Source organism: Struthio camelus, chromosome Z (assembly GCF_040807025.1).
Source record: "Struthio camelus isolate bStrCam1 chromosome Z, bStrCam1.hap1, whole genome shotgun sequence".
Classification (NCBI taxonomy): Eukaryota; Metazoa; Chordata; class Aves; order Struthioniformes; family Struthionidae; genus Struthio; species Struthio camelus.
Window position 1 is genome coordinate 52,384,583 of NC_090982.1, and position 247,118 is coordinate 52,631,700.

The window sequence follows — 247,118 nt, forward strand, 5'->3', positions numbered from 1 at the left end:
GTGTCACAGAGTCTTGAAAGGCTGTGATTTTGCGACAGCCTGTACCAGTTGAAGTTATGGCCTGAGCTATGCTAATTTAAGTTCAGAACAATTTAAGTAACTTCAATCAACATTGAGAGAAAGTTCCACCTCTCAAACTACTTCTGTTAGTATCCAAGTATTCAAGCTTTCTTCCAACAGATACAATAAATTTTGATACAGAGATTCTTTACTTACTTAAAAGAAAGATGAGTTTACACCAGTTGAAACAGAGAAAAAGCTACAGCATGGATTTGTGAAGTCCTTTTGGGATTCATCAGTACTGCTACTGAAATACAGAGTATGTGTGGTATTTGACAACTCATACAAGAAAAACAGAAGACCTTAATGCTATATTAGGAAAATCTGAATTTACAATTTCATTTATTGTAGAAAACACCTTTGCCTATTATTTTGATAATTCCACTTGACACATCTATAAAAACAATAGCAGAGAACCAGGAAGTAAGCAAACAGACTAAATATTTAAGTATATCTCTGTAAATACAAACTAATAAGCCTTGATCACCATTGCATGAAGCGTTGACTTCAAGCATAACTGATGTCATTCCTCTGTGAACCATCATACTTGCACAAATACAGATGGAAAAGGCCCTTAAATCTGAAGAGATTAACACTACATGGTGGTCCTCCTTGCTGAGATTCTTTGCAAGCCATAGACTTCAATCATAAGGTTTTGTCTGAAAAGTCCAGATACATAAAAACACATGCAACTGAGTGTCCCCTCCCACTCAACAAAAAGCTCTCATATACAACAAAAAGGAAGGTAGGTATGTGCATATAACACAAATATCCACAAGCAGATACATCAAATTAATTTCATTTGTCAAGCTTATACATCAACTTTCATCCTGATGAATTTAAAATGACTCTTACTTGGTACAAACATACAGTTAAAATGACTCTTACTTGGTACAAACATACAGTTAAATGAGCTTGCTTTAGTTCGCACTCTGAATACGAAGTAGAACATTGCTTAGCACTCCGTCATTTCAGACCATTCCTAAGGAGAAAAAGTATGCCGTATTCCTAACGTATGTCATCATTTGCAACACTAGTGTGAGAAGTACATAAATTTTAGAAGAAGTTTTGAATTGAACATGAGTACAAAGAAGAGGTAGAAGGTAGTCCAAGTGTTTTTATCACAATGTTAATCAGGTGAACTAAAAAAAAAAAAAAAACACTAGTTAAAACAAACAACTAGAAATCTTTGAAAAGTTATCATATAAACCATTCTGACTGGATAAGCCTGTACACACAATTCATGCATAGGCTTCCATGTCACCACCGCAGCCATCAGACCATCAGCAACAAGGCACAGTTTTGATATGCAGTTACTAACTGAGATCATGAAGATTATTTCTTTTCAACGGTATGCTTTCTTATGTTAAGAAGGGCCAATTGCAGCATGCTATTTGACACCGAAAACAGTAGTGTTTTAGTACAAATGTAAGCCACAAGGAAAAAAAGAAGTGTTAAAAATTCACAGACACTATTACATGCAACAAATACTTTGGTTGAGAAATTTTATTTTCTCGGCCACACTAGATACTGACATAATGTTAACGACATGGCTAGGTTAGACAGCTTAATTACTGAAGGAACTGGACAAGGATAATCTATGACATTCTGTGGCACCCATCTCCCCCCCTACAATTTAGCACTGAAGATCGCAGCTTAATTTCTTTTTACCAACAGGTTTGCTGGAATATGAATATTTATGCACGAAATATTAGGCGATCCCTTTGAATTTCCTCCCTGTCATAGGGGCAGTCACAGGGGAGTGATAAATAATGCATCGCAGCCACCCACTATCAGTGCAACTATAACTTAAGGCACTATATGCCCTTGTCTACTAGCACCATAAATAACTGATCACCGCACTCTAGGGAAGGTGGGTGGTTGTTTTCAGTTATAAGCAGGATATATGTTCAAAGAACAGATTACAGATAATTGTGTGTGCATTTATCTGTATTAATTATTCATTAATAATTATTCATTTTTATGTCCCCTGTCAGCTCAGCTGGCAAAGCAGTGCTGTATTGAAGGCAGCCTCACAGCGAGTTAGTTGTAAGCCAAATAAAAGCTTACATTACATATTTTAAGAAACAGCTACATTATACATTTGTTTTAGAACCTAAATATCTCCTAAATCAAAGTCTATTCCACCCTATCAGAGCTTCATCTTTACTTTATAAAATGCACAAAGCTGAAACAGGGATAAGCCAAAAATTTACATACATTTCTGAGACTTAAAAATAAAATGAAACATCAGTGTACATGAATGCACACAGTGATAACTAGCCAACTAAAAATTCACTAAGAATTACCAGAATTTTTACATTCAAACAGTTCCCGTCCAGCATAAAACAGCAGAACAGCCCATCAACAGCAAAATCATTTGAGCAAAATCTTGACGTTATTTTAAAGCAAAGCCACAGTTTTATTGTCCCAGAGCAACCAAGGCCAATGCTGTCTACGCCACTACGAGCAACAGAAGATACTACTCAGTCAAGATCACATCACATACGTGCATGGTCAAAATACGCCAGGAAGTCACTACAAAACACATTTTTCTACTATGGACCATTTGACAAGATGATAATAACAGTCCAAAACAACTTTACTGCAGGGAACTGAGTTTCTCTTCAGATCTCTTCAGAAAAGGAGCAAAAAGGCATGAAGTAGAAGGTATTCAAAATGTGTTTGCATTTTTTCCTCATGGAAAGGAGAGTCTTTCCTGAAGCCTCCATTACCAGAAATGAGCAAAGAAAACAGAAGAATTCCTTCCTATGAATCCCCGGACAATTGCAGTCTGGAGCCTCTCAAGCTCCAAGGCTGCCTCACATTAGCAGGGAGGAACATCAACTACGAAGTATTTCACTCCTCAAGACTCAGGATAATTCTGCAAAAAGGTACGGTGATTTGGCCAATCATGAACCAGCTCTCTGCTCTGCCACTGCTTGCTGAGAGACCATGACAAAATTTCACGGTAGAATACTCCCTGCGCAATGGTAGCGTGCATATAAAAAAAAAAAGGCAATTAGTTTACATCACTGAACTCCCCCAAATATGCTTTATGTAAGCTACCTTTATCAGGAAATCACAGCTTTTGCCAAATACACTTATGGGATAAATACAAAGTAGGCACTGACATTTACATTTAACACTCTATAAAAATCCCAGGGAATCCTGCACAGCAGCTTTTGTTAAAATGAAGAAATAACCAAATTAAAAGGTAAAACGTTGACAGCGCATGTGCTAACAAGACGCTCACCACCACCATATGCCACGCCTGCGCAGTGACGCTCAGTGGGGAGCTCCCTGGTTGTCCCCAACATCACAAAGATGGTCATGCAAGAAAATCAGGAAGTCCCGAAACCCTGGTGTCCTGTGATTTCATTAGTGAGGTAAGTGGTGGCAATCTATTACCTAATTGTATGTTTCAACCCTTTTTCCACAATTAGGCTGAATGAATTGCTTTTTTTTTTTTTTTTTTTTTGGAAATGAATTAAACTAAAATGCATTAGAGCTGTCACTCTATCAAACTATCCTTACAGAAGGAGTGTAAAAGATCCTTCAATACCTTTAATTCTGCAGTCCTTTACATTTGTGTACATGACACCTGAAACATCACATTAGATTGAGCAGATCCACTTTGCATGGCCATCCGTACACTCGCTTGCTAATTCTTTCTCAGTTCTCACTTTGCTGAAAATCAATTGCACTGTTGATGAAAATTCCCGTAGAACATACTCTAGTTTTGTTTAAGCCGTAATTTCTTCAAACGTTTCTAGAGAAACGCATCTTCATTTCACACGCAGCATAAACACAGAAAGCACATAAGGCCTTTTCCTTTTATGCCTAGACTTTCTTCATTTATAAAGCAAAATACCAGGTTTTGAAGAAAAGGAAAAAGAGACGGCACTTGTAATGTTTCCTTCATTATTACACAGTGATGTAAGTTATCTCAAGGAAAGTTTAATACATTTGCGATTACTTGCACTTTTTGTCTACTGTATTTAAACACGAGTTGATTTTACTTGCGTTAGTAACAAAAGATGCTCAAAAATAGCTCTACTTACAAAATTATAATTGCTTAGTGCCTTTTCTGATATTTTTATCTTAATAAGGAGTTTATACTTGCACAATAAATTCTGTTTATCTACCCTTCTTGCCAGACATTTTGAGTCCTTTCACATCTGGTGTTTCTCTTAGTTCTCCTCCTCCTCCTCCTTTTTCTTCTATTCCAGGAAGTTTTTTGTTTTTCTTGTTTGAAGTAAAAAAATCTTTACAGTACACCCTCCACCACCAAAAACAAAAAAAAAGAAAGAGATGAACAATTCCAGAACGAATTAAGAGGGCCCTGAATTATACATATTTTAAACTTTTGAGAACGTTCCGGGGAAGGAACAGACTACCAATTCTTTTGTAGCCATCAATATAAAAACAAGCTTTATTATTTACTGCTGTATTTCTCTTTCATTGCCTCTTCTCAAAACTTCTTTGCCCATCATCGCTGCAACTAATATTTATTCCTTGCTTCCCCAAAACATCTCCTAAGCACATATTATTATTATATTATTACTATACATTATTATTATATTACATTTCTAAATACAATCTTGGAGGCACAAGGCATTTCCAACCCTTAGCTTTCAGGTCTAGTCTGTATTTCCGCAGCGGTGGACCACTCCGAGCGCAACGATTCACAAACGCTGAGGCAGGATCTGCCCGTGCTGCTCGCTTCCCCTCACAGCCTTGCTCCTCTCTGAAGGCTGCAGCCAGGCAGAGGATTGGTGCAAGTGGCTCCCTGCTGCAACAGCCCCACTGCTCCCTGCATGAGCCTAGCTCCTTTCTGGCTACTGACAGTGTTTCTTTTAAGAAACACAGAGTATGCATCCATTAATGCACCGCTCCCTTGTCAGCCAAATTTACCTGAAATTCTCTACTTTTAACTCATTATCCCATCTTCTCCCAGCTCTTAGAAGCAACAACGGCCATAAATGATAGAAGCAGAGGAGAAAACACAGGTGGAAGCATAGCTAGCAATTACTGATACGAAGGGAGGCATGTATCATAGCTCAGGAAGCTTTGCTACCTCTCTTTGGAGAACAGCTCTACCTCAGCGAATCTCAACTAGTTTGCCAGAAAGGCAGCTATAATTAGTATTTCCAGGGGATGGTCAGTTTAACCAGGCTGCAGCCATCAATGCACCCATTAACGCCACTGCTCCAACCGGCAGGGCGGAAGCCCTGAGAAGGCAGACTTGCAGCCCTGTCGTGCCAACAGAGAGAACATGCGCCTTTCCACTCAGGGTGCATCCATGTCCGACACGACCTGGAGCTGCTGGGTAACGAGGATTTGAAGAAGGTTCTCAGATTAGAAATCCTCCTGCACAACCTTACCTCTTGACCAAAAACGCAACAGGGGAAAAAGGGAAGCTGAAGCAGCGTGTCATGAAGTGACTATCTTTACCGCAGATTCAAAAAGCTATTAACCAAATTCCTAAGTGGTGAATAAATTCAGTGAGATTACCTACATTATTTGAAACAAGGCCTATAAGAAGTGCCTCCATTCAGAAGAGTTAGCCAGCAAAGCAAGAGACAACTCTGATTCAAGGGTTCAGGTTCAAGCCCTGATTCAGGGCTGAGAGAAGGGAATAAAGCGCAGTCTGGAGAAGACTTGCATGGGTTGGGATCCAAGGCTCTGAGCTGCCTTAAAGGGTAGAGATGAGCCTGTGCGGAAGGAAAGGAAATGAGGAGTCACAGGGGCTCACTGGGGATATTCGAAACATATGGAACTAGTATACTGAGACTACTTGGCCTGCTTGGTAACGCAGTTATAGCTAGTTTTGTGCTTACCTGAAGTTTGCTGAGGAGTCAGCGTACGAGATCTCCTGCAAGGATTCTATGCGCACATAAGGGCTCTCACTGAAAACTTTTGCAGAAGAACCATTTACGTTGCTTCTCCTGAAAGAGCAAATATTTTACCAAAATAAATACCACTGGATAATACGTAACACTTCTGAAGATGTAGCATGACGAAACAGTGATTTTCCTACTAAATGTCAATAAAGCATGAAACAGTAAGATCTTAATCCTGTTTTAAGTGAAAATGTTAGTGCAATTTTAACTAAGAGGCTGCTTTAATAATAAAGATTAAAAAACAAAAATTGCTTAATTTTTTCTACAGTGGATGCATGCACTTAGATTTATTTCGACTGAAAAGAAAATGCTCAATGCATACATGTCCTACGAGTTGCTAGAATGCAAAAAATAAAAAAAAACAGAAAAACACAAAAACAAAAAAAAACCCCAAAGGACAACGGCATTCTTTCCCAAGCAGGATAGTGTTAAATGTGTTTCTTTTGCAGGGAGACCATTTGGCAGAGTATTTGATTATCCTATTTACTAATTAGTTTGCAGGAAGATTATGCTGTACGTAAAACAGACCGATCTAGCTGCTATTATAATTGCAGAGAGGAATTAAAGGTAAGAAAATTACACTTATTTTTCAGTGAAGTACACGCTAACTAAAATCCCCGGAACTCCAGAAAACACTATTGCAAACTACAGAACGTTATACAAGCTCTTACCTACTTACTCAGAAAATTATGTCACTATGTCATTAAAAAGGCTATTTATATTCATACGTCAGACCATGGCCTTGGCCTCTCTATAACCAGCAGCGCATGTTTAAGATGAAGAGCACCGTTTCAATTACAGTTGAAAACGGAAAAATAAGAAATAAAGTCAAATTAATTCACAATTAAGCTTCAGATTTCTTTTCCATCAATTTTGTATACCTTGTTTTCCAATAGTCTCCTACAGAGGAAAACGCACATGAGAATGAAGTCTTCAGGAAGCAAAGGAAGGGAAATGAGAAAATAATGAAATGATAAAAAAATTTGTCTCATAACTCTAAGATGCAGAATTGTCACCGTTTGACACAGTGACATTATTAAAGCTATTATCGTTAAACGTCCACAAGAGAAGAGCACAGCAGAAGACTGTTCTCGTCAACGCTGTTCTTCCTCAGTGACAGTCTGCAGCTTCTAAGGACGCAGCTGTTCAAATACTTTCCCAATTTAGTACGCATACTAGTTTTACAGATGTAACACGGTTCTCACAGTGACCTTTATGGAACAGCAACAACAAGCTCCTCCAGAGGCCTTTCCCAAATCGTTATAAAACAGATCAGCAAATCTTGGAGGGGGGAAGTTACTATGTTCTAAAACTCTGGACAGATTTGTTTCAATTATTTAATTTTACATTTGGAATTGAAAACGGCTGAACTGAAAGCAATGAACCAAGTTCATTTCAATAACAGTAGAGATTTAACTGAATCCGTTTAAAACTCCAAAGCACCGAAAGGTACGCCGAGCTACGCTGCCAAAGTATTGCTGAAGCTTTCGAGTGGCGAGCGTCCCGCTGGAAGAGCCCAAGCGCGCCAATGCTGCGCGTACCAAGGGCTCAGAGCCAAACAGCTACAATTTGCAAGGATTTCAGAAGCTGAAAGCCCAAAACTGCAGTCCTCAACCCCCTCGTTGTGCTGCTGTCTAAATTCGGGAAACACTTGCGGTTTTTAACGCTAGAGCTCTCCACACGTGTGATCCAGGGGCAGCACCGGGGCTGCCTCTGCCCAGCCGGCGCTCCTGGAGCAAGGTGCTGCTCCTGCCGCAGGCCGGGCCAGCTTCCTCTCCGGCAGGGGCTCCTCACAAAATAGCCTTTCAAACATCAAATGGGGTGTCCCCACACACACGTATACGCAGTCTGCTGCAAGAATCAACAACTCACTGAAGTCAGCAATTAACACAGATTTATTTTAATTAAAAAAAAAAAAAAAAAAAAAAGGGAACGCGCTTGGATCTAGGATTGTTACGCGGCAACGGGTTCTGACTACCGCTCGCACAGGCAGGAACGGCTTACCTTCGCATTACTGCCTGCGGATATCCTAACTCCCAGCCACTCACGCCTCCCCTGCTAGGGATTCCCCCGCTCCCGCCGGGCGCAGCCCGGGCCTCGCTGGCTCGGCACCGCTGGGGAAGCGGGGAGGTAGCTCCGGGCAGAAGACGGCCAAGTTTCCCAGCGTAGGTCAGGTGCTGACAGAGGAAACAGCGTCAGCAGATTTGCTTCTGCACGTTCCCAGCCCTCTTCCTTCCCCCAGCTGGAGGTTTTTACCTCCTCAGTTATGCAAATACTGAATCATTTGCTTACGCCGCCAGGTTTTAAGAGTGGAGGAACAATAATATTTGTTTTCTGGTTCTGTTCTCCTGAATCGGTTGCAATTGTGCTTACAAAGCAGAACTGGATCCAACACAAAGTACGACCCAATGCAAAGCTCATCTGTACAACTGGGATTACACAGTTCAACTTTTCTCCTAATACCTTTTTCTACTCTGCTTTTCTATTCTTCATTCTTATATTAAAAATTCACTAACCAAACCAAATATGAATCAATAACCAACCAAGAGGCGAAGATAAGGTATGATCATTCTCCCTTTTTATAAAAATAACTTCCAATTAGCTTTACCCCACTTAGTTTATGTACTGATCTCAAATCTCACCTTCCAAAGGCGTAATGGTTTGCCACACTGTGAAGTAAGGAAGATTTTAAAAGTCGCAAATATCACAAATCTATTTAAAAATTTACAGAGGAAAAGCCTACTAGTGGCTCCAACGCTAACTCAAAGTATGTTCCACCTGTACTACGAAGCTTATTAAAAATTAATCTTTCTTAGATCTGGTGATCCACATTAGAATTAATTACCCTCTGTGAAATGCATGCTAATGTTTGAAATGCAATCCAAATGTGGTTATTTCAAATCCAGAACACTCACACTGAGAATATATAAATTACAAAAAAAAAAATATTTCAAATGCAAATATTTGGGATAGGAATCAGAATTTTTCAATTGGTTTACTCAGCATGTAATTAAAACGTAAAGCAGGAGAAACAGTCTGCAGAACACGCATACTTCCATAACAAAAACACTGCTGTATTTTTTCTTTACGAGGCAGCAAAAGAAATAAACTAATACCTGCATGACAAATTTGTACAAGTCTGTAAAACAAACAAGCTGTCCAGCACGCTGGAGAATGCCGTGGCTATTGCCTTCCAGGAGAGCGGAAGCACCCTTTCCAGCTGCGCTATCCCTGCTTCCTCTACCCACGTGCCACACTGCTGACTGCAGGCTGAAGGTAAGCGCAGTGGTCCTAACCTGAAGCGTACTGTACATTGAGGAGCTGGTGATCCACACGTCCGTTGACCTGAGTAGGCGCAGCTGTGCTGTGCTGCACTGCACGTTTTACTTGGCCCTCAGGACTGTGCTGTGCTGCACGTATCCCTCGCGTAGGATGAACTTAGCTGGCCGACCATAAAGAGCGAGCCCACTCCTGCGTGGCTGTGGGCGTTCTCTGGCTCAAGCCAGGCATTAACATGCCGATCTGTCGGACTGGCTTCATCTTCACTGTAACGCTTTAGCAGCGATCTGAAATGCACATATTGTCTTTTTCAGAAAGTGCTGTTCTGAATATAGGTATTTTTATATCTTCCTCTTTCAGATAAGACATTTTATTTGGGCAATTTTAAATCCCCAGACTGAAGGAGGCTCCATTCCTAACTTTTTTCCCCCCCCTGTAAAATACACTTTCTGCTCTTGCCTGTACTTCATTGAGATCTTTGCTGACTTCTTTTAAATCTCTTCACTGAATTATTTCTGAGGAGTTTGTAGTTTAATTATCATCCAAATTTTATTTTATTGAGATGATTTCAGGATGTGGTCTTGCTCAAAAATTAATTTCTGCATCCTCTTTTGAAATCATGGCATTTCTTTCAGTACAGTGCAATCTGAATTGGGAGGCTTCAGCATAAGGTTCTGAACAAAATTTTGAAACAAGCCTTATGCATTCAAAGAGACTTCCGCTATTGCTTACAGTAACCATATTAAACTTTTCTTTCGTGCTGTGGAAGGGAAAAAGCTGGATCCAAACAACTTGTTTTGATAAGCTCCTTTAGCGTAACAAAACTTACCACATGTAATACTTCACTGTGCTTGGGAACTAGGACGACTTTTTTTTTTTTTTTCCCCTTCCCAAGGAGGTCAAGGTCAATTCATCCGTTATGGATGTGATTGCTAGCAGACAGTTTTGCCACTACGAATTCGTACATCTGCAGGGCTTTGAATTATTCTCAAGAAAACTGTCGTGTTCAGAGTAAAGAGGTATACTGACAAATACTTCCCTTTTTTTTTTTTCTCCAAAGTATGCTGCTACCATGCACAGACCTCAGACACAAGAGAGAAGAGAAAAAAAAGACAGAGCTTTCTAAAACTTACTGCTTTTCCCTTGGCTCCACAATGAGATTCACAAGCCCACCTGAATTTAAAGCAGGTTTAATAAATATGTGAGATAAAGGAAAAGTCCCATTTATAACAATAAGTCTGGCTTATGGCACAATCGATCTATGAAATTATAGCTCTGAACTATTCAACAACAAACGAAGCAGCAGCTACGTGATATTCTACATGGAGAACAGCTGTAATTCAGCATTACTATGTAAAGAGAAAACCATGTCCAAAATGTCTAACCGTTCCCCATAAATTGGGCACATTCAAGAGTTTAATAATCCTTGCATAAAGAAACTAGGAAGTGTCTCAAGACAAAGTATAACATGAAAGCATGAATCTATTTCCTGTAATCTGCAGGAACCCAAACGCATATTAGGTCCAAATGACCTAAAACTGTCAAGACTTCTTTGTTAAGAATAAGTACTACACTGGCTTTTCACAAAGAAAATGTACTTCTTATACACGTCACTGTCAGTCATTACTGCTGCCCACGGCAGAATTTCTTACAACGAGCAACCATGAAGTAAAGCGTAAGGGCAGAGACTTCACGCAGTTAGGCCTAACTGAGCACCTTTCCACAACCTTGAAATATGAAAATCATTCCCTAAAGAAGATGCGTTAGGCCATTGACCCCCTCTTTGTTAAGAAAAAGAACAAAAGAATCAAGCATAATGGAATAAATAACAAAATAAGGCTCAGAAGTGAAACTTTAAAAAAAAAAAAAACAACAGTTTCATTCTAATCTGTAAAGAGAACGACTGCAGGAGGTTTCACAACTAAACTGGTTCAGAACATTCTGAGCTTTTTCCTGGTGAAGTTGAGTAACATGCTGCTAAACAGCCATGAAAGTAAATCCTGTTTGTGGTCCGGAGTCAAATTATTTTACTCCCTCTAAATCTAAGGTATTTTTCAAAAACTAAACATTTTTTCCCTGCATAGCAAACATTCTTTTTACTGGAAGGGCTGATATATAATACGTTATATTTTTCAATGTAAAATTTAAGTATGCAAAAGATACAGCTCAGGCCTAGAAGCAATAGATGTATTAGCTGTAATGGATGTAACAACAAGCACATTAGCACCCTTTTTGTTGACAATTCCCGCGTTTCAATACTTAGAAAGGTGCTCTACACCAGAATATTGATGTAGCATAAGCTCAGGATATTTTATGTATACCATAGTTAAACACAAATATCTCCAAGTATATATAACTATATTCTAACAGTTTATATGAAAATATGGCTGTCCAGACAGACCAATTTGTCTAGTAAAATTAATCTACTTTACCACATAAGTGCAACAGTGTGCCAGCATCACTGGTAACAGTAGTATTTCAAGTTCTTTTAGAGAGAACAGTTTTGGCCCCTGAACACTCAGTGTGTTTCCAAAACACCTGGACTAGAAACGTCGTTCATACTTTAATTGCACTGTACTCCAATGCAGAGCCAGTATTTTATAACCTCAGCTCATGACATCCTGCCTTATCTACCACTTGAAAGAGTGATGAGTGCAAATCACAATGCCCTTTAGTGACACTAGTCATGAAATCTTTTGCTCCTAGAACCGAGACAGTAATACCATGACAGGAGTTAAAAATACAAATTACATGGTATTATACAGCCACTCCAAATCCATAATGAGTTTTTTTTTAAATAAGAAAAGAATATTTCTGAACAATCCCCCTACAGAAAATATAAGTGCCCATTTTTGTAATAAAATATATATGCATGTATGCATGTCTACCTATATCTATGCATACATATATACATGCAAAAATAATTTCTCTCATAAAATCAGTCTCCAAGGATCTTACTGATCAGTTCCTCATTCAGTCAGAGTAGCAACTGGGAACTAGAATTTTACTCCTTGCGGTAGATGAGACTATGAATTTAAAGTATTTTCACTTGTTAAGCCTTTACAAAGCTTAAATTTCATATTTGAGAACTAAAACTCAAAAGTGTGATGGATATGTTAATGGCCCATTTAAACGTCAGAATAAAAACCTATTTTCTACTCTTGGTTAAGAGTATTTACAACTCTGAAGACTTGAATAAAGCCAATTCAGACAAAAGTTCAACCCCTGCTTTGCATTTATGCTTACAGACACACTTCGCTGAAAAGAATCTTTTCATCAGTCATACATGTTTTATGGGTACATGACAAATAATCCAAGTTCAGGTTTTCTTTGGAGATATTCTTTCTTTTGCTTTGGGGGGGGGGGGGGCTTTTTTATTTTATTTTTTTAAGTTCAGATCAACCTTTCAGCCTCCTAAACAGAGAGGGAGTTGGTGTTACCTAAAAACAAGTCAGTAAACATAATAAAACCACTTTAGTAATTTACAATTGAATTATGTTGTGGTTTTATTACACACGCACATGCATCTACAAATGAACTCAAGCACGAAAATGGCACCTACATAATAAACTAGAGATGCAGAAAACAAATCTATAGTGTGCTTATGCAACCTGTTATGTCTACAACTGCACTGTTTCCTCTTAGCTCATTTCTGAAACCTCTTTTTTAAACTCCATGAAATCTTTGAGCATCTTCAAAAGCTTAAAGTTTTTAAAAAATAAAAACAATTCACCAAAAGAAATTAAGTTAATTTTCTGCAGCATCTTGCGGTCAAACTGTTCATGACTCAGGCCTGTGAACTGCATTCCAGACATTGGAATATAACTTAAAGTCTAGTTTTTTTCCTCACGGCTTCCCAGAGCTAGTTTTGTACTACAGAAAAAAGAAGCTTTGTTTTTCCAGTTAGAATATATTTGTTTCTAAACCACTCTTGTTCACCACCACGCAAAAAGGGACCTTGAGATGTCATTTAGTCCATTTCTTAGCCCTAAAGCAGGAGCAACCATACCTCTAGACATTTCTGACAACTGCATTTCTAGACTTCTAGAAATGACAGCTATAAAATCCTACTGAGCAGTCTTGCCCATTGCTTCATTATCCTTGCAATTAGAACATTCTTCCTAATATGTAATCTAAACCTTTTGGATGCAGTTTAGGCCCATTACATGTTTTACCAGATGCTGTCCATGTAGGGAACGGAAGTCTTTCTCTTTGCAGCACCTTTTTTATGTTTAAAAACGTATCATGTTTCTAATTACTCTGAGCTTCCCTGTGCTCTTTTTTTGACACTAAACAATTGCAGCTCATTCAGTTTTAACTAGCAGATCAAGTTTTCTAGATCTCTGATCACATTTACTTGAGGATATTTGGGGGTTGGGGAGAAATCAGCCTATAACCTTCTTGAAGCTCAGCCACAGTAATCCAGTTAAAGCTTAACAACGCTAAGTAGTTTGAAAACTTGTGGCTGTAGCCGTGTTCGTTCATCCTAAAACCATACTTGTTAAATATGCCTTCTCTCACTCGGTTTATTTCTCTAAATAGGTTGTTACTAGGTGGAGAGACGAGCAAATCCTGTTGTTCTTCATTACTCAAATCCCTAGCGCTGTCAATTGAATAATTTCCTTCACATTTTTTGGTGTTTTATTATTGCTACTCTCAACATCAGGACCCGATTTTAAATACTTGTTCATTTGTTGTATGTTTTCCTATTTTGTTACTTCATTGACTTCTGGATTAGACTGGTCAGTCCCTAAAAAAAAATACCTTTCTTGCTATACAAAAGTTGACCTATATTCAGTAGGGTCCAAACATTTTATTTCACAATACCTACTCAGAGATTCATTTCTGGGCCTTCTGCTCCCCCTTTTTCCACAGAACAGAACGATTACTCGGGCATTATTCTCATTCAGCACATTTCTGAGTTCACTGAAATTATCTGTAATCTCTGATGAATCTAAAGGAAAAAGTAGAACTGATTACAACATGCACACCCATAAACAAGTAGCAGCAGAAGCCTACCTACCCCATTCAGCCTTAGCGCTGGGAAGGCTACATCAGCAACCCCCTGCTCCTTTTCTAGGATGCCCCCCTCTTCTTTCCAATACACCTTTCTAACAAGGACCATCTGGTGTCCTTGGGCAACTGGACATCTCACCGTGGCTGTACCTTTCTTACTGGTTTCGCTAACACAACCTTGCCTCATACACAAGCAGAAAGGCCAACCCGTCTCAGGTGGTCTGTTCAAGCTTGCAGAAAGACAACTAACAAACTGAAACCAATCAAGTATTCAGCATGTAACAAGTACCCTGTCTACAAATGCAGAGAGTACAATCATGGTTTGTGAGATCAGGCTGGATCTCCTGTCTGATTATTTCCATATGCATTTCCAACTCTGTCCTCTCCACTGAGGCTCTACACAGAGGTGCCAGTTACTACAACTTCTAGTGGAAATGACCGTCTATGAGCAATTAGCCTAAAATCTCATCAGCATATTTCATCTCTACGGCTACAAAAAACACCCATCAGATGGTAACAACCAGCCATTTTATCATGGGGCTGTTTTTGAATCAGTCGCTACAGAGACAGAAAGCTTCAGAATTCCTGTATCCTGTTCTGAATCAAAAGTGTTCCAAGAGGGAGCATTCCTCTTTTCCACCTTCCTCCACTGAACATATTCAGGAATCCTCATTCATCAGCAGAATTACTTTTGTATAACTTGGCACATCTGGAAAAAATGATTGCACCACATTTCATGCCGATAAAGGTTTTAAATTACAATCCAACTTTGGTTAAGATTATCCAAAGCGCAGAAAAATATATTCAGCTCCTGCTTAGGAGCAAGCAAGATACACACACACACACAAGCAATAAACAAAACAGGATTTGACAAGCATAATTTAAAGAATACAGAGATTTTGACCCAAGAAAAGTGCAGCAAAAGCTTTTCTAAATTCACTTTTGTTAATCGCTGAAATTCCAAATACAGAGCCTTGCATTGTAACTCACCCACGGCACAGATGGCACAAGAAGTGTCAAAATAAGCAACTCACTATTGCATTCCTCCAGAGATTGATGACATCTAGTCACATGATTTATCCGCTGCTGGGAGGATGTGGTAAGCTCTCTCCCAGGACTCCTGTCCTGGGGCAAATATTCAGCTCAGTGTTTGCCTCATGGCAAGCAGGTGTTTGAGCAACTTGTTAAGTTTTCCTTCAAGAGCACTCTGTAAAAACAAAAAGGTTAGGCAAAGAAATAGTAAACACTGTGAAATAAAAGGAAGTTAATTGTGCTAGGTGAAAGGCCATAAGTTTTGTTTAAGCACCTGCAAGAACAGCCGCAAATATGCTGACATTTATAAAACAGTCTCCTGGGAATTTATTGAAGACGTCAAAACTTTAGGCAGGCTGCCTTTCTTTTTCTCCCCTCTCAACCATCTGTGGATAACACGTGTGGAAGGGGGATGATCTGACAAAGCGTGAAACAACAAATTGCTAGTCTTCTAGTCTCTTATAACAAATATGAAAACAAAGATCAAAGCCATCATCTAGACTGGGCTGATTGTTTGGCTTTCTAAAGAACAGCCCAAAGCAAGCATAAGAAAATATTCAGCGCTCTAAACAATCAGTATCAAGAAAGCATAAACAAGAGCGTGTTTATCTCATACCTACCACAGAATCATCTTGGGTCCTTTTCCTGTTTAAACCTTTAGCCAGCTGGATATTCAATTTATTGAAAGCGTGTTTCCATTTACTAAGAACATGAGATTATTCCTAAAGATTGGAAATTAATTTTGAAGCAAACATCATGGAGAGAACACATACTGAGATGTGCATGAAACGAGGCAAATAGGAGAGCAAACAGGCACTCATATAACACATTGCACGCTCAAGGTGGCGAGGAGGGACTGACTTTTGGGGTTTTTCTGACCAGAAACTATTTTTATTACAACATACGACATATGCACACTGACGTAAAGTCTTATGTATATTTAATCTTGAAATATGAGGCACCTGCATTTAAAGCTGCCACTTAAAAATTAGGCTTGCATAACATTTAAACCCTCTTACTTTTTTGTTATAAGTGCATAACAGGCATTTCCTGTAATTCCGTACAAATTACACCCCCTACGACCGCAGATATTTCGATCCTACTCCCCTAAGAGACAGAATCACAGAACAGTTGAGGTTAAAAAGGACCTCTGGAGAACATCTAGTCCAATCCCCCTGCTCAAACAGGATCATCTAGAGCACATGGCCCAGGTTGCTGCGCAGACAGCTTTTGAACATCTCCAGGGAAGAAGACTCCACAATCTCTTGGGGCAACCTGTCCCAGTGCTTGGTCACCCTCACAGTAAAGAAGCTTTTCCTCATGTTCAGACAGAACTTCCTGTGTTTCAGTTTGTGCCCGTTGCCTCTCGTCCTGTCACTGGGCACCACTGAGAAGAGACTGGTCCCATCCTCTTGACACCCTCCCTCCAGATATTTAAATACCTCAATAAGATCCCTCCTCAGTCTTCTCTTCTCCAGGCTGAACAGTCCCAGCTCTCTTAGCCTTTCCTCATAGGAAAGATGTTCCAGTCCCTTAAGCTTCTTTGTGGCCCTTTGCTGGACTTGTTCCAGTAGCTCTATGTCTCTTTTGTACTGGGGAGCTCAGAACTGGACACAGCACTCCAGACGTGTTTCACCAGTGCTGAGCAGAAGGAAGGATCACCTCCCTTGACCTGCTGGCAACACTCTTTCTCATGAAGACCAGTACACCATTGGCCTTCTTGGCCACAAAGGCATATTGCTGGCTCATGGTCAACTTGTGACCCGCCAGGACTCCTAGGCCCTTCTCTGCAAAGCTGCTGTCCAGCAAGTGAGCTCCCAGTCTGTGCTGCTGCATGGGGTTATTCTTCCCTCCGTGCAAGAACCTGCACTTGCAGAGTCTGTTGAACTTTAGGAGGAACATCTCTCCAGCCTGTGGAGGTCCCTCTGAATGGCAGCACAGCCCTCTGGTGTATCAGCCACTCCTCCCAGTTCTGTGTTACCTGCAAACTTGCTGAGGGTGCACTCTGTCCCATCATCCACGTCACCGATGAATACGTTGGACAGGACTGGACCCAACATTGACCCTGCTAGTTACTGGCCTCCAACAAGACTTTGTGCCACTGATCACAACCCTCTAAGCTCTGCCATTCAGCCAGTTTTCAATCCACCTCACAGCCTGCTCATCTAGTCTGTACTTCTTCAGCTTGCCTATGAGTATGTTATGAGAGACAGTGTCAAAAGCCTTAATGAAGGCAAGGTAGACAACATCCACTGCTCTGCCCTCACCTACCCAGCCAGTCATCCCATCACAGAAGGCTATCAGGTCGATTAAGCATGATTTCCTCTTTGGGAATCCATGCTGACTACTCCCGATCACCTTCTTATCCTTCATGTGGCAATGGTAGCCAGGATGAGCTGTTTCATCCCCTTTCCAGGGATCAAGGTGAGGCTGACTGGGTCCTCCTTGCCCTTTTGGAAGGCTGGAGTGACATTTGCTTTCTTCCATTCCCCAGGCACTGCCACCTGATTACCATGACCTTTCAAAAATGATTAAAAGTGGCCTTGCAGTGACATCCACCAGCTCCCTCACCACTCGTGGGTGTATCTAGTCAGAGCCCACGGACGTGTGGTACGTCCAGTTTGCTTAAGTGATCCCTAACCTGATCCTCCTCCACCGAGAGTCTTCCTTTCTCCAGATTTTCTCCCTGGTCTCCAGGTCGGGCAGCCCTGAGGGCTGGTCCTACTAGTTTAAAAAAAAAAAAAAAAAAAAAAAAAAAAAAGAGGACAGAAAGGAAAAGACAGAAAGCAGCAATCACAAACGAAAAGTAATTTCTTTACTGAATTCTTTTCATATGCAAAGTCTAGAGGAAAGAATTGCTTCAGTCTTTCAATAACCTGTGCACACACCCAAAGTTTTAATCTTTCTGGATCCTGCCTCTCTGCAAATCTTCCAGTGTTTTTGCTAAATACAGCCTGATTTTGTATATCAATTAATTAAAACAAAACCAAACCACAGATCTCTTGCAGCAGACACTGAGGTTTACCTGCTAATTAGTGCTTCACCAGCTCAGGAGCTTAGAACATAACAGAGAACTTAGAGCCTTTTCCGTCTTGGTCCCTTGTTAGCTGCGCTACATGTTCTTGGCATGAGGAAATGAAGTGACTATTTACACAGCTGGAGTAACCTGTCAACTGGTGCAAGCCAGCAGCACAGCAAGAAAGCCACTGTTCGGCAACAGCTGAAGTTCTAGCCCAATATTTATCACAGGTAAAATTTCTAATGCAAGTGTTCCGTCAGCTTTCTGATAACGCTCCAAAATGGTTTATACTCTTACTCCAAAAGATGTCTGACATTATTAGACAGCTGACTCTAGTTCTTCCCTTTTCCCCATACAGCTTTCAAAAAATTAGTACAAAAATTAGTTTATCACCTTAGGACAATGCTTTTTTGCAGCTCAAAACCCACTGCTTAAAATCAAAACAAAGTGAAAAAGGATAATTTTGCTCCTAAATCATTGAAATAATGAGCATTGTACCACACATCTGCTTAAAAATTGGTTTCATATCCTCAGGGAATAGGTTCCTCAGATTTGCTATTTCACACTGAACACATGTAACCAGTTAAAAAAGAAATCGGTAGTGACACAGTAGGTCTGTTGTATCTTCTTACTCCATAACGTTGGCTTATTTAAAGCTCCACACAAAAGCGATCAAGGAAGTCTGGGCAAAACAGGCCAGCAATAGGGGAAAAGTTCTCAAAAGTTCTGACATTTTTCAGAAAGAGGAAACTTATTGTCTCATTCTACAGAAAAATAATTATTACATGCCACTAGAGCACAAGAACATCATGCTATTATGAAAACTAACCAAGATGACAGCTTAAATTGCACATGTTAATGAATTTAAACTTCAACAACAGCAAATTTTCCTGGTAAATAAAATTTTGATGAATTTACCATAGCAATGTACATTTTGGAACAAGGGAGAGCAGCCATTACATTCTTGAAGTCTCACTTGGAAACTGTGCTTGGAAAATCTGTCACACAACTCGATAAGCTGATGTTTTGTTTCAGTATTTGCTGACTCATTTTTTAAACATTAGGCTTTTTGAAAGCAAATATTTTCCTTTCAAAATTCTTCTATTTTAGGTAATTATGGTTAACAAGTTCCTAGACTCCAAGTTCCTAAATTCCAAGTTCAAACTTGTCTTCAATCAAGGCCTGGGAACTGGGGAAGGGTGAGATTGTATTAGGAGCCTGAGTTTCCTTCTTGTTAGAGAGTCTATGTAAAAGAGAATGCAAGATTATAAGCCAAGCATGTGGCATATTGAAAGCACAAGGAGTAATAAACAATGGTTTTATGCTGCTACATGCTAAACAGTAAAAGCATCCTCTCCACAAAATAACCACTTCCTATGACCCAACGGGCAGGAAAAGATTAGGCAAATCAAGCTTACTTTTACGAATACCATAGCAGAATTTTCAAAAGGCTTCCCAATCAATATCAATTCCTATCAGTCCAATTATTTCTATTTTTTCCCTAACCCAGTTGAGGCCTTCTACTGTAGTCTGAAACAAAATAAAACAAAAGAGTAAAAACAAATGAACTATGCTCAAATGAACTATCTGCTATACTCAAAGACAAGGAACTCTTGTAGCTAGGGGCTTATTCTTAAACTTATTAAACCAACAAGAAACTATTTTGTTGCATGACCAAAGTTAGAGTTGGATGAAGTTGCATGAATTTGCATGACTGTCAAGGTATATGAATAAACAAGATCTTTTAATTCTTTCATGCATAATTATAGCAACATCACTGCTTGTGACTGTGATAACTGTAACCTTTTATCCAGTTTCTGATTTTTAGATTTGACTTACTTGGACATTCTGTATTTACCTTCAGTCTAAACACAATGCAATATATAAACAAATCACATTTTGCCAGTATGCAAACTGCACTATAATTTACGTAGTAATAATTACATGCTTAAAATAAAAAAGCATTGCTTAACACAATTCATTAACAAAAGACTGTTTACCTATCACCAGAGTCATGCTCTATATCAAGATATGAAGATCCAGGCCCTGTCTAATAACACCAAGAAGGCTAGACATGAATGATGACGTTGGTTCACAGTGCATTGTCTTCAATAGTGAAGGTGGCTTTAGACATCCCTTAGCCATCCCCACTTCTAAAACCAGTTCACTGCTTCCTCAGGCTGCTCCAATACCACCGGCATACAGCGCAGCCCCCAGTCAATCATGGAAGTGATCCACAGCACTAAAATAAGTTGAGAAGTACCTTTGCAGGGGCAGAGTTTTTTTTTTGTTGTTGTTTTTTTAAATCTAGGTCGTTCCAGCGGTACGTTTTATTGCAGAGCATCACAAATGCTGATTTGGCACATCTGACCAAACTGCGCCAGAGAGGCGCAAAGGGACCGCCAGGAGGGGCGGCTCTTGGACTGGCAGCCAAAGAAAAACACAGATTGTAAGACGTTATGTAAGAACAGGAAGGTTTTACAGACATGTTTAGCCTGAAAAATTTGTCTATTAATATTAGAAAATTAGAATACTCATATTAGAGCAGTAGAATATTAATGCTCTGATTAGTTAGTATTCTCTACAGAGATTACTGGTTATAAGCCTTTTAGAAAAAGTGAGTGTAAAAGAACATCTTTCTAGAGAAGAGAATTGAGGCAGGTATCTTGGTGAATACTTGACAACAGCTGGGGCTCCAGGCATCACCACTACCCAAAGAATGAGTAACAAAAAAAAGCAAAAGGAAGATAGTATTATTTGGAAAGCGTCTATTTTTTAAGATTAAAATTATTCAGTTAAGAAAATAATTATAAAAAGGAAGGGTATACAACTTCCGGATGAAAGGTATGTTGGAAATTGACTACAACTGTGAGAAACAAAAAAGTTATTAAAAAGTCTATTCATAAAAAAATCTCTGTATTTATTTTCATAGTATTAGAGAATTTTATCTGCATTCCACTTGCATAAAAGAACTACCAGGACCGAACTGGTATATCAGAAGAAGAGAGTATAAAATCAGCCTCAACATCAGGCAAACTATCAGCCACATTCACTCTTTTATACACATAGCTTTCTGAAAAGGAACGTATTGATGTCTGTAAAATAATGAGAAACAAGTTAATGTCTGAGATGCACTGACCAAAATAAAGGGCAAAGTTCGAGAATAGTTAAATCTCGGCAAATTACCCACCACAATTCTCCATATGATTTCAGGATATGACCTTTTTCAGTTTTCATTAAAATTTTAAAATACCTCAGAAATGCAAATACATGTTTGTCATTACCTTTAATGGGGTGCATTATAAGAGATGATCTGAGCAAAATGAATTTTGATATTGATGGTTTAATTGCAAGGCTTGTTGCCTGTATGTTAATATGCAGTGCAAAACCTTCTCAGCAGGTGCTCTATCCCACGACGTGATTTCATGAATAATTCACTGGAAAAAGCACTCTGACTGAGACACAATTTGCAATAATGTTTTTCAAGTGAGATCAGTGAAAATCAGAAGCTGTCATTGGCAATTTGTTTCAGTTGGCATTCAAAAGGTCACACCCTTGACACACAAAGGAAATTAGAAATGCCCTTTTCCTTTACATATCAGCATCACGTATTCTGCATTCTCTTTTTACACTGTCTATTCTGACACCTAGAGAGTATTTATTTCAGTAGTTAATGAAAGCAGAGACTTTAAGTTAGTTTTGGGATTCTTGTTTGTTTTTGTTTACTTAACATCCCAATAAATGCATTTCGTATGTCCGTCAATCACCTTGACTTTCTACAACAGGCAAGATAACAGAGTACCATAATTATACAGATATATGCATTTCCATATTATTCTTCAAATATCTGAACAGGTAAGCTGTATTATTTGAGGCCACAAAGCAACTAATTATATCAGAAAATATTCATGCTAGATTGTAAACCACACAAAATGGGAGATGTTTCTTTTCATCTCAGATGATTACAAATATTACACAGCACATTCATTGTAATGAATCATATACATTAATTATAATTATTTATTTTATGACTTAAATTGAGCCATGAGAACCCTGAAGACATTATGGGTCCTGGTGGAAAGAGTCATCACAAGACCCAAGTATATTCTTATTGTACCTAGAAGCTGCTACGGCATATATAATTCTAATTTAGAAAGTACCTGCTGGGATGTTTTTTCGGCATCGCCAAAGCTACTTTGAAGATGTATATTCAAACTTACAGCACCAACAGCTCTTGGAAAGATTCTTGTTCTAAATATTAAAGCCAAAATAATTCAGTGCTTATACTTTGTTAATAACTTGGATGCTACTAATTAGGTACCTATATGCTTTTATAATTTAAAGCTCTAACATTTTTTGATTCACAGGTCTAAGAACTTCCATTTTTTAATAAGTGACTAAGTTAAATAGCTGCTGATATTTGGAAATATCAAAAAGAAATAGCAGAAAGTATATATTCCAGTTATGTACGTAGAACCAAAAGGTTCATCAAAATCCAGTTCCATAGCCTCACACCGTATAAAATAATAAGCTCATTAAGCATTCATTACCCTAAGACTAGGTGCATTTTCAGCTGCTTCTGTTGAAAGGCTGTTCCTAAGCCTCTCCTCTGCTAACTTCTGAAACTTTTTTCTAGCTTGCACTTTTTTAATCTATGGCCTGCTTATACCTCATCTGTGTGTGCCAATGATGTCTTAAGGACACAGAGAAAAAGACGTAGACAATTCCCTTCATCAGCTTAGTAGGCCCCTCTAGACTAGCTGCAGTTTTATTTGTAAATGAGTTACCAGAACTGTACTGCAGCATTCTGGCAGGGTCTTGCATTAATAGGATGTGGTTTTCGTCTCTTCAATGGCACATTGTAGAAATTGCATTCCTTTTTCCCCCCGTCTCCATCTTCCTGGTGGCGCAGGTCATCCTGTGATCTGCTAATGGACATAGGTATTTCTCCTTCAGTGCTTCCAGTGGGAGAGTTCAGAGCGTACAGCAAAATTGACCTTGCACTTCTTTAACTATCCTATCGATTCCATTCCTCCACTCTTTACCTGAACATGTAATTGCAAGAAACACTTCTTGAGCCTTCTTCATTAGAGGCATTACACTTGCTTTTTTTCTGTTGACACTGCCCTACAACTTGATAAACTTGCAGAACAGAATTACTGAGCACCAGAACATATACTGCTTGTTTGAGGTAGCTTTTGCAAAGGGAAGTCTTACCTATTTGAGTCAGACCTTTTGCAAACAGGTCCACCTCTATGGGACTCCAGCCTCAAAAGATAATAAGCCCTGTGGAAAACTTTTTGGAAGTTGACTGGGGTGTCTGTGCGATTGCAAAAGCAGGAGCTCTAAGGTCAGAGGAGATGGATCCAGATCCCAGAAACTGAGATATCTCCTCAGGGAGCTAAGTTCTTAAGGTCCCTCAGATCTGAAGTCACATATGACATTTTCTGTGCATGAAGAGCCAGATTTTTTCAAGATCAGTAGGCACTTACCCATTGCGCGGAACATTGGGCAAGACAAACAGGATTGTAGGGGATCTTACCCAGCACGGCCAGTATCTCCGTTTTCAGTTAAGAGAAGTCTCCTGGTGAGGCCTGTCTAGCAAAGTGTCAATGCCTGTCAAACATGGCTCCCAATCCTGTGTCTTCTACCCACCTTAAGCACGTAGGAATAATTCTTCACAGACGTGACAGCAAAGTCTTAAAGATCAACGCTGGTGAAATCAATTTTCTTTTGCGTTTTCCTAGAAAACCCTCCCAAATTCTTCTGCCTCAAGCAAAAAGTCTCACTTGTGTGTTGGCTTGCCTTCATCTCATCTGAACTTCTTGAGTCTTACGCAGCTTAGGCCAAAGACAACATCTGCAATCCTCTTTGGAAAGTGCCATGCATGCATCCACAGTGCAGTGTAAAAATAACAGGACAAAACACGGCTTCTCTCCCTGCTGTTACTCCCTACACAGAGTAAGATAGACAAAGATGAAAAATCTGGACACTGGCTAACACAGTTCTTATTTTTGTGTTACAGTAACCGCTTAGGTGTTGTGGCCAAACTCTGCCATACGAGAAACAATAAGGGATCAAAGTTATAGTAGCAGCCGCAGGCACATTATATTAATCTTGGACCTCAGTTATGTTATTGATAGAGCAAAGATCTTCCCGCCTTTCCAAACTCTTTCCCAACAGTAATATCAAGCATGAACTATCAATAGAAGCCTTTATCAATTCAACATTTAGAAGACATTTTGAGAAAATGAGCGCAAAGATGCTCATCAGAATTGAAGCACAAACATACAAATACTGTTTTCTTGTTTTTGACTTTGAAATTTCTAGCTCTCAGTACAATTCTATTGATATTTTGCTGAGGCTTACTGGAGCAAATAATTCTGAAAAACTTTTACAAACATATTAAGGACAAGAAGGTGACTGGAAGTAGTCAGCATGGATTTATGAAGGGGAAATCATGCTTAACCAACCTGATAGCCTTCTACAAAGAGGTAACTGACTCAGTGGATGAGGGGAGAGCAGTGGATGTTGTTCATCTTCACTTCAGCAAGGCTTCAGTGCTGCCTCCCATAACATCCTCACAGAAAAACCAATCAAGTATGAGATAAGTAAATAAACGACGAGATGGACCGAGAACTGGCTGAACTGCCAGGCTCAAAGGGTTGTGATCAGCTGCACAAGGTCCAGCTGGAGGCCAGTCACACTGGTGGTATACCCCAGGAGTCAAAACCGGGGCCAGTACTGTTTAACATCTTCACTGACGACCTGGATAATGGGACAGAGTGCACCCTCAGCAAGTTTGCAGATAACACAAAACTGGGAGGAGTGTTTGATAGATTAGATGGTTATGCTGCCATTCAGAGGCACCTCCACAGGCTGGAGAAAAGGGCTGACAGGAACCTCACGAAGTTTAACAAAGACACGTACCAAATCTTGCACCTAGGAGGAAATATCCAGTGCACCAACACGGGCTAGGGGCCAATTGACTGGAAAGCAACTCTGTAGAAAAGGACTTGGGGACTGTGGTGGACAACAAGGTGGACATGAGCCAGTAATGCCTTGCCACAAAGGTGGCCAGCAGGATCCTGGCCTTCATGAGGAAGAGCGATGCCACCAGGTCGAGGGAGGTAATCTTTCCCTCTGCTCAGCACTGGTGAGACACATCTGGAGCACTGTGTCCAATTCAGGAGCCCTCAGTATAAGTGAGTCCAGCAAAGGGCCAGCAAAGGGCCACAAAGAAGGTTAAGGGACCAGAGCATCTCTCATACGAGGAGAGGCTGAGAGATCTGGGAGCCTGCAGAAGAGAAGGCTCAGGGGGGTCTTATCAATGTATAAAAATACTTGATGGGGGTGGGGGAGGGAAGTAAAGAAGATGGAGCCAGATTCTTCTCAGAGGGGCCCAGTGACAAGAGGCAACGGGCACAAACTGAAACACAGAAAACTCCATTTAAGCATAAGAAAACCTTTTTACTTGTGAGGGTGATCAAACACTGGATCAGCTTTGCCCAGATTATGGAATCGCCAACTTTGGAGATAATCAGAGTCTGACTGGGCAAAGTCCTGAGCAACCCATTCAAGGTGACCCTGCTCTGAGCCAAGAGTTGGGCTAGATGATCTCCTGGAGTCCCTTCCAGCCTTAACTGTTGGCAAGCAGAACTTTTCTGTTGTTATCATTTAAAGAAAAAAGAAGAGGTAGGAAAAAAAATCCTGGTCTTGTTTCAACTCTATTTACGCTCTACGGATAGTATGCATCTGAATTTCATTACACTGCACTGCAAACAAACATCCTAACGCTAAAGCATTTTATATTCCTAATGTAATGACGCAATTCTGTATAACAAGCATATGATACCAGCAAATAATTGATAAATATAAGAGAATTTAGTGACATTTCACTTAGCAAATAATTTCCATACTGTAGGTGGGACTGTCAGTACAATCTATTAAGTACTTTTCATCTTAAGATTATGGTCTCAGTTGCTTGTATATTTGCCAGACTCTAATCACTTGGGCTTAGGTTTTTCATGCTGGTTGCATGCCTCAGGCAAAATAAATATATAACGTACGTTTCAGCCAAAATTGTCCAGCGGTCTCCAAAATCAGGTCAGAGAAAAATATGTCCCCCAGAAGCAGAGACTTTGGCAAGAAATGGGACAAGAAATTTCTTAGGGATTTGCCTTTTTCTCATCTCAGTGAAAAACTACGTGGACTCAAGTAAGGGACAACTGCTTAGTTTCATGTTAAAATATCTATTATATTATCCTTGTTTCCCAGCTCCTGGTGCTGTTCATTTTATTTATTTATACTCTTTTTAACCATTCTCAGTTACTGAGACTGAGAGCTCAAGGCTAAAGGGTTAAACAGAACTGTTTGTATAACGGTAGTTCTTGGCTATATGGGGTTGAACGGAGACACACACAGTCTCCCCTCCTAATGCCCAGAAAGCATTGCATATCTCCACTACTAACAAATGCATGGAAATTCATTCAAGGGAAAACAGAAGCAGCAAATTAAAACAAAGACATCAATTGGTGAGTTCGGGGAATAAAAAAGGGGATGAAAAAAAGACACCAGAAAAGGTGCAGAAAAGAACAGAGATATCAGAAAGTGTGGAACAGTCCTGCCAGAGAAACTAGTATTTTTTTTAACTGGGAACAGGCTTGAGAGAAAGTATTTGAAAACAGCATTAAATACAGCAGAATCATCACGAATGATGTGGAAAAGTTGAGTAAAGCATAATGATGCCTTAATTTTTCTAAACACAGGCGTTAAATGAAATATCATGTAGAAAATTGGAAACAAAATATAAACAAACTGTGAAGGTCAGGGATGACTAGTCTTTTGAACAAGATTGTAGAGAGTGGATGAAATCGTTCAGTTCGAGAACTCCCTAATAGGTTTCTGGAACCCAAGGTGAATGTTTCACAGGAAGGATCACTTTGTCAGGTCTGTTTCTTATATTCTTTCCTTAAGCCTGCCCCAGGGTTCACTAGGGGCAGGAGGCTGAATCCCCCAACCTCACATGCTTCTTGCTAGAAGGGAGGAGTTCATACTCCAAGCAGTAAATAGGGCAAGGGCTGGAATCAACAGGACAACACAGCGAGGATGGAAAGCCTGAAAGGGAAACCATGCACACAGGAGAATGTGGGTAATCACTGGAGGAGATGGGGAATCAAAGATAGCAATGGCATGCAAATATGATTAGCTTATTATAGGGAAACTTGCAATAGCTGAAGAAAGTTGGACACAAATACAAAGAGGAGAACTGAGAAGAAAACTGGATCCTGGAAAGGGACAGGAGAGGGGGAGGGAGGAAGACGTCTGGTAAGAAATCAAGGGAAAACCATGGCTTTCTAAGCCAAAAGAAACAAGACTGAAACAAGCTAGGACTGGGAAACAATGACAACTAAATGGGCCAAAAACCAAAGGGTGAGTGCCTCATTTGAGCACATTTCTGTCTTGCTCTAGAAATGAATTCAAGATTCAAACCAAACTTACTCAGCCAAGTACCATCTATGTCTGGTATTTGCCAATAATAAAAAGTGACATTTTTTTCCCATCAACCCAACCGGCAGAAGCCTGTTGGATTGATAAGATACCTGCTTATGCTAAACCTCAGTAATTCTTTTAAATGTTTTAACAAGATGGATCTTGCTGCATCAGTACACCAGGTGCATATTAACTGACAAACAGTCAGGAAGGAGGGTTATCAGCAGTATCCTCCTGGTGAAGGACATGCTTCGTCTAAGAAGGATAGGTGTAATACTGGCTCAGTATTTGTTCCTAGACCACTCTAAGCCTATTCAACTGAGATCTCATAAGATGAGAATGAAAGAAGTTTTCAGTACAGATGAAAAGTGGTGGCGCAACAGTTTCTTCAAACACATAACTGTGTGTATTCCACTCTGGAGAGCAAATCATTTGTCAGAAATTCAGTTTGCACAGGTGGGTCAGCCGGGGCAGTCAGTTTACTGGAATACTACTCTTGTAACTGTGGTAGTGCCTTTTTGTTTTCTTTTTCCCCTGTGCTTGCTAAACATTTTGTACCAGCTGTGCATGCTGTCTCCCTGTTCAGCAGAATGGCTGAATGATCCTGGCTTATAAGGATGGTGTGCTTGTTTGTTCGGAACGCCCATTATAGTAGACAATTCATGGAAAGCATTAATCCAAAAGTCAAGTTTTTCATGGACATATTACAAACAAAAAAAATAAAAGTGGAAATCTACATAACAGTTGCTACGATAAGTCTAAACACACCTTTTCACTTCTAGCCTTTTTCTTTTTACTTGGAGGGGGGAGGAGGGAAGAATAAAAGCAAGAAGTGTCATAGAGCTGGAGGGAAGATAAATTAGCACAGCTGAAGATATGTTCCTACTAACAGGCTTTGAGACATATCTGTTTTCCGATTAGAGTTTGCTTCAGAAAAGCAAATCAGAAATAAGTTTAAAGCTTCAAAATATGTGTGTGTGTGTGTGTGTGTGTGTGTGTGTGGATAATTATAGGCGAAAATTAAAAGGAAAACACTGAATACATACACACACACACTGAACTTTTCATGAAAAGTGACTGGCACTGGACATTCTTGTAGCAAATGTGATTGCCAATGATTCTGCTACAGTTATTACAAGTAATTAAATATTATGCCAAGTTCTCAAGGCACATAGCCTCATTAAAGGTGATGGCAACACTGCAATTTTAACACTCGAATACTTGCACCTGACCCCTCAATTAACCTACTGCCCACAGCCTACATTAAAAAAAAATTGACACATGAACACCATATGCATCTGTACACTTCTTAATATACAGCAAATTAGATCTGAATGGGCAATTTTAAAGTTGGACACATGGCACATCTGTGTCTTTGGGTGAGAAATCAATTTCACTCATAGGCACAGCTGAGCGACAAAATTCACAATTAACAAACATGTATCTGCTTTATGTCCACACAGATGACGAAAACAAGCTCAATTGTTTGCAATTTTTATCTTTGTCTAGAAACCTTAAAAGAATGTTTTCAGATTAAAGAAAGCTTAATTCCTGTATTTTTCCAGATAAAACAGCAACCTGCCCTTTAACAGAGCTTATACTTAATTCGTGTTGTTTTTAAAATTCTGCTTTAGACAAGTGTGTTAGAACAACCAAAAAGACAAATACACGTCCAATAGTAAAGACTGGTCATCTTAGTCTGGGCAAAGCTTTTCTCGGAACTACTGAAAACTCTGATCTGCAGAAGCTCTGAACACAAAAAGATATTGCACCCTGCTTCGCATATTCTGGTAGACCACAGTAACTATGCCGCTACTGCAACAGCCAGAACTCCAAATGTAACTCCACACGTTAGGAAGAGCTTTCCTGAAATCAATTCTAATGGCTTTGAACACAACCGTAATCAGATTTTGTTAAAAACTTTTCATGTGTATTGTGTGCACTATGGCTATGGGGGCACGTGTAATTGAACATTACATAATAAAGCAAAAAGGATCTTTGTGCTAGGCACTCCATGCCCCACTTTAATAAAAGCAACTCCAAAGAGGAGCACGGTCTTTTTCATAGTCATTTTTAAACAAAGTCCACCCACAATGTTAACACCTTAGCAGTTCAAAATGAACAATACGGGCCTGTCCCCCACCCCCCCCCCCAACAAAAGGTAATAAAGCCACATAAAGAAATTTCTTTTCCTACTTTCTGCTTTCCTTGAAGGATATTTACTTATGTTTTGCCTACACCTGAACAGGCAACAAGTCACCCAACTTCAGGGAGCATTGGGCACGGGCCAAGAACAGGCAAAGTTATGTTTACCAAGCCTATGCCCAATTTTCCACCTGAAGTATCACATACAACCCATAATGAGCTATGTAAGAATGAGGTACATATTACAGGAAAGATGACTGAATAATACAGCCAAATACCATCTCCATTATGAAGTGGGCAATTGTACATATTAGCAAAGTAACAGAGCCAGCAAGAAGCAGTGAAACCACCTTAAGGAGGGAAGCGTACTTGTGCCTGTACTGTTCAACATCTGTAGAAACGTATGACCAATCCATCTCACACAGGCGCTTTTATCCATGTGGACAATTTCTGCATCACTGTCCAAACCAACAATTTAATGCAAACAATTCATCACAGCACTCATTAAGTTCTTATTTCACATTAACTGATTCATCAGTTATTCTCATTCATCTCCAGACTCACAAAGCTAATACTAACTCAATATAATTTTGAACGAAAGTTCTACCTATTCCACCAATTGATGGAACCAGTTACAACAGCAACACTTGACCACACACACTTTCCTTTACAGAACATCAGGAGATAAAGCATAAGGTTAGTGCAAGGAAGTGCATAAATTTAAAATTAGTTACTCAGCAGCTGAATAGACACATCCCACATGAGACAGATAAGTACATACAAAGAAGCAATATACTGTGTTGAATCAAAAGTTCCTGATGTATTACTAAATGACTGTAGGTAAATTAACATTCACCTAACATAAACCTGTACTTACGGGTATTCCCCTATCAGACAGACATCAGCAGAGCAATTGCAATTAAAAGAGGATGTGCACATCCACTATAAGGATGCATCATAGCAGGTGGAGACATAGCCAACCTGGAGACATTTTAATTATTTCTCAACAAAAGTTGACAATAAAAAAAACTTATTCATAAATGAGACTGTTCTCATGATAGACACATAGGGAAGTAAGGAAACAGGTAAATAATAACTGGTTTGTGTGCTCTTAAACAGGCTTACGAACACAGAGACTTAGGATCACAGATCAGGCGGTAACCTGGGAAATCAGCGCAGCTACGGTGAACGGCTACAAGGAGACAGTCTCACGTTCATTATTTCAGTCCTCAAAGCCATACAGTTCCTATATGAAGCCTTAGCCCTGTACATCTCCTAATTTTGTATCGTCAAGATTTATACATACGCTCGCTCCCATTTCGTGCCAGTCATGAACAAAAATACCATCAGCCCAAGACCAGCCTCTTAGTAACAGAGGGTACTAAAGATCAGCCCCATCTGCAATACTTCTGTATTATTTGTCCTTTGCCATCTCCCCATCTGCAATTTCTTTACTCATCTAGTAATTACCTTCTAAAGGATCTTTTCCAGTTAAAGGATTAACCTCCTCTGTGGCACTGTATGCCCTGCATTTCTCTAGAACAGGTGCATCACTGCTAAACACACCTTCTCTGTCTAGAAATACGGATTTTAAATAAAAAGGTTACTTACCTTAAAACAAACAATATTTAATGTCTATTATTTCAAATTCTACTTAAATAATTGGACATCGAGATTTCTTTTCAAAAATTTGTTCAGGAAAAAAGAAAAAAGCTTCCATACTACTGAATTCAGATTAATAACCCTCCAAATAATCAACCCTCCCACTCCTGTATCTATAATAAGGTAAGAGCATTTACTATCCTGTAGTCATAGGATACTACTTCTCACTTAAACGCAAGGATCCATTAGGATTTTAATAAATCTCTCAAGTGTCACTTCCCTCAGAACACTGGAACAATAGATTGCCAATTACAGCACATTAGTGTTTTGAGTTTTAGTGCGTTAGTTATTTCCATTTCTAAACTCCCATTATCCCCTTCCTGGAAGCTGAGGCAGAATATTTCATTCCCTAACCAATCTAGATTGTCTTCAACCTCCATTTTACCCTCAGTGCATGCAGCCCAATTTTTTCCTTACTCCTTTAAACTAAACAGCTGAAAAATACTTTGCTATTTGGTTTCATTCCTAACACACGACATTTGGCAATTATCACTTCACCTCGAAATCTGAATCCTTTGATTGTTGATTGATCTCTTCCTTCCCACACCCACATTCCTAGTATTCTTTTGGATGCCAGTTTGGATGTCTTCTGGAGTCATTTCAAATTACCTTGCTGCAAAAAAAATTCCTTCTGGAATTGTAAGCCTCCCTTCCATTTACTTATCTGAGCTCCTGGAGGAAGTGTAGCTGCCTTCCTAAATCCTTAATTTCTCAATGTTTGTCCTTTTGAAATAAGAATATTTAAGATGTATTACTGCTTATCCATCTACGTCAAATCAAATCAACGCAGGACTATAGGACCTGAAAGCATGCTGCTTTTCCATGATGTTCTCCCTACTCCCTAAAATCAAGTTAGTCATTCAAAAAAAATGATTTAATGAATATACTGATTAAATGTTAATATGTATCTAACTTCTAACATGATTACTAGCAATTTTTCCCCATATCTGGGAGGCTAAAATTTCCCATACTACTAGAGGGAAGAGTGCTATTGCTCTCTAACGTTGTGAGATCTAGCTAGCCTGGCCCAAGAGATTTAGTTGCCAAAAACGACCCCATCAAAACCTCCTGACTATCCCTTCCCAGACTCCCAGGGTGTCACATTATGACTATACATTTTAGCTTTATTCCCGTTTTCCTCAAAAATCATTCTCCGTCATCCTATCATTTCTGTTTGTTAACTTGTAACATTTGGGTTCAAGCAGTTCACCTTCCTCCGTCCTGTTATTAGAGCTCCTGTATTACCACACAAATACTTCAGTAGTGTCCTGCTGACCACGATTGATTAACCATACAATCCGTTCGTTAATGAAATTACTTATCTATCACTATTATAAATACTTGTAATTTCCTTTTCCCTTGCTGTTTCTCCTATTAGCCTTTTATTACTGTATCATTTGCCATTTGCTCGTTTCTCATATTGTTCTATTCTTAATGTACTCAACTTCAGTTAAAAGATGCCATGACATCTTCCAAAGCTTCATTTTGGACTTCTTGGTATACTGTCCCCACCCCAGGCAACAGGGAATCTAACTACTGAAAAGAATTGTTTTTTGACTAGTGAGAGGTATTTACAGAAAACATCCTAAAAATCATTCTCCTAACAGGCATTCCTGTGCCCGTTGCCTATCTTCTTATTTTGCCATGCTTCCCCCGCTCCCTTTTTAAGAGGATTGAAACAATTTCACCTATATATTCCCTGAACCCTTACTACCATAAGCATCTTTCCTAATTTTGTACAATTAGCCACTAAAGTAGAAATTTGTCATTTATCCCAAGCATCAGTGACAGTGAGAAAATATATGTATGGGTAGTGATACACTGCTTACAGCGTGGTACAGAAATAACTTGTTTTTCCATAACTACGTCACCACCTTAACACCTCCCCCTCACACACACACACACTTTTCCTCTTAACTGGAATTGTGCCAGGATAAAGATAACTTCTTTCTAAAGAAAAGAAGTTTTGACTTGGAGGTTTGAAAGACACTGGTGCATCATGTCTTCCTGTTAATAATATTTATGACAACATCAACAATAAGAACAGCAATAATTAATCCAAATATTTACTATGATTTTTGGTCCCTATACAAATGTCTCTGTTAATGCAAGGAAAGTCAACACACGATACAAGACAGATGTGACCTCCACACTTTTCAGGTTTTACCTTTTTCTAATTAAGAAATGTCTGTATGAACTTGGATGGTCCGAGTGTTACATTTAGTACAATTCCCCTTCCCAAAATTTCATTTTTTTCTAGTTTCAAGTTTCTTTCAGCAAAGCATTAAGGATAATACAATTCCATGGATTTTTAAATTAGTCAAGGTGCTCCTCATGTCATTCTGTATTGTTCTTACATACAAATTGAAAAACATGAATTTTGAGTCTCGTACTGAAGTACTTAATTACAGGATGAAATCATACTGAAATCTGTCTAAAGCACCAAGCATTGCCTGACAGCGACAGAGAATCATTTTACCTCTTTTAAGTAGGTTATCAGGGCTCAAATGATTTCTTTAAAGATATGTTTATGCAATATAAAAGGCATTGTTTTATTCAACTATATTACAGTTCATAGTAGGAAAAAAAAAATCATGATCTTCATCCACTACAGCACTATTCACCAGGAAACAGAATGTCACACTGCGGCCATTATATGAAATTTCATTATTTTATCAGGTAAAGCAGCCACCTAGTGGCTACTCTTTACAGTACTCAGACAAACACAGGACCAGAAACTTAAAGAGATGCTGAGAACTGGCAACTTTCACTGATGCCCCTTTGGGAAATGAAGAACTAAAGGCATCAGTGTTTCATCTTTGCCAGCAGACTTATCTTAAACATTTGGAAAAAAGACAAAAGGGTACGAATAGAAGTATGTGTTTTTTTCAGTTTGGTTGTTATTGGAATTTTTTAGGTTTTGGTCTAGGTTGTTGCTTTCTATTTCTTTTCTTTTTTCCCTTAAATTAAAAAAAAAAAGATATTAAAGAGAGATCAGCCATGAGCTTGAGTCTCTCTAACATGCTATTGTGAAACATGCATTAAGAGATTGTTCATATAAATATAAAAGCAGCTATAAACAAATAGTTTTTTAAAAATAATCTTTTATAAAGGACACAGTAAGGATAGGTATTTTTTTGGAAACGAGGATTACATACCGTATAACATACATATACATCCCTTCCTCTAGGCTCAAGATCTGTGCATCCCTCTGAGGAAGAAGTCCAGCAAAGCGGGCAGGAGACCTGCATGGATGAGCAAGGAACTCCTGGCAAAACTCCAGCAGAAGAAGGAAGTCTACAGAATGTGGAAAAGGGGACAGGCCACTTGGGAGGAATACAGGGACGTTGTCAGAGCGTGCAGGGATGCGACAAGGAAGGCTAAGGCCCAGTTGGAATTAAATCTGGCAAGGGATGTCAAGGACAACAAGAAGGCCTTCTTCAAATACATCAATAGCAAAAGGAAGACTAGGGAAAACGTGGGCCCGCTGCTGAATGGGGCGGGTGCCCTGATAACAAAGGATACAGAGAAGGCAGAGTTATTGAATGCCGCCTTTGCTTCCGTCTTCACTGTTAAGGCCAGCCCTGAGGAATTCCAGACCTTGGAGACAAGAGAGGAAGGCTGGAGAAAGGAAGACTCTCCCTTGGTGGAGGAGGATCAGGTTAGAGATCTTTTGTCCAAACTTGACATCCACAAATCCACGGGCCCCGATGGGATGCACCCACGAGTGCTGAGGGAGCTGGCGGATGTTATCGCTAGGCCACTCTCCACCATCTTGCAAAGGTCCTGGAGATCAGGAGAGGTGCCTGAGGACTGGAAGAAAGCCAGCGTCACCCCAGTCTTCAAAAAGGGCAAGAAGGAGGAGCCAGGAAGCTACAGGCCTGTCAGCCTCACCTCCATCCCTGGAAAGGTGATGGAACAGCTCCTCCTGGAGGTCCTCACTAAGCATCTGGAGGACAAGAACGTGATCAGGAGTAGTCAGCATGGATTCACCAAAGGGAAATCATGCTTGACCAACCTGATAGCCTTCTATGACGGAATGACTGGCCGGGTAGATGAGGGCAGAGCAGTGGATGTTGTCTACCTGGACTTCAGCAAGGCTTTGGACACTGTCTCCCATCACATCCTCCTAGGTAAACTCAGGAAGTGTGGGCTAGATGAGTGGACAGTGAGGTGGATTGAGAACTGGCTGGATGGCTGAGCTCAGAGGGTTGTGGTCAGTGGCGCAGAGTCTGTTGGAAGGCTTGTGGCTAGTGGTGTCCCCCAGGGGTCAGTCCTGGGTCCAGTCTTGTTCAATATATTCATCAATGACCTGGAGGAAGGGACAGAGTGCACCCTTAGCAAGTTTGCTGATGATACTAAACTGGGGGGAGAGGCTGACACACCAGAAGACTGTGCTGCCATTCTGAGGGACCTGGACAGGCTGGAGAGCTGGGCGGAGAGGAACCTCATGAAGTTCAACAAAGGCAAGTGCAGGGTCCTGCACCTAGGCAGGAATAATCCCCTGCACCAGTACAGGCTGGGGGTTGACCTGCTGGAAAGTAGCTCTGCCGAGAAGGACCTGGGAGTGCTGGTGGACAACAAGTTAAGCATGAGGCAGCAGTGTGCCCTTGTGGCCAAGAAGGCCAATGGTCTCCTGGGGTGCATTAGGCAGAGTGTTGCCAGCAGGTCGAGGGAGGTGATCCTGCCCCTCTCCTCAGCCCCGGAGAGGCCCCATCTGGAGTCCTGTGTCCAGCTCTGGGCTCCCCAGTACAAGAGAGACATGGCACTCCTGGAGAGAGTCCAGTGGAGGGCTACCAAGATGATTAGAGGGCTGGAGCACCTCTCCTAGGAAGAAAGACTGCAAGAGCTGGGCCTGTTCAGCCTGGAGAAGAGAAGATTGAGAGGCGATCTCATCAGCGTGTACAAGTATCTGAAGGGGGAGTGTCAAGAGGATGAGGCCAGCCTCTTCTCCGTGGTGCCCAGCAACAGGACAAGAGGCAACGGGCAGAAACTGAACCACAGGAAGTTCCGTCTGAACCTGAGGAAAAACTTCTTCACTGTGAGGGTGACAGAGCATTGGAACAGGTTGCCCAGAGAGGCGGTGGAGTCTCCTTCCCTGGAGATATTCAAAACCCGTCTGGATGTGATCCTGGGCAATACGCTCTAGGTGACCCTGCTTGAGCAGGGAGGTTGGACTAGATGATCTCCAGAGGTCCCTTCCAACCTAAACGATTCTGTGATAAGAAGGTCTGTACTTAACGATAGGAATGATAACAAGAGCATGAATATCAGCAAAAAGGACTGTATTACCTTTCAGCCATGTATTTTCAGAGTAAAGAAAAACGGTTAACTCTCTGCATAACAGAAGTTTAGTAGTCAACAATGCTCACTTCTGTGCATATTCATTGAATTTACCCAAACGCCAGATAACAGTGAATCTAAAATGACTCAACAATTTAGGGAAAAAAATAAGAATTTATCTTCAATATTTTAAGTTTGAAGTCATGACAGTATCTCTTTCAAAGCCTCTGATTTGAATGCATGCTGATGACAGGATACGCTAACATCTTAATCATCAGCTGCAGTTTTGGGAAATACAAAATCTTTTATATCCCATTTTAAAAACAATGAATTTAAGGGAGTTTGCTTTTATTCTCACTTATTTTGCTTTCAGCTACCTAGCATATCAAAACAAATGTGTTTTCCAGTGAAAAATCAGCTGTTTAGACAGCTTATATGCTCTTTACAACACGTGGGAACAAGAAATCATCAGAAAAAGGTAAGCAACACAGAGGCAATGCACATTTACCACGTGGTAGACGCAAGTACCTGAGTAGTTAAGTCAGATTTTCATCATCTCATTGCCCACATGCACACATTTTCCCCCTTGCAAATACAAAGGGGTTTATTCGTCTTTTAATGGGAGGCAAAAATACCCAGAACTATCTTGCGCTGCTACAAAGTAAAAAACAAAACAAAACAAAAAACCCCAAATAATTTACTTGTCAGCTTACTGCGTGAGCTGAATCTAAATCTAAACAGATGAGGAAGGGATGAGATCACCTTGGATTTGGGCAATATGCTACAATTATAAATCCCACTAAACACCTGATCTGGCCTCAGATTTATTTTTATTTTCAATTCACGAGTGAGAGAATCCAGCTTAACTCTCCAAACTCGTATCTAACTGGCAGTGTTGGCAAAAAGTAGTTTCCCATAAATCACTTCTAAGAAAACAGTTACTATAACTTCCTAAAAAAATACAAGAGGGCATTATACACGTGCATGCACTTAGAAATTATTCTAAGCTACAAATCTTTTGCCCCATTTGTTCAGTGTTTTGGGGACCTAGTCTCTTTTTTTTTTTTTTTTTTAAATTAAATCTAGAGAGAACTTGCCTGTTTTTGCAACGATGTCAATCTAGCTAGAAAAGTTACTCTACCCCCTGAAAAGTTTTGCCTTTGAGATATCCTTAAATATTCACAGCCTCAACAATATAATTGCTTTTTAGACACTTCGGTATTTAAAAAGAGAATATACATAACCAGAGAGAAATATAAAAAATAAAATTGTTAGGATAGCCAGAAGCATGAACTTCCTCATCCAGTTTCTTCCTCCTCTTCATCTTCCAAATACCCTACTGAAAAGGGCCTCTCTGCATTTTAAGTTCACACTTTAATAAGCTCTACTTGTATAAGGAAAGTTTCAACAATGAGGAAAACCTTCGCAAAATTCACAAAGTATATCAAATATAAATGGCAATCTCTGAAGTTGTCTATCAGCAGAGGAGAAATGACAGATCACAACAGATAGCGAGGAACTGATACGTCTCTGTTATAAATGGACTGTACCAGCTTCTGCTGTGTGCACGTCTTCATGTTGGAAGAGGCGTCCCTTTGTTACAGGAGTTCCCTCCAGCTTTTACTACATTTCGGGACCATAAGATCTGGAAACCACTACAGCACACTCCCATTTCAATTTAAAGAATGCCACCCTTTGATACTCCTGTGCATCAAATAGCTTTAGGAATTATTCTTTGAAATATAAGTTTTTGTAATTATTTTCTGTATTTTCACATTATTACCTGCTTCTCCAACTGCTTTGCGCTTTCAGAAGACTGATACATCTTTCATCAAAACTCTCACTATTTCTTCTTTGTTTATAATGACTTCTAGGAAACAAAATATAATGCTAAATATTAATTTTTAAAAATCATAAGCTGTCCATTAATATAATTATTTTACATCTTTGATCAAAGTTTAGAATTTGTTTGAACTGAGGCTGACAAGCACGTGCCATGCTAAAGAGAGGCACATACAGTCAGGAGAAGGCTGTAGCTTCATTGACACAAGGCTACACAGTCAAGTGTCACCACTTCCACACGAACACGTCCACTTTTTGCAGGTGCCAAGCTGAAGAAGGAACCTAGGTGAAGCTTTTAGCAGCACCCATTTATTCCCTGCTTTCTTTCCAGAAAGGTAAGGGAAAGCCAGCCACTATCTGCGTGTTCTCCTTTTCATCCCACTTCCTGCTTGTTTGGTTTCTTCCCCCACCTCATTTTTGCCCCAACATAAAACTGACCCTTGTATTTATGCCCCTCCACTTTTACTGGTTCCTGAAGTAAAATGAGACCATAAGAATGCTACAACTAACCTGTTCAGAAAGTTTCTGAGTTCTTAAAGTAGTATTGTCCTTTCTGTTGTCCAAATAGATCATAAGTAGTAGCTGGAACGCTCAGAATCTATTTGAGAATGATGATGCTATTAAATTAAAAAAAAGACACACACACACACACACACTTATTTTCATAGATTAGTGATTGTATATTAAATCTTAAAAAAATGTTATTTTCTCCTAAGTTACACAAGTTCATACTCAATCTAATGGCCCGTGTATTCAGAACTAACATGCAAACATTTGACTACATAGCCGAAGCTGGAAAGGGACACACCAGTGACACATTTGCCTCCTTAACTTCAGAGATGCAGTTTCTCTATACCCTTCACGCAGCAGCTGTTTGGCTGTAACATAGCAAGGTTAATCAGCACTATAACTCAATAATATCCTGTTATTTCAGGGAGCTCGGTAGCTAAAAGAGACTAGTATTTTATAAGTCATACAGACATTATGTCTGTATGTACACAACGTATAGTTTAATCGACTTCATTAATGAAGTATTTTGGATCAAATTAAGTGATCTAATTAAATCAACATATGAAGTATCTAAACAGAAAGCATAAGTGAGTGAAGTGTGTGTAGAGCTGGAAACCAGTGTGAATCCACTTCCCATGCCCCAGGTTCTAGACTCAAGGAACCACGAAGTGAATTGAGACAACTCTGCCGATCTCTAATAACGGTCCATGAAACTGTCCACGTGATCTTCTCACAGGATGTACCCAAACAGCAACACGTGATTTTTGAAAAAGCATTGCTAGGCATGCAGATTATTTTTTCAAAAAGCAACACAAGTTCCAGAAAGTTTGGAGCCTATAGTTTACCACAGAAAGTTACATTTAGGCTGACAAACTGATACACTGAGCACTTTCTCCATAGCACACTATGGACCACACACAAAGAATTAATGAAAACACTTTAATTTCTTCCTACTTCTGGGTGGACTAAGGCAGTTGCTAACATGTCTGTCTTTGTTCAGTCTCTTAACCTGTAACTATTTGCTTTTTAGTAATTTACATCTGATCTGATCTTCATGAATGTCTTTTTGAGTTCTACCTTCTACTGAATTCAGATATGCAGCCATATCGTTGGTAACGCGTGCATACCATCTTCATCCATTTTAACCATCTACTCAGTATGTATCAGTTTCTATATCATTTAACCTAGGACCAGGGTCCATAAATATTAGCTAACAGTAGACTTACTTTGAATCCATTGTTTTCATTTTTTGTCATCCCAAGATGTCAGTACTTAGCAGTAGTGTCTAATATAAGATGTCACACTGCAGAACAGCTGTGCAAGGAATGAAATGTAATTATTCACTGCTTTAACTGAACTGTAATAGAATTACCAAATACTTCAAGCCTGTGCTAGAAAAAAAGCCTGAAATCATCCTACAATTAAATTTCCAAAATAAACTACTATGTCAGCAATATTGGATTCACAGGAGCTTCAAAGCTAAATAATTTTCTGAAAAAGTGAGCTATTTAAAAAACTGTGTTCTCTTAAATATTTTCTAACCAGCTCTAAAATAAGCCCTCTGTACTGTGCCATTCCCTTAATCCCTGCACCAGCACTAGGTAGGATTTGTAATTCTTCACATCTACGCTCAATTCCATCTGCAATGCTACCGGCAGTTTTGAAGCTGTAACTGTGGCTTTTCCACTGCAACATCCTTGCAACAGTGAAAGGACAGGCTGCTGTCACTCTGTACTTGGTTGTGTAGATAATGTCCTTTCCAGAATTTTAAACCGCGTGTAATGTGAGTCAAATTATACTGTACACCAGAATCAATAATGAAACCAATTCAGAACTTAATTTAAAGAAAGCTCGAATTTAATTTGTCAAGTAACATGCAAACAGCATTGCTCGTTTCTTTGGGAACGCAGGAGTTTTTTCTGGATAGAAACTTTCTGTTCTTCCCACCAGCAGCTCTAAGGACTAACTCAGTAGCAGTAGATCATAAGCAATTCATCATCTACACCTTAACTCTTCCAATTCTTGCTTTAATTGCATATCTCCCTCCTGGAGATTCTGAAACAAAAGCAGATGCTTCTTTATAAAACCTTGCAACTGAAGAGCTGCACCAAATATAAGCAGTTGATCAGTATCAGTGAAATGCCATATAAATATCTAAGGCACGTCTCACAGACGTGTTCAACGTGCACCATATTTTAGAGTACGCTATTGTAATAGCGTATGCCATTCAAAATAAACACATAAGTGAATGAGAAATTTGGAAGAAGTGACACCTTTTAGTACAACATGTGATCCAGCTGGAAGACAGATGTCATCAGGCCCTAATCCAATGTTCCGGACTTTTCCATAGCAATAAGGTGAGGGTGAGAGAACACAACAAAAACGCATGTAAAATTATTTCATCCATATGTGGCTCATTTACATTTTCCTTTCGAATCACTTCTTGCAAACTGCAGATATCAGTCTAACCACAAATAACGAAAGTTTTCAAAGTTTGAGTTTCGAAGTATTCTTCACCAAAACATAAGCAATACTCATGCAAACCATCAAAGAAATATTGACTTGCAAACCTCATAAAAGTAGTCACCTAATTTGCATCTGATCTGCTTTTAGAACTGCATCTATGGACAAAAGGTCATGTATTGAATGAAGATACGTTATGTGTAAAGTGACACAGTACTGACACATAAAATCTTAATGATCATCAAATATCATTTGTTTTATTATTCACTTCTAAAGAACCTGTTTCAAGGTCACTAGGGTACTTGAAATATTTCAGATACGAAAGTTAAACTTAAACACAAAAATACAACAGGAAAAAAAAAAAAATACACAAACGTATTTTGAATTATGGCCTGAAGCTTATTACATTTTAAACTCCGAACAGATTCCAGGAGAACAAATGCAAAAATGGAAGCTGTCATCTGATGAAGACCATTTATTACTAGTTTGAAAGTATGCATAACAACATCAACTTCCATCACATTTTGCAAACACAGAAAACATTTTACATTTACTCTGCAAGACAGAGATCAACCATTTTGGAAAGAAAAGCTGCAAGTATTTAAACAAATATTCTTCCCATTATGTATAACACCAGTCACTAGGACTGCGTATGCATTATACGGCAGAAAAACCCTGTCAAGAATTTGTAGGCATTGTTATAAAAGTCCAAATTTCTTTTATTCCTGGATGTGAGATACAACAAATATAACAGCAACCAAGAGTAAAGAATACCACTCATGGAGCCCCACAAGTAGAAATACTTTGTCTAGTGCTATGGCAGAACAGAGACTCAAGACCTTTCAAACTCTAGTTTTAAAATAGAGACATTGCCTAAAATACAGGATATCTGCTGACACTCAGGCAAACCACTGGAATCTGGCAAACTAGCATGAACACATGCCTGTCCCACACAAGGCTGCGGGTGTCTGTGTCTGTCTTTTAGTTCTTCCTGCAATTACCCCTTGAGGTAGGGCAGAGACAGCAGCGTCCCATCACGTTCTGGAACTGGCTGTGGAAGAGCAAGCTGTCATCGACAGCCTCCAAAGCCACGTCAGGTAAAGAGCTACAGAGCCCATTGCACGAGTTACTGCTAGGTCATTCACATGTGACATGTTAAAACCTATCAAACTACGTACCTTGAACCCTTTCATTCTTCCTGTCTTCCTTCCTGTCTTCATTCTTCCTTTGCTACAGTCTCGAGCATTTTCCATTTTTCTGTCAATGAGAAGAAATAGGTAAAGAGGCCAAGTACATACACGTTTCACTTCAGGGGGATGCTAAGTAAACGTCCAGAAATGCTCTTCGTTCATTCAACATTAGCCATTTAGTAGCTGAAAGTTTATAAATCATTATTTCTAGATATAGGTTCTAGAAATAGGTAGTTTAAAAGGCTAAATAACAATTGGTTAAAATATTAAGGGCTTCAAACTATATTAGATAAAGAGGTAAAAACATACTAGTGGTTATTACAAGGAGGCAACTGACTGATCTGCTGCACAGCCTCTTTATTTACATGGTGCTAAGGCCAAATCTATAGTTTTCCCCTATCTTTTCAGAGAAAAACAAACAAACATCTCAACTTAGAAAACGGGAACAGATGGAAACATCCCAATTTACAACGTTTGCTTAGATTTTACAGATGTGGGGGGGGGTTTCTTTTGTTTTCAAACTTTTCATTTCCTGTTTAGATAGTAAAAATTGATTTCTAACTTTTATACTGGGTAAGCTGTTCAAGGATTGAAGATATTCCAGATATCAGGAAAGGAGGAGGGAGGGGGAAGAAGAAAAAAAAAAAAAAAAAAGGCCCGTACTCAGAGAAGCCTGATAGTCAAAAGCCTGAAGAGAAGAGATCAGGAACAGAGAGACTTTCCTTGAGGATCCCAGAACAGGAAAGCACAAGGGTAGGAGCACTGTGTCAGCATCCAGTAAAGAGCAAAGTGAACAAACAAGGGGCCAGTAAGCCAGCTCAACAGAATTTGCATGCATGCATGCAAATTTTTATTTATGTACACACACACACACATATATATATAGAAGTAGCTTTTAATTTTTATATTTGGATATATAGAATATCTTAAGAAAGAAACATAAAGTACCATCTGTGGTATAGTTTTTAAGAATTCATATGTTATTCAGACATATAGTTACAGTAGGAAAATTCAGGTGATACATGATGCCAGAACATACCCAGGTACACCACTCAGATATTGCAGCGTCACACAGCGTTGGCAGGAAATGGGGGGAAAAAAATAAAATAAAATAAAATAAAAATCAGAGCAGAAACGTTCAGTAGCACCAGCACAGCCTTCAAGAGCAGCAATCTACCACACTAACAGTAAAGCATTCTTACCTAGCAAAGGATTATTTAGGATTGTAAAAACAGAGCAAATACTTAATTCCCTGATTCACCTGCTCATCCACTGGACACTAAATCAGAAAATAAAATTTGGGGAAGGTGACAGCTGGCTCTTTCACCAATTATGCATCACTGCTGAAGAGGAACACTCTGTCAGGATATTTGGGGCAAAGAGGACAAGTAGTTTTGTGGAAAGCACTGAGGTTTCATAAAGCTACATGTTATGTCTTCCCTTTCTCTTCTCTCCACTACCATTCTGATCCGATCTATTTACTTTTGCTTGTGAGCGGAAAGGACTGCCCTGAGTCACAGAGATACCAATGTAGCGTCCATGTTTTTAGATAAGGGACTGAGATGATGCTGTTTAAGAGAATTCAGTAAGGAACACCTAGCAGAAGAGTAATGCTTAAAGAATAAACAGAATAACGGAAAGGGATATATTACCATTACCGTAACCTCACGTAGAACGATAGAATAAGAAACAATTCCAAAAAAAGTTAAAGGTCATTAGCATTATGATATTCAACTTTTTTGTTGCTGTTTTAGGACTCATTGAAAAGTAAATTTGGCTTTGGGTGGGAGTTTTGTTTTGCCCATTTTTGCTTCCAAGAGGATTAAAACTTATACAAAGGTATTAGTGACAGGTGCAAAGTCAAAGTGATTGAAAATAGTTTAATTCCCATAAGGCATATGATTTAAAGCCTGTAAAGCATTTGGATGAAAAATACTAGGAAAAAAATCTACTTAGCAAACAGAGACTTTCAGCAACAGAGCCGTTACAGTCCATGGGTAAACTGTTCTCCATATAGCAATTAATGCAGTAAAATGTAGTAAAAACGATCCCAAAAAAGCAAGTACAAAACCAATTCCAGTTAGAGCTGCAGGCAACAAGAAGTAGAATAAAATAAAAAATGACAAGAAAGTGTCACTTAGGCATCATAACAAGCAGCAGTGTGTTACACATTACATCAGGCAAGTTACAATTATGCAAACAGTGCACCCATTTGCTCCACAATAAATGTAATGCATCCCTTTTCTTTGAAGCTGCCATGAAATACTTAACAGCTCAATGCAGTAACAATACACTCAGACCATTACTATCCAATACTTGATGTTCAATAACTCAGTTTCCAAATCCTTGAGTGGTTGTCATTTTGCCAACACAAAGACTACAGTCAAGTTTTAGTTTATGCGCATAGGAGGAAAGAACATAGCCAGAACGCAGCAGCAAAGATGTCTGGTTTCAGCAAAAATTTGGTTAAACACAAATCTCAATATAACATATTTAAGAAAGTTAAGAAGCTTTAGATGCCAAAACAATACCAAGTAAAGTTCTGGTGCTACATGTGTGACAGCTGGGATGGTTAGGTATAAGATGAATTCTTAAAAATGAGAATTAGAATGAAACGGGCCTCCAGCTGTACTGAATCTATCACCAGCTAACAAAGATCTTGCCTCATTACACAGCTTTTAGCCATGCTTTACAGCAAAGAAAAGCTCCTGTAACTGTTCTCAGTCTCTCCCTACCGACAGAGGAGACACACAGAGGTCACGTATTATATATAGGTAATAAAACCCCATCTCTTTTCTGTGCTGTTCTGTATCCTTCCTTTCCCTTGGCACAAAACCACAGACTTATTGGAGAAGCAACCCTATCTATGCAAAAGCTATGTCGATGGTGCATCAGAGAGCTGAGGGTGCAAAATATCCATGCACAAATAAACAAATAAACAGCAGTTTCAGCCTGTTTTTACACTCTCATGTAGAGTATATGATATTTCTGTACAGATAATATACACTCATCAATAGCCTTAAGTTTTTTTTTTAAAAGAAACTGACACAGGACCTTTTCTAGATGCACTTCTTTTTCCTCTAGAAAGCACGTGTAAGAAGTGATCCACTAGACAAATACAACGATAGAATACACACACTCAAACCACACACTTAAAGTAGTGGCAAACAGTCGCATGAACCTTTTGGTTATAGCCTGAGAAATTCCTACTCTAAAAGGAGTAGGAAGTCCACTGATTTGTTCTTCGTCTTTTAGTGCAGGATTACCCCGGCATCGTGGACTTGTGGAGCGATGGCCGCCTGCACAAAGTTTCAGTTAGCACCTTTCAAACCAAACAGCCACAACTGTAAAAATAAGAATTTAAAACATACAAAAGAAGAGTCAGGCAGCTTATTAAATCTTCTCTGGCAGCTGCTATGCTGACAAAAACAAATTCTGATTGCTATTTAATCCAGTTAATGCAATAGGTGACTAACGGTTAAAATAGCTGATTGGAATGTATCTTGTACCACAAATCCATGCTAATGAACTGAGAACAATACTCAAGTATATTTAAAAGAACAGGTGGATTTCAAAAAGATCAAATCATTCATATGATATTTAAAAGTATGTGTTTATTTTTTTCCCTAACACATTTAAAGAGAGACTGAAGGCCAAAGACGCTTTTGGCAAAAGTCTTCTTTTGTAATGCAAATGAAGTACTAAGAATTGTATTTAATTTTTTAAAATAAAATTGTCTCCTAAACAAAAAAACAAAACAAAAAAACAAAACAAAACACACACACACACGCTGCTGTGTGTAAATTCAATTTCTAGCCATCAGCAAACACCAAACTATATTTAACTCACCTTCCATTCCCCTTACTTCAGTGGAAATTAAATGAAGTACAGGCATAAAACAGTTCAATCAGCATCGCTCAACATACCCTTTTCCGGACAGGAACATTTTAAATTATCCCAGGACCATAACTGAAAAGGGTGGGAAAAACTGCTACGAGTTACCTCCAAAAATATAGAACATTATTTCCACTTATGTCTCAGTTATGAGACATAACTGCTCATACAGCCCACTTATGCTATTACATTTCTTCCATAACGCTTTGTGGAATTACAAAAGTTAAACTGAAGTAAATAAATAAAATTCTGCATCTAATCTTCATTTTCATCCAAAGAGATATGTCAGTTTCTTGGGCTGGATTTTTCCCCCCCAAGAACGTTTACTTGTGCAAAATAACTACCTAAAGAAAGCTGAGTATTAAACGGCTATCTTGAAAGCCTTGAGAAGCATTATAAAGCTTTCACATTTTAATGTGTTTTGTGGAATCTTTGCCAGTAGAAGTTAACAGAGGGCAGTAAGTATTTTTTTGTAGTACACTTTGAAGTACCTAGCATTTAAGAGTGTTTACGATTGCAAAAAGGTGAAATTAGTAGCCTTGATTGTACATGTAAGTTGATGGACACGATAATTTTCAATGCACTGTAAACATGGCTAATAAGCATATACAGAAACGAAGTCTCTGTTACGCAGTTGGGAATTATACAGACTTGTTTATCACGGGTTGCAGCCCTTTGTATTTGCACTGCAGCAGCGCATACTGAGCAGGCTCTCGTGGAGCCATCAAACCTGTATGGCAGAGATGCAGGCACTCAAAACTGAGGACTCACCCACATCATTGGTGCAGTTTACTGGCAAGACATACACTTTTGGCCCAGATCTAAAATTTAAAAAAGTAGAGCTTTCATTAATAACAGCATTTTTTTTGCCTGAAATAAGTACTGTGTGCCAGCTAATTAGTACCGGGCTTCATTAGTAGCTTCATCATAGCTGCATGCTAAGAGGTTTAACTGCCTTTGGAATCCAAGACAGCATCTTTGTAGAGCACTGTTTGGCTATATCAGCTTGACTATCAACAGCCAGCAGGTCTCAAAAAAAACCCAGACATATGCAAAGACTCCTACTTTAGCGGTTCCTACCGGAAAAAAAAAAAAAAAAAAAAACAATGAATTCATAGTCAATAGACAAGTCATACTTTTGTCACTCTTTCAAGTCTCCAGCCGTGTTTCCTATTTTTGCTACAAGACAAGTCACTGGTCAGTTGTACTACTTGTCTAACTGCTTCAAAGTTGGTATAGATCATTTAAAATAACTTCAGTCAGACAACTTCACAGCCTTTTAAATCATTTCTACAGCCCCATTAAAAAGAAGTGACAATAGTGCACCTGCATCTCTGCGACACAGTGCCCCAGCAATGGGAAATGGAATGGGGACCTTGCTCAAAATTTTGGCTCTACTTTGGATTCATAGACACAAATTGCACCCGTCCAATAACTTTACTAGTTACTAAGAATTATTTTCCTTTTTTTCAGAAGCCCTCTCACCCTTTATCATATACATAACGAAAAAATTCATGACTGTACATATCTTCTATTCCCATTTCCTCAAATATTTGCTAAAGTGAAAATCTTTTACTTCACAAAGTGGCTCTGTTTTCCCCACAACCAACAGATGCTTTCCTTGCATATCCCCAAGAGTTGCAAGTGGTTTAAAATGCCTAAAATAAGATTTAGCTTATAACAGTTACAGAAGTAACCACAATGTTTCTTTCGTCACACTGCCTTCTCCTTCCCACCCCCAAATTAGACATGTGATACCCTCCTTTTATACCTAAAGTTTTTTCCTAACTTCCAAATCAATAACTTTGATGCAGACTTTTCCACATCTGGCTTTAAGAATTTAGCAGGAGCATTTGCAGTGTGCCATAACAATTATTTTCAAATGTTCTGACCAAACCTTGAGTCTCTTCAAGACTCCACGTTTTTCAAGAGTGTCTCAGCTGACTGGGAAAGTCGCCTGTTATTCACCTTTTCTGTGTCACCACTGAGAAGCTCTTTAACGTATTCCTTCAATTTTTCCATAATTGTAATCTGGAGGACTAAAAGACTTCCATATCTAGCGTTTATCAGGCTAGACTACAATTGCTACTCTTTCCTGCAAACATCACTAACCTTACAACATTGCTCTCACATTACTATTACGACCACAGTCTTGCTCCATCTTCTTTATTAAGACAGGTAAGCACTGCCTTTTGGCCTCACAAAGACAGATGCACAGATTTCCCTCAGAATTACAGGCTGGTAGCTTTGCTGCCAATATGACTTTTGAGTTAAAGAATACTGTTGCATGTAAAATAATTTGCTGGTACTTTAAGGCAACCCTAATGTTAACATTCTGATGCTATTAAAGAAATAAACATATCCATAAAAAAAACTACAACTATTAGGAAAAATTTAAATTAATATTGGGGGAAAAAAACCCCACAGAACTAAAACAGTAAAACCCTCTCCTTACCATAAAGGGAGAGTTCTCAGCTCCCTTCAAGTCAATGGAAGAAGAAGGTTCACATATCTGAGTGCATACGATATTTTTCGTACAAAAGTTTTACCAGCCAAACCTAAATACAATGGTCTGAAGCAGTGCCAGAGACAATGTCCAGAATTTACCACAGTGCATTTGAATTTAAAACAAATTTGCATTATGTTCTCTTTTAAATGTATCTTTGCAGCTGCTCACATGTTATCTTACATAGTTTTTCCTTTTTTTTTTTTCTAAGAACGGAAAAAAGTTTCACAGAAAACAGTGACAAAAAAAGCAATGTCCAGCTACCATAAAGATTTTAAGACTGCATCCAGCTTCGTAGATTTCAAATCATTTCAACAAATTGTAGAATTGTTGCCCTCCCAAAAATATTTAGTGTCAAATATGTCAATTATAAATGAATAGTTGTCAACATTAGTGCAATTTTACTCCCCCAAATGAGCATGACAGGATTCTGGGAAGAACGTTTTGATGTTCTCCAGCACATGAAAATGAACGCTTATCCGCTACAAACTTCCAGTCATCAGATAGCAGGAACAACCACTCTTGCTATCATGATTTAATAACTCTTTAAAAGAGATGCAGTTTGAAGCTATTATCCAACTCATTTTATTTGTTGTACAACGTGGAAGACGTGCGCAAGAAATGCAACTAGGGAAACAATATGAAGTCTTAAGAAAATTTTACAAACACTTATCCAACTTAATCATATTATGTTTTTGTTAAAGTGTTATATACTAATCACATTTTAAATAAGGAAATTAAAGAACCGTTCTAGAACTGAATACACACAATACAACAGTGAATTTACTACATTAACAGCAATCAATCACTTCACAATTCAGAGAACGTCTACTGAAAACCCACAACAAAATCTGGATCTACTCCCATTTTAAAATCCAAATTCTGGCATCATTTTACGTAACCCTCCCCCCCCACTTTTTTTTTTTTTTTTTTTTAAAGACTACAAGACTTCTTCCCCTTATGAAATTCGAACATTCCCCCAAAAGTATCATTTTATCTCTAGTATACATAACATTTAACAAGATGTTACACACTTCAAGAAACAGAAATTTAGCAGAACTAACAATATTAGAAATAATTAGTTTATTCACATATTAGGTTCACCCTACCTCCCTCTCCATAGCACCAAACAACGTCATTATTGTCCTTCAGAAGTTGATTGTTTACTACTGCATGCAAAATGAAGAAGCAACTTTACCCTTTTCTCTACAACAGCATGTCTTTTGCTCTCTTTATAATGTTTAGATTAATAAGAACCCACTCCCAGGCCTGAAGACATGATTACTGCAGTGGGGATAAGCTTTGTTTTTACCTAGATATTTAAGAACCATCCTCTCCACTGTGAAATTGAGAAATAAATACAACGGGAGAACATCCCATGTAAGAGGGCTAGCATACCTTATTTGGTTTTACATTTACATAACGTACAATTTTATATTCTAATATTTGCATCAAAAAATTCAACATTTCTAATGATAAGAAGAAACGTACAAGCAAAAGAGCCAAAGTCTATTTCATTTAGCTTCCGATTGCCCGGAGTAAGAAATATATTCTGACTTGCAACAGAGCAAGGAGGGTAAAGAGTAAAAAAAAGTGCACTTATTTTAATTCTTGTACTGTAAAAGAATAGTCAGAGCACATTTGGGTGATCCCTAAAGGGCCACTCCAGCATACACAGCCAAGTCTGTATTTCCATGAAAAACATACGCCAAAGCAAGCTCATTTTAAAAATCCTACCCAGCACACAGAAATATACCTGTCTCTAACAGGAAGGGGAAAAAAAAAAAAGAAAAAAATTAAGTGAAGTGAAATATTCACCCTGCCAATAACCATTATTTATTAATGGCAACACCTCATACATACCCTGAACCAGTCATATTGCTCACAGAGCTTTTATTTACTATGAAGTTAAATTCTTATAGATGTTTAAAAACACAACGGACCCCAAATTCTGTACATATGGAGAAAAGGTGCTAGCAGAGAATATTAATGACTCTAAATTACTCTCCAAGCATTTCCAAGCATTCAAATACATGATGGGTATTGAGCAGCGGACCGGACTCTGCTTAAAGCAAATACTTTTCTTCCTCCCTTTCTATTTTGAGCGAATTAATCGGTGCCTCTTCCACCAGCTTCATTTCTGCCTATTATCGTAATTTCTCCCTTTTGTAAAGGTTGAACTTGTTTCTTAGCGCGAGCTAAGGAGGCAGCTCTCTGCCGAGGTCAGCGCCGAGCGTATGTTTACGAGAGGGAACATGAACGCCATTGATCCCAGTAGGAAGGCTGGCAGGGACGACACGTCGGGTGCCAAAGCCAGGGCTCTAATGAGCAAGCAGTTCCGGTCGGGCAGTAAAGGCCTTAACCTCCCTCGGGGAATAATGAGCCAGGCAATGTTTGCAGCCCCCAAACGAGCTTTGAGGCAGGGGGAGAGTGCCGAGAACCGCGCTCAGCACGCTACGCTGTCAGACACAGGTGACCGAACAGTGAACTGTGCGCTTGGCACTGAGCGGCCCAACGCCGGGTACGACCCAGCGTCATCAGGCCTTTGTTTCCTCTTCTCTTCCCGAATTACCGGGTAGAATTCAATGGATCATATTGTTTGGTATCATCAGTCTAAATAAAGCAAGAGATTTGCAGAAATAGAGACATTGTTTGAAAACTGTACCCTCAAACCTCCATGATTATTTCTATTCAAAGGAAACACTTGTTGACATAACTGAATACCATAAAACTAATCTTAACAGAATAACGATAACAAAAATCATGAGCAAAGCCAGGCTTTGAATAGGATTGTTCAGTGTTGTGTTTTAGATATTTCAAAATTGGTATTAAAGTCACTTGCTTTTATGTATATTAATTTCTAGATAAAGAATAAACCTAAATACCAAGGTCTTTAACTCAAAGGTGGTAAGAGTTTATATAAATATATCTATATATATATATATAAATAAAATGTATGTCTGTGGTCTGTATCTAGGTATCTTTATAAGATACAAACATAGCTTTATTTCTTTTATCACTTTGTAACTTTAGAGTTGATGACAAACACAGAAATCTTGGAAAGCAGAGTTTAACTGGCCAAAGAGTGGCTCACTTAAAAACTTCTATGTAATCATTTGAAATAAAGTAGTTGAATGTCCTATAAGTTTACAGCATCAAAAAAACGGTAACAGAACCTGAATCGAGCAATGATACACTACTAACTGCAAACGTCATCAGATGCACAAAGCTACTGCAGGAAAACCCAAAGAGGACGTTGCATGCGCATTCTACACAGTGATGTCAAATAGGTATTAACAAATTGCTAACGTACACAAGTTCTTCCTCCCCTGCTAAAGGCTTTCAGAAGTTACAACACTGAAAATAAACTCGACTCTACAAGGTTACACCCTTCTGACACGACTTCTTGTGCATGACGTTATTGGCATGGTTACTAATAATGTTACTGTATTCAGTAACGTCCAATTCTCAAACACTTTTTCAAAAGCAATCCAATTTAAATTTTAGAAATGAAATATAGTATAGCATGAATAGCATATAGTATTAAAAAACTAACAAAAAAACACGAAGCAGGTAAAATTATATTATCCTAATACCAAAACAGCAATAGACTTTTCAATAGGAAAATACATTTGGTCCTTACAATGTTTCTTTCATTTTCAATGCCAAGCTAAGGTGAATTTTAACTATTTGCTTTTCCTAAAGTATCTCTCAGTCTTGAAGAGGTGTGAGAGAATTATTTGCTTGTGAAAAAACAAATGTCATTCCTGTGACAAACGTCAAACTGGCTTTTTTTTTTTTTTTTTTTTTTTTTTTACAGCCAATAGTTTTAAATCTTTTGTTTAAAGTAATTATTTTATTAGCTTAGAAGTATATTATATTTCTCTTATCAGCAATATTATTTAAAACGTCTTCTAAAACAATTTTAGAAAATAAAAAACAAAATAAACTGTATCAGGAGAAAGTGATACTTATTTTTACATTTAAAAAAACTCTACCCTAGTTGGAATAGTAGATGGAGTCTGTGAAAACAACATCACATAAGCCACAGCAGCATGACTGCATTTGAGGACAAAAATACGCTTATAATACACTCTCCTTTCCTTTCCTCCAAATACAGAGAATGAAACTAAGAATATAACTTAAAAATAGATAAACAAACCCTAGAAATTCCTTTTCCAGAAACCTTATTACACTGAGGAAATGTAATTTAGTAACTATTTAAAAAAAAACAAGGAAAGTAGTCAATCCAAATATGAGCATCCACACCAATTTCAATTCACCTACTTTACCAAACCAACGGCAAGAAATTCACTTGTACACATTCAGACATCACCTTTCCAAAAGAAAGGTGCAGAAAGCATAGCCCTAAGCCCAGCGAAGCTTGGCATTTCTACTAAAGGAGGACTTCTGGCAGGAGAAGGCACAAAGTCCGGCAAGGGCCAAGGAACTGGTGAGGTGTGACAGGGAACAGAGTTGCACAGCAGGTTTAGGGTAAGATTTCACTGTACTGGTCTCGCACTGGCAGAGGGGCAAGGCTGCCCTCCTCCACACCACGCTCTGTCATGCGCCCTCAGCTCTCCCTTGCGGCCACTCTCATTCCTTGGCTGAGCGGCTGCTGAACAGGCCAAAGACGACCCTTTCCCCTCCCACCCTGCAGACCCCGTTTTCCACTGGCTCAGCGACCTGCCTTGGCTTGCCACAGGGCTGGAGGCACCTGGTAGAAGCACACAGCTGAGGGGAAACTGTGCTATCAGCGGCAGCCAGCCATCTGATAGCATTGCTGCCTTCTGAAACTTCACTCCTATCAAAACAGTATTAAATAACAGGAGAAAATAAAAACCACAGCATTTCTAGAATAAACAGCCTGTATCAGAATTTAGACTCTCAAACTATGACTAGCAAGGACATAATAGCTCTCAAGTCCAAAAGGCTTCAAAGAACATCTACTCCATAATGCTCATACACATGCAACTCTCAAAATACCCTACAACTCTTCAGGGGAAGGAGAAAAAAAAAAAAAAAAAAGACTACTTTAAGCGTACTACACTTAAAGTTCACTATAAAAGAAGTAGCCTGCAAAGACAAGGATTAATTTCAACATGCAAGAACAGTCTTTTGGGCTCTGAACAGAGAGCCTCAGCATCAGGCTGCCAGTCCCACCCCAAAATCCCAGTGCAGTTAAATAACAGCAAAGCTGATGAGAATTTTGCCTAAACAAAAACTATAAGATATACTACAACTATGCCAGCTTATAGGCAACAGGCAACACTAGAAAAATAAAAAAGAAAATTTGGCTTACCTTTCAGGTTATCCTCTCTTTTCCACCCTACTCAGATACAACACTAGTCTGTACTCTCCCAGCATCACTTGAAAGAATCTGCACTTTGATGAGAGTAAGAATTTTAGCAGCAAGAAAGTTACAGTACACAGAAAAAGTTTCATCTATTAGCAAACAGAAGTAATTGTACTAGTGATGAATGTAAACACTGGACAGGCATGACTGCAATTTGTTGCCTCAAATCCCATTTCACTGCTGCTTCACTTTCTTCTCTCCTACTGCCACTCGTTCTCTTTTGTCAATAAATATTTTGGGAGCGCCAGGGGTCGGAAGGAAAGGGAGCGCCAGGGGTCGGAAGGAAAGGGAGCGCCAGGGGTCGGAAGGAAAGGGAGCGCCAGGGGTCGGAAGGAAAGGGAGCGCCAGGGGTCGGAAGGAAAGGGAGCGCCAGGGGTCGGAAGGAAAGGGAGCGCCAGGGGTCGGAAGGAAAGGGAGCGCCAGGGGTCGGAAGGAAAGGGAGCGCCAGGGGTCGGAAGGAAAGGGAGCGCCAGGGGTCGGAAGGAAAGGGAAGAAAATTAGAGTTCTACAATACAATGTGAAATAGCAGCAGCGATCTGCAACAGGAATGCTTTTGATAACTTGCAACTCTAGCAGCAGCGCCTTTAAAAAAAGAAATTGCTTTTAAGTAATTCTATCCCAACTGATACCTTAGTTCACATTACTATTAAAAGGAATTTTATATTATTAATTTTATTATTGCTCCTAGTGAAGAAAGTCTTAAGAATCATTCAAATTAAGGCTGGGTTTGTTCATATCAAGGAATACAGGTATATTACTTGTCACGTAGAGAACCACATTTGCTCGAGAAAATATCAGCAAAAAGTCTGAAGTAGTTACTGTGTCTGACCTATTTGACCCGCATAAAAATTTCCTCAACAGTCCCTAAATGAAACGCATTACACATGTCTTTAGAAATACTGTCAAATACTTTTGGCCAGGACACCAAATGCTATCCAACTACACTGTTCTAGGCCAAATTCAATCACAAGGCAAACCGAGAGGTAAGAGCACATTCCCCTGTCACCCCAAAACGGGCACCAGTGTCCTGCACACCACCCCTCTACATACGTTTAACTAATCCATGCTGTGGAAAGCTTGGACTGCCGACTTCAGAAGAAAAAGTCAAGAGAGAAGCACCATAGCTGCCCCAGGCCTCAAGCAAGCTCAAGCACAGAGACTTCTATGTGCTCTCAGTTCTTCAAGGCCAAGGCGCTAGGAGGAGGGAGCAGAGGAAGACCAGACTGATGTATTTGAGTTATAGTGCCTTCCTGAACTATTTACTTTCAGCTGTGAAAAGAAGGTATCTAAAAATTGTAATTGAGCCCTGGCTGCCCAGATAGACATATACTTAAAATAGTCTTTAGAGTTACTATGAATTCTGGCTTTCGAAGGTTTTTGGGTACTTGGCTTTTAAAAAGCTCTCTCCTAAGTCCATAAGCCATAAAAGCAATACTCATGAGAAACACAGCATTGAAAGCAATTCTTTATCCCCTTCGAAAGTCATATTTTCCTATTAATGCTCCTATCCTCCTTCAGAAGAAAGTGAAGCATTGCCCTCTAGAGGAAATATATTCTTCACTGGAACAGTGTTACAGCAAAGTTAGTTTTAGGAGTTATTCCCCAAATCTCCTTTTAGCTTCAGTGAATTACTATGAAAAATACAAGAGTCACCATTCAAGATCCTCCCCAAATTCCACCTTGCCCAAAACAAACTAGTAAAAACATACTAATGAGTTTTCTTGCTACCAAAAAACGCTATTGTTTAACTGTGACGTACTGTTTCATTCAGATTGGTTTTACAGAATATTTCAAAGAGCTTTCGCATACTTACAATATCAGTCACATACAACGAAATTTGGGGGTCCCTGTTCAGAAGGGCGGAGGGAACTGCACTTGAGAGCTCCACAGAACCAAACGTTTATTTCCGGTCTAGGAAGGCATTCAGGCAAAGGAGAATTACCCGATTACTGCAATGAAGCATTGCAGTAACGCTCTCAAAGAATTAATGCAGGTTCTGAATTATGATTAAAAATCACGTGTCCAAACAAAGGACTGTCAGAAATAGAAGGAAGCAACACACTACTTCCAAAAAAGCAACTAAAAAAACAAAAACAACTAAGGGTAGTCCTTTTTTGTTTTTTAAAGGGAAATCATCACTTACCCTAGATAGTTTCGATGATTACATCCAGTGGCTGCAACAGCCGCTGGAACTGATCTATTGCTTCTGTCTGCTTAGGTGCCTCCTTGTCTCCAACAGTGCTCTTAGGCACAGAGCATGGGACATACTTTTTTCTCCCCTTTTATCTTTTTTGGCCTAAGGACCTCAAGTCTCTGTGCTACTAAGACACAAGATTATAAATGTTCTTGTAACACACTGCAAGAGAGATTGTATAAGGAAAATAAAACATTCTTCAGGCCTCCATATCACATTTTCTGTAGTAAAAACTACCTCGATCTCTTATACAGATACAGAAAGAGCAAAAATATATGTGACAGGGAGAAGATGAGTGAGAAAACGGCCATGCCTGCAAGGCTGGTTAAGCTACTTTTATTTTCCTTCCTTTACATGGGAGAGTTTTTCAATATACGTATACTAATCTGTTCCAAAACCAGTTGTATTTCAGCTTCAGAACTATATAAAAGAGTAAAAGTCTGAAGAATCAAGAAACATTAAATTCTACAACTGTTCTGTTTCGTGGCAGGTATCACTACAGACCAGGCCCAGCATTGCCTTCCGTAAGTCTACTCCACTCGCCAATAAGTCCTCTGACATATACGTGTAACAGATATTATTCAGAGGAGGGAAAAAACAAAAAAAGAAAGAAAAACACAAAACACACCCACTATGAGCCTATGTTTAAAGATAGAAAAACTAAGAAACGTACAGATCAATTCAGAGTTGTAGCTACAATATCCAACCATCACTTTGGTTTAATCAAGTTTTTACGCCTATTACCAGGATCGATAGCATACCTGTTTGAAGAATCAATGCTGCTGAGAATTAACTATCCTATCGTTCCTTGGAAAGGTCTTCACCAAAGAGTGCATAGGTGTCCTGGGGCTGCAGCTGTATTTTCTACTCAAGCTTATCTGTTCAATAGGTAAATAGCAGTTCATTTGCAAGAACCAATTTGTTTGGATGCAATTTTTGTGTCTCTGTCAAGAAAGTGAGGAAAAAAGATTTTTTGGGGGTAGACTAACGTCCTATGTTCATCTAAGGAAGAAAAAATACAACATGTCTGAATTTAAAAAGAGCCAGCTACTATTTCATAATGCAAACCTGATTCACAGGAAACTGTTTTATAAAGATCCATATCACTTGCCGTTATGGCTGAACAACTACAAATTATATAATGGAAAATTTGATGGAAAAGCTCCTAAGAATTATCAAAGAACTGCTGCCATTTAAAGCTTATTAGGTAAGGCCCCTCTCCCTTAAAGTTTAAAACCAAGAAAAAAAAAATGCAAGAAAATTGGCAAGTGTTTAAGCAGAAGTTCAGGAATATCTTGAGCACTCAACTTCCACTATTTTATACTCTAAGGATTTGAAAGCTTTTTTTCCCCCTCCCCTCAAATTCCCCTCGCCAGCAGCGAGGCGAATACTTATTGGCTGAATTGTAAAGGTTGAAATGCTTTTATGGGCATTTCTCTAAATAAAAGCTCATTACCTTTGCAGGTATACACACACCTGCAGGTAGCTGTATGCTTCCTATTCAACTGTCAGCTACGCTAAGTAAACTTAACTAAATTGTGGCATTTATTTACCATGTAGCTTGTGTTTGATTAACGAGTCCCATGTGCGTGCAACCAAATCCAAATATTTTATTAGAGAATGCGAAAATGCTCACACGCTAGTTTGCTCAAATACAGAGCAACAAAAGAAAAAGGGCATTGAACTATTACAGATTAGTTTCATTTTTTATGCATACCACTTTCAATAACAAAACTAAAAATCATCTTTGGTGTAAAAAGCAAATTTAACACTATTAACGAACGTTATTTTTCCTCAAGCTCTTTACCAGGACAACTCAGCTTGAAAACAGGACAGTTCGCTGAACATTAATAGGGTGAGATAACTAAAGGTAGAAGCCTATTTTTAAGATTCTTTAACTCATGATAATATAAGAAAATCCTTCCGCATTTCCTCAAAGAGGAACGTTCCAGAACTTTTATAACCATGCTTTACTCCTTAAAATACTTGCTTAAGGTTCAAAACTACGTCATTCACAAAATTTTGCATAAAAATACTTTCCATTTACGCTCTTACATGTATCTTTTCCCATAAACGGTATAACCTACACATCATTATTTATAACATTTCATGAGTTTATTTACGTAAATAACTAAAATATGTATTTTAATTGCATACAAACACGAATAGCATCCCTGCACCATATTTCATTTTTGATGCAAAAACGAAGGTTCCTATTTTTGCCTAATGACACATGAAGGAAAAGAGTATGCAGAGCATGTGTACAGATGTAAGAACATGTGGGTATAATACAGATATACCTCACCTTGCCTTCCAGTATTCCCCATGAATACTGATGCTGCACCAAGGTATCCAGCTGGTGCCTTACTGGAACTACGAGAGAAAACCAATATTAACAGCATAAAAGAGATCTCCAGAACTCGCTAGTTAGCCTTAAATACACATGTAACAAGCCTGTCCTGTAAAACACAACCTTCAAATACTGATGAGCAACGAATAGCCTTATATAGGCCAAAAGAGTCCTCACTGGTTGCAACATAGATGAATCCAAAAAACATTATGCAACTGTCCCATTATAACCTTGAATGGCAACAGAGTCATAACAGAACTTGCCATTCGGAAAAAACATACTACCTTCTACTTATGAATACCATGTGCAATTAATAAGAATAAATAAACCACCAGCAATCACAGAAACATGTTGTCTTTCCCTGTTGAAATAGCTACGTAACCCCTTTCTCTGTTCAAATGTTTCTTTTCTGGCGACAACACAAAGCTGTCATTGATCTTAAACTCTCCAGATTTGATGAAATAACTGAAAACAGATGAGAAGCTGCTTGAAGCAAACACTTAAAGGCAAATGACTTCCTGAGTTTTCACCTCCATACTGCCCTAGTTTCTTGACTTGTATCTAATATTATACGCAATATGGTCAGACAGCAGTGTCAGCAGTCGTTAGGCCCTAATCAAAAGTGGTCAACCGGTAGCACAGACTAATATAGAATCTTAACTCTTTTTGCCTTAGGATACACTAAATGTGGCAGTTCTGACGTAGTAACAGAAATCACACTCTAAGGAGAGGAGTGCCTTGGACCAGTGTGCAAAGAAGGCTAAGATGCATAAAGAAGTTCAAATCTTTCATGAGCTCTGTGGTTAAACAACATCCTAGATCGCAACAGTGACTGTTAAACTAAACTTGTACACTGACAGTAAAAGTCATTCCATCCTTCCAAGCATAACTCCTACAGACAGTAGGTAAATCAAAAAACAATTTTAATGCATAGTGATCCTAACTTTGTCAAGTGCAGTTAGAAATGTAACAGCATTTCAATGAGGCACTGACATGGGAAAGACACCCTTCCAATAAACAGACCGCGTGCCAAATATGTTAAAAAAAAGGCAGACAAAGCAAACTGTTTCCAAATTGCTCTCACAGTAAGAAAGAATACTGTTAGTTAAGAATATTGTATGAGGAGGTGATTAATCACTCGACCATAGGCTGCCACTAGAAGATTAGTCGGCAGTAGCCACCAACTCAATTTAAGCAAGAAATATGGCATGACAGAGGAGCATTAGTGCTACTGATAAAAAAAATAAGGTCCACATGGTGTCATCACAAATTACATTCAGGGATCTCAAACAGTAAATATACTAGATGCATCTGAAATCAGCCTTGCCAAGGGCTCCAGCTGAACTAGCAGTCTGAACTAGTGTCTGTCTGAACTCCTCACAGAATTAGCCTGTCCTCAACGTCACCCAAGAACCACAAGATATACTCTCCAAACTCACGGAAGCAAGAACTAAAGCTCCAAGCAGCTACCATCTTCACAGTCAGAGCAGAACAGACCTGGAAAGGGAGAGAGCAGGATAGGAGGAAGATAATCTGGAAGGAGACGGGAAAAAAACAACTGGATATTGTGAATGGGAATTACATTCATAGCATCAATTCATTCAGTCAAGCAGCCTGTCTCTACAAGTCGGAAAACATAATAAGCTCTGTGATAGATAGCTACTTAGTAATAAGCAAAATACGGTTTTAAACTCATCCTTGAGCTTCAGCAAAGCAGAGTTCTCTGTAGCTCTGTTCAGTCAGCCGAGAAGTACCATCTCGCAGGAAATAGTCTATTACGGTCCCATCAGACGGAGCAACAGGCTTGGGCTGCAGTCACAGCAGAATCAATGCTTTTGAACACATCTAGAGCCACAAAAGTATAGCCAAAGCTAAAGACAACTTTGCAATAATGCAAAAAGCTCCAGCTCTAGCACCAATTTTACACCCAGCTGGGAAAAAGGCTCTTTTAACTTTACTGCCTTCCCCATTGCCCCACCACCCACAGAAGTGCAGCAGTTTGAAACAGCCTTGTGGGGAACAAGCCATATTATTTTCGGTCCCCAAAGTGATACTACTCTAATAGGAAGGGGAAGAGGAATAGCAAGAACTCTGAAACAAGGGTGGTTTGTTTCAGCGACTCCCTACTGCAAACCGAAAGTTCGCTCTCGTTCTGCGGCCTCCCTGGCTGCACAGAACAGCCTTGGGGACAGAGAACAAGCAGCAAAGAAACTCTGGAGCTGCTTCCACAAATCGGGAAGTCTGTGAAAAGAAAAAGACATGCCAAGGCTAAAGAGGCTGCAAAACTACCCAAAGAAAGGAAGTAATGCAAAAGTAAGACCAAACTCCTCACAACGTGGAATACACCACTTCAGCATAACAAATACATTTAAAGATAGATGGTTTCATCTTTACTTTTTCCCGTTTTGTGGGGATTTCTCCCTTGATTTTTGAATCTTTGGGGACAGCAAAATTGCAGTTGCGTCTCACGAACACGCTGTTCCTTACGTCGTTTCAAACCACAGGTATCTGCCTCGCTTAGGAGCAGAAAAAAAGGAGGGAAAGAAAAAGCCTCCGTCAGGCACCTGAGCCAAAACAACATCCAGAAGCGATACCAGCGTCACTTACAGGAGAACGGAAGAGCTAAGAGGCAGGTCCTATACGTTAAATTAGGAAACGTGCGTCTTTCACCATAGCGCTTCTAGAAAGCATGTCTGATTTGATATTGTAAAGAAACACATGATATAAATGCACTATAGTTGAATAAACCCTGAAATACATGTTAGCCTTTTTTCTGCACCAAGTTATGCGTACCTAATTTATGCTACTGTCTCAGACACCTGCTTGTTATAAATATACTTAACACTAAACTATTTTGAGTATTTTATTAAATCAGAAGGCCGTACTCAGTACACTTCCTTTCAGTGCTAGGATTAATACAAGAGTAGTTGGCCAGTCACAGAGCATAGCAGAGCCAGGAAAAACATTCCCATATTTACATACTGCAGCACCAGAAAGTGTCTCATTTACACTGTGCCCAGAACCACAAAATTTATCAAATACATTTCCAGACTCTCCCAGTCAAGTAAAGGCTGTATTTCCAAAGCTATTTTGTTCAGTTCTGGGCTTCGTTCAATCATCATGAGCACGCAGCTTTCACACCGAGAGCCAAACTCCTGCATTTTCCTGAGTTAGGAGGCACTAACTCCTGATCCACACAGATCTAAAAACCGCAAGTGATCCACTCCTCATTTAAAGAGCAGTCAATTTAAAAGGGGTAGTAAAATATAAAGCAGCAAGCCCGCCAGAGCAAAAAGCTTGCATCTGGTCCAAAAAATCAAACACCTTCCTACAAGGAACGCTTCCTCAACCCCCTAACAAGCAAGCTCTTCTTATACCCTTACTTTGGGTTTCTAATAGGATGAAAAATTGAAATACAGTAATAAAACAAGATGCTCAGGCATAGACTCACACACACATTTCATACACCTTCAAAAATTCACTTTTAAAAAGTACATATGGTTTTACACTTAGAATTTTGATTAAAAGTTACTATAAAATTTCCTTCTCCAATTTACCATTTGACTTAGCGAGGTGATTGTATCATCTTTTTCATCCGATTTCATCATAATTTTTAAGAACAACTGGCATACTTCAGATAGTACTAGATTTTCTGTAAACTTTATTTCTTCAGTCTCAGGAACTTAATCTGAGCTTTCATTTCGAATGGTGAAGCAAACTACTTTTGAGAGGTATAAGTTCCAGTATTATCCTTTCCTTGCGTATTCGTATTCCTATAGTGCCGCAGAAGCTCTCAGCTATATAATGTATGACCATCTTAACAACTGTCTGGATTTTTTCTAAAATCAATTCAACTTAAAAGAAAACTTAAAATAGGTCAGGTGCCCTATAGCATGGGAAATAGCTAGGAAGAGGCAATATCCATGACAGGGGATAATCGCGTCCTTACACAATTGAAGTTGAAGAAGGAAGAGAGTCCTGTAGAGTACCTGGTCGGTTTTGAAAAGTTTTAAGATAGAAGGTGGATTCTCTTACATACAGAGTTATATTTGCTTAATTAAATTGCTATTACCAAATCACCTGAGAGTTCATGCTTCTTAGAAGAAGTTGCATAAGGATTGACTTAAGAAGCCAGTTCTAATAAAGCTGTCCACAATAGATTTCACAGTAAAATAACCAAAAGCAAATGAGTACGACAATCATTTACAAAGAGTTTAACAAATTGCTGCTTCTCAGATCTTAATTACAGTGTGTACACTGATTGCAGTGTACACACTGACCGAGTGCACAATAAAATTTGTTTCAATGCAGAAGAGGGTCAGCTAAACCAAATAAGAAGAAAGCAGAGTGTAAGAATTCTCAGAGATGCTAAAATTTACTTCGATTCCTAATAAAAAAATAAAATTGCTTTAAAAGCCCAATAAAAACAAGTGGAACAGCAAACTGTTCAAGAACAAACTAGTCATGGTTATTTCATAAGATCAGGTTAAATACCGATTTGACAATAACAGCGTGTCTATGGACAATCTGTAAAGGAAAGGGAAGCAATACTAATTTTGCTAACCAAAACTAGTTATGCAGTCATCTCCAATTTCCAGTTTAATTGTCTCTTTCAATCTGGTTGAGGATCTGATATGAAGGATACTTCTACCTGTTCAACTGAGAGGGAAAGAACAACACATCTAGCTTTTAATACAGGATTCCAGAACATACTTTATATGCGTGTACACATTGGGTAACTACCCACTCACTAAATAAGTAAGTAGGGTTTCATACAGTGCGCATGTATTTATGCCATCAGCTGAAGACATTTAAGCTTGGCGGTGCCCAAATTAGAAACCCGAGCTCCCTGAGAAATAAAAAGAGCCTCCAGAGTATTGAAATCCTCCATGCCAGGAGTCTGCCCAAAGCTAGGTGCCATTTGTTTTGTTCTTCAGCTAAAGCAACTCGGCTATTTTCATGAATGTGGTTAGCAGAAAGTCTTGCTAGCGCTTAAAAAGGTAACACAAGAAGGTATACACAAAGGTATTCGAGAAGTTAATCCTAAAATGAAAAGTAAACTCAAGGCCCATACGGTACACTTCATACAAGTGAAAGGCAGATGAGTACTTAGCCAGTGTAAAAAGGAATTAGAACAAATAGTTACAAGTACAAGAAGCAGCCAAATTCCTTGATACAAATCAGAAACTCCTAAATTCCATTCCTTTCAGTTGTTGAAAACAATTACTAGGAAAATAAAACGTATCAGCTGTTAAATCAACCTTGTAATATTTGCATTTTGCTTTACATTTTAATTGATGGACTTGTAGCATTTTAAATTCCGTACACCATAGAAAGGAGTAGTGAAAATGACAAGAGAGTAGTAAGCATTTTTTTTTTTAAACCGTTAGCAAAAACAGTACCCTAAAACAAATAAATCAAAGGACGTAGAATCCAAGGGAGGTTGAAGCTGGCACCACAGTTCAACAAAATACAGTCAATACCATGCTGAAGGATTAGGATTCTGTAACTACGCTCAAGAATATTTTTCCTCAGAACTGGAGAGAAAGTAACGATGATGACAAAGCTTCGTAATCTGAATACAACCCAGTGTTATTGTTGGGCAATACCAAGGTTGTCCTTGCATGCAGCAGCAAAGACAAGAACAAAGGTTCTCTATTCACTTAATATTTGGAGACGTAAGAAATTAACAGTATGTAACATGCCACTCTAAACAGAGTATCTTGAATTTCAAGGACAAAATGACTGCAAATAAGAGTGTCTGCACTGGAAATAAAGGATAATTGTAGTGTTGCAATTTTTAAGAAAGTCAGGTTGCATACTGCAGCTTTAAAATATCCAAAATACGTTACTGTCTTTATTTAAACCCTAATCTGCAAGCAGGCCGGAATAAGAATATCTATGAAATTAAGCAAAATAGCACTTAAATGAATTTTCAGCATACTATTCACTTACCACAAAGAATTCCTAATTTAGAAAAGACAGAGACATAAAGAAAAGGCAGTCTAATGCGTACGTCAGTAGCTAGAACTGGAGTTTAAAGTGCAAGTTTCCTGTATAACTGAGATAGCTCCCTTATTCTCCCTGCCTAAGCCCCTATTTATAAACTCAGGTCTCTGATATTTTGAGGATAACTAGATGAAAGTTTGATATGTTTATATTGTTGTAAAGAAATAAGATAAAATTGTAATTTTTAAAGTAAAACTGTATTATACAGCCGACTTCAGCATTCTGATCAAGTTACATAATTATATACAACCACCTAATTACCTGCCTGTAAGTTGGCTTTTTTTTTTTTTTATTGCTGCCTATCTATCCAGTAGTCTTAGAAAACAATTAGTTTTTCAGAAAGAAATTTGATAGTCTCTTAAGAAATAAGCATTAAGATTTCAGCTGCAGATTTTTTTTTTTTTTAAATAAACTTATTAAGCCGCCATAGGACTCTTGCTATAGCTGGAAAAACTTTGTAAATCGATTTTTCTTCTGGTTGTCTTTCTGATGGTTTAGCATTATTATAGTCCTCTGAAGAAGCACTTTCTTCTTCAAAGTCTGGTAAGATTGCACTGAAGAAGCAGCAGCGAGAAGGGTACACCGGGCTCTCAAAGGAACTGATATAAAAAAAAAGTACTGGAAAGAGATAAATTTGTAATTTTGCAGTCTGGCACTTTTGATAACATTAAAGTGCTCTGATGTATTTGAAGTCTGCTTACTATTCCACATTAAGACAATAAAGCATGTTTTTTCCAACACTCATTCTTTTTACCGCATTCAGGCTGGGGTTTGCAGATGCAGTCCAAGGACTGAAGACAACATATTTATGCGTTATCTTCTACAGATATTAATGAAGAGGCACCAAAAAAATCAGGAAATATATTAGGAAACTCAATTACAATCTACAGCCATCAGAGAGAAGGTGAAAATCAACCTGAGATGATGTAGGACAAGTACGACAGCACAAATTGATTGTTATTCTCTGATGAAAAAAAGTATTCAAGTGGAGAGTATCTGTCCAGGCTCAGAGTCCAGGTAAGTGATAGGAGGTCAGCAGAAAATAGCTCGAATAATAGATGAAACCAATTTGTCAGCTAAACCCTTACTGCTTCAGAGATACACTGCTAGGTTCCTTCAGTGGTACGCACTGCCTTTCTGGCAGTCTGCTTCGGGGGGTAGGTAGATGGGCACTCATTTTGAGCGTAATAGATCTCTAAAAACCCAGTAGGTGGGCTGGCCGGGAACCTGCAAACCAGAGAACCACAGCTCCTAATTTGAGGTTTCACAATCAGCTTTGCAGAGCTCTCTCCCCGCTACAGCCTGCCAACTGCCTATGCCCAGGACAGAGCTCTGTTCCCTTTTCCTTGGCTTCATTCCAAACCATGGAAACTGAACAAAAACACGCTAGTTTGAAACTCTCCATGCAGTTTATTAGCCTCCCTCATCTTGATCAAGAAATGAAGCAGTATTGAGGCTTATTCCAAACTCTCCCCTTGAATGTACAGATCAGAGCTCTCAGCAAGGGAGTCTGGCACACTAACTCCCTCTGTGCACCCATCCACTGCAGGACAGCAACTCCATCCAAGACAGAGCTCACAGTTCTTCGTTCCTTTTTGGACGGCTAAGCAGTGATTGCAGTGACAGAGCTATTAAGAAAACTGACTCTTCTCCTAAAGAAATACATGCACCACCAGGTGATTACACCATTTTCTGTTTACAGAAACACTGGAAAAAGCCAACTACTTGGACTGGCAATGACATACGTACTATTTTACTGGATGGCATCAATTTATAGCAAGCTCTGACTGCCACAAATCTGAATTTAGCACCATTGAACATGCAGTAAGCGCCAGAAAGAGCCTGTATCTATAAAAACTAGACCGCCTTTTAACACTTCAAAACATACTATTATTTTTAAGACTTCTGTTGGAAGTCTCTCAACAAACACCAGAAACTTAACCAGCTCAGAAAACGAGCCAACCTTTCAGCCTCTAAGCTTATTCAGAGCAATGTCACCCTGATGAGGCAGAGCAGGGAAGCTTGCACTCATGTGGAAAGAAACCCTTGCTAATGCACTTCATGAGCACTAATCTTCACACACTACTTGCCATGAGCATTAAAATAATGGTGTGCTTTGTGAGCCCTACAGTTTTTAACAATAAAGAGTATGAATAGTTGGCTAAATAGGTATTTGGGAAAACATTTAACAGTGTTAAAACTTTTACATCATTTAATTAGAATTGAAAAGTTCCCATATTATCTACCCTGAAAACATACACTACCCTGCTTTAAAAGCCTTTCAGAACGGTATTTTCAGCCATAATAAGGGAATGCATCCCAGCTAGACCTCACACATACTGGATGAGCTACAACCCCGATGCAAAGCGAGCTGGGTGACCACCAACTAAGGTTCACGAAGTTACCAAACACTACCTTGACAAATGCCAACTGCTGATCTGAAATTCCAGGTATAAACATGCAGGTGACATACAGGCATCACTGTGGGCTCATTATACATACAGTAATTACTTTTTTCTTTTTAGTATTTCAGACACGTTAGCAGTTTACTAAACTAGGAACTGTAACACTACCAAAATCTATTCCCTGAAGAGTTATTACTAATTTTCATTTGAAAAGGGACACCTGCAGCAATAAAATCATAAGCATTCATATGCATCTTGAGAACAGCAGTTTCCTAACACTGCTATGAATGAGCCTAGTATATGAACTGCACTGTTCAAACCTTACTTTCAACAAGAGCTTTTGGGGATTTATAAATCTACCTTCAGAAAGGAATGTGTGGGATTTGTATACTTGGCATAGATTCGGCTATTCATTAAGAGAAGTTTTGCAAACACCGGGCCTGTGCTCTCCCCACACTTATCATCTGTATCTATTTATATATACACAGTCAGTCAAAGCTACAATATTCAAGAATATCACAAATGCAGTGTTGCTATGCACATTTTTCATGATAAAGCCAGCATCCCCTCAGAAGTAAAGCGATCAGTCAAAAATAACCATACTTTTACAGTTCTCATTAACTCTGTTACATCACTTCAGACTTGGAGAGCATTCTCTTTTTGTGGTTAAACTCACTTCAAGCTCACGTACAATACGTACAATTTTTAAGAAAGATTCCTTTTTTTTTTTTTTTTAAACAAACTGTTTGTACTGTAAGTTTAACATCTCAGTTTATGAGCTCAGCTTCCACGGTGCCTTCTTGTATGCCCAGAATGTTTTTGTGCTGTGGAGAAGTGTTGTTATATTAAGAGTATTTAATAAGATCTGCTGCAGTTAGAATCCTAAGCACAGTAGCAGCAGCTCATACCAGAAAGTGTTTTAACATGTAGGCTCTTAAATATTCTCCAGAGTGGAGAAAAATTTTAAAGTTAACATTCCTTGTCAAAAGCCAAGAACATGAAGTTCTGGGAAGTCTTATTATAGGAGTATTATTCAAACTGCAGGTCTTCTAATTAAATAACGGTACAATGAATTAATGACCTCTTTTTCACCTTGAGATAGCGCATTTGGAAACCTACCTTAGAGTCAGGTGTTCCCAACGTTTCTAGCAGTAAGACTTTACAGACGTAGCCCACCCTCCAAGGTTGTTAACAAACCTTGCTCAGGAACTGCTGGACAGCAAACCAAGAGATGCAGTTCCTCTTCATGTCATGTCATGTCAGAACACGAACAAAATGAAATTAAAAAAGTAAAATAAACTTATGGATTTAAGCTTTAAATTCAACTCTGCACACAGAATCAGTTAAGACATTAGACAAACACAGAATATTTCTGTCGCGCCATGTTGTGGAAACAAACAAAAAACTTGAGGTTTGCCTCCTTTCTACAGCGCACTCCACCCCCCAAGCAGCAGTCTGTGGTCTGCAGCCACCAAGCCATGCGGCATATGATGTTACCACCCAGTCCTGACTGCCTGAGCACTGTGAGGCACGCTAATCACCTTGCAGCTGACAGCTCTGCCCATCTGCATGCTGGCCAACACCTGCAAGCAAGGGTGGAATGATGATAGGGAGTAAGAAACAGCACAGACACAGTGCAGGGGTGGGGGGAAGACTTTGAGAAAAAGACGTAAATTAAATAGAACTGTAGAATTAATTAAATAGAACTATCCTGGACAGGTTTGTCCAATACACATACAGAACAAAAGCTAACAAACTATAATTATTTACCACTCTTAATCAGGTGCTGCTGCACAGTAACTGGTTCAGTGCTGATTAGACATTAGACACTGACCCTCTCCTTCAGAGGCACCTGAAATCTAGAGCTGATCAGTGTAACTGCTTGTTCCATAGTAAAATACTACGATTTGAAAAGAATAAATACCACTGGTGAAGCAGAGGGATATGGATACAGAACTCAGGCTTGCAGAGGTTAGAGAGATGAGGATACTATGGCAGAAAGTTAGGGTCATGATGCTCTGGTTTTAATAAAGACAATAGGGACATGGAGTTCGGAGGAATGTACAAACCCACAGACGGAGGCAAACGCAGCTTTTAGTTTGACTTGTGTTTAAACTCTGTACAGCAGCAGTACACAAGATATGCCATTCCTTGGAGCTCATTAATATGAGCCATTAATATGCCATTCCTTGGTGCTAAGAGGGACTATCACAAGCTAGTGCACAGCATACATATGTTGCCTTGGATCTTGAAAAAGTGACCCATTTAAGAAAGTTGAAACATGAAACTGTTCAAGAAAGTTCTTAAGAGGAAAAAAAAAAAAGGCAAAGTTTTACTGGTTTAAAGTTAACATAACGAGTCCCCTTTTACCATTTAAGGGTCTAGAGAAAGAATCTGAAAAATACAGGAAAAAAAGGCAAAAAGTTCACAATTTCATAAAATAACTGAGGTAAGGACGTCCACTACATCATTATTGTTACAGGATAACAGGAGTTGTCAAGCTCTCACCCACTGCAACTTAACATACAACCCAGAACTGTTACTAACAAAGCAGTAAAAACATCTCCAGCTGTAAATATGAGTTTAAACCACCACCTCTTCCTCACAGGGTATGAGGAAGAAAAAAAAAAAAAAGAAGAAAAAATAAAAAAAAACTTATCCAAGGAATTTTTTTTAAGCAAAACAAAAAAACCACCACTTGCAAGCCCGCAAGAGGACACAGGGTGCCTTCCCGAGACAGGTAAAGGCGCTGGGGTCTCACCACCAGGCAGCCCTCAGAGCTGAGCAGAGGGGAAGGGACAAACCACGGGGCCTCTCTGCCGAGAGGGCGGACATAGGTGCCGCCAGGCCTCGAAGGACTCCGGCCTGGAGCGCCCGGCCCTGGAAAGGATCCGGATCCTCTGTTTTCCCAGGAAGCATGAGCATTTTTACAGGTGGGCTTACCTAGTGATTCAGACTGCTTTCAGAGTTATTTTACTACCTCAGAAATCTTTGTGCAATACATAAGCTGGCATACGCAGTCACCTAAAAATATAGGTATGTGTTGCGTACCGAACCAGGTCCTTGCAAGATTTCCTCCTAGGTCACTCACTGAAACTGTAGCACAGGACCACCACACGGAGCAAATTTTGAGAACACTTAGAAACAACAGAGCAAACGCGACACTTCACAGGAAGCACTGTACTTCCCCACCCCCGTACGCCGCACCGCGAGGCCTCCCCGCGCCTCGAACCCGCGGCCCCACCCGCGGCGCCTGCCCCGCCCGCCCACGCGCAGGCGCGCTAGGGCGGAGCCTGGCGGCGGGGCGCTGGAGGTCGTGGTCGTGGTCGTGGTCGTGGTCGTGGTCGTGGTCGTGGTCGCCCGCCCACAAACGGCTGCGCAACCAACCGTTACTTTCCCTTCGTGCCTTAAGACGGGCCCTTCTTGTAGGTAGCGGGTCTTGGCAGATGTACAGGCAGCCCAATTAACTCCTTCGCAGCAGGGAGCGGACTCTAGCCAGCCTCCTCGCTGGGGCTTGTTTTGTGGCATTTCTGATCCGAGAATGGCTCAGGGACCGGTTAAGCGCACGCAGGTCCGGCCGAGGACCCGAGCCGGTATGCAGCTGCCAGGACCTGTCCCGTGCACCCACCCCGCCCGGTCACGGTTACGGGCGGGGAGCGGCGGCGGCGCCTGCTGACAGCTCTGCGCACGCGCCGGAAGGGCGCTGGGCCTGCCGCCTGTGCGCAGGCGCAGAGCGGCCTAGCTGGTGTGGTGCGTGGGTCGTGCGGGGCCGCTGGCACCTACCGGCCGCGGCGGCCATGGGGAAGCTGAACGTGGTGATGCTGCGGTACCTCTCCCGGGAGCACTTCAGGGTCCTGACCGCGGTGAGCCCGGGAGCCCGGGGCGGGAGGGGCCGTTTAGCTAAGCAGGGGCGGGCAGGTTCCCTGCGCGGATGGGAGACCGGGCCTGCGTCGCCCGCGGGCGGCGGCGGCGGGAGAGGGGCTGGTGCGTCAACAACTGCTAACCAAACTTTTGAATTAGTTTTATAAATTAGCAGCGTTAATTTAAAAAAATGCTATTTATAAGGCACCCGTGAAAAGTGATTTCAGTCTCTTCGTGCATCTGATGTTATCTCACTGTCGAACTGCAGGGCTAACAGAAACATTCTTTTTTCATTTGCTGTTTTAGGTGGAAATGGGCATGAAGAACCATGAAATAGTCCCTGCTAGCTTAATCGCTTCCATCGCCAGCCTTAAACATGGAGGCTGCAACAAAATTTTGAGAGAGCTGGCAAAGCACAAACTGCTGGCCTATGAGCGAACAAAAAGTGGGTTTGAATTTTATATTGAGCTTTCCCCGATATACGGGTATTAACCCACATGAGTTACCGACTTATCAGAACGCGCAAACTGGAGCAGACTGCAAAAGAATCTGGTGCCCTTCACCCCATCAGAAATAGTTACTAATGCATTTTTTTATTCCCCATCATGTGACAAGTAGCAATTGTGCAGGTCCTTTCGTTCAGCCTTGCAGTTGCATGGGGCTTTGCAAACACACTGTGGGAGTTGCATGAAATCCCGCTCCTCTCGGGCTCAGGTCTTCAGAGGTTTCAGGGTGAGGATCCCTCTAGATCATCCAGAAAATCCCAAATCCTGTCTATGTCCCCTACCCGCCAGAACACTCTTTGGGTTTTCCCATGCTATCTAGACTACTACCATTGCCTCCATTAGTGAGAGGCTAAGAGCACATTTGTTTTTTTACCCAGCTGTTAGCTTTCCTTAAACATCTTTATCGTTCTGTCAAACTGGGTTGATATTAACCAGCAGGGGAAAAAATAGGTTTTTGCCTACCATAAATTGAAATAAGAAAGTAAACCAAAATGATACTTCTTTTAAACGTAATGTGTACATAATAAGCACTAAACGTTTTGCAATTTACTCTCATTTAGCTGTCCAGGGCTACCGGTTAACTAATGCAGGATATGATTACCTTGCTTTGAAAACACTGTCGTCCCGGCAAGTCATCAGTTCTGTTGGAAACCAGATGGGTGTTGGTAAAGAATCAGGTAACTCGAAAAAATGTTTTTGATAATTTTTAAGCAAATAAAGCTGTAATGCGCCAAGTGTTTTGCTAGAAATTGAGTAAAATTTCCTCTGGATAAACATGTCAGTCAATCTGTCAAACACTGAAGATTTATGGATCACTATTTGAAATGCTGTGTGAGGCTGCTGGCTGCGTTTCAGTTTTTTCTACAGAAGATTGGCCTTTCACGTTGACCGTTCTGTCTGATTTTTAGCTTATCACTGGAAACTCTGTAGGCAGATGGATTTTGTCTCACGCGTCGTGAAGAATTTTGAACCATTTTTTACAAAAAGAAAACTTTAACTTTTTTCCGCCCACCTAAAAATGAGATAGGAGGCTAAAATAGCGTTAGAACTATTGGAGTACTATCTTAGTTGTTCTTAAGTTCGTGTCGATTTTCGTCTGGCACAGCACGAAACTCCTTGAAGAATGAGGAAGACCATTAATGAGGACAAATGGCAGAAACGAAACATAGGCCGTTATTAAGAGGCTAGTCTCTTGGGTTGTCTGTCCAGTCAACAGAAAGAGAGAGAGTCCCCCAGAAAGAGAGTGTGGTTAAGAACAGCAGAGTTTGGCTTCTGCCCTAAATTTCCCTCTAGAGGAGCTTGTATTTCTTCTTTGCTATATCGATAGACTGGAGAAATTGGCCTGAATATAGGTACCTTAAGTCAGGTCCGAATCATCTGTGTTCCTCCTTTCAGTCATTTTTTTTCTCTCTCACTCTGAATTATGTTTCAGATCACATCGCAGTTTATTTTAATGGGATACCATGATCTCTTTGACAGTAACTTCTTTTCGTGTAGTTCAATATGTACAATAACGTACAATATGTAAATATAGCTGTCTTTAGTAACTCTCAGAGTAAGCGTAGGTGATCTCGCCGTGCTGGAAGTAGCAATTGTAAGAAGTGAAGCAACAAATTTCTCACAGCACTTTTCCATCAGACGCTAGCTTGTTTTATTTCTTAGATGTAAACTAGTATTTCTTTCGTCTTCTAGATATTTATATTGTTGCAAATGAAGAGGAGCAGCAGTTTGCATTGAAATTGCACAGGCTTGGAAGAACTTCCTTTCGCAGCCTTAAAAATAAACGTGACTACCACAAGCACAGGCATAAAATGTCATGGCTGTATTTATCCCGGCTAGCAGCAATGAAGGAGTTTGCCTACATGAAGGTAGGTGGCCCTTCACACTAAATCAACAAAGGTGTAATAAACTGGAAGATACTCTTTGGATTTTGTTTCAGTTCATTCATATTTGCAGTACTAAAAAGATCTACACGTTTTCTCTACTGGACTTGAACTACACGTTTTGGGTAATTTCAGCGATATATTTCTTGTATGCTTTCCAGTAGCAAAATGAGGCTACGCCACGAAAGTCATGTGGCGTGGAAAAGGATTTCTTATGAGAAGTTTAGATGGATAGTGTTATTTATGGACAAATGACATACGAAGCTGTCCAATCACCTGTATCTTAACAAGGCAGTGGTTAAATACACTGTCATTGCACTTCACTTCTTTGGAAAAGCCAAGAAAAACATTCCTATATCATTTTGTTGGTCCATGAATACGTTTACTGGAGAAAATTTGTGAAATGCAGACAAAGTTATGCCTTACCATCTTGACTACGTTTTAATTTGGATTCTTTCTGCACACGTAATTCCAGGGCGTTTTTAGAGTTGTAGTCAGGTGAGTTTCAAACAAATTTCAAACTATGCATATATCTAATTTGGAACACAAATAGTTTGTTTCAGTGATACCTGTCTTGCACCTGTCTTGCCTAAAAGATACGCTGTAATTTAGGTTGGACGGGACTTCTGAAGGTCCCACTCTACTCCATTTTCCCGCCCAAAGCAGAGCTAGCGTTAAGGTCAGATCGGGTCATTCAGGGCCTTATCCTCTGAGTATTGACAATTTTTTAGGATGGAGATTCCACAAACTTTCTTGACAACCTGTTCATGGGATGCCATTCAAGTACGTCTCTGCTTCTGTTTGCTATGCTCAAATGAAGTGTTTAGTAAGTTCTTTAGAATTTTAATGATAGTTGGAATTCAGTTAAATGGTTCTCTCGATGACTTACTTGCTTATTGAGATTCATGTTCGTATCTATTAGAAGTAAAAGAGCACTCAGTCACTTGAGAGTTAGCGTTTTAAGAGCAGTAAATCAACGACTTTGGATTGATTGAGTTGGGATTTTTCTTTTTGCGCCGGTAATAATACTCTAGCACAGAAGTAGGCCGTATAGATCTTAATGCAGGGAATTTAATTGGTGAGTTGACCAAATTCTGTGTTTTAAAACATGCCCATATGTGCAGGCTGGCAGTAATTTTCTGTCAAAGTACATTAGATTTCTCTTTTCATCAGGATAGGAGTCATTCATATTTAAAATCAAATTTGTTTCTGTTGTTATATCAGATTCTAAAGCAAGAGATAGTTCTTTTATCAATTAGTGACTCATTTGAGGTGTTAACTATATTTCATTTGCATTAAAGGCTGAAACATCTGTAGGAATTCAATACTGAGGTTGCAGGCAACAGTTTTCATGTTCAGCTTTGGGCATCAGTCTTTAAAAAGAGTTGGGCCTCCAGCACCCCTCTCCCTTCCCAGCACTACTTGCAGAGTTCTTACTTAGCAACACCTAAGATTCCTAGTATGTGGGAAATGCAAAGATTCTACTTTATATATAACCAGTTCTGCTGCTTCTCCTATAAATTCCTTGCATGAGCTTGCAAATGAAAAAAGAAGAGGCTATTTACTGTTACTCTGTCATTTGTCAGACACTTGTTTTTGTCCTGCTGTTTTACTGTATTTTTTTATTTACCATGGTGTTCAGTTGTTGCTGTGCCATTGAGCGTACTCTGTCAGTGCAAACTGGCGTTCTGAGCTGAAAAGGTACGCTTTGTTCTGTACCGAGGGAAAGTAAATTTCATTTCCAAGCGTGTATTTCTGCTCTCTCTGAGTTCCAGATTTTTATGACCTGCTTTAAAACTGCAGATATCTGTAAAAGATTACAAGTTGATAGTGGAAACCTATTTATCAAGAACTACCTTCCCCTTCTCCTCTTGTGATATTCAACATCTCTATATACATTAAATACGATTTTCTCGTTTCTTTTAAAAATCGTGATTGTCCTTAGGTTCTACCAGTGGCCATCCCAGAGAGAAAAAGGACTACTAGCATCATTTAGAAACTCTGTATTGGTATATTGGTCCACAATGTAAATCATTGTGTGGCCAGGACTTGTAGAAATATGGACCTTGGAATCAATTTCCCTGAAAAGGGAGGATGGAGAGTATTAAGTGCATGCGAAAAAGTGAAAATAGTGTAAAACTTCAGTAACAAAAGCTAAATTTATGTTGCTATAACTTAGAATTTTCTCTTAGAGAAAGTCACTGCTAATGAGAGAATGAGCAAGAAGAGAACAAACCAATAAAGAAGTTGAGTGTTGGATCAAGTGAATGACAAAATTTGCATCAGAAAAGGCTAACAGGAGTGCTGTGCAATATTATGACTTCCATTTATTAATCTGTAATAGGGTGTAATGCTGGCTCTTAAATATTTAAGAAATGAACTTCTGCCTTATAGAAACTCGGTATGTTTACTGAGCTAACAAGCCAGACAGAACTGAACTGACAACAACTTAAAAGGGGGAATCTTTTTCTAATGCCTGCCACGCTATTCCTGATTATCTGCTGTTGATTACTTACACTATCAGACTAGATATGATTCTGTCTTTTTCCCAGTCTTTGTTTTCTTTTTCCTCCAGATGCGAGGTAAGTAAACTGTGGACGAAACAGAAGCCTGTTTAGCGTCTAAATTTATGAATGTCTTTGCAGTGAAAATTCAGAGGGATGTCATGCTGCCTTCCCACTTGGAGCACGTACTTTGTTGCTTCTCGTTAGCATCGGAGAAGTCTGTACTGTGCTACTCCCACAACAGTATTTATTGCTTAGCGTAGATGGGAGTTTGTTAACATATGTAATGTTTTCTTAACCACTGACTTTAATTTTTCAACATAATTGTTGTCTCTTTCCAGGCACTGCATGACAGAAAATTTCCTGTGCCAAAAGCTGTAGACTACAACAGGCATGCAGTAGTTATGGAACTTATTAATGGCTATCCCTTGTAAGTACTGAAGCTTGAATTCTCTGTGTAATAGAAACCCTGATAACTTTAGGTTCGATAAGGTAATAGGGCTGGTGCTTTTCCTCAGCATATGGGTGAACTATGACTTCACTTTGCTGAATGTTGTCCTCTAGCCTACACGGGTTAGGGTTCTGCCTCGTTACAGTGTTCTGTCTGTTATCTCTTTATTCAAAGAAGCTAGTATTTCTTTTGTCCGAAGAAATTGCTGAAATAGACTGATAGTTAAAGTAGGGAATACATCAAAAGAGCAGTGAGGCACAGGATAATATTACAAGTGTTTTCTGCATAGAAATTTTGTATCCTGTATGTCTTTCACGTTGTGATCTGTCTTTGGCTTCAGCTCATGATCCTTGCTGTGGTAATTCAGCTAAGATTGCGGCTCACCATTTTACAACTTCTTTTGAAAAAATGAGTTTCTTTGTTTTGTGTACCTAGAACATCGTGTATAATTATCTTTATTGTTGTTGCTTCAAGGAATGTTACATTGATTGAGTTGTTTAACATCTAGAAATATTAAATATCATTGAAGTTTGTACGTGAAAAGACAGGTTGGTTTGTTTGCATTGCTGAACGCGTAAGGTCTGTTTAATAGTCAGTCTAATCCAAAACAACCTGGGTCCTTACCTAGAGATTTGAAGTGCTCAGTTCTAGAACAAATCGAGTCATGCTCTGATATGACAGTCTGTATCTGTAATGGGCATTTTAATCAAAAGAGAACTAATCCCAAAACTTAGGTGAATTGAAGAGTAAGGTGGAAGAAGGAATAAATGCCTTTGAAAGAATGAATGGGATATTTTATGATATGGACTTGTGGCTATATGGGAAGTACTGCCAATTAATTTTTGAACCAATATGAGCATTTTGGGCAGCAGCCTGTTACAAAGCTGCTAGACTTCCACGGTACTTTCTTTGCGTTATATGAAAATGATTCATTCTCATAACACTGTAGTGCTGCATTCAGAGCAAAGTATCTTAAGAAGTAACTGCAAATGCTGACCTCTTCTTGACGGCGCTTAGTGTAACAAAGCAAGTGCCTTCTTTCTTAGTCTGCTTGTGAAAAGATGATCTGCATTTTGCCCTGTTAAGCTGCTTTGCTCTCACTGGTCTAGGTTCAGGCGTTAAGGGGTTTTTGTTTGTTTGTTGTGCTTTCCTGTAAGTTAGTCTAGAAAATACATTTTTAGGAAAGGAAATGTAATGGGGCCTATCGATTTGACTACAGAAAGACCTAGTTATTGCCGCTACTGAGAGTAGGAGGTTGAACTACAGATCTCATGAGGCCTCTTGCAGCCTGAATTACCCAGTGATCCTGTAAGATGCATTTCATCTACCCTGTATGTATTTCATATAACTTCAGTCCTTGAAAGTTCAGGATATTTTATTTTATTTAACTTTCCAGATGCCAAGTGCGCCAAATGGAAGATCCTGCCTCTGTCTACAGTGAATTAATGGATCTGATTGTAAAACTTGCTAATCATGGTTTGATTCATGGTGATTTCAATGAGTTTAATCTCATATTAGATAACGATGACCGTGTCACCATGATTGATTTCCCTCAGATGATATCAACATCACATCCAAATGCTGAATGGTAGGTGGAAAGCTGAAGATATTTTCAAAATAAATCTAGCAAATGATGATAACAGCAAATGGCCAACCATGAGTCCTCTTTTTCATAAATCTGTTTCTAATATTATTTTTCCCCCGTTTTTGTCAAGGGACACAAATAACATAACAAATCTAGTCTGATTTTATGAATGGGGAGAAACATCTCTTTAGGATAAATACGCAGTTAACTGGTTGTTGAAGAGAATGTCTTTCAGAAAAGAAAAGTTTAGAAATCAACAGCACGTCAGCAGTTTGTCTCCCTTGGTTTTTTTTCGTGAGATCACTAGTAGATCATTACTTTTTAAATAAAACCTTAAAATACAAGACGCTCAGGGTAAAAGCTGATCACTGCAATAAATTTCATTACCTTGATGATATGTTTCTGCAATTCTGTGTTTTTTTTTTCAGGTATTTTGATAGAGATGTTAAATGTATTAAAGAGTTCTTTAAGAAACGTTTCAGCTATGAGAGTGAACTCTTTCCCACGTTCCAGGATATCAGGTATAAAATGCCACAGGAATCTGAGTTTTTATTTATGGTATTTTTGTTGTTTTTAAGAGAGTAATGAATGTTTGTGGGAGAAAAGAAAAAATAGGCACAACTATGCAATTGAAAGTGGTATTTTTATCCTTCCTGCTGTAAGAAGGATCTGTTTTCTTCAGCCAAAGCTACTGTTAAGTGGTTTGCAAAAGAGGTAGTGCATTTTTAAATCTGCTGCTGCATACTTTGTCTTTCTTCTTGCTGCTGAGAAGGGGACGATATTAATCCAAAGCCTTGATACAAAAGACAGATATCTAGGAAATGTTACAGTGATGCAGAATCAGGTTCTCCCACTCCTTAAAGCCTATTTGACACTTCTGGTATATGGAGGATTAATTTAGGTTCCAATTTTAAGTTTATTTTAAAAATGCCAGTAAATGTGGTGACTAACGTTTTTAGAATTTTTTTGATGTTTTTGTGTCTTTTGAAAAGTTAAGTCATTTTGGCACCTTTTAAGAATGATGTTGTTGCAATGAAAAGGATTTTTTTTCACATTGAGCTCCTTTTCGAAAGGAAGCTACACTTGCCTCAGTCTGGGTGAATGTTAGTGTATCCCTTATTGTTCCGTGTGCATAAACATAATTTGATCTTTAAGTCAAATGATATTCCTGCTGAAATCAAATAAATAAATAAATGCTGGTTGTGGAGATGGAATCATCTTCTGTGGAAGTTTGCTACTGTCAGGCTACAGTCTGTTAACTAATTTACCCAAAGCTCAGCACAATCATGCGGTGTATACTCTCTTTGTTAATATGATCTGAATAGTTACAGTGCAACTTGATAGTATTTTTAATCCAAAGTAAGGCATATTACTAGCATGATGATTTAATGTATTAAAAGAAAACCTACTTGTACTTCTTTCTCAGGAGAGAGTGTTCTCTTGACATAGAGATTGCTGCCAGTGGCTATACAAAAGAAATGCAGGAAGATGATGAACTGCTTTACCCAGCAGGTCCTGACGAGGATGATCATAAAACAGAGACATCAGACTTTGCAGAAGAGCCTGAAGGTAAACTCAACGTCCTCAGCGCAGATAAAGAAAACAGGGCAGACTTTGTGCGTGAAGTGGATGATTTCTCTGAAAGCAGATCCTCTAAAGACTTGATGAATTGCAATGAAGAGGCTGATATGACTGAAAGTAGTGAAAATACACAGACACTGAGTATGTCAGAGTTGAGTTCTGCCTTAGAAAAAGTTGAGAGGCAAACTACCCTTTGGAACATGAGTGATGACGCAGAGAGTTCTGTAACTGCTTTTTCTGAGGACAAAAGGATAACTGAAAATGCTGCTGAAGTTGAACATCAGACAGGTCAAGGAGAAGGCCCCGATGACAAGGACAATGAAGACGAATGCCCTGATCTGGTTGACTTGTCAACATTAAACAAGCAATTCAGGCCTTACAGGTAAAGATTCACATTGACTGTCTGTGACTTGTTTCCCCCCCGCAATAAACGGCCATCTTCAAAGTAGCTCAGCAAGGACTGCTCTTGTGCCACCCTTGTTTAAATTGAAGAGTAACACTTCAATTTTTTTTTTTTTTTGTTAAACATTAGAGTGAGTACCTTTCCTGTTGACTTCATGCTAGGTAACCTATTGATTGGTACTATATATGTAAGGCTTAGTGTGACAGATCAATTGTCTCGCTGTGTAGTATCCAATGAAAGAACCAGTCTTGGAATTAATTCATAGATCCCACCTATTTTCTCTGGTGGACTTTTTTCCCATCTTTTTTTTTCTTTACTTTAATTAATAATGATAGTGAAAGAGTTCTTGATGTTAAAATATTTCTTCTGAAATAACTCTAATGATTAGATTTATAATTAGAGTGCTCTTTCTTAAAGCCAATATATTCTTCCCCTCGCTCAGCTGAAGTTAGCAAGAACATGTTCCTTGGAATATATTATTCAAATATATCTTACTGTCTGTTGTTCTGGCTTTTAATTCCTTTCCTGTTTAGAAATTCCTGTTTACCTTCAGGCTAGCCAGTTATGCATGAAACTAATTCTGAGTTTGCCAGCTCCTCATGTGTCTGAATGTGCATACAGGCTCTTGCACACCCCTCTTCTTCCCATCCCTTTTGTGTTTTAGGGAAATGATTTGTGTAGGCAATATGCAGAACCTAAAATACGATTTATCACTTTCTGAAGTCTGCTTTAATGCATTTAGTATGTATGTGGCTTTTGTGTAATAAATCTAAATGTGTGTTTTGAAGAACTAGAGTTAAGACTTCAAATGTATATTTTCTGGAGTACTCAGAAGTTGTGTTGGGAATTTTCAGATTTTTTCTCCAAAACTTATGATTAGAACATGATAGCCATAAAAGGCAAAGGATGTTTATTTTGTTGCATGGAATAAAACATCAATTTTTGTATTTTAGAAACGAGGAGAGTATGGCTCATATCAATGAGCACAGAACAAGGACTAAAAGTATCACATCAGTCAGCAGCGTTGGGAGCTGTTCAACCATTCCACCGGTAATTTTTTTTTCCCCTAGTCTACTCTCAGTCCGTCTTACATTGTACGTAGCTGACAGGAAGTATTTATAAAAATGTTCTCTAGCATTATTTATTAAATGGTTATTATGACATACCTCTGTGGTTTGTAGTTCCAGACCAACAGAAAAATAAGACGAATATTTTTGTAATTGTTTAGAAGTAGAAAATTTTCAGCAGTTCCCACCATCTGTTGCTCTTTGCTCTACTTTTCACCAATGTTCTACACCAGCATTAGCAGCTCTCTTATTTAGGCAATAACAGGTGTATGGATGGTAATACACTAATTTAAATATAATCAGTTCATTCACTTCTGTTGTTAGCTACAATTAATATTTTTGAATTGTAAAAATGAATGCTTGAGTCAAGATTTAGCTTGGCCATTTCCACTACCTATCTTACAAATTCACTCTTCTCTGAAACATTCATACAAACTCATTTCAATAGGTGGGTTTTTGGCAATATGAATTTGACTTGTTCATCATATAGACACGAATGTTTTGCAGCTGAAGTCAATGTCTTCTTCTTCAACCCCAGTCGGTATAGTCGGGATGGCTACCTTTATCACATTTCAAAAGTGCAACTTAATTCTAAAGGGAAGAAAATTGTTTCTAGTTATAATATGTCCTCCATATAAAACGGGAAGAAACTACTGTCCTATCAGCTGACACAGCTGATCCACGAAATATTTTTTTTCTTGTGGGTCAGACTGTATGCTTGCCACTGTAAACGTGGGCACCCGTATTCAGTCTCAGTTTCATTAACAGTTAGGGATAGCAGGTATGAAGGATCCGTTTTGAGGAATGTGCTAGCGTAGTTTCAGCTCTTTCATGGCATGGACCAAAAGTCAAAATGGGCAGATCATCTTTTCAAAGCCTTTCTACTGCTCAGTAAGAGTATGCATCCTATGAACATTGTGTCTGAAAACCCCACTATTGGCAAGAGTAATCACATAGTTAGACTTGTATATGAGAATCATCAAGCAGCCTCTTAAATCCAGGGTCTGCTACTTACTACTTCACTAGTCGTCTTAAAAAGGTTTTACTACTACCTCACTAGTCTTCTAAAAGAGGTTTTACTACCTCCTCTTAAGTGGTGTGTTTTATTCTGTGAAGAAGCCTTGTTTTAGACAAGGTGCCGCTGAGTGGCTATACTATTCATAGCATGCTGGGCGGCTTTACTTCTTTTTTTTCAGATAAGTATGTTAAAGATATGCCAATAACGTTAGAAAGTTGCACGCATAAACATACACGTTAAGGAACAGCCTATCTGTGTGTTGGCTAACACATTTTTCTAGGACTTCATGTGAGAAGAGAACAGATGTACATGCTAGTCATCACAGTTCTTATTATTCTAGGGGATGGCCTTAAACGTCTCCCAAGGAGACAGAGGCTTAGGTTAGAACTGGGCAACGAAGGAAACGAGAGCCAGGATGACCTCCTCCTGTTGGCAATTGTTTTTTCCTCCTCCATTTCATTAATTTAAGTCTGCAGGTTTTCTAAAAAAAAGGTTGGTGCTACTAAGTCTTACAGAGAAAATGACTTGAAATTGTGCTCGTATACCACTTGGTGGCAGCAACGGTCATTCTGTAGCTATGAAAGGTTTGCGAGTGCTTACGGGATGTTTGTTTGTTCTGTAGCAGACACATAAAACATGTTAGAAATATTCAAATAGCATGTACCTAGCTAATATTCTGTTCTAAAAGAAAGAAACACAGTAGCAGGAGAGGCCTTCTAGAGACTGAGCCACAGAAACAACTTTTAATCCTGCACTATCTTGCACGACACTTCCTCGGTAACTAACCATGAAGTGAAAATAAGGTTTCTGCCCATCGCAGAATCTTATTTGAACTTTTGAATGTTAGAGCAAAAGAAAGGATATGTATAATGAGCTAACTATAACATAAGAAAATGATTATAAAAGTGAAAATACAAAAGAATGGCACTGGATTAAGACCCACTGGGCTACGCAGACCCAATGCCGGTTATTGCTGCCGGCGTTGTTGTTGTTGTTGTTGTTTTTACAGCTTGTTTTCTGTTCAGTGGACAAAACATATATTGAAAAATAAACAGCATAAAAATATTTTCAAAGTAAACATGTGGAAGGAATTCTTATAGGCATATATATAACAATAGCAGTAATAGCTATGACAAAAATAAGGATGTTAAAACCTTACCTGTAGGTGACTGGAATCGAGGTATGTAGGCTTGTATCCTGATTCAGACATCTGTGTTGCAAAGTTTCTCTCATCAATTTTTGTAAAAACGACCAAGAAAGTCTTCTGCTGCCCTTGATCGCAGGGGAGAGAAGTAAAGAAGCCTTCCTTCAGGGTTCTGCCTATAAAAAGCACAGAATGACAGTTGCCTTACTAACAGAAGACGACATTAGTGAAACACTTTTAATTCTGATCAATTTTTCTTCTGGAATACTTTTAAAGAAAATCTACAATTTTTATTTCCAAAGAGCTCATGCATAAAAACGCGAAGCACCAAAGGAAAGAAGGACGCATCACATGCAACTGTTTTTTATCCATGTTTAGAACTGCTGTTCTGGTGACGCCCTAATTACTACAGAATTCCTGCTGCAATCAGAATTCGGTCCTTGAATTCCTAGAACACCTTTTATTTCCTTACTGTAGCTGTACTAGTCACAGCTACTTTTAAAGAATATAACTTGTCAAAACTATGCTTTCTAGTTCTTATTCCCTACCAACTTTCTACTTAATATGCTACAACGAAGTTTAGCTGATAGTACAATAAACAAAGCATCACAAGGCAACTGAAATTAGGGTAAATGTGAAAGAAATATTATTGGACAGAAACTCTTCCTCTTACCCCGTAGTTACTTGGACATCAGCAGATCTTCTATTAATGGCAGATTTATTCCTTGATAGCTTTTTAAATGCTGTAATAATTAGAATAAAGATAAGACACATTCCTGGAATTACCACCAAGATATGATTCCTGAACCTGATGACACAGTGTTAGAAAGATTGGAAAAAAAAAAAAATTTGTGGTTTTTTTTTCTTTCTTCCAAGACAAGAAACACAAGCACATACTCAATACCACTGCAGCAAAACTTGAGTTGAGATCATTATTCCAATGAGGAATTCACAGCCAAAACCTGCTAAATCATAGCTTGGTTTTTATTATGCATAGCTATCGTTATCATAATATGAAAACATAAGTACAAATAACAAATGAAGATTCTGTAAAACCACTGCTGTTCTAGGGAAATGGCACTCGCCGCTGCTCTTTCAGTGCTGTTGCTCCAAACGATTCCTGACTGCCCCTCTTTGTAAGCCACGCTGGTGGTGAAGAGCCAGTGTTTCCGTTAGAGTTGCACTGAGATCTTTGCAATCCAAGCTTTAAAACAGACCAGAGGGCTAGAAAAATAGGCACAAGCTAAATAATTACTGCAGGGGCATGAAATGTTCTCTTGGGTCCTTTTTTGTAACTTAAAGGATACTTGTCAAATCTTCAAGCGTAGAACGTTACCACCTTTTACATTTTTGTGGAAGGCATGTTGGTACTGAAATGTAAGATTGCTAAGGGATGTCTTAGTACTAAATGATTTTCAGAAAGTACTGATATTGGCTTTATTTATTTGCAGGAAGTGGTGAAACGGAAGATAAAACGTCAGCTGACCAAGCAACAGAAGGCCGCTTTGAGGCGGCGGCTGCAGAAAGGAGAGGCAAATGTTTATACCCAACAGCGTCGAGAAAATATGCAGAACATTAAGTCAAGCTTGGATGCGGCTAGTTTCTGGGGATAATTTATTGAACCTTCCTCTAGAACATCAGAAAACTCATAATATATATATATTTGAAGTCATTACATTCTGGAGCAATAACCTTTATATACAATGGAATGTTTTTTTTCCAAAGCTAATAAACATCATTTTGGTTCCTGTGACTTGGCTGGGGGATTCTGTTTTGTGTTTCTAGTTAAAACCATTGGCTGTGATTTAAACTGAATCAGTGGTATCAGGTAGGATAACTACACTAGGGTAATTCCCAGCCTTGTTCTAAATGGATTGTACTGTTTCTGTGTAGGTTAAGAATCTTTTGCAGTGCAGAAAAATTTTCTTAAAATTTTCCCTTCCACCTTGAAACTAATTTCTGCAAGGACATGAAATTAAAATCTGAAATGCTGCCATCTTACATTATAAAGAGATACTTCTTCAGTTTAATTAAGAATCAGAGATATATCAAACTGATACAAGTTAGTACTGAAATAGTTAACACTCTAAGCTCTCTTTTGTACCTGTACAGACATCAGCAAACCATATGTTAATACCCATACTTTGAACCAAGCAATTCTCTTTTTTTTTTTTTTCCCCCTTCACTCCAAGCTTTCACATATAAATCTTGCCCCAGAAAGACAAGTAATAAAAACAGTTTTGTACAGACCTGGCAAGCATTCAGATTTCTGAATGCGCCTGTGCAGTTGCATGTAAGCTTAGTTCCTTTATATTTAATAACTTACCAACAAGGACAATGAGTCCGAAACGTCTGTTTTCAGAAGTGTTACTCTGACTTTCAGCTTGTAATTTCCTTCTGGCCTTCGAAGACCTCAAAGAAATACAAACATCTTTAAGCAAGGTATTTCAGGTAATAAAATAAGATGGTGTCTCTCTTTTAAAAAAATACATTATTTATTTAAAGGAGGGAAGTGTTTGTGAGCACTGAAAAGGCTGCAGCAAGAAACAGCAGTTCAGACTTTTTCTTTGGTCTCTCTTAACCTTCCATCCCGTGTACCTGTGCTCAGGGGGTGAGGCGGAGCCCTTCTGAGGAAGAACAACTCGACGAGAGTTTAAATTCTCTTATTTTTCGAACGTCTTCAATCTATTTTATTTGCCTGGAAAAACAAGGACCTTGGAATTTGATCTGTGGTTTTATGCTCAGATGTCTGATAATATCTGTTCTGCTCCACCCTGTGTTCCTGGTATGCCTGATACCTTATTCGGGTGATATCCTATTGAAGAGTTACAGCCTCTATCCTGTCTTGCAGCATGCTCTTGCTTTTGAAGTTTTAAATTTTTGTTTCATTGCTGGAACAGTATAAAATGTAGTCTCAGCGAGCAGCTACATATGGTCTTAAGTATAACCACAGCGGGTCATTGAAGCAATGCAACACGTAAGCGTGCTGCATCGTACCATCAGAGTTGCTCGGAAGTATGTTGACAAAAATAATAAGGAAGTTAAATCTTACCTGTAGGTGATTGGAATCAAGGCCTGTAGGCTTGTATCCTGATACTGTTAGAGTCAATGATTTTAGCAGGGGTAGAAAAGCGACCTAAGTGAATTTAACTATGTTTCCACTTTAAACGTGAAGGGAAAAAAATACCTTTTACATTTCTAGGTTCTTATCTGCTAAGAAGCTCTTTCAGCGACACTTTAATGAGATTTCAAAAACGTCATCCTTTGCCTGAGATGCGCGTACGCTCCTTGGCTTCCAGTTTAGAAGTCATTCTGAGTGAGTGGGGGTTTTTGCTGTGTGAGCTGAAGTCTGTCTTGGTAATTGGTTCCAAAAATATACAAAGGTTGTTCAGATTGATTCAGCTCCATCACAAAAGAAGGGATGATGGAAATCTACACTGTTTATTTTCAAAATGTTCCTTTAAAGCACCCATTAAGTCTTTTAAAGGTATTCTAATGGATGGCTGTAAGTTATCATTTTCACTTACCCCGCCAGACTAGACTCTTCTGAGACTGGAGTTAGCGAGGGAGGAACTAAACCTCAAAGTTACAGCTTAATATATCTTTATTAAGCTTTTTTTTTTTTTTGAAGCAGCAGAATTCCTGAAATATCTAAAGAAGTCATCAAAGGTCACAATGAAGTTTACACATAGAACGAACTTATAGTACTCACTCTGTTTGAATGTCCACCTATGAAACAAAGTTTACTTTATTTAGAGTGAACTTAGGGAAATGTAGAGGTTAAGACAATAATAAAGTTCCTGACAAGTCTTAACAAATTCACATATTTAGCAGCAAGAAACGTGTAGGTTATTCCAAAATTGGTTTAAAATGTTTCATTTTAATAGGCACACAAGGTAATAGCTGGAGTGCATGGGTTTGTAGCCAAACAAGATTTGAAAATGAATACAGAGCAGCTAGACAGATAAACATTGTTTGTACCACGCGCACTCAACATTATGCAACAGCACATGTTAAAGCTTTGGATTTTTTTCTTTTCCAAATCAGGAAGACTTTAGTGGTACTGAAATAATCAAGGTATTCTGTACCAGCACAGTGACTCCAGTTTATATAGCTTATGGTTGTTACAAGCACCCCTTCACTCAGCCTGAAGGAAAAAAACAGATGTTACACCTGTAAAACAGATGTATAGATGCATTTCTACTTCAAGCTTTTGCCAACGCCTCTATGTCTGACTGTTAACCGCAGCGCCTCTTCAGACCCTTGCACAACCCATACATCCTATTCTCCTATATAAAAATAGCTTAATTTACTGGCATTTTAATACACTTAAAGTACGTGGCATTGGAAACTAGATTTAAGCAAAACAGATTCAAGTTGAGTTAATACATCACAAGTGGTTTAATCTTGCTGTAGAATTCAGTTTACTTGCCATTATCATCAAAGTTCTGTTCCTGATTGATAGGTAAATTAAGAGAGGAACAAAAGCATACTCTTTTCTAAACTGCTGTTCTTATTTTTGAATGAGTCTACACGTTACCTTCCGGCTAGCGAGGAGTTTGGAACAACTTCACGTCTTAATGAAGTATTTCTTAAAGAAAGGTTCAGTCTTTTTCTAGCATTTCAGAGTAGTGGGGAGCAAAGCGGTGCCGTCATTAATTTGGCAGAAACCAGAACTGTCTTGCTTCAGCACGCTGTCAACATGTGGATGGAACGAAATGTCTTTCGCATGATCAGCTTCTCTGCCTAGCCTGTAGGTGGGTGTGTTTAACAGGAGGAAGCGGTAGGAAGGAGCTGCCTTTACAGCTAATTACCTCCGCGCACAACCAAGATAAGCCAGCCGGGGAGGTGGACCCCCTGAAGGGCCTTCGGGTCTGGGCAATGCCTGATTGGCAGATGTGGGGAGATCCTTTAGGAATCCAGTGCATCAATGAACTGCAAAAATTCAGCACGGGACTGGACTACTTCAGGCATGAGGACAGTTTGTGAACGCTTTCTGGAAACGCAGCCCCGACATGGACAGAACCTTGGAGTCTTTGCAACACATAATTGCCCGCGTTCTTCCTCATAGGGACCCTGCCCTGGTATTTAAAGACTGTAAGTACCAGAGACAAATATCTGACTTCTCTAACGATTCAATTATGGTATTTAATTCAAATTTCTGTTACAGTCAAGGCATGATAAAATAGAAGTAATTTAAGTGCTTGTATTTGCATGTATATGACAAACTATAATTCCATTTTAATTCAATGCATCTAAGACAGTGTCCTCGGTTAGTTTTTAACTGCGTTTCAGAAGATCGATTCAGAACTTTTTCACAGGATACTTAATTGAACTTAGTAACATATCGGTCTTGTGGTACTCTATCTTTACTGTTTGACATTCATGGAAAATTTTAGGTCACTTACTTCCCTTTCTTTCTCTGGTAATTAGTTTGTCCTATTAAATTGCACAATTTAACTAGTGTTTCTGTAAAACTCTAAGAATCAAATATTAAAATCTTTATGCTTCTGTTTGGACAGATGCAATGCAATATGCTGCTTAAGCACAAGAGGTTTTCTTGCAAGTACATGTAATATGATTTCTTTTCCTATCAATCAGACTTGTGAATGAAACGCACTTTTTTTTACAGTATACCAAAACTGTTCACATAGTTGTTCTATGTATTTTTTCTCATTTTACAAGCCGCATGTAACTAGCTCTTGTGAAACATTAGGTCTGAAGTGCTTTTGAGCAAGTGCTGCATAATAAACTGGTCTGACATGTCCTACGAAACAAATGGAGCCAAACCAGATCATGGGAACAAGAGTATTTGAATATGGCTTTATGATTTCCGTAGGACTATGCATGAAATGAAGTACTATTTAATTAGTAAAGTTTTACAAGACTCACCCACAGTTCCATAGATTTCACACACCAGTGGCTGGAAGACAAATTAAAAACAGATAAATTCAATAAATTCAACAAAACAATATTTTGCTTCCATTTACTTCCGTTACTTTTATGGTTTCCTCCAATGGTGAATGGGATCACTTAATTTTGCGTCCCTAAATCCAGTTCTGCCTAAGCTTTTTGACTGTTAAATCTGGGAGTTTGCTAGGTGTCATTGCAGTCTAAATTGAGCAGTTGTGTGATGTACAGACAAAGCTGGGATAACATGTGATTTCAGGACCTTTTTTCTTCACATTCAAATCTAATTGTGATCTGTTGTGCCCCTAAGGCACAGTGCAGAGGCATTTATTTAATCTCCACTTCATTCATTTGTCAACAGCTACGTTAGAGTTAATAAAATCAGTCTCATACAATCAACTGTTTCCTTCTGAATTGCTATGGGAGAAATGACTTTAAGTACATGGCTAGTAAAGGACCTAGGGGGAAATGCCTGCATACTTCTGTATTAAACTTCTCTATGTGCCAAATTCCCATACTCTTACTCACAGTGAAAACTGAGAGACTGCACAAGCAGTTCCTTGGAAATGAGTAGGAATATTCATGTAGAAAGATGCTACTCTCACATGACTATGGTATTAGGATCCTTCCTGAAACTAAGCCGGACATCTGTTTCTCAGGCCACCCAGCAGGAGATTTTTATGCTGCTGGATAGATCTGCATTAGCGTTGCAGTCTTGGGACCTTGCAGGGAAGCCTGCAAACGTACACACATCACAGGAGCGCAGAATTTGAGCTGCAGGGGGAAGGGGGAGGAAGAAGGGCATTCCCTTTTATAGGTTACCCTTGGTAATCAGTTCCTGCAGATCTACTAGGTTTTTATTGGAAGTGTATGCACAAGCTGCTCGGACAATGTGGTTGTGACCACCCACAGACCTAAGGGTGGGAGAGATGATTAAAATGAAAGAAAAGTGTAAGTAACGGGGTTGGAATACCATTTTTCTTTAGGTTTTCAAAGGCATAACAAGAACTTCAAAGGCATTCTAACAGAGGAGTAACCTACACGGGCTTGGTACCGCTGTGAGCGTACACCACCAATCCCGACTGGTGACAGAAGTTCACAGTGCCTTGGTCTATAAAGTCAGAGGAAAGTTCCTATACATTCTCTTTATCTTCAGCACCAAGTCAAGTCCAAAAAGATTTAGGGAGTGTTGTCCCACCTCATCTAATTTTTAATAGACAATCTGAGCAGGGATTAAACTGTGGAAAGAAGATAATGCCATGTGCTTCTCTGTAAGAGCACGTCCACAGCTTTTACAAACACATTAGTTTCAGCTTTTATCAGGCACAACCAGATAAGAACGAAAACACATGCAGCGACCACATTGCTGCCCCGATAGCTACCTTCTGTCACGCTCTCACTCGACTCAGTGCACAGGCAGATCTGAGTTTTGCCAGGAGGAGAAAAGATGACCATCTCCGAACACACTTTTACCACGGTTCGAGGCTGCACACCGTCTTTGTTTCTGCTGCAGCCAAGCAAGCGCTGCTTACTCTGACCCAGGGGCGCGCTCTTCTGCGACGCCTTCGCTGTGGCTTTCCCCGGCCGCAGCACGCAGGACCAGCCATTTCAAAGGTCCCTGCCTCCCTGGGCGCAGCCTGCAGAAGCAAACGCAGCGGGTGCTGAATGCTGCCGCACTGCTCCTCCCGGGGTAACATCTCCTCACCAGAAGGGAGGAGAGATGACAGGACTGCGGACAGACGCAGAGCTGGGCACACGGGCAACAGCACCACAGGGCTGTTTTGTTTCTCCCGGCCCCTCCCCATCATACAAAACTTTGCCCGTATCTCTAGTTAGTCCTTGCAAAAACACACAGAGTGGGAAAGATGGTTTGTCTTTGCCAGGTTATCCTATTAGTAGATAAAAGAGATAGCTGAGGCAGCAGCCCTGCGTATTAGCATTTCCTCCTTAGTCTCTGCTGCGCCTGCGTATTTGAGCTGGTTATCGTCCACACTGGAACTTTTGGCCCATACTAGGCAGAAAACAATTTTTGCCTGAATTAACAACTTACGGGTCTCTTTTCCTTTGAAAAGCTGTATTCCATGTTTTTGATAAGGACTCAGAGCTTACTAGCAGAAGTGCCCCTCTGAGCAGAAGATGTGATTCTGAAGTCACTAGAAAACCTTACCTGCATTTCTGCTTTTGAAACGTCTCAGCTTGTCCACGCTCTGTGGAGGCAATCTCTAGACGTGAAATTCCTTTGCCAAATTATGGTGCGCAAGCGGCGAGGAGCTGGGCCTTCAGCAGCACCTCAGGGCCCGCTGACAACTCCGCTGGCCCTCGCACGTGGGCCCGGCCGAACCTGCTGGGCCCAGGGACGCAGAGGGCAGAAGCGTGAGATTCACGGCAGAGGGAACAGGAGCCCGCACGGCAGTCTCAGGCAGGAGACACAGCGACGCGAGTACGAACCGGTGGGACAGAAAACAGCAGACTGGGATGGCCAAGCTGCAAAAAGGCCACAACCAGCAGCCCGGGGGACAGAAGGACGGGCAAGAACACCGGCTCTGGGATTGCACCAGGAGCCGAGGCTGGATGGAGACGGACTGGTTATGGGAACTAGAAATGAGGATACGAGGCTCTAATGAACCAATTAAACAAAGACGACATGGAAGTGAAGCGGCAGGGCAAGGAGCTGGGATGGAGGAGGATACTAAGGCCAAAATAAGGAGCCCAGCTTTCAACTCTTTTAACTGCAAGAGTGACGTTTTCTTTTTTGCATTTCCCTGCTGTGTCCATTATGCAGCTTCCATCTCAGATAACGTAGGGCTCATATCAGTAACACCCTCTGCCACACAACGCAGATTCAACCCCAGAGCAGGTCTGACCTGTGCCCTGACAGGAGGAAAGAAGGGCCATGACACCAGGGCAGAAATGAGAGGGTAAATTATTGTGTAATTAAACTCTTTCTCCTGTGTAAATTAAATTCATCCCCCTTCTCCGTATGTACCACGATATACTGGTGCATTCTAACTACAGTTCTTTTTCTTTTTTTTTTTTTTAATGTTCTTTGAGGAAAACGTGGATACTCAAGCAAGGAAGGAAACTGAGCTTATGCATGTCATAAGCAGTCCCAGTAAAGGCTACATTGGAGAAGGGTAGTTTTTATACTGCTGACAGCTGTCAAGGAATGTAATGCACCACTTGACATGCCCACTTAGTTTTTATATCTCATAATATTGTCCTTCTTTAGCTAAAACGTGGTTTGGGGTTGCATTTCCTGCACGTGAATTATTTCTGTAAGCTAAAGAAATGGAGAAATCCCTTTTCCTAATGTAGAATTGCCTGAGTAGAGTCACTCTAATATATACTACAGACGAGGTTTTCAGTATCATGACCGATTTTGTACTGAAGTAACTCTGTAGGAGACTCAAATACAAGTCAGAACACAGTTCTGTTAAATACTGTACAATCACAGAGTAGATTCTCTGCCTGAAAATGCTTACAGTATAAGTAATGCACTTGTACAATGCTATCATTACCATTACCCCGATTTTTGCTGAAACATATCATAAACTATCCAGAAACTCTCACCCCAGATCCAATATTAGATGACGTTCTGTGCAGAAAGGTTTTTTCAAACATATGTTAATTTTATTAGTTAGTTCTTTTCTCAGACATTTCTGGTTCTTAAGCCAGGTAGTAAATACTAGGTAGTAATACCAAATCTAAGAGAATTAGATAGCACCCAATTTTCTAAGTTGGAAATGCCAGAAAAGTAACTAGCTACAGTCCTGATCCAACATCAAAGAAGTCAAAGGCTATTAACCAAAAGACTTTGGATCAGGCACTGTATGACCTTAGGAAATAACAGAACTGCCAAAGAAATGTAGTCTCTTTGAGGGGTTTATTGTTCTTTTGGGGGATTTTTTTTTTTTTTTTAAAGAAATGGCCTATTTCAAGATGCGAGAAGATGTGAAAATCTTAGTAAAAGTAAATTCATAATGAGAATGGAGAGTACTTAAAACACTTTGGTCCTCAGCTATGTCACATGTAGAAGGCAGGAGAGAGCAAGACCCAGGCAAGCAGGCAGGATAGAGCCTTCCCTAGGATGGGAAGTAAGCAGCTCAAGCCCAGAAGCTCGTAATTCGGCTGTGCTTATCACCTCTGCGCAATCTCAAAAGCGTAGCAAGGGTATCGTGACTGATGCCGTCTACAGGCAGGAGGTGAAAGATGAGAGCAGAAGAATCAAAGGGGGGACTCCTTCCCCTTCTCCATACACAGCCTGAAGATTTTATCACACATCTAAATTTAAAATGTAAGGTAATATCAACGTAAAGACCCCAAGCAACCACAAATCGATTCCTGCATGTGATAAACTATTCCCAAGGTCAATATCTCTGTTGGAGTACACCACCTTGTTTCCAGACTGAATTTGTTGGATCTCAGTTTTTAACCACTGAATCTTACTACGCCTTTCCTTCAAAGCTAAAACTTGCCCTAGTATCTCATATATATTATTATATAGCCCAGAGAAACCTAAGTACTTCCACACAGGTTTTTATCCCCTGACCGGAATTCATGGTTCCTAGCTGAATTGCTTTATAGTTAGTTGATTTGTGAACATTTAGCCAAGTGATTTCAGATCAGCGTAACTGCAACGTGTCTTCATTTTTTACTGGCACTGACAAACCGTTTCATCTGCACATTTTACCAGCAAAAATTTTATGATAGCAGTAGGCTGCTGATTTAAAAAGAAAATGTTAGACTATGGGCAGATCCCTATGGGATCACAGTAGAACCAGCCCAGCTCATTTATATCTCTCCATTAACCATTGAACTAGATTTGTCAGTGAGTCAGTCCTTACTCTATTTAGTGTGCACCCTGCTAGATCTGTAATGGAAGCTTTCAAATTCAAATACAGTGTAGCAATAGGAAGAAGTCAGATGTCCTGGAGAAATATTACAAGATTAAGTTTTAACAAACAAACCACTGTATTTTCCTGACTAAATTACTGTATTCTGTGGAAACCATATGGCCTAATGTCAGTAATACTCCTGATTTTTTTTTTTTACATAACTACCCATTCTACAATTCTGTACAGCTTTTTGTAGATACTGAAACTGTATTAGAGATCTCCACATTTTTCCTAAATATTGTCAAATAAGACTGTAAGCCCTGCACTAAGCTGTTTGGCTCTTGTTTAATATCTTGAAAACGCCTAATTCTAGCAGATAGTACTCCTCTTTATTTTGTTACAAGTGATAAATTTCTTACTCAGTTCATAACCTTGTAGGGGAGGGCTTCTTGCCTTATTCCAAGCTCAAAAGATTAAGGTGTTAGTAAACCATACCCAATTACTATTCTTTCGTCCTTTTGGTCGCACCTCAGCCCCCTGACTCTTCTATCTGACCTCCGTGCCTCTTAAGCAGCTAGCTCACAGAAGGATACCAACGTTTCAGAAAACTTTCTGTACCTACACCATTTTCTCATCTGCTTACCTCCAACGTCTTCTGTCTTCCTTCTTCATTTCAGGACATATTCAGGACAAATTACTCCTGAGGAGGCTGTCCAGCTGATTTCTTTCTTTTTGTTGTTGCTCTGTTCCAAAATCTTTGGAGCCTTTTAGGAACTGCCAGTCAGCGCTGGTGTAACGTATTCAGTGTCAAATTGACGATGTTGCTTTCCACCAGCAGAGTCTCACTACAAACCAGATGATCTTTTGTTCCTGAAGCGATGTCTTGGTATTTGTCTGCCCATTTTAGTTTTAAACAGGATCATCTAGCATGGGATTTCTGATCAACAGTTTCTCTCGTCCTACTTGGGCTCACTGAGAGGTTTATTCAGAGATCTGTTTGGTCTATGCTGAGTGGCCTTTGGCTGGCTTTTACAAATGTTTCCTTTCACATGTCTTACTGAGCGTCGGACCATGCCTATGATGCTACTCTTCTTTCTGAGACTGCAAGTGAAAAGGAGAAGCGCATAAGAATTGTAGAACTTTGTCAGAAATTGCCCCATTTGTCAATAAATTCTCTATACTGCACAGTTACCTAAGCCTTGGAGGCTTGTACCTTTTTGTGCAAACGCACTGGGTGCATTCCAAATATTCCCTAAGTAGTTCACTAAGAAAAGTTTTACAGTTACTTGGTGCAGACCCATGGCTCTGATTGACAAGTGCTCAATAAGAAGGACCCATAGCACCTTCGCTCCTGCACACTACCTATAGGCATTTCTGAACTAGAGGATACATGTATTTCCACAGAAATTCCAAGCGTGAAGAAATCCACACCAGTCCAAGCGTGCAATTAGCTATTGTGGAGAAGGGAAAAGGCCGCCGAAACCCTCAGCCTACAGTTGATGCCCCAGTACACGCTACATGATGATACTGTGTTTATTCTATGCCTGGTTCGGTTCCTAAGGGGGATTTTGGGCTTGTTCTTATTTGTACTACCACATAGGTTAAATTACACACGGAGAATAGAAATTATAGCATGGGGATTGGCATATCCTAATGAAATCACTACTACTGTGCTAATATACAACAGCTTATAAACATATGATAAGGTCACGGAAAAAATAATTGGTATTACCTGCTCACATTTGCAACAAAGTTCTTTTTCTATACATGCATATTATCTGCCTATTCATTTTAAAATATGCAAAAGTAATCAAAAGAGAAGATATGAACCTTCCATTAAAAACTCGCTGGTTTGCACCTAAATTGCTGACCTTTTTTCTACAGGTTTAAACAGTATCTGTTTGTTAGCCTGAACCCCATTTTAACAGTTTCTCTAAGATGAGTGTGTTAAGTTACAAACCATAATGGGATACAGCTGTAGAAGGGTGCACTTGTAACTTACGAACTTTGTTTAAGTGATATGGTTTTACTGATTAGGTGCCACAGCTTGATTTAAGAGATGTAAGACAACTTTACTAGCCTCTCACTAAAGAATCTTCTTTAATATATTTCATATTAGATATTTATTTAACTCAAAAAGCTTGTATTTTCCTCTGCATTCAGGTATTAAATTAACTCTGTCAAGGCAGTTAAAAGGATTTTTATAAAAGGTTGTTTTAAGTTTAAAAATGACAAAGTAGGTGGTTATCTTGTGTGTGCTCTTTATATTCTACTCTCTCGATAGCGAAATGTTGTCCAGGATAGGACTCCCTTGCACTTCACTCTTAGACGTAGCTCCTGCTCGCGTTAGCCCCGCTAGTCTTAGCCAAAGCACCCCCCGCTTTGCTTGGGCATTCTCCCGTTTTCGGTCTTGTTTATTTGCCTTGGTTGGGGCAAATGCCTAGCCGGTATTTTTAACAGTAACTCCCTAGGTTTGGAACCTTTTTTTTTCCTGGCATCAATGGAATACAAACCTATGGACATAATTCATTTCTGGGAGTTTTGTTTCCCAGCTGCAATGACAAGTAATTTGACCCATGAGCAGAGGTAAGGCACTTCCTACCCAAAGGTGAGAAATCGACCGGAAAATAATGCCATGTTTTAAGATCTGTTTCATCATTTCATCCACTTCCAAATCCAGCTGACATAAAACAATGTTTCTGAACGTTGAAAAGAGCTCAGGGTTCGTTTAGGGTAAGCGCAGCAGAACATCCTGCGCGTTTCTGCTCTGCCGAGCTCAGAGCTTCCAAGCAGCCTGCTCCAGAAATACAGTCCTCACAGACGAGAGGCGCTTCCAAGAAGCTACCAAGATTTGCAGCTTTGGACAGCTTCACCAGGCACGATGCTCAACCCCTGGGCGAGATGCTTTCCAGCTGATTAAAAAACAAAGTGGAGAAATCTACATTAAAAGATAATCTTCCCACCTCATAACTAGACATATTACAATCAACATCCAATGGACTATGGTGAAACCCTTAATACTCACAGACGGCAAAAAAATTAAAGAAAAAGGATATATGAAATTGTTGCCCTTGAACCTGATCATGCTTGCGCTACCTCTAACTTAAAAAGTCTGGATAGGTAGGGAGGGAGCCCATATGCAGTATTTGGATACAGCATTGTGTGGCTGAAGTTCATGGGGGACTTCAATAAAACCAATATAGTTGACTGATTCTGCAACCCACAATACACAGAACAAGAATTTTTAAAGTGCAGATAATTACATTTTCAAGAAAAGTAGTTATCAATGCATATAAATACTGCAATCGTTATTTTAAAAGCATTGACCATTTTATAGGCATCTTCCAAAATACAAAAAGCAAGTAGAAGAGAGTGGCCTTCCAAAATGAGATGTAAATTGCATTGCTCTATTTACTCACTGTTAAACCTCTCAAGTAAAAGCAAATCTTGCTGTTTCATTTAGGTGTGACTAATGAGTTCTCAAAATCCTAATGACCAGTGCACTGCATTATTATTCTCCAAATCAGTTGGATGCAAAATACCAGTACATAGCATCTGACCAAACAACATTCCACCTGGGGTGTTTAAAAATGAAATGAAAGAATGGAAATTCTTATAGGATAAATGAATATTGGCAGATCTTAATACAACATAAGTAATCCTGGGAGAGTCTCAGGATAAGTAATTAACGGCACACCCGAACACATCTTTCATATCTTCTTAAATTACTAGAAATATACATAATATATAATGAAAACATTTAAATTGATGGTTGTCAGGCATACATTTTTATAAAATTAAACTGATTTTTTAGTAGGCAATACTCAGGACTCACAGCATATTTGACATACGAACACTTGAAGACGAAGCATTTCAGGTACATTTATATACAGTGCTTCTACTAGTTTAGTTCAAATTAACTGAGTTAGTTAATCTATTTAAAATTGCGATGCTTTTTTAACCTCATGACCTATTCATAAAAGCATTCGCATGTAACATTGTTTGGCCTAACTGAAAACTAACACCATGGCCACAGCTTCAGTCCTGCCATTAGTTAACTGAATTAGTTAACTGAATACAATTTTGCATACATCAGCCTTTTGAGGTGCTCACTTTGGCTGGGGTTGAAAAACCACAGCAGAAACTGCTGCACTAACTTAAGACGTTACCACCATCCACACACCACCAAATACTTCCCAGATGGATGTTACCATCCCCACAGTTGAGCCAGGTTTTATGGGTGTTCCTCATCTACTTCTGCACAAAATCAGGCTCCTTTAAACAAGCCTTCCTCTGCATACGAACCCCGCTTCACAGCCAGCAATCCTAATCCAAATACGAGTATCAGCTCAGCTCCTTTCAAAATGTTTTTCATATTAGTTTAACTTGTAATGGCTACTCACTGCTTAGTTGTCCCCTAGTGAAATATTTCTTTGACTGTAGAGGTTGTGACAGCCAAAAGCACGTCTCAGCATTTCATTTTAGGACATCATTTTTTTTGGTGTATTGCCAAAAAAGGTACCTCTTCGGGGCACTTAAAAATTCTTGCAAATATTAGTTTGTAGAACAACAGGAGCTCCAGCGGAAACTCTCAGCCAAGCAGAGAAAGGCAGGCTGTCCAAATGCTGAATTACCTTCAAAAGTATTCCTGAACAAGAATGGAAATAAAAACAGACATTTTACATTCCACACGCTTTCAATTGCTATACAACTAAAGAAAATTGAGAAACAAAGATCTCACACGCGCAAACTATTTAAGAAGGCTAGCTGTTACTATTGCTGGAATTAAACAGTTTTAACACTGGCTGTTCGTTGCATGGAGCACTATCATTTTCTCTTAATAAGCAAAATCACTGCATTTGTGGGTATTTCTCCTTCTCCCCTGCCCCAACAAAATCCAAGTCCTGGGATTTCTTTCTGCTGCTTTGCAAATTGCAGCCTAGATGTTGCTTAAAACACTCCGCGGTTTTAACAGGGCAGGCAACTGCGGCACTGATTCATCAGCTGCAGACTATTCAACCTGATGACGCGGCTCAGACCAATTCATGTGTTTTTTAAACAAAAGCTGTAATGTACAGGTTAAATTACAAAGCCACCAAAAGTACTGCAGGTTACTTAAACCCTTGTATTTGGTATTCTGGCAGACCCTAGATTATTGTTTTTAATGACTGCACTGTTTGACAACAATTATTTGAAAGGCCAAAGTGCTTTATGACACCATCCTAAACCTGTGGTCTTCTTGATGTTGCTCATTTTTATTTTGATCTATTTCAAGCCAACTTTTTGCCCTAGCTGTGACCTCTTCAGGTCTGAATTTCATCAGTACCATCTATTTACTGAAGAGGCAGCTTCTACTGAATTGTCAAGTTTAAAGCTTGGATATTTGATATTCATAAAATTTATGCCTAATTTCAGCTTTCACTTAATGGGTTTTAGACTAGATTGTTACCCAATACATATATGCATGCTCTGGGGAGCAGAAGGTCTAACAAAAGACACCCAGACATTTACATCAAAGAGAAACTCTCAAACAGAGAGAACCAGTTTCTGAAATACTCTTTCATCAAGGTGGATGACCTTACGGGGTCTGCTCTGTTAGCAGTTAGCCTGGCTAAAAGTCCAATTTTTCTCCTCTCGTGCTCGTTATTACTCATCGTTCATAATAAGAGAGTAACTGCCCTTCCTGAGCGTAAAAACTGGGTCACCAATTCCAAATAACTGCTTAATTTTTCTGGATTGCCGGGCGCTGAATTTCAGACACGAGCAGCAGGCAGAACAGATCCTTCAGCTAACAAGCTCTGACAGTCTCAAGAGGGGAATAAACTATAACTCCAAAAAGCAGCAGTCAGTTTCTGTGGTAAGAGTTTCACTGTACTTCAGTTGTTCTCAAAGCTCGGCTGCACCCTGACAGAGGGCTGTCCCAATACGTTTCCTGTTAAAAATACTCTTATTCAGTAGCTCTTTTCTTTAGGTCGGCACAACATTCGAACGCCGTGACAGCTGCGCAGCTTCAAACACTCAAATGCCAGAATTGGTACGTGCCAACACTATCGTAGCAGCTGCACAGCAGGGAGCAGCATGCTTGCAAACACTGCCACCCTTCTCCCTCGCTTCCCAAGAGCTCGGGCCGGGCTGCTTGCTCGTCCTCGCTAGAGTGCACAGAGGAGGCGGTTGCTAGTGCCGGCCACGCTCCCTGTCCCTACCCTCTCCCCAGCCAAATGCCCGAGAAAAGCTGTGTCGCAGGCGAGACTAGTGGAGCTGGATTAAGGCAGTATCTGGAGACTGCCTGGCTCACGCTGCAGGGATGCCCCACGCACGTGCTGCACATGAGCTACCACCGGAGTGAAGCCGTTGGAAGATGGATCCCTTCTCCCATCTCCCCCCATTAACAAGCTCAGCCTGACTGTGGAAAGGAAAGGGCTAGTGAGGGAAATGATCTCTGCTCTCACGTATCCTCTGAATCCCATTGATCCCTGCCCAAATGGTTAATATCTGATATCATTAGGATACCATACCGGCATCAATACCCTGAAAGATCCATGCTGTTGTCTACGACTAATCTATACCACACTGCAAGGTCCTGAGTAAAGTCTTCATTTCCCATCTTCTAAATTTTAATTTTAAATAAGAGAGTAATGCTCACAATAGCATGTATTCTTATGGTGAATGTCCGATACAGTTGTTCTTTGGGGTAGACTAGTGTTTCTGTCAAGGCCTAAAGCAAATACCGGCAACAGCTTTGACAAAGGTCAAAAGAGCATCCACATGGGGCTATCCCTTTGGTACTCGTTTCCTAGAAAAATATTAGATCTAAGATACAACACAACTGGCTTTGTAAAAAGTGTCTCCATAAACAAAGGAAACAATCTCTTTTGAGTCCACACCCATATACCTATTTAGAAAACTCCACCCCAAAGTTCCAGACTTGAGAACACCAACTGTCATGAGGTCAGCTGAATTTGTGATTTCTGTATTTCTGTTTTCACATTAGCCTGCAACTACTGCTGCCACACTATACAGCGCTTTTTGCTCAACATGGCATAAAGTTTCATATTGTAATTCAGCTGATGCAGCTGCTTGTTCTGGGTAGATGTGATTCTTTTCAGAATGAGTAAAGATAAATCAGAATATAACATTTTCTCTTATTTGACAGTGAGTTGCTCCACTTCCAGCCATTGAATCAGGGCTCCAACACATCCGCTGAAAGGGACAGCATTACTAACCTGCAATGGACGATCAATAGCAGCCTGTAATCCTGGAAGGTCCTCAGTCTGTTACTGTACAATCTGAACACATTGTAACACCAGCAGAGACAATTACAGAAGTTTGAATGCTGATGATGACTGAACGTATCCAGCTCCTAACTCATACGTCTGCTTTTCTTGTTTAACATAGAAAACAGCAAGTCAAGAGCAAAGGCCTATACCGTTTCCCCGTTCATCTTTTTTGTGTCTTTGACAGTGAATGTCGTAGCAATACTGCAGGAGTTCTGGGAAAGCAAGCAGAAGCAGAAGGCCGTATTTCTGAGTGAAGGCACCGTTGTGTACGAGTCACTGAGCTCCTTGGGCCCCCCGTTTGTAAGCTATGTCACCCTGCCAGGGGGAAGCTGCTTTGGCAACTTTCAGGTAAGCGGCACCTTCGAATCTTTGCTGCGGGGTGGGGGAGGGAATATTTTTTCCGAAAAGGGTTTTGCCATAAAAAATACACGGCAACTTCCATTTTTGGAACACCACTGTTCCACACTTGAATTCTTCAGCCTACACTGCCTCAACCCCCAGCAATTTTAGAGACAAACAACTTAAAAGAAAATAACAAGCAGTTCTAGCTATTAACTGAGTATGACCTGATTTTACCAGTCTAGTCTCTGGTCCCCAATATCTGCAATGAAGGAGAACGTTATGATCAACTCAAACACTTCTGTCAGCAGAGTCTAAGACCAAAGCGTGTGTAGTCTCTTTCCTTCAGAAAACAACCCGTTCTGAAGTAGAAAGAGTTCTGTAATTTATTTTTTTATTCAAAGTAAAGACATTTTTCATTGCAACAGTATGCCCTACAATATATACCATCCAACCCATACTAACGCTGTGCTGATATATAAAGAACAGGGAGCAAAACTAACCAGAGGCAGATCAGATTTCACTTTCAGTGAAAGAACAACTGGAATTGAATTTAATGCCTCCAGCCTCCAGGAGGAATAAAGTTGTTTGGTCAAGCACTCTACCCTCTACCTTCCTTTAAATTGGTAACAGTAGCTCCAGCTTGAATCCAACAGGCACAGACAATGTGCAACACCTACTGATGTAGGTTAGACCCTAAGCCTGCACAGGGTCTTAGAAGACCTTTGAAGACAAATTTTGAGAGCCTCAAAAACCACTTTTTGGAGACAAAATCAGACCATCAGAACATCAGTGACACTTTCAGTGGACTCCTTCGTAACTCCCTTTTTTCACTAGCTACTGACCGCACAGACTTTTGTGAAACGCACTGGTGGCTTCAGTACAATTACAAAGAGAAGAAGAATCCACTGCACAGGATTTAATAAAAAAAAGAACTATCACAGCCAGCAATCTTATTTGGAGGTTCATTTACATTCCTCTAAAAACTAGCAACCCTGAATGCCGAGCTAATTGCTTTTTTGCCAAGAGCTGGTCTCTTCCTGTCAAAACAGAGTGAAATATAGTTGCCCTTCTGTCAATAATACAGGTGTTCAGGCCACAACAAATGAACAAAAGAAATATATTAAAGAACTCGGTTCCCAAAGACTGTCACTCAGCAATTCTGTGCAACATGGCAGCTTTCTTGTTCATATTACTTCTGGTGGTATGAAGTTACTGCAGACCCACAAATTGTACTGGAAGATGGGGGAGACTTGGATAGGAAAATACACATACACTGCTACTTACTATGATCTTTTGCATCCTCCTTAGGATTTTCAGTATTTCAATTTCCAGCCAAAATATAGTAAAATATTACATTAATATACGATCACGGTGTTTTTGATTTTTCTAATCACAGTTTCACTTAACTGCTTGGAGTTGCTCTGTACGGTACCTTATAGCACCTAGTGCCAGGTAAAGAGAGATGGGTTCTCCTCATGCCTCCTTTGTTAGCTGTTGGGTCTGAAATTCAGAGTTGGCCTTCAGTTGAAGCTCTCCTTCAATGCAGTTGCAAGTTAGCTTGAATAAGGCATTTGTAGTCATATTCCAAGCTTGCCATAGCCAAGCTATTACAGGAATGTATGTACTCTTATGCTCTTTTGGTTTTTGCTATTTATCCGTCTGTTTGTGCACAGTGCCATGGTTTTCAGTATTTCCAGCATTTTAAGCAGGACAATACTGTTACACAGCTATTTTTTATCCAAGTCTAATGAGTGCTTGTCCACGATTCACACCACTAGGGCACATCTATACCATTGCAATAGTGGGAGGAAAAAGATGAATGGTAAGTCTAACCAACCTTTAGTTGTTTGCATGGCAAAGAAGCAGTAAGCATTACAGCAGGTCAGAAAATTGCAAGTCTACATAGTAGACGTTAAATAAAATAATTAAGCTAACTATTTGCATTTGCTTTATGATGAAGAGGGGAATTTCCAGGTGAACTCATCCAGATTGTACTGTAAATCTATCCATCTTTCCTCCTCTAGACAAGAGGGGCGGCCACCCTCACTAAAAGCTGTTTCTTCTGCAAAGACAACAGTGTTACTCTATTGCCGGTCTGTGCACAGATGCCCAATCTTCTTCAGCTGAAAACCAGCATTAATCCACCTTCTCCACTCAGGACAACGCAATAGCTTTATCTCATACACGCACCTAAATTTCAACAACAATTTTCAACAACAAAGCATTTGCATTTTAACCAGTCTGAACAGCTTTCCCAGGTCCTTCCAGATTACTATAGTTTTAGCCCTTCTGTTAAACAGCGGAGATCCAAACAACAGCTTGGGGACCGTGAATGTTGCATTATGTGCTTTCTGGAATGTTTTCTCAGAGCACAAGGGGAAAGAGCCATGTGCCATTAATACTCTTTCAATTCACAACAGGAAAGTTAAAACCTCAACTACGGTAGGGACTAAGCAAGCTATAATGATTTATATCAGCTTTGACCGGAGCTGGGGAATTGTATTCAATTTTAGCTTCACAGGGTGGCAAGAGTGCTCGACTATGTAGGTGTTTTCTTTTCTTAGCTTTAAACTTTCAAGGCAAGGTTCTTGTTCAGCGTAAAACAATATTGCTTGTCCTCCTTCCCCTTTCCCTCCCCACCCCCCCAACCCCCAAAGAAAATATGACCTTGACACCTCTGGATTTGCAGATGAAGACAAAGTCTTCATGAAGACAGCAAAGGTTCAGATTTTTCATTTGCCCATATTTCGGTAGGAATTTTCTCTTCACCAGGTGTTTGGGAATGTTAGCAAGCAGTAATTTGTCTGGGTAGCCTTCTGAAGCTTGGGACAGCTTACTGAAATGGACTAAAAGTATTTAAGAAAACACATATTGCTCTTCAATGACTTCATATTTCTCATGGCGTGCAACTTAAAGACCAAAAATAACACTTTAGCAACACATAAGAACATCACATATAGCCTAATTTCAAACTGCAATGACAGTAAGCTACCTTGAAAGAAGCTAAAGTAATAATGCTTGTTATTTAAAGAAATGTAAAGAAAAGATTATTTTTCAGAGCTTTTTCTTGGAGTTCTTCACAGAGTCTTCTGAACACTTTGGGTCTACTTCTCCCATTGCTTTGGGGAGTACTGTTAAGAGTTGCCTAAAACAACCTAGAATTTCCTGAACTTAAAATGTGTTGCGAACTTGTGATGATGTCTGTCCACCAAAGTAGGACACGTGGTCTGTGAAAATATATGAGAAAGGAAAACAGCACAATTTTTAACTTTTTCCCTTGCTAAATTCTTTTGCTGCCTTGTAGGCTATCAGTTTCATATGACGTTTCATCTTATTTTGCCAACGCTTGACCCGCACACGATCCTTTTTTTTTTTTCTTTTTCTTTTCTTTTTTTAAACAATGCTTTTCAAATAATTGAGTAACTTCCTTGTGCATTGCAAAGCACTGGATCAGGTATTTCTCTTGCATAGCTTTATTGCTGCAGCCAGTCATGAATATAGTCCAGAGCCACCTCCCCGCTCCAGAAGCAGGAAGGTAGTGGAAAGTGAGCCAGCTTGGCAGCTCCCTCCCCACACCGAGCTGAGCCACTGCAGACGGACGCTAACAGACTGGTGCCGTTCACGCTTTAGGGAAGAAGTAGTAGGAATGCGCAGATGGATCTAACTGAAAATGGCTCATCGAAGACACGCACCGAATAGCATTAGAACAATTCAGTAACGAAAGAACAATTCAGTAACGAACCACCAATATCTTAATTTACAGTTATCGAGGCACTCAGTATCCAGACAGCTTAAAACCTACTGCAGATATCACAATATCCCTAAATAATGGTAAGCAACAGAGTACAGATAAACCACAAACACTCTTGCTCAATTCTTTTTTTAAATAACGCATTCTGAATCCTTATTCTGCCTTAAGACATGCAGGTATATACTAGATGATACACTTCATGGTACTTCACAGTCAGAAAAATCATTCATTTGCCTATGCGTTTTAAACATTTTCTCTTCCATTTTTTGTTCTGGGTACTTAATACCAAGAATCACATATCATGACTTACCATGAAAACCGTGCAATAACTTTCATTTATGACAAAGGGACCAACATAAGGCCCATCTGATCAACTCCTGGCTCCCCTCTTGCTGAACTCAGGCATCAAGCTGCTCATGGTTTTAGCAGATGTTTTTGCTTTTAATACCAAAGGGAAATTTGATGAATACTTTAACTTTATAAATGCAGTGAAAAGTGTTGCAAGCCTAGCTTTCATCTTTGCAAGTGAGATCATCTACCGCAACGGACTCACTTCAACAACGGGTTTGTAGCTCACTAAGGACAGTGCTAAAAATTCTCTGAGCTGATCACCCAAATATCAAATTATTGTTTTCTTATGTATTTGCTGGCATTTCTCTGCTACTATTAATCAAAGTATGCTTTATGAGGAAAAGTAATATCTTTTATTAGACTAGGTAACGTAGCTGGGGGCAAAAAATTGGACCAGATTTTAAGCACATTAGCGCTTCTTTGAGTCTGCAGGCCTTCAATACACGCAGGCCTGTTCAACTAAAAAGCTGATCTATTTTTCCAAGTCTAATGAAAGTCAAACTGATCAAATAAAAGGTCTCTACCTTACCCAGTGAATATTCCCTCAGTTATGTCCATAGACTATTATGGACACAACAATATTAATACCATCAGTACAAATATGCAAGCCTCCAAGTTGCATGTTAACTAGAATGTGCGTTAGTGAAATATAAAGTGGTATACTTTCAGAACAAGAGCTGGATCAAATCTGCTGTAAATTATACTTTTAAAATTTCTTGTTGCATTTTATAAAAATAAAATGCATTCTAAAAACCCTATTTTTTCCAGGATACCTCTTATAATTTTGGATTGTAGCAACTCCCTTAACTTTGCAAAAATCAGAATTTCAGTTATCTTTATTTTCTCTCACTTGCTGTGCAAGATTTTTATTATTGCTTTAAATTATGACTACGGTCACTACATTTTTTCATTTTTCACAAAAAAAAAAGAGAAATCTGGAAACGTATACCCTTCTTTTCCAGCTAGAAATACAACTATACGTTAGGTTACTGTTGAAACTGACAGCAATAGGAGAAGTGTTTAAGGTTAGGCAAATCTTTTACTCACGCTCCCTGTTAAAAGAGCTATCCTTTGGCCTCCTCGAGAGTGAATCTTCCACCCCTTACCCCATTTCCTTCTGGTGTGAAGAAACCTTTCATAACTCAACACAAAGTTTAGAGCTAGAAGGAATAAACATCCCAATCAGACGCCTGGGACGGCATACCCTTCTTTAACCTTAAGATTGTTTTGGGCTTCCCACAGGGTTAAACAAAAATCTCTGTGTTAGGGTCACATTAGGGTCACATTTTTCAGCTTCACAACCAAGAGGTTAGGAAATGCACCTTCTAATTTTTTTTTTTTTTTTTTAGGAAAATCTGAAGTTGCATCATCTTTCCAAATATCGACTCTTAGACACAGATCTCTTATACCCACCTCTGCCTTATTTTAAACTTAACTTGTCCACCTATCTCTGTCACAAACGTAAAGAGTTTATATAGAAAGTAAAATAAGGTTTTGGAATGTGCTTGTCTATTGCCTCCAACAACATAAAAGCGTTACCTTCTCTAAGATCCTCATACCTGTAAAAGAAGATCTACTCTTTCAGTAAGACCCCACAACACGTGTGAGGTGTCTTCTGTCTTTCCTGGCTCCCCCACACCTTTTCAAAGGCTTTCACCCTGTAGTAGAGATCTGACCGCCCCAACACCAATTTGGGCTTATTGCACAAACTACCACACACAAGAAATGATCCTCTCTCTATGTTATCAACCCCTCTGAGGTAAAGGCTACAGGCCAAGCGCTCCATTACCTTTGCTGTTGATGTAGGAACACCCTAAAGCAGCATCAGCAAGGTGAATTGGGGCGTTTGGAAGATTACTGTGATGGAAAGTAACTAGCATAACGGAAAGCACTAGTTTTATGGATCTGTTATTTGCTTTGCTTTGAAAATATCACACGTATTTGAAAGTAGAGGAAAAATAATTCTTCAGACTCATTCAAATGTTGGCAGTATATCACTGAAATGCTGCACAGTGAGGGAAAACGGTTGGTAATGAGATTTCTGAACCAGGATATCTTTCACGTGTTGAGATGTAGACAGACATGAACTCAAAGATGGTTCAAGGTCTGAAAGAAATGGTGGAGTCCGAGTTCTATTAATGGACTTGTTATATTAATGGACTTAATTTAAACGGCAGTTAAGCTACAGGATCTGAGGATTAAAATAGAGAGAGGCGGAAATATTTCAGGGAAGGCAGAGGCTTCTGGGGAAACTGCATGCCTTCCAACAGTTAAGGATGTGGTTTGGGGAAGTTACCTAGGGCTACACTGAAGATGTAGATGAAAACCATATGCGCATACACTTTAGGTGGCAATTCTCAACGGCCAATGAATTAAGGAACTCGTTAAGTCACAATAAACTGGATTTATAAAATTATATTTTTCCCAAGGGAGATATAGGTAAAGGAAGACTTTACTGTACAAATAGCATACTGTTGATGAGTTGGCCTGAATATCATTATACAATTTTGTTTTAAATAACTTATGAATGAATACTCATTTTAAACATTCCTAACACCTTCCCTGCAAAGTCTGTGGAGGTTTTAGCTTTCATGAGGGGTCTATTTAAAGTATCATCTACTTCTAGCGAAGTTATTTTAAAGTTGGTTATTTCTACCTGGAGACATAAACAAAGAAAGAATAGCAATTTTTCTTTCTTTTTTTTTAAATCACACACTGTACTATACAATGAAGCACTAATTTCTCTGGAGACGTTAGGTGATGGAACTCCCTACAGAGAAACAAACTGCTTCCTTAATGTGAACTGAAGTCTGAAGGATGTCAATTATATACTATTAGCATTCCCAAGTCACATACAGAATAATTAACAATTTTTAAAAACGATGATAAGACGACAGAAGAATCACGTCCTTCAGCAAAGGACAGGCTATGCACTTTGTTATCCAGCCTTCACTCTCACAGACACTGGTTTACTCTTTTCTATAAAGCAGGGTGAAGAAAGGGAATGATACCTCAACATAGAATAGGAGGGTGGAATGGCAATGAAGCATATTGAAAAAAGCTGGACATTGAATAAGAGGCAAGGTAATTTCATCAGACTGCAACACTCTTTGCCTCCCCACATCCAGGTTATGGGCTTTTCTCAGATTTCCCTTCATATGGGACTGAAAAAGTAATTAAAAAATATTCCTTTCCTTCCTGCAGCCCGTGTGATGTCACCGACTTAAGGACTCTGTCCAATTCTTGTTGAGTGTTTTCATTTCAAAGGGTTAGAAATCAGCTGTTTAAAATCAACAAGCACCCTCTCCCTCTCTCCTCAAGCTTCCCCTGGCCTTACAGGTTTGAATAACTCTGTAGATGCTTCCAGATGTTATCACGTGTGTGTATAAAAGAGCAAACATGGGTGTGTGTGGGGGGGGGGGGGGGAACAGATAGATGTCCCCCCCCCCACTATTTAACAGATGTATAAATAGTATAGTGTGTGTTATCAGTACTGCCTTCAGTCAGCAAGGACCAATTAAGCTCCTCTGAAAATCTTGGAAATCAAATAAACATTGCCCATGGTATTTAAAGGTCTATTTGAATGCCTCAGAATTGCAACTTAACGGATGGACTTCTCCTCATATAAGCAATTTCAACTGCTAATAAAAGTGCCAGGTTTCTTCCTCAGAAGTTAAGCTAGATAGATTCTGGGGGAAAAGTTCAACAGTGTCGTCACCCCCTGCCTCTGAGGCTGGTTCTACGCCGACGTGTCTGGCATAACACACAGCAGCCCAAATACACAATACAAGGCCATCGTGGGTCCTTCTTCCCTGATGACCTAGACTGTAAACCTGGCCAGAGCGCTTTGCAGCTCCTTCCTAACCTCCACAGGTGGCCTCCCCTCCCTGACGAGCTACGGCAGGAGAATGAGGGGCAGAATTCAGGATGTAGCTGAGGCACGTGCTGTCTGGATCCCACGGTTTAAGTAGTGAGAGTTGCTCTCAGCAGGACTGTTGGAGAATATAGTTCCAGTGACTGTACAGACGCAGAGCAGAGCAGACGCTCACTCAAGAACTGTTAACAGAGGAAGTCCGCACGGATGATGCGAAACTCTGTTCCACCTATACTGAAATAGTAGGTCCCTCTCTGATCATTCAAGGTTTGACCTCCTTCCTTTGACCAAGCTTGTCTCACTATACAAAAGAGATGTCTCATTTTCTTCGTCCCCCTTGCTTGTGATTACAGTAATCATGATATACAATACAGAATAAAGATAGAGAGTAACTTCTGAAGACTTCTCTTTTGAGGAGAGCAGGCCTAGATAGCTTTACCTTGCTCTGCATTCCTATTCATACGCATGCAGGGTGTTAAAATGCTGATTTGGTGCTGGTCTGGTTCGTTGCCAGAAACACTGTGATGGAGTGAACTGCTACCAGAATTATTCATTTGTCTACTATTCACTGTTTAGTTTTGCAGGTAGAGGCAAGAAGAATCTCCCTAGAGCCTCTGTTGCCTCAAAACATGCGCACAGCTACGTACCAGAACCATTTTTGTCTTTTTAGCCTAAGATTTCTGTAAAATGCACCTTGCCAAGCTTGCCTCTGTTACCCCAGGTCGATTTAATTACATTGTATTCTACTCGGTCAACACTGGGAAAAGTCTCAGAAACGTAACAGAGGTAGAAGGCAAATGGTTGCTTACTCAGCAATATGTTGTTGCAGGCAACTTTGCACTTGTATTATCCAAGGAATGCGCTGGGTTAAGCATTCACTCATTCATTCATTCATCCCAGTTGTGATGAAAGGATCCGGTTTTTGATCTACAGATGTCCCTAAGCTTTAGTCCTTTCAGTCTTACAGATATTCTCTTTTATGTTTTACCCTGGCACTTCAAGTCAATTAAGGCCGCTAAAGCATCTGTTTGCAGGGATCCAGCAACCCCCAAACGCACTGATTGACATGCTCAGCCATGTTGCAAATTTAGTCTGTTTTGCAAGCTTTTTTTATAAGGCTGAAGAAGGAAAAGAGGGTCGATTTGAAATTACTATTATCATTTTGGGATGGGAAAGGTCTTTAATGTGTCATGAAGGTTGGCTTAAGTCTCTATTTTTAAACAAAATGTAGCTAACTGCAACATGTATTTAACAGCAATTTTGAGCAGAACTAGCACATTTGGGAAAAATGGAAATACACTCATTAAATGTTAACTTCTGACTCTCAAAAATCCTTTCACTTCTCACCCGCTATCCAGAAATGACTCACGAAACTCAGTAACGTTACTTTCCACAGAAAGCAGCCGCTTCTTTCCTCCTTAGCATGCCGACATTCATCGAGGCTTTCAGCACACGTACTGTGCAACAATATACGTTTGATATTTGTTATAATTTGTTGTCCAAATAACTTAACCAAACCACAAATCAGGCCAAGGGTGGAATCCAAACTGAAATCCCTGTGCTGAAATGGACGGGGGGAATGTTAGTTTTCTTAAAGTGGCTGACTCACAGCAGTGGTCAGGTAAAGAGGCCTCTGAACCCTTCTCTCATTGCTGCTATAAACTGTGCCAGGAAACACTTGTGTGGTCTTACAGTTGCCTCAACTACTGGTCCTAGCACGCAAAAGTAAAAGTGGGGAACTGCAGCAGTTACTGCCCTGAATCGCAGACTTAAGAGCAGCAGAGCCAGGGGAGTCATTCTTCATGTCACTGTATGAAGAATAAAGGGGCTCCTTTTGCTGGTTTCTCATCTAAGAGGACACAGCTGGCCAGCTATCTCCTAAAAACTTAGGGAGTCATAGAAAGACTGCTCAAGCAGAGGTAGGAAGGACAGCTATGAGCAGTGGAAATCTTCTGCGGTTTCACCTAATGTTTTGGCACAATTCTTTGCTCCACGCACTTTATTCTACAATGCCAGCGTGTCCTAGCCCTAGAATAACTTAAAAAGGCTTTTAAACTCACTCTACAGGTCCCCTCTGACCTTCCTCTTCCCACAGATTATACTGGTGACGATTTGATCTCCTTATCAGGGGCCTAACAGAAGTGCAGGGACACCTAAAAGGATTCTGCTTTCACTTGGATCCTTCTAAGTGATTTCAGTTCTTGCCATGACTTAACGCAACAAACAGGTTTTACCACGTCTTTGTGATAACACAGGGGCAATCAGTCTACACAGAGCTGCTGTAGGATCAAATGAGTCCAAATCTGAACTGTAAGCCACCTGCTTCCATTACATATTATACCTTGCTCAGCACAAGTGCATTTTACTGCGCTGAGGATCTGGCCCATAGCTTCATGCTCACAACACTAGGAAGCATGAGAAGCAGACTTGTCATTTCAGATACCTAGCAACGACCCAAGTAGAAACGTGCTATAATGAAACGTTCATGCTTTTTGGAGAAGAAAGAAAGACGGTATCTTTAAGCTAAGGCCTACCTTTGTTGTCTTCTACATGTCAGAAAGGCTGGAATGAACCTCCTTCTCCTCCCTCACCTTGGACCAGTCAATGCCACTTCTTCCCCTGAACACTGAGGTTAAAGCTTCTTTCTCCCTCTCTCGTCTATAAACATCTGAATTCCTAAACAACGGCATGTTAAAAGTGGATAAGACCACTGGTATTTACCTTTTGATACGCGTTACAGCATGTCATCACAGCAGACCCGCCACTTCCCTTGGGGGCCTGTCAGCTAGCCTAACTACGTGGTACGACGAGTTACTATGAGAACTCTTCTGTAGCCTCCATCACAGCTTCAGCTTTGGATAATTTAAGACTTCTTTGTAATACCTGAGCCAAAGAGGCTATGCGGAAACCTTTGCCCTCTGAGAAACGGCATTAAGATTTTTACCCTTTTACTCTCCAGCTCAAATGAGCTCTAATCAGTTTCATCCTTTCAGGACTGAGAAAAAATTTAAATTAAAGGAAAAAAAATTGCAGAGCAAAGTCACATGTCATCATTTTAAATTATAATCTCCATTTTTGGTTAAGTATTTATATCTCCTGTTACATTTAGTAAATGTTAAGAATTCCTCTCTTCTTCCAGATTTGTAAATCTCTTGATCTTGAAAGGGTTGCCATTTGCTTATAAATATATACAGTCTCTTTGATCTGCTGCTTTTGCTGGTCTTGTTTAAAAATGAATAGTTTTCTTTTATCTGTCATTTTTACTAGATTTCATCTTCACAAAGATGGTTTAAATCCAAATTATTTGGATTGGTTTTTATTATAACGTTTATTATTGAAAGCACATAAGTCTGAGTTTTGTTCTCAGAATTTTAGAAACAGAATTACATGCTGCCTGCAAGAGAATGTTTAAACCTAATAATAGAAAAATGCACAATGACAAAACATTTGACCTGGGCAGCTTCAAATGGATATAAAAGGGTTAGATATTTTATACCTTTATTGAAATAGCAGCTTCTGAGAGAAGCATTACATTCATTGAGCAAAACTGAAATAAACAAAAAAACCTAAACTCACTTTCCTTTTGGAAAGCACATTTTTTCAAATGAACTTGCTAAAAATGGCCTTTTAAAAGGGAGAGTATCTTTAAAAAGATTTAAATAGAAAAAGAAAAAATATTCTAACCAATTAAAAGCGAAACGTTTAAAACATTCCAGTCACTTGTTTCACAGAACTACATATCTCATTGCATTTAAAACAAGTAACTCTTTTGCTTCACAGAAACCAGTTACACATCGTAATCGGAAGTCTCTCAGCAGTAGCACAACACTGTCTACCCACACTTCTTATTAAAGTGAATAGAAACAATTGAGTTGAGTTAGAGTGAGCGTGTCAGATACTGGTTTCCTTAAGGCCTGGAGGAGGAAAAAAAGGACAACTGATAAAAGAAACTATGCAGATTGCTGTACGTGATACAAAGGAATGTCCAGTGTATCATAACAGGAATAACAAATGCAAATGGGTAGTTAATGGATCTATCCGTAAAACACCTTAGCTAAAGTAAGACAAAGTCCTCCAGTAAGGCACAATTTCCTAGCTATGAAGAAAGTTACACATAAGTGTACTTGTGTATAAGCGTGTGAAAGTGTTTAAGTGATATTCACTGCTGTTTGGCATTTAAACTGTGTTTGGGACTTTCTAAAAGACTGCTTTCATCCACTTCCTCCAAAAAATTTATTCCGCATGTCTCTGCAAGGATAGCTTTGGTTTTGAGAACCATGGCAGTTCTTGCTGGTCCTGAGTGCCCCAACTCTTTCGCTCTCTTCACAGCGTATGAGAGGAATGCAGTGACGCACCGACCTAATATATTCGTATTCTTCAAGCTCTGCATTAAAACAACTGAAATCAAACGTCAGTTGGTTGTTCAGAAAGGCTAGGAGTTCCTTGCTGTTATTATATTAAAATACAATATTTTTCTCACCCCATTCTCAATAAATTATTTGTCTATACATGCAACTGGTGGGGTGGGGAGGCAGCAGCTGGAAGAGTAGACAAAGAAGCACACGAGAGTGACTTCTTTTCAGTGCAGCATCAGAGAATGCTCATCACGGGGACCGATCCACCAGTTGGGATAGAGCAGCAACCTACAGCAGCGCAGACAACCTGCGCTCTGTTGCCTGGGAGGTATGCCTTACTGGCACGTGCAGGTCCATACTGTTTGCCAGGTTTGAGGTTGGAAAAGAATTTCACCCTGTGGTCAAACTGGCATAAATCTTTCAAGGCATTTTAAAGTCTGCCTGAAAGCCTCAGGTGCAATTCATCTGCTAGGTTCATATGGATTTAATTCACATAATCTACCCCTTGCAGTTGCTTGCTGAGGCCTCAGGCGTTGTCGGTGCTTTGGTCTCTACTTTTCACTGCCTGCAGTATACAATTCAGTTTTGTAAATGCTTTGACATAATTAAGATCCTTGGGCGTGATGCGGGGTACGTGGGTGAATCCTGACAACATATGTAGCGCAGCAGGGCAGGCGAGAAGAGGTGCGGGTGCTTTCTGGCCTTAGGCCTCCATAAGATTAGCAGCATGGCTTTTTGCCCTGGTCACCCCACCGGGGTCAAGTTTAAGCAAGTCCAGTGCCTCTTAAATGAACAAATCCCCACGTTATTAGAATTAGAAATGCATTGTGTGCTGGTTTAAAGAGCTAAGAAATTTTCATGCCCTATTAAAGACCCAAAGGAATCCAACACAAACTGGAATTTTAAAAGATAAGATTAAACTAGCAAGTAGCACCCTGTAAACCACAGTAGGTCAGCTGACAAGCAGCTTGAGCAGCTATGCAGCAAAGGTGAGGTGGACTACCCTGGGTGCCCGCTTTTGTTTGAAGTTAAGTTGTCCTTTTCCACTAGTCAGTGCCCTTCAGATACTCCTCACAATCCCTTATGTGGTATATTCGGTTTAAAAGAAACAAGGGACAATATCACTAAGAAATTCAAAGATGTCACTCTGTTTTGCAGAGCTCGAATCAGATCTGTTTTCTAAAGAAAAACAAACAAACAAACAAACAAAAACATCTAAGACACACTTCCACCAAAACATGTTTTGGAAACAGAATTCACTCCAAGCTCGGCTTTTGTCTGAACATGTGCTAAGCAGTGAATTAACGTTTACAATAATTATTTAAAAATTCAACTACAATGTTGGCCAAAGTCACAGCATGACAAAGTAGATGAATTTTTAATCAAACCAGTAATTTCTGTGAATGTTTTAGGTAAAGACATTTCCCACTAAAAATGTTTCCCTCTGAGAAGTCATATTTTGTGAGGAAAGCAATTAACATAATCTTTAAAAAAAATTATGCTTTGCCTTTCTTGTATTGAGAAGCAAAAAGCACATCTAACAAACGCAGTGGGAAACACAGGCCTTACCTGAGACATGTCGAAATTTTTCTGCGTTTTTTTCAGAGCTGTTTAAGCAGAGCAGAGGCAAGGCGAGATGCTGCAAAAGTGGCTTTGATCAATTCTCTCTTCAATGAATTGCCCTGTCGCAGGATCACAAAGGAATTCATCATGGAAAGCGTTCGGGAGGCCGTTTCCTCAACCAGCGTAAGTGCAAAACACCACTTAAAGAGTTGGGTATCAGCTCAAGATGGTAGATTATGAATCAACTCCTTCAATAGGATTATTAGAACGTATGCAACTCTATCTCCACCGATATTCCAATCAACTCAGAGTTTGCTTGCCTCTTTACTACGTAGGCTGATCTCAGTTCAAAGCATCTGGGGGGGGGGGGGGGGAAGAAATGACGCAAAGATTAGTATGTATGCTTTGTAGGCGAAAACAGAGCTCCAAATTCTCCAAAACACCTTCTCAACACCCTGAAATCTGTAATCTAAATGACTTTGAGCAAGTTATCTTCGTTTACTTTAGCTAAGCTGTTTACTTGTATACTCGCAGAGTAATTTATAGACAATACTGAAATGCTCCAGATTCACACCTGTCCGAAGAGCTGAATCTCTGTAGAACTGACATAGTTAACTTCAGAGTATTACTGAAAAACATGAAAGCCTCTAGAATAACAGTACAGTGCACTCTTCCAGATCTTCAGTTTCTCCATACGTTTCTCTTTAAGGCTTTAATCCATAAGAAGATACTGACTTTGGAAATGAATCAGAGAGAAACTTTGTCATTAAATAACATCAGTGAGCAGAGCACAGCTCACAAAACTGACTCCTGCAGTCTTCACTTGCTGTTCGTTGGTGCAAATGTTCACTGAAGATCAGTTCAGCTCAATTACTCTAAAGGTCTGAGCTAACACTTTACAGGAGAAAATCAAAAATCTGAAGCATCTCCCAAACTGGTGAGAACTAGTTAGCACGTACACTGTTGTACCCTCAGAATCAGGGGAGTAAAGGAAATGGGAGAAACTTGACCCTGAAGAACACGGAGACAAATTTTCAGCTATGTCAGCTGAGGCATCAGCAAAACGTCTCCAGTTCCCTGGGCCTGAGGTTTGGGGGAGAGGGGAGGATAATGGAGCATACATGTTTTTATTTTTAATTTTCTTACATAAAATTTGGGGAATTTTGAGAAACTTTTTAAGCTCATGTGCCATCTTCTTAGATACAATTTGCCACTTCAGAAACGGTCACGCTCCAAACGCCAGTGACTCCTACAGTGTGAACTGCATGCAGCTTACGGGAATACAAATGTAAAATATTAAATCTTGATATGATTGCAGCCTGCCTGTATTTCCTAGGTAGATAAGTCTTATATAAACTGGAAATCATTGTTCTACGTCTAGGTAACACGTTAATCTCCAACAGTCTTCCAATTCAGCTGAGTGAATGGTATTGGAGTTCCTTCCCAACCCTTAAAACTGGGTCTAAGTCTTCAGTTTGCCTAAATTCTAGTTTTAAAATATACTGAACTGCCTTTACAGACCAAGATGTATATCTGAATGCCTTATATTTCTTTGGCAGTTAATTTTTTTTCCTTTTAGCTTATCATACGTAAGCAAAAACTACTTGGGAAACATAATTACATGCCTGTCATTACCTTCAATCATAACTTCAGAGTTATGATTGTATTTACACTAATTCCCATTAACATAGCCTTGTAAAATTCTGCTCGTCCAGAGCTAGTAGATTTTCCTCCAGATGACAAATGAAATTCAAGGTTTTAGTGTTTTTTCACCATTGTTCTAGTAATGATTGCTCAAACCCAATTTTATGTGTAGAACTGTAGTAATTATGACAGTTCCACAAAGCTGTGTTAGTCCTTCAAAGGTGCTTAGATTTGTTTTCTCTAGAGTTAATAACCAGATAAAATATTTACAGTTCAGAACCGTACTATGTGACAAGTATCATCTTACGGTGTAAGTCATCTTATAAATGAAAGTGCTAACTCACCCAAAGGCATATGTCATGGACTGAGGAAGGCTTAATTGAATTCCTCTTACATTTGCAGAACTACTTGCAGGAGTTCTGGTAAGTGTGGAATGCATTTTAAGTAGTTTAGAAATATTACTCCTTCCTTGTATTTTGTGAGATGATCTGTAGTGTTCACCTTTCAAGTAAAAAGCTTTGTACTCCTTCACAAGATATATTGAGAAGGAGGATGTAGAAACAGAGGAGCGTAAGGAGGTCTGGTCTGTATCTGTTCTGCGGATGAAAGAAGGGTTTTCTTCTCCAGCACTGTGAATTTAATACATTTTGGAGGAAAAAAAAAAAAATCCATAAAAGTTAAGAAAAATAGAGCATGATTTATTTGTATGAAATTTAAAGGGAGTTCTGATTCAAGTAATTTATCATTTTTTATGGAAATTTTTGAGGTAAAAGGGTATACACATTGCAGAGTTCTGGTTGGATTTCCTCAGGGATATTTAAAAGCTAGCATAAATATTTCAGCAGCAGTGTGTTAATTCTACAGCATTCAAAAGCTATAAATTTACTGGCAGTTCAGCAGAACCATACTGGGTAGAAATCTGTTCAACTTTGTGAAGTTGCCATTGAACACCGAGGGTTATGCAGAGGAATTTGCTCAAAATTGTCCTGTGTTCTTTTCCTAGGTTCCTCCCAAGAAAGGGAGGGGAGGCAATGAGTTTAAGTGAAATCCAGCCCCCTGCTATACTCGCTAGTTCATGCAGTTTTGGGATACTACTGAAAAAGTAAATGCAAAATTCTGGACCAGGTCATCACACTTGATCAAGACAGTCAGAAGTGCACTTTATAAAACGTGCTCATTACCACAGATACACTTCACGAGACGCAAAACCTGCACAGTCAGCATTTAGGCACTATGGTGATAATCACAGAATCACAGAATCGTTTAGGTTGGAAGGGACCTCTGGAGATCATCTAGTCCAACCTCCCTGCTCGGAGGGAGCAACAGTACTTCAGAGATTAGTAAAGCCTGAAGGCAGGAGAGAGACTCTTCTATCATTAGAGCACTGGGATACTGAAGATCAGCTAAAGGGCAGCAGGGCATTAACAGGGAAATATTTTATACTTCTCAGCCATCAATCTCTCTCAGCTGAATTCAGAAGTGCTCGGGAGCGATGCTGCTCTGACTCATAAGAAAAGCTAAGTATAGCTTCAAAATTCCAGTCCGGTCTTTGTACGCCCACTACAGTCAATTTAAGTTAGAGCTGTAAAAAAACGGGGAGGGTTGTTTTTTTTTTTTTTTTTTTTTTTGACTGAGGAGGGATAAACAAGTCTGGACAGATTAATTTTCCCTTTCTTTCCTCCTCTGCACTCCTTCCACCAACCTTATACTTTCTTCCTGTCTTTACACCTGGCAGAAACTTTTGTCAGAACTCCAGAACGATCAGATACATCGCCTCCGTAATTTTTCTTTTTTGTAGAGAAACTGGAAATCCCAAATTGCCCTTTTTCTCCCATAAGCGTGTGTCTTCTTTAAAATAATGGCATTCTTTTTAGGGGTAGAAAATACCTCTAATCATTCTACAACTACCAAATACTTTCTGGGGCTGACCAGAGACCTCCTCCTGCCTTCTCTGTCATCTCTGATACACCACTGCTGGGATTACACTTTCTTTCTACTCCACCTCCTCTTTTGCTGGGATAGGTGAAAGAAGATCTCTTATTTCCAGTGTGTGCCAGTGCTGAGATACTTCAGAGCATACCTGAATCACAGCAAACACCAAGTTAGAAATGCCTCTCTCAATTCACTGATTCATCTAATGAAACTGAAAAAATAAGTTGAAAAATACGGCTAGATAGAAAAGAGAGCGCTTAGACCATAAGATGAAGGGTACATCAGATAAACCAGCTACAAATATGTCAGAAGGAGCTGCGTGGGGGCCAGCTAAGAGACTCAGGCAAGACTACTCAATGCTTACTGAAATGTAAAAATTAAGAGATGAAAGCATTTTTAGTTTATTCTGTAACTCCTTTCCAGTACAACTGGAAACAACTCATTTCAACAACTCATTAGCAACTCAGCATTCTTATTTGCCATCACTCTAGGAAGACCCACAAACATCGTAAGGCACCACGAAGTTTAAGGCCTCATAAAGATATTGATTTTTTTTAGACCAATATTTAAGGATAAAGAAATCAAAGTTTGTTGGTTGTCATAGCCAATTCACAGTAATCAGATGGTACACAAAAGGTTGGTAAAATGAATAACTGTCAAGGTAGCTGTGACTGCCAAAAACTGACTCCCAAACTCTTTGCTGGGGGGAAAGAAAGCAAGAGAGGGGCATTAAAAATGACTCAGGTTCACAGTACTAGAACATGTTCATAACTGTAAGAAATACCACATATCATAAGCCAACCACTCCCACTCTATTTACATGGTCTTCTTTCTTCCTTAAGGGTAACTTAAAGGACGCCGATGACCCAAGCACTAGTATTGGAGCCTATCACTACATGCTGGAGTCTAACATTGGAAAGACAATGCTGGAATTTCAGGTATAAGGAATAAAGCTCCTGCTTTATTCACTTGTGAATGAAGTAACTTATTTTCATGATTAATGTCTAACAGAAATTGTGGTATTTGAGGAAAGCAGTGAGAATGCTGTGATGATGCAGAATGAGAGGAAACTAGATTACGATCATAAGTGAGTGATTAAAGGCTAACTTCTCAACTCCACAATAATAATAAGTAAAACGGTGACATTGTGTAACCACAGTGTCAGAAAACTGATACAGCTGCTTTCCCTCCTGACTATTTAGACCCGCTCAAACACGCTCTCCACAGCGCTGCACTGAAATGACCATTTGATAAAACAGATTTGCCTCTTTGATTCCAATTCCTAATGAAAAATATCAAGCTAAATCTACATTATTGGAAAAAATACTGCGGAGAATAATCTTACATTGGACTGTTGCATCCTAGAGAGAGTATGACTTCCTGTTCTGGTATTTCAACGAAAGTCTAAAACACGGTACTGAACACAGGTGTATAAATTACCACACAGTATCCAAGGGAATAGGTTTAAGGACAAACATTCTTCTTGTAACGCAGGTCATCCTGGCAGGACGGTGACCACCTCTGGCACTCTGTCAGATTCTTTTCGAAATTTCACTCCAATTGAAAGAAGTTTGAGTCATCCCTTCAGGCAACTGATATATTGAGGCACTAATGAAATCTCCAGGCAGCTGTTTGTTTACAGCTTTCTAAATAACCCAGTCATATTTAAAACCTTCATCCATAAACAACTTTTTCATACAGGTACCAAAATAGACCCACATATTTCTGAGTCAGTTTGCTTTTCTTCCATTTGATGAAGTGTGAATTGGAGTGATGTCACATAAATCTCAAATAGCCTGCAGTATAGCACAGGGTTTCGGTTTTTGTTAATGAGTAACAGAAGTTAACTGGAAGTAGGTGCTATGTTATTGGAAGCATTCTGCTTCGCCTTACTGGCGCAAGCAGCACGTGGCCATCAAATGAGTGGAAAGGGGAAGCAATTTCGGGAACGTAATCCGTGTACTCCTAGAACATGCCCATTTTCAACTGCATGTTTCCAGAGCCTAGGCGTTTTGGCCGAGTTCAGAGCGGTCCCTGATAAGAGTGGCATATGTCTAACATACTAAAAGAAGAGACAGGGATGATGGCATCAGTGAAAAAGCTGTCGTATTTATTCAGTACCATAATTAATGATACTGTATTGGCAATGACAAACTTTCACGATTGCCGCCACGGCCTAAGTTTTGTCCTTTCGGTCCTTGTCTGACCTCATCCCTCTTTCTGAACCCAAGACGCACTTCATCCACGGAAGGAAACCAAAACCCTAGAAATCAGGCGTTGAGAAAGAACACTCTCAAAATGCAGAAACATTTAACAGACCAGGACTCTCAGGCCTGGGGGCAGAGGCATCTGTAAAAGAAAAGACGTTTGCAAATCCATCCCTTAACTGAAATATCCCACTTAAAACTTGAAGACCTTTCCTCTTCACTTTAACAAGTAAACCAAGAGGACTTAGTAGTTAGCTCAGAATCCCTGAAGTACTACCATTACAAATGAGTGAGAAGCCTTCCTGAGGGGAAAGATCGATATCCACTGAAAACCTGTTAAAAGCCAATGGTAAATGAGAACGAAGGTAACAGGTTTTCACACATGGGAAAATCAGAACAGGGACTGAGGGAGTTTATGCTACTTTCTCTGAATTACTGATTTTCCAAGATGATTTTCATCTGTTTCAGGGTCCGGCCCACGTGCTGTTGCAGGAGCAAAAGGAAACATTACAAATTGCAAAGGGAGCAATTGCCAGGCTAAATACTAACTAAGAATCACGAAAATCGTGATTTCCCACTGCATAACCAAAGAGACATTGAAGGGGGAGGGTGGGAACTACTTACACACAGGATATTGCAGATTTCCCTGTGATAAGCTATATATTATCATCTGTTCTTTTGAAATGCAAATGTTAGGGCATTTAATTTAAAAACAAACACAATGTTTGTTGTTTTTTTTCTTTTTAAATACGAATATTGAATGATCAAGAACCAAATGCAAAGGAATGTAGCATGAGACAACAGTGCTTTTGAAGCCCAAGCAAAACCTACCACACTCTTTAGCTTGAAGCCTCCAATCATGTAGCACACCCTTTGGGCTTCCTTCTCTTGTTAGAGATGAGTCACCCCATGGTTTGGGGAGCTTTTGCTTTGGGTTTGTGTGTTGTTTTGGGCTTTTTTGAGGTGAAGGAAGGGGAAAAGCTAAGAGGTATACAACAAGTGGTGGATACAGGTCAGATATTGGGTTACTAACTACTTCAGTCACAACATTTCTGGTACAAAATCTTTACCTGTGATAAAAGGAAGTTCTTAAGGTGACACCTCATCCTCATTTCATCCACTGATCTATTAGGATACATACTGTGAGTGGAGTACTGCTGTATACATACCACAGAAGAGGGCTGTACTATCTGTTAGGGCTAGTAAGCACGTTGCAGAATCTCACCATTTCAGGCAGCAAACAGAATTACTCAGTGCAAGTTCTTACTCTCCTTAGCAGGCCACTTGATCCATCTCCTATATTTTGCCATCTAAAGGAGAAAGAATTCATTGTATTGCACATGCGGTCTCCCTCACAAGCTGAAAAGAGTAAGGCAGCCAAGCTGATGACAAAGCTTACCAGCTAAAGGTTCATGAAAAGAACGGGAACTGAGGAATCTAGTTTAACACCTGGACAAGCAAACTAGTTCTTACAATATGAGTAAAGGCCTATGTTTTTTATGCAATGCAATAGAGATCATTTTCTCAGATGCCTCAGGGAATCCCTCTGACCTCTGCTTTGCCAAAAGATTCCCAATACGCTCAACAGCAACGTGCTAGATGCAAGAAAACAGCTGCAGGCCAACGTTTTGGGTCAAAAAAGAACAGCAAACGGACCTGAGATGAGAGAGGCTAAGATTCAGTCTTTATTCTGCCCACTTTGGAGCAAGGGTTTGAACTGCATCGCCGACTACAAAAATCCCTGTGGCCCACTGGATTAGTCTTTATCTTTCTCTCTTTCACTCTCTACAATTCAAAGAGTAAAAGTTACGGGCCCTCTGACAGTCAGACACCGACTCTATAGCTTAATAGCTGGACAGGTGTGGATTTAACAGGGCCTGAGTAGGTAGCAGTCCGGTTTAGCACAGGTGTATACAGCTTCAGAGGCTCTATGCCTCTCCTCTCCAGCTCTCCCCACTTGCCATTAGCATCCATCCAAAACCTCCACAGGACCTCGGCATCATGCAAACAGGATGATTTTAGAAACATTTCCATTTTAGAACAGGAAAACTCTAGAAGTCCAAAATGTTGCAGGATGAGAACAAATTTCCATCTCAGCTGCACTTGGAGGTATTCCAAATGTAATAAACATCCAGACAAGGATCTAGTTCAGTGCAAAATGCACAGCGTCACGTAAAGGTATCTACTGACCCATTAAAATGCATCAACCACATTTCAGTTGAACCAGTTGATCATCTTGTGTTCCACAGAAGTCCTAACTACTTAGAGAAGATAACCTGACAGCTTCAGCTGCATTTAAATAAAACCAAATACCTTGATAATCGGTAATAATTTTGCTTATGGCCACTGGATACCTGCCCCAAAACTAACATCCTATTAGAGGAATGGTCTGTGAGATAGCAGCCATCAATATGTGGATCCATTTGTGTGTGTAAAGATAGTTACCTAACTTAGCGGATGACTTTCTTTTTGTGACTATTGCCCTACACAATTCAAAGTTTTGAAATTACCAAAACCGATATAGTAATGATTTGGGGCAAGGATTTCAGATTAATTTCAGATTATCATCGCTAGTGGACCAAACCCAGTTTTTGTGCTACGCAGATTTCTCACTGAAGGATAGAAAGCAAGTAATTTAAACTCTGCCATACTAGCAATATGCAGAAAGACAGAAAAAATATTCAGCCTGGTCACTAAGAGTTTGCAAGTGTTTCGGACGTTAGCGTCGCGTTCTCGGAGAGCTCTAATACCCGATCACTGTGACTGCAGATAAGGTTGCAATGGCCATCTAATGGCCAATAAAGGCTTCTTTACAAATCAATCTTAAACTTCTATCATTGAGAATATGACTATTTATTCAGTAGTCACGCATTTTCTATTTGCTTTGAAAGGGGAAATACTAGCTTCCAGCCGGCTGGCCATATGCCTTTCATTATACCTCTTAATGTGATTAGGATCAATTTTGTTTCTTTATGTCATCACCTTTAAACACCAAATCTGCCCTGTATTTTTTTCCTTTAAGAGCAAAGGTGTGGTTTTTGAAGATTTCGATCGGTAACCAGCATGCTCTGATTTTTCAGGAGCTGATGATCATCTTTCAGCTTTTGCACTGGAATGGGAGCCTTAAAGCCCTACGTGAAACAAAGTGTTCCCGGCAGGTAAGACACCACATCAAAAACTTGGCGGTGCGTGTGAGTGGTTAACTGCCTGGGGTTAAAATACTCCAAGAATTTTTTGGAAGTTCTGAATGAATTTGGTCTTCTTTTAATTGATACTGGACTTTGGATAAAGCTAAGTTTTGAAACAGATTTATGTTTTCTGCATTTATCTCTTGCTATCATCGCAGGAGGCCCAGACTATTCCTCAATTCTATCTACCAAGACACAAGCAGAAAATTCACTTGAGCAAAACTGTAGCCACAGCATTTTTGCCTTCCGGTTTTGTGAAAACATTTGGAAATGTACTAGGTTGAACAATTTCAAGATATTTTAACTTCTTAAATTAGGCTATGTGCTGTATTACATTCCACAGATAATTTATGCATTCTCAGTTGTTCAGAGGGAAGAAAATCACTTTCAGCATTTAAATTATTGCTTCTCTTAAAGAGAAATCTTCATAGGCAGAAGATGTATTTAATTATAGCTTAACCTTGTAAACCTCTTATAAAGCAATTCAGTATCGGACGGGCATTTAATCCCCTTTCAGTGGGCAGTGTTTGAAAGACATACAGAATGTTATGGCAGGGTTGTTCAGTAATTTTTGCTCAGAGCGGAACGGTTCTGCCAGCAGCTGTTTAGTAAAATACAAAGCAAAGGCAAAACAGCGTACGTTACTAACTTCTATGTCTGTTGTCACTTTCCCGAATAATAGGAAGTAATTTCCTACTACTCCCAGTATTCCTTAGATGGAAGGATGAGAAGTCACATGGCCCTCGACTGGATTATGAAGGAGCAAGAATCTCCAGGAATTATTTCTCAAGAGCTGCAAGTGGCGCTTAGAGAACTGGAGGAAGCCAGGAAAGCTGGGCAGGAATTGAGGTTTTACAAAGAAAAGAAAGAAATATTGAGCTTAGCACTGAGTCAGATCTACAGTGATCAAGTTACCTCTTCCTCACAGGATGATCAAATGAGCTTGGCCCTGCGTGGCTACCACAAACCTTGAAGAAGGTGTTTGACATTGAACTATAACATGCATATTTTTCTCTGTTGAAAAGACCACATGCATAACTTGGTAACATTCTTTTCACTGGCTGTTTTAATTTCGGTATCTAGAAGCACTGACATCTTTTTTATTTTTTTTTTTTCAACTTTTCATTTTAATGGAGAGAAACTCTTCGGGTCAATGAAGTACTGATACTATGCTATACATAAATCTTAAAGGCAAACAAACTGCAGAAAACTTTCATGGTCATCTGGAGATTGAAGTGTTGTTCTGCACAAAGACTGTGCACATTTTCCTTGACAAAAATGTAAAAGCTATAATCAAAAACCTACAGACTATTAGCAGTAAAAGATAAAACATTAGGCACTGGTATCTTTTTACTCCCAAACTCCTTCACAGCACCTATGCTTCCTCCTGGCAGTGCTAGCAGGTGCTATGGCTGAAATTCATTTAGTCTGTTTATTCAAGGGCAGGAATAGTCTTCTAAGCAAAAAAGCTGCACCACGCAATTAGTGTTCCAGGTTTCACCTGTTTCAATCTCTGCTGAAGTCAAACAAGACATTGTGAAGTTTTAAGGGCATAAATTAGGAAAATTATTAGATGGACTGTGTTCTGCCTAGTACGAATAACAGATGCCATGTGGTAATAGCTTCTTTTATGACTTTGGAAAACTGCCACGCTCTGATTCTGCTGTCAAGCAAGATCTCTCACCAGGAGAGTTTCTCTTTTTCTTCCCTTTCAGAGAACAGTGATTCACATGCACTGAAGCAAATAGCTACTGAGCTTTAAGATCTTCCCTTCCCCCACCCCGTCAGTCCAATTCTTCTGCCAGAAGTTACCACCCCAGGAGCAGAGTCAGCAGCATGTGCCTGTATGAGGCGCACACATACGCTTGTCAGCCTGCTATTTTAGCTGCTGATGAAGGCAAACATGTGCTAAGTAAGAAGCCAGACAATGAACGTGGACACATTTCCTCCTGATTCTTCTGCTCTGTAGTAGCTTCTGCAAGAAGAACGGAGACCTGGCAGAGCTGTAGTTTAAATCATCTCAGTGACCTCAGCAGTAATTCCTAACATCATTAAAATATACCTTCAAACGTCATGAATTTCAGCATAAAAGAGAGAGACTTCAGACAGAGGAGGAAGAGGTGAAGAGAGTTCATTTTAGTCTCTAGCACAAGTATGGGCCCAGCTATGTCACTATTCTGAAATAAAGAGACATGGGAACCGGTCAGCAGGAATGATCCTGCTGCAAAATCATCCACACCACTGGTAATTGCAGCCCACTGCTGTGGGACGCAGCCTCACTCCAGAGAGAGATAGCTGAGCTCTCTGATGAAGGATGTGTGATGCTTGGCCAGGGTTCAGGCTTCGCAGAGAGGGAGAGCCAAGTCACCCTTAGAGTACTGTAGCCCACCTACAGTAACCGCAGCTGGGGGGGGGAAAAAAAAAAAAAAGGCAGAGGGAGCACACAGTTTTGGCAATTTTTGGAGGTTTATTTTTGAAAGAGCCACTTCACTTGGCAGACAAACAACCACTACTGTTTTCGTTGGTGGTGGTGCTGGCCTATTGAACATGGAGCTTCCACAGAAGGAAAGAAAAGAAAGCAGCCTTTTCAGTAACCTGATAGTGGCATGGACTTGAAGAGTTTGGGATTCTTTACTTATTTCATCCCACTGAGGAAGGCGCTCAGTTTATTGGCAGGAATCAAATATAGAAGGCGTCCCAAGAACAGAAATTCCTCTTAAACATTGTTATTTTGGATGAAAAATGGGTGTAAAAAAGGTGGGATCTTGACCTGCATACCAGAAAATACAAAATTCTGATTTTTTTTTTCCTAACTTTTAAAACTTTGCTTGGGTCACTGTAAAATGCCCTTTGTTCAGGACATTTCAAATATATAACAACAAAATGAAAATAATTTTTATACACCACCAAGAAGTTGTATATACTTCCCTGTGCATTTATGCTGAGTAATTTAGGTAGGGGGTTGACTCCCGTCAATGCGGTATCTAAAATATTTAAAATAGCAGACGATAGAGAACTAGAATAACTTGGATTGCTTTGATTTTTTGGTTTGTTGATGAGATGCAGAAATAAACAAGTCTTACCACAATGGACCAACTGATACTTATTTCAGTGTTCACACTTTACTTTTCCTGTTAGCTACTTCCACTGCAAGGATTTACACAGCTATCAAACCTGGAAAGCATAGACAAACTAAATAGAGGCCAAATCCTAGACCTCCATGAATTCTTTAGGCTAAGGAGAAACTACCTTTGGCCGGACTCAGCGCTTCATTTCGTGCCAACGAGGACTGTCCTCCTTCGCCTTTCCATTCTCTTCTCTCCCCACTCCTGTCCCTCTCCATCACATTTCTACCTTATGGCCTGGGTCTGGTCAGCACTGACTACGTTCAGACACCCAGGAGCACATAAGTCTTTCTGGGCTGCGCGCGCTCCAAGCTGCTCCTCCTATTGTTAGAGGTAACTTTGCAGGCGCTGCCATTCCAGCAAAACGCCTAAGCGCTTTCTGATGGGAATTTCGTATTCTATCTCTAACAGCCTACACTGTGCCAGTACACAAACCGTCTATTGTTACAAGTTGAAACCCGCTATTGCCTATTTGGAGCACAGACAGCGTCTGCTTACATCATTTATTTCCTCAGTACATTTCAAGCTTTACTTTGATCTTACACTCAGGAGATACAGACCTGTCTAAGTTCTGGAAGGGATGTATTGAGCGACAGTCTATTGGACACCCTCCCAATATTTACATACCACAACACAGTGGTTTGCCAAACGTTAGGTAGATATATAGTCATCTTACTGTGCAACCACATTGTTCTTTCAGTGGGACGCCTAAGTAAACGATGCTTCAACATTTTATAGAATTCAATTCCTGCTCAAGGGAGCTGGGAAGTAAAGGCTACTCTAGTGTGTCAAAAGAGGCCTATGAAATGTTGCCCTCTCTGCTCTTCTGCCTGAACTCTTGAGCTACCTGAGGACAGAACAGTAAGTACGTCTTTCAGCTTTTTCCATCACAGAGGGATAAAGTTGTAGCGGGAGATTTGACTCCATGAACACAGTGAATTGCGTCCAGTTAATTCAGAAGCGATGACAACAGTTGTTTGCTACATAAATTGGTAGACAGAGAAAACAAGAACCCCTTGACCCGAGATGCTCACTCCTATCAGAAGTCTTGTATCATTTACCTCGACAAAATCAGTAGCGAAGGTTCTGCCAGAACGTATAATCAGAGATGGTATTTTACCAGATGTTTGTGAAAGCCCAGGCCTCTTTTGTCTTCACAGCATGAAAGAGAGGCTTAAGGAAGCTCTGCTTTGCCACCTGAGCAACTTCATCCCAGGCACTGCTGCTCTTGCACACAGTAAAACTTGGATTTGCAGGATCCAAGACAAGTGGCCTTAGAGGGGAAAATAAAGAAAATTAGGGTAAATATTATTACTCAGGGTGAGATGACGCAATTTACCGCATCTTAAAGCTTAGCTCTGGTTTCAGTATACCTCAGTCAGACCAATACCGACAGTAAACGGTAACTTCTGCGGCAGAACGAAAAACGGCCAAACTTCAGAATGCGTTAGACATGACCTTTGGAAACAGAGGTTTTTCTACCTCTACTGAGAAAGAAGTTCATTAGTGTCATCCACAACTCTCCCTCTTCCTAAGGGAAACAGCCCACAAGACTGATGATCTCACCTCAATGAAACCAAAACTCAGAGAGAATCTGACAATACACTGAATCACAAAACCTGGAGCAGAGGATATCTTCATTTTCCACGTCCTTCTGGTTTTAGAATCATTTGTTTCTTTCTAGTCATGATATTTCCTAATCTAAAGGAATAGATGAATGAAAAAAGGTAAGTAACTCATCAGTACTCCTATCCTCTTTGTATATACGTGCTGTAATAATCTCTAACTTATAGCAGAGCTTTAGGGTGATATAGTAAACGAGATTTTTCCACCTTGCATCAAAGTACCCTGGTGGCAAAAAATAAGACATTGGCTTTTGCTGTATCGTGCACATACAATTTTAGCTCTCCCCTCAATACATATGTATTATGTTCATTTGCGGCTTCTCTATGACTTGGATTGCCAGCACGATACTTCTTGCAAGTCACAGGTAGGACATAGTAAATTATACCTTTTAAATAGATAATACAGATGCAAAAAACAGGATTTTTTTTCCTGTAAGCAGGAGAGCATCTGGGTTCACAGCACACTTTTACGACAGCTATAAAAAGTTGCTGTGCTGATGGAAAAAAAAAGCATGTACGTTAGAGGAATGTTGACAATACTACTGAAACACCAGCCTCAGAGAAATAAGAGCTCTGCATATTAAGAGGTCAAAAATATATGGAATCATTGTTGCCATAATAGCAGTACAGATATTAAAACCTGTTACAAGATGTTGCGCAACAATGTGCTAGTCAGGATAAGGGAAGAGGGTTTAAACGAGTAATAAATGAGTTAACTCACATATTGTTCCAATTATTCATACAGCTGGAAAAAACTAGCTATCCTCCTCAAGGACTAGGAATTCACTGTGGAAGACAGGATACGATATACAGCTGTATTACACATCTATATCTACCTCTCTACCTACCTTTACCTCTCTATGTTGTAGGTACAACACAGGGACGTGCAAACAGAGTTTCACACATTTGTGATTCTCAGCTGAATGTAACTTGCCTACAAATCATTGCAACAACACTTTACAGTGTATTCCGCAACAGGTCTCCTGAGGTATGCAAGTTTTCTGCAAACGGAGGCACAGAAGAATGAGATTCCCCCCTGCAAACTTCAGAATACCCAGCCACCCTCCTCCACCTTCTGGCAGTCTCCTTTGTGATGAGGTTTTTCCACTAGTTGGTAAGATAGGTGGAAAGACTGTTCTTGTTTCGTTCACTTGCTGATCAACTAGCACAGTTTCAGAATACTTGCCCTTTAAATGGGCAAGTGCTTCGTGCTTTACGTGCACTAAGATGAAATTAGTCTTCGAAAGAAGCATCTGCGTGCAGATGCTTAACACAACAAGAATGTTCTTGATGACAATCTTTGGAGGGAACTTCCTGCCCTTTTTTCAAAAGGACGTGGTTCATGTCTTAATGGAAATTTGTTTTCTTTCTTCACGTTATACCATTTTTTTTCACCTCAAGATCCAAAGAAGGGAGAAAGTATAACCCCACTGTGTGCATCCGTGCTCTTATTATGAATCTGCTTGCGAAAGAGACTGTCACACTGTTACCTGGGTTGCTTCTCAATCACTTTTCTGAATATGGTACAGCTGAATCAGTAACGTCTGTGCCAAATGATGCATATTTCAGAATATCTAGCCAGAAATTTCAGAACAGCGCTCATCCCCTGCAAAAAAATAAAAATACAGCTTTCCCAGCCAGCTGCCAGATGTTGACTGTGACGAGCTCCACAGCATAACAAGGAAGCCTGCGAAACCTAAATATACAGAATACTGACTTAGCTCACTACAAAGTGAACACAGGAAATTCTTACAAACAGCATGCAAGAAAAATAAACAGTAAGTAGCAGGAAAAAGTTAGCTTCGTTCTTTCATGCTGATATTAGCCATTGCAAGCATTATTCCAGTCATCCCTTGATGTTAAACTGAAATAACAATGATGTTATTTTATTCTGCACAACAGAGAAAAACCTGCCTGCAGTAGAGACCCAGACAGGCACGTGCTGGCAAAACTGTTACTGTAGGCATCACATCATATAATCATAAAGCAGTCAAGTTCCGTTTTCAAACGTGTTAAGTTTTGCCCTCAACTCCTCTACTGCTTTACAAGGTGATCGGAAACCTCACCTCCAGAGCACAAACGTGATAAGTCAGACACACGATATAACTTACTATGTGGAAAAAAAAAACTCCTGATGTTCTCCAGTGCAACTTCTCCGGGTTCCAGAAACTACCAATGGAACCGGCTGGGAATGTGACAATGACTTACTTTCTTCTTTGGAAAATACTACTTAGCTCCAAAAAGAGAAGGAAGGCCGCAAAGTCTGGGTGCTTCACCCAGTACAGGATTACAAGTCACTGCTAACAGATGCGGTCAAAATTGCCTTGACACCCGCTGCCCGCAACATCAATGAACACTGGGGCTATGAATTGTTTTAGTCAAGGGGAAAAAAAGAGGCATCACTTTCTGCACCACTAAATATTTAACTATTTCTACAAAGCTGAACTGTTCATAAAGAAGAAACTGATTTCTGCAAAAGATTCCAGGGGTTAGGATTCCCTTGGGGTGTGGAAAATGAAAATTTCAGCACACCTTATAATGCGTCAGCCTCTCATTTCGGAGGTGGATAGTCTAATCCTTGCGCTACTATTTGTGACTAGACAAAGCAAGAGAACTTGAAACCAACAGTTTGTATCTGAATCACCTCATTTTCCCAAGAGAATGTGAATTCAGATTGAAATTTGCATTGCAAGTCTATGCGGTGGGGAGGCGGGTAGAACCCCCAGTATTTAAAGAATACAGGCTGGAAGAGGTCCAGAGAGGACAGCTAAATTCTGCCCCTAGACAAACTAAACTGTGTGTAAAGCATCCTGACAGATTCCACAGCTTTCTAGACAATATATACCGAAATATAACTCTCCTTACATCCTTTCCCCCAACATCTCAACCTTTTTGCAATTTCAGCCTGTTACTTCTCATCCTATGCAGATGTAGAAGAGAGCTATTCCCTTCTTCTAGCATATTTCAAAACTGTTATCACATCTCTCCACTTGGTCCTCACCAGATGTCACAAAATCAGTTCCCTCACTCTTTCCTTGCAAGCCTCTGATCGTTCTTGTTATTCCAAGGAACACAAAGACTCATCGAGCGGGGCAGCACAAACTGAACAGAGTACTCCGGCTGAAGCCTTACCACTACAGTATACAGGATACATATCTTCTGTGTCTAACCCACAACACTTTACACATCCCAGCCTGAAGCTTGCGAGGACAGAGCTTGTACCAGGATGACGTGCTTCACTTTTATTCAGTTTGGGATCCGCTGTCTGTGCTGAACTATTGCCTCTAAATAGCACAAAGCAGCCGTGAACGCCTATTTTTAACACCGCTACAGACAGCTGAGAGAGGAAAAGGAGGAAAGAAAAGATGCATTTCCTCCACGCTGTGCATTATAAGTTATTTCCTAAGTCAATACTATCCAGTGCCCTTCCCAAATAAGGAACCACGTTCATTGGTGAATGAAGGATAACAGATAAACCCTCTTTCACTTGATATAGCTGCAATGCACCATGCACTACAGATATCTTCACAGGATCTGCATCATTATTATATACTCATTCTACAAGTAGTGTTGCACGATTTGCACATGATCACATAGGAAGATTAGAATAGCCATAAAAATAGAACGCAGACCTCCCAGGTGCAACTGACGCATTTCAAAATCCTCCCGACTTGCAGGATGCACACAGTCCTCTCTAACTACCTTAATGTTTCTGAGTAATAATTAAAAAGTTACTTATTTGAAAAGCCTGGCTTATTCAGCTGTATTTGCTATACACTTCTATTCATACTCTATTTCACTGTAAGGCTTTGGAGAAGCTATCCAGAACCTCCACTGTCACAGAATTGTTAATTCTGGCCTCAGAGAAAAGGGATGCTCAGTCCAAAACACCACTAAATAACTAACTGTAATAACCAACTTTGTCAAGCCTAAATGTTAATGGCACCAACACAGCTGTGCAGTACTTTCTCCACTTCTCCCCCAACTCCTCTCAGTGGGGGACACTATAATCGTATCACATTCTCGTCTAGATGTAAAACAGCCATGAAGATGTAGCATGGAAATATGATACAAGCACGTACTGCACTTGCGTAAAATCCATGGCACAAAACTCACCATTGTAAACTTTAACACAGGAAAGTCAAAAGCTAGAGAGAAACCCTAGAGAGACAGTCAGCTGTTAACGACACATGTTGTTCTGTTGGTTTATCAAAAAAAGTCCCCCGCCAGCGCTTAACCAAACAAATCGGGGCCCTTCACTCTCACTGGGGATGCCTTGACAAACTCACTCCGGTACTGCAGCAGGGACATGCTGTACAGCTGCATTTTAAGTGTCATCACAGAGGCAGACCTCACAGCAAAAACGCTGCTTTAAACCTGTTAACAACAACAGAGATAAGACAGCAGCCATTGCTTCTTCCTTCTTTTTTTACTCCAGTATTACAAAAAACGAAGCTTCAGAAGAACTGTACAATACGTTTAAATGCCAAAAGTAAAAAGAGAACTTCCCCAAAATTGAAATCACTGCAGATGTGACGTAATAAATACAAAAGTCTAAAAAATCCAGTAATGTCATTAGACAAATACAGTACCTAAATACTTTTATTTTTCTATACATGATTACTATGCAAAGGCCACTTTGTCCACACAAAATACTTTAAGACTGTCTCCTTCAGGTCGTATTGATTCTGCACTTTGAACATACAGGATTTAACCCATGTTTCCAAGTTACAAACATGAATGATCTGACAATACTATTTTACACCTCAGTCCACAACCACTAGCAAGAAATCTTTTTTAATATGTGCCCATAAACACTAATGTGACACACACAATTTTAACTGCATGAACACACACTACAGAAACTGTGCTGTTTCCACTTGCCTACTAGGGAGTACAGAAGCCTAAGATTCATACTTTCAACTGCAAAAACTGGACACGTATTGGTTAGATGTACTTTTTAAAATTAAACAGCTCAAAAAGATCTCACAGTTTGATGGTTCTTCCACATCGGAACTGGTTTAAGAAAAAAAAAAAAAAGTAGGAGGAACAGCTTAACAGCATGGGATGAAACTAGCTATACAAGTGACCTGTACAGCAAACTTGTAGATAGCATATTATGTAAACAGGGTAACCTAGGTGTTTGGGGGTTGCTTTTATATTGTGCTGATTTTGTACTGGATAAATCAGTTTACTCATTATTAGTATTACTTCGTAACTTGTGGACTGTAAACATAGTATTTTTTTTCCCAAAGCAGAATATTATCACCATCAAGGCTGAAATCCCATAATTTGCATTCTGCGGAAATATTATATGATTCATGCAGTTACAGGAAGGGCATGAACGGTCACAGGCGATCATATATTGATAACATTTCTGCCTGTACCTGATGGTAGAGCAGGCCCTAGAATATCACAGGAGGACATGATATCAGATAAGTGACCAGGATCCTTCTTGCACTCAAAATGAAACTGGAAGGAGAATCATGTCCTTTTCTGCATCATTATCCTAAAATAAGCATTATTAAACACCACCCCTGAACCACGACACCTTTTATTGTGTCGGTCCCTCTCAAAAACAAGAAACCCGATCAACTGTCTACCACTTTCAAAAGACACAGGAATACGCTCAAGGTCAAATTCACCACAGGTCAACCAAGTTGTTTTTTCAAGTCAATAAATACATGGTTGTTTACTACAGTGGATATACTGGCTCCTATTTTGTGTGTGTTGGGCGGGGGGGGGTGGGGCTTTTGTTTTTAAGCTCACGATTTATGAAGAGCTCTATCAACAACAGCAACATATACTGGAATAAAAGAAGTAACAGTAGTGGAAACTCTAAGTCAATTTCTTCTTTTTTTGGGTGGAGCACTTTTGCCATATGTTTGCCTTTTGATGCTTTTTGGCAAAAATAGGAGAAAACGCCACAAGAGCAGAAGTGAATTGCATCACTGATTAAAGGTACTGGTTTAAACTGACAAAAATCAGACTCCAGGTTTACTTCTTTTAAGACAACAATCAATCAAAAGCTAACGTTTCCACAGGGTAACTGCACCTCTTCTTAGTTGACGGTTCTTCCTGAACGCTGCCCGTTCTGCACTCAGGAACTCCGTGGGTACTGCAGTAAAGCCTCGGGTATTGCATTTCCCACTCCACTAAGATCTGCAGAAGTGGAAACTGCTCTGTAGAAATAAACACAATAAGCAAATCTTATTTGAACAACCTACTAGACCTCTATTGAAAAGTCTTCCGCTATAGCTACATCAGACAAGACTGCGAAAGAAGTAGAATTTCTGACCAAAGGCGGCTGCTTTTGTAGAAACTTACTCCTCTATCCATGGATACAGGAGTAAGAACTAAACTGAGTTCACAGAAGGGCTGCGTAAATTACACTTGCAAAAGCACAGTCCTGTCAATACAAGTCAGATCTCCCTGCAAAGGAGGGTTTGCAAAGGTAATGCACAGTAGGGCTGTACCAACAATTTCTTCCAAACGTGGAATAACCCATTTTCAGCTACAAGTTTCGTGCAGGACAAGCACTGCCATTAATGCCATAATACAGATATGATCAGTAATACAAACTGGACATTTAGAGCTGTACAAGGTGTTACTTAGTACTTTTCCTATTTCTTTGAAAAATAACACATATTATATATATACATTTAACATAGCACCGATGTGAGTGAATGAAAAAGACAGTCACAAGCTATGAAAACATCCAGATTACAGTCGCTAGAGAAGCCAATCACTCTTCTGTTCATTAAAACGGTATGACATAGGATAGCCGTTGTTTAAGCTCCTATCGTTTGCATAACTCGCTGGCTAACGCTTTTCTGGAGAGAGGTGGAGGGGTACTTTGCTAGGTCTTCTGTGACTGTCCAGCTCTGGTTTGTCTTCCATGACTATGAGGAAGAACAGTAACACCCTTCTCACATGGCAGTGTGCTTACACTTCTTGTGATATGAACGTTATCCACTAAGGAATGAGAAGAGATCACTAAACGTCACTTTGGATGACAGTCATAGTAACAACTGCTGGAGCCCCTTATTGGGCTGGGCAAACGTAAGAGCACCAACTTCATGTTCTCGACATCCTTCTCCCTCTCCCTTCACTGATTTTTTTTTTCCTTCTTAGATAATTAGAAATTTTCTGTCAACGTTTTCCCCTTCAGAAAACATCAATTCATCTGTAGCATCTTGCTTTCCACGCACCTTCCACTGCAACGCAAGGAGGGCTCAGACTCTGCCTGGTTTCTTGCTGTAGAAGACCCATCCTATCAATCACCTTTCAATTGGTATGCAGCAGGAGGCAAAGGGTGCTCCAGACTCCCTACTCCAGCCAGCTGCGCATGGGCAGCCTGCTGACCCCCTGACACCAATCAGCAAGAAAAGAGCCCCAGGAGCCCTCAGACCTGCAGCTTCCCGGCAGGAAACCAGAGGTCCTGGGAAAGACCTCTGGCGGCTGCTGTTCTGGAACTGCCCTGTCACCCAGGGTCCACACAGCTTGGACACCGCTCCCATGGGCTGCTCCAGAGCCAGGGACTTCCACATATCTCTGCCTGCAATTGCAGAAGACGTAGGCAGATACAGTTTCCAAAACGACACCAAGCAAGATGAAGATTTAGTATCAACCAGCTTTCCCTTAAATACAAATACCATATGCAACTTCCTTCGAAAAGCAGAGTTTATAAGCATTTTGGACTTGTCACTGTGGGGGACTATTTAAGGCATATCATCCGGCTCCATGTCTCTATTCATCTTTTTCCACACAGCTCCAAAATTTCAAAGCCACTGGCACCGAGTCCATGACTCACTCTCAGGCCTGTTTCCCAGGGATTCTTGTCTCTGCTGAAGAAGGATGTAGAGGTTTATGTACTTGCGTACACCATGGATAGATTAAGTTTAGCAGTTACACGTGTTCATGCAAGTAAGGGAAAGTGCAGCACTTTGCATTACCGTTAACAAAGCTGAATTGAGTTTCATTCGTTTCTATTCAGTCACGTTACAAAAGTCAGATAAAGATCACAAAGGTGATGCAAGCAGGGAACCACTAGAGCTCTGTCAAGACTGAGCCTTTGAAGACCTTCCAAATCTCTAATTAGAAATTTATTGCCATCTTTATTGCCATCTTTGATGTTTTTCTAAGCATATCATATGTCATTTTATCTTCCAATATTGCTGTGCTTTAAAGAGTTAAAAAGATAGAGACAACTCACCTGGAGAAAGTCGTACAATATATGTAAGGAGCAAATAGCAGCTACGCAGGAAAACGCAATAACGTTGATCAAAACCTGCCAACACATGAAAAAAAAACTGAAGAAATCTTATAGTTCTTCCAAAATATGCAGCAGTGTTTTCTTGTAGTCCTCGTGATTCTCAAAGGCTTCACTAAACAGCACTATGTCAATGTCAGACCAGCTTGGGGCAACAGTTCCTTTTGTATATGAGCCTATATACGATATATGTCAGAAAAAGGATTAGCATTTGATGTTTCACTCCTGTAATGCCACACTTTTTCCAGTAATCGGTTAAGCAGTTTAAGTCTCTTCATTTCTTAAGCTCTCTTTCTTTACCAAGTTTCAGGAATAATTTGTGGGCCTTTTCAACAAGCTAAGCAACATGATTATAGTATTACTATTTCAGATACGGAGGTGGCTTAGCACCAAAAATCACACACGCAGCTCCTGCTTTCTTCCCTGGGTGCTGAAGACGGTTAGGTGCAGTATGTTGGTGATCAAACACAGCAGGCAGAAGGCCAGAGCAGGCAGAACCCGGACGGAACTGGGTGCCAAGCAATTAGTTTTCCAGTAGTACAAATAACGCAGACACTCTTCGATCCTGATAGGACTGTGTTCCACCTGTAACAAAGCTTCCGTAAGTTATGTGACTCCAGAACAGTGAACCTGTCCCAAGACATTCGATATCGACCGAAAGGATTCGGGTTAAAGTAATGGCCAGTCTGCAGTTAACCTGCCTCTGTCATCTAGCGCACTCAGTACAACTCAGAGCAATCTCCCCAGTTCACGGCAGACAGGCTTCACACAGAGTAAGCACGGGCAATAAATGAAACTCTTCCTACTAGAACTGATTCTTTCAGAATAAAATGCAGAGAATTCTCTTCTACTCTTACCCGCAGTGTGTCAGATTTGTTAGGCATACTATGTGATTCAACTTTAACTGGTATCAGCTCAATATTTCTATAGAAACTAAGTCAGTCACTGGTCTTACAAACAATGGGGCAAATGTGGACTTGCCCAATCAAAATGCTGTAAAAGATATGTTGCAGTTATTAGACATCTATGCCCCATCAGCTGAAAATTAAGAGACAAGAACCTCTTCAATTTGGCTCTAACACTAATCTTTTACAGTTACTAATACCTTAGTCCTTAATTTAAATACAAAGAAATTTCAATGTGTACTCTTACTCCTACTGTGCCCTGCAGCTGCTAGGTAACTTTATGAGGCATACAGGCTCCAGTCGCAACCCTCTTGATAAAACAGCACTGAGTGAAGAAAAGGAAGCTTTGCTGAGTGGAAGAAACAGAATTTACCGTAACAAGATGAGCTATGGGGAATGGTAAAAAAAAGCCTTATTTCAACTAGTAATTGCCACGATGTCCACAGCACAGGAAATGCTTTAAGGCTCTGGGGTAGGCCAAAGCTCTTCAGAAAAACTCTGCCCTTCTTCTGGTGTTTTAAACTCCAGTATATTCCCTGGTGAAGACCTAGTGGACTTCCGAGCTTGACTGACAGAAATTAGAAGCTCGAGCTTCATTTGCTTGAAAGTGGAGCAGTGAAGAGTCCCTCATTTCCTACTTATTCATATATTATTTCAAATGACATTATGCCACTGATAGCAACATGAAGATAACGATCCTGTACTGTCATTTTATCAAACGCAGTTCCTCACACTAAAGCTTCGTTACAGGCTTCTGCTACAATTTTCCTGCCTTTCTATCATACCTCTACTAAGCACTTAGTATCGCACTTTTGTGCTCTCCCAGCGTAACTACTGCAAACTTTCCTTTCACATTCATTGCTCTTCCATGTCCCAAAGAGTCACGTTTAAACGTTAATCAACTCCACTCGCCAAGTTGTGTTAGCTTGCGTATCTCTTGTCTAGCTTTCCAGTGCATTTGGGCGAGAAGCCCCTAGGTCCGCAATGCTGGCTGGCTGTCTTATTAGACACACTTGCCTGAAGCAAAAATGGGGAGGTTTTCTGCCCTGAGACAGCCAGCAACACGGAAGACGCTCTTACTGCAATAATGTGAAATGAAGAACAGGAAGCTTAGCCTGCCTTGCAGTGAACCAAAATGTGATTCTCCAAAAATAAGCAGAACCACACCTGTACTAATTTGCTTTATAAAGAGGTATCCGTACAGGTCAAAAAATGGGTAAAAAACTATGCTGAGGCAGTTCCCAAAAAGCTTTGGATTCCTTCATAACTGACAGTGAACTCCAGCAACTGAAGTCATCGTTTATCCTTCTAGAAACTGCTGGGGAAACGTACCGCAAAAACGAGAACCAACGCAACAACAGTTGCCTCGCGGAACCCAACTTTTAACAGTTTGCAAGATTCATCACTAGAAATAGAGCTCAGAACTTCCCCTGAACGTTCCTGGCTGACTGACCTATGGGGAGTTTGTAATACAAATAAAGAGAGGTTTAGTTTATGATATTCAAGGGTATGACCACCCTGGGCATTCTGACCTTGGCAGACCATTTGCAGCAGCCACTCTTTAGGTCAGAACAACATGAGTGGATCAAAGGGCCTTTACCACAGAGCCAACATATTTAGTTTGATTACTGTACAATTATTGTGTATTTACTACAGCTGAAGCCTTTATGCTGCCACAAACACTGGCAGGCTGTAGGCAAATTCTTCTCCTAGTGGTAACATGGTCAAGGCTTGTCTGTGTCAGCATTTTCTTAAAGGCCTTACATAAAACTTCCACACCTACAGTTTTCCAAATGCACACGGATGCGCTCTCTTGTGCGAGCGCCACACAAAGAATTATCAATACCTAAGCCAATTCTTAGCCATAGCTTGTCCTTACAATAGTAAGCAGAATGCTGTAGGAGGACTGGGCAAACATGAGAGTATCAGTGAACGTAAACTAAAGATGACGCAAGATTTCCACTGCTTTTTCCTCCGGCTTCTGATAGAGGACCATTTACTGACAGAACAGTAGGCCACGTCTGTCTGTTTATAGCAAAAACGTTAATACTCATCGCTACAGACATTCTAGAAACAAGCAGAGTTATATTTCATAACTGCAGCAAAACACCCACTTCATTACCACGAAGCTGAGACAGAAATATTGCAATCATAACCTCATGCTCTCTGTATGTACTTTAAGCCTCATCTGTTTCATGACAAAACGTAGACTGGGTTTTAAAATAGTTAGCACAGTGAGTGCTCCCCCTGACAAGGGACAGGGGCATTCAGGTTCATTAAGGTTTAGCTACATCAGCTCGATTCTGTTCTCAGTGCCAAGTGCTTTCTGCATTAAAGCTTTTGTTAAAAAACAGTAGCAGGAACAATGAGCAAGAAAAATGTGAGTATTTAGCCTTTCCTCCCCTACCACCCCCATGTGACTGAAAGTCCACAGCACAGTCATCTGCTTAGGCTGAACAGCTTTCCTACATCTCTGGATGGCTGCAAAGTGACAACCTTGTTTCTCACGGTGTTGCGCGCTATGGATAGCCTCGGGCACAAGTTATAGAAACTTCTATAGTCACAACGTGGTTTGTTCTGAAACACATCCAAGAAACACTCTTTTCTCTCTCTCGTCATCCTCTTACAGTTGACCTGTTGGGATAACGTATTCCACAGAAATAATTTAGAAGTTGACAAACATGCTGCATGGTGAACTAAGGACTCTCAGAAGCCGAGATTTCTGAGGTTTTACGTACTCTACAAAGGAGGAAAACTCCAAGCCACATCCATAAATCATGCATGGTAATAAAAAGTTCTGTGAGTGACTGAGCTTCAGGCATGGTTTTCTTGTGGGCTTCATTCCCAATGGCTTCTTTCATGTGGAGTAAGAGATATTTCACAGAAAATTTACTCAAAAAGTCCTCAGAAATAGTTACTTCAGATGGTTGGAGAAGTGATGTAGTATAACAACTGCAGAGACTTTTTCCATGAAGGGCACAGCACCTAGCTGGTTTCGTATAGCATGCCTTCTGTCAGCTTGATACAAAACTCATTTTCTGGACATCTCCTGCCGTATACATGGGAATAGTAGGATTGTGGAGAACGTACTCTCTTGCGTGAATACAGATTTGTTTTTCTTGAACCCTCCATTTAGACAGAACCAGTACCCTCACCTGAAAGGACTTCCAAGTACCTTGCAAATTATTTACATTAGGCAAATGTGTCGAATTGTTGTAGAGAAGCACTTGTGATTAGCCCATTTCTCTCTTCAACTGAGAACATGACAGTGGTTAACTCCGCCAGATTCGCAGCTGAATAGCGACTCTCATTAGAAACTGCCATTAATGCAGTGGAGGCCAGGAAAAGCCACTTTCAGGAAGGTATATCAGTGAGGCCATAGCATAGCACAATATTACGTTCCCTAAGTGGCCAACAAAAAGAAAGGCAAACAAACAAACAATCATTTGGCTTAAAAAATAGCCTCTCCTGCTGAAAAAGATGCTGATTGTTTTTTGCATTCTAAAGAACCCTGCCAATAAAATCTGCATCAGCATTACTCTCAGGAAAAAAACATCACAGGCCAGAGCAGAGGCATATTTACACCACGGCTGACCATGATAAGGCATTAGTATCTCTGATTATTTTCTGTTTTATTTATTTTTGTGTTGCGCACAAAGACAATCAGCCTTGCCCTAGATAGGAATGCTACAACTTAGGACCCAAATGGATACAAGCAAACATTATTACACTCGGATTTAAAGTGCTGTACTTGCGATACTTAGGGGGCCTGCACACACTAGGCTATGGTTGGTACACACTCAGAGAAATTACAGAGAGCAAAGAAGAAAATCTCTTCAATCATGCTGTTCTATCCACCTGTTAATGCATGACTATTCCACTAAAAATGCCGAAGATGAAGTATAAATATTATTTGTGTATGCATAAGCTATTTTTCAGTGGCAAGATATGCTTTTAGGTCCAAAGTAAATTTCTCTATTGAATTCAAAATAAATACAGGCTCAGTTTACATAAGAGAGAACAGACACCAAAAACCAGTGTGACCCGCACTGAGAGCAGAAAAGGCAACATTCTCACCTCTTCAGGGTCCCGAAGCATTTCTCTCAAAACCTCTATCTCGCAGCTCTCCTAGTGATGCAAGAAGTCCAATTCTCCAGAGCTGCACCGTTAACAAAATCTTTCCCACCTCAATTACAGATCCAGATTTGAGAGACCACATCCTTTAAAATAAGATAATTAAAACAAATAAACAAAACAAAAGCCCAGAAAACAGACCCGACTCCAGAGGACGTAGAACAATAGTGTAATTTTTGGTATAGATCGGTTTCAAGCATATTAATTCAACATATATTGCACAAATCCATGCCATACCTGGCAAAACTGTTTTAAAAGTTGCTCGGTCATGAAAACTCTAACCAGTGAGTATTAATTACTGACCTATTTATAAGAATATTCATTAGAAAAATATAAAGTGATATTATTTCCTTAGCTACCTTTTGTACTAAAATTATCTACTTCACGTGAACTGCACTGCACCACCAGTTGCTTTCCTACTTCTTTATGAGTACATCAAATAACCTTATTAGATTGAAAGGATTTTTGGGGGAGAGCCTTTTATAAAAGATTCTTTTTACCTTGGTCACAAAGAAAGCTCCAGTAGTCGCATCACAGCACGTTTCTTAGTTTCTTAATTCATTTAGGGAAACAAACTACTTCTGGCACACTGCCCCAGACAGAGAGAACTGTTGGACTTGCAGTTTCCAGGCTGGCAGAATGGGAGCAGACGATCACTGCACTGCGCTGGAGCTTCTCAAAAATCTGCAGAGAGGTGGCTAACAGACTATGAACCAGGATGACACGTTTGCCCCAGGCAGCTGGCCAAAATTTGGGATCTTGTAGGTTGTTCTCATCAGGAGGCGTAGTCTACAGTGGAGTCAGTGCTTCTTCAGTGCCATTTTGGCTCTTCACAATGAGCCTCCAAAGCCCTGGACACAGGCAGAATCCAACATACCAGGAGATATCGGGGATTTTTGCTTATAGCTCCTAAACCTTTTTCTACTGACGTTTTCATTCAAAATGTTCTCCTTCCCTAGCTCTTTCTAGAACGGGCCTATGAATGTACATCTCCGGATATTCTGAGAGTTCCCTTGCTGCCTTTTGTAACGTTCCTAATGCTTCTGTCCCTCTTTGAGGCCCCGAGGGACAGCAGCGGATGCAATCCCTCAATTCTATCTACAAAGCAACCAAGGGCTCTCTCCAGGGCTACGTACGACAGCGCAACAGCTCTGCAGTTGCGCTCACAGCTAATGCAGCGATTTTTAAAATGAAAGGTTTTCTTAAGAACATTTACAAACTCAGTCCATGAAGGAGCTGCCATCCTAAACAAGCAAGAAGAAACGTACCTGTCCGAAACAGGAGACGGAGGGGGAATAACAGTCACATAGTAATCCTTTTTATTCCTTTAATAAAGGGGTAAAAACGCACAGTAAAGCCCCAGAGTGGAGCCAAGAGAAGAGATGCAACACGTACAGCCCTTCTCTCAACTTACAGCGATAGCCTCTGTATTTTCAGCTGAGGAGAATTAGCCAGAGGAAAAAAACTGAAGGCAAAAAAAACCCCAAAAAACAAAAACAAAAGAACACCCAACACTGGAACTTCAGTTTTTGCTCCTCTGTTGCACCTTGCCATCACAGCACGGCTTTATAGGACAGCAGCATGTGGCGTTTAATTAACAAAAGCCTAACAACAAGTAGACAAAAATCTCTTTCTACAGCTCACTTCATCACTGACTACAGATAAACACATCTCATAAAAGGGTCAGATTAACAAAGGGGAGGGGAGAACAAAAAAAAAAAAAAAAAAAAACCAGAAATGAAACAGACTGCCTCCTTCCCAGAGATGTAAAATACAATGTAATCAGAAGCAGATGCTATTTGGCTGAGTGCAATGCTAGCACCAATGCAGTTTTCCCCTGGCATCACTGGGAGCTGGTTTGCCTGATGGGGATGCCTTCAAACAGCTCTGGAAGTCATCATCTTCGCTTCAGGAAAAAAAAAAAGGCCCAAAACTCAGGCAAGGGTTTCCTTACTGCTTCTGTGCTCTGTGCCAGACAATAAATCCAGCACAGCCTTGTCTGATGAGCACTTGCCAGCGCAAGACTGTGCACACGCTCTCTCTCCTTCTGTAACTTGCAACTCATTTTAAATATATTCTCTCATATGCTTGTGAGCTGCGACCATCACAGCAGATGGCCTCCGTGATTTGGCCTCCTTCAGCTGAAACACCCAGAGGCACCACGGTGCTCAATACACTTGCCTCCCCTCCTACCTTTCACGGGCTGCAGCACAGCAAGGACGCCACTCCATGCCCTCTCCCCTCCTGTCTGGGCTTGCTTACAGAGTCGACCTGTGAGAAAGGCCTCTCCTCAGTTGCTAGTCAGGGATACTGTAGGAACGGCCAGCTGTTTCCAGGTTATCTGCCATCCTCACTCATAAGGTTAGGAACTAAGAGACAGAAGAGTAGTATAGAATCTGTTGTTTCTTTTACACTGAGCCTTTGAGCACCATCGCAGTCCCTGCAACAAAAGCACTCTCTACTCAACATGGGCTTGCAAATATTTATCATGAGACACTACAGACAGATGGCATTTGCTTAGAGCAGCAGAACTATTACCAGCATTTGCTACTTGAATTTTTGACACAGACTTTACAAACGTTAGATAAACTTTCACTGATGAAAGAGCCATTTACTATCCACAATTTAACAAGGGGCCCCCTAAAAATAAAAGTTCTTCCACAGGAAGGTGGCACATCACAGTAAAAAAATCCTGTTCATCTGCCAACGCACACTCCACCATCCATTCAATCTTATATTCCTCTCCTCCATCTCTTCCTCCTGACTTTCTAAGCACTACGTAGGTGGTTCTCCTACTTAGCAGTTGATCTTAGACAGCAGACACAGGTAGGCTTGCTGCAGATTTTGGTGGTATCAGCAGACTGTTAGATGGATGAAAAGCGGGTTCCAATGCCAAGAGCTAAACACGGAGCGGTCCTGTGCAAAAGAATCCGTGGAAAAATAAGCAGCAAGAGGGTCCCTCTGCATTATGTGCTGCTTTACAGAAAAACATGTCTTTGTTCATTAGCGGTGGGTTTGCCTTAATGTGAACCAGGAATGAATTGTGCAACTTCTGAGAATTTTACAGATTTGATGTTTTTAACTGGGAGTTAGTTTTGATCTTCTCACTGGACTGTTTTCCTGCCCACGTTCAGCCTATGAACAAGCTGTTAACCTACTGCAAGATTTAATTACTTTTCCCTCTGGCAGGGCAATGTTTCAAGTCTGTATAGACCCTCCTCAGAAGCTGAATCTTGCATTTTGCATAAAACATATCATGAAAGTCAGACCTCACACAATCATGGAGATCGAATCAACGTATGCAACTTATTACCAGCTTCTGATGAAGACGAGACACGGAAATAATCACCCCCCCAAAAATCCTAACGGGCTTGGAGGAGCTGATCCCTAAGCTGCTTTGTAAAGGCTATTGCTCTGTACGTAGAGCTGTGGCAGCATTACAGGGCAGGCATTTCAACAGAGCAAACGGAGCTGCTGGTAGATGGTGCTATCACACAGGTGATACAAAACTGAGTAGCAGTGGACCCAATCTTCATCCCACGGGACCGAAGAGAGCCTGGTTCAGCATCTGCTCTTCCTTCAATTCCTTCCTATTCCTGCTCCCCTTGCATTAATTAACTGGGTAAAAAAATTAGTGTTATGCTGGTCCCGCACACCGGAATACACAGCAAATTTTAAAATGTGAGCACCCTGTAAAGATGAACGGGAGGTCTGTTGGGTAGCTAGAAGCTTAATATATTTCAACGGAATAATCTGGTTTAAAAGCAAGCACAAAGGTGACAAACCGGAATACCTCATGTACAACAGAGTTATTGTTTCAGGTCTTCTACGAATTGAGGAAGATAATGCTGTGTCACCTAAACTCTGGCTTATGTTTGTGCCAGAAGGAAAAAACAAAACCCCTCCAGCTTGTATTTTTAAAAGAAAGTTTAAATTCTAGATTACGGTTCAGCAACAGCTAGTACACAGCAAATTTTGCAGTTGTTTTAAAACTGGAGCAGTTTACGACTAGGTCGTGTTTCCCTGGCCCCGTGCCTTATTTGAAGAAGGGCATATCTATATCAAGGGAGGAACAGTAACTTATACCTTTCTTTTTCAGTAGGCCATTCTCTCTCTGCCTCCCTCACCGGTCAGATCTGAAAGATTAAGTCCATCTTAGACATAATTCACCTGTTTTAAAAGAAGAAACAGGGCTTTTGAGACATGCTGAACTGGATCCTACATTTACACATTTCGTACAGCCACACAGCCATGCTCACCTACCTCCCCAAATCTGCCAATACAGTTTGAACCCTGCAGATCAATCTGCAAGGACAGTTTTGGAGGGAACAGGGGAGTCCAGATTTCCTTGCTAGTCTCTGACGCTACAAACAACGGCATCAACTGTGGTGACAGCAGGGCAGTAAGCTGGAAGTAACTAGCAGAACAGGATGGAAAACAGTAGCTCGTTTTACACTGAGCCATGAGTCATAACTCAATCATAACCAATCTCATTTACAGCTTGGACGAATTTGACAACTCCCTTTGCACTGGAAGGCTTCTTTATCGCCTTTTGCGAAAGTGCTCGTTATTTATAACACTGCAACCTTCAAGAAAACACCTGTGGGTGGGAGAAGCTGTATGTATGCTAATAGTATCAGTAAAGCTCTCACAACACAGTGCAGGCAGATAATTGTTTCCAAGTTTTGTCTCAAAATGTGGTTCACCACCTCATGACATACGATAACCTTCACAGCATACTACAATTCTCTTATTTCCAAAGAACAGCCAGTGGAATTTAAACATGTTCTTAAGTGTGTAATAGCACAGTGACAGCACATGCATTTCATGAAAGTTAAATGTGTGCACGGTTACTTTGCTGAATTAGGCTTTATTATAGTTTGCTTAAAAAAAAAAAAAGCAGTTTTCCTCCTTTTTTTTAAATACAGAAAAGCATATGGATTGAAAGAAAGGAAGAAAGATGCAGTCTAAATTCAGCAACATTTAATCCAAATCCAGACTCCAATCCAAGGAGAGGAAACAACGCAACTAAGGTATTAAGGAAAAACTATTGTATGAATTCATTATTGTATAGCAATTTGACAAACACAACCACCATAAACTGAATTAACTACCACGTCGTTCTCACAGAACCGTGAGAACGTTGAGCTGACACCCAACTCCCTGGATTTGTACTGCAACAGCAGATTTAAGCAATACTGAAAAAGGAGACACTTAAATCCTTCCCACCGTTAACAGCCACTGTGACAGACAGACGGTCTAGAGCTCCCCAAGAGTACTCTGAATTGTCTCTTCCACTCTTTCCTTCTTTAAACTTCTGAGTGAGTAGCATCTCAATTTAAAAAAAAAAAAAACAGTAAGTACAAACAACAGTGTAATGTAACAGTAACTACAAACATACATGTTTTCCTATATACTATAGCCAGATGTGGAACAGTAACATTTACCATGTGGTGGAGCAAAGTAACTGTGTGAAACATGATACAGGAACTCTGAAAGCTAGCATACAAGTCCGGATGCATGAAATGCATACAAAAACGTATGGTTAATGAGACAGCATTGTTTTAAATTTCAGAGTGCAGTGAAAGATAACATCTTCCAGCGTTGGAAAAATCCAATCTGTCAGATGAAGGAATGTTCCATCTAATGGAGAACAGGTGAAAGATATGGAGTCATAAAGAACTCCTCACTTTCGGGTCAAACTTCCTGCAGCACATATGTGGTAAGTCAATATAATTAATGCCACCACGACATTTCACACAGCCTTACTTTCATAATGGATGTTCAATTTTATCGGCCTCAGACATTGCAAGATATTATAAGCTGCCAGAAATATCTGAAACCGCTATGACAAAAAAAGATCACCATTAGTTTCACACAAAGTTCTATAGACAAAGGCTCTAGGATGGGTATGAGATGCAGGTGTTTAGTGAAAGTAGGTCTTTGTTTTACATTAAATGTGTCAATACAATTCAGTAGCATGGTGATCACTTGTTAGGACAAACATCACTGCTTTATAGAAACATGTATCACTTTATTACGGCAGTTATTTAGTGTCTGTAGACAACAGATTGCATGGCAGTTCATATAAGGAACTTGGCTTTGCCTGTAGGGTACAAGTACCCACACACATTTTCCTGACCGTTTCCCAGAACAAACCTTTTCATACGTCTGATCAAAGTTATTTCCTTTATCCAGCACCTGTCCCCGCCTAATCCATTTGCTCCTAAACCTAGGGAATTTGCTCCTAAACCTAACACTACTACTCTGATGCAATACACCACCAGTTTCCATCTGCAGCAGGTTTATTTGTTTAAGAAGTAAATGATGTACATTTAAATTTGGCAACTGGGAACCTGCACAACCCATCCTAGACGGCAGAACGGGCTATGTCAAACATCATCGACATGAAACAAAAGAAAAGAAGTTAGAAATACAAGGTTGAAAGGCTAAGCCTCTGACATTTACGTCAGTTCAGTAGGCTCTGACATTCAGAGCAAACTCGAAGTTACTAAGGCAGTCGGGGAGACATCGCTAAAAGAACAGCCTTTGATATTCAGTGATTTCCTCATTTCCTCCTGTAATTTCATTACAGCCCAGACTGAAGAACCAGTAAATGATGTAGTAATATATCAGCTTGCCAAACTCACAGCTCAGGAGGGAATCCAAATTCAATTTTTCAACCTCTTTATGGAAACAAAAGACTTGCTATTCACTACACATTGACAGAACCCAAGCAGAAGGGTCTGCAGCACACCAAGGAAGTACTGATGATCCAGAGCTTCAGGTTTTCTACAAATCATCACACATAATTAGAAAGGATGAAGAAAGTACCTATTTAAAACAAACAAAAAAAACCCACAAAAACACCCCAAAAAAACACACCCCCCCCACACCACACACAACTGTCTGATGTGTGCAATAGAAATCTTTGGTCTTACTAACTCAGGAATGATACCAAACATTTCTGAGCACTACTCATTGGCACCGTTCCTATTTGCTATTTACAAATATAGAGAAGGTTGCTTGCAAGTGGTGTGAGATGATAGGAGTCAGAGAAATAAACCCATTAAAACAAAACCAGGGCTTGTAATACACGACATAAAACAAACTTCAGCTATAATTATGAATTATGGCGTTGGCCCTGAGGCAGGAAAAGCCAAGTCTAAGCGAAGGGGCACAGCACGTTTGCTTATTTAACAGTGATGCTCTTGTTCAGGGAGCACACCAGAATCCAAGGTGGTACAGAACGGAATAAAATCCAGGAACGAAACAGCAGTATGAGTCAAGTATATTCAACATAAACTTGCTTGTTCACAAAACGAACTACGCGCAGTTTTCACCATCTTCCAAGAGAACATGTCCCCACCCTGATCCAGGTCCCCGCAATCCTGCGGACCGCCACTCCAGTGAGCTCCCAGCAGGGAATCACTCCATTCCCGCTCCCTATCTTGACACAGTCTGTAATATATATCCAAATCCCTGAACTTTCATCTGGAAAAAACTACTTAGTCCAGCCTTGACCTCCTTTGAAAACTACTGCTTTGAAGAATCTTTGCCTCTAGCCATTTTTATTACATAAAAGGGTTACACTGCTTTGGTATTTAACATGGTTTTTGGGAAGGTCTGCAAGTGGGGGGGTTGGGGGGGGAGAGGGGAGGGCTGGGGTGTTTTTGTTTGTTTGTTGTTTTAAATCCAAAGCTGGATTTTACAGACAGCTGTACTTCCCACTTCTCTATACAAGGATGTCAGCAGGAGCCCCAAGTTGGGAAGAGCCTTCGTTTTAAGCCTCCACCAACTAAATAAGCAAAAATTAAAGCCTATAAGAGTAAAATATGTTAATTAGAACACGAGTACAGAAGAGAGCACTAAAGTATCCTCTATGGCTAGATTTTCAGATATCCAAACGCCAATCCCCCTGTTACGCTACAGACCTCTTCGACTCTCTTAAGAGACAGAAAAGATTTTCTCATTGACTTCATGGATCTCAGCCCCACAGGCGACAGAACTGCAAAGAGAGGGAACTAAAGAGGTTCACGGAACTTCACTGAGGTTACATTAATACATAATAAAGGCAATCCAATAATGAGAGACTACTACTCTTCAGACGATCTTAGTGCACTTTACCAAGTGAGATTTCTTGTCTGTTTTTATTGGGAAGGCACAGAAGAGGGGGATAATCAAATCAAGGTCACCCGCTGGACAGCAGACCAAAACTCCAGGGTTTATTTTTTCAGAGTATTAGAATTCAATATCTAACCATTAAAAAAAAAAAAAATGCACAGAGCAGCAGAGTAAGATGCTTAAGCATATTAATAAATTTAACTCTTTCCTCCTCCTCTCTACTCTGAGGTAGACTAAATTCCTTCCCTCCCCTCTTCCTCCCTCTAAAAAAGGTTTTGCCTCTGTTTATCGTATTTTGCATTTTGATACGCAGCAGGTATCCCGTGTCTTCATAGAGAACGTAAACGCTACGAGCTTCTCTGAAAGCCAGGACAGGAGCCAAGGAGAGATTTTTCTGCAGCTCACACTACATTAAGTGTTAATTGCCATCCTGGCTGGTAATAAATGGGGAGAAGCCAACAGTAAAAATATTCTGAGCATGCATAAAATATGTGCTGTCCCTATTGGCCTGGAGAATCAAAAGGGTTTTGTGAACTTCCAAACAAGGTAACATCCACTTTTGAGAACTAAGGATACCGTGTTTTACTGTACCTCAAATCGTTTGCCCTTAAATTCTGGCACAAAGCCTGGAAACGAAACCACCTGCCATTGATTTCTCTCCAAACTCCCAAGAACACACATGCTTTTATGATAATGCAGGCCAGACAGGCATTCCAGCATGCCTCTAGATCAGGGAGTTTTTCTTCTGGCACAGTAATAGGGGCTTACAAGGCCAGAAATCTATTTTATTTGCACTGCACTTGTATATATGCCTGGGCCTGTAGCAGAACCTCAGAGGTTCTCACTTCCCTTTCACCATCACTCTTAGATTGTCGTAACAATGTTATCTACTGGCTCCCACGCAGTTACTTGTGACAATTTATGCCAGCATAAAGGAGGTGGCACGTTCTGCTGTATTTTAATACATGGAATTTTACATTAACTATCTTGTTTTCCATTTACTTTCCACAAGCAATGGTCAGGAAGCCACAGAAGATGCATCAGAAGAGTTCTGAAAGTAAAGGAAACTGAAGCTATGTCTGCAAAGAAAATTATGTTCTCACTTTTTGTATTACAAGGCCTTTGGCAGTTTCATACTGAATCAGCTTTCTGAATTTGAGCAACAGCAAAATCTTCACGCAAGTATTTCCACCGAAATGAAGCAGGAGTTGGTTTTAATTTAACAATTTAACTTGATGGCATCAGTTCAGCAGGGCAGATAAATTCATGCTAGGCACTAAAGAAAGTCTATTTATAGAACATACACATACAATGAAGCAAGAGCTATAAGCAACTGACATGGTGAGGAACAAAATCCATACCAACAGCTGCAGAAAGATGAAAAAGTTTACTTCCTTGCCACTGCTTCCTTTTTTTTTTTTTTTTTTTTTCCTCTTGAACTGTGTACTCCAAAACTCCAATGCTAGCAGCACTGCAGTGACATTCAGGAGTACTTTAGAGAAGAAAAAATTATGTTATATTTTCTATATCCTATTTTTGGCATATAATTTGTCTTGTTTTATGCCATTCTTTACCTCATAAGCAAATTCCGAGACAAAATAATTTCTGTGAAGCTAACTTATCCAAAAGAAAGGTTAAGGAATGACCTGATCTGTCTATAACCACAGAGGGGAATAACAGCCATTACTACGAACCCGTCTGCCTGCAATTCATAGAAAACTGAGGCTGAACAATTTTACACTGAGGCATAGGGGGTTTTGTGTGTTTGTTTTTAAAGGAAACAGAAAGGGGGAATGACAGCAAGTTATTCAGAAATACAGTAATTTCCCTCATTAACAATTTTAAAATCTAGTTTGGATTTTTAAGCGTTTTAGTTCAAATGATACTATCGTCAGGGAAGCACGCGCTCCGTGCAGGTCTGACAACAGGAATACAGTGGTTCACTTCTAGAAGGAAACAAATTATCAAGGAGAACAAAACAAACAAAAAAGCTTTCTTGCTTCATATGCTGATTAGCGAAAACACAAGCAGCAGCAATTCACACCAGTAAGCCTATAGGGGGGGAAAAAAAAAAAACAACCACACCATTTCATTTCAGTGGACACTCTTGCGAAGATTTTGCTTTCCGTATGGTCTGGCTCCTGAAATTTCTGACCAACAGAAAAAGAATACTAAAGAGGGTAAGAAGAATGAATGGCTCAATTTTCTGAATTTTAATTCCAGCCGGAGCTTTGATCTTGTATGAAACTGCTAAAACTGAGGGGAAAAAAACAGTCAGAGGGACTATTTTCATTGGACACTGATGAGATTTCTACAGAATTCTACATGGAGTTCTGGTGCCGGAGAGCTGAAGAGGCGCAATTTCACTTGCGGAGGTAATTACAAACTATAAATTACTTCACAGACCTAAAATAAATAAATAAAAAGGACTCTGAGTTCTTCAGGAAAGAATGAAGGAAATTCAGACTATGCCTGGAAGCCGCTGCCAGAAAAACCTGAAGCAGAAATCATGTTATTCAATGTGTTATTTAACTGCTAATCTAAGGATGGACTCACCACTGGAACAAACTGTTGAGGAAGAAGCAATCTCTATCTAGATGGCTGAATAGAGGCTGGCTGACTTTCTAGAATGGAGAAGAAGAAGAAAAAAACCCGCTTTCAGTCAAAATACATGTTAATAGACTCAGTACAGGGTAACAGTCAAAATTTATGGGCCTGGGTTACACTGGAAGACTGACAGCGTGATCCCACAATCCCTTGAAATGCTGCACCGTCCTCACTCAGAAAATCTACAGCAGCAGAGGGGCTAAATCTGGATCTCAACCTAGACCGTTTCCACAGGCTAAAAAGAAAAAAAATCCCACTTTTTGAACTTTCAAACACCCTTATGGCACAACAAAAAGAAAAATAACAATACAAAGAAAAACTTATATTTAAATACTTTATTTCCATCTCACAAAAAGCAATAGTGTTTGCAGTACACGTGCCTCTCAAATCAGTGCTGCTTATATGCAAATCAATTTCTCTGAAATATAAAGAAAATAAGCTTTTTATCCCTTTACAAATGAAATAACACATTTGCATGTTTATACATATATATACACATATATATTTTTATATCTATGTACACACACACACAATATTCAAAAACCCTCCCCCTAAAGGCAAGTATTTTACAACCTGGAATTTCACCACCCACCATTCAGGACACACGTGAATTTACAGCGTCTTGAATATTTCTACAGTGCTTAAAACGCAGAGCGTGGCCCTTTACAAGTACCTACAATATATAACGCCTACAAATTAACTTGCAAGATTTTCTGCAGGGACAGCTAACTTAACCAACTCTTAACTAAGACAGGGCTCATTTCTCACTGCAAAAATTTACTTATTTTATGCTATATATTCAAACTAGTTCATTGTCCAATTCTTGGAAGAGAAAAGCAGTACTTCATTTTTAAGAATTCAGTTCAAATCAGACCATGTTTTAATCCATTCAAGCCAGTATATTTTTATAAAACTAGGTATTTTAGGTTTTACAGTAATTTGTTAAACGCCACCATGACTAATTCAAAGATGCCGCCTCTCTCTCAATCTTGATCAAAGCTAAATAGTCACATATAAAAGTCTGTATTTCTACAACAGCAGCAGGTTTAAGTAACACAGCAAAACTAGAGATTTAAACTCTTGAGCAATAGGACCTGAGAGTTTAACATGATAAATAATGTCTTCATTTTATTTTTTTCTAGAAATCCTGTGAAACAATGCCTTAAAAAAGTAACAAAAGAACTTTGAACATTTTAGTAGCATCTTGATAAAAGTGATAAACATAAACAACATTACTAATGAAAATAAATTCACTCAAGCACTTTATTTCTAAAGGTAAAACAACAAATATTTACCACATGGTGAATTGACGGGACTATGTGACACATGATTCAGGAACATGCAGGAGAAGCTAAAGTGTACGTGACTGAATGAATCAAGTGCATGTAAGTGAGAACGGATACTGAAGCAGCGCTATCTTAAACTTCAGAGCGCAACGAAAGATAACATCTTCCAGCAAGGAAAGGAAGGAGGATCCCATCTGTCAGAAAAAGGAACGGTCCACCGAATGGTGAACAGGTGAAAGAGATGGAGTCACAAAGCAGTACTTGCACCCCCTCACAACCCCCCCACAACCCCCAAGCAAACAAAAATCCCTTCCTACAGTACTTGGCCACCAAGAGAAAATAATTAATTCCAAGATTAGGTTTCTTGTAGCTCGTTCTTACCACGTGTATTCAAAATTAACCATCTTAGATGCTGCAAGATCTCCAAAGTTCTCATTTTTATAGCAAACAACATCCTCCTGTGCCTTCTAACTGCTAAATCAGACAATAACACGTTACAGTCCACAGTACAAACAAGGTCGCTAGCAAACCATTGCCAATCTAGGAGAGATATGGATAAGGGGAAGTTTTCATGATTAATTTAAAAATAATCAGCTTGACAGCAATGCAGTGCCTGGGAGGTGATGCAACATTTCAGGAAAGCTCACATAGTTTTGCTTCAGTAGCTCAGCAATCGGAAGATTTATGCTGCAGCACAGTTTACGCCTTATTTACAGGAAGCAAGGAAAGCCGACGCTGCTCAGTAGTCTCCCTCCGCCAGGCCCCTTCCATCACAGATTCACGTACACGTGGAACTGTCTGTTTGACAAGCAAGCCCCATTAGCAACTCTCTTCTGTTTTCCCATTAGCAGGGAGGTGAACAGTTTCACTTGCTCTGAGAAGCAAAGTCTCCAACCTCTAAGGACAAAAATCCTAAGTAACCTATTTGGGCTAGAAATGTTAAACTCGTCAATTTAAGAACAAGACCTCAGTTAGCTCCCGCAGAAAAGTAGGACGCTTATTCTAGCATACTGTCTGGCATATCACTTTAATCATAAGCCGTAAGGCACAATGACCTTGGCACGTTGGTCCATCTGTACAATGGGTCTACACAGAAGTACTTAACCGATTCTGAACTCCTTCATTCCCTATGTTACCATCTTTTCATGCCTCAGTCTCATGACAGTTGAGAACACGTGCTTCAGTCTAAATTATCTGCACTTTTTCCATCTCTTAATAAAAATTAAAGGGGAGCTGGTGGAGAGCTCACTCCTTTTTCAGAGCTCAATTACTTGCTTACATTTTTTCTGGTAGGCTAATTTTAGACAGGAAAGAGTGAAAAACTTGCACAGAAGTGAAAAATAGATGAGCTGTACACCTGCTTTTCACCACAGTCAGTTCTTAAAAATTACACGTGGTTTATTTATAAACAGAGGATACTGGAAAGTAGCAAGAAAACCAGTGCATAATGGCTTTAAAGACAGTAACTTATGAAGTCTGACGGAATACAAACTGTATAGCTCCAATTCATTCAAAATCATCTCACATTGCAGCAGACGAGTCAAAGCTAGTAGCATTTAAACCCAAAGCTTTTTACCGGAAAGCTCTTCGGCTTTAAAATAACAGTGGCCTAAGACATCCACAAACACTGGTTCTGTAAGTTTTAACTGGAAAATACTACAGAAATTAGGTAAAGAGGTGCTGTTGGCTGCAATATACTTTTTTCTTTTCACCGGAAGACAAAAGAAAAATCTAAAAAAACTGGTAAGATTTCGTTCCTTCCCAGTAGAAGGCAGGACAGATATGGCTGTCGAGGGCAATTCATTGCTTAGGCCAGCTTAGCCGCGCCGCTCCAGTCTCCCTCAGCTCGTAAGGAACGCAGAAGCGGAGGAGTACATTTCAGCGTTTCTCACGGAGGAGAGACTCTAACACCTCTCTTAATACAGAGAATTAGAAGTTCAGAGACTCCACGGCAGAAAAATAATTTGAAAGCACTCTATAACTCACACTGAAACGCCTGCAACATCATCTGTATACCAAAAAGGTTACTTACAAACTACTGGGAGGAAAACAACAACAAAATAACCCCCCCACACCCCACGCCACACCCACTCAAACCTCCCAACCTACCAAACTTTTTTTTTTTTTTAATCATCTCCCGTCTAAAACTCAGCTGCATGTTATTTCCTTACAAAGGGTTCATTACCAATAAAGCTTTTGAATACAATGGTACATTTTTAAATCCCACAGTGGAACACAGGAGGAGGATGGGATCTTTCTCCAGTCTCTGTTTGAAATTCACATACCTCAGTACTGCAGGCAGGGATGAGGTAAAACATGTGTAAGGAGTTCACTACTGTCATTTAGAATGAAGTGACTATAAAGAAAAATACATGCCAACTATGTACATACAAAGATGGAACTAAAATAGTTCTGTAGAGTCCAAAGGTTAAAAAAAAGGAAAGGAAAAAAAACGTGGCAGTTAGTACAAACAATCCAAGAACAAAATTAATTAAAAATCTAATCCCATAATTGTAAGGAAGCATGATCTACTTTTAGTCCTCACACAGCCAATTCCTTCTTTGGTGCACGCAGAATAGGCTAATTTCTGGACCTCTTTGGCAAACAAGTATTTCGTGCGCTCTCAAGGTCTCACATTCTTTCTGACGATTTTGTAACAAAGTCACCAAAATCGAAGCTGGTGACAAGTTGAGAAATTTTTGTTTTCCAGGACTTCTGACATATTCAGAAAAGAGGGGAACAGCGTGGCGTGGCTTAAGCGCTCATAGCTGACAATTTTGGCTAATCAAATGAATAGCCAATGCCGCGGTTTCGTAAGTGAAACTACGCAGCTTACGTTATCCTCTGGTAAATTTTTAAGTCCAATAATTTAACTTTGAATCAAACTACCGTCTTCCTCAGAAGTTACACTGGCTGAAAATAAATCCACTTAGTTCAAAAAACTCCACTTTTAATTGTCAGTGCTTTTATACTACTTTAAAACTGACCACATAATTGGACCGTGATAAGGTAAAGCAGGTTTAAACATGTGCACAAATCCACAAAAGGTACATCCGTAGTGAAATGAACATTTAAAAATATCAGCTCTTCAGATAAACAAGTAGGTTTATTCTTGCATAGGTTGCATGTACATGTCATGCCTAAGAAATGGCCATGTTAACTGTTTTTAGACAGAGGCAGATTGTACTGCAGATTTTTTGCCTTTTTTTTTTTTTTTTTTTTTAGATCCCTTTCTTCAGAACAGTTTGAAGATTTGTCCCCTGGGGTTTTTCAAGAGAGTAGGAGAATATACCATTAAAATCCAAATGAGGAGCTTTCCTAATGCTATGCTATACAAAGTAAGCTATGCACACAAATTAAACTAGTGACATGGGAGGTCACAGGTTAAGGAAAAAAGCAGAAGCTTACCTAAATTAAGTGGCTGATACACATCTACTAATTGCAGACTCTCTGCAACAAGTGAAGAAATTAAAAATCAGTAGTCAAAAGTGAACAAATCAGTAGTCAGTCTAACAGATGAACCAGCCTGGAGCAACTTCCCACAGCAGATTTCTGCTGTTGCTCAAAGAGATCAACATAGCAACATTAATTACAATCTAATGATTAAAGAGGAGATTCTCAAAAACGTTTAATCAATTCAGAGTAAAAATCCCAAGGTCACCTAGGTGCTTCTGGAAATCCCACCTCCAAAACGTTTCTGCTCCTTGGCTTTTCACTTCTCCGTATGTAATATTAATACTCAGCCACTTTACAGACGAAAGCGTACATTGCTTAGAATGCTATATTGCTCTTTCCTATGATTTGTGTAAATTCTAGAGAACCTTTTTAAAAATCAAAATTTGAAGCACATCCGAAACTTCATTTCCCCTCAAACTGGCGCACCTTAATTATGTAAGTATTAATGGACCTTATAAGGTATGATTCTGTTCCACAACAGCTACTGTATCTACAAATGTAAAAACTACTTACATTTTTGCATTTAAAAACCCTATTGCTGAACCAGAAGTCTGCAAAGAAAGAACAGTTTGCATGGTAAATCTTGCTTTTTTCTGCCTCTGTCAGTATTTACTCACTGCTGAAAAACTACAACATGATTCCAAATGAAAGGGCGCATGTTTCAAATATAAAATTATGCATCATCATTTATGCAGATGTTTGGTCTACAGATTAAAATAGTTTCAGAATAAATACTTACATCCTGCCCATAAATGCTCCAAGGAAAAACAAAACTTACGTGAGATGTGCCCTGAGCTATCTAGACTCCCTAATAGTGCAAACGATGTTGCAGCAATGCCTGGTTTCACTCTGGCTTTTGCAAAAGTAACAGAGCAACAGTCCACAAATATCCTGAATGGCTGGAAAACCACAGCAGTATGTTCATTCACTATAGCCATTCCTGTAGTTTTGCTAAATTCCTCTCCATCCACTGGATATTGAGCTGAATTGTATCAATTGCCTCTTTTACACAATGCAGTTGAGAACTCTCCTCTGATCGTGACTCAAAAAATGTCTTCACCTGCACAACAAGAAAAGAAAGAAAGAACGAACATATTCTAATTGAAGCTAGCGTAGGCCACACAAATAGTTTCAAAAGCAAAGGCTACAAGCGCATGCAGAAAACGGGGAACCTTCTATCCTGCAGTAGCAGGGGGATTCCCAAAACGCAAGGAGATCATCCTTCACGGAAACTGTAGCAATAACAAAATTACCTGAGTGAAAATATTAGGCTAAACCACAGACCATTATTGACCCCTGAACCTCACCGACCCCTGGGAAGGGGGAACACAGAGGGGAGACAGAGATGCCTGAGGTATCGCAGATCTTAACTGATCCTCAATTGCCACACTAGCTCCTTGAGGTCACCAACAGTCAAAATAAAATACAGCAATATTTATCGCCTTCCATCTGATTTCAGAGATGGAGAAAGCATAGCTTGTTTACAAAATCTATGCCCGAAACTCATTATCTCTATTACGGGAGACTGCTCTATTGAACAGGAAACCAAAATAAATATTCCCAACTCTGTCACAGGTTCAACATGTAACCTTCAACAAGCTTATAGATGTATTTCCCACTTAGGAAAAAAGGATAGCTATAGCTGTGTATCCGTGTGAAAAGGCCTTAAAGATGGTAAAAATATGCGTTTTCCTCATTTCTCAATTAACTGAAATGCACAGCTTTAGTACTATAGTAAGTAACACTTTCTGGTAGTTCACGCCACCAACCTCAAGCAGATGTGCCTTTGTGGAAAACTGACAAGTTGACCAACTAACGATATTCTGGATAGTGTATGAGCCTAGGTGAAACCTGAAATACAAAACACAGAAGAAAACACCTAGGAGCCACTTTAAGATGCAAGTTCAGAACATGTACACATTCTTACTCTCAGCTTTTTGTTTTAGAGCTGGAAACTATTGAAAGCACTTAATTAAGTTTTCACAACTCATTTTTGAAAGAGATAGGAGCTTTCAGAAGCCCAAGCCTGAAGAGCCTTCACTCCCCTAAAAATTGAGCTTTAGAGCTAAGGACATGCAAACTCTTCAAACTTCTACCCCAGCTCCAAAACTAAAGGGCTAAAGACACCCCATACTGAATATCAAAACCTGCATTTGTGGGATGTATTCCAAAACTTGACAATAATCAAATTCACCCCCAGATTTCATTTCAACAACAGTAATTTTTTGTCATACTGACTATTAAAAGCTTGGTAGAACAGGAATTTTCATGCAGCAGAAGGTTTTTGGTTTTTTGTTTGTGGCTTTTTTTTTCTTTTTTTTCCTAAAGTAACATGAAGCTATTCCAAATCAAAATTAAGACTCAGAATACAAGCTTTCCAAGCACTGTTAGTTTTCTGAAGACTCACAGGACAGCTCTCCTGCTGGGTAGCCAGCAAGACCCATTAAGGAGAACATTATTTCTAAGGCAAGATGGATTTTCTTGTTGTTTGGCTTTGGAATTGCTCTAAAAAGATAGAAGAAATGCATGCTGAGTCAACTCCATGGGTCTGCTTTTGAATGTATTTGATCCATGCAAATTCTGCATCTGCAACAGTTGTTTTAGAGATGGTACCCTTTTAACAGGAGTTCACATCAAGGTTTTCTAATGCGAGTACAAGACTTGGGCAAAGTCCCATCAACTATCAAAATATTTAAAAATTTATGCTCCATCTTCTTTCTGAAAAAAATGTATTTTAAAACATGCTTTCACATCTTACTCCAAGGCTACTCATATGAAGCCAACTATTTGTTATTAGGCACTTAAAAGAAACAGGTCCTTTTGTCACTGAGAGTATAAAGTTTCAGGTACATTAAAAAAAATAATAATAATCTTACTTTCGTGTAAGCTTTTCCCAGTTCTCTTTAACAAAGTCCCAGGCCAGCAAATATCCAGGCAAACTCTGGCTAACAGTTGCTATGATATGTGAAAGCTCCTGCGCCCTTATGACTTCGCCCTCAAGGCTGTTCTGCATTAACCTAAAAGACAAAGCTATGAAGAGGGACAGGAAAACAAAACAAAAAAACCCTAATCCATTCGTGATTTCCTTTAATTCAGGAGTATTCAGAGAACCATATGAAGAAGATTCTTTAATAGACCAAATACCTAACGACTTCTGGCATCTGTAGCACACTGATGCTCCAATTTATACTCACTATACTCATTTACCTTGAGTTTCCCAGTATTAGAACGGTCTTAGCTCTAAACTAAGTATCTAAATTTTCACTCTTTTTTGAAAAGATGCAGTAAATTCTCACAACTTATGAAAAAAAATATAATTCATGCACAAGTCAAAAGAGGAAAGCTTTTACAAGAATCACCCACTAGGACGCTTCTGGTGTCCTCCATGTAGCATTGAGATTTGGTCTTATGACAGGTGTTGGAGCACAACACAAGGCGAAAATTTCACCCACCGAAATTTTAAAAAATCCTAGTTATTGTCCTGGTTATAAAGACATACCAGTCTCTGAAGACTCAATAGAACAATCTGCAACTGTGTTACCATTCCAGCAATGCAAGGCTTTTAACTCCAATTGTTTTTGTTTTCTCTTTGTGCATGTTCCAAACTGTGCAGAATTTGACTTTCTGAATTACTCTGTTACATAAATCATTTGTAAGGGCAAGCATCACACTCTTGATGTTTATGGGAGGCTATGCAAAACATCTAGCTAGATTTTCTTTCAGAATTTTATTCTGCAACAACAAAGACCACAATTCATTCTTTCAAGGAAGATTCTAACACTTTAAATTTACATGGGAAATAACTTTTTGGCTGTTCCATACCAGATCAGCTTTCTGACATCATCTGTGCTGGCCAAAGCTTCAATCATTTTGTTCTTTTCTGCTTCAGAAACTGAAGAGGAGTACATCTTTAAGAGGAATTCCCAGCCATCATTAGTTTTGGCTCCAGCTGCAAATATGGCTTTCATAACATCACTAGGCAGACTACGGTGACAAACAGGGGGAAAAAGGCATGGGGAGGAGGGGGAGGGAGGGAAAAAAACCCAATTATTTGGGAAAGAAAGGAAAAAGTCACAAAATAAAAGTTAGGCAGAAATACTGGAAGAGATGCCTCTCGTTAGAGCAATTTATTTCTGTAGCGACAGTAAGTTTGCTGGAAAAAAGGAATTCATGCCATTCTAGTAGTTTAACTCACTAGGAGAAAACAAATTACGCTATTCACATGAAAGCACAGTAAATGGTACAAGAATCTGAATAGTTTTCTGTGGCACAAAATCCACGTGAACCCAGAGCAGAGAGAGTTCTGCAAGAGAAAAAGGTTAACTTTGATGCTGCTACTATGTAATTCTCCTTGAGCATGCAGCTTAGGAAATGCAGATGGAAACAATTTGCCGCTGGTCTCGCAGTCACACTCAATAACACTGCAGACAAAGTTTTAAGTTCTAGCACAGTTTTCCCTCTCATCTTAAAGCAGCAATTACTTTTAGATGAAGAACAGTAAAAGACAGAACAAAGTGACCTATCAGTGTTCATATCTTCGTGCAAAACACGGTGGGGAGGCAACAGCAAAACAGATCGATAAAAGGAGCATCAGGCTAATTTTTGTAGTACCTCGTTGTGCCATTAGAACTCATCCACTTCTTAAACATCTCAGTGGCAGTCACTCTACAGTTTCGCATATCATGAGCGCAGGCAAAAGCTAGCAGTGTTGCCCGCAGCTCTCGTTCAGATAGGGTCCCATCATCAGTCCAAGTTTGCTGATCAATTTTATTTCCAAGTAGATGTTCTATTCTATGCTAAAGGAGGAAACATGATTAGCAACAGGATAAGAACCTAATTCTTCCCAAGAGAATTTTCCGTATACAAAAGCAGCAAAAAAACCCAGGAAGTTTTAAAACTGTGTAAATTCAACATAGTAGATTTTCATCTTCCTATTTCAATTAACATATACCATATGTTACTGCCTACATAAATAAATGCCAGGCACCACATACACCTGAAAGAGATGCCAGGTCAATGCCTTGAGTTGCATATGTAAATGGAACACTGCTCCTTGAACTACTGTTCACAGAAAGACGGTAGTAGTTAAACTCAACTTTACCTTAAGCATAGCCTCTCTATCAGGTGCTAAAGAGAGGCAATACGTGTTTTCTGAGCAAACATACCTACTTGTCCACGCTCTGAGATCCTGAGACTCACAGTCAGCTTACTACCTCAACTAACTGCAACTTCTGTCTGCTTACAAGTGCTTTTAACTTGAGCAAACCACAGTTAACACACCTTAGTTTAAGGCAAACAAACCAACCTTTATCTTTGGGCTGCCCACCACTCATAGCTGTAGCTTTGTAGCTTGCCACAAACACAGCCAGGTGCCTGCTAGCTACCGCGTCTCGGCTGACACTCACTAACGTGGCTGCTAGGATGAGCTTTATGTTAGGGGCTACGTTTAGCCAAGTCAAATTCAACTATTACAATCTAATACACACTGCAAGCAAACCACAGCTTGCACCACTTTTCACAGCATGTAATTTGTAGCTTTCTGGTTCTTTGCCGAGTTTCCTTAAGCACTTATATTTCACCTTTACCTGGAATATAAATAAGGATATCCACTATTCTATCTGGGCGTTTAAAAACTTGCATTCAAGACTAAATCCCTTTGCTGATGTTCTACAGCACAAAGCAGTAAGCACCTTTTAAAATCAGCGGATGAATATGGAAAGGAGGCTTCAAAATAACAAGGCAGAATGGAAAGTGACACACATTTCCACAGCAAGAACTGAGACTACAATGTTTATTTCACTGCTAAGTCTGTAGCGCTGGATGTTCATCTATTTCCCCAGCTGCAATGGGACAATGACAACCATTCATGCACTTCTATTTTTTACATCAAATACGGTGGATTTTTTTTTTTTTTGCATTCTCTCTATACAAAGCAACTAGCTCTACCAACTCCAGTCACTTTAATGACTTTCTAAAGTAACACTGAAAGAGCTATTTTCTTCTCTTCTTTGTACTTGAAAACATCATGGATCTTGATCCATGACAACTACACTGACCTTTACAGCCACTGTAGTAAATACTGAGGCATCACTAGGTACCCACTACAAGTCCTACAGAACACCGAAGAAAAAAAAAAGTCAGTCCAGAAAATTTAGCATCTCAGTAAGAGACCGTCGCTACTTAACAAAAGCAGGCAAGCTCGGCAACAATCTAAAATCCAAATCCAACTTAACCAGATTTTTGAATAATTTGTTCAACAACAAACACTGAAATAGATAATTTAACTGTGAATGAACATTACAGCAAATCATTTCAAACAGCGATTTACCAAAAACTAAGACATACCATTACTCGTGCCGCCAGCTGTTCACCCCTTTTCTCTAAGAGGTTGTAAATAAGACTCATCTGAAACAAAGCTTGAGTGAGTGGTGCAGGGCTGCTCTCTTTCTCGAGGTAATCGATCAGCTCAAAGGCCTTTTTCAGAGACTCTTTTCCTAGACTATAAGGTTAACAAGCACAGAAAATAAAAATGGGTTCTTGAACAAAAGCGCTCCCTGAAACAAGATCAGAAGGGATACTACCTATCTTATACAAGTCATAATAACCTCAACTATGTTGAGAGGGATAGGTGAGCAGAAGCAGTAATGTAAGAAACCGCTGAGATGCGGACATTTTCATATTCTTGCGTTAATACAAAGACCGCAACAATGGCCGCTAACATGCCTCAGTTAACAGAAACTAAGAAGGCATGAAAAAGATGACTGAAAACATCTACCATAAATTAGGATAACCAGACATAAGAAGCAGTGATTGAAGAGGTTATCCAGAATATTCAACCTTACCTGGGTTGCGGAGCCAATGGTGAGAGACAAGAGAGGGAGCCAGTAAAAGTTTTAGAGGCAAATAGCTTATTTCTCTAAGATGGGACACTCACGGAGAGAGTGCAGAAGAACAGCATACTAAGCAGATACCAAAGAAAACAGCAACAGAAACTACCACATGCTCTTTGAGATGCAAAGAAATGGATGCTGCTACTAAGAACAGGGAGGTAATATCTAACATTGACACAGAAGCTTCAGGGAAATAACTTTAAAAGTTACTTTTACTGAATAGGGAGCAGTTTCAATGGGCTAATGAAGACTAAATTAAAGCTTCCATGAAGCAGTCTTCTCTGACCCAAGTCTGATCTTCTTTGACTCGGAAAAAACTTAAACATTAACTGTGTTTTCCAGTACAAAAGTCTTACCCTGCCAGACTGAAGATATTGTTGATCAGATTGGCTCTGTCTTTAGCACTCAGAGCAGTGTGATTTTTTTTCAGCAGATCAATCAGCGTCTTCCAGTCTTCAGTGTAGTGTACTATGTAATAACCACTCATATCCACGTTGAATTTTATCCATTCCACCTCTTCCGGAAGTTCAATGACAGCTAACGGAGAGAGAACCAGACACGAATGTTCAGCATCTCTTACTTCAATTCCAAATCTCTAAAGACAACTGAGTCTGAAAGACCAATAAATCCTTTTCCACCCACTAGCCCAACAGTTCCCCTTGCTATGGGGAAGTAAAAGCCACGTTGTTCCAGGTGAATGCGCCAAAATTCTGGCTTGTACTTTTCCTCCTTCAATGCTGGATCTGATTGAACGAACAGCATCACAGTCTACTCCCAGTTGGATCTATCTACGCACTTTAAAACACAACAGAAGAATAGAAACCAAATAACGCACATATATGCCTTGCAGCCACAACACAGTGGACAACTATAATAGGGAGGCTCCGCTACCTAGAAACTGAGGAGAGAGAGGTTTTAGTTCATGACGGCTGTATGGCATAAATGGGCCACAGCTTATTATGCTGGAGATGAAGACAAGCTTATTTCAACATGGCAAATCAAACTTCAGGCATGATGAGAACGTGAATAAAGTGAGCAATAATATGCTACAGTCATGGTGTGCCAGTTATTTTGTATTCCACCAGTGAACCTAACACCAAAAACAATTAGACAAAAGGCAAACCTAGCTAATCAAGTACTACTGTAGAAGTACGGAAGTATGCCAAGTCCCTTTATTTCCCCTTTCCTCACCCAGAAATCACAGTGGCAAAATTAAAGCAAAAAGCAAAAACAAGCCCCCCCAAAAAGATGTGCGTACTTTTTATTGATGCGTTAGCTTTACTTGGAAGGCATTTGCAATATGGCAATAGTTTATTTTTAAAAACTGATGGCTACATCCTCAGTAAATTTTCCATCATGCCAGGTAACTTGTTCAAGGAAACCAGAGCACCCATTTCCCATTGGCTGGCTTTACGTTTCAGCAGAAACCTAAGTTACTCAGGTTTTCATACCTGAAGTACAGAGCAATCACAAAGAGACAGTTCAAGAATCAACTCAGCTACCACCTGAGTCACATTAGGCAATTACACACTGTAGTTTATTCAGTACAGCTAAGCTCACACGTGTAAGAGACCTCACTAAGTAGTAACACTGGGTGATTCAGAGAAGGGCTAAACCATGAAAGTTTCAAAATGAAAGTATGCTTTCCGATCAAAGAGGTAGGTAGCAAGAAAGGACAGCAACAAGCAAGTTATAAAGAACTCTGAATTACGCACAAGAGGCAAATTCGTAAGTAGGAGCTTTCATACTAAATATGCACACGCTGTCTTAAGTGTCACCCTTCCAAAGGGGCATAAAAATCTAGACACTTAACATTATTTGAGTGACCTGGATTTCTGAGGCTTACAATACTGTGTGACAAGATATGATCGAATCACAGGAAGGTCGTGAAGACTGCAGGACTGCTGTAGCATTATCAAGCCACAAGCTAAATCCCATTTAGAATTGCTGAACACAAGTCTCATGGTGCCTAGAAGCGGCCTGTCGCGCACCTTTTCAGACAAAGCCTTCTTCAAGAAAAATGGTCAAAGCCTGCATGAAGGACTCTCACTAAGAAGCTATTTAAGCTGCAAAACTATTTCGCCTTCAGCTGCTGCCCTGTTATTAAGATCCTACAGATGAGGTATAAGGTACCCTAGTAAAGGGCTAGAATGTGCCACTAGATCTCACGGCAAAGGGAATGAGTTCAACTGTGAGATAAGAGCCATCACCACACACAGGCACAAAGAGGAACTCGGTCCAATACAAAATACTGACGAACTTTACATGATACGTCAACAGTCCAAGAGCAAAGCAGCCTCAGGACATGTATTTTGTTTCAGTCCAGTAACGGCAAGAAATGACTGACCAGAACATCTTTCGGCTACTCACTGTCATTCCCTTTCCCAATTGTTATTCAGGTACGGATGATGAAAGAGTAAAGAGCTGAATGAACGTTCTGGTGGGCAGTGGTTTACTCTTCCCAGGGCTCAAAAGCCTTCCTCTGTCATATGAGGAAACATGTATCAGTTACCTGGTAAATTCACTCAGCTATGTGATGGAAGTATATATGCGGATCTGGCGGCAGTACTGGTGACTTATTTACAACTGTTGTCATACAAGCAGCTGCGTTTACATCACATAACAGAGGACACTAACATTTTGTTGACATGAACAAAAGCAGGGCACCAGGGCATGCTAAGATCTAATCACCATCAGGGAAAAACCTCTGTTCACTGCTGCCTATCTTGTTGCCTCCTAATGAACTCAACCAGAAGACAGTAGGAGTAAGAGCACAGGTGCATCTCAGGCCCAAGAACACTGAGGTAGCCATAGCTCGCGTTCCAGATTAGAGTTTCAGAAAAAGGGTAGGAACTCCAAAATAGAGGAGGAGGAGATAAACAAACAAACAAAAGAAAGAGACAGAGACAAATAAAGAAACCACATCCGCAACAACCGATGGAGCCATTTCTCATTAGAATATTCAGATGCATCGTGAAGCCCCACCGCTTTATGGAATCGTTCATATGGGGGGGCGGGGGGGGGAAAGGAGAGTTACTTGGGAGAAAAAAAGTCGATGGAGTTCTGAAAAAAATAAAAATCTTGTTTCAGTGTTCACTTTTTAAATACTAAATAAAGATACCTAATGAGAAACACTGTAAAAATATGGAAATAAGTTTAAAGAAAGTAGCGTCTTGGTTGACTGAATACAAGATTTCCAAACATTTCGGCCTGTTGCAATTCAAGATTAGGCTTCAGCTGTGAAGTCTCATGAACAAGACGACTGCACTCTTCCCAGTTCTGGAAGACCTCTGTCATCTCAGAGTTAGTAAAAACTGATCAGATTTCATTCAGAGTCATCATTTTTAAAAGCTTTTAGGACTCAAACATCGGTGGCCTTTACAATTAATTTAGTGACTAAGCAGCATGGTGAAGTGGAACGGTATATGCATTTTGCTTTGCTGCGTTGCACTTGCAAAACCAATTTTAGCTTCATTTGTCTCTGGAATAATTATTTATACTTTTGTTTTCTTACGTAAGTGCTATTTTCAAACAAAAATTTCTACAGAAAAAACTTTTATATGACACTTCTACATCTACTTCCACTTTAATTGTTTCTTGATGACATTTTATGATGTTTAGAATTTGATATAATTGCTGCATTTGTGCAAATGCTTAAGATACAGTTCTTTGGTTACAAACTTGCAAAATAGCGCTTGGCTTTGTGCATGTGTGCGCATATATATCTGCCTGCGTTCACAGACACACACACAAAATATTTACGGACGTTCACAATAGCAGCAGCATTTTGACCGCTTGAGATAGTCTACCTAGGTAGACTACAGCAATTAAAGTTAACACAGCAAGAAGTGAATATCCTGTGACACTTTTATATGTATAAACTGGCTTACCTGGCTATGAATACTTAAAATTCAAACACTGAACCTTACCAGCAAAGTTATGTTCCTCTTTATATACATCAACCTACAATCACATTTATATCTTTATGAGCTGTGCTAGTCACAAAGTTGCTGAGTGTTTGTCAGTACCCTCACACTTCAGCATGGATTTTTTTGTTGATAGATAAACTAATACTTTATTTATTAGAACCAAGAGATAAGGAATGGAATTTAAACACTGAAGTTCCTCGGACTATCGGCTTGTGCGCCTTATGTGAAAGTGATCCCATGAAGCCTGCACAAACAGTGACAGAAAAAAAGTTAAAGTACTTCAATCAAGCTGCAGATGCTATTAAAGAGACAGTTGGCTTTGGAACAGTGTGTGTGGAACAGCTTCCACAAGCTGGATGATTTTTTTTCTTTTTCTTTTTTTTTTTTTTTTTTTTTTAAAGTGATGGGAACATTGCATTAAATCAGACACTACTAACAGGTCTAATTGGTAAGTTTTTTGCTTTGTTGTTTTTTTTTTTTTAAAGCAGATACAGAGTTTTCTGCATACAGCTATATATAGACTATGTCTCCAAGTGTAACGCAAGACTGTATTTAGTGAGCTGATGCTTCAAAATCAGCTGGCTTACAGCATAGTTGTAAGCAAAGCCAACTAGCCCACTGAGGAAGCCAGGCTACAAACTGAGCTGCGTTGTGTAGACACACCTTCAGAAACAAAGGCCGATGACCATCATGTAAAGAAGCAATTTCCCTCCTTCTGTCCAGGACTCCTTTCAAACTACATCCTCTCCTCTCTGCCCACCTTCATATATACACACAGAGCACTGACACACGACAGAGAAACTGGGATGGCATTAAGTGAATGAAAGGCCACGCTCTAGTTCCAAAGACCAATTAAATGCGAGAAAGAAGTTTTGGGATAAAGGAGGCAAAATTCTTCATTTCAGTTGATTATATAACTACTATCAAAAATGTCCATCTGTAGGCTCCTGCAATGCCATTAAGGTGCAATAAATATCCCACCAATCCCATTCCACCTCAAACTGTCCTCTATACACCTCTCCTACTCTGATAGCCTCCACACTCAAGTTCCTGCAGTGAGTGCCAAATTTACATGACAAACCAGACCACCAGCAGAGCTATTTACAGGTCAAACAATACTAAAGAAATCAGGTTACTTACCCATTAGTTTTAGTAAAGTCCAGAACTCATACAATTAAACAGCTCTGTTTTTCCATTCTGATAATCTGTAAAAAGTCTTTCTAAACCTTCAGCTCAAATGACAAAAGGCAAAAAGACTTGGAACACTTGGTAAAAGCAGCATCACAATGATATTAACAAATAACATTATCTACTTTAACTGCAGTGCTTCCAAAGCCATTTCAGAGGGCTAGAAGTTTGTGAATTTAGCAAACAGTAAAAACTTCAAGTTCAGCGCTAAGCATTTGATTTTAATTTTGTATAGCTTTATTTCAAACAGCACATGTGGCAGGTATGTCTATGAATTAAAAATAATTGTGTCAGGTAAACGCACTGAATAGTAAATTTAACGGGGGAGAAAAAGATACAACAGCAGATGTATGACAGTGAGACAGCTCATCAGCTTTAATAAAACACCAAAGACCTATTGATGTCAGTGGACCCAACAGAGATGGCCAACGTGATTTTAGCCCAACACTGAGTAAAACTGTATAGTAACTAATTGCTTGGGGAAGAGAAAAAACGGGACTGAATCAAAAAAAAAAAAAAATCACACAGATTAACTTTTTAGGATTCATATTTCTACTGCAGAAAAAAGTGTATGTGAAAAAGATGTATATATGGAAAGTGAAAAGCTGTTAAGCCTACCACAGCAATTAAGACGCGTTGTTCTCAGTTACAGTCTCTGAAATTATTTTGCACTACATATCTCCTTGCCTTCATATCTTAAGTGTGTGCTGAGAAAGATAAGTAACCTATAAAAAGCAAGTTACTTTTGAGTCACATACCTGACTTTTGGTCCAGTAAATATGCATTAGTACAATGGGTAAAGTTGCAGTTACTAGTTATGTAGGTGAGAGGAATATGCCACAGATAACTGCAAAGGAAAGCAAATGTTTACTGACATATTATATAGAGATTAATCTTTGTATTGTTATTTTTTCCCCGTTTAAGCATTTTAATAGATTAATAGCAGTGGAACCACTACATCCTGTGAAACATGATAAAGTATATACTCAACTCATATCACTACAATATCTAAGCGCAACAATAATTTTTTTTTTTATTCCCACCACCTTTGGGAGGCAGAAAAGATTCCTAGTACTTCTTCCTCAGTCCCAACGTCCTAAGTAGGTTTTCCGAAGTCATATGGACAGGAAATCTCTGGCCACGTAAGATATTCAGCCAATATTCTTTTCGCCTCAATTCACTGTTTCGTCTGCTTGAAGTTTTACAGGTTTTGTTTTTTGTTTTTTGTTTTTTTTAAATAAATGATGTTATTCAAGTTCACGATTACAATTCCAAATCATGCTAACAGAAACCGTAACAGATTGCATACTATCAAGACAGACTCAAGCAAACTGCAAGCTGGAAGAGTAAATGCTAACTTGCATTGTAATGATAAGAATTTGACTATTAAGAAAAAAATACGTAATTTGAGATATCAAATCAAATTATACATATGCATTCCAATTTTGACACGGACCTTTTCTGTGACTGATTCACACAGAACTCTCTCCTTGAAAAGATTTTCACACTTTCCCCAAAATGACATCTGTTAGAAGAAGAATTAAGCCTAACAATCCTTCCTTTCTTCCCTAACCTTTTAACCAGACATGGTTAAACCTTCTTCCCCACAACAAAAATAAAACAAAGTCCTGTAACTTCCAACGTTTCAAGAGGGAAATTCCTCTCAGGAACGATTCTGTAAGATGATGCAAAGGACTCAGGTCCCATTAAGATTTCAGTTCCCATCAACAATTCAAATAGCTAAATAAGAACACTAATATTGCAAAAGATTCAAACTTATGTACTACTGCAACATACAGTTAAGTTTCACGATATTAGGCAAATTTGCAGTAAAATCAGTTTTGCAATTATCATCCACTGCCTCATCTTTATTTCCTCAGTGTTTACTTATCTATTTCCCTTTATTCTTTGGTACAGTGGACATTACCCCTCACATATTCGGCTATTATCATGCATGAGTGCTATATTAAAAACATTAAACCAAAAAAGCATTGATTCTGTCTTCTATGCTCTCCTCCAACAAGGCCCAAGGCACACACTTAATACTGACGGAAAGAAGCAGAGATTCTAAAATAGGTCATATGCTCTTCTTTCTTCATAGTGTTTCAACTGTAACTTCTTCAACCCACCCTCCTTTCAGCTTCCCATTAACCACACAAAACTTGCCGAAATTAAAAGAAAAAACTTTACCCGAGAGATCTGCCTTTTGATACTGAGAGAGCTGAACAATTCATTCTACCAGTTACTGCAACTCATCACGTCGAATTCAAAAGCTTCAGGAAAGCATGTAAATAAATTCAATTTATGAGGCAAGGCCACAGAGTTTCACCAATTGCCAAGGTGGAAACAGACAAGGACCATCAGGTATTTTTCAAGGTAGATATTAGAAGCCTGTGTTTCTGTGCTACGTTCTCTTTATTACTGACTACCTTCAGAGACCCCCTGAACGCAAATGGGAAAGACATATAAATCTGCAGATAGATTTTTACGGGCAGAAAGTAATGAGGAGGTAATAACCTGGCATCTGACGTCCAATTTTCTGGCTCCACACGATATACAAATTTCTCCTGTTGTACAGAGATGTTCTTTCCTTTTCGAACAACAGTCACTAAAGGAAATCCTTTATGCAGAATCCAGGTTTTCATTAACTTTTTTACATCTAGTGTTCCATTAGTAATCTGTGTAACGGGGGGGAAAGGGGAGGAGGAAAACAGATTAAACAGATTCTCCACGAATAACTATTTTTGAACCTCCCTCCTTAGCTCATCAGAACAGTAGTACCTGTAGAGGGTCATTTTCACAAATCAAATCAAACTAATTCTATTAGAAATGACAGGTTTGTATTTTCACCACAGCAATGATTGATTTTATTGACATATCTTCTCTTAACACCACAGCAGCTCCTTGGCCCAATGAAAGCAGGACAAAACCTATGAGAATTATTTCTTTCCCCTTCCTTCCAGATGAGGTGGACAGAAAGTTTATTTGCAGTGTTACAGATTTTTCTTTTAATGCTGCTGCAAGTTTCTCATCTCCCCTCCAATTACGGCTTCTCCCAACTTCTGTGGGAAGGTAAGACTTAAGAAACCGATCATGGATTTTTTGCTTTACAGACAGCAAAATCTATGACCAAAGAAAAGGCTGTTTTTATGGTTGAAATTTTCAACTATATTCAATTTTGACCTGAACAACAGGAACAAAAGGAAGAAGAACCCGTCAAATTGTTGAGTACCATACATTTTTAATAAATCCAATAAATATGGAAAAGTAACCCAAAAGGAAACCGAAGGTCTTAACCCACGATAATAGTAACAATTTAACTGGCATAGGGAAGACTAGAACACACGCTTTACTCCAGCACAGCTCCAGGCCTTCCTTTCCATTTGAGAGCTGCTGGACTCGATGATTCCTGGCAGTCTGTTTTCCTACAATTCCAATTCCACTCACTGAAACAGAAGCTACCACTGAAATAAAGTTACACAAGCAGCGAGCATCCAAGACGTAAATGCTTTCTAAGGAATTTGGATTTATCTGTTGCATGGAACTAAAGTTTGATCCCACACTTGAGATGAGCGGTTTTATTCCGGCCCTCACACACTAACAGCAGAACTCTAGAGACGCTGACGTGTTCCCACGTGGTACATACCCACTTCCAAGAGGTTCTGGAATGCTACAGAAGGGACTCCTAGAAGCTACAAGAATGAAGATTCCGTATGATGGAATTCAGGACTGCCACAAGAAAAAGCGTTCAAGTATCTCTCTGTGGTGTATTACCTTTTTTCTTTATGAACGAGGAAATAAATCAAAATCCACAACACACACGTGAAAAACATGAGCAGAGCATCAAAGATGGATACCTCATTCATGCTGTCCCACAAGTCATCACTCTTGGTGGATCCATAGCTATAATTACGCAGATATACCTCAACGCCAGCTTGGAAAACATCCTTAGTGAGATAGTGCTTCAGCATCAACAGAAGTGAAGCCCCCTCGAGAAGAAAAAAAAAAGGAAAAAAAAAGTAAGTCAAAGGGAAGTTACAGAATTTGCTGAAGCATATACAAACTATAGCACTGTTACAGTACAAGAGCAACTCAGTAGCTGGCAGATTTTATCCCAAACAATATCATCTGAATAATTATCTTAACATCCAGTTGCTTTGGGAAAAAGTATTTTTGGATATCTCAAAAGCTCCAAACACAGAAAATAAAAAAGCTAATACAGTTTGAATTTTTTATCTCCGTTATCGTCATCTAAAATATATTGCTTTCTTACTGAAGTCTTTCTGCTGGCTGTCGTACTTCATTAGCAATACTCATCTGTATGGTATAGAACTGCACTTGCGACACGTGGTGTTTGACAGTTACGTGTTTTGCAGCTAAATCAAAAAACTAAAACGGATGGCAGAGGGAGATACACTAGTAAGCTGGAATTAAAAGTAGCAGTGTATTTTGACAATGTTTAAATACACGCATGTTTTATTAAACAAGCGCACTGAGTAGCCAATTCTGCAAAACGTTGAATATAATCTTTAATTACAGTTTCAAAGTGGCCAGGAATGTATAGCCAGAAAGGTGCTTTTACATAGTTGAAAGCAAGCCCTTGTCCTTCTCCAGGAACACTCCTACGTCAGTGTCACTAATCAATAAACTGCCTGAAGAATTGCACGCTGTACAACTGACTGCAGATGAGCAGTCATAGTCCTTGAAAAGTTTAAAGGCATACTTTACATTTCTGATACTAAAACATGTATTAGAGAAAGGATTAAGAAAACAACGAAGGCAAGATATTCATGAGGGCATGTATGGTTTTCATAGACTCCAAATTAAAGTCTGGGCATTCAAGTAACATCTTGCATGAAGCTGAAGTCTGCCTGAACAACGTTAATCTAATCTACTCATGAAACAGTAGGAATACCCCTTATCATAAGCTTGAAGAATATGAACGTTTGTTCCTTTCCTGCACGCGTGCATATTTAAACTATAGCTCTACTTTTTGTGGTTTTTCTCAGGAGTGCTTACTGTCAAATACTCCCAAACACCACTGTTACACCAGCTAGATTGCTGTCCCACCATTCAGCATTAGGGATACCGGTAATTTGCAAAACCACCAGGCTAAAATAATTTCGTATAGCAATTTCTATTCCAGAGCAATAAAACGTAGAGGCGATCTATTCATCTCTGTCACTTGGGAGTAAAAACGAAGCAAGCTGTGAAATTCAGTAATAGCCCCCATGAGCTGATTAGGGACTACACTGTGAGTGTCTGCCTACTCAAATTGCCGAGATACAGGGTCAAGAGTAGTGGGAATACAAAGATGACCTGTACGAATGAAAAAACAACGCAATTAAAGCCTCCACAATGAGCAGAGGAGCAAAGAGAAACCTGTTTCTTACAGCGCAAGGCCAAAACGTCTTTACCTCCTAAACTTAAAGAGCTAGGTTGTTACATCTCCCTCCAGAACGTGCACACAAAGACCCTTAAGAAAGATTTGATAGCAGTAAGCTAGTAGAAACGGCCTAACGTAATGTTTTACTAATCGACTGAAACTCTGGTCCCATCACTTTTAGAATACTTCTACTGAAATTATACAGAGCTTTGGTCAGAGAGTGACAAATTTCTCTCTTAAGTTACATCGCTAAAAGCGCAGTTGTGCAAGGCTTGTAGCTTTCAGAAGCCCCCAAAAAAGGGAACTACTTGAGACCGCAACTGCCTCTTTGAAGAATGAAATACGTCATGTCTTTTGACATACGTAGTCCCTTTTTAGGGACTGAAAACAAATCCGTTTTGCAGGCAAGGGTAAGCTGAAAATCACACAGCTCTGTTCTTGTACTTCAGAAAACAGAACAAGAGAAAAGCAGAAGCACATCACAACTGTAAGTACTCTATTCAGCTTCTCAGACTACCAAGGGATGCCAGACAACACGCTGAGCTGTTAAGTCTTGCAAAAAAAAAAGGGGGAGGAGAAACAAAACCAGCCGGGGGAGCTGCCTTGCACAGAGTAGAGGAAGATGCAGCATTAGACTATTTTCAAGTGAGCACTTGCTGTCTCCAAGGTTTCTTATTAGATGACAATACAAACATATAAACTGCATGAAAAAATGAGAGAGAACCCAGAAAAAGAGAGAAGGCTTTCCTCCAATATTCCCAAAAGCATAGGATGCCGTATCTAAAGACTGAGCCAATACAAGTCAGAATTTGGCAAATACAAGTATTTGCTCTCATCATGTTTTTCTGAGTAAGGCACAGCAAAGCTTTAAAAAGAAACTTCACGTACAAACCTCGCTGTACACTGAAAACAGATATAATCAGGTTGCAGATAACCAGGTATGCTGTCACACTGAAATTGCAGATGCAAATCTCCACCTCAGGAACTATCTAAAATGTTGATTTTTAAAAGGAGGGAGACTACGAAGAGGACAAACTGTTTCGATGCGTGCCTTTTTTCTTAAGCATCTGTTACAGTCTGCTATCAGAGACAGACTATATCGCTCGTTGGACATTTTGTTTTGCCCACCATGTCCCTTTGTATGCTTTCTGGAGTATTTTATTTCTGTGCTGAAGCACGCACCAAGCAGAAGAATATTATGTAAGCACCCAGATATGTGCAGATAATATTTTCCTAATGAAAGATTATGTAGCTGCTCAGAAACATTACGGAAACATCCTCAGGAACAAGACTGTTGGTGCTATGCGCAAACTACCCCAAAACAATTGTCAGCATATGCCTACTTACTCACAGTCCCACATCCATACTTACTATGGCTCATCACTTTCCAAAGATTTTTTGAAGTTACCTTTATATAAGAAAGCGCATCAAACATTTCTTCAATCTGTTCTGAAGACTGAACAGTGGAAGAGAGTGGATGCGAAGAGTTCAAGGAATCCTTCATCATAGCCTTGAAAATCAGATTTAGGAAATCTTCATCCTAGAAGAGAAACCTTTATACGTATCTGAGAAGCGAGAACATACACGGCAAGAAGAATAATAAAACTTGTCTTTGTCCTTCTCTTCCGTTAATCTGGCATAGCAGCCTGCTCTTCTGTGCTCTTAGGAAAAGCGTGCTAACCATCCTGCCAATGGAGGCAGCAAAAGTATCGTCAGGGTACCGCTTGTGACATCTACTCTTTTCCTGCTGGATTTTTAGCAGTGGAATCTAAATCTTGAGTTTGCACCGTAAGCCAGACCCTCAAGCCCTTGTCCCAGCTAAAAATATCTTCAGCACTAGAGAAAATACATGTAGCTAATAAACAAGCAAGTATCCACCAAATTTCAGATCTGGCACAAAATGTTTTCAGTCCATTTATGAGAAGCCAAGATTATAAAGCATACTAAAGGAGTCCTTTTTTTAAATGTTAAAAAGTGAAGCCTGTAGTGACAGTATTGACTATACAGTGATGTCTGTGTGAATGTGAACACTATCTTATCTAATGATCCTAGTACCAAAGTTACTTCTGTCTTTCCTTCTAGGATGAAGATATCTGAAATGAATACGTTGTCACCAGAACTACCCATCCCCAAACACTAGGAATTTAAACTACTATTAACGAAGCTGATCATACTGGTATTTGTACGTTCTATTTCATTGAAAGCTGAGCACGTTACTTCTCTGTACAGCTTCTGCGGAGCAGGAGCGGATCTTACCACGTTACAGGGAGAGAGAAGAGGGGAAAAAACAAAACAAAACACCCAACTCCACACCCCCACCCCACACACCAGCATATAAGACAATCAAGATGCTCTTTAAAAACGTTAACATTTTAGAGCTATTTTCTTTGAATGCAGAAGTTCTGAGTGAATTTTTACTTTTAATAAAACACTTTTTGGCACCACCATGTGGTGAAGTGAGATGTAGGTGAAGGCAGTTTGTCAGGCAGCTTTCCGAATGAAGCACATGCACGCTGTATGACAAACGTGTCCTTTTTAAACAGCAGACCAGTTTTGTGTCCTCCCCTCACTATGTATGTGCCCAACAAAAAGAATCTACGTAATCACACTTTCAGGCAGGCATCAACACAATTAACAAACTCAGGCCAAATGAACAACCTTTTAAACACCCAGCGCCAGGAAAGAAATTTACCGAATCAAGTTATCGGCCCAGGTTCCTTCTAGATGCTGAAAAGCTCTTAACGAGCAGCCAGGATGCTGAGAAGGGCCCAAACGAGCGTGCAGGAAACCGGAAGTACCACTTAGGCTTTTTACCTAGTGACTCTCTAACGCAAACTGCATAAGCAGTCCTGGAAGCAGAGCCTAGAACTCTCCTCTCCTAGAGGAGTACCTTTATATCAGGAGGCAAATTTAGTCTCTGTGCTGCTCTCTCCCTTCAGTCCCACCAGCATTCCTTTCTCTGCCTTTATTCACTGATAGAGCCACTTTGCCACAGTAGCTGGTGTCCTCTCCTTAGAGGTGAAAGGCTATATTTGAAGCCCTCATGTTATCCATAGCCGGAAAAGTTAGGTCACTCAGTTCCTGAGTAAGTTTTTAAATCATCATTAGGTTATTACATCAAAAAGTTTCCTGTTCCTTCACCCATGTTTATAAAGAGAAGCACTTGTGGGATTAGCGCTTTGTACTATCAGTGTAATTCAAAGCTATCAGAATCCACTGGGTAGGCCCGTAACATGTTATTAGATCAAGTCCCCAGTTTCCGAACCCCAGACTGGTTTAGACACAAGCACGTACCAAGAGGATGACGAGACAGGAACGACTCCAGGCATATTTGGTAATCTAAAGCCCTGGTGCTGCCTAAATCTACTAGGAAAAGTGAAAACTGACAAACTTTGCCAACAACGTGTTTGGACTTTCAGGACGTTGATTTTAAGTTCTAATTTGGTACACAGACATAGCTTTTAATGACCATTATGTTGCAGAGAATATCTCAGCTAACATAAACAAAGATTGTGCGTAGACCACTTCTGCACATTTCTAGTTACCTCTTCACTAACAAGTGTTAGAGAAAACCAACATTCATTTAAAAAAAAAAAAAAAAGACATTATCTCTAATATCATTGAAGTGTCAAAGAAGAAGAAATATAGCGTAATTCAAATGGGGCACAAAGTAAATTTCAGTGTGAGTTCATAACTATCAGTCCTTTGTGGTCAGTATTAAAAAACAGAACGTGGTGAAGATACAAAAAGACTAGTCATATAAAGTACTTACTGAATGTAATTCTGGAAAAATCTCCTCCATGGCAAAGTACTCCATAAAAGTGGCAAATCCTTCATTCAGCCAAAGATCGTTCCACCACTCCATAGTTACTAGGTTGCCGAACCACTACGACAGACCAAGAACATAATCCTTTTTCTCTATAAATGAGATAAATGCTCACTAAAATCGATTAAATAACGTAATCAAATGAGTACAGCGACACTCCATTCATCCTCAGCTTTGTAAAGGATCTCGTGCCAAAAAGAGTTTAGTCAAAACCACAGTAACGCTTTTGTATGAACACCTCAGTAAGTGGATCGTAAAGAGTTGCACTCTGCCTTCTGCATTAGAAATAATACAGCATTCTGAACAGATATAACATGCACCATAGTCACAGCGAGAGCAGGAGGGGAATTAAAATGCGAGAGGATTTTTTTTTTTTTTTAAAGCAATTAAATGACTTCCTCCCCAATCCAATACCTGATGGGCCAGCTCATGAGCTATCACTGCAGTTATTAGCTTTTTATCTTTTGCTGAAGAGGTTTTGTTGTCATATAAGAGAGTTGTTTCTCGGAAGGTGATCAAGCCCCAGTTTTCCATAGCACCTGACTGAAAATCAGGAATAGCTACCAGATCTGGAAAAAATTTGAAAGAAGCTATTGTTACTATTGAAAACTTATTTAAAACAATTCTGTATTTCAAGTCTACCTATGGCATTGCATACAAGCCCTAAAAACTTCATTATTTAAACCCTGTGGCTCATGTTTCAAACACAGAAGCTGCCCTGTAGATTTATAGCCATGTTTCTCTAGCAATACTCTGCGACAAACATCTTCAAAGCAGTACACAAACCTTGTCAAAAGGTCTTGCATGCACACAAGTAACCAGGAATTGCTCCTGCCACTACTGAAGGCGGTAGTCTTAAAAGACTGGCATTTAAGAACTCTCCCAGTCCGACACACAGAAAAGTCAGGTTGCAGATAACAGACAGGTACGCATGCCTCGCAGACTGAGAATTTTGCATCTCCCTATCCAAGGGCATCATGTTTAACTGAACTCTTCCTCTGATGTCACATACAAATCTAAACAATCTGGAGTCAAAAAGCTCACAGTTTTCCAGCGTGGGAAGATTTAGTCGATTTTAAAAATAATTTTTAGGTACCCCTCATTTGAGGGATGTTTTATGCTATCTACCTTTGTTAGCACTTCTTAAAGAAAGGAAAAATTCCCTGTATTGGTCAGAACTGATTACAGCTTCCTTTTTCCTGTTGTTTAAAAAAAGGGAAGTCAGAAAGGCCTTACCTAATTTTTCAAGAGGGTAATTTATTAAAAAGTACTTTTGATAAAATTCCAGAAGCTTCACTGCTGTGTTTAGAGCATATCCAACTTGGTTTAGATGCTGCGGTACGGCATAGATGGAGACCTAGTCCAAACAGAAGAGAAAACATTTCAAAATGTACAGCCACAAAAGCTCTATAAGGAAAAGAAAAGCAGAGAGAACTCCCCAGAACGGACAGGACCAATTTCTTGGGCACACTTTTTGGGGGGGGGGGGGGGGGGGGGGGGGGGGGGGGACGGACACAAGATGCAAACACAGATTATCAAGCTGTCTTTGAAGATTGTTGCCAGAGCTTATTATCAGTTGAAGAACATACAGACTATCCAATTATCAGCAGTGCAGGCAAAGACAGTGCAAGGCTATCGGCCCTTTTATGACACCTTTAGGACGGTCTTCAGGAAGGGCCTGCGCCAACAGAAGTTCATCCATTTCCCCTTCCACACCCCATGAGTTATTAACTGATCCTCCTGGCAAACCTTGATTCATTTGTAATTTTCAGGTATCACTAAGACAAAACTAATACCATCTGCAAGAAACTCATTCAAGGACTAATGATTTCCACCAAGTTCATCCATTCCTCTAAGGTAGGGGCCACATTAGATTCAGTGTAAGAAGCTTTCAAAAAAGTTGAGAATTTCAGGTCCTCCTCCATTCACACCAGAGTGGCTACAACAGTAAGAACTTTGATTAGATTATAAGATCCCTGTTCACCCAGATTTAGGATGTCTTTTCATACACAAAATATGTTGAGACTAATTTTTCTGTTCCCCTTTCTATTTTCAGCTCTAACACACACACACCCAAATCAACAAAACCACTAAAACAAAGCAAAACCAAAAACCTTAATTTGGCCCCCTCTTGCTAGGCTATGCGTCAGGGAACAAACAACATTTCAACTAGACAGATAGGGTGCTCTTTTAACTACTGAGCAGATCAGAACCAAGCACGTACCAGTAGAGATTTAATCTAGTGTTGCTGAAAGTACAAAACCTTATCAGATGCAAATTTTAAGCTCAAAAACAAACAAAAAAAGTCATGTGGGAATCTTTCAGGGTCGGGAAAAAAGCTTATTACTTTATGAACACAAAGCAACTTTACACACTCTAAGCCTGAGCTTGTCATTATAACAGCCATGCCAATAAGCTTATTTTACGTGAACTGGTTAGTTCAGATTCTTCGACTCTGCAGGCCACAAATTGCTGGAAGTTGAGACCACATCTCTAGAAAAACATCGTTATACGCCTGCCCTCTTCTTACAGTCTCAGTCTCCCCTGGCCTATTACTCACTGTTGGCAGCAGAACACCTCACCACCTAGACTTTGGCCTGACTTGCTGTGATTACTCTTATGCTGTCTCTCGTAAAGCTGATAAGCACTCCTATACATTGCTAGATCCCTTGTGCCTGGGTGCGTTCTAAGCTCTGCTGGACTTCCCTAGCTTGGTTAAGTCTTAGGGGGCTCAGAAACCCCTGTGATTCTCCTCACCTTTTACTGCTTCTAGTAGTCAGAACGAAGGAAGGGCACATGTAGGAACCACCTTCCCTCAGTCTCAATATATCATTCAGTCTTCCTTTCCCTCTTACATGCTTTACTCTGCCATGAATACTTCTAAAATACTGACGTGAAAACGCTGACAATCCATGCAAGTTACGCTCACTATTAGGAACACAGAAGAGCATATCACACACACAATTGCTTCAGCCTCTCTGCAAACATGAAACTTTTGGTACACTGGCTAATATTCTCCTCGGTAAAGGACAGGCTAAATGCTTTTGCCAGGAAAGAAAGAGTTTAACTAAAGAGCTGAAGAGTACTCACGAGGGTAGAGGGCGAAATGCAGTTTTTCAAGCTAGTAGGATGAACTGTATTTAGTCTAAGTTGTAACTACAATGACTTGCCCAAGTCAGAAGGAAAGCGTGTTGATACAAACCCAGCAGCTTTACCTCTGTATGCTGGATTAGAGATATTTAGTCCATGAGATTATCTTGCTAGCCTAGAAGATAACAATGCTCAGTACTGCTTTTGAAAAGAGTTTCCTCTCCCTCTTAAGCTCTATTAGCACTAACTCAACTGGCTTTTTCTGCACAGGTACTGACACTTCCCACACATCACCACAAAGGGGCAGTTCCTGCTACAGCCATGAAAATGACTGCTCACAGGAAACTCTTGCACCTCTTATAAGTAAGATTAAGGAGCATCTTTTAGTATTACCACATTCTTAATTTATTTACTGCAAAAGCACACATTGCAGGAACTGCTCGCTGACCCTGCGCACCAAATCCCTGCAAAGGACGAAGATTAAACAAGACCAATTATTTGATTCTCGGAACATCGGGGGGGGGGGGGGAGGGCACCAAAACGAAACAAAAAACAATTAGACCAGTGTATTCCAGTGAGTAAATATCGACTTAAAATTGGTCTGAATTTGCTCTACTGCAGAGCTTTTTTTTTTTTTCTTTTTTCTTTTTTTTTTTTTGGGGGGGGGGGGGAAGGGGGAAGAGAGGGAGGCTGGATATAGCTAACAGGCTCCTGAGGATAAAGAGGAGCATATCTGCAGCACTCCTGGAACTCATACAGCAAAAAGGGTTTCGTGATGCAAACAGCATGCAGGCTTTTTGGAGGGGAGGGGCTTTTTTGAGAGGATACTTTGAGGGGAACAAACATACCAGAGTCCCATTAGTTTCCCTGCTGATGTTTTTCAAGTCTGCAACAACAAAGGCTACCAAGTAGGTGCTCATCTTCAAACTCACAAAAAACTCATCTTGAACAATCCCATTTGTCACAGGAGTAGTGGCTTCCTGCAGGTAGAAAGAAAATACTGTTATTGTTGCAAGCAACAAAAGACTAAGACACGCAAGCAGTCAGTGGTAAGTTACAGAATTACTTCACAAGCGGCTAGCAACAGCTTATGACCAAGAAGTAAAGATGTTCTGCAAGTCTGCTTATCATTCGATGGGATCGACAAGACCCACAATCCACATCTAAATTACTCATAGTTTAATAACTTGAGGAGACCTGGAACATTTAAGCATTACCCCAAAAGTAACTGTCAAGCTTTTATTATGCAGCATTACTAGACAATTCCATTGTTGCAGAGAAACCTCGTATCTCTTTTGGTTCACCCTTAAAGCCCCCAATATAAAAGCCTAATATGCTTTCTTATAAAGCTTTATAAACGAATCATCATTTACTCCCAGAAAGTGCTTCTACTCAAATAAAAACACACGAACATTAAAAAAAAAAAAGCTATTTCTATACAAGATTGTTTTAGATCAAAAGTGATCAACATCCAACTGCTGTGAAACATTCAACTGCAACGGTGAAACAGACTAGATTTTTAGGCCTGAATGGATCAATAAAAATCACCTAGCCTGATCTCTGTGTATGAACCTAATATAACGCTTTCTCTGTATATGAACCTAATATAATGCTTTCTCTGCATATGAACAGAATTTCATTCTTGAACTCCTTCAGTAAATCCGTAACTTGTGTCTTTACTACAGCTTCTCCTTCATAAAGGGGAGATAACCTATCTACTGTGGCTGCAAATACATGGTTTCCAAAGTCAGTTATTCTTGTTAACAAATAATAATAAAACCCCTCCCCAAAACCCAAATTCAAGAACACAACAGTTTACTTCTAGCCTGAATTTGAGTCAGCCACTCTATGCTGCCATACTAGCTGTGTACATGCTAGTTGAGAAGGCTTGCCTCTAAGATCTCCTGCCCATGCAGGTATCCACAGACTACGACAAAGTTCACCCTTTAACCTTCTCATGGATAAACTAAAAAGCCTCATCTTCTTAAGTCTCTCCATCCAGCATAGCACTCCCAGGACCGACAGCTATTACAGGGGAATTTGTACCCCCCTCCCCCCCTCCCATAAGAGAGCTTCTAAGAGTAAGTATTTACTCTTAGAAGTGGGCCTATCCTAGTACTGATCTCAGCAACGTTATACTTCTGCACAATATGATCCTCTCATTCACATCTGTTATTTCTTTCTTTATGCATCCAGGAATCAATTCACTCCTGTCAGCTACAGTATTGCACTGGAAGACCATGCTACCTAACACTCACTCACTCCAGGCTAAGCATAAAATTTAAGAATTCGGCAAGTGCAAGAACACTTGTAGGATCAGGGACAAACGTGAAATTAATCATAAAAACATGCCAAGAAAAAAAATTTTGTATGTAAAGCGTTAGTACTGTTACAAGAGAACTCACTGATGCAAGGAACGTCACTGAGGACGCATACTTTTTCAGACACCCTTGCACAAACTCTACAGTTTTTTTGGTGACTGTACGAAACACAGAAATTGGATTAAGAAGATTTTCTTGTAATTCACAAGCAAGGGAGAGCAAGTTTTCTTGACAAACTGCGTAACACCAAGGGCACCACTTCTGAACCATTAACAGACTGCACGTTTGGAAGTCACGAGTAAGTACAGCAAAAGGAAGAATTATACAGTATGAAATTATAAGGAGCTGGGGGGAGGGAAACAACAAAAACAACAAAATTGCTTGCAGTATAAACACAGATGAGTGTAAGGTAATCGTTTTCAATGTACTGTTTATGCATTAGCAAAAGCATCAATTCACTTGCTCTGTATGTTCTTACTACTTCTTGATAAGTTTTAATTAAACCCGACTTGTTCCTCTGAATTGAGGATCAGTGCTTGATCCTCACACAACTTCACTCCTGCTAACGTCTTCTTTTTGATTTCTTTTTTGTTCAACAACTGGAAGCTTTTCAAATCTTGATTAATCACACAGATAAGGGCACAAACAAATTCTAAAGCAGAGATAAAAAACACAGAAAAAGAGGAGATGATAATTTTTAATGTGCTTTTAAACATCTCACCATAAAAATCTCAACAGATTCTGCAGACGAGAAGAATGGACAAACAGGATGTCAGGAGAAAGGTCAGGTAGCAAGAATCACAGAATCACAGAATGGTTTAGGTTGGAAGGGACCTCTGGAGATCATCTAGTCCAACCCCCCTGCTCCAATAGGGTCCTCTAGAGCATATTTCCCAGGATCACATCCAGACGGGTTTTGAATATCTCCAGGGAAGGAGACTCCACTATGCAGCAAGACAGAACGCAGGCAAGAGAGATAACAACCCCTTGATGGAAAAGGCTGACAAGACAGGAAGGTAGCAGGCATCTCAGTTTGAAGGAAGTGCAGCAGCTTGTACCTATAGCACTTGCAGGTAACTGAGCAGAACAGGAAGAAGCGGATCTGCAGCTAATGCAAATGGTATGGCAAACAATGGCAGGAATGAAAAAGCCAAAAAGAGAGGCACAAGAGGCCTCATGTCATCTCAAAAGGAATTTAGGGTGCAGGAGTGACGTTAACCATTTGAAGAATTATTCTACCTACGGCACCATGCTGAAACCAAGGGAAGCAGTCTTTCTTTCCAGTTCAGGAACAGCTAATTATATAGCTAAAGCAGGTAATAGGGAAAATTCATAATATCAATGCTTAAAATGATAAAAAGGCACAATACCTCCCACTGTTCACGACAAGGAGAATGGTTACAAGGTCACATTTCCCAAACCTCTATTTTCAGATGGCTTCCCATCTCCTTGTAAACAATACTGCAAAAGCAATGCAAGGAATGCTACTCCGCAGCAAGAAAAGCTAGAAACTTGCACGTAAGCGGAGGAAGAGAGAGATGCGTTAATGATCTTACAGCAAAGGCAGCTCTTCAATAGGTTTTCTCCAAGTGGATGACAACTTGCGGTGCGCGTGTACGTCAAGTATACAACGTCAGTACCCTCTGACAGCACCAAGAGGGCTCCCCAGCTGCTCCGTAACAGCCTTCCCAGTTGAGCAGGGACAGAGGGGGTGGGGAACAGCTCCCTCCTCAGCACAGAGCCCCACAGATGCATGTTTTGTGTGACTGGGAATGCAAGGTAGAAGTTATGGGAGGTTCCAAGAGTAAGGCAAATAAATCTTTCTTCCTCAGAGTTAGTTTACGTGTCCCTAGGCTGTGGGAGGCAGCTAGTTCCAGATTAATCGCAGGACGATCTTCAGACAACTAGACAAGAAATTCACTAAAAAAGAAATTCAGAGCTTCCCTTTCAGGCGCGTTTGTTGAACCAGCCACTGAATTCCAGCCACAATTCTCGGCAACACGGAACTGCAACTCCAAGTAGCTTCTCTGCAGATTCTATCGGGAAGGCCGAAAGCGCTGCTCATAGCTGCTGACACTCGCCGTGCACGGCATCAGATGACCCACTTGCAAATCTACAGGAAGATACAACTTGAACTCCCATAGCCTTGCCCGATGCCACAAACAAATGCACTAGTTCCCCAGATGACTTCTTCCTGTCCACACAAAGTTGAACAAACGCCTTGCACAAAAGATAGGAAATCTGCGAGACCTCAAGGGAGAAGACAGGGAAGCCAATGGAGTGACTAGATTAAATAACCAAACAAAGCGTTTACCAAAGAAGGCAGGTTGGTGGGGATGTACCACCTCATTGGGTGGGAGAAAGGCAAGGAAGCAGGCATGCCTGCTGCTGTAGTGAGAGCCATTGCTTTTTCTTCTGGACAAGGCTACCACCAACAGCAGGGGGCATTTACAGATATCCTAAAAGACAGCAGGCAGGTAATGCTTCTCAGGTCAAGCCTCTGAAGGGGAAATAAGAATCCCTAAATGAGGACGTTTCCAGAAGGAAGCAAAGAGTTGTAGTAAGACATGTGATTTTAAGGATCACCCTCTTCCGTAGAACAGCAACAGGATCTGGGAATAAAAGCTTGCCATACACATCTTCTACTTAACTTTATGAAATTTTCCCTGCTCTGCAAAGACTCTTGAATCAACCCCAACCTATTTTCTTAGCTAGCCAACCACAGCTGAAGCAGAACGGATGGTTATTTTCCCCTCCACTCCATCTGCCAGTCATTCTCAGCCAAGCTGGCAGCCAAGGGGCTAGATGTTAAGGGTATATCAGATAATTCTGTCTGACCCAACTGGAGCGAAAACTGTCACGGAGTATTGTTCCTCATCTTCCTTATAATCGTGCCCATGAGCTAGAGAACAAACAGCAGACGTAAAGATCACAGTAGCAGTAAGTTATGGAACAACTTTCTATGAAAGTCTATGCTGGTAAAGCAGAGCAGCAGAAGAGGAAAAAAGAAAACTATTTTGGGTGGCAAACGTGTCTTGCAGAGGACTCACCATTTGTGGAAGGTATGCTTAAGAAAGGAATAGACTTTTAGCAACTATTTGCAATTGGTTCAGCAATGTCTGCTTCACGCATGCCACAATGTTAAATCATGGATTTGCTTTCTATAAATGAAAAACTACGAAGCAGTTTTACGAAAGCTGCCTCAAGCCACTCACATCCAGCTCCTAGCAGAGGAAAGTGAGCTAGCACCCTTCCTTGTTTACATAATACAGGAGAGTCGTCCAGCTAAGTCTGTATTGCAATCCTTTCAGTGAAGAAAATAAACAGCAAATAAAAATACTCTTAGGGCTGGAAACCAGTGCTGCAATCCTACAGAAGCATTGGTTGAGAATTACCACAAACCCATGTACTTACATATTCACCCACTATGAGCAAGAGATTATTTCACATGGGCACAGTTATGAGCTTGGTTTTCAAAAACAGGACAGCTACATCAGCACCTGAGCCTTAAGACAGCCTTCTGGAACGCTAATTGCGCTGTGTACATACATGTCCCACCAACACCAAGCACGTAGTTTTTTCCATTACTGGTTAGAGTAATACCATCATTAATGAGTTTCTATCAGGTTACAAATGCTGATAAGGTTTTGATGAGAGGGGACCTCATTCAGAGGCAGAATAGGTAATGAGTTAGTCTCGCTAGACTATCCAAAAGAATTTTGTTTCTCTAAAGGTATCTCCAAAGGCTTAACGGTCAACATAAAATGCAGATACACTCTTACAAGATTTTGGCTGCAAGGGTCTAGCTGATGGGACTTCAGACCCCCCATTCAAATTTCAGAGCTGAGTCCCTATTCATACCCTACTTCCTTTTGTTGAAGCTTAAACGCACAGCCTTCCAGACCAGGCATCCCTTTCACAGACTGTTCCTCGGGTACACATATTACTGATGGATATAGTCCACCCTTCTGCACATGTGCAGTCTCAGCAAGCATGGAAACCTCAGAACAATTTCTTAAGGTCGTTTGAGATTGTTGCAGCCAACAACAAAAATCCTTATAGACAGTGATACATTTACATGCAACAGGAATCCCTCCTGTAGCCGTTCAACTGTCCCTACAGTAACATCCCTACGTTATGCAGTGCATTAAACGGTTTCCTCTATAAAGCTACTTAGTTCAAGCCCTTGAGGAAGAGATGGTCATTTCTTCATAAAGTCATACAGTTTATAGCTTACCCGCTCAAGTCAACCCGCTGGATATTATCACAACAGAAACATAATGCAAAGCACTTAAAGAGATTACACAGAGGATAGCACTACTAAAAATCCTCCACAAAAATAAGTACCTTCGGCATATTTGACAGGGTGGAAAGTTGCTCATCTCTCTTGATCTTGATTAGAAAGGTAGCTTTAAATGCTGGTTCATCAAAGCATGGAAAAGCAGACCTTGCAGCCAGAGGCTCAAACTGAGTTGCTGCAAACCACCTAATGAAGAGAGTAGGGAAGAGCAAATTAAAAATTATGAAAAGAAAAGTCAGTTTCTGTACGTTATAGAACAGTCATTTTTCTACAAAAACTTTCGATAGCTTGATATGGCAGAACTTTTCCTATCGGCAGATGACTGGGTTGGTCTAGTCAGACTAAATGTTTCATTAGGATTATAAACAAAAGGTTTAAAAAAAAAAAAAAAAAAAAAAGGCAGCTTGTTTATTTGAGGGTTCACCTGCTTGGCTGTTTTTTGCTTTCTTAGCTTATACCTGGAACACCACAATCACAAAACAGTCACCAAAATATAAGCCAATTAGCTATAAGCCCCTCAAGTAAGAAGGAACAAAACTTAAAGCAGACTGAAAAATTCACTTAGTAGGCATGCCCACTATAATTAAAGTTTTAAAACCTCAGTGGCAGAAAAGACACAAGGAAGCTTCTGCACCTAACCGTTGAGCCTCCTTCTGCAGCTGCTCCCACAATTCATCTGACCATCTCCCTGTTCCCCTTGCTGGCTAGGGGACGGATGCTGTTTAAGCCCGTGCACTGTTCTGCCTTTGATCCAACAGCTAGTTTTATCAGAGGAACACAACTTCCATCTCCCAGAGGTGCACGTTCCCTCCCGCTCTTGAGTATTTTGGTATTAACTAGCTGCAGAAACCATGGCTTTTCCTAGAGGGCTTCTCTGAGTTGAATTCTGCTCCTGCAAGACAACCCTGGGAGCTCAACAAGAAGTTTGCCCATTCGAGTCTAATTACAGGCTAAATAGTAGAGAGAACAGCAGTTCCAATCACTGCTTTTTTAAAAACTTACTGCTAAACTGACCACAAGCTTTGCTGTTTTTGTTTCGGCCCCCCCCCCCCCCACACACCTTTTCTTGCATCGTGGAGAGCAAGAACTTATTACACATTTTCACTTCAATGCTTTTGGACCTGCAGCTTTCTGAGGAGTCACGTGGCTGCCTAATCCTACAATTTGCCTCCGATTCCACTTTTGATTCCTTACTCTTTTCCTCCCCTCTCACCAACAGGGGATGTCGCAAGTTTCATATTCTTTCCTTTACCTTGAGATTGCACACAAGGGGGAAAAAAAAACAAGGAACCTTTTTGCATAAAAACAGAAATAGGGCTCAACTTGTGCTTTTTTTTTTTTTTTAAATCACTTGCATGTGGCAATAGTGAGTCATCCTGCCAGTTGACAGATTTTACTACTTTTGTTGCAACACAAAAAAAAAACTCTTCAAAAAGAAAAGAGAAATTAGTCTAGAAGAAAATCTTTTTCAAGTTGCAATAGCAACTTGATAGCTCAGGTTTTACATTAAAATGTAATAAAAACAGGTGTCCTTGTAATGGCCTGTATTTCTAAAACCACTGACATTAAGCATACAAAGATACAGCCCCTGGAAATAAAAGGGGCAGGCAAGGCAACAGACATGTAAGCAGCAGAGTCATCTGAAGAGGATTTACCAAAAAATACACAAGTTAAAAGGTGTACTACATCTTCTCCCTGAATAAAAGTAGGCACCGCTGCACTGAAGGGGGACAAAAATAAAAAAAAAAAAACCACACCCATCACACCAGTGGCAGGTCTGTTGTTTTTTTTTTTTTTTTTTCCTTCAATCTTGGCCAACACTTACACATCCTCTTTCTACTACAGTACAAATAAGGAAAAAACTTAGAGCTTCAGCTACATCAGAGTAGGAAGAAATATGGAAACTCAAAGAGGAGGATATTTAAAATGCTTTAAGCCTTTTTTCCTTCTGCATTCTTACTGCAAGGACTCTTACTGCATTCCTACTCTCATTTCGCTTCATATTTCATGGTAATGCATGTCGTGCACTGTTTGCGATAAGCTACTTAGCTCTGACAACATTTCATTTCATCCTGTGGAAACGTTCTTCCGATGTAATCTACCCCTTGTGATTCTTTATTATCAGAAGCATTCCCGTGACAGTAAGACAACCTTTAGCATTTTCTCTATGATGCCAGAGTAACGAGGCTATCGGTGATTTCCCAAATGACAAGGGATTATTCCCAGTCATCAGGCACACACTGGAACATTTTACTGTATTCTCAGGAACAAGCCTCTTATGAAAAGGTTACGGAAAGCATTTTCTTCCTGAACAGTCACCTGTTTGCACCTCAGTAAGACAGATCCACGTTCGTCAGTTAGAGACACAGGCCAACGGAACAGATCGGTAATCCTTCAGCCCAGGTTTCTCTCTTTAAATGCTTGATCCCCTAAAGCAAGCCCCCCAGACTACATGGTGTAAGGGCCAACAGCAACATGCAGGAGGGAAGGAAGTTTCTGCTTTTATCTCAGTTACGGATCAGTTTAAGAACCAGGTTAGGCTCTCCAGTTCCTCTGAACACATCAGTTGTTTTGACAGCACCAGTTGTTTCCAAATATGTGCATGCTTTTTCTACACTTCAGCAGTATGTCACAGACACACTTGATCTATTCAAAGGGAGCTTTAAAGGTAAATTGTGAGTAGATTTTAGAAAAGATATTTGCCGCTTGGTTTAAAAGTCTCTTGTTAGTGCTTAAGAGAGAGGCCTGCTGAATCTAAAGTAATGTTTACTGTATCTTTATTGAAAGAGTAAACTAATAGGAACGCTTCTTCCTTATTCTGGGCAGCTTCCTAATGGTCTAGGAAATCATCTTGACACCAAGTAGCTTTTTGTTTTGCCTTTTTTTTTTTTTTTTTTTTAAAAGATGAGCTATCTTTAAGCAATAATCCAAGCAGAAATGGAGGATAGTGATAGGAGCTCATTGGAGAGAAAAAAAATTATGACCAATTTTCCCCACACCTCTGCTTTATTTTGCCAGGAGTATCACTGAAGAAAGCTAATGACAGCTTAACGAACAGTCTTGTTTTAAGTCAGCGAAAATAAATAAAACCCCAGTGTGATCCTCTCTCCAGAGGATAATTTCAAGCCTACACTGTCAATTTGTAAAAGGTCAGGCTGGTGGGGATTAATACTAAATTCTGCATTCCCTTTTCAGGGAACAAAATCTACTTATTAATGCTTTGGGTGTTTTCACACAAACTCACTGCGGTAGCAGATACTTGTAATGTTGGTAACACTTTTTTCTTACTTCTTCCCCAGTGTTACATTCCCACACCCCCCCCATCATTTGTTTTTTTTAACTTTAGGTCTTAGCGTTTCTTAGAGCAAGCTGTTAAGCGTTTATATCCTTACTTTATTTAGCAGCTGTTTTGTAGACCCTTCTTGATTACTTTCCTTTCAGCGAAGGGAGTCTGAACTTGATCCAGACTACTCTTTCCAGTCTTTCATTTTTTGTGTCCGTCTCTGCTCCTAGAAGACCTGCATAGACTGTTCCGTTCTAACTAGGACACAATGTTATCTCTATGATCAGCCTACAGCCCCTCTTGAGGCGGGTGGAGTGGGGGCTACTCTCATTAGCCTTCTTGGTAAGAAGAACTGATCCCCACAGTCCTGTCCCTATCTAACAGCCAAGGACGTCTGCAAAGAGGGGAAAAAAAAACCACAACAAAAACAACAAAAAACACACCATAGCTATCTGCAAGTACAGAAAACCGCACTGGACTGACAAAGAGGCTACCCTGCCTTAATGAACGTACCCACAAAAGACAGTTTTTCAGGTAATGCTGACTGTAATCACGGATAACGTCTCCCTCCCTGACAACCGGTCTTTGCATAAAGCGTCAACAACGCAAAGTGTCAACCAACAGGAGATTAAAGATCCGTTTTGTCCTATAGAGATTAATTGTAAAGATCAAAAAATTCAAAGGCTGGGGGGGTGGGGGGGGGCGGGTGTCAAGCCTTGTTATCTCTCTCAAAGCACAGTTACCAAATTCAGACACGCGCATGAACACAACCTACAGGAGTAGCAGAAATGAAAAGCGTTTCTGGGCATACCTTTGCTTAGAATTCTCATCCTTGTAAGAAATTTTGTAAAAACCGTAGTAGGCATCTGATAAATCAGACGAATATTCTATGTTGAGGGTGTAATTCTGTCCTACAAGGAGAGCCTCAGGAGCCATGACTGCAATCTGGTCATGCAGTGGATATTCCAGGAATTCAACTGGCTTTGCTTGACTCCCTCCTGCTGAAGTAATGGCTGCCTTGGTAATATTAAGTCCTGAGCTGTGAAGTACAATCTTCCAAGTTACCTGGATGACGTTAACCACTATCTTCACAGAACCTGCAAATTTCAGAGTGGTCAGGTTTGGCTGCAAGACAAGATCATAATGCAGCGGTACAACGTCAGTAGGAAGTCTAATTTTTGCCCATGGAAATAGTTTTCCATTGGTTGCCAAAGGGTATATTAGTTCCATTGTATGATTTTTTTTACGGCAGCCTTCTTTGGTAAAGGTACATTTGGGAAGAAGATAAATCACCATTATTACTGAAACTGCAATCACAACAACCACCGTGCAAACCACCACGGTCCTTGTAGAGGGCACCGAGCAGGATCCGTCCGCACTTTGTCTATAGCCAGCCATGTTATTCCGGAGACCCGAGCTTCTGTTCATGAAGGACATCCCCAGCAATTTTGCCGATGATTCGTAATCCTCTTCATCGTCATCCATTTCATGCTCTCCAAGGCCACGCACCAAGAGCCGGGAGCTCCTTGGCTCATACTCCACTTCCTCGCGCTCCAGGGGATGTAAGCAAGGCTCTTTTGCCAAATCAACCACGTCGGGCTCTTCTTCAAACATACTGTTTTCAATCATATTCCTGGGCAACTGAATTTGGTCTGAAACAGAAAAGAACGTATGTCACCTGAGGAACATGACTGCAATACCTCAAAGATAACTGACTGAGTCCAAGCATGGGAAACACTTATCAGCATATCCTTTCAAGAGCTCTTCAGTTTTCTCTCTCAGGTTTGTTTTCAGAAAACATTTCCATGCTTTTCTGCCCGCTGCAATTTTGGTTCAATAAGACAAGGTCTATCTTGCGCATCTACGGACTTGAAAAGGTGTTTCCCTTACACGTCGTCGGATCACGTCTCACATCATGACTGGGGATCAGCTACATCACTGCACAGCACTCCCACTACACTGATGTCAGTGTCTCGGCTACGTTTTCTCTACCCCAATAACCCATATTCTATTTAATAAAAGTACCTAAGACAGACAATATTCTCTATGTTACAGGAAAAACCAATACACTTCCAAAGGCGTTTCTGAACATGCTAGTTACTGAATTTTTTGATTAAAAGGAGAGAACTTCTGCCAAGATGCTGGCAGATATGCACACGAAGTATCAGTCCGACCCTTTTCCTTAAAGCAACTTTTCACCTCCCCCCAAGAAAAGAGAAAAATAAATGCATATTTTTCTTATACAAAGAGAGAAATATAAAAATTACAATTCTGATTGAGCTCATCATTTAAGATATAGCTCGTACAACCCTTGAAATAGTCCCTGCAGATAAGAAGCTAGACAGACCAGTGCCAATCAGAGAAAAGTTATCTTCATAAAATTTGTCTTTAATAGTTAACAGACCACTGAATATACAATATAAAACGAGAGTTCAAATTCATCTCAGTTTTCACAAGCATCGGATATTCTTCCTATTTCATATGTAGTTACACTCTGGTCGTGTCTATCTCTCAGCTAACCTGCTCACTGAAAAGTAGGGAAAAATTAGAAACATTGTAGGGGAAAAAAGCATATAGAGGGAGATGGTCCTGGACACCCAAAACCGGATTACTTAAGAGGAAAAAGCTTGTTTTTGTACTGAGTCCATGTCCAGTGCACTGTAAAAATTCTACAGAGGATTTTAATTGGCTTTTGTTAGGATATCACAGAGTTGCCTGGAGGAGAACAAAATAACTTGAAGAGACTGCCAAAATAACTGCAAAATAATCTCAGAAGAGATTTCTTGCACAAAGAATCCCACTACCAACCTTTTAGGCCCTTGCAATTCATAAGTAATCTGAATTAGGCCTCTTTTGGTAACTTCTCTCAAAGGAAGGAGACAGAAGTTTTGCCAAACTGCATGACTTCAAAAACAAAACTAAGCTCCTTCAAACATGAAGGAACTCTTGTTAGCTGAAAAAACAATCACATCAAGCCTCTATCCTCCACAGTCAGTGTTTTCATAATGAGAAAGATAAAATTTTCTTTGCATCTAGAAAATCCTGAGAGGCAGGTTGACTTTTAATAATTTTTGACAAGAACGTACTTTTCCCAGAACTTGATAGGGTAATCTACAGCTTGAAATATCAGTGCACCTATAATACATCACTTATTTGTCATTTAAAATGCTAAGGTCCCATCCAATATTTGAGGGCAATATTATATATCAAGTGACTAGATGAATAGTTTCAGGAAACCAACTGTATCTAGCTGGTTGACAGGATGCAAATCTGGAAACAGACGAGCAGAAGAAAAAAATACTGGGGAGTACGTGTGAAACTTATGATTTGGGAAGTTTAGGGCAGGGAGGGGTTGTTTTTTGAAGTCAGGTTTCTATATGGTCAAAACTTTCAAAGATGAAAATACAACAGCTTTAAGAAGAGAGGCAGAGATTTTTGTTTTCCCCTTCCAAACCACATACACCAAAACCCTCAACATTTACTTTAAAAATATATCAAGACTTCCTGTTTAAAAGGCCACAAACTCTGTAAACTTTAGTGTTGGTGGCCATAACACTGAAAAGGATAGAGCAAAGACTTATTTCAGCCCAGGTTCCATCCACTATGCTTTTCTTTGTGCGATATCCCTACATATTAAACTTCTAAAGACGCTTAAGTCTGCCACTTCTTTCAGCATTAAACTGACAGACCATTCTGATCCCTTCAAAATAAGTAACTCACTTCACAAATAGGCACCTGGTATCTCAAACCAAAGACTACTCAGTTGCTTTAAAAAAGGTCAACTCCAAACGTTTCTCCACAAAGATTTAACATACAAATGGAAAGAAAAGAAAAAAACTAAAAAAAAACCTATCCAACACAAGCCAGTAAAAGCAAGGTGCACTGGTCAAACTCAACAAGCAGTACAGAGTTCGTTTAAAGCAGGCAGTTTACTGGAATTTGGATCTACCTGCTCACCCCTTGTCCTAGTGTAAACATGCTGCCCTAATTATGAATAGGGTCACAGGATAACTTTGGTTGGAAGAGACTTCAGGAGCTCATCTAGTCCAACCTCTAGGCAAAAGCGGCTTCTGAAAGTTTCTCTCCTTACAGCATTTCCCAGTATAATGCTTGGAAAGAGTTCAGGCCCTGGTTGCAGCTCAGTGCTCCAGTACTTCTGTCTCTACATTGTAGCATGTGTCCTTGCATATCAGACAGATTGGAGGCCCTGCACAGCAAGGAAATAGAGAGTAGGAAGGAGCTCCAAGTGAAACCGATGGACAAACTGGTGGCGGGGGGCAGGGGAGGGGGACTGTGCAAGGGAAACTCTCTTACAATTCTTCTATCCAAGAATAGTTCATAGAGAATCCTCTAAACTACTTTCATGGCAGTTTCTTGTTGATTACTCTCTCAGCTCGTTGCTCTTCAAAGTGCTGGCTAACTTCAGTCACATTTGACAGCAGACTCGAGGATAACCAAATTCCTTAAAGGTCCCACCCCAATATAATGAGCGGCTGGAAGGAGAAAGGCATCCAAGTCAACATCTGTAGGAAAGGCAGGTATTAAAACTCACATCTTAACCTCTCCAAAAGGTAGCAGTCAATCAGTACAGAGCTCCAACCCCAGCCACGGCACCTGCTGCCTCATGGCCAGCGAAAGAGGTAGAAGACAGGGGAGGCACTGCAGAAGGAAGCAGGAGAAAGATAACACAGGACATCAATCTGGCAGAAAGTAGGTTTCATCAGCTCTGCTGCTCACAGAACCATTTGCCTTTTTAAGAGCTTGTTTTCTAACATGTTCCTGCTAAAATCAACTCCCTTAGTATTTTCAAAAACCCTTCAGAACTTGCATGTGTACACTAACAGCTCTTCTGGTCAAACCTGAAACAAATTAAGACAGAAAAGCTACAATGAAAGTTAGTTTCAAGGCAAATCAGTTTTAACACCTAGAAGACATTCCTTCCTAGAGAAAGAACAGTTAAAATGAATTTCTAAGCAACTATCTGCAAAAACCGGAAGCAACGAAGGCCTTGGTTATTCTGTGCTGTCAAAACACGTCACACTGGCCTATCAGTTTGATCACAAGCTAGGAGGTCAGAACTTTACTCAAGACCAAGGGCATCACCCACACTACTTTGTTCCACTGGAAAGCATCCAAAGTACCAAAAGGTTGCTAGAGTTATTTATGCCGAGATACGCAGGCACAGAAGCATAAAAGTCAGGCTACTTTTTGGAAAGGAACATGGCACACATGCTTCAAGCATTTATACTCAGATTAACTCTGCATTCCTTTGCTTCCTACTGGTTTACTAGGATTTATAACATGATAGCATGAGTAATCAGTCACGGAGTTTGAACTCAAGACCTTTCAGTTTAAATCCATGAGCTGCTGCAGCAAGAGCTAAAAAGCCCATAGGAAGGACACAAAAGGTATTCTTAACTGAAGCAAGCCACAAGGAGTAAAGCAGCCACCTGAGGAATACGATTGCAACCATCGTATTTCACCATCTTCTTTCACACCAAGTACAATCACAGACAAGCATCCGAACTGCAAAACATCATGCTGAAAGCAGATTAATTCAGAGATTTGAGCAAGTTCATTCAGATCCCAATGAAAGGGTCTAAAGCAGGACAGGAGAAAGAAGTACAACTCTGAGACTTGGGAAGTTCATCCTACAGAGAAGCAGCATAGTTCCACCGACCCACCGCTGCCATTCCGAGGTTACAGTACAGCAGCACTGATAGAGGAAGTTGAAGAGTCCATAACAACAGATCCAGGTGCGATCACACTGGTCCATGGTTAAGAAAGCATTGACGTTAATTGCTAACATACGGTACAAATATTCTGTCATCATGCACAGGAACTTAAATCTAAATCCTTATAAGCAACAGCTGGAGTATCTTACTGTGAGAGGGTGACTAGAGAGGTAAAACAATCCGTTCGACTGGGTCTTACGCTGCTCCCAGTTAGCACTAATGAAAAGGCACCTGCTCCTTGATCTGGGTTCTTACAGCCCAAGAGGTCCAAACGAATAGCCAGCACCCTTGCAGAAGCTTAAACACACCCACGTGAAAGTGAATTTGCACATTTCCCCCCACCCCACACACAAATTCTTGAGGGTGCATTTGTAATCTGCAAATTAAATACTTCTAACAACTTCCTTAATAACATGATCTGTGTGTCATATCTAGTAGAGAGCAGTCCAAATACTCACAGTTTAGAAATAATCCTGGGGAGAGCTGTGAGGTTAAAAACTCAATGTGGTAGGACAGTAATCCAGAAAGCCAGTCTTCCTACACTGCAAAGCTGAAGGAAGGCAGACATCTTCCTAAAGTGGATGTTTAGGAATAAGTTTCTTTAAAGAGGCTTCTTGCCACACAGGTGCCTGAAAATGCGTTACAATCCATCTCCTCGTTACAATACTCAGAGGACCGTAATAAGCTCAGTCTGTTGTCTTCCATAAAGACGACAGAAGTCTTAGACATGAAATTCAAGTGCTGTTTACAACAGGAAAGGCAAACAGTACATACCTGTACTGTTTATACCACGTCTTTGTAACATGCCCTTGTCAGCGTAGTCACTTCTAGGTAGTAAAAAAAGTGGCACGACTTTAGCACCACAAAGGGGAAGAGTAATTCATCAGAACCAACGTAAACCAAAGTAGGGCGCTTTTCTTGTTCCTAGAAAATACACATCTTTCACTTTTACACTCTTTTGCAAATTGGTCTCGTAAATTATGAGGGAACTTTACAACAACACTCAAGTTCAATATATTGAACTCAGTTGGAACCCTTGATCACACAGGGACAATTAGTAAAGTTGTCCAGCATTTTCGGCAAGTATTCATTTTCTTCAGAAGAGCTACATTCCCATTACATAGGGGAACAGAAGGTTTACCCTGCGATACAAAAGCCTCAGCCTTTACGTACAACAATGAAGTATGCTACGACATTGTTTTTGGAATCTGTTACAAACATTCTGTAGACTACAGAAAGTCATTATCCCCCCCCCCTTTTTTTTTCTTTTTTTTTAAGTTAGTACCTTCCTGCAATGCTAACAGTAACTCCTTGTAACGCTAGAAGTATGGACTTCTCCCTTGCAAAAACCAAACGAGTCATCTTTGGGCTATCAGGATTCCCCCACCCGAGTACTCTATTTAAGAACTGAAATGTCAACACTCAAAGTCCTTAAACGAATTTAAGTGATCTGTTTCTCAAATTCACTCCCTTTTAAAATGTGCGCAGAAAATGCTCTATTGCAATTTTTTTCAGCTTTCCATATTCTAATTAAAGTGATTAAAATTAAAAAACACAATTGAAACCCAAGGTAACCCACAGGTCCAGCTAGATAGCTTGCCATCACATTTTGAAAATGAAGTTCAGTACATTATCTTTAAATAACAAGCTGGTGTTATGCAGCATTTTTCTTTTTTAAAGAGTTATTACAGGAACACCTGGCATTTTGTAGCAACCAAGCCCTACTGCAGAGCTAAGCAGAGGAAACTTTCTGTTAACCTGGAATAACCTGGACGCCAACCAGCTATCGGGTAGTATGTTGTCACAGGCCAGCAGCAAACAAGTGACAAAATCCAAGAGCAAACCAAATGGCTCTCTATAAAGCCTACCTACTAACTGGAAGAAGGATCAATTCCCACAGAATTGAAACTTCAGCTGCATTTAGGAAGTGGGAGAGAAGGCTTAGAGTTACTGCTGCCAGCATTTTCTGATCTGTTGGTGTGTTCTGTATTCTTCAGCGATAGACCAAGCACAGCAAAAGCATGAAGAACTGACTTGTTTTGCTACCTGATGCTGAAGTAAGGCACGGGATACAGAAGAAACAATCTACACACGCATGTGCATGCACATCCCCATTCATCCTCCTGTTAAGCAGACACTGAGAAAGCGATGCATGTTCCAAGGAAATATGTCGTGACTTAATAACACTGGACAGTTTCATAAACCTGGAGCATAATTAATTCAATATTCATTGACCTTCCCTTGCTGTATTTTGACAGGGAAAAGGGAACAGCAGTATCATTTGTTTCTGCTGTGCTGGTAGCAAGAAAACTCAAGAAACTTCTAATAATGAATTAGTTGATCCATTATTGATTAAAGTCACTCTATGGGATTCAAGGCAAGCAAAGGAGAATGCAGTTCCTGTCCTAACCGCTTAACATCGCAGCTCAAGTTATACAATAAAAGTTACATACGCTGAAATAACAGTACTCAGCTATGCAACTCATTGATTTTTACGTCAAAAAATAATCCTGTGCAATGAATGATTTTAGGAAGGGCTGCGGGCGTTGAACAATGGAGATAATTATTCAGGGCCGCAATACTGTTTTACACACCTAACTTTTATGTCCAACTTTGAAAGCGTTAGCCTTTTCTTAGCAGAAGCAGTTGCAGGCCAAGTAATGAATCCTGTAAGTAAACCACATGGAATTTCTCTCTACTTGCAAAACCGTGCAACAAGGGGAAAAAGGCAACTTCAAGGTATTTTTTCCCCTTTAAAGATTTATTTCACGTTCCTGCATGTTTATCAGTCTTAATGCCACCTTCTCTAGGAGTGGAGAAACACTTGCACAATTTCAGAAGAATCAGGAAATTCAGAATATGAGATTCCTGAAACATGAATGAACCACTTCCCATGATGGCAAAGTCGAGAAAAAGATGCAAGCAGGCACAGATACTGTGCTACACAGTCCAACATCAAACCAGCAAGGGCTCTGCTGTTCCTTAAGCACCGGAAAACCAGTTCCACGCTCTTCAGTTTTGGCAAATCTTGTCAAGATTTAAAAAAAACTTTCAGGCACTTGCAAAGAACTTCCAAGCACGTGCAAGTGCAAGTAAGCACATTTCAAGGAGACAGATGTACTCTCATAAAAATAGTAACACCAGTTATAGCATGTGGAACCGGATCTTCCCTCCTTTATCTGGGCTTTGGGGCTAGTAATAAAGGAAAGGAATAAGGCAACAAAGGCTAAAGCAGGTCACCGATATGTAGCCCTAGGCACACAGACTGTACAAGTACTGGTGTTCTTTATATTACCTAACCCATGTCAGTAACTTAGGTTATGTCATGTGGAAGAGCCACAGAGAAACTTAGCAGAAATAATGACACATGTGAAGTCTCTGCACTGTTTTACATCAAGCAACAGCGGTTTCAGTATAAACAGGTTCCCATCAAAAGTAGAAAAAAAAAAAAAAAAAGAAAAAAGCTGTAAAATTAGATATCAAAAGAACATTTGCATTAAAGCTTACAATTCTTATTTTGCTTAATGAAACAATAGTTTCTCATCACATCCTAAAAACAGGTTCTGGAAGCAGCCCACAATTAAAAAGAGCCTATTATACCCAAGACAGATGTACAAAGTTTTTCAACTACACTTGCACTGTCTTTAAAAGGTAGTAAAGTCTGGGCTATGGCTAGTACTAGAAGTCTTGTGAAAAAAGAACCATACCTGCTACAGAACCTATTTAAACAAAAAAAAACCAAAAAAAAAACCACCACACTTGCAGATACAAAACAGAGGAACTTACATTGTACAGTTTCTCTGAATGCAAGGAGGAAAACAAGCTATCGAGTATCGCTTAGCGATATCCAGCAAGCTTTCAGAAACTTCAACAAACAATTGTTGCAGCTGTTGATTCTGCCTTGGCTGAGGGGAAAGAAGGGAGAAGGGGCAGCGCAAAGGAGGGCTCCAAAACACAGATGCCTTTTTGCAGTTGCTGAAACTGGTACACAGAAACACTCCAAAGAAAACTGAGAACCTAAATAGTACACTGGAAAATACTACATAAACCCAAATGGGGAGAAATATTTCATCAAGTGCAACTGCTTCCTCAGTGGAGATTGCTTTCTTCAGCTGATTAAAATCATTAGTTTCTCATACCACTGGTTTAAAGTACTATCACTGCAAATCAGCGTTAATTTAATAGATCAGAGTTAAGAAGGTCGAATATAGATATGTGCAGCTTATTATCCAATATCTTTTCAACAGTTTAAAGGAACAAAATGGCTCTGGCTTGCTAACGGGTGGTGGCTTAACTGATAAATCTTCAACTACGCATCTGAACTAATAGCTTTTAAGTCTGCATGTTAGCATTTCCACAGCAAATAAATTGGTATTTTTCTAAACTTAAATCTAAAATAAGGGCGGAAATCATAGTTAACACTATGAACTAACTGCATAATCAGGTAAGTCAGAAATCTGTTTCAGAAGCTTTTCCTCAAAGAGTTACTAAGTTTAGTTAGAAACTCCTATTTTTTTTTCCTCTCACCTCCTTATTGCAAGAAGCAATACTTTGCCCTATAATGTAAACCATTTGCACATCTCATCAGCTAACAGAAGGCAGCATGGCCCAATGAACAGAAGAGCAATCCAAGGACTCCGGTTTCATTTTCTAGCTCTGCTGTTTCAGAAGAGAATTTCGTTCCTCTATTCCTCTTCTTTTCCTCAGACCCTGTCTTTTGAACTTGGGCTGCAAAGCTTTGGGACAACTACTGTCCCTTACTATACTATACTCTCTTACTCTCTTAAGAGTGTCTGATTACAAGTGAGCTCCAGATTAGCTGGAGCTGCCAGCAAATACCGTTATTAAAGCAATTTATTATTAGTTTCCGAAACACACATTTAGTTTTTTTGCCCTATGCCAAAACTTTCTGAAAAAGCATGACTGTTACTAACAGTAGTCCTGATTAATCAGATCTACCTAGTCCTTGTGGGAAAAATTCAGTAGCGTTCACAGGATCACTCACCCTGTGTTTACATAAAAAACAAAACTGCAACTTCTTCACATTCCTCTTATTGAGGAGATTCTTCCCTGTTGCTACCTTATTTTGTGACCAATCAACACTGAAGTGCCTGAGGCACTCCTTTAGAAGGCTGTATTCCCAAGTTCAGTACATGAATCTAAATATTTCAGTAGCTGTTAAACAAGGAAAAAGGTATTACCAAGAAGAGAATGCTATTTCAGAACAGTACCGAAAGAAAATACGTAAAGACCACAAAGGGCAACCTAGGGGAAATAAATGCCTCAAAGCTCTGGAAGAACTAATACAAAAAATTAAAATGAAAAAAGATGCTTAAATACTTTCAAGTTCTTTTCTTTCTAAAACACCACCCAATAAGAATTATGTAGGATTCCTTAAGTTTTCCCCACGGACAACTGATTCATAGCGCAGTCAGCAAGCAAATAATCCCTGTTACTGTTTTCACGCACAGTGAATAGAGACAGCTCTCTGGGACACAGGAAGTCACTTTCAAAAAGGGCAGAAGGGCATTGGCACAGACTCTTGAGGATCACAGGCAAAACAAACCAACCAACCAACACCAAATAAACCACACACACCACCCAACACTTAATATATTGTGGAATCCACCCAAACACCTAGCCAAAACCTCGTGCTTTTCTGTGGGTCAGGCAAGCAGTAATACTTCTGTTCTTGTTTTTTCCCTCCCACCCAGAGGGAAGGCAGGAAAAAAAAAATCCCAAACAAAAAAAGTTCTATTTAGTCAGAGCTTAAAAGCTAATTACTCATCCTAAGGGATTCCTGCCCCTGAAGCCCACAGAAAACCTCCGTACAGTAACGCACCGCATGGACCTCATGGCTTGAATTTGAAAAGTTATAATTGTCATCTAAGTTCAAATCTCCATGTGCACACGTCATTAATTCATTTAGGGAAAAAAAATCCTAAAAACTAAAGAAACTAAAAACTGTTAATTTATGAAATCTGTTGCTCTTTAAGAGATACTACACTCTTCGTTATTTACAAATAGTGCAAGTGTGAAAAAAACTGCATATTTTCAGACACGTTGCTGCCAAGTTGTATGTTGCTGGAGCAGTAATTAAGGTCACCCTCTATCATCATCTCGATATTACACTACACTAATGTGTTTCTTCTAACGGCAAAACATGAACCAGTTGTGTTTCCTAGCAGATGGCCTTATTTCAAGTCTCACAGCACTTTTAAACGTGAATTAAATAGTGTATATATAATATTATGCAATCGTAATACAGGTATCATATTTGCCATTTCTGAGGCTGTTTCAGTTTTGAAAAGAACTGATACGTTCATTGCTAGCAAGGGAAAGCTACTCCAAATTATTTATCACAAATGAAAGTTAGGAAATAACCATATAAGCTTGTAACACAGATCTAGCAAAGAAAAATCATTAACTCCAACTTCAGTAGTAATGCGCCAAATGTGGCTTTAGCCAGCTCTTTGAGCTAGTAAAATGTTTTTGGCTTGCTCTAAACCATCTACTTCCTGGTTTATGATCATTATTTCTATCATATTGATTTAGTTCTTCCTAATACACTGCAAAAGACTTCCTGCACTGTTATGCTTTCAGCTGTCTCTAGTTTATTTTTTTTTATATATGTACACACATCCATGTACACACATACATACACATATATATTATAAAAAAAATGCACCCACATTAACGTTAGCTGTTTTTAAAAAAAAAAAAAAGAGAGAGGAAAAACTAGTCTTGTTTTTCCTAACAATGTTGTTTAACTGTTGCCTGTGTCAGGAAGCATTAGATAGTCACGCTAACATTTTGACTAGAGTTCTCTTTCTTTTCTATTAAGTCTTCTCATATGCGCCATCATTTCAAATTCTTTCCGAGTAAGAAAATACAATTCAACACCACACAGAGAAATCGAGAAAGAGAGCACACAATGCAATTCATGCAACTTAAAAATCACCACCCAGCCACAGTAATAAAACACATTTATAACCCTCAGCTCAGAAATAAGAGAACAACCGGCTGACAGAATTCCAGGTAAATCAGAGGTCCCCAGTCAAAACCATTTTGCCCCCATCTCATCTACCACCTAGGAGCTGGGACACAGGCATGTCAGAGGGAATGAAAGTCTTAGTAATAAAAATCAAGCAGAGCAGAATACATATAAGAAAAACCTTGCAAAATATGGGAACCTAGCGCTCCAGAAGTTGCAGGGCACCTTAGAAAATCTCATCTGCCAACAAATCGCAGTCCCAGGCACTGTTAGCTGTACATGCAAAAAGATGCACTGAGACGTCCCAAAGGCACTCACGTTCAACTAAGTGGCTGAAGCCCCCAGTACATTTCCAAAGGTACAACTAAAGGTTCAGTGGCTGTAGCATCACCCGAGCTATGCTGAAACACCTCTCTTTAGGCCAACAGGATCCAACAAATCAACCTTTCCTTTACAAAGGGCTCCCGAAAGACTGCCAGGTTTCCCAGCCTTGTGGCTCTTCTATCACGGCTTCGCTTGGGTGCATGGGGTGCCCCCCCCCTTCCACTTGCAGGAGGAAAATCATGAACTGCCAGAACCTTCTAAGAATTACGTTGTTTTCCTCAGACAGGAACATGTGATCAAAATTAGAGCTGTGCTCGAGATAGCATAGGCTCACTAACAGCGCATGCCAACTTTTCCATTATAAATAGGACCAAAGCACGGCTGTAAATATTTGCTCTGGGAGGAAGCATTTATGGAAACATTAAGTGCCCTGTTCTGAATCTTCAGGCTGCACGTGGTTTTCAATTCCTATGGAGACAAGCAAGAGACACAGGGATCTTTCAGAACTGGCCACTAGAGAGTGAGCTTGAAAAGTTTCAAAAAATTTAGGGATTTTACTAACAACACTAGCCTACACAACCTTCCATACACTCTCACAAGTATTTTAGATGCCTGCACAGGGATTAACGCCTGCAGCCATGAACTTCAACAGCAGCTCATATAATGGCAGAAATGATTAGTTCAGTTATGGTATAATGTTAACATTCAAATAACAAAGCAGATACGTAAGTACCTCCCGAAAAAATGATAATAGTATATAGGACCTACAAGAACCTGATACCAGAAGGGCAGACTGTCTGCAAACGACCCTCCTGGTCTGAGCAGATCTAACGAAGTCTCCTAAAAACCAGTTCAGTATGGGTCTCTCTGGCGCTGGGAAGAACGACCATGTCTATGCAGCAGTTATGCCAAGACATTTTTCAAAGGCTAAATGAAACGTGCAGCTAATTCCCACAGGTCTGTACCTAATATATATCCCCTGTCACGTTTCCTAGGGGCCTAATGGCAATACTCTGCAACAGTATGTCAGAAGTTCAGATTTGTTCTGTGATCCTTTTATCACCAAAAATGAATAAATAAATAAATAAAATGGAACAAACCATCTACAGTAACAAACACCACAGCTTGTAATACTGAAAGATTTTTAGGAAGTAACCAGGAAAAAGGAGAAAACTGAGGCACACGCATACACTTTTTTCTGCCTTACAGGCATCACGTACCTTCTGACCTAATGCAAAATCTACCCATCACTAAAAATGGCAAGGGGGAAACATGATCATAGTGTTCTGCAAAAGGGCTCATTAGTACAGTACTAAGATACAAAATTTCAACTGCATCAAACAAACCAAACATGCAGCAGAGCGAGTCAGTTCGCACAGAAAAGCTAGCACCGCATTTTTGATGTATGCTTGGCAACTGTTTTCTCACTGTAACCCAACGTGGTACAGTATAACATCATACATGAGTGAAGTAACAGTAAGGGATGAGGGAATGCACGCACTGCAGTGTTATACACATGTAACGCTCTGAATTAAAGCCAAGGTGTAATATAAATATCAATAGTGTCCTAATTCTTGAAAAAACAAAAGGAGGACCACACCATCAAACAGACATATACAAGTGACCACCTTACTATTCCTATAAGATCAAATCTGAGTTCCATGACTTCTGAAATCCAATCTCAAATTTCACATGCCACTACCCTTCATAACCTTCATGCCATTAACCTTCATAAATAGCATTACCAGTTCTTTCTTTTAGCCATGCTTAGCTCAAATGCAACTGGTAACCAACAAGGACAATCTAATATAGACCTCCCATGCACACAGTGTTATGCTTCTAATTTGATTTTCTCTTAAATATGCAGAGCTGGCAAGGCCCACAAAGGGGGTACTGAATCAATACCCAGAACATATTTTCCTCCCTTGAGAAGCTTTTACATATGGTAGTATGCAGCTACACAGAAGCCATGGCTTCAGAGCCTGACATGAGAAGGGAGTACCAAGTACACTGCTAAGACGTATAGCTATCTCTGTACAATAGTCAGTCTTTGTTTACATCCAAAGGCTCTGTTTTGAAGTAAGTTTCACCCTTCAGAATAAAGTTTAGGCAGGATCTTTATTCACTCATATAGCCAGCGCGTAGGCGCAACAGCCCAGGAGAGGTATAAGAGGGAAACCACAAATAATTCCATTTAGAACTAAAAGCTTCCACACTTGCATGTATTTTAAATTTGCTAAATTTTATTTTTAGATCCTTCTCGTGAGAAAGACATTCCTGGGGGGGGGAAAAAAAAAAAAAAAGTTAGGCTGTGACAGAACAGATGTCACTGCTTGCTTCCTTAGATTAATGAATTCAGAAGGCAGGGAAGAATAACCCAATGGAAGAAAACATATCTGAGCGGTGTTAGGAAACATGACATAATGCCACAAAAGTTTGCGTATCATCTCCATGTGCCTTGCTGGCTTTTTAGAGACAGAACAGAAGCAAAAAGGAAGCTAACACAAATTCCCTACTTCCCATGAGTACAGAGTACGTATATACAAGAGTACGTGCGTATATTTTTATAAATAAAACACATACCTAAATACAATGCATACATGCTTTAATAGGATCAAAGTAATCATTTAAAAGAGAAAGAGATTAACAAAGTTACTTGTGCCTCTCATTGATAAGGAGCCTAAAATAGCATCTGCCAGTTCTCTTCGGAGTCCATAAGCATCAGAGACAGAAAACGGTACCCATTCACTCAGAGAGAACAAGCCCTCGGAGCCTCAAATAAAATTATAACCTCACTGAAGTACAGTGGGAGTTTTTCTGCTATGGCTAAGAATTCACTCCTTCATCCATACACGTAAGGATATTTCTGCTTTGGGGCAGTGGTAAAAACCCCAGACAACCTTTGTTGCTTTTTGCAGTGTCATTACTGACATGCAAAAACATACACACTGTCCTTCTATACTCCAGCACCTTTTAACTGTAAGCTTTTATCAAAAGGCGTGCACCAGCTTAAAAGAAGTCTGTCCAAGATTCAAAGTACTGACAGTACCGTATTGATAAATGCCACTTTGCATGGGACTGATGTCAAATAAAGCTACAAGAATAACCAAACTGGAAGAGTTTTGCAAGAATCTGTCTAGTGAAACGCATTATCACAGCTTCTTGAATTAGGCAAGAAGGGAAGGAGGCGTGGGGAGGAAGGGCTCCAAATACGTAAGTGCTTGTTCAGGAAAAAAAAAAGTTGTTAATAATTTTTATACTATCCCAACTTGAATATGCACTGTTTTTCCTGTAAAGAAGGACAAATGCTGCTTTCCAAACCAAAATAAGCAAAGGAACATAACTTCCAAGCCATACCAGGTCTCTACTCTACTTCCTCTACTTCTCCCTGTACTGCAAGGGCTGCTTTTGCTGGGTTTTGTTTATTCCACCTATGAATGATCAAATATTTCAACAGCAAGCTCCTGCACATTCCTTAGAGCAAAATTTTGCCACAGGACCATATCTTGGAAATTAGAACAATACAAGATTACGTATTTTCAGACCCTCTCTTATCTTAAGTTGCCAGAAGAAACAGCAGATAAGAGTGCAATATGATTTGTTCAAATGGCTGTTTATTATTCTTGGGCGCTTCTCAAAGGTTTTCCTCAAAGTCTCTTCCTGATTTTTAATGAAAGCGCAAATGCACTGCACTTTCTTTGGCAGGACTTCAGGCTGCAGAACCACATGGATCAATTACATTTCCACATCTACCAGTACCGTTTCCCGTATGTAGCCAGGTTATATTGGTATGACATTTTAAACTACTGTTTTTACATCATCAGCAAAAAGAAAATGTCATGGAAAGGGAAAAGAGAGTGGCTTATCAGTTATCGAACACTTCAACTATTCAAATGCAAAAAACATTACGGTACTTATTCCATAAATATTTCCCTGGAGGTCATAGAGATGAGTGAAGAATAAGGCTACCCACTACAAGCTCAGCCTGGATTTTTTATACCCAATGTAGGTTTATCACGTAACTTCACACCTCGTAAAATATTTTCAGGTTTTCACACAAGCGGGAGTTAGTTTTCCACAGGAAAGGGGGTGCGAAGGGAGGGAAAGAGGACGTTGTTTTAAATGATCCTTCACTCTTTAGACACTGCTGAGAGACAAAACCTCCCAAAAGTCCCAACGACCTTAAGCCCGTATTCCATCCTCAATCACTGGGGCAACAAAACATAAGCAAACAGTGAGAAAGAGAGTACTGAATGTTAATTTTAGAAGATGGGGTTTTTTGTTTTCCCACTTCCAATATGGTTAATGGTATATTTTACAATTAAAATGATATAAAAATTCTTGTTTAAGATGCCTTATGGTTATTAGGGGTCTTATGAAAAGGCACCGAGTTTGAGAGACTCGCAAGAAGTTGCATCTCAAATTTCTTGAGCTACTGAAAGTCCCACACTCGGGATTGTTGACCATCTTCTTGATTGTCGCTGTATAACCATGGCTGATGAACACCAGGCCCATGATTTGTCACAGTTCAAGTTGCAACAGATTTCGCTTCCAAAGTCAGTCTTTCTGGGGAAAATTTTTAGAGGACTTTTAAGTCATCAAACAGATCAGAGGCTTATGAGACTGCATTCAACCTAGTGCTTGCTTACCCTTTTTTTGCACAATAAATTCTATTCATTATATCTTTTCATCTTTAAATAGTTTCTAAAGGACAACCTGATGTGCCCTCCAGATTACTACTCTTAATATGTACCGCATAAAAACACCTACAGGTTACAAGCAAGCGGTGCGTGTTCACCGCTTCATAACTGGTTTTTCAGCTTGCGGAAGCGACAACGTCTGAAGATTATTATCTAGGAGGCACAGTACACTGTCTTGACAGAACAACAGTATAGCTCCCCAAATACCTGTCAGTCTCATTTTATGATGAGAGAACGCACTTTGATAGAGAAAGTAGCGGCAGTGCACCTGCACGGTACCTCCAAGAAATGGAGGTACTGAAAGACTTACACAGCCACGATGCATCACGTCAGCTTGAAGTCAGCTTCCTTGTATCAGCCACCCTTTGGGGGGGGGGGGGGGGGGGGGGGGGGACACAGCCCAAACATCAGCGACTTTTCAGGAAGCGCCCTGGGGCCCCTGGATCATCTCTTCCGCTCAGTGGCGCCGCGGAGAAAGCAGGTGGGAAAGCTGCAGATTGCAGAGTGCCAGACCCATCTATCTACACAGCAGACGAACATGCCCTCCAGGGTTTGTGACAGGTTTCCACAGAAATACCAGCCAGGTCACTCCAGAGCCAGCCTCCAGGGAGCTCCCATCAACAAGCTGCGCACACAAGCAGCTATTTTGATCCTGTGAGCACTCTGCATTGCTTTGCCCAGCAACATACATATCCTTGGCTGCATCGCTGTTATTCGATTTATACCCATTTCAGTACACACATACTGCTACCAAGAAAAGGGGGAGGGGAGAGTAAGCAAACGAGAGTAAAAGATACAACAGGAGAAAAAAAAAGACAACCCTCTGAACTCGTCTCAGTTCCTCTCTAGACAAAGCATTATATTTGTTTTTAAACCACCAATCCAATTTTTATTTAGAAGAGAAGAATTTCTGCAGCTCATAGCTCTGCTAATGATACTTCCCTTGCTAATAAAGCACTTCTATCCTGATCCACACGAGTTCTTCTGTCTTCATCGATCTTAATCGCACAATCATTATGTTTGAAGGTGAAAAGGTAGCACGACTTTGCCTACTCTTCCTCTGAAAAGTACCTAAGTTGGACAAAGACAAGATTTAGAATCTGCATACTTTTCTTTTAGATAGTCCACATCCATGGCTGTTACTGCTTTATGTACACAGAGGAAGGGGGGAAAAAAATCCCAAAGAACTTAAGTACAAAGGATACTGTCCCTCCCATATTTTAACATCTATTGTAGCCTCTTCTTCTATCCCAGGCACCGTCCCTCAGCACAGCACTACCCTGAACTTTTGCCAAATTAATCAAAAGAGTTGCCAACAAGTCAATCGCTGTGATAGAGCTCGCTAGCCCAATCGGCATACGTAATGCAGGACAAAAACCGTGCTCCTTCCACTGCAATGCAGACCACCATCACAGTAGCATCACAGGGTTTTTCAATTCAGGGAAAGAAGTGTTTCATTTAACTTTCATCCCCCGTAAGATAAGTGGGCAGTCTGAATTTTCTTTTTTTCTTTCAAGCATGGAGCCCTCACACTTAAAGGCCATTAACCGTGCTCCTTTATAACCACATTAGATAGATATGAGGGAAAGTTTAATCTGTTTCCTTGGGTTTTTGTTTTTTATATGTTCATAGCTTTTTTTCAGGCTTGCATGTTTTAAATACTATTAATAGTTCTCACTTTCTTCTCGTTTATATTTTTAAATAGCTGAAGTGCATGTTTTGTGAGGACTTCTTCCTTAACTATTTTCCAGTTGTTTGGAGAACAGTATTTTACAGATGCATATTCACGCTTAAGAGTACTCACTTGTGCTAAGGGACACCAAGGCATTATTGTCAGTTATAAGCACAAATTTGGATAACTAACAAAACTGACAGCTAATACAGTCTATATTCACAGTTCCATCTTTTGAAAGACTGCTCTATATGTCTTTCTCTCACCTGCCAGGGTTGACAGCAGGAGGTAATGAGACTTCGAAAGCAATCTGGAGCTTTTTGGACTCCCATATATACAAGTCTAGCCATTTCTGAAAAGATTGGTTTACATGCATGAAACACAGTCACAAATGATTCCACTGATGTATTAAAAACAATTTTTTTCCTCATTATTAGTGCAGAAGCAACTGTTTTCAAGTGCCAGATTCTACGCAAAAAAAAAAAAAAAAGGCTTAAATGAAGAGCAATGTTAGACCCCAAAGCTCTCAGTAAGTTGGGTCCATTCTTAATTTCAAGCACAAGTGGTTCCCCAGAAGTGTCAAAGGGCTGCGAGGGAAGTACTGTTACTATGTAACCCAAATGTTTTCAGAATCAATGCCTTCACTGTCAAACAGTGATTACAGCTCAAGGACAGCTCTTCACACTCAACTACTCTTACTGAAGTAGAGCAAAACATTCTCCCAAACAGTGCAAGTTTCAGAAAAACAAACAAATAAAAACAAGCCACAACAACAAAAAATTATTTCTGTATGAACGACGACGAAAAAAAAACACTGGATCAATTTTCAGTGGCAGCAGGATTCTCCTCTCAGCCTTCACTGGCTGTCGTAAAGATGACCATTGCTGCAGCACATTACTACATACCTTGAGTAATGCAACAGAAGAACTGGGCACTGAGATCTTATTTGAACCTCTTTAGCAAGATAACACTCAGGATGAAATAAACAACAGCTGTACCTGAGGGAGGCAAACAGAGCAGCACCCAACACATCCTATTACCCCCACATTCCCCTCTCATTGACCAACTGCCTGAGTTTTCTGGAGCTGTTCCTCCCCCTCCTCTCAGTTTCTTTCGAGAGCCTCCATCTGTTCTCTCCCTTTCTTCCTGGCTACAGGGTATATAATCTTTTTGCGATTCTTACAATTTAAGCTCAACATACTTAAAGGCAAAAAAAAAAATTCAACACACAGCTACTAGCATGCACATATATACTCTTTAAAACACTCACAGATGCGTAAAGCCCCGCTCATACAAGCGTGTTACATGTTGCATTATGCGGATGTATTTTAAAACTTAGTTTTTATTTTAAAATACTGCTGGACAGACATCTACGCAGTAGCTGCCACGCTAAAGAATTTCTCTGATGGCTAAAGAAACAATATTGCCCTCACTCATGAAGAAATTTGACTGGTTTCGCTCTTCTGGAGGCTTTTTGCTTCCATATTTAATAAAAAAAATTTCTCTAGCAGAGCTGGAAATTCACTTGAGGCTGAGCTTCTTTCACTTGAAACCACTGGAGGAGGAGGAGGAAGGGGAAGATTTGAATTCAATTCTGGGAACCTAAAGCTGAATTAATCAACTAGTGAAACCAGAGTTAGGCGTTAAATAAAGCTAAATTCGGCTTCTTTGTCGTTAACTATTATGGCAGCGCTCATTAAGTACGAAAAATAAAGTCTATCTGATTAGCTAAACAAACACCAGTGGTTTTATCCTAGTTTTCAGTCCTTTCTAACATTCTTTATGGCTGTCATTACAGTCTTTATCTAGCACAAGTAAATGCAGCCTCACAGAGGTCAGTCATGGTTGCTGGAATATGCACCACCTTGCCAAACATGACATGGGGAGATCTGAAATATCTTTATAGATGACAAATACTGAGGTCAATATAAGCTTTCAACACTTTTGACTCATGAGACAGCTTGGAGATATTCAGTGACTTCACTCATTCTGCATGTGGAATACCATCCCCTCAATGGAAAAAACAAAAATCTCAGAAACAAGCAAAAAAAGCCATAGCCAATGCTTATGCCCTCAATTCCACAAACTGTTTTAGCAGGGCAAGTGATTTTCAATCTCTTGTCAACTCACAACGTTGTTCTTACCAAAATAAAACGTCAAACAGATTAAGTTCGCTCCCTCTTCACTTATCCATCTTCTTCCTTCATTCTTCTGATCATCAAATGGCTTTTCTCTTTATAACAGGTGCTGAAGTACTCTGCTCCAGCTATGTTTCTAATACTATACATCCAGATCCAAGCTTGTAACGTAAAATGCCAGCAGAAAAAAGCAAGGAAGTCTTTGTGCGTATACAGAGATGGAGCGAGAGATGGAGACGGAGAGAGATGATGCCCCCCCCAAAAGCTACACAGACTACCGCTCAACTACCACGTCCATTTCTGAGCATCCGTTGCCAGACAGAATTCACAGAAAGGCAATAAAAACAAGTAAATATCCAACACATGGAGAAATTCGGGGGACAGGGGAGAAAGAAGAAAGAGCTCTGCATAGCTTAGCTGATCCAGGAACACAAACTACAGATGCTACAACATGGCTTTCTGATAAAATATTGTTTAACATACCAAATATATTCAAAAACAAACGGATGCAATCAAATTTTTCCCATCAGTAGTATTTACTTGACTACAGAAGAAACGCTGGGATACTTAGAAACTGGAAAAACGACACTGAGAATAAAAATCTAGGAGGTCTGTTCTATCAGCCTACCAATAGATTACTTTGTCTTTTTGGACTGAGTAACACAGTTCAAAACAAACAGCAACCTTCTGCTTCACAACAGAACAGCGCACAATACTGACAGTAAGGGTAAGTGTCTCTCCCTAGTAGACTTTGATTATGCACACAGAATATACCCCTGCAACCCATTTACATACCTAACACTACTAGTGCACAGGAAAAAAAAATGTTTGTGAAGTGACAGGAATTAGCTGAAATGAAATAATTATGCAAGTGACATTTTTTCAGGTTATTTCACCACCTAGATTGTCTATCTTCTATAAAAACAATATGTCTTCCCAGGAGATCCTTTTCATTTTGCTCATCAGTTTATTTATTATTTAGATTTCATTCTAAAGTTTCCATTTGCTGGGTTTAAAAAAAAAAAAAGATAAAAAATGATTCCAAAAAGTGAATAAACGGATCATTCTTAGCATTTCAGCTGATCATCACAACAACCTATCCTTTCTATATATACTTGCTTGTGCAAGTCACCTATCTTAAGTGAGAAACACTGCAACAGCTCACTTTCTACTTTTTTCCCCCCTCTCATCTCAAACAGGAAACTAAACAGAGTTTAATGCTTAATATATTCAACAGGAAGTGGTGAAATTACCCGTCTGAAACGCATGTAATCTGAAAGTAAAAACAAAAGCCTTTGGAAGTATTTCCAAACACCATCAAAAAGAGAGATGCCTCAAATTACATGACATACCCCCTTTAGTCCTTTTTTTTTTTTTCCTGAAGTAGAACAGTTTGGGTAACAAATTATTGGTCAGGATTAATAAATTCTGTCCTTTAATTTGCAGTCCCCAAATAACAGAGGAATTTGAGGTCATACAGCTTAGAAAAAAAAGTGCACTTGCAACAATAAATAAGTCTTTCATGTACTTTCAATTACACTTTGATTACATATGCTTCTGAAAAGGACTCAAATTAAAAGGTCACGTAACACAGAGGATTTTCACCAAAAATAAACATTTTCTCAGGAACTATTTCTAAATGTATTAACTCAATTATTCCAGGTCTTAGGGAAAGGGAAAACAGAAATCTTAAATATTTATGCTGAGGGGTTGAGGAGGGGGGAAGGCTGACTTTTGAGATGAATTAAGACCATGTTTTTGTTTTTCATTTAAAAAATACGACTTGATTAAAAAAAAAAAGTGACCTTCCCTTCCCACTTCAGCGCACATTTGCTGCCTCAAAAAACTATTTTAAGATAAATACCCATATAAACATCGATTTGCATGCAGCCCTACATCTGGAAAGTAAAGGAAGAAATTGTCTTCTTGTCATCCAACTAAAACGCTTTCTGAAAGCCCCAGGATCCAATTAGTACTCTCTTTTGAAGGGTAAAAGCCCCACAGAGCTCAGAGAGCTATAAGCATACTATTCTAAGTCCTCTACGACCATCATCTTTTCCTCTAAATTTATACAGCATGCTGCACGGTAAAGTTATACAGATTCACAAACAGAACTCAACTACCATGTAATAGAGAAACCTTTTAGGAACCGTTAAGCATAGTTTATTCAAAAACGTGATGCTTGCAAAAGCTTCCAGCTCCTCAGCCCTAGAAACAAATACGCTGTTCAAGAAGCCAATGCTGTAAGACTCCTCTTCACTTCAGACTTGAACAGTCGCTATTGTGCACTAGCGCACATCAAGATCATCAATATAACGATCAACATCATCAACATCTCTGCTCGTGTTGGCAAATTCTCTTTAGTCTCCCTTTCAGCAGGGCCAGCTTTCTGCAAGAAATCTACAGACCAACTTCAACTCCGAGTTTTCCTCCAAACAGCCTCACCATCACCACTGTACCAGTGGCTTCAGGGAATGGCTCTATGCACGAACATGGCTTCTCAGAAGCAGCACAGATTACTTTTAAACTGAATTCCCAGGCCCACCGCACCGCTTCTTCCAGTTTCACAGACCAAGAGCAGAAATCCATTTTGTGCTGACTTGCACAACACAGTAACAGTATTATGTCAAACATACTTTTAGAGTGATACATGATGGCTATCTCCCTCAACTTAAAGGAAACAGACTTAGTGATTAACTTTTTAAAAAAAAAAAAAGTCTTCTCTCCCAAAATCGTTACTACAGTTAAAGACAAAGTCCCTTTATCATCATGTACAAAAACGTAGACTACAACTCCGCAATGGTAATAAGCTGCAGCAGAAAGATCTTCCAATAAGGCTAGGATGTAACAAGAATATAAAACATCACCTGCTTGTTCAAGCTGCAGTTATAACACGAGAAACTACCCCTGCCCTAAAAGGGCCATTTAATAAAATAAAAAAATAATAAAAAGCCCATCTTGTTAGTTAAACCAGCAAAATCCATCCAGAGTTCAGGCTGCTATCCTTCGCATCGTGAACTACGTAGTCTATACGGCACAGGGAATTTTTAGTATATTTGAGAACAGGGAAGCACAAGGCAATGACTGCAAAATTTCTCAAGAGAAACAGAAAATTTAGTTTTTGCTATATGGGTTTTTTCCGAATTTGGCAGAGTTTTGTACTCTGGATGACAAATCACTGAGAAATTCAAATACAATGCAGTAAACTCAAGCTGGTGCTTCAGCTATGGTTATTAAGTGTGCCTGTAATTTAAAACACCCAATCCTCCCCATAATAGAAGTGCTGCATTTTCAACAGGAAGGAAGATGTTTTACCCAGTGTCTTGTCCAAATTCCATATTTGGCTATTGTCCTCTGCCTAACCAAACATCCTTTGGTTTCAATTTGATCTGAGAACTTCATTTCCTCTTCTGTCCTAGACTGGTAGAAGGTATTATCACTGCAGAGGCAGCAGGGACTTCACCCTCAGACACGGCTTCATTTTTAGTCACATATACAGGGCGCACATACACTTCTGTATCAGAGAGCTTCCAAAAATGCACCTGCATGCTTATCCCAAAGCTACAACCAAATTATTTTAAGCACTTCTGGCAATGCATGGGCAATTCTGGAAGCTTTCTTACTTACATGGGAGAAAGTAAGCATCCTAAATCTTCCTTTATTTTCTGTATTTCTCAATTCTCTTGCTGGGATGAGGTGCTGTTCAGAACGCCTCAGCCAGTACACGTACATAAACAGAGGATCTGATTCCTCCCTCCCTGTCAGAAAGTCATGATGGTTTCCACACTCTTGAGGCAAATAAGACTCTCTTTCGCAGAGCAGCAAAGAGTAAGAGTGCTGCTTGCTTTGGAACTCCTAACGTCCCTTATCCGCCTCCCTGAGATTAAGGCTGGGCAATAAAAAGCGCAACAGCACTGAAGCGGCGAGGGAGCCTGCTCTCCCCTTCCTAACTAAAAACACGCGTGCCTGATGCGGCAGATATCCCAAACAAAACCAAATTTAGGGTAATTTTTTGGTTTAACAGCTATCGGGGGGAGGGTGGGAAGAGGCCTCCCCCGTTCCTCCAGCAATGAGCGGCTCGCCAAGAGCCCCGTCCGGGTCCCGCCGCCGGCCTCCCCCACCCCGGCCTCAGGCTGCCTGCGCCGCCGCCGCCCGGGGAGGCTCCGCTCCTCCGCTCCCCCCTCCGCGGGGCGAGCCGCGGCCGGGAGCGCCCGGCGCCGCCGCCGCCGCACTCACCGCTGGGGAACGGCTCCATTTTCCTGCCGGAGCCCTCCCGCAGCCCGCGAGAGCGAAACCCGGGCGAGAGGGAAGGAGAAGACGCGCGGAGGAGCCGCCGCTGCTCTTCACTCCTCCTCCTCGCGCCGCCGCATGCTCCGGGGCGGGCGCTCCTCCGGCTCCTCCGGCTCCCCCGGCCGCTGCGGCGCCTCACGCCGCCGTGGCTGCCCGCCGGCCCGAGACCGCCCCTCGGCCGGCGGGGGAAGGGGCAGGCTCGGCCCGCGGCGCCCGGCTCCCGCCCGCCGCCCCGCGCCCCTGCTCAGCCGCTTCGCCGCGGCAGCGAGCCCCCGCCGACCATTTTCTGCCGGGGCCTCTGCTCCGGCCTCCCGCCTCCCTCCCTCCCTCCGGCCCGGCCCGGCCCGCCCCTCCCCTCGCGGCCGCGCCGCCGCCGCCTCCTCCCGCAGCGCCGTGCGGGGCTCGCCGCGCCCCGGGCCGGCGGGCAGGGGCTGCCGCGGCGAGTTTCGGGCTGTCCGGGCGACTGCAGACGGACCAGCCGGCGGAGCAGCCGCCGCCGCTGCCGCCATGCAGCCGCCCTGGCGCTGCACGCCCAGGAGCTGCGCCCCAGCGCGGGCAGCCGGCCGGCCGGGCCCACCTGCGGCGCTGGCGGCGCCCCCCGCCCCGGGCAGCGCGCCGCCCTCCCTCCCGCCTTCGGCGTGGCCCCTTCGTTTTTATTTTCAAGCTTCTTTCTTCCTGCCGACCACTCCACTTTCCTGACATCACATCACTGATAAAATATCCATGACTGGTTTAATATTGGAGATTTTTAACCGCTGATTGTGGACTAGACTGTTCCCTAGGAATTCAAACGCACTTTAAAGGCCCTATGTTTATTATTTTCCAAAAAAAAAAAAAAACCCTTTTATGTTATTTTCTTTCCTTTGGGGAAGGGAGAGGAGGAAAACTAGAGCCAAACCAGAATCTAATCTACCTAGTCCTAGGCCTGTAGCTGGTCTCACTCTTAACATAAAGGTAAAAGTGCACTTTTTCACACCCACAGTGACTTGACCTCAGTTACATTTGCAACCCTGTAGTACACACTAGGCCATACTTAAGTTTCATATTTCGTGCTTGGATAACGACTATTTAACTCACCAAAGTGTTGTCGCAGCTCCAGCACGACACTTCTTGAAGTAAAATACCAGTACAGCCCATCCTAGAAAGGAAGAGTTATGTTATTAAATCAGCAACAGCATTCGTTTTAACACTTTACAACATCCCAGGAGGTTTTTCTTCTAAGCATTCACCCACCTCGGCCCATATTTAAATACATAAAAGAACAATGAATGACCAGGTAGGTAGCTGACTCTGCAACGTTGGGATCCTGCACAACGTCACACAGAGACTGCAAACGCCCCTTAATAACTTCTTCAGAATCCCCATCGCTTGCTTTCACCATTCTTCCTTTTCTCCAATCCAAATTCTCGAATTAGCATTATATAGCTCTATGAAGCAGAAGAGACAAAACAAGGTCACACTCTATTGCACATGCAGCAATTTCCGTATCTTTATTTTCCCAATTAAAATCAAGTTTCAGGAGACTACAATGGGAACTAGTCACATGTATGAAGCTCAGTCCAAAGGCCATTTCACAGGAGGGCCTACTCACACCTGTCCAACATTAGGAGAAAAAAGGTCTCAATAGGATTTGTATAACATAATTTAGAACAAAATTACAATTGAAGCTCCAACTTTGCTGGAGTTGTTAAAAAGCTAAAATCTCTAGAATATGATAGAAGATCTGTACCCAGCAGAAACAGACTTTTTTACTGTAAAAATTTAACTTTTAGTCCTTGTTCTAGTGTTGTGAGTGATTAACCAAAGCAAAGAATGTTAAAATATCTTTTTCCAGACCTTACACCAACAATTATCACAATGTTGTATTGTTATTTGAGATACAGAAGAAAACATTTCTCTAAACGCTCAAAGTCCTATATATACTTTTAAAGAATCTGAAGGGACTTACATTCCACTTTTGTTTGGCAGCCATCATCCAACACCATCTTGACTGAATCTTCGCGATGGTACAAAATATGATAGCTACCAAGACTGTCTCTTTCTCATCCCTGAAGACGTGTTTTCCCTAAACAACGGTTGAGATAAGTCAGCTTTAAACATCAAGAAACATGACTCAGACCTTAGTTGTTCTGCTTTATTTTTCTGGTGAGAGGAACAGAGATTTGAGCCCCTTGAGCATCACAAGCATCAAGTAACGTCTGGGTGCTTTGACCCAGTGGAAATCCTCCAGTTGTTTTCAGCCAGATCAGCACAATCCACAGCACTATTTTTTTCAAAATAGAAAGTGGCCATCTTTATTGATTTCTACAAGCGTACCTAAGAGAAGCAGCTGCTTCCACAGAAGAACCATTGCTATTTATTTTACGTTGCCACACAACCAACCGTTCAGCAATACTTCCTAGATCTACATCGCTGCTTTTTTTTTTTTTTTTTTCTTAACAGGTGGTAATTAAGTTTATACTGTTGTTTACGTTGTTACTTTGTCTCTGTGTCTCCTTCAGAAGTTGAGACCACTGGCTGATTACAATACATCTGTCATAGGAAAAACATCTCAAGGACAAAAGAATTTCAACAGATCTAAGCAAGAAGACAGATACCCTAACTGTCTCAACGATAAAATATTCCAGCATGAACTAAACACCAGAGAATCCTTATATAGAGGCATTTACAATTGTGTATGTAGGGGTACATGGGAGAGAGTGAGAAAGAACATTTAAGTACCCCAAAGCCAGAAAACCTTCTATCAAGAGCTCACAATGAATTAAAAGATACAAAGGCAACCAAGTTTCATTAGTTCTACTGCTCCCAGAACAGCTTAATTAAATTATATAACTGCGTATTTTCTTAGAGGCCAGCAAAATCATGCATTTTCTATGGCCTGGAATGAGGGTTTGGCAACATGTCAATTGCCATCCCCTTCTCAGCAGCCACATCCAAGTGATAGTAGTGCATGAGCCTCCAGATGAATTACAGTGCTGTATTACAAATCACGAAACAAGCTCTGATATATTCTAAGGAGGAAGAGTCATGACAGGGTTAGAACATTAGAACATTTTGTTGCTGTGTGGACAGGTTGCCTGTAAATGCTCCTTCTGCTTTGCTGATAAAAATAAATAAATAAATAACAAATAAATAAGTTGCCATAAAACTTCCAGAAGTTAAATCCATTGATTTTTCTCTTTCCCTCACACTATTTCTAGCACCTTTGTAACTCACCTCTAGACAGTAAAGAGTCACGTGTTATTTGTGCGGGTTTTTTTTGGAGTGTGTACTAGCAAGAAATTACCATGTCTTAATACATCCTCCTAACTAGCACAGAAAGGGCTTGCCAGCCTTTGTGGCCAGAGTGCCACAGGATAGAATACTTCAAAAGTTGATTTTTCCTTTGGTGAGGTGAAAACAGTTAAACGCGATGGTTTAGGCAGATCTAACGGCTTGCCACTTGCCAAAAGGGTGATGCCCTCCTCCTCCTCCTCCCTGCTCAGCTCTCCCCCTCTGCTACACCTGCTTCATTCTCTCACTGCTTGCCCTGCTCCAGTTCTCATGCTTGACAGATCGCTTTGAGGGCTGATTCAACTCACTCGTCAACTCACTAACCTGGCAGAAAACTAACTCAACCAAACAGTGGATAGTTTTAATTCCGGGTTACAGAGTTGTATCTCTGCAAACGGTCTGGATGACACCAGTACATGGGAGGGTTCAGGAACAGGCAGCTGAGCAACCTGAGCTCAGAGAGAGAGAAGGGAGAGTCTCCCCTTTCGGCAGTGGAGAGCTCTTAGATCTGCTCATCTGTCTAGAGTAACTTCCCCCTTAGGGCTCAGTTCCGCAGCCTTCTACATGTCTTTGTCCCTCCCCTTCTAGTAATTCCCTTCCCAGCTCAGCTCAGGAGGCGGTCAGTTCCTTTTATTTACCACTAGCTGAAACTTTATAACATTTATGGCATTGAATATTGGGGAACAAGGCAGTAAACTCATTCACTGAAGCAGATGCTTTCTAAAGTGGAAAATCTGCTCAGAATAAATCCACACTGAGAATTTTTCAAGTAGTAGGCAGAACTTCCCTGCTGTCGAAATCAACTTTAACTGACACCAACAGCGATAAAGTCGGAAGAATAATCATCATTTCTGGAAATTTTAACTACAATACTTAATGAAGAAGTTATAAGAAGGATGCATAAGTATCCTTGTTTTTATAGCCGTAGTAACACTGTAGAATTAAGAAGAGATTCACGTTCACATCTCACCTTTGAAGTACCCCAGGAGGCAACTAATTAGTAGTAGTTTCTCCTTTTGCAAACTGAGAAACTGCAAAAGAAAGACAAAGTGAAACGAGCAGCTCCTTATAAGAAGTGTAAAGTTAGCACCAGCGCTCCTGACGCTGTATGTTTACTCATATTTGTGCTAGTATCAAAAAATGAAGTTATGCGAATCACGGAAGTATCAAACTAGGGAATATGATACTCCTGCTATCACTGAAACAAGGTAACCTGGCTTATGATAGGCATGTTCATAGAGCACGGAAGACCATGGGGTTCTACAGTGGTTGACTTCTTACTGATCTTTGGTACAGGGGGAGCAAGAACAAGGCATCATATAATGCTGAGGGTATTGCTACATAAACACCTGCATACTTACTGCTCATACTTCTCTGAAAGGTTCAGTGTTGACAACCCTAATCTGATCCCAGCTGCATAAGGCTTTCAGATGTGCAAGAACCTTACAGTCATCTGAAAAGCACTGTTAAGAGAATACTATAAAAAAGTTGTAGAATAAATACTTCAGGAGCAATATCATTTTCTTTGGCAACATTCTCTTGTAATCTTAAATGAGCTATCAGGCAATGGAGCCTTTACTTGCTATTAAAATGCAGCCTTTAGTCAGACAATATATGCAACAGGAGAGAGATCAGAGTACACGGTAAACAAGCTGCACATCTCCATGGCACCTTTCCAACAATGCTAATCTAATGTACAGCATCTCAAGACAAAAAGGAAGCATAAAGTCTCTCCAGTGTTTTTCAGCTCTGATTTCAGTATCTCTTCAACAGAGTCCTTTCCTTTTGCCTGCTGTGAATTTTCTGGTGTTTTCTTTATTTCACTGAAAATATATCCATCACATGCTGGCAGTACTCCTTTAAAAACACATCTTAGAAGAAAGCAAAAAACAAATAACCCGACAATATTATGTTGAAGAGACATATCACTATTCCCCTAGCGGACCAGTGTAACTACTCTGCTATGTTTTTCAATAGAAAAATGAAAATAATTTTACAGTTCAACGTAACTCCTTTAGTTTTCTCCGTTTTAAGCAATACTTCAAGCTTTTGACCTTTTCTTATTTCTGTCGCTCGTTCTGAGCAATAATACATTGGACTCAGCTGATGAAACAAAAGCCCATTTGCACTGCAAGTCTAATGGGGCTTGGGTGCTGCTTCATATCACTTATGCTCGTCTTGGAAACTAGTGAGATAGTTGTTACTGCTATTATCGTTATAGTCTACATCCTGACCACTGCAAAGTCTCTACCTGTACGTTTGTTCCACAACCCCATTCCATAAGAAACACTGAACATATGAGTTTCCGGTCATCAGATTAGCACCGTAATTACGAGATTTCTACAAAGTCAACGCAGTCTGAGGCACAAACGGTAAATAGCCATGGATAAGATAGCCACACAACAAGATACGCAGGCACAGGTATGGGAACTCTCCATGTGCTGACAATCGGAAAAGACAGTCCTGGGTAGTGTACCAAAAACGTTGACTGAAAAAAATCAACATGCCACTCGGTCAAGATAACCTTGGAGCAGTAGACGGTATAGACACAAGAGACAGACAACACAAATACCTAAAAAAAAAAATCAATATGGCTTACCAGAGAGATACCACTGGCAAATAGCAGAAATTGGTTTGGGTTAGGAATGCACCACCCCTAAACCTCTGGCACCAAAGGCAGGCAGCAATTATCAGTTAGTAAAGCACCAGTAATGCACAGACGATGTTTGCGGACATAAGACATTCTAGTACAGAATAATACAAGTTAACCTGGAACAGCTTTCAAGTACTGACAAGCCCTTGCACTAAGAAACCAGTCATTCTGTGGTTTAGCTTTCCTCAGGGGATTTATGTACAGATCTCACGCGCCTATAAAATCCTTTTTCATCCTGGCACCTTTCACTCTAATAGCTCCTTCCGGACTGAGTCATAGAGTGAAACAAGATATTGTCATAGGACTCAAAGAGGAGGAGACAAAAAGAACTTACTTGAGATTCAAGTAACCTAAAGTGTCAATCCCAAAGGACCAGAGTTAACCAGTTCTGCCTATTTTTAATCCCCTACTGCAGTGGGTTTTACAGGTATGCATCAGCTTTTGGAAACTTTCTAGAAAGTCAGCCCCCGATTTTCAAGACTCCCTATATAAATGCTTGTTACTGTGCTACTGGGCTACACTGCTGATAAGAAATGGGTGGACTGGCATACCCCTATTGACTTTAGTAGGCCTGGCATAGCTCTACTGACTTCAGCAGGCTTACACTGACTTACCAAAAAGAAGGATTTAACTCTCTCTTTTTCTAGCATGAAGATTCATTTCCCCATCGATTGGCATGGAGAACTCAAGGGGTTTCTACCTCCTCTGGAACTGAAACCATGAAATTCCTACATACGTACCTGCACGCTATCTACAAGAATATGTTAAGCCTTCACACTGGTGATTTCTATCTTAAGCGTAGAATCTTCACCATTACAATTCCATAAAATCCGTCCGGCACAGTAACAGTTTCCACAGAGGTAGAGCATAAATAGAGCACAACGTTTCACAGTAATCTGAACTGTCATGGTAGTTTGGTGAACTAGGATACCCCATTGCAACGATGCATGTCCTGCTCAGTTTCCATCAAAAAAAAAAAAAAAAAAAAAAGAAAACCACTCTCCAGAATGACCAACTGCAAGCATAAATACGCAATTACTAGCCTACTCTTGCAACATCTTAGCTAGCTTCCCACAATACCCACAGCACATCTGGCATTTATCAATCTCCATTATAATTAAATGTCTTGCTCCCTCCGCTCACATTACCAGGGTGCAAATCTTACATGGCAAATCTAACCGACAGTTCAGAAATCCTAGACCAAGCTGCCAAGAATGGGGAACGGAAAACAACTCTCCTGAAGCATATAGCTTTGAACTTTCCACACTAGCCTCCAGTCTTCTTCACTGACACATCAGCAACAATAATGAGAAAATAACGTGCTGTCAGGAACACTATAGTTACACCTTTCTTGAGACTGTCAGAGTAACTACTGAAAATAAAATATAGGGCCGTGAACAACATCAAGAAGTTTTACGGTCCTATTTCTAAGGAATTCACATGACTTCAGCTGTGCATGCAGCAGCCTGTCTGTGTTCACTGTTACGAGAACCTCAGCACTTATCAGTGCTGCATGGCTGGACACTGAAAATTTGCAGTGCCTTGAAGTAGCAAAACAGAGTACATGCTAGAAAGGGCAGATAAGACTACAGCGTAGCTCAAACTTCCAAAGTACTTTTGATGTCCGCAGAGAATCCGACAAAACTGAACGATACCACCAGCGTGCACACACTACTGGAGCAGAGCAATATTTGGTAGGGCGTCTGGCTGGAATACAGAGTAGGTATTTTGAAACACGAGCGTGCTGTGTGGTGATATAATAGAACGCATAGGTAATATAATCACCACTTAACAACGTGGGGCGCATCCACTGCTCGTTCAACAACTGCCTTGGGTCACTTAACCCTGATACACAGCAGTATGTTTCAAGTATAGACATGCCTTAAGACTTAATGGTCCAGACACTTTAACCAGGTAGAGTTTATAAAGGATTTTTAACCATCCAAAACAGTCACGGTAATAATCTGTCTCTTCATTTCACCAATGCAGTTGTTCCTTTTTAGGGTTGTTTTGCACAGCTTCAAATTAACAGACAGTATCTGTGACTTGATTGCTCTTACTGTTTCTGGAGAAAAACGGCTTGTAAATAAAATCCCATCTTTTTTAAACTGAATGAGTGTGTTATAACGATGGTTGCTTGGATGCTAGTGTAATGAGAATTACAAGTACAGACCAGCTAAATAGCATTTGTTTCCCAATAAAGAACAAAAAGGAGGAGCCACTTTTGGCTAGTGCAATCATTTTCACCCCTAAGAAAACAGGTAAGCGTTATCAGATTGTGGTGACTGCTGATTTGAGGACATACCAAGTTTAAATGGTGCGGTGCATCTCATAAACAGCTTTTTCACTTTTGCTCGCAAATAGCTACTTCTTAATTTGAAGGATGGTAGTATAAACACGTATTTTTAAAAAGGCAGGGGGAAGGCAGGAACAATGCGATGGATGATTACAGAATCACAGAGAAGTAGTCTTGAAAGGGATAACAGAAGGTCAGCTAGAGTGTTCTCTAGTCCCAAGGCATTCATATCCTTAGTGTCCTGATAGACGCTGATCTAAACCGTTCTCAAAAACTTTCAGTGTTCTCTTACCCAGCAATTCCCTCCAGTGTCTCATTAGTCTTACTTTTAAGGAACCTTTCTTCACACGTAAACTGAATTTATTTTACTGCTATTTACGCTTATTACTTATTAGTTCTTGTCCTATACACCACTAATACACAAAGCAGATCATTCTCATTAAGATAATTTGTTCTTAAAATGGAACAAATGAAATTACATTTTAGTAGCTGCCGCCCCAAACACGCATTGTCAGTTTTATCGTTAAGGAGAAAAAGAACCAACATTTGAACAGCTCACCCCATCGCATTTTTTTTTTCCTGTGTTCCCACTGTAAAAGACGATTGATTACAAACCACCCTTCTTACCTAAAGGACGTCCATGCTTTCTATTTACTAATTATTAATGACAATGAATTCCCATTTATAATGAACAGTACTGATCACGTAGATGGCTTTCTTGGTGGAAAAAAAAAACATTTCACTGACAAATGAGAAGACAAAAACTACAACAGAGTCACATTAATATGGGCGACTAAAAGACAAAACATCTTCGTGGGCAGCAGACAAGCTGTCACTTCCAAATCTTAACTTGTATGAGATTAATGTGTGCCAGAAGGACACTCGTCTCTAGTATTACACAACACTGGCTCACACAGGCTAGTTCTATGGCAAAGGATTCTGGGTGTGCTCCCACAGAGCAAAGCAGTTTCATGCAGAGAAATCTGAGCTGACCCAAAACAAGTCAGGCTGGGTACTGGAAGCAGCAGGAACATACTGCCCTGCTTGGGACAGTCAGTTTAATGGCACTAGTGTGGCACCTGAGCTGCACTAAGCACTTGGGCTAACCTGTTTAGAAGACGCTGGAGAGGAATCTGCAAAGGAGCTTTAAAGCTGTTGAATTCCCCTTCTAAGACAGAAGCTCATGAACTCTATTTCTCAACTTCTAACAAATCCTAGAGAAAAAGCAGAAATCTGTGAAAAGGACAGAAAACATCTAGGCACATGGGGAAGATCTAAACTCTCTTCGTATGTTTTGACCGTTTTCCAAAACGCAGATTGGTTTGAGGTTTGAACGCACATTGCTTTATCTGTCTTTTCTTTGAGCATTAGAAAACGCCCGATTACAAAAAAAATAGTTTAATAGTTGAGCTGAAGAGTTTTTCATTCAATTATGCTAAGAGACTAAAGACAAATTAGACAAAAATTAATTAATACATACCTCTATTTTCTCTGACAAGATGAGATGATGTCATCGTATTAGTTTTGGGTCTCACCTCCAAAAAGTCAACCAGTGAATCACAGGGCAGAAATCTGGGCACGTAAACTGGAACAGGTTGCAAGTTTCTACACTAGCTATCTACCTGCACTTGCTAGTGGCAGCGTACTCCCCAGAACTGACCCCAGAGCAAGCCATAGATCTGTTTCACTTGGGCAAAAGGATATTTCAGGTTGGGCATCCAGACTGAAGCACACAGAGTGCTTAGGCATTTTTGAAAACCTAGCTGCAGAATCTTAGCTTTTCACTGTGTGAGGCAGCTGTCTACTTCATGAGAAGGAGTGTGCTTTAACAGTGGATAAATTGATCTCTTTCCATTAACAGCCTCTTCATATACTCATTTCTAGAAATCTTAAAAGTAAGAATCAAAGCACACTTTAGCTCCTGACTATCTTGAACGGCTTACGCAGGGAATTTTGTTGGCTAAAAACTTCTAAGGTAATGTATCAGTGACAGCCCTCTAGAATGCTGTGCTACCGTGTCTCGAATGAGCCCGTTGTCTTTTTCTGCTTTTACAGATTGCTCACTGATTTTGGTGGGGAGGAGGGGGAAAGGTAGGCTGTGATATTGCACACTGTTCGTCTCACCTATTCACGCTTTACCTATTTTGAAAATTCCACATTTAGAAAGTGAGGCAACAGCTTGTACTTTCAGCTAGAGAGAGAAGCTAAACTGAGAACTTGCCATGTAAGAAAAGAGGAAAAATAGTACACTATTCACCCAACTCTGCGGCGTTATTAATTCTAGTGAAATTTTCAGGCCGAGAGAAGAGCTCATTTGGACCACTGTTGTGGAGAAAGCTTTCAAGAGGAAGTTTAAATAGACTCAAAATCTTCTCAATGGAAGGAGACGAGAGGGCTTAGAGGAGAGAGAAATACAGAAATGATTTGACTTAAAATCATATAGTAGGTCAGCAACAGAACCAAAACTAAAAATAAGCTCCTGTGACCCTGGTCATGTTTGTTTTCTACTAGACTGCTTCTCTGTAGAAAGTCATCTCTGTATGAAAGCACCTTTTTTTTTTTTTTTTTTTTAAAAAAAAAAGTCTAATTCCTATGTTCTTCGCCCTTCCCAGACAATTCAGGCCACATCCAAAAAAAGCTTTTAGCAACAGTAATTCCTTTTCTTCTGTTACTAGAACCATATCAAACAAAAATAACTTGTTTGAACAACAGAACAGAGGGAAGTCGGAAAAAATACGTACTCTATTTCCTCTAGCAAAGCCGTCAACAAGGTATATCCCCAAGCAGATATTTACAGCACTGTATTGTGACAGGCTTTTGTACCAGTTCACAGGCCTTTTTTGGAGCGGATCCTCTTTCCAAGTATACTAGCCAGCTGCCGATCAGGGAGAACTTCTGACATTTCCTTCAGCTTTGTACCTCTGTGTTTGCTCTTGCCAGCTTCAAGACATCCTCACTACCTGTCCTAAGATTTTCTTTCTGAATGAACCCTATATCCAAATCTCTGCTATCACTAGCAGAGATAAGAAGCCACTGAATATCTCATTTCAGGCCTCGAACGTTATTCAGCAGCCAGTTTCTAAGGCTGTTGATATTCTTCTCCAGCCATCTGATGCTTTTAGTGATGGTATCCCACAGAAACCTGCTGATTGTCAGCTGAGATTCTTGGTTCTCCAGAGACTTAAAGACAACCTTCACCTAAACAGGAAACGTTGATTAGTACCTTGGCTTGGTCAACTTTCTGCGAAGCACCCATAGCAGAAGAGCAGTTTCTGTCAGATATTACATAAAAACGTAAACTATATGTTTTAACTATTTAAGCATATTAATGAGTTGTGAGCTTTCCCTTATCCTGACCTCCAAGGTGCTGTACACGAGCAAAGGCTTGCATCTTAATAAAGCCCCCCTTAGGAAATTTCACGAGACCACAGGAGTTCAAGTCAGCTTGTTTTTCTGTAGAGACATGCTCCAGCCAGTTACGGCTCCAGTTTGCCATAACTTCTCCTGCTACCTTTTGACTATATTTTTCTTTTGGATGGTCTTTGTACCGAGGAAGATAAGAAGTCATCCTTTCATGCAACAGGGCACCCACTGGATTTTGTGCATCACTTTAATCATAATCAAAACTGATTTGACTTTCACAGTCTTCCTCGAGAAACAAGAACAGCCTGATTTTAGTAAGAATTTAATAGTGTAAGAACCACATTTGTTTTAAAACCCTCTGGCCCAGTATCTCATCCCTAATGGTGACCCATTCCTAAGGGTTAGTGAACGAGTATAAGAAACAGAGGAGCAACAGACAGATCTAGACATATACAGTCTGCAAGACATTCAGAAGTGTACAGTTTCAGCTTCCAGAAAACTTCTGACATCTTAACACAGTGCTCTTTAATCAGATGCCTGTCTGTGTTGTGAACTGCATGTATTTTTCAAGGTAGAGCCAAGAAAGGAGGAGAGTCATCAGAATACTAAATCTCCCTCTGTATAAATGGAAAAAGGATACACATATGACAGTAAGAACCACTGCCAAAAGCAACACGCCTGGAGGACACTAGATTATACCGTGCTATATACGGAGAGCTCTGACTGGTACAAAAACTGTAGTAAACAGTTACCAAATTATTACCTCAATTTCCAAACCTTCAGCTTAATGCTCCTTCCTTTTATTGTATTCTCCTGCCACGATACTGAAAAGAGATAACGTTAATGAGAGTATTTTACGTTGTTTAGCTTTTTGGTTTGTTTGTCTGCATGTCTAAAGTATGGACAAGTATTAATAGAAAGTCATCAACGTCTTCTTTAAGATGTAGTCTCAGATAATAGTTCTAATAGAGAAAGAAGCTAATTCAAATGGGTAAGCAGGAACATGAAAAAAATTCAGCAACAATATAAATTATAGAATACTGGAACTGCATCCTCACTGCTTTTCTAAAAATTAAATATATTCTTATTTTCCTTTTGCTTAAGGCAACACATTTCCAATTGAAAACATACCCTCTTTACCCTAACAGACAGTAACAGAGTGACTTGTTAAACAATTTTCTTTTAATTACTTACTTACTATCGCAGGAATATTACTCCATGTTAGTCTAACCTCCTGCCTGACAAGAAATATATTAAGTGTAAGCTTTCACATTTTTTCTAGTTCCTCATTCACTTCTTGCAAAGATGTACGGATTGAGCACTAGAGCAATCGATAAACGTTTTCTCTGCAGTGGCAGCAGATCACGACCCTTTTTCCCTCGCTATTTTGGTTGCTAAACAAGCCATTCTTTATTTTCTCCCTTCCTCTACGAAGGAGGGGATTCTCTGCTCCGGATACCCGTCCACACCATGACTGACTGATGTTAAAAGCAAATGCAGAAGATAGTAGAAAAATAAATATGTAACTTCATAAATCCTGATTTACAACAAAACAGCAAAGCTAGAATTGCATCAAGAAGCACTACTCGGCAGTCAATCTACACTCCTACCTAGGCAGCTATCCCAAGCTGGCAGCTTGCAGATAGCACCCAGTTTGGTGCCCCTTAAGTAACACTGACTTGCCTATCAGAAGTCACCTAAAGACAAGCTGAGCACCTACAACTTCAAAGCTTACTGGGAGCAATGAATACTACCTGTGATAATCAGGCTATTCTCACACTGGTAAAATTTGAGAGTCCTCACATCACTTTAAAACCTTGTATTTACAAGCGTGTTTTTTTTTTTTTTCCCTTTCGAAGGCTCATAACATACTGTAAGAGCTATAAATCACTTCAATCAGGCAAAAAACAAATGCCACTGAAGATAGTTTACTGAACAGTTCATACACACTACTTGTTTGGTACTGGTCAACTCCAGCATTCTTAACTCCGACATGCTCAAGCAACAAGAAGCATATAGTCCTACAGGGCAATATCTGTTAGTAGGCATAATATAAAATAAAATAAAAACAAATGTTGGAGACGGTGCTACTGTGAGCGCTTTGGGACTGTATCACCATTCAGATTAGCACAAATTCAGATTACTGCAGTTAGATATTTGGCAATGAGAAGACAAATTCTTCTGAAATGCTATTGTCAACGGTATAACACAAGGCTAAGAGAAAACAACTCTAAATTGTTTGTACTAGACAGAAAAATTATCTCAGTGAACAGCTGCTTTATTATTTAGCTCCAGAACAGTGGAAGTCCACTCTAGCAGCACTTCTATTTTTCTGCAGTGAATCACTTTCAGATTCTCATCTCTGAAAATCTAAGTTGCAAGCCTTTTTACAGAAAAGGCAAAAAAAGCTTCCCCTTTTCCTCTTAAAAATCTTTTGGGTGAAATTTACATCACATTGAAATGCCATCTCAGAACTTTCAGAATTTAATTCTCCAAATCACAGCTCAGGCGTTACTGCTCTGTATTCTCTTCTTCAAAAAGACTTAATCTAACAAAAGCAAAGTAAAAATATTTATAAATAAAGGATAATCACAAACGATTAACCACAATAATTAGCCTTTAACACGCTTATTTGGCGGCGTGTTCTGTCAAAACAGCTAAAGCATGCAAGCAGATGCCAACTTTTTAAGAAGCCGAGTCCAATTTTCCAAGCTTTTGTCACTTTAGGTTCCAGGCATGAAGAAGAGCTGACAGATCTTATGTCACCTTCCATACTCCTTTTAATTAACCTGGAAAAATGAAAGTGGTTGGTTACAGTTTTTATCCAGTTTGTTATCAACAGTTGAGGCTTTTCGATGTTCAGACCAATATGCTAAGAAATTGGAAGTTCAAGATGGAAATTTTTTCAAGATACCTCCCTTCTCAAGATAAAATGCTCAATGGATGATGCTACAATGTATATTCTATTTTCTTAGCAAAGCTACTGAGAATTTCAGTGGAAACTTCTGCGTAAAACACAGCAGTTTAGTGAGCACATAATTACTGCTGAAAGAGAGATTCTACTATGCTTTAAATCATGGTTTCATAGGACTGTTGCCAAGTTACACCTGCTCAGACTACAGGATTTGTTTTCAGCCACCATTCTAACAGTCAGTCCTTTATATCCAGACACTAAAGAATGGCAAATTCAACATGCTTGCCACTATGCAGGAACCTTGGAGGTGACTCCAAGAGAGGCATTGTTTTAGTTTCTAGAAGCAAACATGATTATGGTAGATCTGATAAGTGACATCGCAAGTAGCAGTTTATCAGAATACACTTTAAAAGGCTTTAGAGTCTATTTACAACAAAGGGAACATTTATTTTTAAAGTATGCAGTTTGATCTTCCTAATGCTCTGGTACATCTGAACTGTAGATCTGAAACTCATTTAACAGTGGTTGAAGTTTTCTTTTAGGGTTACTGTTCTAATGAAAACTTTTCTGCAGCGTGGTAGTTGCAAAGAAGTACAAAGAAATGGCACAAGAACTGTTGCCTGGAGAACTGTTCTTATTAACAAACTATATAGGAAAGTGATTATACAAATCATAATACGCCTCCACATTTTTGATGCTCTGCAAAACCACTACTGAGATTGTCATGCTCTCATGTTGAAAGACTTTAGTACTATCTTGCCTTAAATAATTCAGTAAAGATGGCTTCTACCTCTTTACGGTGCCTGCTAGTTGTCAAAGCATAGAGGTTTATTCTTTTCTGCACCTGAACCTGACAGAAAGTAGTGCTTCAGGATACAACTCCATCCTGCTGCTCTAGAGGCTCCAGCTGAGGCTATCTGCAGAGCAGCATCTGGAAGGCTGGAATATCAAAGAAAGTTGTGGTAAGTGATCCGTTTTTTTCCTTTTATATGTGGACCAGCAACCTGTGGATTATCCTGCTTGATGTCAGCATAGATGTATCATACTAGTGTCACTTATGTACAATGTGTTTTTCTTCGCTTTGACCTCTTTTTTTCTTCTCTTTAAAGGCTGCACTACAGAACATCACAAGAGTCAATGTTTAACTTAACATCCCCTGCAATTTTGTTTGACCCATTTTCATGTACTTGACATTCTCTCTCATATTGACTCTGAGGTGAAACATCAAAAAACTTCATGCCTCCATTCTGAAAACAGCTTCAATGAGATGATTTTCTATGATTTTGAAGAAGTTTTCCGTAAAAATGGGAATAACATGTGTCTTATAAAAAGCTAAGAAAATGTTCAGAACTTGAACTCTGCAATGTGAATATTTCACATACATCTAGCCAAATCACGTTTTCACTCACTTTTAATCTTCCTATGAGTTTACAATCAAGAAACAATATTGGAGTGAGTCTAGTCGTCACATTAGAAGCTAATGAGCTCAGTTCAAGCGATCAGCTCAATTCACACGCCAACTGCATTCTTCAAGCAGCTGGAAATCTGCCCAATATTCAAGAAGCCACAGATGATTTCATCAGCTACTTATTACCCTGCCTTATATCTCTCCTTCTTGGAGAAGATAATCGTTGGCCAACTATGACACTCGCTCACTGCTGAGTTGGGGTAGCTGGTATTAAAAGTCAGGCTACAGCTTCTTGGTACATTAGGTCACAGCGGCAAGGAACAGTATTCCAGTCCATAAACAGAGAGCAGAACTGAAATAAACATGTGAGGAGTTTTCATCATTCAGCAAGGAGCAGAAATGCTACAGTGTACTATTTAAGTGTACTGACTGACAGAACGAGGGAGTAAAAAAGGTCAAAGAAAGCATTTGGATTCCTGTACTCCACTGCAAGCCTAAGAACTGCAAATCAGAGAGTGATGTTGCACTGAGGTTGGTCATGTGACCAGGCGACAAACAGCAGCTAGTATAATACAAGACTATCCCTAAGGAGATACTGTTACTAAATATAAAGCAAAATGGAAGTTCATCTACCATCCTCTCAACCATGCCAAAGCTCTCCTTACCCTCTAACACAAGGACAGTTATTTCCTTGTCTAGCCGAGCAGAGTATTTCAACTCTTCTCTCTTCTATTTCTTAGTTACCGCAGGATCTCTATCCTTACCACAGGATAGAGGTATGCAGGAAAGTAATTTTCTGCCTGGTCTTGGAAATTTCATGACAACTTTTCCAGGCATTTATTACACCCTTAGTTATGCATTCATTAGCTGAATAAGAGATGTACAGCAACTCTACAGCAAATCTATGTACTCTGTCACATTGCTTGAAGGAAGAAAAACAGGTGATAAAAAGAATACTTAGGCAGAAAAATACAAGGACATGGGACTCCTGAAATACAGCCGCATTTTTACAGATGTAGAGACGAGGCAGAGGATCACGGGGAATATCTGTGTGCATGGTCTCGTTTCAAGTCACACCCTTTAAACAATCCATAAAGTTATTCCAGTACACTTGAAAAGCAAGAGGAAAAGCATTAGGAATGGAAAGAGGGAAAGTTTTAAAAAGCATTTCATAAAAGCAACTGATGTTATCATCGAATTACATCAAAATCAAAGACTGTTCTTTAGTTTCCATTAAGATGCCTTTAAAACTTTGCTTGAGAAATAAACCATCTAGTTAAAGAACCTTATATGAAAGGAAGCATCTAAGCCAATTTAATTTCCCACCACTTTCAATCCACTTGCTCAGAAGCGGATTTTCCTTCTGGACACAGGGAGGATACTGCAGGTCACAGATGAGCCCCATGAGTTTGGGACAAAGCATTCTCCTGGAAACAGGCCCTCATCACTCCTGGTCTGCTTTTCAACTGCCAGCTTCAACTACTGCACAATGTACTGCTGTGGAGAGAACATGGAGTGGTTAATAAGCCACATTTTCCAGGACCACTCTAGGGCTCTCTGACCATGAGGAAAATAAGTTACTTACAGAAACATGAACCTCACTACTGCAGCCCTTTCATTATGCAACCCTTGTACTCATTCTGGTCAGGACACTCACTCATAAACACTTTCAAAATATATCTACAATTCCTGACATTCCCCGCAGGACTTGGCCCAAGATCCATGCAGCCCCCCATTCTCATAATAAAAAACAGCCATTAAGGGCAGTTCTTTTTTAACTCAGTAAAACTCCTCACAAATGGCAAGCATTTTGCACCTGGGTTATAGGTCTTCACACAGAATGAATGGGAACTAACCATCCCCTTCCCCCTTCAGGGCAAGAGAAATTGCTTTATATATCACTGTTTTCATCAACCAGTGACAGGAACTGAAGGGAGTCACAAACTAACAGTAAAAAGACAGTGAGAGCTCTCTGGCCTTCATTACCCAGGTAGATCTACAGACACTGCTAAGGGCACCAGTGTGAGGTTATGCCAGGACTCGGCAGCCCAGTCAGCTCTGCCTACAGTGGAGCGGCAGGAACCCTTGGAAGCTACTGGGAAGCACGCCAGAGTTGCCTCTACATTTCATTCTTCAAGGTCCATGATACCATGTTTGGGAACTCTTGGTTGCATGAAGTTTCTGGAATACAGCTCACGAGGCCAAGAAGGTCAACCTCTTCCTTGTTCTGTATCTAAAACCACATGCCTGAAGGTGCCAATAAAATCCAAACCGGACAACCACCTCCCCTTTCCCTAATTAACTCCAGCACCAACATTCAGAGCTTTTGCCTGAACATCAGAGCACCTCTGGAATCAGAGATGGCAGGCATCTACCCACAGCACACCAACCCTCATGCTGTTCTGCCTTTGCAGTCTTCCTCGTTTGTATGGAATGAAGTGGGGAAACGTTTCACAATCAGCCTCTGCTTACCATGATTTCACAGGCCTCCCACCTTCATCTCTTTTCCAAGCTTTAGACTCCTGGTTCACTTCATCTCTCCTCGTATCTAAACCGTTCCATGCCTCAGATCATCTTTTTTGCCCTTCTCTGTGCCTTTTCTACTGTATCCCTTTAAGATGGGATCTGGCTTCCCACATACTTAGAATGTGGCAACGCTACAGATTAGCTCATTGGATAGCGATGGGTTTTATATTGTTCTTTCTTTATTCCCCAGTGACCCCTAATGTTTCTGCTGTTAATCAAAACATTTTAGGAGAACAATACGGTCACTTCCAAGACCTCCTTCCTATTAACCGTTACTATGAAATATATCATGGTCTCTATGCAGATTAATTATTTCTCCCCAAAATGCCTTATTTCCCCACGCACAGTTCTAACAACTCTCCTTTTGCTGACCTGCTTATACATGATCCTAGCTAGCACTTACAATTATAGTAGTTTACTACATTTATAGATACATTTTCCATCAAGTATTTGCAAAAGACAGAAACTTGTCCAAAATATTATTTCCCAAAGGGATATAGTGTTTGATCTTTCCCACAGGCTAAGAAAAAGAGAAGTACTGTCTTCATGGGAAAGAACAATGAGCCAAACACTTCAAAGAAACTAAGAAAAACTACATGAAACGAAAGCCAGATTTTTTTCTCAGCCTCTGTCAATGGACTCGTGGCCACTGAGGTGAGCTGTGTTTCTCAGTCAGTATCAGCTGCAGGGTATAGCTGACTAGCGTTATGTTCAGAATCTTGTTCATGGGCAAAGAGGAAGTACACAAGCCAAGAATTTATTGTTAGTGCAATTGAAATCCTAAGAATCTGATCACTATTAATCCAGATCTAGTTATGGAAAAAGAAAGACTAATAGTACATTTAAAACTGTTATACACACATGTAGTTTCTACCTCTTTTCCTCTTGATAAGAACGCCTCACCCTTCCCCTGCTCCTCTGGGTCCTAAGGTTGGTGGTTTTATTCTGGTGTTACGGTGGGTTGTTATGGTGAGTTTCCCTGTTGCCAAGAGGAATCTGATGTTCATGTTGATGGTTTCTTCTTCCTCACTCTAGGATCAGCTTGGGATCATGTTTATGCTTGCGAGCACGCCTTTACATCTTGCTCTTTCTTCATTGTCTGTAGCTCCATGTTACATCTGAATTTACTATATATAGTGCCTTTTACACACATTAGACACTATTTCTTTGTTGCCCCTAAAACCAGTTTGGTCCAGCTCTAGATATACATTCCTTTTATGACTGGTGAGCTGTTTATAGCCATGGGGTCTCCAGTGGCAAGCCTGTGCCCCATCTCTTATTATCCCACGCCTGTTCTCTATGCCACGCTCTGTGTCGTCGCTTCTCAAGGCCTCAGCTGCTACGGTAAGCTGTATTCCTCTGTACTCCTTCATTCTGTTAAGAGTCATAAAACCATAGTGGGACCATACAAGGGTAAACAAAAGTAAAACAAATTACCCGTAAGCACCTGGTCAATTAGAGGAATTACTGTCACAGCTAAACCAAGCTAAACAAAGCTGCAGGCAGATCAAGAAAAGCTTAGACCGAGAGCAGCCTGACAAGTCTCAGTCCTGAGGCCTTGCAAACTTGGGAAAAAGCTTAAGAACTATTACTAGCAATGGCAATTAAAGCTGCTGAACTGTACAGCAATGGTATTACAGCTATACAGTTACACTAGGAAAACTAGGGATTCTGCCTTCCTCCTTTGTGGCCTACTCACTAGCACAATCAACTTACCAAGTATCTTGACGCTTACAATAATAATCCTTCAACCTATACAGGAGAGTCAGCACAGATGTTTGTTAAGTAATTGTGTCTCTAGCATCTACATGCCCATCTCACACACACATCACCAAGGACAAAAACAACTGCTTGTCACTGTTCTAATACAGTTTTCAAAGAGTTCCTCTGGTGCACATACAGGACTTTGCACAGAACCAGTCAAATAAAGGGTATGTTCCCAGAGGTACAGATTACTAATTAATACGCAAGTCTAGATTTGCATATTTGTTTATCCACTCTCTGTACGCAACTGCTGCAGATTCATATAAGATGGTGCATAAAACTGTGCTTTTGTTTTGGCACAAAGACTTTTTCCTTTCGAAAAGCCAACCTTTAATTCTTCCGTCACATTAAAATAGAAATGTTTTATTATCTAAGCAATAGAAATGGGCTGGGCATCAAGCCTGCTTGGTCCTTCTGACTCCAGCAACGTAGTAATTTTGTCCTATCCATTCTCCTTAGAGTAAACAGTATAAGAACTATTCACACTCGCACTAAATTTCACCCAAGCATCTTCCGTCTTCAATTCTAATCAGTCAGAAGAGCAAAGATTTGTCAAGATCTCCACAACCAATGTACAAAAAAATACATTTAAGTGTATGAGAAATGTTTTTGCTACCAAAAAAATGTAAAAAAAAAAAAAGACACAGACCTCTGCCCTCTGTATTTGCTAATGGCATAACACAGTGAACTAAAATTAACTGCAAAGACTCCTCGAAAGGAACGAAAACTTTCCAACATGGTATTCTTGTAAATGAAGAATTTCAACAGCTTGCAAGAAGATATTTCAACTTATCAAACAATGAAAAAAACTAACAGGCTCCATCGCTCCATAAATTAGCTTCAGAGTGTGCAACTTCTAAGTGCCGTTTATCTGCATTCTCCCTGGAGCCTGAGAGCATCCAGTGAAGGACAAGCTCAGGTGGCTGCCAACCTGAAGAACTAGAACATACAATCTGTTTTCCACGCTCAACACCCAGAGCCAGAAGCAGAACATCCTGTCATTTTATCACCTCCATAGGTTTTATCTTCTAATAATGTACTTACTGCACTGCTAATGGGCCTGGGAGCTACATGATAAACACTAGCACACGAGAAGTCAGGAAAGTTAATTCTGATATATTGAACACAAAGAACTCAATTAAAACCAGTTATAGACAGAGAGGCAAATAAAACCAGTTGCAAATCTGAGCCTAGGAAATTTGCTTACTATGAACGCACAGTCTTTAACTGCAGATCCTCAACAGCCTTCTGTGAAATCTGTCATTCAAATGTATACGAAGTGGATATGTTTGGATGCAGACACATGCACCGATTAAAACGTGCACCCACAGCTTGACATTGGCCAATATTATACTTAGGTTTCTAAGAGGCTGAAGGATCCCAGGTTTTTTCAAACATACTAGAAGGATACAGAAGAATCCCCATTGTCAGCACTCGCATAAATAGCACATCTCATTTAATTTGGATGACTGCCACTGCGCTGCTTTATTCTGCAACATTCCAGTGTTTAACCAATAGATTCATGACACACTCCAGACTAGAACTGTGGGACAAATTTGGCTCCTAGCTGGGAAAGGCTTGTGCGCGCCACCTTGCACTGTCTGCAGCAGTTTATGTTGGCAAAAGTCAATCACAGCTAAATACACACTGCAGATATTCTTATAATCCAAAATCACATTAGCATGCCGTTTCAGTTTGTGCAATGCAACAAGCTCAGCAGTAAACCACAACTGTAAAATAAAGAAAGCACTTAAGAGAAATCACACAACAGAGCAAGAATGCTTATTGATTTATAAGAAGGGATGAGAGCAAAGAGGAAATTCTGATTCCTGATCTAATGCAGCCCTGCAATTGTTACATAAGAGCTAAAAGCAATCACTGAATTCTCTCTGAGACCAAGAGCAAAAGAGCCACAGATGAAGCCTGCGTGGGAGAAAGCTATACCTAAGAAAAACAAGTTTTCAAATAGTGAAAAGCATCATGAAATACAGAGAAAATTATGCAGGAGCACCTGTTGGCACACACAAGTTTCACAGCTATGTCTTTGAAAACAGATTAAGTGTACACCTGCCAGCATGACTGGTGCACAGAACTTGGGCCTTAAGGTAGCTTGTAAATGATCATGTGATGGTCGTGAACATACGGTAAGGTTTCAATGTTAAGCACACCAGCTGTTTCACAGCAATTGAATCAAAGGGTATCGAGAGTTCCAACAAAAGAGGGGCTGCTCCATGAGGGAAAACAGGCTGGGATAAAAGGTGACCACAGCACAGGCAGGGCTGGTCACAGGCCCATCACACGTAAGGAAGGTGAACGGGGCTCTTGCAGTAGTGGTTCCCACCAACAGTCCTGTGACCTTTAGGCAAATACGAGGCAATGAGCCAGACCCAAGATCAGGCAAGGAAGTCAGGGACAGTAGGAACAGGGCTGGCCACAGGCCCACCCATGGTGCAGCTCAGCTGGGCACTAGGGCCAGGCCTGACCTTTGATGGAGCCCTGGGGCCCATGGGAACAGTATGTGGGGTGGGGGCCCCTGCAAAGCCCCGTCAGGCCTACTGTTGCCTTTATAGCATGTGTATTAGAATTAGGACTGAAAACAATAAAGAAGTAGGTATGGCCCCAATTTTACACTGTGCCCTCCCTGTGCAAAGCAGGTCCAGAGCTCAGGTGTAGCTGCCAGACTGGACCACATACTTGGAGTGTGCTGCTTTTTGATAGAACAGATCTCATGACCAGAATTATCGGATGAATGTATTCACTATCATTACTATGCTTCTGAATGAATTTTACACAAAAATCCAAATTCTACCAATTTGCAACTATTGTATTACCATCATGTAAGTAAAATAGTATATATTTCAACAAACAAACCTGTGTCAGCTAGACTGTTTCACAGTTCACCATCCTTTCTGTTCCTATAGTTGTAATTCCTCAGGTAGTGAGCAGTTCTTTCATGTAATACCTCCTTTGGTTGGAGATCCTGGAGCATCTTCAAAATACAAGCTTCTTAAAGTAGAAAAGCAGGAGCTAGTAAAGCAAAATAATTTGAATTGCACATGTAAAATTGTGTTTAGTGAGTTAGAATTCTATCAAAATTGAATCAATCAATAAACCTCAATAGCATAAATGTAGAATGAATGATAAAAATCATTCTATTGGATTATTGTGCAGGAAAAAAAAGGCATTCAAAGCATAATGACTCTCAATTTTGTTAGGCTTTGGAGAGCTTTCTGAGACTTCAGAAAACATGAATCACACAGAATCACAGAATGGTTGAGGTTGGAAGGGACCTCTGGAGATCATCTCGTCCAACCTCCCTGCTCAAGCAGGGTCACCTAGAGCACGCTGCCCAGGATCACGTCCAGACGGGTTTTGAATATCTCCAGCGAAGGAGACTCCACTGCCTCTCTGGGCAACCTGTTCCAATGCTCAGTCACCCTCCCAGTGAAGAAGTTTTTCCTCAGGTTCAGGTGGAACTTCCTGTGGTTCAGTTTCTGCCCATTGCCTCTTGTCCTGTTGCTGGGCACCACGGAGAAGAGGCTGGCCTCATCCTCTTGACACTCCCCCTTCAGGTACTTGTACACATTGATGAGATCCCCTCTCAATCTTCTCCTCTCCAGGCTGAACAGGCCCAGCTCTTGCAGTCTTTCTTCATAGGAGAGACCCTCCAGTCCCCTCACTATCTTGGTAGCCCTCCGCTGGACTCTCTCCAGGAGTGCCATGTCTCTCTTGTACTGGGGAGCCCAGAACTGGACACAGGACTCCAGGTGAGGCCTCACCAGGGCTGAAGAGAGGGGCAGGATCACCTCCCTCCACCTGCTGGCAACACTCTGCCTAATGCACCCCAGGAGACCATTGGCCTTCTTGGCCACAAGGGCACACTGCTGGCTCATGCTTAATTTCCAGTTCCCCAGGACTCCCAGGTCCTTCTCGGCAGAGCTGCTTTCCAGCAGGTCAACCCCCAGCCTGTACTGGTGCATGGGGTTATTCCTCCCTAGGGGCAGGACCTTGCACTTGCCTTTGTTGAACTTCAGGAGGTTCCTCTCCGCCCACCTCTCCAGCCTGTCCAGGTCCCTCTGGATGGCAGCACAGTCTTCTGGTGTGTCAGCCTCTCCCCCCAGTTTAGTATCATCAGCAAACTTGCTGAGGGTGCATTCTGTCCCTTCCTCCAGGTCATCGACGAATACATTGAACAAAACTGGACCCAGTCCTGACTCCTGGGGGACACAGCTAGCTACCGGCCTCCAACCAGACTGTGCCACTGACCGCAGGGTTGGTGGAAGGGCTGGTAGACTAGAAAGCAGATGACTAATACTTTTAGAATTAAATATGCAGTTAAATAAATATTTGTCATTATTTTTTGAAGTTTTATTACATTTGACTTCAGTGTTGTTACATAACGTCAAGGCTTTCCAGCACTTTGCAAAGAAATAGAAATACTACTCTATGTATATGTATATATATATTAATTACAGTCCCATTCTTTAATCTTGTGCTTTATGACGGATCTGAAAAACAAAGCTATATACAGCTGAAAGTTATTAAAAACCAAAAATTTAGCACTGCCATACTCAGTGACTCAGTTAAGGGCTTTTTTTTTTAAGCAAAAGGAACAGTCATTCATAATACCAGGCACAAAAATTATTCTTCTCATATTTCTTCAGAAAGATGCTATGATGATGCTCTATAGTTAAGACTGCATTGCAAAAATAATTCATACTAAACTTTGCATGTAGGAAGTTTCATTTCGGGATTCAAGAACACTTTGTAAATATTAACAAACTACTTCCTGTGCTAAACAGTCTTGGCAAAGTTACTAATTTAAACAGATTTTAGAGTTGACAAGCAATGTAAATCAATGTTTTCTCACACAAATACACAATAGCATTCTATCAGTTCCTCATGACAGTCAGATACAGGTAAGAAAAGGTCAGAGGATCCAGGTATAAGCATCTTGCGGATAATACTAATGCTGTTTCATATGAAGTAAGGAAAACTTATCTATTCTGTTGTTTTGAGTAAGGTAAGTTGATGGAACTATCATGTAATTTTCTAGTAGAAAAGCATGACAAATCAATTTGATGGTATTCTTAGAAACCATCAAGAAACATGCAGTGGCAAGGAGGGAAGGATTCTGAGGCATAAAAACGTTGCTTGAGAACTCTAAGAACATGCTCATATATTCAAGTAACACCTAGCAACCAGAATTTCACAAATGTTACTTTCCACCGGTATGGAAGTCCTACATGGTACAAGCCAGGGGTGTCAGTCAAGTGAACTATAATCATTAAGTTGTCCACAGGAGACCAGGGGTCACGATGCCAGAATACTACGCTCTGTATGCAAGCAAATAACTCTGAGGTTGTTGAGAACGCCAAGGAATTAGATTACATAGGACCTTTGTGTACTGCTGAGTTCTCATGGATTGCTATACAGTTTATTCTATGGTAAAGTACCAAATGTTTCAGTCATACAGACAGAAGTTTCTGCTGGACTTGAGAAAGGACAAGATGAATTTAAGGTATCTCTCCATTGCACCAAACATCCATTTAGGAAGTAGTTGTCCTGTGCGCTACACAGTTAATTATCTCCTATAGCAGTGACATGGATTCAGCTGGATACAGATGCAAGGAAACAAACCATGGGACAAAAATAAAACTTGTTGCCAACCTTTTGCCACACACAGTTACGAGACATCTACCAAATAGATTGCTACCATGTTACCTTTAATTTATACCTTATTTTCATCATGCTGGGAAAAATTAAACATCTACCAATTTTGCAGGAGAATAAACAGCCCTTAAACCTTTCTTTGAGAAGGATCAGCCTAACATTAGTGACATCACCCAGCATCCCAAATCTGTAAATGAGATAATGATCATAGTGCAAATTTGGTTATTTGCTATACTGAAGATACGTCAAGTGCTGACTTTTTCAGATCAGACCTAAGATAACTTCTAAGGGTAACAAAACATTTCCAAAGTTACTTTAACCACAACAGAACAGACTATAAGGAATCTTGGAAGGTCATCAAGCTCCAAGGCAGAATCAGCAGTTATCTAAATTCTTCCCATGCACACGTACATTTTACAACACAGTATGTAATCTAATATTGAAAACTATTCTCCTTTAGCTGGAATAGAATACAGGAGCTGTATGTCTTACATGATCTAAAGTATAGCATGGACAAGCTGGAATATATTTTGAAATTTCAGAATACATTCATCTGTGAATGGAGAACAAATAAGTAAGTTCTAACAGGAAGTATACTACTTTTCCAAAAAGATTCAAGAGCTAGAAAGTAAGCATAACTGCTAAAAGCCTCACTGCATATCAAAATCCTTACCCGTTACTAGGTTGTTTTTTTTTTTTTTTTTTAAATATCAAATAGCTGAGATCTAAGAAACAGAAATACAAGGAAAAAAACAGGGTAAAAGATTTTTTTTTTTTACTACAAAACTGAAGTAGATCAGAAATACACTTATCACATGATAGACACTATCAACTTTTTTGAACATTAAAGTTTACTTCACTTTTAGATAATCTCAACTTCTTCGTTACATTGCACAAAGGTTTTTGCGATAGCTATCTGACTTAAAACTTGCAGTTCTGAGTAGGTAGCTTTTAAGAGAAACCAGCTCCATGAAATCTGGCAAACCCCTCATTTAGCCAAATGTCATTCCACCATCCCATGTTAAAAAAGTTGCCAAAACACTAAAAAGCAAAATCTTAAATAATAAAGGTATTAACCAAAATTTAGCAATCACTATATTTACATAGAAAACATTACTCCTAACATAAAGCACATCTGAGTTTTTGCAAATATTATACATGGTTCAAAGAACAATGAAAAATGAATTCCCTGCCATGTGCTGCCGAAACACTTTCCTGTTGTCCAGACCACATATTTACTTTGCCTTTTCTGTTCGTTTTTTTGGGTTTGTTTTTTTTTGCTTTAGAAACATGTTGCAGGTAAGAAGGAGGTCTGTTAAATGATTCTATCTCCACTCCTGTTTTATGCCACTTACAACCCCTGGATAAAGACAGTGGACTGGGACCTAGCAAATCTAAAGGCTCGTTTTCACTTCTGCTAGAAGCTATTTGTAAACCTATCTGTGAACCTATTTGTGCTTCTGCTGCTGGAAGCAGATGTTAGCAATATACCTTTTCTTGCTTGCGGCACAATCTTGTACTCCAGAAACGTATCCATGTTTTGTCGTGCACTACGACACTACAGAAGGGCTTATACTGCGTTACACAGGACCTTAAAGTATATCAGATATTAAGGCATATAAATAACGTCAGGACTAACACACTAACAAGGAAAACCTTTTTCACTGTTAGTATAGGCAAGCACTGGAACCCATAGAGGTTGAACAATCTCCAGCACTGGAGGGTTTCAACACTGGCCGAGATAAAGCCTTAAGTAACCCGGTCTGGTATCAGAGCTGACTCTGCTTTTAGCAGGGGGTTTGGCTACAGACCTTCTGCGGTCCCTTCCTATCTCAATTATTCTACAATTTTGTGATTCTACTAGTTTAGTGGTACTACTGCATGCGGTATAACGTCCTACAAGGAGCTACTTAGCACAAGAAACTCAAAGAAGTTTTATTTTCCTCCCTCATTTTCTCCCCACAAATCTTCACCTTCAGACCTATGAATTCCAATTAGTCTTCTACACTCAACTGTAATTTGTCAATATACCATCAACTTAACATTACAACTCCTTATATAAAATACACCATGAGTAGCAGCTTTGTAAAGTGCTATGCGCAAGGGGTTTTACCATAGAATGACTCATTTTGTATGACTTTGAGTGAGGGACTTAGAAACAGAGAACAAAAAAAAAAAAATCTTTTCAGATGTTCTGAGACTTCCAAGAAGGAAATTAAAACCTAAAACATTAAAGGAAAGGTATTTTCTGTGGAAGATAGATAATTTGCCAAGGGTGGATGATTTATTTCTCATCAAGCTAGTATCACACATCATCAGCTTTAATATTTATGATCCCATTTGCAGGCTAGCTCCATACTTGATGTGGGCATTAAACAGGGCCACTGAAAATAAGTTCTTCATCTGACATCATTTCAGGTAAAAACCTGAATAAAGACTGCCCCTGTTCTTTGTATTTATACTGCTGCATCTCTTCAAGCTACCTCTTTCTCCCTTTTCGGTTTTACTGCACTGCACAGTTTTGTCTCCACATCTGAAAATGACTTGGGAAAATTCCATTCTAAACCTTATCTACTGTCATTTCAGTTCCTATCCTTCCGGAAATTATGTTCTAAGATCAGTCCTTCATTTACCTTACTTCAATATATTTTTTCTGCTTAAAAACTGAATCTGAACTTACAGGTCTCATCAACTGATAAAAAGATGAAATACCACATGACCTGAAAAAAAGCTATCAAAACTGTGCTGGAATTAAGGAGTTTTTTTTAAATACAAGCTTTGTTCCTAATTTAAGATGTTTAAG

At 40.0% G+C, this 247,118-nt stretch overlaps 3 protein-coding genes and 4 long non-coding RNA genes across 9 annotated transcripts; 2 read left to right on the plus strand and 5 right to left on the minus strand.

The window, feature by feature from the left end:
- Window positions 1-9,395: 9,395 nt before the first annotated feature.
- LOC138064394 (uncharacterized) lies at window positions 9,396-98,846 on the minus strand. Its single transcript, XR_011137633.1, has 14 exons — window positions 98,765-98,846; window positions 96,964-97,273; window positions 95,005-95,462; window positions 91,694-91,867; window positions 89,509-89,539; window positions 85,943-86,028; window positions 83,632-84,359; window positions 42,888-42,966; window positions 40,473-40,560; window positions 39,247-39,353; window positions 38,678-38,764; window positions 15,296-15,468; window positions 14,077-14,199; window positions 9,396-9,532 (listed from the first exon to the last, which is right to left on the minus strand). It is a non-coding gene; the product is annotated as an uncharacterized lncRNA (long non-coding RNA).
- Window positions 71,259-85,369, plus strand: LOC138064392 (serine/threonine-protein kinase RIO2-like). Its single transcript, XM_068926661.1, has 10 exons — window positions 71,259-71,476; window positions 71,781-71,919; window positions 72,541-72,657; window positions 73,673-73,848; window positions 76,709-76,797; window positions 78,215-78,406; window positions 78,832-78,924; window positions 79,830-80,366; window positions 81,341-81,437; window positions 85,068-85,369. The coding sequence occupies exons 1-10, from the start codon at window positions 71,411-71,413 to the stop codon at window positions 85,227-85,229; spliced, it is 1,668 nt and encodes a 555-aa protein (XP_068782762.1). The 5' UTR covers window positions 71,259-71,410; the 3' UTR covers window positions 85,230-85,369.
- On the plus strand, window positions 88,163-127,931 carry LOC104150455 (protein limb expression 1). Its single transcript, XM_009684722.2, has 6 exons — window positions 88,163-88,713; window positions 101,823-101,986; window positions 115,917-116,057; window positions 120,293-120,388; window positions 124,738-124,815; window positions 125,528-127,931. Exons 1-6 carry the CDS (start codon window positions 88,632-88,634, stop codon window positions 125,816-125,818), a joined length of 852 nt encoding a protein of 283 aa, XP_009683017.1. The 5' UTR covers window positions 88,163-88,631; the 3' UTR covers window positions 125,819-127,931.
- LOC138064397 (uncharacterized) lies at window positions 116,067-131,736 on the minus strand. The gene is made up of 4 exons (XR_011137637.1): window positions 131,086-131,736; window positions 129,032-129,243; window positions 117,863-118,147; window positions 116,067-116,230 (listed from the first exon to the last, which is right to left on the minus strand). It is a non-coding gene; the product is annotated as an uncharacterized lncRNA (long non-coding RNA).
- A 3,857-nt stretch (window positions 131,737-135,593) lies between these two features.
- LOC138064396 (uncharacterized) lies at window positions 135,594-142,978 on the minus strand. Of its 2 annotated transcripts, none has more exons than XR_011137635.1 (3): window positions 142,850-142,978; window positions 137,811-138,452; window positions 135,594-135,777 (listed from the first exon to the last, which is right to left on the minus strand). It is a non-coding gene; the product is annotated as an uncharacterized lncRNA (long non-coding RNA). The 2 variants fall into 2 exon arrangements; XR_011137636.1 differs by lacking the exon at window positions 135,594-135,777 and adding an exon at window positions 136,465-137,442.
- Window positions 142,979-153,957: 10,979 nt separating this feature from the next.
- Window positions 153,958-155,061, minus strand: LOC138064697 (uncharacterized). Its single transcript, XR_011137939.1, has 2 exons — window positions 154,933-155,061; window positions 153,958-154,055 (listed from the first exon to the last, which is right to left on the minus strand). It is a non-coding gene; the product is annotated as an uncharacterized lncRNA (long non-coding RNA).
- Window positions 155,062-158,010: 2,949 nt separating this feature from the next.
- Window positions 158,011-218,581, minus strand: LOC138064695 (leucyl-cystinyl aminopeptidase-like). Of its 2 annotated transcripts, none has more exons than XM_068928458.1 (18): window positions 218,392-218,581; window positions 193,404-194,244; window positions 189,357-189,495; window positions 183,537-183,668; window positions 180,835-180,955; window positions 180,013-180,167; window positions 179,545-179,658; window positions 177,181-177,312; window positions 174,244-174,375; window positions 172,904-173,064; window positions 171,145-171,233; window positions 165,626-165,806; window positions 164,725-164,878; window positions 162,991-163,175; window positions 162,202-162,363; window positions 161,256-161,396; window positions 160,149-160,230; window positions 158,011-159,439 (listed from the first exon to the last, which is right to left on the minus strand). In XM_068928458.1, the coding sequence occupies exons 1-18, from the start codon at window positions 218,408-218,410 to the stop codon at window positions 159,308-159,310; spliced, it is 3,072 nt and encodes a 1,023-aa protein (XP_068784559.1). In that variant the 5' UTR covers window positions 218,411-218,581; the 3' UTR covers window positions 158,011-159,307. The 2 variants fall into 2 exon arrangements, with proteins under 2 accessions (XP_068784559.1, XP_068784560.1); XM_068928459.1 differs by lacking the exon at window positions 218,392-218,581 and adding an exon at window positions 197,145-197,270.
- Between the last annotated feature and the right edge of the window lie 28,537 nt (window positions 218,582-247,118).

What these genes read in the sequence shown, in the direction of transcription:
- LOC138064392 (XM_068926661.1), top strand. Translation starts at nt 71,411, where the DNA reads ATGGGGAAGCTGAACGTGGTGATGCTGCGGTACCTCTCCCGGGAGCAC. An exon ending in GGCCTATGAGCGAACAAAAA is followed by an intron (nt 71,920 to 72,540) that starts GTGGGTTTGAAT and finishes ACTCTCATTTAG; the next exon opens with CTGTCCAGGGCTACCGGTTA. An exon ending in CCCACGTTCCAGGATATCAG is followed by an intron (nt 78,925 to 79,829) that starts GTATAAAATGCC and finishes CTTCTTTCTCAG; the next exon opens with GAGAGAGTGTTCTCTTGACA.
- LOC104150455 (XM_009684722.2), top strand. Translation starts at nt 88,632, where the DNA reads ATGGACAGAACCTTGGAGTCTTTGCAACACATAATTGCCCGCGTTCTT. An exon ending in AGACAATGCTGGAATTTCAG is followed by an intron (nt 120,389 to 124,737) that starts GTATAAGGAATA and finishes CTGATTTTTCAG; the next exon opens with GAGCTGATGATCATCTTTCA. An exon ending in AAACAAAGTGTTCCCGGCAG is followed by an intron (nt 124,816 to 125,527) that starts GTAAGACACCAC and finishes CCCGAATAATAG; the next exon opens with GAAGTAATTTCCTACTACTC.
- LOC138064695 (XM_068928458.1), bottom strand. An exon ending in TTTTTCCAGAATTACATTCA is followed by an intron (nt 177,313 to 179,544) that starts GTAAGTACTTTA and finishes TTTCTCTTCTAG; the next exon opens with GATGAAGATTTCCTAAATCT. An exon ending in AATATCTTCAGTCTGGCAGG is followed by an intron (nt 164,879 to 165,625) that starts GTAAGACTTTTG and finishes TTAACCTTATAG; the next exon opens with TCTAGGAAAAGAGTCTCTGA.